Source organism: Semicossyphus pulcher, unplaced genomic scaffold (genome assembly GCF_022749685.1).
Source record: "Semicossyphus pulcher isolate SPU_LCO1_2020_fin unplaced genomic scaffold, fSemPul1.0.p SCAF_11, whole genome shotgun sequence".
Classification (NCBI taxonomy): domain Eukaryota; kingdom Metazoa; phylum Chordata; class Actinopteri; order Labriformes; family Labridae; genus Semicossyphus; species Semicossyphus pulcher.
The window spans coordinates 10,640,947-10,848,232 of NW_027211615.1; the positions used below are offsets into that span (position 1 = coordinate 10,640,947).

Sequence of the window (207,286 nt, forward strand, 5' to 3'; positions counted from 1 at the left end):
TAATAGATAGCTGAAAGTAATAGATGTTCAGTTGAAGTTGTTAGCTAATGGATAAATGGTTAAAATAGTAAGCTAAATGAAAGAGAGAGCCAAAAGTAGCCTAACTGAAAGATAACTGATTAGTAGCAATTGTTAGCTAAAAGTAACTGAATATCGGTTCACATTGTTAGCTAAAACTAATGGCTAATAACTGAAATAGTTAGCTTGAATGAATGAAACAGAGCTAAAAGTAAATGATACATGGCTGTAACAGTTGGTTTGAAAATACTGATAAATGGTGAGGAGCTAACTATAAAATGGCTCAATGTTTGAAACAGCTGGTTTCTGTGGTGCAGTTGTGACCAAACTAATCTAAATTTTGACAATTCAGCTGAATGAAACTTAATATTGAGAAAAAACACTATCAAATATGTTAAATAACATCCAGTTTGAAAATTTTACCCCAGGCAAGTTGGATATTCAAGCTATGACTACTTGTCATAACACTCTTTCATGAATGGAGGTCAACATCTTTTGTCCAAAACCATTGCAGCTTTGTCATCACATTTCTAGGCTTTAGACTATCCTCAGCCTGCAGGGCTGTCCCACATTGTTCCCTTATGTGGATTTTTTTGCGCTTTTTGCCCTACACAAGCTGTCATTGTCCCATTTGGACTGAAAAATGTCATGTCAACATTAAGGAGGTAAAACTTTCCAACATTAGCCGTCCGTTGTTCCTGGCAGGATTGGTGACGGAGCTCTGTTAAGGGCACCCGTTTGGGTCGGAGCCCGTGTCTGAGTGGTTTAGAGAAGGAGTCACTGGGAGCCAGGAACCAGACATTTCAGTGGGTTTGAGGGAGCAGGGTTTTGTGGGAAGCTTTAGTACCTCAGCTTGACAGTGAGATTGATTCATCATGGCTGCTGAAAAGACCAGACAGACAGAAAAGTATTCTCAAGAGCTTAAAACTATAGGTGTATACAGTACATTTCATCAGCTCTGCGTGACATGGCCTCTCCTGTCTCTGTTCGTGTTTAATCTGAGTATTAACATTTCTTCACCTGAAAATCTCTCTATAAGAAATCTGTGCTTTAGCAGAAGAGAGTAAAAGATTGTTTTGGTGAGAGGGTGTGACTGTGTCTGGTTAATTCTTCACAGTTATGTAACAGTCACTACACCAGAGAGTTTGGAGGCCTGTGGACATTGTTGAGGCAGCAGAGTGTGATGAATAATTGCAGGCCCGGGGTCAGTTAGGTTTATGTGGGATCGATCCAAGCTTGAAAAATCCACACGGAGATCTCTTGCTTTTCTTCTAAAAAACCGAAATGCTGTCTTCACTGCCAAATGTAGCTCATACAAAGACGGAAATGTACACCTTATATCCTTGTATTCATTAACTTTATAATAATTGCAAATATTTATGCTCATTAAGCTTCAACTCTGCGTTGTTTCATGGATCATTTTTCAGGCTTGCAAATCAGTGACACTGCACCAGCTGTTGGAGCTTTATTACCCAGACACCTTGTATAAAAGTTGTTTGGAAATGATTTTTTCGCCTTTACTTTCTCTTTCCATATCCATCCGTCTCCATTTCTGTGTTATTCATCTTGGCAATTAAGCCTGCTGGATCCTGGTTCAATAATCCCACTGGATTTAATCAAGTCGAGCGGATACGTTTTTCTGCTGAAATTTGGCCGTCTTTGCGCATCCTTTGCTGAGAGTCAGCACTTTTTGGCATGCAGGGGCTCAAGATATCAGAGGCGAAGAATATTGGAGGAAACCCAAAGAGCGAGTATTATAATGTAATAAGGTGCCTCGTGTGCAGCAGAATTTGCTTCCTGTCTACTACGGGGCTGTGCCTGCTCCCAGGGTGCTCCAAAACAGGTTAAACTTAAATACAAAGAACACCCACAAACACATAAAAGAGCCCCTCATCCTTCATTTTCCACTAAAGTGCCTGAAAGCAGTGTTGAGACCAAGTCATCTTTGCTCAAGTCTCAAGCAAGTCTCGCGTCATTTCGTCTTGGGCAAGTCAAGTCAGGTCACAGGTTATGCCAAGTTAAGTCACAGGTTATGTCAAATCAAGTCACAGGTTATGTCAAGTCAAGTCACAGGTTATGTCAAATCAAGTCACAGGTTATGTCAAGTCAAGTCACAGGTTATCTCAAGTCAAGTCACAGGTTATGTCAAATCAAGTCACAGGTTATGTCAAGTCAAGTCACAGGTTATGTCAAGTCAAATCACAGGTTATGTCAAGTCAAGTCACAGGTTATGTCAAATCAAGTCACAGGTTATGTCAAGTCAAGTCACAGGTTATGTCAAGTCAAGTTGAGTCACAGGTTATGTCAAATCAAGTCACAGGTTATGTCAAGTCCAGTCACAGGTTATCTCAAGTCAAGTCACAGGTTATGTCAAGTAACAGGTTATGTCAAGTCAAGTCACAGGTTATGACAAGTCAAATCGAGTCACAGGTTATCTCAAGTCAAGTCACAGGTTATGTCAAGTCAAGTCACAGGTTATCTCAAGTCAAGTCACAGGTTATGTCAAGTCAAGTCACAGGTTATCTCAAGTCAAGTCACAGGTTATGTCAAGTCAGGTCGAGTCACAGGTTATGTCAAGTCAAGTCACAGGTTATCTCAAGTCAAGTCATAGATTATGTCAAGTCAAGTCACAGGTTATCTCAAGTCAAGTCACAGGTTATGTCAAGTCAAGTCGAGTCACAGGTTATGTCAAGTCAAGTCACAGGTTATGTCAAGTCAAGTCACAGGTTATTTCAAGTCACAGGTTATGTCAAGTCAAGTCAGGTCCTTATTTAAGGCAACAGGTTATGTTGAGTCACAGGTTATGTCAAATCAAGTCACAGCTTATGTCAAGTCAAGTCACAGGTTACGTCAAGTCAAGTCACAGGTTATGTCAAGTCAAGTCACAGGTTATGTCAAGTCAAGTCACAGGTTATGTCAAGTCAAGTCACAGGTTATGTCAAGTCGAGTCACAGGTTATGTCAAGTAACAGGTTATGTCAAGTCCAGTCACAGGTTATGTCAAGTCAAGTCACAGGTTATGACAAGTCAAATCGAGTCACAGGTTATCTCAAGTCAAGTCACAGGTTATGTCAAGTCAAGTCACAGGTTATCTCAAGTCAAGTCACAGGTTATGTCAAGTCAAGTCGAGTCACAGGTTATCTCAAGTCAAGTCACAGGTTATGTCAAGTCAAGTCACAGGTTATCTCAAGTCAAGTCATAGATTATGTCAAGTCAAGTCACAGGTTATCTCAAGTCAAGTCACAGGTTATGTCAAGTCAAGTCGAGTCACAGGTTATGTCAAGTCAAGTCACAGGTTATTTCAAGTCACAGGTTATGTCAAGTCAAGTCAGGTCCTTATTTAAGGCAACAGGTTATGTTGAGTCACAGGTTATGTCAAATCAAGTCACAGCTTATGTCAAGTCAAGTCACAGGTTACGTCAAGTCAAGTCACAGGTTACGTCAAGTCAAGTCACAGGTTATGTCAAGTCAAGTCACAGGTTATCTCAAGTCAAGTCATAGATTATGTCAAGTCAAGTCACAGGTTATCTCAAGTCAAGTCACAGGTTATGTCAAGTCAAGTCGAGTCACAGGTTATGTCAAGTCAAGTCACAGGTTATTTCAAGTCACAGGTTATGTCAAGTCAAGTCAGGTCCTTATTTAAGGCAACAGGTTATGTTGAGTCACAGGTTATGTCAAATCAAGTCACAGCTTATGTCAAGTCAAGTCACAGGTTACGTCAAGTCAAGTCACAGGTTACGTCAAGTCAAGTCACAGGTTATGTCAAGTCGAGTCACAGGTTATGTCAAGTCGAGTCACAGGTTATGTCAAGTCAAGTCACAGGTTATGTCAAGTCAAGTCACAGGTTACGTCAAGTCAAGTCACAGGTTACGTCAAGTCAAGTCACAGGTTATGTCAAGTCGAGTCACAGGTTATGTCAAGTCAAGTCAAGTCGGGTCCTTATTTAAGGCAAGTCAAGTCACTTTCTTTCCACGCAAGATCCAGCTAACATTCAATCTTATGAGCACACGCAAGTAATCCGAGTCATCATGCCTCAAGTCAAGTTGAGTCTCAAGTCATTTATTTTTTGTCAAGTCAAGTCCCAAGTCATCAAAACAGTGACTCGAGTCGACTCAAGTCCAAGTAACCATGACTCGAGTCCACATCTCTGCCTGAAAGTGACAGACATCTTTGGTTTCTCCCTCTAGGAAAGGCTGGAAAGAGCCAGAATTTGAATTTTCTGCTAATTTACTGAAATATAAACACAATTTAAAGTACAAATTCTTGCATGGGAGTTTGTGTCACCCTACCAGCTGTGAAATGCAGCATCTACAAGAGAGAGAAAGAAATGATAGAAATGTAGTGTCCATCTATAATAATAGAAGAAGAGTAGAGTACATTTAAAGACAGGATTTTGTTTATTTTATCACGTACCTCCTCTTTGGCTGTATGCGGTGTCTTTGCAATACATCTGTTTCTGGTTGGCTATGTATAGAGCACTCCTGACAAAGTTTTGGCTGCAATAGTATAAAAATCACTTAGATAAACATGTTGATCTTTAAGAAATGGTCCGATAGTCAGGGGATCTGTGGTGCCAGTACGGAAAATAGTGAAGCCCGAGAAAGAGAAAAGTTATCTAATCAGTTACAGTGTTTTCAAGGTGATACAGTAATAGACCTGGTGACAGCATTCTGGATAAAAGGTATGACTTAATTCAACATTAATGTGTTTGGATATAGGGAGGTGAAATAATACTTTTAACTGGAAAACCCAGGCTTGAATTCATGCACTTATAAGTACACAACTCAGTGGACATTAATGGCAACGTATTTGAGTCAGAGAATCGTTTTGTAGATGTTCCAGCTGACTCCAAATCCACACAAAGACTATTTTTACAGTTCAGTCTGCATAATATTTGCAAGATTATTTAAGATAATATGGTTAATGCTTTTAAATAAGTGGTCAATGCTTTGCTCAATTACTTGTTTTGAAAGGGGACTTATTATCTTCACTCCCAGATGTCTGCTGTACTGCTATGCTTGGTGTGTGCTGGTGCAGGGGTCATGAGGTTAGAGTTACATGTTCTGTATTCAACTATAAAGAGGGCTGTTGCTGGATTTTTTATGTCAGCACGAATGATGCTATTTGAAAGCTTAAAACATCAGATATCAGCAGATACACCTTGTGTTTTTATTTTAACATAAACATTGATGAGGAGCCCGTAAATTAGCTGGAGCCGATCCCAGCTGTCATTGGGCGAGAGGCGGGGTACACCCGGGACTGATCGGCAGTCAATCACAGGGCTGACACATAGAGACAGACAACCTTTCATGCTCACATTCACACCTACGGGCAGTTATAGAATTACTTACCTAACAAGCGTGTCTTTGGACTGTGGGAGGAGTCCAGAGTACCCGGAGTGAGCCCACGCATGCATGGGGAGAACATGTAAACTCCACACAGAAAGCTGTGAGGTGAGTGCAGCCCCTCCCGATATATATATCCCTAAATTGTTTTACATTTTTGTTTAACTGTGACATTTATCTTAAATTTGTTTGCAAAAATATGCTGCTTTGATTTTTTTTGACATGTTAGAAAAAGTTACGTCCTGTAGCTTTAAAATACACAACAACACACAACAAAACAACATATTGCAGTCCAACAGGCCCGTGACTTCATCACATTGCAGTTTCAGCCGTGAACTCGACCACTGTCGTCCTTATCAAAGTTGCATGTTTATGAGTTCAGATGAGGTGAGACATAAATTCTATTAGCAGGTCGATAGTGTGTGTGCCAACACAGTGAGCTGTGTCTGCAATTTTCCCTCTCAACCTTGACCAACACGCTGTGGAAAGCTGGCCGTGTTAGCAGCAGCAGGAGCAGCAGAAGACATTTTTCCTCCTGGGGAGGTGGGAGGAAGGAGAATCTCCGTGGCTTTAAAACGTGTGACGTGAGGCAGATTGGCTGAGAATATAAGGTAAGTTTATTGTAAGTAAGCAAGACGTTACTAACAGTGAAATCACACAGGCCTTATGACGCATGTCTGATTGTTAATTGTTTTTATGAGTCAAAGTTAAGGTTTTCTGAAGCGTGTAATCTGACAGGATCGTCTGTTACATGCAGCGATCGGCCAAGTGTGCAGAGGTGAGAAAACTCATTTGACCGATGTCATTCTCCGCAACACGATGAATGTCTTCAAGAACAACGTCAGGAAGATCAGACACACCTGTCAGAGCATGCAACACAACTGCTGGTACAGGCTCTCGTGATATCATGCATTGACTTCTGCAGCTCCCTTCTGGCAGGCCTTCCTGCATGCACATTCAAACTTCTGCAGATGATCCAGAACGCAGCAGAGCGACTGGTCTTCAGTCAACCCAAAACAGCCCACGTCACTCCTCTGCTCATATCCCTCCACTGGCTCCCAGCTGCCGCTCGCATCAAATTCAACACCCTGTTGCTCGCTTAAAAAATGGCTCCTGCCTACCTGAACGCCCTCATCCAGGTCTCAGTCCCTCCCTCCCACTACGCTCTGCCAATGGAAGGCACCTGGTACTCCCATCACAACAGGGCCCTAAGTCGCTAGCTAGACTCTTCTCCTCTGTAATCCCCCAGTGGTTACCAAACTGACCCAGCTCTTTCATGAACACCTCCACCTCCTCCGCCTTCAAGTTGGGCGACTCTGAAAAAGAGAATCGTGCGGTTGCCAGGAAAGGGATTGAAAGTCTTACAATGGCTTTGTAAGTTGCTCAGAAGAGCAGACGGGCGATGAAAGGTTGAAGATGAATTTAATGAACCAGGGCGTCCAGTTGCCTTTGACATCCAATGTCCTGGACGACTGGGAATCTTCACAGAAAACATATCAACACATTATCTGACGTATGAGATTTAATAATCATAGAAAGCTATTTTAATCCGTAAACTGCTCTCAGCTGACTTCATATGTCAAACATAATGAGATCATCCTGGACAGAAGAGACGAATGTCTGTAGTTTTGCAAGAGTGCATCAGAATCCATTCATCATTCTGGTCTGTTATATTTCATTGTCTGTCTAAACAGATCTCCACATGGAAAGCTCGGAGCAGAGAGCAGCATGGAAAAAGTGACTGCGTCAAAACAGAAGGTATTTTGAAGAGAGAAGGAAAAGAAGGACACGAGGTCGAAAGCTTGCTCAACGTTCGCAGTGGCGGATTTTTCACCTCCTGTGCAGAGTCTGAAAAAGTTTTCCATTAAGGCATCTACATGAGTTTTCAGTCTACGGGGAGACTTTACGGGGCTTTTTAACTCATTTCCTCTTCTCGTCTTCTTTCACCTGCTGTGAGTCCTCACGAGTCTGACTCCTGTTTGTAATGGTGACTACACAACAGAGAAAAGTGTACAAGATTAGGTACACAGAAAGTCTAGACAGCCGCTCTAAAACACCCTTTGAATGTCGATCAATTTGATGCCCTCGAATGGGGCATGAAGTGTCGGCCGCTCCTGGGGAAGGAAGGCATGTGAGGCCGGGGAGGATGCGGCGGGAAATGAAGTCTGGATTAAATCAAGTGGCACGAAAGGGCAAGCCTTGGGGAGCAATGGGTCAAAGTTATTCAGTTATATAAGCGATGAAAATGTAGATACAGCCGGGGTAGAGCTGCAGATTTAATGTCCGTGTTTGTGTGTATTTGTGTCTCTGTGTGTGACGGAGATTCTCCCTGCCAGGGGATTTTCCATACTCACTGCTGTATTCAGAAACAGATGCAATATTGGCAGTCAGACCAGGAGTCGGGTAGAAAGTCTTAGAAAAATAAGCCCTCAAAGCATTTGTCCTACTTAATTTAACACTCGCCCACTTTTTCACTGCCATTCTTTCTCTGAATAAAGTCTCTTGGACGACACTGATTCCTCTCATTAATTCAACTCCCACCTACTATTTTACTCCCAGTCTGGGTCTGTGTGTCGTCTCACTCGCTCACTTTTTCTCTCAGGATTCTGGATTAAGCTTTTTTCTTCAAAGCAGTCGATTGTTCATCACATATTTAGTGATTAACGTCAGCAAACTCTTGCAAACGTTCGTTTCCTACAAAGTGAAATCTTCAACTTTAATGACGTTCGTTCATTTAGGCATGACAGATTTAACAAGGAATGTGCTGCCTGCTTTTATCTCACTCCTCCTCCCCCCCTCCTCCCTCTGCTGCTCTCTGTGCATGTGAGAGGAGAGAGGAGAGTCTTTAAGGCAGCACGTGAGTGACCTCATCCTCACACATCTGCCGCAGTCTTTTACCAACCAGGGCTCCGTGAAGGGCCTCGGCACTGTGCAGGGGTTATGATCAACACATGCACACACACCTGCATTCTTCATAACCGAATTACACCATTTCACCCACTTGAAATCAAGAACACTGCATATCTAAAAATGCGTATTGTATGTGCATTAAGTCTGCAGTGCCCACTTTTATACAGACACACACATAACAAAACACAAGTAATTACTCTTATATATACAGTGGATATAGTAATGAATTAGTTAATAGATAAACCAAAGCTGCAAAAATACTTTGGACATAAGACCTTGAACATGATCCAAAACCTAGAGGTAGCACTAGAGGAAAAATCAGATGACCAACTGGGACTCATGGATTTAAAGCTAAATTGGTGTAAATCCATCTTCTAAATGTCGACATGTTTAACTAGTTAAGAGAAATATGTGACCTTCTGTTAGCTCTGGAGGACAAGTCGAGGGATCACCAATGTCACTATGGTTCATCCTCTGGGGATCATTTAAGTCTTAAAGATTTCCAGTAGCTCCAGAAGAGACATTTTTATTTGCTCCAGGTTGTGGAAAGATACCTAGAGCAATACCACTAGCAAGGCCAAAATAGCAAGGCTCATGCCATTATTCCATCCATCCATTTCGTACACCTCTTATTCTGTTTAGGGCCTGGAGCCGGTCCCAGCTGTCACTGAGCTATCATTGGGCCGGGTACACCCAGGACTGACTGCCAGTCAATCACAGGGCTGACACATAGAGACAGACAGGATTCACGCTCACACTCACACCTACAGGCAATGTAGAGTCACCAGTGGACCTAACGAGCATGTCTTTAGACTGTGGGAGGAAGTCGGAGTACCCGGAGAGAACCCGCACATGCACGGGGAGAACATGCAAACTCCACATAGAAAGGCCCACTATAGCCGCTTTCCCACTGGTCAAAAAACCAGCTAACACCCGTCTTTTTTGCTAGATGGGAAAGGTTACAATCGGCATTCAGACTCGGGTAGAATGACTCTGCAGTAAACCTGGGTAATTATCGCCTCGGCTCAGATCGGCATCGATGGGAACACAAAACCTGTAATCTCCGCCCCCTTTCCGGCATGATGCTATGCTCCGTCGGTAACTTCTGCGACTCCTTGTCATCTCCTGAGAGAAACACGTGGCTTTTTAACTGCACTCATCTATTCTCTAACTTTGTCAGTGTGTTGTTTGGTGCAGGGCAGGTGGCACAAAGGTGATTAGAACTTTAAATGCTGAAAACAGCTACCTGATGCAGCTTGAAACAAGGTGAGGTTGCAGTAAGAGTGAGCCAGGATGGTAACATTGTGGGCTGTAAAACCAAAACAATAAGCCACAGACAGATTCTAAAATGTTACATAGATCTGAGGGGATTTGCAGAGTTGGATGATTGTCTATGTTGCCTAAATGCACACATTCAAACACACGGTGCGCCATTGGCCTTGTCACTGAAAATCTACACCAACATCCTCCATAATCATCCTGTTGTGCTCTTTCGTCCCTCCCATGAGCTTCCTTTTCTTGGCCGTCGTCTCGCCTCAGTCAGCCATCCAGCCAGACCAGGCCAGGCAGCTCCTGTTGTGATGTGACTTTTCCATCCAGATTCCTGGGCCTCAGCCAATCAGCCTGAGAAGAGCGGGGCCGGCTCTTTCACAACATCCCCCCCCCCCATCAAGGATGTTTTTTAATGCAGTGTGATTAATAATACGTCAAGAAAAATATTGCCTTGGAAGCTCTTTGGGAAACTGCATTCTAAATTTCCCATGTATGACTTCCCTTTGGTACGAGATGGCTTTTCAAGATGGGATGTTTTTCTGTTTCTGTTTTTTTTAAAGGCAGATTTAGTGGTGTGTTGTGTTTGCCAAGAGGGGAGAGAGGAAAGCTAATCTTCAAAGCTTAGTTACACATTTATTAGACAATGGATCACTTCCGTTATAGTGAAGGGTAATTATGTTTGTATGTATGCACTGATTGGTGTCTCTATATGACTTGTGTGTGGCCTGCAAACAAGGAAGCTCTTTAGTTTCTGTAGTTATCTGTCTATAAAGAATCACTGAAGAGCGTCCAATGGCAGTTAAATGATAAGTAACGACATATATCATGAGCACAAGGACCAGACTGATAAGGTCCAACAGCTACGGCCTGTAAATCCAGATTGTTTCTATTTGTTGTGCTCTTCTGCTGTCAGTCTGCTTCCTAAGCCTCTGGCACAAGGCTGTAACGTTTACAACCTAAGAGTCAGACAGGGCGGGATCGAGTATTAAAAAAAATCATTGGAAATGGAGGCGAGTCTCAGAGAAAGAGGAGTTTCAAAATGTAAGACTCAACAAGCTCAAGGCTAGATGTGGTCAGTCTGGGTTAAGCAGCATTTGCATACAATTCTTGACATCTGCTTGAACTTGCACGGAGCACCAGATATGTTTTGACGTGCAAGACAATAAAACGCGCAATGAGCAAGTGAGTTTGGCGTGCCATTCGGCAGTTGAGTTACCGCACACCATCTAAGCTCTACCTGTTTGGTGCTCTCGCAGGTTTAAACAAATGCTAATAATTATTTGCAGCAGCTTTTCCCCCCCTGCATGACGCTGGGCCAAGGCTGATTGACTCTGAGTGATCACAGCAGTTTTCAAAAGACATGTGGGGATGAATTCCAGCAGAGCAACGCACATATTCCACCTTCATCTAACACATGGCAAAGAGGAATAAATCCACTTCTCAGATTTTTCTCAGGTCAATAAATGAGCTGAGAGAAAGAGAAGTAATAAACCTAAACAGCTTCCATACCCCTCTTTCATGCAGAGGCGAGTCTGCTTTATGTTAAACAACTGCTGGCCATGTCTTATTTTATTGTGTTTACAATCTAACCTGTTGTGTTAACGTCAAACTCTCTTGCTGTAAGCACGTTATGAGTTTTAGCACCAATTTAACAGTGAGTTACAGTGTTCGGCTCATTATTACTGCATCAAGAAAGCTAACCTCCTCATTCGTTCACATGAGACCACTCTGTGGGTGCAGTGCTCTCGTGTACCGAAGAGGTTAAAGAGCAGGCTGTTTGGCAAAAAGAAATTCAGTTGGAAGATATCAACGTATTCAGATGTGGGAAAAGTTGTTTTTACATCTTACAGCCTGCTGATGAGGGGTTATCTTGTGTTTCCAGTTTTCACTTATTTCCTGTTTTACTTCGGTACACTCAACTCTCATCTCGTGTCAGACACCTTCACATCCCACCCTCGTGAGTTTGAGCATGAGCTCTACTCATGTTGGGGTCTGTCACTTTCACTCTACTGTCTCCAGAAAGCGGACAAAACGATTACTGCATTGACATCTCTCAAAAACAGCCCCAACACTGCCTCGTGTTTTCTCAAGCTTTGTAATTACACCTGAAGTGTTGGCCTCTGCAGACGCAGCAACGTTTTCTGAACAAAGATTCCAGCTGAGAGAGAGGGAGCTCCTTATAATCTTATCTTCTCCATCTAATCTCAAGAGGAACAAGGAAACAGGGATTCAACATTTAGCAGGATGAGCAATTGGTTCAACCTAATCTTTATTAACAGTTTCTACATAGAAATGTAGAATCTGTACGTTCAGCTAACAATCTGTTCTAGATCTAAAATTCAACTTGAGATTAATTCCCTTGACGCTGCGTCACGAAAGCCGTTCAGCGTTCAGTTTTCCCGACTTCCTCGAATGCATCAGATCGATCCAACCTCCGTTCAACAAACAAGTTTTAAAGTTTTCTTCTCCTCTTGAGGACAGACCTGACAAAGCTTAAACTTGTACTTCTAACAAATCTGCATCATGATGTTGAAACTTCGGCAAAGGTAAGACCTTTAAGTTAATCACAAGAAAATGTTTTCTCCTTCTGTAAACAATGTAGCACGCGGAAAAGGAAGTCTTACTGCCCGGCACGTTCACTGGTATCCCCAGAGGCGGTATCGTCTCAGACTATAGCCGATGGGATTTGAGATTGGTGTGCCTGCAATGTGCCTCTTGTTTTTTAGTTTCCCTCCTCACTCTTACCCTCTGTTTCTTTCACTCTCTGCACGTCTGCCCTGGATCTCCAATCAGCACACCTGCCAGCCATCAAGCAATCACCACCTCCTACCAGAACCCTGCACTGACAGTCAGTTCCTGCCGGATCGTAGTGCCATACACGGACCAGCTATTTGCCAGCCTGCTCACCCACCTTCCAAGCCTGCCTGCCAGCCAACCCTCTCCCTAATCACTCCATTACGCCCAAGCGTTTCAAAATAAAACACCGTTTTGACACCTTAACTGTGGTCAGTCCGCATCTGGGTTCAGCCTTAACTTGTGACAGACATAGAACATAAACTCTGATTGCTGAGGTAAGAGATCAAGGGAGCGGTCAGGAAAGACTTCTTAAGACTACTCTGGGCAACAATTGGAGACGCCACCTGTTGGCCATTTGAAGGAATTGGGGTTTTAGTAACTTCTACACTAGCTTCACTTTTCAGACCCAGAGGCTTCACAGTCTATGGTTGAGCCCAGTGGTGACCAGCACTGCTACTAATATCTGCTGAAATTTTAAGGAGCTATAGTTTGACATTCCTGCTTATTAGTTTAGCCTAGCTCAGCTTAGCTCAGCTTAGCTTAGTAGATAGTAGCTCAATTAACATGTTAAATCTTGTTTAATCGTTAAAAAATAGAAAAAGCATGTCGTCAGAGGCCTTGTTTGGACAATCGACTCAATACAGAGCTAAGCTAACTGTTCGCTTCTAGACTTTATGTTAAGCTAAGCTAAGCTAACTCTAACTCCTGGCAGTAGCTTCATACTTCAGGAATATAAATGAGAGTTAAATACATTTTTCTGTCTAACTTTTGGCATGTAATCGCATTAGCACATTTATCTAAATGCTGAACTGCTGTTAAAAACTTCACTGGCATATTTCATTTGCCCCATCACTCTTTCTGCACATAACCATCCTGGAACGTTCGGGTGTTTTGGAGCGATAAAGTCAGACCGGGTCAGTGTGAAAACTGATGTGATGAAATCATTTCTTTGAACTCAACAATAGGGACCAACGTGTTGGAAAGTTAACATGGAGAAAATCAATAAACTTGTCAAAGGTAGATACCACTGCCAACGCTGTGTTTTGATTATCAAGAAAAGCCGCCCCTGTTCTTGGCTTCCTCTGGCATGGACTTTCCCTATGATGCATCTGTATCTTCAGCAGAAGTGGACAATAATAATGAAGTAATAGAAAATTTGAACAACTTGGTATTTCACAAGACCAGTGGAGGTGATTTAATGAGTCTAAATCCAAAGACTTGCCCAAGTTTGTAAACACCGTCAGATACATGGACATATTCTGAGCTTAGCTTAGCTCTCACCACCATAAAGATACATACCATATACAGGTGTAGCTTTTAAGCAGTATACAAATATAAGGCTAGTAGTATATGAGATTATAAGATTGATACCAATCCATTATAGGCCAAGAAGCTAGAGCCAGAAGGTGGTTAGCTTAGGTTGGCCTAGCTTAAAGTCTCAAAACAGAGAAAAACAATTAACCTAGCGTTGTGATGAGCTTAAAGAGGGGATATTATGTTGTTTAACATTTTAAGACATATGTTACAATGTTGGGTGTCCAGACTAAACGTGTGTGAAGTTTCAAATCTGTAGGTAAAAGTATTTTGGAGTAATCCCCAGGCTTCTCAGCTCAGTCTGCAGGCTGCTGCGAACACCAGGTTTCACACAGTTTTTTCTACACGCTGCAATTTGTGACGTCACAAAGAGCTGGCCAATCAGAAGAAGGTGGGCTTGTAGGGGTGGGGTTTCTTTAAGGGGCAGAGCTGACTGAGTTGTTTCAGGCAAAGGCTGTATGAGGGCCTGCACAGAGCACCAGTGTGAGAAAAATGAGTTTTTTTAACTGTAAATTATGCTAAGCTACTCCACAGGTATGACAGAGTGAAATTTGAAGCTTGAAATTAGCATAATACCCCCCCTTTAATGTCAAAATGCTTTTGCACTTTAGGTCTTGTACCAAATAATATCAAACATGTTAATCAATGTACAGTCAATCTTACAGTGTTTATGCTAAGCTAACTGCCTCCTCTTTTAGTTTCATATTTAACAAAACACATGAGAGTGGTATCAATCTTCTCATCTAGCATTTGGTAACATAGCAAATAATACATATAAATATATACAATACACATATTTCAAAGGTAAAACTCTATGATTCTTTTTCCAGATCATTCTCTCTCAAATACAGCAGCACAAAAAGAAAAACACGAGTCAGGCTATCTTTACAAGTTGTAAACAAGCAAATTTATCCCTCTAAGAAATTATAGCACAGTAAAACTTAATGTACCAACAACTACGTATATGGAAAGCCTGATGGGTTGTACCAGGAAGCGGGACTGTAAACTGTAATAGATGTTTACAGCAGACTGGGTAAGAATTTTGTTTTCTCCATCGCACAAGTTCAGCTAATTTGGAGGTTTGTTTCAATCTGCTCGTGTTTATCGCCACGTCAGACTTTGTATGATTGAGCCTCGATTCCAGATCTCACCAAATAAAGTCAGCATGAGAAGGATGGACATGGTTACGGGAATAAAATAAGTTTTATGAACGTGATGTTTTCCTGCTTTCCTCCCTTTATTGTCAGTGTCACTGAGGTATAAATATTTTGTTCAGATGTGATATCTTTTGTTGACTACCGAGAAATAATGTTCCTTCATGCAACCGAGAGTTGTGCTTTTAGTTACTTTATTTTCCTCAGTTACAGCTTCAGTTCTGTTTCTCCTTCTTTTAATTAAGACCAAACTATTTCTCCCTTCTTAGTGCAGTCAGCCTCTCAGTGTGTCACATCGCACGACTGACTCATGTAACTTGAAATATATCTCAACATCTGCTGGTAGAACGGGATCAAATCCTGTAGCTGTGAAAGGACGGGTTTCTGAATGAGCTCAGGAATGATTAGAAACTACAACATGTTAAGTGCCTCTTTTTACAGGCAGTCACGACGTTTAGAGCCTCTTTAGTTGATCATAGAGTCTAAAATTGACATATTTAGGGGTTTAACAGGGACTGTAAAGACGCCACATCCTAGTCAAGCTCTTCTACTTCCTTGTTGGTAGATCCACTGTCAGATACGATGACATAGTGGTTAAGTTAGCCAACATACCAAAGCCATGGGAGCAATTACCGACAATCCTAAGCCTCCTCTTTGTGGTTTATAGGCCAGTAAAAGTGAATATTATCTAGAAGCTGCAGGATTTAGAAGAATTTGCTCATAAAACAGAGCAAACTGAAGAGCGGTGAGGGCGTGCGTGTATGCTTTGTATTGACACAAGTGGAATGCATGCTTCAGTGTCGTCGCCGGTGCGCATGATGACTCGTGGGAGATGTTAAATGTACCTCAGACCTCACACAGAGGAAGGTCAGTGGCAATCATCATCAACTTAAGAAAATACCCTGCTCTCCCCCGAGTTAACGATGTCTACAACTTGCTCTGTTTTTCCAGCTTTTTTTTTTTCCATCGCATGAAGTTATTTTAGACATTTGGGTCATTAAATGAGTTTAGATGTTGACAGAATTGGGATGCGCTGCGGCACTCTCAGGCTGACCCTGAAAATGAGTTTGCCTGAAAACATCCTTATTTAGCTGCCTTACGTTAAACAATTTTTTTAGCGTGTGCTTTTAAAGGCAAGCAATGATTGTTGGCAACAAATCCTCAGCAACAGGGACGGAGTTTAATGACTTCTATAGTATTTCATGAAACTAATAGTTTGTGCAAAGTTAGCTCCCAAAAAGAGATAACAGATGTCTAAGAAGTGTTAATCTGAAAGGATGAGGAATATAAATCCTGTACCATGACCTCTTAATTCTCCCTGCAGAGTCTCTCAGGTTAATGCGTCACCTATACGTGTGCCAAAAGAATGATATAATTGCAAAGACTTTTTTTCAATGAGCTCAGAGTAGTGAACAAAAGAAGGCCAGACTTTCATCCAAACCCCATTAAAAGATCAGTGATCTGAGCGTCCCTGTCCCTCCTGTTATGTCATCTTGGAGTTCAGTAAATATTATGTCTCTGAGCATTTGAGAATTCCCAGATCTTTTGTTTTTCTTTTTGCCTGACAAGCACGTTCACAGAGAGAGGTTATTTTACTCTCCCTTGTTTATGGCTCCTGTCTGTGCAATCTGGCTCTGTAGTCAAACTGATACTGCAGAGGATACACAATTTTCTGGAAATCCTCTCTCCCACCCGTACGGTTTCTCTTCAAGGATATGTAACATTTTTTATATGTCCTTACAGAGCTTAAACGTGGGAAACATATTATATAAGGGCCTTAAAACATCCCTGCATCATGAGTAGAATTGGCTTAAAATCAAAACAATGTAAGTGACATGACTTGCTCCCTGATATACTGAGCTGAAGTTAAAAGTGGACACATAAATAACCTTCCAAAAATGTAACTCTTTAACAAAAAATGGTTGCCACAATTTTTCCAGACTGTTATCTAGACATTGAACTTCAACTGTAGCAGCTTGGGATTGAACCACCAACCATGCAATTGAGAGACAGCCTCTCTACTACCAAGCCATAGCCACTCTAATGCATGAAGATGGTTTTTGCATGGTTGTGTTTCACAACGTACAGAGGAGAAGAATTAAATTAGGAAGGAATGACAGACAGGTGGTCTGCCACTCAACATCGTTGTTGCCTTGTCCTTCAGCGAGGCAAAGACAAGTTCGCAATACACACTGCTGAAAGAATGTGGTCTGAGCAAAAAAGCATTGTGGGGAAAATGTATAAGGCACACTGATGGAAAACAGATACAACAAAAATGTACGATATAATAATTGAAACTTTACTGAATATATTTCTGCACAAAAACAAGAAATATACGATGATATATAGAGTGAAGTCTAACTTTTTCCAGCCCCAATAGCATGACCCACTTCTGACAAGAAGAAACGGAGGAAGCAGCGCGTGAAAAGCAGTTAGAGGACCTACGTTCTTTCACAACATTAAATACATTCTAATGAGATTTTAATGATGTTTTACAGATATCGTAAATTAACATTTTGACTTGTGAAAACTAAATTGCTACAAGTCAGCCCTACTGATGTAATGTTAAAAGGGCTTGCCACACAAGCGAACCAGTGAAAGGACGGTGATCGGTTATCAATGGATAGAGTACCCGCCACATGTATCAAAGGGTATGTTCAGACAGTGGTTTGAATCTGACCTGTGCAACCATATCCATTTTGAATGTCGCCACAGTCATTTAACAATATAATTATGCAGAACCATGATGATGTGAAAACTCCAAACAAACCTGCAAATTTAGGGTGATCGGTTAGCTCAATGGATCGAGTACTGAACCGTGTGTCAAAGGGTACATTCAGACCCTAGTTCGAATCTGACCTATGCAAGCATATCATTTCCATTTCCAAATTCACCACACGTATTTAAGAATACAGTTATGTAGAACCAAGGTGATGTCAAAGCTCCAAACGAACCGATTAAGGGTGGTGGTGGTTAGCAGGGTTGACCCGCAGCATGAAGGTTCTAGGTTCAAGGCTGGCTGAGGCCTTGCCTGAGTGGAGATCGGTTGTCCATGGTTGTTGTAGGGAGAGTAGGGATATGATCACTGGAAAAGAGGCTAAATATCACTCCAAAGTGGATGAGGTACTACTTAAAAATATAGTATCAGATTGTTCCTGATGATGCAAATTAATTTCTGAATATGAAAAATGTATATCTAAAACACAAATCTTATTCAAGCTACATTCCTGGCTGACTGCTTTAAATCTTAATTGCTGATATTATCTTAAACTACTGTTAAACTGTGTGAGTTGTGCTGACCTTTCTTCAGAAAGAAACTAGTTCATTAAAGCGGTTTCGCTCAGCTTGCTTTATCTCTTTTTACTTTCTTTTCTTTTCTGATTTCCTGGTTTTGCTTTCTGGAGGGGAGACACGGTGCTGCAGCATCACCTGGCTTTTCTGGCAGTGTCAGAGATAAAGCTAGGACGGACTAAACCATTTTGTAGCCTACATTTTGGAGGGGTGAGAGGGACTTCAGAGAGAGTCCACAATTTTTATACATAAATAATTCAGAAGCTGTGTTTATCTATCAGCCAATTTAAATTTATTCATGACAGTAGCAAATTCAAGAGAAAAAAAAAGCTTACTTTTCACTTTAGAAAGGGCCCCATTAAGGCACTGGTTAGTACTTTTCCCCCACTACGACACTCAGCATGGCTCAATAAATTAATATAAACCAATGATATGATACTTAATACTACAGAATTGAGAGGGAACCAATTTTCTCCATTACTTGTATACAGTATATAACTGATACTTACTTTAAAGGTTCTGAATGCCTCCTCCTACAATATCAAGTATAAGGAAACCCTGTGAGTCACACATTATTTTACTAACACTGTGTATTTTTGTATTATGATTCATTGCAAAACCTGAGTCTGATTAATCAGCATCGATGAGAGGGAGTGCCGTTGCATCATATATTAGCATGGCTGATCCAGTTATAGACATGAGCCCAGTAGGGCTGTAGGCCTGTACTGATATTCAGTACTTTTTTTCTTACAACAGAACACAAGTAATAAGTAACAACAGATAACATTTTTCTTATTATATAACCATTCATTTGCCTCCACCAACACAACAAGTTCCACAACTAGACTGTAACTGAACTGGTACTAAGCAACACACAAACATCTTCCAGCCCAATTTCTTCTTTGTGTGTGTCTACACGTTACCGCTGACCCGCCACTTTGTATAATGTAAATGCACCTGTATGTTTCCATTTAACATGCAACCGGGGAAACAAGAGTCTGCTCACAGCTGCTTTGGCGGCCTGTGTTATTCCACGCTAGCAGCTTGAGCCGTCTAGTCTTCTTTAATGATATATAAAAGTTTTCATAACACCTGAGTTGAATTGATAGTTAAAAGTCACAGTGCTGTTATACTTTATATCAGCACTCATGGAATGCCTCTTGTCCAATTAGATTACTTGTCGGAACAAACTGTTGTATAAAAGGTGATAACTATACTCTCCAACTTTGAGTTCATGTCAACCAAATAAATACAAAAGGTACGCATTACAAATCCAATTTGATTATTTATTGTTGTAATACTCAACACATGGCTGAAGGTTTTGGCCGGAGCGGACTGGATTTTTACCCTTTCTCCTTCACCTGCTTCAGTCAACAATGTGTTGTGTTTGATTTTTCATCATATTTTGACAGTTGCTGTTCCAACTGGCAAACTAAATGTTCTCTGTTACTCAGATCTTCCATTAGGTTGATTAGGTAGTCATGAATCACACGTGGAAGCTTTTGCTAGAAAAGAATGTGGCAGCAGCAGAATATGATATGATTCATGTCTTTGGATTGCTGTGCTTTCCACAGCACCTTTATTCAATCTCCACAGTTCCTGAGCAAATATTTGGTCTTTTATTCTTTGTCCGTGTACATACAAAACTTACACAGTAATGTTTATTGAATTCTGGAGAATATCAAGAGGGTGTATAAAAATAAAAACAGTATTATAGTTTTAGAACACAAATAAACAAAAAGTAGCTGTCAGAAGCTGTTACATTAAGAAATACAAATCTCACGATTGAAAATAACAGACCTATACACAGCTTGAGTGCCCATTCTTACAGTTTGCTTTGCAGCTTGTGCTTTATGTCCAATGTCACTGGTTTGACTATGTGTGCTTTATTGATGAGATAAATAACACTGGGTGAGGACCTGTCTCTGGGATAGTTGGTAACAGTACAAGGACACGTTTAGACAAGAGTCAAACTAAGCAAGAGCACACATGCTTCTTTTTTTCCCCTCATATACAGACTGCTTTATATAAAAAGTGCATTGTAATGATATACATTGAGTTATTTAAAAGTACTATATTCTCATTCTGTGAAGCTGTAATAAATTTGTAGTGGTGTCCTTTCATCGAGGCAGGCAATAGTCTGTTTTAAAGGGCAGTGCCAGTAAAGGTGAGAGCCTGCGGCTGTATGCAGAAAGGTTGCCCTTGGTAACATCGTCTCCTTCTTCTCCAGTGTTACCACTTCCCGGGGATCGGCACCCCGCATTCATACCAGCCCACGAATGGATGGGGTGTACGTCGGCCAATAACTCCAAATGTAACCGGCTCCTGTCTGTATGCCCGGTAAAATCCTGCAAATGAAAGAAAGGTGATGCTGTTCATACACATTTACAAAATGTCCGAACACACAGAAATAAAATACAGTGTGAGCGTGTGTTAGCAATAGTTTAGTTAGTACTATGCTGGAGTTTAGGATGATTCTGCAGATCTGTAGAGCCTAAATGGTATTGTCTGTGTAACCTAAGCCTTGTTGTTGAAAGAACATGGGAACTGTAGTTTTATTTTTTGAACCAATCCTACAGGGCCAGATATGTATTGATCCAGCATTCATATAGTCCCATTCAAACCTACAATTTACTAATGTTAGCTAAAACTACAGTGCCTACCCAGAAGTAAAAAGATAACCGCACTACAACACAGTTGCATGACTTCAATATCACATTCACTAAGTTACTTATGTGTCCCTGTTTGGTGTGATGATGTTTAATGTCCCTGACATCCTCTGTAGTCTCAATGTGCCACTTGTTAGCAACAACCTTGTTTAAGATAAGATGAGATGAGATAAGATAGAACTTCATTAATCCTTCAGGAAGACACCTAATAGCTTAATAGCTTTAAAAGTAGAAAAAAGATGGAAATCTCTTAATATTGTCTGACTAATCGGCTTTGAGACGAGGGTACCCAAAGTGCTAAAATGATAAATCCTTTCTTGGTTTCAGGACTCATTCTTGCAGCACTCTATCAGGCCAGCCATAAACTTCTAATATAAGCTAACACAAGAGAGGTATGCGTGACAAAAAGGTATGCGAAATCAAACCACAAGGGCAGACAGTCATTAAATATTATATCTTTTGATTTTTTTTTTAATTATTGCAATGGGAATGTTGTTATTTGACAGATGCAAAGTTTTGAATGTCAAACACACCCAGAAACGAAGGTTTTCACATCACCTATCACGTAACCACATTTGGCAAAAGTTACTTTGATTGAATAATAAAGCCAACTACAAGTTACAGATGTTCAAAGTGGTGGCTAATTTATCTCTTGCAAGTTAAAAGCATAGTGTTCGGATATGACTGCAAGCATGTTATGGTATTAATTTAAGAAATATGATATAATAAGGAAAATTGTTTGCAGAAATAAAAAGCAGATTTTATGATTTTCAAAAGCCTGGTAGTTCCTTTAACAACTTTTCACTTAAATGTTGCTCTGCGTCTGTGTTCTGTATAGATAAGATCAATGCAGCTTGTCCCCTTAAGACCCAAGGAAGTGGACTGAATGGAAAATTTGACAAAACGTAAGGTCTAAATATCACGGCCACAAATGTGTGCACAATCTGTTCCTGTTTACCTTGTGCTGAGGGCAGATTGTTTGAGAGGTAGGCCGGGCCCGTCCTGCCGTCCCTGTAGGAGTCCACAAACTGGCAGTGGTCTTCTCCCTGGCCAAATGTGTCTCCTATACTGTAAAACGGCTCTGTGGGTGGAAAGGGGGGGTGGGTTACATAAATAGGCATAAAAAGTAGGCTTATAGGGCCCAGAAAAGCAATGATTATAACTAGCCTCTAAGCCATATGTTACCTCTTAGACCATCTCCCATGAAGATCTTGTATCGCAGAGAGTTACACAAAACCACGCCTACGAACTTCCTGTACCAGGTCCGCTTCACGTACTGGCTGCCCTTACAGCTGCTGTGGGCCGAGTTATACTTAAAAGTAAAGGGCACCCAGATTGGTTCACCACCTGTGGAAGAGGAAGGCAAAAGGGAGGAGATGCATCATTTTTGTGGCTGTAAAATATGCATCCTGTGTACAGACACTTCATGTGTACAGAGGAGGTTGCAAAGATAGAAAGAATGTGAGGTAGCCCGAGTGACATGAAGCCAGATTCAATAGAAATCTTGTTCAGCAGATAAAATGATGATTTATACTAGTTCTGACTTATGAAGCACCAAATAATTTAAGGCAAAACCACATCTTTGATCTACTGATCCTTTTTAAAGCTCTAGATATCTCAGAACATCTACAACAGGTCTGTTTACAGTCAAAACTAACATGAAGAAGCACGTTCAATTTTTTTCTTCCCAGAACACTGCTGATGAGCTTTCACAGTTAGTTTAGTTTAATCTTGTTTGTTATATGTTGTTATTACACAGCTGTTTTAAATACTTGATTCTGACTGGCTAATTATGGCATTCTTAGGTCTGCCTTTTCTCAATAACAGACCGTTGATATGAAGAACAGACCATTGCTAGGGATTCAGCTCTAATCACACAATCCGCCGAAAGAAGTCCGGTAAATTTGACGACAGTCTGTTTACAGGGAAAAAAGAAAAAGAGACGGAAACAGCGGAGAGAAACAAATAAAAGTTAAACGATGTGAGTAAAAATAGCTAGCTTAGCTCATTTTAATGTGAGTAATAACAGCTAGCTTAGCTCATTTTAATGTGAGTAAAAACAGCTAGCTTAGCTCATTTTAATGTAAGTAAAAGCAGCTAGGTTAGCTAATTTTAATGTGAGTCATAACAGCTAGCTTAGCTCATTTATATGTGAGTAAAAACAGCTAGCTTAGCTCATTTTAATGTGAGTAATAACAGCTAGCTTAGCTCATTTATATGTGAGTAAAAACAGCTAGCTTAGCTCATTTTAATGTGAGTAATAACAGCTAGGTTTGCTCATTTTAAGAAGTTAACCATTGTTATGGATGCAGCTCTCACTGTGTGTGACTATTTTTAAATGGAAAACAGAAATATAATCATTTTTAAATTAATAAAAGCATTTCCAAATCTTCCGTCAGGCTCACACTGTCGGGGTTCCATTCCGCGATAACAACCTGCTCACTATCCATTATGCCTTACTTATAAGTCTCCTGTGCTGATTCATTGACCGAAATCATTTCCATCTCCCTGCCCAAACCAAGCAACTTTCCAAAGGCCCAGCCCTTGTTTCACAATGTTTTTGCAATTAGCTAATATTGGCCAATGCATCATCCTGGCGGACTCATCAGTGGGACACTAAATTATATCCTGTCATGTTGCTTAACAGAATGATGGCCCTCTCTTTAAGCCACTCACGCAGCTTCTGTCGGACACGTTGACCTTAATTTAGAGACGTGCAGTCGGCATATGAACTTACCAGGTGGCCTTTCGATGAGAAGAGGATCGTCTGAAAAGAAAGAATCCGTTCATCAGCAACACAAGTTTAACGTATTAACCTGATTTTACAACGACAGACCCACAACATACATGACGCTGCACATAGTCCGCTACATAAGGCTGGTTTTATATTTCCTGCATTGTAATGAAACGAACTTAACCATGACATTTTCGTTAACAGCTGACCTTTAATGAGGGTTAAAGTGTTGTCAATGGGGCGTCTCTAAGTTTATCCAGGATACACACCTGATTCGGTGACATAGGTGAGCGTGTTGCTGACTGGTCCCAAACCGAACACATTCTTGGCCTGCACTTTGAAGTAGTACCTGAATACAAACAAACCACACTGTAAGGATTTAATGACAGACTAAGTAGTTAAAGTGTCAGTGTTTTGTTGTGACTGGGGGGAAGGTGATGAAAATGTTAATGATCATAGCAGATGACTGGGCACGCTTTAGTCAGGCTGATTTAAGAGTAGTCTGTTTCATATTGGTATGAATCCAAAGTGAGCGCAGCACAATAAAATGACTATTTGGCTCATGTTGAAGGGAGATGGATGAAGGGAGAGTGGAGGAAAGGGCAGGAGTGGAAAAAGAGACATTTAGACAAGTGGAGATAAGAGTGAAGCAGAAGAAAGAAGGGACGTGGAAAGAGTAAAGCGGAGGGATAGATACTTGTTGAAAGGGAAGGGATAAATGGCAGAACAGAGTCATTTTGAGTCCTATCAAAATAAAAGCAACACCCAGCTAGTAAAAGCTGTAAGAGTTTGCAAACTTTTCCACCGGAGATGTCGTGTGTGTTCATCCACTCTGCATTTTCCTCAAGTCTGCAAGGTCACATACAGTAAGTTCATGGTCTGTCAATTCCAAGCCAAAGACTTTCACCACTTATAGCCGCGAGGCCTGGATGCAATCACCACAGCCACGTGACAACAGTGACCACAATACATATCGGCAGAGAGAGAGAGAGAGAGAGAGAGAGAGAGGAAGAAGACAGCAAGGCAGCTGCTGAGAGATGATGTAATCAAAGACAAAACTGGAGAAGAAATCAGAGGAGGAAGAGAAAAAAAGAAAATGTGAGGCCCAATATAAAAACGGAGAATAGACCACAGGATGCCACATGAAGCCAAGCTAGCTGCTTCATTCAGTGCATCGCTCTTCTTGTCGTCCCTTCAGATGAAAATCAACCCTCCTAAGAATTATAATTTATAGACGTAGTTACATTAAATTGTAAGTTTAGACAAGTCAATTATATACTGAAAACCATTTTAAGACATTAAATGATTTGGTTTAAAATTCACAACGTAGCTGTATTTACATTGTCTCATATACAGTATAACCTTTATAACATCAGAGGAAACAGGTGTAAACAGAAAACTACGACTGTAACTATTGATTATGTAACTATTTATTTACTGATTAATCAGATGATTGTTTTTCTCGACTAGTGGATGAAAATTTTGCACCAGAAAATCTGAAAGAACATTGAAAACAGCCCAAGATTACCTCACCAAATGAGGAGATTGCCTCACAAGCTGAAATCATTTATGGCATTTTTTTAAAAGTATTTTTTTTTGCCTTTATTAGATAGGACGGTGAAGAGTGACAGGAAACAGGGAAGAGAGAGTGGGGATGACATGCACCAAAGGGTGGAATCTGTGGCCAATGCGTGTAAGACTTTGCCTCTGTACGTGGGGCACCTGCTCTACCCACTGAGATACACCGGCGACCCCATTCATGCCATTTTTGTAAAAAAAAACAATAAAATTGCCATGCTTCTCAACAAAGATCAGAGTTTAAATCATCCAAAAGGAGGATATTCCCAAGTTTTGTTTGTTTTTTAGATTGCTTTTTTGGCCGTTTGCCTTTATTGATAAAACAGCTGAAGATTGACAGGAAGCATGGTGAAGAGAGATTGGGGGTAGATATGCACCAAAGGGCTGTGAGTCTGAGTCAAACCCATGACAGATGCGTTGAGGACTTTGCCTCTGTACATGGGGAGCCTGCATTACCCACAGAGCTAACCGGCGCCCTGACATGCCCTAGTTTTAAAGTACATATGTGTGTGTTGAGGTCTATTGTAGCTCCGTGTTTCTGGCAACCAGAAGTAGCCCGGAGCATGGGAAATACCAACAGTATCCCATAAATCTTCCCCTGACCGACCGTAACCAAGGGAAACGCACCAAAGTGGATAAAAACCGGTTGCCAGGGAGGGAAACCCTCTTTGCAGACTCTTGGAAAACTTGAGCCGTGCACGCAGCTCTGCTGTTTGTGTTCAGCAGCAGGTGTTTGGTTTCCTTCTGCACCAACATGAGACACATCATAACACCTCAAACAGGTCCACAAAGCAAAAAGAAACTCCCGTTCCTGATGTCCGAACACATCTGGAGCTGTTTTTACATGAGATAATGGTTAGATTACTTTCTAAAGAGAAGGCATAAATATGGTTTTATGGAGTACCAGATGGGGGACGGCCACATCATGATGTTTTGGACAGTATCTGGTCGTAGACGTATAAAATACACTTCAACGCTCATCTCAGTTATTTGTGTAGCAGATTTATGGGCTGTCAAAGGAATATAAAGAGGTTGTGTATGGTACTGCAGCCAGATTTAAATGTGTGGTCCAGTCACGTCACAGAAACAGAAAAGGAACCTGTGTTTGAAAGGACGACACGTTTCACATTCCACATAAGAACTTTAGCTGACAGTTTCACCTTCAGTTATCTCTCTCCTAGTGTATGGCAGTGATTCATCAAGGTGTTTTAGCAAATAAGAGGACTCAATTCAAAGTATCAGACTGCTATGATATCAAGCGCCTTTTTCGAGTCCGGAAAAATTGATCAAACTGCACCTTTTCTAAGAAGCTACGGCGCCTGTCTTCGTCTCTTGGGTCCACATGCTAAGAGCTGTTTCCATGCATTTATTTTGAAAACCATGACCCATTTTAAGACAGGATTCTGGAAACACACTCTAATAACTGAAACAGACCGAGGTGACCCTATCTGTGCGTGTGCTGTATTTACGTTCCACTGAATTTTCCAAAGTCTCAACACAGCATGTTTTACAGCATGTCACATCTTGGTGCAAATTCAAATGTGTTTCTAACCTGACTCTATTTAGCCAAACAGATTAACTTCACTCTGATCTCTTACACAAACACAGCCGTATCATCATCCAACTCACAATCAGGCCTGATCGCTCTCAGCCTGGTCTGATATCACAGCTGGCAACGTATTCCCACATAAACATGGACTGAGACCAACGGAGACAGGCAAGCATGAACTCATACACAAGCATCATGATAAGATGTGTGTTCTGTGCATTATGTGACGACGGGATGAGGATATAAACACTCCCAAAGCCACTGCCAAGCACCTGCACCCAAGACAGCAACCTGATCACAAACATGACACGCAGGGCAGGGTAAGGTATCATGACTCAGGCAAATCTTTGTTTGTGAGTTCAGCCTATGAGTCCCATGTGTGAGATGATACTGTGACTCACTGAACCTGAACTCTCTCTTAGCGTTTGTACTGTCAGCATGCATAAACAGTGAGATATAAACACACGGCACGTGTTGTTGTGTTACCTCGAGTTGGGTTTGAGATTCTCCACAGGCAGGTGGGTCCCGCTGGAGGCTCTAGAGGACCATCTGTTGTTGAGGACATCATCGTATGAAGCACTGTAGACCATGTAGCCTACAGAGAATGATACAAAAGAACGTGCAGAGCAGTGAGGAAACACAGAGATAGGACTCAATAAAGCTTATCCACAGAGGGGTACCTCAAGGGTCAGTGCTCGGTCCCCTTCTCTTTTCAATACCACCTCACTTGGTGCAATCATTTCGCTCCAATGGTTTCTCATACCATTGCTATGCGGACGATACCCAGCTCTTTCTGTCATTCCCACCAGAGGACACTACATCATCGGCACTGATCTCGTCATGCCTTGCCGATATCTCTTAATGGATGAAGGAACGCCCTTCTGTCTTGATCGTTGCTTGTGTTGTATTAACTCTCAGATTTACGTCGCTTTGGACAAAAGTGTCTGATAAATGAAATTGTAATATTTTTGTAATTGTAAGCATAAAGAAAGTTGGAAATACAGAAACACCCTTCTTAAATAAGTGAAATATACTTTTAGGTTCGAGGACCGCTATAGTGCTTTGTCAAGAGTACGATAAGATAATCAATACCTCGCTTCGGTTTTAAGGTAAATCTGAAGCTGCCAACAGCAGCAGATGAGCTTATCTTACCCGGGCTTTACCTTCCCCCACACACCCCTCTCTACACACTCTTCTCTCTATCCTTCTCTCTATATTTTCCTCTTGTGTGTTTAATTTGTATGTGGGGGCCAGTAGAAGCCATGTGGTAGCGTAGGAAGTATCACAATGTCAATACCTGGAGCTTGCATGAACGGAGCCTGGGTCTGTTGAAGTTGGCAGTGCTGCTTGGGTTGCGGTGATAGGTTAGGTTCATTATAAGTATTGGGATGAGGGAACAAGGGGAGGAGTTTCTTCACTGAATGCTTATCCTTATCATTAGGGCACAAGTATCTTGTGTTTAAATCAAAAGCACAAACACTGAAAACAGGGGGTAGCAGCTAGCCTAGCTCTGTCCAAATATATCAGACTCAGCTACCAGCACTTCTAAAAGCTGTACAACAATTAAAATAAAAACTGTTAGACATGCTTCTCCAACATGTCTGTCCCCTTGTCTACCTCACTTCTATCACACACACTCCTCCTTGGACTCCACTAAAGCTTCCTCAGGTCACGCAGCTCTCCATCATTCACTGAAAAACTACAGAGAGCAGCTCAGCAGCATATCAAACTACAAACTGTTTCTATTTGACTTTAGAGTTTGAGTTTCTATTTTCACTGGAACAACACCAACACAGCTGGCTTTTGACAGGGGAGAAGGGAAATACTAGCTACTTTGTTTTTCTTCTTTTGGGTTTTCATTCCTTCTCCATTCTCAATTTCTAAACTGAGTTTTGAAACAGTAGTGTTTATATTCCTGCCTCCTCCATCTGCCTCCGTACTCCATCTTTTCCTGCTGTAGTTATAAACGTCTTAAAATGTTTCCCCAAGAGTTTATTCTTTAAGCCGAAAGCAACACGTGTTACACTCAGTGAATTATGGGTATTTTTTGCTTAAATCTTAAAGTAAAAAGTCCTCAACACATCAAAGTAAAAGGATCCAGAAGTTGGGTTGTAGTAAAAACTCATACCAGTGTCACTCATCTCTTGAGTCTGCTTGCTGGCAGCTGTTTCCATCCACATGTTTTGAAAGCCGTGACCCATAACTCGTAAGACGGGGTTGTGCAAACACGCCCTGATAACTAAAACAGCGCCTTGTGATTGTATATGCATGTGTGAACTGTACCCGCATATGTGTCTGCTTCTGTATGTACAGTGTAGGTCCTTGCAAGATTACAATACTACAGTTAAAAGCTCACAGAGTTTTTGCCAACTTATTTTTGATATTGCATATAACAGCACAGAAGCACGGCATCAGCATTGCAGCAGTTAAAATGGATTCGTTTCTGGAATGCATCATGGTATTCAAGATGAAGATAATTATTCTAAAATAGGCAAAAATAGGGATTGAAAAACATCCAGATGCGTTCAGTTCCAGAAAGCATTAAAGTGATACAGAAAGTGTCCAGATAGTGTCTGACAGAGAGGAAAGAAAGAGCTACTAAGTATCTGTTTAAAACATCAGGCGACAGACCAGGAGCTTGTGCTTTCCTGCCAAAGAAAACTCTCTGCTCCTCGAGCTGTCCAGACTGTTACCTCTGATAGTCTTTCATACAGTACGCCGTCATCGTCTCTCCTCTGTCACCCCACTTTCTACGTCAAAGGAATCTGAGTTTTCCCAGAGCTGAGGAGCCCTATTCCATGTGTTCAATGCGGCCTCCTCCTTTCATGATTTATTCACAATAAACTGCTGGAGTCAGTTCTTAAAATCTCAGTCAGCAGGGATGCTGGTTACATGTTAAAGCCATAACAATACAGCAGATGAGAGATTGATGAAACAGAAGCACAGTATATCTTATATGGTTTTACATCATGCTGCTCTCCCTCTGGTGTAAAGGTAAATAAAAGCCCACCAAGGAGACAATTAAAGTTGAACTAAAATTTATTTGGGTGTTAGCATTGCTGGAAACATTTGAGTAATATAAGTTGAACTTTCATACAGGGCTCTCATCACTTTAACTTGTCACTTACTCCTACTTGTATAACAGTTGTATTCACCTCGTATTTTTACTTCTATTCAGTTTTTCTGTTCTAATTTTTGTAATGTATTTACTTGCTTGCTATTTTGTACTGCTGCAACACCTGAATTTCCCCTCTGGGGATCAATAAAGGATTATCTTATCTTAAGTTTACAACTCAAAAAAACATAGATGAAGTCATTCTAATATATTTTAATGAGGAAATGTAACAATTTATACTAATAGCTCTATTCTCCTGTATGGAAAAAACTGGAATGTTTAAAAAGTATATTTGGAAAAGTACAAATACTGCTGAAGTGCTTTTAACCTTGGTTGAGAAATGGGTGCCTAAAAACTATACGCGACTATGCAATGTTCAGTGTTTTTCTTTTTTCCTTTTTTGGATCAATTTTTTATTAAAAAGTTTGCATCGAAAAAACATTACACAACTTATATTTTGTACCTTCTTCACCCCCCACCCCGGCAACCAATATACGCCCCACCCCAGATCTCTCAACCCTAAAACAAAATTTTAACCACATATTAAGGTCGATCACGCTGTCATTTCTTTAACTGCCTTGTAAGCTGCATTGCATGCCCGGAGAGTCTTAATGGAAGCTCCATGCATTCGGGCCACGGACCACTCCATCAGGGCTATTTCCAGAAGAGCGCTAGCCCACTGTTGCCAAGTCAAACAATGTGGCGGTTGCCCTCTTTTTCCTTTTACTTTACTCTCTTTACTTTTTTTTTTTAAAGATAATTTTTGGGGCTTTTTGCCTTTAATTGATAGGACAGCTGAAGATAGACAGGAAATGTTGGGAGGAGAGAGTGGGGGACGACATGCACCAAATGATCGGCAGACTGAGAGTCGAACCTGTGATCAGTGCGACGAGGACCACTCTCTCTTTAAATATTGTTTTATTGAGTTCTTAAGAAAGCAAGAAAATATATACACTGATTTCTCAGCAAAATTCATTCAAATTTAGTTAAAATCTAATAATATTTACCTGACACCATGTCATCCTTCAGAGGGCGGGCCCAGTCCAAGATGATAAATGAGTGGCAGCCCTCCATGGCGACCACGGTGAGGTTGTGAGGCTTGTTTTTGGGAGGCTGATTCTGATTGGCTGCAAGGTTGTCCTTCTCTATCAGGTTTTCTAGGACGTCGACCTGAAGGAACTCCAGAGCCTCAGTCAAGGAGCAAGGAGCGGCTGGGTCCTTACGGATGTAGTTCACATAGGGAGCTGAGGGCGGGAAAAACAGGGTGGAAGAAATCAAGTTACTTTTCTAACAACACACTTTACAAATACAGGCAGTATGTAAAACACAATTTTAGGAAGAAGGAACCAGAAGTCAGCCGCTCATTTGAGCATCCCCGTCTTTCCTTTGTTTCCTCCTCTTCCCCCTCTCTCTCTTTGTTTGTGTTCAGCCACGCTGGAACCGTCAGCTGGACCTACAGCTGTGAATACTTCAGATATCCCACAGTTGCAAGTCTGAGTGTGATTTGGAGGGAACCACTGGAGCCTGGAGTCTCTCCCATCTCCCCAGATGAATGGACCTCTGAGCAGCATAAGAGTCTAACACGTGTCAGTATCGACACATCAACACACAGTCTGTGAGGCCGTGTGAGTTCAGGCTGTTACAAGCTCCTACTGCATGTGTATACGCGGTCATATGGCTTATGTATCACGCATTCATGCACCCTAACACACGATCTGTCGCCCGGTGATCAGATTTATACGTCAGGCTGCTTGTAAGGCTGTATTTCTGTAAGGCATCCACATGTCCAGGATCTGTGTAGGCTCATGCAAACAGAAGATCCAGATGTTCCATGTGATCGTTTTTCAATAATAAAAGCACCTCCCTACAGAGACACAGACTTCTCCTGCATGTCAAAAGAACAAATCCAAAAACACTGACAAAAACGTGGCATGTGTGAGCCTGACGTGGATCAAATCGCACTGGGAAACAGCATCAGGACGATTCACATAATGTCAACTGTTACATCAGTCTAGTAAGGCATAAATTAGCATTCTCACAGTCCAAACATCCTGGTACTCATTTTCTAGTCAAATGTGGCAAACTCCATCCATCTGGAGCTTACTGTGGAGCAGATTCATGTGACTGCTAAGAATTATTAGTTAATACTTTATGTCCCACATCTGCTTTGGGCTAGATTCATTCAAACGAAACCATGGTCGGGTGAAGAGACAAAGGGGAAGTCTTTGTCAGACAGTTCATGCAAAGCATATCAGTGGACTGGCAGGCAGTTGAGGTGGATCTAAAGTATATTGAAGTAATAAATAGGAAATAGGATGTCTCCACATTGAGCCAACACAGCCTTCTCGCTGTGCTGAGGTCAGCACCCTCGAATTTTATCATTTCCACTGCTTTCGTGCTCCGGCTTGTTTTTGTCTCTGGGAGAATAATAGCTTTCAGATGCTCCCTGAGAGGTGTGTGATCACAAGGTAGTCATTGTTTACAAAGATACATGGTGTGCTGTTGCTTCTGGAGCGAATACAGGGATAGTTATGACATTGCACTGATTAAGACACACAGCAATAAATCTTTTTCACAAAGATCAATATAAATGACAGTTAAAGGTTGAATTTATCCTCTAAGTGAACGACTGCGAAGCCTTTACTTAATGTTTTATCCATGTCTTAGACTAGCAACAGGTTCACATAGAAACTAATGATTATTGGAATCTGTGTAATATTTTTGGTTCACTGTCAAAGTGTCAAAGTCAATCTACTGCAGCTCTGGAAGGAGCTTTGTCAAGTCTGAAAATTAGTCATGGGTCACATGTCTCTTGGCTCAGGTTGCATTATGGGAAGCGAACCATCCAGTGTTTTTGAACTTGACCCATCCCGATAACTTAAAGTTATATCTGGGCTTCTGCTGCATTGATTTTGACCGTTGTTTTTATAATCTGTCTCTTGCAAGAACCTTAACTTTATGAGAGTGCAAAATCAAAACACTATTCTTCTAATTCTTATTAATTAAACTCTATTCAATTGAATCTCTTCAGGCTACAGCTTCGCTAACATATCCTAAGTAGTAAAAGTAAGGCTAAGTAAGGTTTCAAAGACTGTCTAAAGGCAAATACAAAAATCTTTATTGTTGGATATTGGCCATGGTATAAGCGTAATAATCAACAGTGTCTTGTACAGTTATAAAAAAAAACTGTGGGTTTAATACTAGATAACCACACTGTCCAGGAAAAAAGCACAAACTTGTTTCAACCATGTTAACTATACAAATGTTTAAATATAACCATTTTTATATCTCTTAATGTTGGATATTGGCCATGGTGTAAGTGTAATAATCAACTGTGTTTAGTACTGTTATGAAAAATAACTGCATGTGAGTTTTATGTTTGATAACCGCACTGTTCCTCAATCGATAATCCCTTTCTTTAGGAAAAAAGCAGAAACTTGTAGCAACTATATTAACTATACACATTTCTAAATGTATAGTTAAAATCTACTTTAGTGTTGTTACAGTCTGTGGTTACAGCATCTTTATTATTTCAACAGATTAAACTTAATACAGTCCTTAAACAAAGCAGTATTAAAAGGACCTCTGACATTATGGCGCTTTAGGAAGGTGAGAGTCTCTCCGGAAATGATTGTGGTCTATGTGTGCAACCAGATGAGCTGATACGGTATGAGAGGCCAAAATAAGCACATAGGAACAGTAAAAGGGCAGCAGGGGGCCGGAGTTTACTGGGATCAAGTCTGGAGAGCATGAACAATGAGTCCTCAGTGAACTTTGCTGTTATGATGCAATTATGGTTGGAAGGAACTAATTTGAATCAACTAAAGATTCAAATTTGTCCACAAATCCAGACACATGGGCACTTAAGCAGACTGCATGGGACTCTACTGCAGCCGCAGCAGCGCATATATTATGTGTGTATTTTATGATATGGACGAGGGGGAAAAGACTTGCACGTTTCTTTTTTGGCCAATGGTTACTGTAAGGTCTGAGAGGGTCATATATTTATGAGGTATTGCTGACATCAGCCAAGATAGAGGTCCCATTTTATTACTCCTCCACCAAACTAAACATAACTCCCATCAGCCTGTCATTATTTACTGCACCGAGAGACCTCACATCGCACACACACCGAAGAACAGGGACGCAAAACAACATGTTAGACTCCAAGCATGCATCATCAATCACGCTCTTTGACTTTCTTAGCAAGAGATGCACGTGTATTTATTATGTGTCCCAGTCAAGATAATATTTGTCTTTTCTGGCATGTACACAAAACTAAACTTTTAGAAACCAATAAACTGGTATAATCTCCTGCTTCTTGGGAGCATGGTAGGGGGAAGGAATGGTTTTCATGCTTAGATCATAAAAGGAGATCCATCACGCATAATGGGACTGTGGTATTTAACCTCACATCTCAGTTAAGAGCTACAACTCAAACTAAAAGCCTAACTCTACAAACATGTGTAATATCCTGCTACTTGGGAGGATAAATGTTTGAGGAAGGAGGGCTTTCAGACATTAGATGAATGTATAACTAACTGTATGTCTGTCTGAGGGGGTTAACATTTCTTTTTTTAAGCTTTCCACCAGGTAGGTTTACAACTGCACAACAAACTCAAGGATTAACTGTGAAAGATATTACACAACAGAAAACAGAGGAAGAAGGAGAGGCATTTTGCAAGAGTAAATACACATGAGCATGTTGATAGACACATATTTTTGTCTTTGAGTACCTGTGAATCGTTTCTTCCCACTGAGGTCAAACTCAGATGACGGGCCTTTGTTGGCGGGTCTGGCATCCTCCTCCGGGGTTGGCTTCTCTGTGGTGGTGGTACTTGCCCTGGTGGTTGTGGTCGTTGGTGGCAGGGTGGTCTGGATTAAAAACTCATCTGGCAACAACACGTGTGTCAGTGAGCTTTTGATCAAAATGGAGTTTACAGTTTACATCAATAAGTCAATAAAAAGCTGCAGAGTTTCATTTATCTTTTCTAATGGCACCATCATCTGGCTATTATGGGCGCCAAATTGACTGAAATAACTCTGGGCAGATGTGTGAGCTCACTCTGAAACAACCCTCTTTACCCTGACCACCCAAAGCTGCTTTCTTATGTAATGTTGCGCTAACCAAATTTTCTGTGTGCTTGAAGATGATGATGACTATTTCACAAGTCTACAAGGCTGACAAATGTGAAGGAATTCAGTGGGTGAAATTCAATTAGCTCCGTCCCCTTTCATCAATGTTTTTTTTTTCCTGTGCCACATCAGTGGACCAAGGCATTACATCATGATCCACACACATGCAACCAGCTCTGAGCCATGGCAGGGAAATGCTTAGAAAGTACTGTAAAGCTAAATGTGTCTTTTATAGTTAAAAACCCAATAAGATAGAAAATATGAAATGCAGCTCACATGCAACAGATTCTGTGAGAGATCCAAATAACTTGAGAATACTACAAAGTGCAAAGGCTCACATCAACCATCCAGCTAGTGTTTGGCTGAATCTCTGGATCATCTATTACATTACAAAGCATTGATAAGAACAGCAAATACATTGTAATAAATCATTACACAAAGCATTCTCCTCTGCTTAGTAATGCAGTTCACATGCACTTTGGGTGCAGTTTTTTTTTTGGAATAAAAGTGATTCAAAACAGCCCATAATGGAAAATATCCAAAAAACACAGCAGTGAACCAATACAAAGCCAAACAAACGTACAAGAAGAGAAACAAAGCAAAGACCACCGGAAGAGACAGGAAGAGCTAGCAAACAGATCCACTGACAGATAAACAGGCAGTAAACAAATAAGAGTCACAAACAACGAGCATGTAGAGCAGTTTAGTCCTTCCCAGCCCAGTGGCGGTAGGTAGGTCGGTCCGAAGCCAAACTCAGCCAATACCTTTCTTAAGAGCTAAAGCATCAGGCACCATGTTCACTGTAACCATGTGGTCCATTTCCATTCCTGAGGATTCCTCTGTCAGAGAAGTAGAATGAGCTGCAGCATCAGTTATTACATTTCTGAGCGAGCATACACACAGACACGTACACCCAGGCATCCATATAGACAAACCTTCTCAAACAAATACTGCAGGCCAAGCACTGATACGTCTTGAGACTTAAGTAACCCTGGATAGATATCAGTCAAGTTAAATGTGTAACGAGTGAGTAAAAAATCCCTTACTCTTTCTATTCAGGAATTAACAAGACAGCTCTTTCCAGCTGGGTGTGTTTAGGCTGTGCGTGCTCTTGCTGCACTAATAGTGGATACTGTATGCTAAACAAACTGCCACAATGGGACAAAACTATTGTGGTACTATGGGTACGTTTTGTTTTATAGAAAAACTATATGTTTGTCTGCAAAACATGACAATTTTGTGACAAAGAATCACTTTTTATCCATACACTGAAAACATATAAAGTACTTGCCAGGATTTGATTATGTGTTATGTTTTAATAGTAGTATAGGTTGTGTTCAAAGTGCTTCAGTATAGCTACATTTACACTGCTTATGAAGTTCATAATGCAATACAAACACAAGGACGTATTGTGTAAGTTATGAATAACTTTAAATCATTGTTTCTATTTTGATTTCAGATTGTTTTTGTTCATTGGAAAATCTACAAATATATCTCACAGACTTGGTTTGGTTTGTTTTTTTAAATTCCCCATCATATATCCTGAAATAACTCTAATACTGATGCTCTGTATGTTAATGAACGTGTGAAAGTACGTTTCATTTTTAGTCTCCTAAAGGCAGTGTGCAACTGACAGTCAACAGTGTGTTTTAACAAGCAGTACTTTGACCACGGGCCAGGCCCCAGATGTGGAGACTTGCATGCGGTTCCTGTGGTCTCACATAGACACACATACACAGTGATCAGACACACAGTTAAGGAGTTATAGGATCTGTGGGTACAGACAGGAAACAGTCAGGACCACGTCCTTGATGGATGTTATAAACAGTACAACTGACAGATGAAGTCATACTTATTTATGTTCATTAGTCTGTCTCTCAAACACTTCAGTGAACTTGACTTTAGTTCTGTAAAAAAAACTATTCAGTAAGAAATATTGCCAATTTGGGATCTGCCGTATTTTGTTTCATTCCTGTTATATAAATCTGTCTTCAGATCAGTTTTTTTAAAATGTGGTCTGCAGCTAGTCATGATGAGTTCAAGTGCTTTTTTCTTTCTCAGTGACTCACCTTCTGGATAACAGTCCAATATCCCTTCTGGATCCAGCATTGGGTAGCCTTCTTCATCTGTTTTGGAGAAAGTTCCAGGTGGACAGGTTGGAAATGGTGGTGCACTTGTAGACTCCTCTATAAACCATTCAGTCGTGGTGGGTTCAGGTGTGGTGGTAGGAGCTATGGTGGTGGTGGTGGTGGTGGTTGTTGTGGTCCTGTGGTGAGGAAGGTCCAAACCAAGAAGAGGTTTCCCTCCAACCATGAGGATTTTGTCTTTGGGGTTGACCACAGGCTGGCTGTCACGGCCGTGGCCAAACAGAGCCATACCCTCCTCGTTAACCAGAGGACTGCCCATGAGGTCTAGTGGTTTGAAGAGGAGAAACAGAGTAAACATGACTTTGTCTTTAATAGTTAATAGCTATAGCTAATAAACAGCATTATTAAACTAATTATTTTATAAATCTGTTCAAGCTTTTGAATATAAATTGAAATGTCATGTAAAATTGACTGAAGCATATCACCAAAAATTGTACGTCCATCTTCTCCAAGCACAACTCTTTTGGGTTTGCCCTGGGAGTCCTGGAGAACTTGTCCATCTTGATTCATAAGAACCCCCTTCTCCAAGTCTACCACCTGAGGAGACAAAAACATTTGCCAAATTTATACATCAATCTATATGGAGTGAAGATGAACTGCTTCTTCAGCCTAGCTCTTGGTGAAGTCAACTTCATTCACCTGTTCAAAAGGAATCCTTATGGAAAGTTCAACATTTCTTTAAACCTGGCTATACCTGCCAAGAGTTGGACAATAGGTCTTGTGTCTGTAGGTAGGCACAAAGCTTACTTGGACAGATACAGGTAATTCTTGGAGACTTGTGGAGTGGAGACTACAGTGGAGACTGCCTTTGGACTGAGCCGGGCTAGCTGTTTCTCTGTCTCCAGTCTTTATGCTAAGCTAAGCTAACAATCAGCTGACTGTAGCTGTGTATTGTGATTACCATGCACATATGAGAGTGATACAGATCAAAGAAAATAAGCACATTTCCCATAATGTTTACCTGTTTTATAAAAGTACCACATTGCAATATGTTCTACAGTATTCCATGCTACTTGTGTGTCGTACTTGCCAGTAACCAAAGGAAGTACTTAAAAACCTACTGCAAAGTTCACTTGTATGTACTGTATAATATTCTTCAAGAGACTAAAACAATTGTTACAATCAGTTCATTTTTTGTAATTACCCATTTGCTTCCATCAGGTCCAGTGATAAACCTTTGACCAACAGCCTTGCTTGTTCCATGAGAGGAGGAGGACTCTTTATCACCTGCTGCTGTCAGGTTGGGTCGTCCATTTTTACCTAATGATTCAAGATGAGTCATTCTCTAACTACATCATTTACAGATTACATTATCACACATCAAGAGCTTACCTACAATTTTGCTTTTTTCCCTTTTGAGCTATACAGTAGCTGTCAATGCCAGCACCTTTTAATCACATGCACTTTACCAATGGACTTTACCATTCCCGTTGGCAGGCTTGACTTGTCCACCATTGGTTGGTTTTCCTCTGACAATGGGATAGCGAGACCTGCCCCCCTGGCCCCTAAAGCCGTCTCTGGATGATGATGAAGATGCTGAGGATGACAAAGTGGACTGGGAGTTGCCCCCAGTTAATCCCCCCGTTCTTGTCACGGTCGTGCCACTGCCAATGTCGCGATCTGACGTCAGAACTGGCTGAGGCACATTTGAGGACGAAGAGGAGTCAGATGATGATGACGTGGAATCAGATGTTGAAGAACCAAGCCTTGTGTTCTGGGCTGGCTGTGGTCTGATGGGAATCCTAGATCCACCAAACTGCCTGTTGGTAAACAGAGGAGAGCGTACCCTCCCGTTCGCCCCGACACCAGGACGACGATGAGTTGGAGTGACCCCAGACGGTGAGCCAGGTCTTGTCCTAGAAGTTTCCCTTGTACCCACACTCTCATTGTCCTCTAGAGTTCTGTCAGGGTTAGCTGAAGCAACAGAAGGATTCTTTTGGGACACTGTGGCGTCTGAAACTTTACCATTTTCTCCATTGTTTTCTCTACTTCTTCCATTCAAATAAACCTTATTATGATCGTTAGTGTTATCACTAGTGGTTCCTTGATGGACGGGGTCACTTGAATCTCTGTTACCACTTAATGAATGATGGGACTCAGAGTCTGCAGAAGTGGCTGTTGAAGAGGAAGATGATGAAGATGAAGAGGATGAGGTAGTTGGGTTTCTGTTGTCACTAGTTGCTGTATTTTGATTAGTCGAAGAAGGCTTTACAGAACCCACTTCTTCCCCATTCTTTAGTGAGTCACGAGTGGAAGGAGTCCTCAGAAGATCTTCACTAGTGTCCTGTATCGTGGGCACTCCTGCAGCACCTGTGGCCCCTGAAACCCTAGTTGGTCTTCCTGCCCCAATGGAGGATGAAGTCCTGGTCGAGGGGTTCCTACCATCCTGCCTAGGAGATGACACTCTTGTCCCTGAACCAAACCTACCCGGGTAACGGTTAGCTAGCCAAGGAAATCTTTCAACAAATGAGGGGTTAAGTCTGGTACGAGGAACTACAGGCTTTTCGTTACTGCTTTCTTCCCTTCCCTCTGCATCCCTGCGTTCCTCCTCTGTGGGTATTGGTTTAGAGCTTGAAGTAGGCTCTTCAACTTTAGCAACTACTGCATCTGGGTTTTTGTAACTACTGTCATTATTTCCCTCCCTCACTCTTGTGTCTTGCTCAGGTGAAATCTGTGTGTTGTGTGAAGTTGACCGAGAAGAGCCTCGCGTGTTGTATGTATCTGATGTTGTCTGGCTTTGGGTTCCACTTCCTGACGGGGACCTGGATGTTGCTGAATTGAAAGTATCCAATGGTTTTTGGTTTTGAGTCCTGTCGGGTATATTGGACTGGGATGATGCTGAAGTACGTGTGTTTGAAGTTTCTTGGTTTTGAGTCCTGTCAGGTGTATTGGACTGGGATGATGCTGAAGTACGTGTGTTTGAAGTTTCTTGGTTTTGAGTCCTGTCAGGTGTATTGGACTGGGATGATGCTGAAGTACGTGTGTTTGAAGTTTCTTGGTTTTGAGTCCTGTCAGGTGTATTGGACTGGGATGATGCTGAAGTACGTGTGTTTGAAGTTTCTTGGTTTTGAGTCCTGTCAGGTGTATTGGACTGGGATGATGCTGAAGTACGTGTGTTTGAAGTTTCTTGGTTTTGAGTCCTGTCAGGTGTATTGGACTGGGATGATGCTGAAGTACGTGTGTTTGAAGTTTCTTGGTTTTGAGTCCTGTCAGGTGTATTAGACTGGGATGATGCTGAAGTACGTGTGTTTGAAGTTTCTTGGTTTTGAGTCCTGTCAGGTGTATTGGACTGGGATGATGCTGAAGTACGTGTGTTTGAAGTTTCTTGGTTTTGAGTCCTGTCAGGTGTATTGGACTGGGATGCGGCTGAAGTGCGTGTGTTTGAAGTTTCTTTGTTTGGAGTTCTGTTTGGTAAATTTGATTGCGAGGTGATGGCAGGTTTGTGACCATTCAGCATTCGAGTTGAATTCCCTCTAAACATAATTCCTGGTTGCCTTCGACTGTAACCATATCTAGAGCCAAATCCATTGGTGCGCCCTGCCGAAGCCGAACCCCGACCTACAGACGTAGCATCTGTCTGCTGTGAATTGGTCTCTCTTACTACTGTAGTGGGTGGCTTTGAATGTGTTACGCTGGGCTTGTCGTAGGTGTTTTTGCTTTCTGGGTAGGTGGAAGCTACAAAGTCCTTTCTACTGGCTGCCGACTCTTGAATACGTGAGGAAGAGGATAATGAGGTTGAAGAAGGTGAGGATGATGAGGAAGAAGAGGAAGTAGAGGGCAAAGAAATAGATGAGGAATCAGATGAAGAAGAGGCGGATGAGGAGGATGAACCAGAAGAAGATGAAGAGGTGGAATCGGAAGAAGTATCTTTGGATCCTGGTTTTTGATGGACCCTGATCTTAATGGGCCTTCTCTGAGGTGGTTTGGGACGAGTGGACGCAGGTTTAGTTGGGGAGGGAGTCAAAACTTTGAGGCTAGGGGTCTCAGTAGTCAAGGGCTCTTCATCATATCCCATTTCATCCTCAGATTCAGGGGCTACATCGTTGTCCGGTTCTTTTTTTGTCTCAGGTACAACCTCCATGGTTGTTGTCTCTTCTACTGTGGGTGGCGTTGTGGGTGGCGTTGTGGGTATCTTTTCTTCTTCATCAACCTCATCTTCTCTATCTTCTCTATCTCTAGCTCTTCCTCGTGATGACCCAGCATTTACTGGGTTCCTGACTGAGCCCCTTACAGAGGAGAAAATGCTGTGATAGGAGCGTGTCTGAGAAAGCGGCCGTACACGCCTGTTGATTGGTGCGGCGGGGCGTGGCCGTGGGGGTGTTGTTGGTTCCTCTGTCACCTCTGCTGACTGGAGGTCAGATTCATCATGGTCGGTGTCTTGTCTGGAAGGACTGTAGCGAGTTCTGCTGCTGTCCTTGGTTTTTGAAGACGATGAGGCAGCACTGCTGGCTGGCAGTAGACATAAAATTTAATTAATAAAAGATGTATCAAATTTTATACAAGCAAACAAATACTGCATACGGCTTAACGTGCTTACATCCTGGCATGACAACACTGAAGACCTTGCTCTGTGGTCCCTGCCCCCTCCTGTTGGTGGCTCTGATCTTGAAGATGTACCGGTCCCCTGGTATGAGGCCATCGATGGTGGCTGTGCTTCCACGGTATGTCAGACTTTTCATTCCAAATGGCTTCATAGCAGGAGCATAAGACAGGATGTACTCTGCGTGGAGGTAGGCCATAAAAAACAGTCAATTGTCATGAAAGGTAGCGTTGTTTGTATTTGTACTTGTATTGTTTATTTGGGAGAAAATCTCATTGCTAATGGACTTCTAAACATCTGAGTTCCTAACTGCTGTCGTGTATCTTTTACACCCAAAAAGAGGAAACTGGTTAGCCTAGCTTGCTAACAGATTCCTATTTGACGTTCATTTTCTTTTCTTTTTTTTTAAAGATTATTTTTTTGCCTTTTTTGCCTTTATTCGATAGGAAAGCTGAAGAGAGACAGGAAATGTGGGGAGTAGAGCGTGGGGGCTGACATGCACAAATGATCGGCAGACCGGGAGTCGAATCTGCGATCAGTGCGACGAGGACTGTAGCCTCTGTATATGGGGCGCCTGCTCTACCGACTGAGCTAAACCAGCGCCCCTTGACGTTCATTTTCATTAGGGAATTAGAAAGGGAAACTAAATCCACAGCTTAAAGCAGTCCTGTGACCTCAGAACTGTACATTACCCAAAAGTATTTTCAGTGTCTGCCCATAGAGATATTCTGTATATCATATACCAATCACATGAGAGTACCAACAATGTCAGTTGGAACCAAAAATTAACGGCCACTGGGAAAGACTAATTTAGGTGGCACTACCGTGACAGAAAAAAACCCCAAAACTATATTTCCTCTTTCTGGCAATACAAAAAATTGACCAAATAAGTCAAACACCAAGAATGTATAATTGGCTTTTATATTACTATATTTATTTTCAGTTTGACTTTAACCCTCATGGCCTTACCTCTAATCCTCCCATTGGGTTCTTCAGGTGGATCCCATGTTGCTATGACAGTAGTTCCTTTCCCTCGTAGTGGCTTGACATCAAAATTCTCTGGTGGCCCTGATGGTGCTAGAAAGTGAGGAGAAGAAAAGCGAGTGAGTGAAAGGAGGAGCAGCAGCACACAAAGCAGAAGCAGCTCAGGGGGAACAGGGTGAGGAAATTGCTGCTTAAAGCTTGTAAAAACAACGAGGACTCTGCTGCCAGGGGGCTTCAACTGAGGGAAGTACTGTGGCTATACATTGTCAGGAAGCTCCCCTTGAGATCATGTATGGAAGTGCAGATGGAAATGTAAGCTGTGAGCCAGGCAGTAAATACTGACATTCCAATGAACCGCAGCTCAGGAGCTGCTGTGACATGGTATAAAAGCTGATATCATGACAGAGCTGCAGCCAAAGCTCGAATCAAATATCAATTGGGAGTAATAGGTAGTGAATGTAACGAAGTGTGGTATGAGGACATACGTCCAGAGCTAACAGACATGGTTATGCAAGACAAGAATAAATTCTCCTTTCAGGAAAGAAAAATGCAAGGGTTTGGCTCTCTTTAGCTATTCACTTGAAAAAGAAATCACTTTTCATCACTTATCCTTAAACTGGAAAGTGACGACAAAATGTTCTATAAGCATTTCTCAGCAAGCCAGTGGCTGTGCATACCTGACTCGGGGGTCCTCTGAAAGACAGAGACGCTCCATTTCCCAAGTTTTTCTCCCTGAGAGATTCTGACAGAGAACTCGTACATGCCGTCAGCAGACAGGGTGTCTATCATCATTCTTCTCTGGGTGCTGTCCTTGAACTCCCAGCGTGCTGACTCTCCCTTTTCCCTGTACCGAACTGTGTAGGACCTGGGTTGAGAGCAAATGTGGATATTATATTTCAGCTGAGAGGGTTAGTGTTTATTCTTACTCAGTCTCTCTTTGTCTTTAATTCACTTTCTTTCTCTCAGCATAAACACACTAACAGATCCCACCTGGATACCCCAGGTTCGACCTTTCCCGTCTCAACAGCAGGGTCAACCCAGGAGATGAGGACTGACTGAGGAGACATAACCCTGACACTGATGTCCTTGGCTTCAGACGCTGGTGGCTCTGGTTAACACACAAAAAGATACACAAAGACGTAGAGACAAATATCTGGCTGCAAACAAGTACAACCACCTCTAAGATCGTTGAATATGGTTCTAGTTTTAGTGTGTTTTCATTTCGCTTAAAGGGGTAGTTTGGTTTGTTTGAAGTGGGGTTGTATATACGATACCTGCCTCTAAACAATGTCCTCTAGTACCCACCGTGAACAGCACTTTGTCGTTTCCATAATGTATTTTCTTTCGTTTGTTGTCTCTTCTACAAACTGCTGACACAAACAGCTGATCCAACACCCTACGCTGCAGGCGTAGTAGTAGGACGTCCTTATAAGTGGCTGACCGGCATCCACTGTATGTAGTACACTTATTATTGATAAGTATCTCACACAACCCCACTTCAAACAAACCAAACTATCCCTTTAACATGACTAACAAAAGTTCCTCCAATATCATAGTTTTTGCTTAGCTATTTTCATACATTAACAATGCACACAAACTCATCTGCGTAATAGAGTAGATTGCATTGTATTGTGTAAAACCTTCAGGTACCTGGTGTGGTTATTTTGGTTGCGACTGCTCTGTTGGCGGGTGCGCTCTGGCCCAGGGCTCTCTGTGCCTGCAGTGACACCACATGAACGGACTCAGATGCTATGAATAGAAAGGGATACCAGGAACGGCCAAGTTTTACACTTACATTTTAAAATGAAAAAGGAAACTCACAAAATAGGATCTGCAAAATGTCGATGGGTGAGTATTTTCAGCATCATTATTAGATGAATACAAAGCTTTGTTCCTTGTATTTTGGTGATCAAGAGTGTAAAATGTAGGTCCTCTTACTTAGTTTGGGTGTGTATCGGTTTCTCTGGTCAGATTGAGGCTGGGTGTGGTGTTGACGTCTTCTTTCCAGTGGAGGTGCTCCTGCCAAAGCTCTCTCAGGTTGCCTGGGACCTGACGAGGACTGAGGGGCCCTTCTGTGTGTCCTGGTGTTAGACCTGCCCACTGGGTTAGCTGTTCTGTCCACCCTGGTGGCCCGCTGTACAGAGGGTTGATTTCTGGCTGCAGTTTGTCGAGACCTGGGTGGACCTGTTGATGGATGTTAATGTAGGCGAAAAGTCAGAGTGCAGCGAGAGTGAATGAAGTTCATCTTACCTTTGTGACCTTATGGTTCATTCATGATATGTGTTCTGTGCTTGATTTCCCTTTTGGGCCTTGTTGAAACCATCTGCTATGGAAAATCATTGAACATAATTGCTCCACTCGAGACACAGCTGCTCAGTGATAAACACAATTACATGTCATTTTCATCCAACAATGACAGTAAACATGTCCAGTTGCGACTCAATGCACATGCCGTGGAACTGCACCATGTCCCCTGTCATCTGATCCAGCGTCTGGTGTGTTGCTTCCTCCTTTTATCCCACCCTAGTGGTGACTCAAACCTGGACAACAACTCAGACATTGATTCAGACAGCCGCACAATAACCCTCTTCTGGCTGCATTGCTGAGCGATAGAATTGGCAATACAGCAATAAAAAAAAAAATCTCCTCCCACTCTTGAATTTTCCCTTTTTCCTCTCCTCCCTCTGTCACTCCTTTATCCGTTTCTCTTAATCACTGTCAGATGAAAAAGATCAGCATTGTTTCCCATCTGCATAGCTACATGCACAGCTGTGCTTAGCACTGACAGGTCAACTGATGTAATAAAGTGGATTTGACAAAAATCAAAGAGATTATGAATGTTTAAAAAACTATGATAGAGGGCTTCCCCATCCAACAGTTAGGTTGGGTGCACTGAGAATAGTCTTTCAAATGAAAGCACCACGCCCTAAAGTTGTGTTTAGCTTTGACCTAAGAGGGAGATCTGGAGAGTTTCAGTGCTGATTGGCTGTCATTGTGACACTGAATGTGTGGCAATGAGGATGTGAAGGGGAGTGAAAACACACACTAGAAATGCTCCCAGGAAGAAAGAGGAGGTTTGTGTCAGTAAGACTTGGTGACCTGAAGCACTTCATTCTTGTCTTAAAGTTTCGACCCTCCCCTCTTTCCTGCCAGCACAGCTGAGTGGATTTCTCAACCCTGGATCTAGAGAATTAGTTGTTTGGAAGTGTCACAACTCTCTCTCTCTCTCTGATGTTGATTTTCCTCTCAGCTTTTCCTGTTTTCACATCCGTCTCTCCAAGATTCTCCTGCACCTGTTCACGTTTCTTGGATAACCATTTAAGTTTTTTGTCTCACTAGTCTGTCAGCACATGTGCCAGCAAACATTCTCTTTGTAGTTTGGTTCAATGTTTCACAGAAAGAAATTGTATTTCACAATAATCTATCAAATTTAATATAAAAATCCACATTGGCGGGATCTAGAAATAGAGCATAAAACCTCACACAAAACCACCAAGTTGTCACATAAACTGTCAGCAGTTGCTTGAGCAGTTTGCTAGTTCGTGCACAAGCAGACTATAAGAAATGTGCTAATTAGTTTGGCATGCATGCTAACTTGCTTCTGAACCACAGCTTCTTAAAACTGAGATGTTTTTTCCATTTATTGCAAAACAAGCTTGCAGAAAAGAGAAATAGTTGTGTTCAAATGTTTAAGGTTACAGAATGTTAGCACCGTCCCTAATGTATTAAAAACACAGAGGAATTTGAAAGCTTGAGCTTAATTACCAGCTAACATAACATATTAATGAAGATTATGGCGCAACACCTTACGTTTTTTTTGTTCTGCTCTCTGCAATTTAGATTACATTTCAAAGATTAATAATATTATTGGCCAATCTTCTGATTTATACTCAGTGTACCTGTTAGATTCTCTTTCCTCATGCTAGCTGACTTTCAAAAAGAAAACATTTGGTTTTAATCAGCCGACTTCTCCTTTTCCTTATTTTCTTCCTTCTCTTTTCTCTCTGTCTGGAAAACTGTCACAGTGCATAGCTTGGCCCAGGTCACCATGCCGCGGACCACTAAACCATTGACTCTGCAATGTTCTCACTGCCAGATCCTTTCAGTCTTTTCCTGGAAGCTCGATGGTCTGAGGTGCTACGAGGTTAGCCTCCAGACAGGCAGACATACCAGTGCAACAGCAGAGACCCACCTCAGTGCATGCAGGCTGATGCTGAATAATGCCACTCGAGCTTACTTTTTACCTCTTTGTAAGCTAGCTGAAGAATGCCTTTATAGATTGTCTTCAACATTTTATCACCTTTAAAATCAAATCTAAACTTTCAAACATGAGGTGGTAGGGATATATCTCACTGAGGACTGTTTAGCCACAGTTTCATGGATACAAACAATTCTTTTAGAAAACAGCTTTTCTTTTGGCAGATAATCCTTTAAGCCCAAATTGGAAGAGACAAAGTTAGCATAATGACAAACCCAATCAGCAAACAAAAGCCAATGTAGTTTGCTTTTAGCTTGTACAGTGTAGCTAATTGGCTAATTAGATGTTGCATCATTTCAAGACAGCTTAGCTAAAGGTAGGTAACATAACAGAATGTTAATTTACTGACACTAATGACAGCGATCAGTTTTTCTTGCCCTTTTCATCCAACTGTTTTGAGCTACCAGTTAGTATGTGCAAATAACTAAAATAACAAAAAGTTAACTGAGCTCATAAGCTAACAGGCTAACTGAAATTAACGTTAGCATTTGTCATTTGTTAGCAAATGGCCTAGCTTTAAACCTGCTGCTAATGTTTAGCATTTTTGATTGATATTCTCTTATTAGGATGCGGATATAACCATTTTAGCCTAAAAGACAGAGTTAGCTGGCTGACTAATAAACACAAATTGCATGGAAAAACTCAAGGCAACATATACAACACTAACTGCTTAATGTCTTCACTCATTCTTTGTCCTTCATTAATTACCTTACCAGGCAATCAGCTAAGAGTATTTGATTTGTTAACTACGCAAATTATCAAACAGAAAACATAACTAGTAGCCTTAGCATTTGTTATTTGGCTGGAAGTTTCCTAGCAATGTAAGAGTTGCTAGAGTTTAAAAGGCCTTTGATGGATTATAAATGAATTGTCATAATTATCATACTGTAATTTAAATGAATTGTCTATTTAACAAAAATGGAGACGGAGATACATTTGCCTCAACAGTCAAAATAGTAATAATGCCAGTGCAGTTTTTTGCTGTCAGCTAGCTAGGACTTTGAATGCTAACTGTGATATTAGCTATATTAGCTTGTAGCTTTTTGTTTTTTTTATAAGTTGTATGCTAAAAAGTCTGACAAAAAACAGCTCTTCGAAATGATCACAAAGCTAGCATCGACTGGTAGCTAGCATGATAACTTTAGCTTCTGTAATGCTTATGTAAGATGGCATTTTACAGTTGGAAGCAAGTGTCCAAGCAAGGCTTCAAAACATGGGATGTTTTCTTTGCCTTTTCCTGTTCATTGGGCTTGGCTCTAACATTACTTTGCCAGCACACAGTGGTTCTTTGGCTCTATCTGCTGAGGTTAAACTCAACAAGTATGATTAAGTTTGTCTCCAGAGCAGCCCTGCCTCAATCAAATTCAGCTAAAACTCCACAGCAGCATGGTGGTTCAGTGGTTAGCACTGTCGCCGAACAGCAACAAGGTCCTGGGTTCATTTTCTGGTCCTGATCCTTTTAGTTTGGAATTTGATTGGTTTTCTCCATGTTCCCTGCCATGGCACTAAGACATGCCAAGTCAAGTGGTTTAGAGTCTAATATAGTCTCTGTGGAGCAGTATGAACACGGCTGTGTGCGTGTCTTTTTTTTGTTAGCCTTAGGCTAGACCGTGTTGTTATGAAACATGCTTGTATGTCCAAATGTCCATGACGCTGCACAGAAATAAAAAATGAAAATGTAATTTATCAAAGTCTAGCCTGAAACTTACGTAAGTATCGCAAGAGTGCTCGACTCCAAATAAAAAACATATGAGAAGTCAATCAAATTTTCTAAAGATCTTAAATAAGAAAGAGTTTTTGGTTCATTTATGGATTATGCTTTGTTTTCTATAATCATTCAGCCAAGAAATATCACAATATCATGAACACTTCCTATCAGAAAGTTAATAAGAAGGGTCAAAATCCAAAGGTAACACATTATTAATTAAAGATATAAGATATCAGATAATATACTATTGCTTGCCCAATAAATTATTTGACTGTGCTGTTATGAATTTAAACACAGTATCACTCACTGCATAGCTGGATGAGAAATCAGGTTATAAGCCAGCTGGTCTGCTACTAATTTCCTTTCATTTAAGTTTGTTGAAAGCAGTGACAGCAAGTATGTGATAAGAAATGTAATGTAAACCGTTAAAGGTTATAAAACACTATAATAGACGTTAAATTTGGATCACCTGCAAGAGAAACATACTTAGCTAAATAGATGGGAATGTATGAGTCAGAGACAAGTCAGTGTTTTCCCTTCTAATCCCATTGGGACTGAGCAACTGTCACCCGAGGTTATAGCATTGAAAATCATTGTTCCATTATATTTAGCATTCCCTTTTGTATCCATGATGACAGCAGACAATTTCAGTCAACCCGCTTCAAATGGATTTAAGCAGATAGTGTTACAGTGTGTCTATAAACAGAGACACACCACTCCCATGTGTCGTTGGTAATGATGCCTTGAGATCAGGTTTACCTGCTGATGAGTTGCGGACAGGTGCACCGCCCAGCACGGCAAAGCCATCCAGGTTTATCCATTCAGGATCTGAAAAAAGAAGATACTTGGTTTAATGATGTTGCCAATGGAATCTAGAAAGGAAAAAGTGAAACTGATTAAGCTATGTCAAAGTTAAGATGCTATTTTTTACTTTTTTGTGGAGCAGGTCAACTTTTAAATGTGTTTACGTCTTTCTTTTGTTTTTCTTTTGTCTGTAAGAAAAAGTAGACATCCCCCCTTATTCCTTTACTTTCCATTTTGTGCGTCATCTCTCTGTCTTGTTGTTCTACCATCGGCTGGTCAGGCTTATTAACGATGCGAGGGCTAACAGTGTTCCATTTTTTTATGATGACTGATGCTGCTTTCATGCAGCTGGGGGAACAACACATTCTCTGCAAGGAATTTCTTGAGAGGACAACACTTAGACTCGGCTCGGCTGCAAAAGAGTTATGGCAAACTGCACCGGAGCTGGCGAGACCGCAAGCACACCAGAACGCACATGCATAAACGAAGAAAATATCAAACAACCATGTTTGAACACACTGACACACCATACAAGACAATGTATGACCTCAACGCTTGGCACCGCCCTATCCCCCACCACAGTCACCACAAAACACACATGTTGCACACACACGCACACACAACAAGTGACCACAACACAGGGGATTGGTTTATAGAGGCCGGGGCTGGGTTTGGATGTGGAAAAGAAGGGTTGGCTGCAGACTTTGAGCTGCTGATGAAGTATGGCTCTAGGAAGCCAAGGACAGAGGAAAATGGAATAATGACAAAAGCAGGCTAGACTGTGTCAACACTGCAAACTCTATGTGTATAGAAACATACAGCCAGGTCTTAAGTTTTACAAGGCGGGATTAGGAATAACTGATGAAGCTGTAAAAGCCTAAAAATACTGTCTTCTTCTAAAGCCTAAAATAACCACTGTCTGCTGAGCCGGGATGAAGATCGCCGGCTATGCACACCAACACCCCTATACTCTCTCTTTCTTCTGGCACTCTTTTATTACGGCTTCTCCAATGATGAACTAACGGACTGCTAAAAAACAATTATACACGCACCTCACCTCTTGGCGTCTCTGCCTTGTACACAGCTTTGCACATCCCCTCCTCATTCTTGGCGCTTGCCTTGAGAAAGTGCAGAACTCCAAGATCTGAAAGCTCACTCCGTACTTTCAGCCAAATCTCTTTTTCTTACTCTCCATTGGTCCATTTATCTTCCTCCGAATTACTTATTTGTCTAGCAATGCTACCAGCACTCCCCAGCCCCCTCAGACAAACTCATTAGCTCCTTGTTGATTCATTTACGTCACTTAATCTCAAACATCATCACAGACACTCAACCATCTGGTCTTTACTTTTCACAGCATTTTACAATCATATAGCTCTCACCTCCTCCTTTTAACTCTCTCTGTTCTTTCTGACTTACCTACGTCCTCTATTAGATGGGAGCGACTGTCCCTTCCCTCTTTAGTGAAGCGGTTAGACCGCGTGGGTTTGCTGGAGCTGATCACGAAGCGATCCACAGGTCTTCCATCCAGATGGATTGAAGGCTCCCAGCTGTCCTTCAGGCCCTTGTCCACAGACGTCTGTTTCCCATTGTGTGGTCGCAGGGGCTTCTCAGCTGCAAAACAAATTAAATCAGAAAAACAATGTCTGTATAAAGTCATATTTGTCTTTATCTTTTATCTGAAAGGCATGTTACCACTAAACACTGCTGCAGTTTGTAATCCCACTGTTGAAGCTCTGTAAGCTTCTAGTAAAACTCTTCTACATTGACATCAGAAAATTTCTTCAGTATTTATTATACTTGGCATTTAGACTAACCTTATTTCTGCTGAAGCGTACTCTAACGCAAAGTGCAGCCCTGAGAAATACAAACTAGTTTGATGGTTCAATAAATAAAAGAGGATTTGCTTGGATGCTAACCACTCAGGGCAATAAGCAGTCTTGAGCCTCCCACTTGGCTAGATTTACTCAAAACAAAACAAGAAAACAGTAACCACACTGTTTGGGATAGCAACTCCCTCTATGCTCTTCTTTTGGTTCGCCTGCTAGATTAATGCAACGTAATGGTGACAGCATAATAATCCAACAGGCCAACATCACGCCCAGCTAATAAAGTGAAGCATGGAGCATGACTTAAACACGACATAAAACTGTGAAATCATCTTGTATGCAAGAAGAAACTTGTGAGCGGGCCCCAGAGTAGATTACATAAATGGGAACTAATAAACAAGTGCCTGAGATATTAAAAAATTGCTGAATTGATCATCGTGCACACAATAATTACCTCATGCCTGACAGCTTGCGCTGATGCTGGGACCTTAGCTGATTCGACATGAGTAAGGGGATATTTGTAAAAATTACTTGTTTACAACCATGACCTTATAAACTATTCATAAAAGCCCATGATCGTGTATGTGCGTGTAATTGTTTTGATCTCTCCAAAGTCAATCCATTTGGTTTTTGGTCAAGGGCACCAGGGAAATATTAACTTCAAAGTGAGCCTTCATCCCTGCAGCTCTCAACACAAGCCAAGTTATGCTGCTCTTCTTAAACTGGAGTCCAGCTTCTGACCACCTGATGAATGTAAATCCAATGTCTTTCAAAGATACAATCGCAAAGATTTTCATGTAAATAAATGTCTGTTAAGTCACGATCTATCGCCGAATGAGGTAACACAATGGTGATTGAGCCTATGGCCCACTGATGAAAGCCTTTGCATTTGCGGAATTATAGACTGGGTGTCTGTGGCGACATTCGTGGACAAAATCACAAGCGGCGCCCAGTTAGTGACACATTTTCCATCACCCAGCAGTGGTTGGTCTGCCAGAGAGGGTAGGCGGAGCTCAGCAGCTGCTTTTCCGGTCTCTGTAAGTGTTGCGAGTAAATCTACTATGGCTGAACAAACAAGGTAGATCGATGACTGCAGATACAACTTCAAAAATAAGTGAACATCCAAAGAAAAAGAAACAAATTTGACGCTCAGATGAAGGCAAACAGTCTGAAAAGGAAAGCGACCATCACGAGGAGAATCAAGAGTTACAACCGTTCCAAAGGGAGCCAACCGTGGACGTCTGGTTATCTAGGAAGTGTACTCCCGCAATTGCCGTTTATCTCCATAAGGTGCCGCCAAATAAAAGGAAACTGAGATCTTTGGGATTATCACTTTATGCTCCGTTTCTGGTCTCCTCCATCTCCTGAGGGAAGTAGTTCATTGATGCGCCTGTGTGTTTTTGTGCAGGGCAGATAGCATACAGTGGGGTCTATCGGTGCCTTTTTTCCCCTAAAAAAAAACACTGATGAGAGCAAATCAAAGAAGTTGTGAGATGTAGAACCAAAACAATAAACTGAAAGATGCTAAAACGCCTAAAAGAGCTAAGAGGATCTGCAGAGATGTGCTATAGTTCATTTAAACCATTGCAAACAGAAAAAAAAAGTATTATAGCAGCTTTACATTTTTAAGATCCAAAAATCCAAAAATCCCCAAAGGTTTACAGCAGCAGTTACAGTTCAGCCTCGTCACAAAATCACTTCATTACTTTGAATTCTTGTTGTCTGCAGGACAGGTGTGAGCCCAGCTGGATCTGGACTCTCACTTTTAGCATTAAGAAATAATTGCCACTCAGGCATTGTCTGCTACAGTTTACAGATGGTCACGTCTCTCAGGAGGCCTGCATTGCTGTGTCTGCTTAACTAAGAGTTCTATCATCTGTTAAAACAGTGTCCCATTGCTGTTCCTGCAGACTCCAGATAGCACTTAGGACCACATTATGTCTCGGTGCATGGACCGTGAGTGCTTCCTCGAAAACTAAAACTAAAACACAATCTCTCATTATATCCTCATTAATATAAGGTTACAGTGGAGTCAGATTTATCAGCTGTTCATGGCAGACTCCACTGACACAAGTCTGGACACACTTCAATCACTTCTACGCTGTTTTCAATAAGGACATGTATTACGTAGGAAGGGATCTGTTCCTTTGTCCAGACATCAAACTGGGATTTGGCCCCCTTTGGAAATTTATGATCCAAGGGCAAACCAGATATTTCTGATTAAATCAAGACTCCCTCTAAGAGCACAGCAGACGCATGATTTCCATCCAAGAATAAACAGTTTGGGACGCAACTGAGTGATTGTAACATCATAATCTTATGGAGGGGGACTTATTTTCAGGGCGTTGCCATGCGAAACCTGAGCAATTATACAACGTCATCCATGCCTTGTTTGTGAATGTGAAATGGAAAGACAGGCAGACACAGTGATTGAGTTAGATAGTGGAAACTATTAAGTATTCGAAGAATGAAGTTATGGCCTGAGGGTCATTGTGTCAATATCTTTTTTTGACACAAAACTTTGTGTGTATATTTGTAAGAGCCTGTGTTAGGTGGATACAGACACACACGTGTATGTGCACGTGTAATAAAAAGGACTGCTGTAAAACTGTTCTAGAAATATTTGAGCTCATGCACCTGTAATGTGCTCCACTTTTACAAGAGCACCTTCTCACCTGGCCACAAATATCACAGACGCTGACCCGCCTCTCACCCCTAATGAGCATTAACCCCTTCATTCTTTCCCCTCCTCTTCCACAAAATCACATCAATTACCAGGATTAAATGTGTGCTTGTAATGGACACTGACAATATCTGTAGTCATTTGCTATATTGGCAACAACATAGCAAGCACACACCAACTGAGGCATTAGCTGTAGGTGCACAAAGGAAGGTGACCTTGAACATTCACTTTCTTATCGATTTTATTTCCGGAATCATTGCAGAGCACAGCAGGCATTCCTCCAAGATTTCAGTGCAGCGTTTCCTTTCCGAGTCTAATCTACGTTTGCTGAGAGATTTTTAAGGGGTATTTACTAATTAATTGCTTTGAAAAGTAGTCAGGTATTTCTGGCTTAGCACTGAATTGGCGAACATCCTATTTTTCTAATAAGACTTTCGAAAAGCAGACATCACATGTGGTGTACCTCAGGGCTCAATTCTTGGCCCACTCCTATTCTCCCTCCACTTGGTCACATAACCCATAAGTTTAATGTTTTTTGTTTTTTTTATATCTTTCCTGACTACAGCCAGTTATATCTACCATTAAGACATATTGATCCCAGTAACCTTAATTCTCTAAGTCACTGTCTCAAGGCAAACAAATGTTGGCTTTTTTTGGGCAGCTAAACGCGAGGAATCAAATTTTACATAATCTGTTTGACTTTTTATTTCATGTTGTACCAGTGGGAAGAAATGTAGGAGTTATTTTTGACAGTTTTCTGACCTTATATGACCAGGTTCAGAGAGTTGTGGAGTCCCGCTTATGGTATAATTGGCTGTTGGATTAAGCAAAAACAAACTTCAGTATCATAGGCCAGATTTAGCTGTACTGTCAGTTTTGTGAGTTGAATCAAATTCACCCACCCATGAAACTGATTTCAAGGGCTGGTTCTCCTGAATTAGCAACTGAATAAATACATAATTATCACCTACCACTGATCAGTCATGCAGACATTTCTGGTTTCATTTCCCCATATATCAACCTCTGAGATTTCTACGGCCATCCAAATAAAATCGAATTGAAACGAACTTAATTTGTTATGGTCACAGTGCTGAAAACGTTTCACAGCAAAGTGTCTAAAAAAAGATGTAAATAGGAACAATTCACAGACCTCACTGTTTACAGTTTTCATGGAATACTTTCTACCAAAGTAACCGTCAGATAAAAACTACTGACAGCATGTCCTGTAGATTATGATTCTGCAAAGAGGTGTTTTTTATGTTTCCAATCCCACAAACAAAATTCCATTCACTGTAATTGTTTCAAGATGGAGGCAAAATAAGTATTTTAATGACTGAGTTAACTTATCCTTAATTGTTTCTTTTTTGCTTTCCTGTCAAGCTATTTTGTTATTGTCTTATTTTTATGTTCAGACTTAAAAATATGCAGCATGAAAACATTTAGCTAAAAATTGAGCTGCCTTTATACATAGATTTGTCTAGGTGGGTGGTTTGTGTTGAATCTTGCCAGGGGCTACAAAATTCTTGGTTGCACCTCTGTCAGTCCCGCCTCTGACCTCCAGTAAACTCTGCAGTGATCAACTTTGTCATAAAGCTGACACAACAGACGTGACCATTGACCATAGACGGCTGTTGCCCTCTGACTCCAGTCAGTCACACTGGCACATCAATCACTAGACTGTCGGAGTAGATGCTGTCATGTTATTGATAGAGATTAAGCCTCATTTAACTTGGTACAGTGACTAAGAATGCATTTTTATTATAAGTGACACCCAGGCTGGGTAATTGTTTAGCTTGGGAGGGTCACATGCATAAATACATGACAAGGCATTTAAACAGAAGCTGGTCAGTACAATTATTGTCTAAAAACATATTTTGCATTTCAGTGCTGGAGGGCACAAGTTCACTTCTTGAACCAATAGACTTCCTAAATATCCTTTTGCTGATGAAGACTGACACCTTAAACTCTTAGTTTATGCTATATCTTCCTGCAACCCTCCTAGTATGCTGACATCTCCTGTGCTGTGACAGGTGTTCACGGCCCAGGTGGTTCTTGTTTAAGCAACTGGAACGGCGCCTAGAGATGACATCATGACACGAAACATGCCATTGCTGTCAGGTTTGACAGGAAGCCAAGTTGCAGGTGTGCGGGGGAGCTGGGTCAAGCTGTGTCTGGCGATCAAACATTGTGGAAAATATTAGAATTGTTATCTTTATGGATCCTCTGCTTCTCTGGGACGGTCATATTTTCCCAATGCAAAAAAGTTAAAGTAATGAAATTCCTGATTCTGAATGTTTAGAGGGAGATCCGTCATGGGGTGCTCCTGCAGAATTCCAGCAAGAAAAAGTGGAGCAGAGAAATTAAATTCCACTGGCCTGCAAGGACATGATTCCCTCTTTCCCCTCACTCTCCATCACAATTACTCTCTCCACTCAACACTTTCCAGGAGGTGACGGACTGTGGCTGCATGGAAGAAGCTGACATTATTTATTATCCAAATACACCATGTTTTCGTTCTCTCTATTTGCACTGCTCCCACCTCGTGTCCAAATATTCCCACTGGCCCAATGTCATCCTCTGTTCAGACACATTTTAGACTGACAAGCTGATGACATGTGAGTGGAGAAAGTTAATGAGTAACACTCTCCTCTCTCTTAACAACTTCTGTCAGGATGCCCGAGAGGAAGGCATTTAACTCCAAACTGCTCCACGCAGCTGCTCAGTGGAGCAGCAGCAGTGAACTGTGGTTGTATTAAGTATCCCCCAGGTGTGAATGCATATAGGTGAGTGAATGTTAAGCAGGGTGTTTTCAGAAAAAGTGACACGACTGCTCTAAAAATACTTCCTAAAAGATGGAAAAGAAAACGAGCGAGAGGAAAAGACCACAACAAAAAGCAGCTGCCTACATTCAGAGAAAGCATGACCTCATGCATTAAGTGCTTGCAGTTGAGAAGGAGGCATATAGACACTTACAGATCAAGTGACAATATAAGTGGACTGAGTAATATGGAGAAAGGGAGTTTGGTTATACAGCCCTCCAAACCTCCTCAGGCTTTATGGCACTTTTAATATTCTGGATATTCTTACTGTCCGGAGGATATGGGCTTCTTTCTTGGAAAACTGATTTTAAAGAAACTTTAAAAAACGTGTTCTGTTACACAGTCTCCAAGCTCGCTGTCAAAAATGTCCATTTGGTATAAAGATTAGTTTCACTTCAGAGGCGTATTTCATCCACCCGTGTCTAACAGCTGATGATTGATAAGACTTTCAAAGCTTCCAGCAAAGCAACTCTGCCCAAAGAAAGTACCACAGAAAGAGAACTTAAACCGCCAACACCACTTCTATTCTCCCTCGAAACTGAGTTTCAGGTCAGGTCATTTATCATCACCATCAGCCAGATTAGTCACCAATATGGTATGATGAGCCCTTCAAAAGAAAAGCCCCACACTGTTTTCTTAAGCATCTCATGCCTGATATTTGTCATCATCTTCTAATTGCTGATCACAGCCCCTGCAGGTTTCCTTTACTCTATGATGTAAGGACTTGTTCCACGACTGCTGCTCAGCGGCCATGGCATCATATTTTCCCCCCATAAATTAACATCAGTAAAAATACTGTAACAAGTCTGCATGTTAAGAAATTGGGCAATTAAACTCTTTCACAGCTGCAAATGATGAAATCAAAAGAGACGCTCTGAATTACATAATATAATGCATCATACATAGCGAGAACTAATCTATGTGGTTTGCATGAAAAATGAAAAATGCAGCAACTGGGGATTTGCTAATGTGAAGGTACACGCGCAAAGACGTGGATATGCACGCGTATATACTCAATCACGTGCTGTTTTTTTTCCTTTCAAACTCGCAATGTTAAGTCTCCAAGTTAAAATTCATATAGCCTAAAACCTAGAACTCATAAAAACTTCAATGCACTAAAAAAGCACCATGAATGGTCAAACTGCAACTGTCTTATTAGTCCAACCAGAAGAAGGTAAAGTAAAAGTGAGCAACCAGACTAAACAACACGTAAATGCAAACCGTGCACCTGTTACGGGAAAAAGTAAACAAATCTTTTACCTGTCCACCCGCATCCCGGTGCGCAAAACGTCACGAATAGCGCCAAGAGCGTCCTGCTTGCGGCTAAAGCCATAGTGAGTGTGGCGCGCTGACTGCTGCGGAGCGACGCAGCAGCTGGATGCAGACAGAGGGCAGGGACGCACCAGCCCTCCCCCTCTCCTCCTCCCCTCTCTGCCGATAAGAACTGTCCCACGTGAACTTGCGGCTTCTCTGTGTCAGCAAAAACACTTCAAAAGCGATAATAAAAAGGCTACCACGTCACCATGAACTTGAACAATACAGTTTTTAGTATTTAAAAGACGTCATTAGAGACAGTTAAAAATTGACTTAAAAAACATTCAAACTGCCAGAGTGCTAATATCGTATCGACGAGCAACATGCTTCGTTACCCGTCACGCCTTGTACTACACTAGAGTATGTAGTTTGTTTATGTTCCAAACATACAAATGTTCCTTATTATTTTTTATGTATAATGTCTGTGTTTGTGTGTGTTCAGAGTATGTTGTTTTATGTAGGTAGTTGTCATTTTATGTGGGTCTATGTTTGACCATTACTGAGGTAGCTGCATTTCTTCAATAAAATTTTATTTATTTTGATGTTGACGTCCTGAAGGTTATCCCAAAACAATGTGAACGTCGTCGTGTTAAGGTTGAATGCACACACATTTCTTGAGTGACTTCAGTATCTAAACTGCATTACTTGAATAATACTTCCAGACGATTGACAAACTGTTATTCATTCTTCAATAATTTGCTTATTCTATGCTTAATGTGCTGCTTGCATGTTGGAAATAAACATTTAAACATAGTGAAAAAATGTCTCCCTCTTCAGGGAGCTGCTCTGACTTAATCCAAAACGGTTTGTCTCGTAGCAGGTGGAAGAAGAAAATAAAAAGACTGCAGGGTGCAACGAGCTGATATGTGCCTTAATAATTCAGATCGGAGGTTTTTTGAACATGCTCTCCATGAGTGCTGTTTAAACTGCTAACCACAAACCACACCTATTGTTTCTCATTTTATAGCCATCTCGGAGTGTATGATTTTTTTTTGTCTAATCTTTTAGGACCACAAGGATTATTTCTGTCATGGTATGTCTTAAAACCTTAAGCAGCTCTGCTCCACCTGTCTCATCCTTTTGCAGCCCTGATCCAGAGACAGACTAAACATTTCCATGACACCATGACTTCATCAGGTGTGAGAGACTGTGGGCCAAGGCTCAAACAAATGATGTAATTTGTGGACACAATTACATTTATTTTCCAAAGAGGTAATTTAACCACTAGATGGAGCAACAATCCAAGTTTTTTATCTACAGAGTAACCTACAGGTGTGCAAGAAGCACTAATGGTTTCCAGCAGCAGCAGATGAGTTAAAGCTGCATCCATAATTCCCAGTGTGTAGGTAATTAGTGTAGTTAAGACTAACAGTATTCACCTTGTAGGGTCAATTCTTATACCTTGTTTTTGTATAATTTGGTGCTCCAGAAAAAAACCACACATCATATAGATTCACTGCATACTGTCAAAATTTTAATTTAATATACTCTAAGAAGAACGGTTTCTTCCTCTTAATCGTAGATACTTTCCAACTGATACCCATTAAAGTGTGAGTATTTTCTGCCTCACTGGACACCATTACAGCACGTCAAGCATGTGAGAACTTTCCCCGAGACTCTCTGGGATTAGCAGTAACACCTCTTGACCTTTTTCATTATAACAGCAAATGTTTCACTCGACCAGCAGCAGCAATGTGACAGACAGGCCATTACTGAAGTGAACCTGTCCTCCTTTCAGAGTGTCTTCAGAGCTCAGAGGTTAATATTCCTATTAATAAGCAAAGAATTAAATCTTTAACTGAGATCTGAATGAGAGGGAGAATGGGCTTTTCATTATTAATGATCTATCTACCGATCAATCTGCAACATCAAGTTACAGAACACAGGTTGTTGAGGCTGTTTGTGGTTTGACTTCAGACCAACATCGCCCTCTGTTGGTCAGAGCCTTTATCTGTGCCGGGAAACAAAACACTTCAATCATCATTTGTTCATGAATGAATCCATGAGTCACTGTAAAACCAGAGTCTGAAGAGACCAAATGAGAAATTAGGGATTATTATATTCTGGGCATACATAACTGCGTAAGGAAAAAGAACACTTTTTAAAATATTTGTTAGTAAAAAATGAGCTGGAGCTGCGATAAAATCAATACATGAGTCAATGCTCATCTTCATGTCCCACGGGGCTAATCAAGTAATCACATTCTCCTTTTTGTCTTGGTCTCTGCCAATAAAACCATAACATTCTTACACACATCCTGGAGCCGAGTGAGACTCTCTCTCTTTTCCTCTATTTCTTTCATAAACAAAGAAAAACACACAAGCACAAAAAGACACACTTGTGCATATGCAACAGTTCGCAATATGATGCATGAATCAGCACAAAACTTAATCAATTTTTCCCAAAAAAAGATCTTATCAAAATACACATTTGTCTCTTTCAGTCGTTCCCTTCCAACCGGAAAAAAATGTGCACAGACCCAACTTCACACACACGCACACACACACACACACACACACACACAGAAGAGAAAGGGGCGGTCGGATTGCTCCTTTAGCTGTCTCAGTACACCAGGTACAAGGTGTCCTGTCTTGTTACACTCAAGCCGGAGTTTATTTCTGCTTTATATTCTCACCTGACTGAGTTGACAGGATGCTTGTGATGAAATGGACCATCTCTCCTGATGTACTGTATCAACTCAGACTGCAAGTCATTATGAGTCTATATGAATGGAGTTAAAGCAATATGAGTGCTGTGTTCCTGTTCTATCAGCAGTCTTACGTTATCCCTTTTGTCATCTGTGTACCTAATATGTTACGTAAGGCTCTTAGGCGAAGGAGACGTCAGCATCTAACCATGTTTGTACCTTTTCTAAAATATTAATCAGAGATGGTTTATAACAGAACCAGCTATTTTATTCTAACACAAAGTCTTTTTTCAGATTTTTCTGGGAGAGTTGAGGGAAGGAAAAAAACTTTTAATTAACTGCCTTCGAGAGAAACTAAAAATAGGCCGGTTCAGTAAACAGAAGCACCAAGCTTAAAGGGGAAATAAGAGGTCCTAGATCATTTGTACACGTTTGTACACCTACAAAAATCCAATACAATCTAATTCAAATATTCTGCAATAAATCCTACTTTCATGAAGGTAATCATTTTCTCTTTTAGGCAAAACTGTTTTAAAGAGGTAATGTTTTTTTCATCCTGTAACAATTGGAACCTATTCGAGCGAAACTACAGTGGCACATTGGCTGAATATACGTCACAATATGTCAAAGTGTCAGACTGCACAACACTGTCTCACTGTGTAACTGTATTTTTGTGTGAGGCCATTTCCAGCAGATGTTTTGAGTCCTTTCTGACAGCCTGTTCCATATCTTGGCAGGACCAATAAGCCGTGCTGAAAGCCCAATCCCCGCGCCTGTCGGGGGGTTGAGGAGCAGAAGCATTACAGTGCTGTCAGAGAGAATCCTGCTATGAGTGCAACTGTGGTATTCTTGGTAAGGAAATAATTACTTGTTATGTGCTTTGAGGTATTTTTCAGTTTAACATTATTTCTTCAATTACAAATCCTTTAACATACAGGAGGCCAGGGGTTTTGGATTTAATGTTGAGGATGCCAAATGTCTGTTAAGTCACTATCTATCGCCGAATGAGGTAACACAATGGTGATTGAGCCTATGGCCCACTGAGGAAAGCCTTTGCATTTGCAGTATAGCCAGTTAGCGACGTGTTTTCCATCAGCCAGCAGTGGTTGGTCTGCCAGAGAGGGTAGGCGGAGCTAAGCGGCTGCTTTTCTGGTTTCTGCAAGTGTTGCGAGTAAACAGTAATCTACTATGGCTGAACAAACAAAGAAAAGATCGATGACTACAGATACAACCTCATAAATAAGTGAAAATCCAAAGAAAAAGAAACAATTTCGACGCTCAGATGAAGGCAAACAGTCTAAAAAGGAAAGTGACCGTCAGAGTCAAAACCGTGACAGAGGGAGCCAACCGTGGACGTCACACATGCAACACTGTCTGATGTCCAAGAGGTGTGCCCCTGCAAGTACCTACCGCCATAGGTGCCGCCAAAGAGAAGGAAACTCAGCTCTTCAAACCAAATTAAACATTTCCATGCAATTGAGCTCTGGGGGTGTTTATCTTCATCCATTTTGTCATTGTAGCAACATCTGGTGAACAAGTGGATTATCTTTCACTCTCCTTCTGGAGAAAACCCTTCAGACCCCGACAGGTACCTGGACTCTGTTTTGAAAGCTCTTGGCACAGCTGCCTCCCTGCTGGTCTCTCTTTGTAACAGATACATGGATTACAGTGCATCAGTCAGCAGGTGAATTGTGGTTACTGTTGTTTGTTACCAGAGCAGAAAGAGGGACCACTGCCCCAGTACCAGACGGGACCCACTGGTAAACCTCATCTGACCCCTAAACTTAGTGATCCTATCTCCAGAGTAAGGCTTACTAAAATAGAGAAAATCACAATTTCCTAGAGCCAAAAGTGAAGTCTTTAAATTGCTTTTCTTGTCCAACCAACTGTCCAAAAGCATAAAGACTCTTCTTTACTGTCATTAATGAGAAAGGAAAGAAACAAATCCTTACATTTAACAAAGTGGATCCATCAATTATATAAGACTTTTGCTGATAAAAAATAGTTGGGCAATTTATTTTCTTTCTGTCGACAAAGCGGTTAACCTACTGATCATTGCAGCTCTGCCCCATAGTAAGGGGTAAAAGGGGTTGCCTGGCAACAGATTTTTTTCTCAGCATCTATCCCAATGATTAACATCTAATCCAACAATACAGTTAGTTTCAGCTTAAGGTCGCGCATGTCTCCGATTAATTAAGGGAGATACACTGTATCTTGGGGTATGAGCACTAAAAAGATATTACAGTTTAAACAGTGTATTTTGGAGGCTTATCTATATGCCAAATATGCCTCAATTTTAAGTTAATTAAAGAACACAAAGATGTTGTAAATCCTCTGTAAAATAGCTGACTATATTTACCAGGAAGTCTGCAGTAAGGATAAAGACAACTAATCTTTGAAAGCATACAGTAAGCTTATGGACAAAGATTTCTACTCACTGAAAAAAGGGAGAGTGCATTACCCTCAAATTGCAGGGCTGCACTGATGTCTCACAATTAGAGCATCCACCATCCCCACAAACACACAAACACACACACACACACACACACACACACACACACCAGCCCCCTCGCCCACCCCCGCCCCTTCCTGCACGACGAGCAGAGTAAAACCAAGTGCCAGCCCTGAGATGCGCGACAGACCGAGCAGCCACGGCGCACGGAGCGAGAGAACATGTCCACTGGAGCTTATAATTAATCCGCTATTTTTGTTCTCGTGAGATTAAAAAAACCCTCCAAAACTGTTCTACATGCTGCCTTTGTGGAAAACGATTTTTGTGTCCAGACGCAAGGAGAGGCTCACCTAAAGAAAGAAAAAAAAACACCAAACACAGATTGCACCAAAACCGGTTCAAGTTTTATCTGTGTGGAGTAGAAATACTCCCCCTCAGCTGCGTGGACTCATGATGGCTCTAATGGTTCACCTGAAGACGGTCGCTCACCTCCGGGGGAGAGGTGACAGGATCGCCAAAGTTACGTTCAGAGGTAGGACATCTTAAACTGTGTGACGACGTGTCTGAAATCGAGGCTGCATGTTTTGAAACCGAATCCTCCTGTGCGGTGTGCCCTGATTTGATGTGAGAGATAATGAGCGGTCCTGGTTGCGTAAAAAGTTGGGGAAACCCCTCGTGGATCAGTGGTCACCGGACACGCGCTGCGCTATGATGCGTTCAATGCACCTTTTTTATTCAAGGGAGTATATTGGAATTATATTCGTCAAAACTTTAGCCTATATTTAAAATGATAATACACACATTTTTGCAACTTAATTGCATCATTTTTCACACGTTAAACCCCCTCATATACGCTCTATTGCGTCTCACATCTTTAAAGTACTTCACAATGAAAATGTATCTTAAGTAGGATGTTTACACTCTTAGTAATGATGGTAAACAATGTAACAGCGCAGCTTCACTAAGCTTGAACATAAATTATTAGAATATGAATTATTTAAAATACCTGCACAGAGAAAAAAGCTTTACCTCTCTGTATGTATGCAAATATAGTGAAAGTAAAGTCATTACACTTTATGTTTCCATTGGTCATGTTACTCGTAAAGCATTAAGGGCAAAAGGCCAGTAGGTGATAATTGACTAGGCTGATGCCATTGATTTCACAAAGGGGTGGGAGGATGCTGGAGGTGGGGATCTTTTTTATCATACCTTCGGGGTAATTGCCAATCCTGCAGTCCTCTGGCGTTTTAGAGCTCCCCAAGGGTCATTATACACCACCTGACCCGCTCTGTCTCTCCTGCTGTTCATAAGGGGGATGTTTGGAGTGAGTTCAGAGGATTCATTCATGCGTTTCTTTGTGGGCGAGTGTGTGAGTGAGAGAGAGATAGACAATGAGAGGAAGGGAGAGAGGCGTGTTTGTTTCAGCACCTTGGACAGCGATCAGTTCACTCAGATGTCAGGTGTTCAATCCCAGTTGATCTCTGCTTAGCTTCCTGGTGTCAGCATCAGGGTTGTGTAGGATGTTGCACAACCGCCATCCTTCCTCCTCTCTCCGCTGCTCTGTGTGTGCGCTAAGAGAGAGAATGGGTGTCAGTGTTGTGCTGCAGCGAACTCACCAGGGTTTTGATACTACATGAACCATGACATCCAAGCAGAGGATTAGATCGTCTGCTCTTTCCCCTGTGGTCTAACTGTCAGCATAGTAGCTGCTGTTACTGTGTTTGCAATTTCAAATAGCCAAGCAATGATGTGTGTGTGTGTGTGTGTGTTGGTCTGTGCTATTTCAAATCCTGCCCAGTTCAAGACCCAAGTGACTTTCACTGGTTTTCACTTGTGTCAAGTTCTGTTTAAGATACTATAAAAGGGTTTTAGAAGTGTAGCAGGACTGTTAACTTTTGCATTCTGTTAACCCATCACATTCTGTGAACTTAATAGGAATATTGCTGTTTTGATCATACTTTGACATACTTTATTTAAAAAAGTACTGGAAGAAGTTCTGCACCACTTTTATTAAGACATGGTCACAACTTTTGATAGGTGTTAATAAAAAAATGCGACCCAGATATTTTCAGATACTAGTTACAGAGAGACTCATACATATTTATATCTGTGATAGCAGTAAGCTAACCTCAGTTTAAAACTAATCAAGTTGGTCAACACATTCATTTTCTTGTTTTTTCTCTACTGCCACAGAATATGATGGGTCAGAAATATCCGTGCACCTGAATCACAGCTATCAAAAATGTGTCAGCCCATTCAAATACCCAAGTGGCACCAGTTATTTAAATAAAGCATGATAAAATGTATCTCACATAGCCAAAAGTGGTAATACAGAAGAAAGGTAAGGTTACAGAATACGTTGTAGCTGATGATTTGGCCTCTTGGGGGCAGTGGTAACAGCTTTCACATTTGACAGCATTCACATACCGTACTATCACCATTTAGGTTAATGTGACGAACTTGTTAGCAAGCAGGTGCTTAATTACACACACAGCAGTTGCAGAGCAACATAGTATGGGTTCGTGTTTCTCACTGACTGGTGATGTAAGTCCAACATTAACTTGTCTTTTAGCTCTGTTTTTAGGCTCTGTCAGCTCCTGAGGGCATTATCTGGCTCTTAAGCTAGCTGCTTAAAATTACAGCTATGTTAATAAGCTAGCTAGTTGCTAACTTTGTCTGTAGGTTCGTGCGTCGCTGAGCTATTCCCAGTTTGCCCGGTGTCTTTGATGTATTAGCTAGCATAACGTTTGGGTGACAACGGTTACAACAGTTATATAATAGAAACCAGCCATTATTGGTTAAAACACTTACCGCTGTTAAGACATTTTTTAGGACCCTCAGAGATTCTTTCAACCGTTTTGAAGGAAAAATATTCCGACTAACAAGAAGGATTTCCAAGTTGTGATAAGTATGTTTCCCATTTAGGTAACGTTAGGCGGAGGGGGCAGTCGCCATCTTGTTTGTGATTCGGAAACAGTGGCAACTTTGTAAATGGGTTTTATAAAAGTTTTAATCATTCAACCTTAGCTGACGGAATATGTTATTCGTACAGATGGTTAGACAAGTCTTTAATAGTTCTTCAAACACCCTCATAACATCAGTAAGTGTTTTTAAACTATCCTCTAGGTTAATAAAGGGAAACGTATTGCGGACTTCGTGACCCGGGGTTGCTATACGCGATGCATTTGTGGACTGCAGTGAGCTCAATCTTGTCATTGTCAAGTAACATTGTAACATTGTCATTGCCGCTCTGTAAAGCTGAGGAGACTAGCAGAAACAAGGGGACAATTGTCCCATTTTCATATTCTTGTGTATATACTATACATGTTTCCATTTGCTATATGTAAATCGACCTACTACAGAACAATAGCTGTGTAATCTAAATGTTACTTTGTCGAGCTTGGTTCTTGTTTTGCGCTGCGCATTTGTATTTGTATATATTTAATGAATTCACCCTTCAATTTATCAGCCACATACCTGGCAGGATAACAATGGTACATACAAGTATTGTCTCACTCATACCTAAACCCACTCACATTCACATGCACCTGTATTCATAGGTCGGCCTCATCTCCTCAGCTGATACATTTTCTTCCATGCATCCTTTGTTTTATTGTTATCTTCAGCCATTGTCCTTCTCTGGCCAAATTATATTGTCTCTCTAACTCTGCAATGTAGGGGCTAAATGTTTATTTTTAGACTTGCCAGGATATCTATGTTACTTTAAGAAAGCACTATGAAGGCCATCATTTATTTAACATGATATCCTAAGTGAAACTCTGTGGTGGAAGGCACTACATTCAATTCTAAAAGAAAGGAAGAAATCACTTTATATGAGTGCTCAGGTGTAAAGTGTCTGTCATACCTTTTGAAGTTTATGGGTCACTAGATAAGTGAGAGCAGAGAGAGCAGGGCAACAACAGATACAAGCTGAAATCACACACAGAATCACACAGCGGCCACCGTATGATTTGTTTCATTTAAAAAAAAAAAGAGTAATTTCTCTGTTGTTTGCAACACACTGGGGAAATGTAGGAAAAGGGTAAAGGAGATGTCGTCATTAACATTTGTTAGCAATCACTATGACGCAGATGGTTAATTTCTTTTAAATGGCAAATTTTATAACCCTCTTCACATCCACAAATACAGTGTTTATCCCTTTTATGTCCCTCAATCTCTCTCTTTCTTATTTTCTTTCCCTTTATTTCCATTAAAATCATCCATTAACTGGAGACATAATAATCTATATTTTGATGACTACCCAATTCCAAAGTTGATACATGATGTGTTGCGATTCTTCTTCTACTTATCGCATTTGCCTCAGTCTTGTGCCCCATGTCGCTTTAGTTGCTGTGGGTTTTTTTGAGTCATGCTTTTCCCCAGCAGACTGTCAGTAGAGTTTCCTGAGTGCTTTTAGCTTATACAACTTCCTGTCTAGAGAGGAAGGGGTCTGCCAGGAAGCCCCAGCCCTCTGTGTGCACGCCGAACCATATATGACCCCTAGAGAGGCTGGTGGTGAGATGCTATGCGGTAAGCCCGCTCTGCATGTTAGGACTGACAGAGAAATAGACCCAGTGTGGTGTGAAACAACACACATTGGCAATCCCAATTATTTTGAGAAAACAAATAAGCAAAAATTAATAAAGCAATAATGAAGACTCAAGAGTTCGCTGTCATGACAGGATGAACTGGTTTCATTAGCTGTGGCCATAGACAGTGATTAAAATCTTCTTCAAAGGCAAGGCATCAAGACTTAATTGATTTCGTGACACGTCTTTGATGAGTCCTTGTTATCTGAAGCTCTCGGCTTTACCAAAGAATGACACCCCAGCTCTTGTTGCACGATCACGCACGCACTGTAGAATTAAATTAGAAAATAAAACACGATTTCTGCTTGAAGATAGTCCTCTAGTTTTCTTCTTTCAGCCCAGCTCTCTCCTTCTGCCTTCCTTCTACTTACCAAACCTCTTTTTGACTTAATGACACTTGCCATGCTTGCTGCTGCCCGCACAGCCATCTTTTTAACTTTAGATCTTCTATGCTCTTTGGACTAAAACATAGCTTTTTGCATCTGACCGACATCATTTAAATCCATTCCCTCCCCTGTAGCACACTGAATTATTTTCTTTACGTCCTCTGCTGGAGCTGATGCTTAGTGTGAGTCTAGTTTGAAATATATACCATCTCTTGTTTGGATGAAATTAGGCAGGAAATAGGACCAGATTAAACCTCAGCATGGAGCAACAAAGATGAGATGCTCAGAGGCATACAGGGAGACTGTGGTTACACCCCGAACATTAAGGAAGATTAAAACCATATTTCGATAGTACACCCCTCTGTTCTGCTCTGTTTCCCCCTATAGATGCCTGTAAAACAGATGAAACGCTCAGAAGCATCACTGTGCCGCTTTAATTTGTCTTTCTCGGTGTTCTTTATCCTTTCGCTCTTTTCATCTCAGTCTTTGTGCTCAAATTATAAAACGCTCTCTCCAGTTTTCTTTCTTCCACCGTCGGTCGATTCTTTCAATGCCGCTCTTCCCTCTGCTCTCGCTTTATTTCATGCTGTTTGCACCAAGGCCAGAAGGCAAAATGATTAGCAGAATGTTGTTTTAGTTTTATGTGGAGCACCTTACATAAGTTTGACACAATCTACTTCTCCAAACCCACGACTCAGCTCCATGTTTTTATCGCCTCTGTATTGAATAATGTAGGAGGAATACTGTCCCACTCCATTTTGACATTCAAGCAGTTTTTATATCTAAAATTTATTTTAAAGGACGTGGGTTTTAAAGGCTGTACCTAGTGGGTAGCGATGAGTATTTATTTCTATTCAAACTTAGTACTACAGCCAAACTGAGGGGCTGTAACTCTGTATGTCCCTGTTTGATGTGTGTGTATTATATAAAAATGTGTGTCTGTAGACATCAGCTGTCCACATGTACCCAAACAAACATGAACACCCACACAAAGGCCTCAGATACACAAAGCAAACAACCGTAACAAAGCAGAGCGCGCACATCAGTCCGACACCATTCATAAGCACAACAAAGCAGCCAGGTGGACACATGCTGCAGCACAGATGACTGAGTCAGGTCTGCACAGTGCATGGCTCTCTGCAATGTGTATTACCTTGAATACACATTGCACTGAGAGGTGAAGGAAAGTTTGTGCAATGTTTTCTTTAATCTGCCTTTGTTATGTAAGAAGTAGAGTCTGTCTCTGTGTCTTATTGTGACATACTGAGTCATATGTAAGCCATTTAATTTTCCGTCTTCTTCAGCTCAGCACAGCTCATTCCCCCTTTGTGTGTGTTTTAGGTAACCAAGGCAGTCATTTGTCTTGTCACTGGCCTTTTAATGTGACTTGTGTAAACAGCCTTGAGACAGTAGTCGGAGCATCTTACTGTTGATAAATGTATGTAAATGTGAAGAGATATATTCATGTATAAAACAGGTGTCTGAAAGAGTAGGAAGAAGTATTCAGATCCCTTTTTTCCTGTTTTTATTAATTTTTATATTTATTGTTAACATTACAAATTACACAAGTGATTATCAAGGATTGAACTTTCTCCACGCAGCAGGTAAAGAAAGAGGGAAATATTTCCAATGTAAAGTATTAAACTAAAAAATGCCCGGTGACTGACAGGTTACATAGTTGATAGTACCGACATGTTTGTAGCATTTTACTGTCGTAGATAATTGAAGTACAAGTGTGTAAACATTTACTCTGTAGTGTAGTCCACTGGTTCCTAAAACTGAGGCATTTGAAATGATTCATCTGGTGAGAAAGTTTGGATAAACAATCCTGGAAAATGGTTTAAATTTATTTATGACACTGAGACTGAAAAGCCTACCTGAATTAGTCTCATTGTGAAAGCAGATGGAAATAAATACCAAGATTAATAGCCCTCGCCTGTGTTGCATAATTTGCGCATGCTGTCTGCCCACCCTTTCTAACGGAAAGGACAGTAATTACAGTGCCTTAATTTATCTCTTTTTAACCCCTTTATTTCTCCTGATCTTCCAGGTCTGCCCTTCTTCAGCCGCGTGGCAGAGAACTGTGATGAGGTGGCTCACTTTAATGAGGTCAGTGTCTTCATTTCATTGTCATCCACTAATCCACCTTGGTAATGACCAATCAGTAATTACCTCCTGCCTTAATAGAAACCACAACGTTCCAGTCTCCACTGCAGATAACAGGTCTCTGATTTCACGAGATGCAGGTTGTGTTAATAAACCCGGTGGGAGGTCAGTAATTAGTTAACACAGGGCAGGTAATCAACTTTTGCTTGTAATAGACGCGTGATCTTCGATTAAAGTCATGACTGTAATACAACTCAAATTTAACAGCATGAGGACTGGAAGATTTCATATTCTCATCTCCACTCATTTAAACTCCAATAATATAACTGCTATAAATGAATCATCTCACAAGTTGCATTAACACATTTATTCCAGCATAGGTTTCTATTATTAAATGCTTGGACAAAGCTTTTGGCGGGCACTTTACTGGACAGGTCAATTAAGAATATAGAACGTCAGTTGTAGATAATAACTGTCATATTTAATGTCAAATCAATTAGGTGTTGAGTAGTTTGTTTGCTAATGCAACTTCAAGAAATGTAATATGCCTCCTGACTGAAATATATAAAAGTTCTCATGAGTTTCACGTTGACGCTGGTTTTTCAGACCCGGGAAGACCCGCTAATAAATGCAGATTGTCTCCTATTGCCAGTGGAGTATACTCCTTTCTGTCTCTTTTCTACTGCTTCACCGTCTGAGCAGCTGGAGACAGGGTTAGTAAACAATAGTATGCACAAAGAACTTACATTACACTCTTTGGTTGAGCAGCTTGGAGGCCAGTGAAGATGTTACGGTGGTTAGGTATCTAATACTCATTCAGCCTGTGTATCAAACTCAGCGCAGACAAATTTGGAACGATGTTCGAGCGCTGCTTGGACGGATGAGATGAGAAAAAGTTGCATCATAGCATCGTGCCGGAAAGGTAGCGGAGATTAGCGTGTCGACCCGGGCTTTGTGTTTCCATCATTGCTGATCTGAGCCGAGGTGATAATTACCCGGGTCTACTGCAGAGTCATGTGACCCGGGTCTGAATGCCGATTGTAACCTTTCCCACTAAGCAAAAAAGCAGGTTTTTTGACCAGTGGGAAAGGGGCTTAAGATAATTCCTTTTATATTATGAAGTAGCATGTTGGTGCAAGGTTGGAGTAAAAAAACAGACTTTTCAAAAGAATTATTTTCGTCATAGCATTAATATTTTAAAATATTCTTATGATACCTGTATCACATGTATGTCAAGCTGCTAATTACATTTAACAAGATTCTCTCTATCTATTCCCAGCATGCAACATTTTAAGTACATTCTTACTCACACCATTTCCTGCTTTTGCTCTTAACCTTGGCATTGCACATAAATAGTGAGGTGCATAATCATTATATATGGAACTTATTCATTGTTGCTGGACTGCACACAGACACATATCCACACTAACCCGAGACCTTCATGCTGTGAGGCAGCCCTGCGAACCACTGAGCCAGCCAGGGATCACCTTTTATCGCCTAATTAATGTTGTAACCCAAAATCTGACTTCTTCTCCCTTGCAAATGGAAAATGTCCTGCCAAGTGTCTCCTGATGGCCCTCTCCTGTTCACTGATGGCCGATCAGGGTCTGAGAGGTGAGGCAGAGGTAGTGGCCTTCACCCATGCATGTCATTGAACACTTGTTCACTTGTAATTAAACCAGACACTCCACTCTTGCGGTAAGGATGAGCTGGTCCCTTAAATAGCTCTTCTACCAGAACTAGAAGTTTCTTTCACTTGCCTGAGAAAGTTTAGTGGGTATGAACTTCTGATTTTACTTAAAGTTCAGGAAATTACATTATTCTGAACAGCACAGACCTGAGCTCGCCTTTCAGTACCTCAAGGATTTTACTGGAACCCCTCTGGTTCTGTTTGGACAATCTCTTTTCACTGTGGGTGCTGTGGGATTCTGGGAAATGTTCCCAATTCCTACAGGCTCCTGTCACACCGAGAAGCCAGCATTATGACAGATTCAAATGCAAAGAGGCATATAAGGGAGCAGAGGTGGAGGGGGAATGAGAAGAAGACGAGGGTGGAGGGATCAAGAGAGAAGCGCTGGAGAAAATTCACACAGAGGGGAACCAAAAGAGACAGAACAGAGGCAGGGGATAAAGCCAGGGAATGAAATAAGAAAAACAAAAGAAAGACAGACTCAAACACATACAATACCCTCCCAGAGGAGGGTTAACTGAAGTTTCCTTTTCTCTCTCTGAGCTGCTTGCTTTTTGAAAGAAAACATCTTCCCTTTGATGGGCTCACTAACAGAGTGCTGCTTCCTTTGCTGATAAGCAGGTCTTTTGTTTTCAGTCTAATCAGGAAAAAGGCTAAATGACTCCACGCATTTGGCCACTTGCATAGTCATGCACAAAAACACCTACTAACACGCATACATACACAGTCCTTGCAGAAAGAATGTTGTTTTTGTTGAATCAGAAGTGAAATATTTTTAAGAAAAGTTAGAAATGTGTGCTTTATAAACAGAATGCACTGATGTTGATAGATTTTCACTGTAACTCAAACGTTTGACTAACTGCATGATTCGGCTCATCATGTTGAGAATATTAAGTGGCTGTCAGACAAACAAGTAGTAGCAAGCATAATAGGAGACTGATTATAAGTAGTTTGTGTGTTGAATGTTTTCATTAACATACTTGGTCTCAATTTAATCCAAATTCAGCATCCATTCCAAACAAATGTTGCAGTGCATGTAAAGGTTGTTTAGGTGCCTTTTCATCTCACTGGTTACCCTTAGCTAGCTATACACTGGAAATATCTTTGTTTAATTCAAGGTGCAGCTCAAAATCTACTGGGAGCAACTTTTAAGATGGAGTTGAAATTAAGAATCAATCATCAAATTGCTTCATTAAATTTCAATATGATAAGGCTGAAGTCCATTTGTTTTTATCTTGCAGGACTTTTGTCATGCTTTGATCTTCAAGTGCTAAAAGATGCATTTGAATTTCTAATCATTTTTAATTTACTCAATCAATACATTTTTATTTATATAGCGCCAAATCATAACCAAAGTCTCCAAAGTATCTCAAGACACTTTACAAAAAGAGCAGGTCTGGACTCTTTCTTAATATTATTTAGAGAGAGACCCAACATTAATCCACCATGAGCAGTACTTGGCAGCATTTGGCCGCAGTGGCAAGGAAAAACTTTGAGCAGAACCAGGCTCATGTTGAACAGCCATCTGCCTCACCTGGATGGGCCGAAAAGTGAGATAGAGGGAGATGCAGGGTAGAGACAACAGAGAAACAACAACAACACACAGTGTTCTCGTAACATCAACAGATAATACAGACTTATGTTTACATCGCCAACAATAATGCTACAAATGTGTAATATTAGCAAGATCAGCAGAGTAATGATTAAAGAGTGATGATAATAATCGTGACAGTTGAAGTCAACAGGTCTATTATTTGCTTTAGCAACTATGATATTAATAATATGGGGAAGACTGACAATATTAATTATAGCAGTTGGAGACCAGCAGCTTTGTCAATTGAAGGAAAAAAATGGTAAAGCACTGCTCCAGTGCGCAGACAGAAAGAAGGACATACTTTGCGGTTGTGGGTGTAGTTCATTTTTTTGACAGCAAGGAATCTTTTTATTCACACTCCAGCTACAGTTACATTCACATTGTTGAAACTTGATGAGCCCTACAGTAGTTTCATTTACACTACCAGTCAAAAGTTTGGACACACTTTCCCATTCACTTGTATGAGAAAATGTGTCCAAACTTTTGCCTGTTAGTGTATGTTTCCCTTTTTTAGATTCTGTTGATAAAAGGCTGTTAGTTTAATGATTTGTAGAGGGAGTATTTTCCTCTTATGCACTGCTGGTCATTTTGCTCAGCTATTATACTGTTGTGTTTTGTGATGTTGACATACTGTGATATTTTGTTCCATCTCGAGTCCAAACGGCATCATTTTATTTTACACTTGAGTGGTTGAAAATATTGGGTTGTGATTAGTCATTAAGGAGGAGGTGGTGGGACCTGAGGCTAGACCAGTTGAGAACCACTGGTCTAGATCAGGTGAACAACAGGGGGTTTTGATAGTGTTTTTTTTACTGTGTCCTTTCAGATTTGTATGATCAGTGCATAGGATGCACACCTACAAACATCACTAATAATTGTGCTGTATATTCTTCCTGAGGCCCCACTGCAGTAACTGATATAGAGCTGGGATATGCTGATGTGCGATCTCTTGTGACAGCCTCACCCAGTGCTCACGTCTCAGTCCTGTAGTGCCAGGGCGGTCGTTAGCATCACTTAGCATCAATAAAATGTCCAGGCATCCCTTGGGATGACTTGTGCTTCCAGTAGTTCCTGAGTTTGTGTGTCTGTGTGTGGGTTGCATGCTGCCGGTGCTCTGTCGTACATGTACTTTTTCCTTGGCCGCCCCCACCCTGCCAGAAACACTTTAGCAGTTCCTCATCACATCGTCATCATCTGACATCTTCATCTTCAGCCCTGGAACATTCGCATGGCTCAGTAAGCCCCGTCCAGCCCCTGGAGTTGGGGGCCATTAGCATAGAGTTGTGTGTCTTGTTGCTTTATGCATGGACTAGCAGGACGCCTTTGAACTACATGCAGATCGACTGGATGGGGAATCTGTATTCATTATTCATTCTATGGTGAGACCTGGCTTTTAGCTGCAGTACACCAGGGCTTCCCCCCTCAGTAGTTAGACATAACTGGAGCAAAGAACAGAAAGCCCTGCAAGTGCTGTACATGGCTGCAGGGTTCATGTGTGTGGGTCTGCATATATACTGTACATGTCGGTTTGTGTGAAACAGAGAGGGCACATGCAATCATTTACTAAGGATTGTGTGTTTGTTAAGTCTACAAACAACATGTCAGGATATGTGAACTGTGCAGACAGGGCAGGGGGAGTTATTATGCAAACATAATGAATGCAAGAATATTCCTTCTGCACCTGCTTCCAGCTGCTGCAGCCCAAAGGTGTGCTAAGTGCACAAGCTGACTTTTTAATGAGAGGCGTGTAATTACGTAACACTACATTCAGAAAACCATGACTTTTTCAGGCCTTTTTTGTACCTCCTGTTTGAACCCTTTCTTTTACAAATGGTGTTTGTACACTGCAGCTCGACATCATCCAGATTATGTTTTCATCACTATAATGAGGAAACATCTCTTAAAGGTTACAAAACAATTTAGCATTACCCTTCCAAAGAACATTAAAAAAAGGTATCAATCACAGCAACATAACCAGAGACAGTGCAATATTCATAGCTCGCTTTCTTCTTCCTTGTTAAAGCCTCTCACCAAACGCTGCTGGTTTAGTTGGAGGTTGCAATGAGTTATGCTAGCATGGTCGATGTCACCTCAAGCTGCAAACCTGTTGTGTCAGACGAACTGGGTTTCCTTTAGTTGAAAATAGACATTTTTGTTACTGACAATATATAGATTTTTTTTTTACCTGCAATATAGGCTAATATCTGCTTGTAACATGTAAAGCACAATTAAACTTTTTTCTCATTGTGTTAAGGCACTCACAGCTCTTACATTTGCCGGGCACCATGCACCAGCTACCTGAAGCATTTTTATCAAATTGAATACAACCAGCAGCAATATTTTGCTACTTTGTAATTGCAGTGTTATTTTATAATACAGCCCGCATCCCTAATATTACAGCTTAATTACAGGATAACAACATTAGAACAGTGGATTATGTGAGGTACAGCCTGCACCCATAATATAACTATACAATCACATTGTAACAAGAGGAGAAAAGTAAATACTTCGAAAATACATCCACGCCCTAGGACACCGCCAGCAATGAGTGACTGATCTGTTTCTGCACGCACATAACTTAACTGTGTTCCAGCTTTGGGCTGCAACCAACAACTATTTTGATAATCGATTAATCTGTCGATTATTTCTACGATTAATCGATTATTAATCGGATAAAAAGAAAAAAAGCTCAACTTTAGTATTAGCATTATATTCAAAACACAAAAAATATAATATCTTGTTTCCTGTACAGTGCAATGTTAATATATCAGTTATGTAACTCAATTAATATTTTGTTGATTTACTTAATAATTTCACATGAAAAAGGAAAGTACAGACAAGGCCACTACAATAAAAAAAAAGGACATTGGGGATGCAGCCATGAACTGAGTATAATAGGGAAACGTAATTAACCAGTATATATATATTTAATCAGATATTGCTTAAGTTTCTGTTATTAAAAAATTCCATAATGGTATGTTATACTCCAGTGTCTGTCTGACCGAATTTCAGCTAATTAGCAATATATTAGTGCGTAATCGTGCTTTTGTCCGTGTAAACGTACACTAATCTACGGAGGCGGACTCATCATCAGCACTGTACAACAAATGGATACCCCTGATCGAACAATAAGTAACGTTCATTCCAGAGGCGACCGGTGACGTTGTAACTTTCTGTAATTCATCACGTGAGCTACACAAGCGGCGGCATTGGCTGGCTGTCCCTAGTGACGTTTTCACAGCGCAACTAATAATTGGCAACTATTTTAATAATCGATTTTAATTGATTTAATCAATTAGATGTTGCAGGCCTACTCCAGCTCTTAACTCCGCCCCCATGTTTTTGCAGAGCATTGATGCACGTTATACAAATTGACATATTTCCGTAATCAATTACGTCGACGAGTCGCCCCAGCCCCATGCTTCAAAATAAAAGGTATGAACTCTGGACTAAGGCATCAAAGTCTTCTTACACACACCATCTACCCCAAACATGCTCTCCGTATGACTTCAGTACAGAGCGAAACATTATCTTGGCAACAATCATTGCTAGTGAACATAATCCAGGCAGCACTTATGATATCCGACAAACATTTGGCAATAGAAATAAATAGTGTATGCAAACTTTCTGGAGGACAGGTTGCTAGTTGTTTTGTCACCATAAATGCTCTTGCAGTATCTCACTACTAACCGCCTCATCAGCCTTATCAGGAGTCTGTACTGAAAGGCTCGCTGCAGCTGACCAAAGAGAGTAGGAGGAAACCACATTAAGGTCACTTCCACAAAACTTCCCTTGGTAATCATGTTTGGGAAGTTGGTGGTTTGAGTAAGGCGTATCTGTTATATGAGAACATATCACTATCAGGGTGAGGTTTTTAAACTAATATGCATTATACACAGTGGTGCAGGATTCATATCAAGAAAGCCACCAGAGAATAAAAGACTCTTAAACATAACTTTATGCATTAGGGTGATCCACCTCCTGAGGTCATGTTTCAGCTGATGCTTTACCCCGACCACTTGACCGCCAGTGAGGAGAAGAGCAGTAACGGCTGCTTCTGGACTAGACACAAGCTGAAATATTGCTGTGTTTAAAAATAGTTTATGAACTTCACCGGGTTTTTTCGATTCAGGGACGCTCAAGGGAGGTGCTTTCCCATCTCTGAGTACACTGAATAAATGATGATCTGTGCAGAATATTTTCTTTGCTCTCTGAGATTCGGAGGAAAGCTGAAAGAAGAAATTGTAGCAGACAAAAAAAGCACAGAAAAACCCACATTTGGCCCAGTAAATGTTTAGAACCTACTGATTATTTTATGCATTAGAGTTGTGCATTTAAAATGGTAAAACAAAAGAAAGAACAAGCATGCTCATCTGCATGGACTCATAGGTGCACACAAATGTAAGAACATCCTTTCTGTAGAGAACGCTGTATTTTGACTTTGTTGTGTGAGCCCTTAAGTGAAAATATTCAGTGTGCATCAGGGTGTGTCTTCTCTGCGTAAAGGAGTCCTCAAGAGTGACAGCACCAAACACTGGCTCAGAAATCAATTAAACGAAGTGAATCACTCCTTATCTGTTAAATGTTATCTGGTACTGTCAGAACAACAAAAACAGAAAATGAGCATAAAACTAATTCAGATGTAAATAAACTCAATAGATTTATGTCAAGTCAGTGTTTTGTAGTGTGTACATCTGCAACACAACCAATTTAGTAACAGTACTGAGAGTCTTCAGCCAGCTTTGAGCTAAATGCTAACACACTAGGGATGTGCACTTTAACCGGTTAACCGTTAACCGACCGTTACGAACTTTAACCGGTTCATACTACCAGTTAAATGGTTAAATTACATTTTGTCTTTATTTAATATACATATATATTTGGGAAACACACTTTTTGTTGTTGTACGCTGAGCTGAGCCTGAGAGGAGAGCAAAATGAATCGAGCCGTTAGACATTTCAAAAACTGAAAAAACAAAGCTTTGTTACATATTTCTGCTCCTGGGACCATCCGCGGTACCATCTGAGTGTGTATTCTCCGCGGCGAGTCTCGCGGTCAACAGACTGCACACCAGACTGCATGTTGACATGTTGCTATTTCCTCACCAAAACTAGGAGGTAAACTGTCGCCTACATAATGACTGGTGTAGGCCTGGCTTTTTATTGACGTATTGACTGTTTTTGAGCAGAAACAAAATGTAACATTTACGCACAAGGCACAGCCGCTTAATTCATTAATTATTTAAAACTCCAGACACGCCGTCCTCAGGATCGGACAGGATCTCATGTTTTAAAGTTCTGTTTGCTTATCATCAAAGAAAGGTCGGCTGTAAATGTTTACTTACTTATTGTTGCTGCTGGATCACATGGCTGTATGCTCACGTGCGTGTGTAAAATGGACACTGGACTGGAGTGTCGGTTAACCGATCAAAGCGAGCACATCCCTATAACACATGTAAGTCTAGATGCTAGCAGCGACAATGCTAACATGCTGATGTTTAGCAGGTACAATGTTCCGTGTACAATGTTCCAAATCATAGTTAAGTGTGTTATGCTAACATCTGATAATTAGCATTTAGTCATAAACCAAATAACAGGACTAATGTAATATTTCACTTGATGGTAGCACTAGAAGAGTCTGGAAGTCGTTACTGTTCATATTAGAGCTACTGTGAATGTCTGAACAAAGTGTCGTGGCAATCTGTTCAATAGTTGTTAACATGTTCACAGATTTTCTTGTCCTCCAAAAAGTCTTGCTTGTTAATTTTATATTACAGTTAACTCAGCACCAGCTTTGTTTTGCCATTTGTTATCCACCATATTTGGCCACAGAAGAACAGAACGCAGACCTTGTACTGTTGAAAAGAAAAAAGCCATCTCAGCAGAAAAGTTTTTAATTGAGGCGTTGGTGCTATCTCTCAGCTCACACCGTCTATTTTTAAGAAGTTGTGGAGCAGCTTACTTGACAAATGCATTGTTCATTTTCCCTGCACCATCTGGACTCCCACAGCAGAAACCGGATCGCTTATTGAGGTCCAGCTTGACTCAAAATTAGATTTCATCAAGTAAACTCGTTTAAAAGTTTGTATCTGTCTGCGCTGCCACTCAATTTCAAGAGAGGAGGAGGAGTTTAATTCTTAATTGAAATATCCACCGTTTGGTTTATCTGTCCCCCAGCTGGTGAATACAATTAAATGTCACTTTTTGATGGATTAAACTTTATGTAGCAGGAGTTTGCTGACAACCTTTTTCTGACATGTTCAGTTACTAGTGTTGTCAATCGTTGGTCTTGCACAAGAGCTACGCAGTGAAATAATAACATAGAAAACAACACCAAGAACTAGGGCTTGTAGCTCTAACAGTGCTGAATAAAAATACACTCTGGGTGAAGGACAGATTCTGACTGGTTTTCATGTCAAAACATCGACAAGCATGCCATTTTATTTGACATGTATTGTCAGATAGACTGCATTCAATTCTGAAACATCAGAGCCTGCAGATAAAGTAACATCTGAGAAACACAGCAGGGATGGGACCGAAGACATGGACGGACAGTCCAATTGGAAAAAGTAAATTGAGACTGAGTTAGGGGGGTGGTGGTGGGGAGGATGGAGTGGGCGTGCAGCGAATTGGACAAGATCAAGTTTCTCAGCAGAACCAGCTTATCAGAGATGCTGTCTCGTCTAGATTGCCAGACACACATACACACATAGCTTATGTGTTAGAGTGGTGGAAGTATTCAGATGGCAATATTACGATATACAACACCTCATTTAAAGTAGAAGTGCTTCATTAGAATGATTGAAGTACAGGTACGCTGATTATCCTGCAACAAAGTCACTTCTTGTTGACTGCAAAGAGACTACAGAGAGACAAAAACAACTACAAGACAAAAAAAGATGCAAAGACAAAACAACAAATATAACCAGACAAAAAACAATTACAAGAGACAACAATGACTACAAAGCCGCTTTCCCACTGGTCACACAGCTTTTTTGCTTAGTGGGAAAGCTTACAATCGGCAAATAGACCTGGGTCAAATGACTCTGCAGTAGACCCGGGTAATTATCGCCTCGACACCCATCGGCATTGATGGGAACACAAACCCGTGTCGACACGCTAATCTCCGCCCTCTTTCCCGCACGATGCTATGCTCCGTTGGTAGCTTCTGTGACTCCTTGTCATCTCAGCTACAAATTCCACCCGTCTCCGTTCGAGCAGCGCTCGAACATCGTTCCAAATTTGTCGGCGATGAGTTTGATAAACAGACTGAATGAGTAATAGATAAAATGAAGACCTAACCACCGTAACATCTTCACTGTTTACTAACCCTGTCTCCGGCACGTTTGCGACCTCAGACGGTGACGCAGCAGAAAATAGAAAAAGGAGTAAACTGCGCTGGCAATGGCAAATGAGACAATCTGTATCTATAAGTGGGTCTTCCCGAGTCTGAAAAACCTGCGTCAATGCACTAAATTTAGGTGGGAAAGGGATATAAGAGACAGCAATGACTACAAAGACACAAAAAATGACTACAAAGAGTCACAGAAAGACTATAAACAATTCAGCCACAAAACAAAGACGAAACAAAAAAAATGCAAGAAGAAAAACTAAGAACTCTTTCTTTGTGAATTTCTTGATCCAATATAAGATGGAGGAATCAAGATGGAGCTCATAGTATTAACTTGTCTGTGCAGTTGGACAGAATATAAACTAACATACCACGATGAAATCTAATGGAAATAATAAAAGCGTTCAAAAAAATTAGCTGTCTCAAAAAAATTTGTATATTCTCTGAGAAACGATGAGCTTCCCAAAGTTAGTATGAACTGCAAATGTTGTATATTTGTATGTTTAAAAATATAATACTGTATAATTTGTATGTCAATCTTCTTGCGATTGTTATTTGCATGAATGCATGAAACAAAGTGATGGACACAGTGTCCCTACTCTGTATACACTCATTACTAGTGCACACCCAGAAAGAGAGAACAGCGTCAGCACAGTTTTTCACATGACATATCTGAAGGTGTGATTTTTTAATTATAGAACTCAAGGCCGTTAAATGTGCTGAAGCATTTTTTTTTTTACAAGATAAATATCACCAAAAGGAAAGTTCAAGGGCTTCACAATCAAAAGACTGTTACGTTATTAAAACCAAACTGAAATCCAACAAAAAAAAATAAAGAAACAAGATTCAAAGGAGCAGAATAATAAGAGGCAACTTCGTGTAGGCGAGTGAAGTTCCAGCATTAAATAATTTACTGTTGCAGATGTGGTCTCAGAATAGAAACTCTTTTCTCACAATCCTAAATATTATATAGCACATGGAGCCAGCTGGTAAAGCCTGCTGGCTTATGCTGCCTCTCTAAGCAGACTACCCTTATCTCCTGCATCCTTTTAAGTATACACCTAAGCCTGCAGGATCCATCCAAGGGCTGCATCATCATAAGATCACAACAAGGCTTTAAACTCTGCACAAAGGAATACATACTGCATAGAGGATGCTCTAAGTGTAAATATATATCATGTTTCTTCAACCCATGTACTGAGTGAGTGTCAAAACATAGGACATATTGTTCATAATTAATCACAGAGGTGTTTTCATCCTCTGTGTCCATGGCAACAGTCATGAGATATCAAAGGATGGGGGAACTGAGGATGGCCGGGTCATGCGTCTGCTCGCTGCAATGCTTCTGCGAGAAATCACAGCACATAATAGCTGCTCTTTACTCGCGCATTTAGCCCCTCTGATAGGCTGATGTAACCTTGGGGCTTCCTGTTAGTGACATCATACCTGTCAATTTTTAACAAGCGGCCTCACTCCACCAATTAGTGCATCATACAGAGCAGGGCGGGGGGGAGGAGAAGTAATGTGTGTCAGACAGGCTATAAAAATACAGAGGAGGATCTAAAATAAGACCAGTGTTGTTGTTCTTTCTTTGTATTAAATTGCAGTGGTGATTGCGATCGCACATTTCTTTATCCACACAATCTCAGATACATTTTGATACAGCGAGTCAGAGCGAATGAAAGAGTAGACGCATTGCAGCAGTTTTACGTCAGTCAGTGTTTTAGGCAGTGTCTGCTTGACAGCTTTAGTCTCAGTTCTGCAGAGATGCAAACTGAGCACCTCAGATTCATGTTCGTTTTTAGAATGATTCCAATGAACTTCATAACCTCAGTGATCTTTTAACTAACAGCGGCTGATTTAACCTCAGCTCAAATTAAGATTGGGTTAAGCTTTTCTATGACTGATTATGATGGAAGTGATGGATCATACTCGTTTGCAGAAATGTTCTTGTATGCTGCTGTCAGAGTTGTAAACATTGACTCTGAGAGCTAGCTTAGCTAACAGGCAAACAAAAGCAATCAACAACATTACAGTGTACACTATGATTTTAGTGTTTTATCATACACTTTACTGTGACCTCTGTCTTATCCTTACTGCAGCCAAGCAGCATCTTTCATTCTCTACTGCCTGTTATATTTCACCATACATTTATAAAAGATTGAAAACAATCAACGTCCCAAATGAGGTCAGTCCCACCCACTCTCTCTGAACTGGCTGGACTCGCCCTGCTTCACATGTAAATTTAATTGGGAGCAAATTTCGGTCTGACTGCGTCATTAGAGGTACATCAAAGCTAACTGAGCAGTTGGCACATGCCCACACAGTCCTTAGAAGACATCTAATCAGCTGAAATAAGTGAAATCTTCTGTGTGGGTGTTGCTGAGGATCAAACTTTGATGAAACATCATATGAGCTTATTTCCCAGTGGACGAAGTTGAAAGGTCAAAGTGTATTTAATTATCACCTGGATTAATACTCACCCTGTGAAAGCAGTTGCATTAAGTGTCTCAAGTGAGATCACTGGGGTCTTATGGCTTTGTTTTGGAAGCTGCCAACTGGACAGCAAGCTTTATTTTATGTTTGAAAGACACTTCCCTGGCACAAAGGATGGAAGACAGTAGGGATAGACCGATTATCGGCCGGGCCGATTATCGGCGCCGATATTCGGCATTTTGAAGCATATCGGCATCGGCCTTTTTTTTTAATCTGACGGCCGATAAGAGATCAATTTAAAACTGGGTTATTTTGGCTCTGATGCAGCCGCGCCTCTCTGTCTGCAGTCACTACTCTGTCTCCAGCATTGTCCCACCCACAGCACTGATTGGTTACACGCAGAGCCATGGCACGGGTAACAGCCAATCAGCAGTGAAAGCTGTGCATGCAGAGTGCTCACACACACGTTGGAGCGGAGAAAAAGTTCATTTCTTTGCTAATTTTATTTAACTTTGTTTTATTTACTTTATAAAACTTCAGGAAGTTATTTATTTATTTATTTAAATTTTCAGTTAACTTTATGAGAGATGCTGCTGACCCTGGGAACTCCCTGCGCTTTTTGTTTGTTTGTTTAATAAACATAAGCTTAAAGGCATTCAAACAAAGTTAAGTGTTGGAGTTTGTATTATTCAAAATTTTGACTTTGAATATTTTCACTTTTACTGCAAATGAATATCGGCTCCAAATATCGGTTATCGGCCTCCTTGACTACTAATAATCGGTATCGGCCCTGAAAAAAACATATCGGTCTATCTCTAGAAGACAGTATTGAGTTGCATAGTAGGAAGTGTAGGATGCAGGTTTTTTGGAGCTTCGCCCATTCAAATTCGATTTAACCTGTGCTGCATCAATTATAGTCTTTGTCCACATTTATCTCTTGCAAAGTGTCTCACATTTAAGGAAAGAAACAAACAAATACAGAATGTTGGAATGGCCCTTTAAATAGCATGAAAAGTATGACAAGTACCTCTTTTAACTTTTAGTTTTGTTGTTGCACAAATAAGTTTGAGAGTTGAAAGAAAGTTTACATTTTCTACTTCAAAAGTGTGCATGTTTACTTTAATGCTGAATAAATTATTTCCTAAATACACAATATGGGCCTATTATGTTGAAGAGGAGCATTTATGAATGATAAATGAGAGTTTCTTGTCTCTGTGGAGTTTTCCATTATTAATATGAAGAGGCTGTTTTTATCTGTTAGACATTTTAATCATAGACGTTGTCCTTTTTTGATCCACTGCACAAATGATGGACTTTGGCAGCTTCAATCTGTTGTCTTAAGGTCATACCACAAAAAAATGGCCACCACCTTTGGGCTTTTTATTAGTCTATTGATAGTGTAGCTATGACCTTTCCAAGATTATCAGTAGACTTGCAACAAGGGTTGGCACGATACCAGAATTTTTCGGTACAATACCACCTGTTTCGATACCATGGCAACAATAAAAGAATCGTTAGGTACCAAAAATTGGGTAATCTCATTGGGTTTTTATTCACTGAACACAAAACCAACTCATTTGACATACTGTTTAGTGTTTACAGTAGCTTCTGAAAGGCTTAATGAGCAGGATTGAAATGTTTAAAGTGTGTATTATTAATATTATTTGATAGGCTATTGTTTAGACATAGATTTGTATTGATGGAAACACTGAATCAAACAAAGTCATGATGTTCAAATCAATGTGTTTTAATACAAGCACCTGCAGCTATTCAGCAGGTTAATGTAGCATGGCAGTGTGCTTCCTAATGCGTTTGTCTTTGTGCTGCTCAGAGACAGACAGCAGAATATAATTAGACATTTTGCTAAACCACTGCTGGTCACATAATCACGTCATTTATTCATGTCTGTACCTGTTAAATAAATAAATAGAGCTGAGAAAAGAAAATGTGGGCTGCAAATAGAAAGAAAAGTAATCGTCTCTTTGTAATGCCCTTTTCTGAGAAAAATGGAAGCCAATATTTATCGGTATTGTGTGATTGTTTTTAATCCTGAATCCAATTCCACTCTCTTGTTACAAAGTTGCACGCCGCTGAAGAACCCTAAACTTTCCACTTTCTCACCTTAAAGGATTCTCTGCGCTCTGCCTCTTGTTCGTCTGCACTGTGTGGGTATTTAAACCTCTGTAAGCACTTTTGTCCGTCATGCTGGTTTGCGAAGGCGTTAGGCAACATAAACAGCTTACTCCCTCATGTTGTGGATTCCTTTATGTGTGTTACTGTAGAGATAAAAAGTCTTGGACAATGGAGCAGAGAATGAAGACAGAGACACACGTAATGGAGTAGAAAATTCTGTGTTTGGAAGCTTATATTTGTGTTAAAGAGAGAGGGAAAATGTGTGTAACATATATGTGTTTGTATCATTTAAACAGGCAAGGATTAAGATGGGTGTTTTTCTCACTCTAGGGAAATTAAAGTGGCTGTCCAGAGCTTGATAAAGAAAACACATTCACGTCTGCAGTGGTGTGTGTCGTTTACAGCGTGTGCTATGCTCTGGTATGTGTATATTAGGTGTCATCTCCTCCATTAGCTGTGTGCGCTGTCATCCATGAAGCATTAACATCATGCTGGGGCCTCTTTCTCTTCCTCTTTCTGGGCCATTCAAACACACTGAAGGGGATTTAGTTGTAAATGAGATGCGTTATGGCTGTATTAGCCATCATTTCAGCCAACAAACATCACTCTGAGGGTGTTTTGCTGGCTCGATGCAGCTAAGAAAGAGGCAGCGCTGCTGGTCGGTCCTCGCTGACGTCTGGGAAGAGAAACCACAGACTGCATGGCCTCAAGGCAGAGAGCATAGACTGATGGTTTAATACGCACACAATCACACGCACGCCAGCAGATCGGTGATGGGAGGTCTTACCAGGAGCAGGTGGGAACCCCAGGATTTTGTAATGAGTCTATCCTGATGGATCGCTTGCCTCACAGCCTGCAGTGTATCCTTCACTGAGAGGCCAACACCAGCAGGGGGTGAATGAGTTTTAAATCACCTGTGAAACCCCCCACCCTGATACGGCCTCTTTCCCAAGATGCTGTAGAGGTGATTTACTGAATATAAATCAACACATAAATTCATCATGTTTCCAATATTTTTTTGGCCTTGTCATCGTTAATCAAATGCTAAATGGATGGCATGTTGATAGCACCTTTGTAGTCTTCCTAACACTTAGACTGCTTTTCACTTTATACTAATGACGGAGGGTGCCTGCTCGTCATCATGATGTAATCTGATTCAGGCATCAAACTGCCAACCTTCCTGTCAGTGGATAATCATACAAACTGATTCACAGTGGTCCCTTTGTACAAGAGCTAACTTATGGACTGTGTATGAGAAGTGGACACCCTCGGTGTCACTCACGGGTTTGTAAACTTCTGTTTTGAAGCCTTGAGTTTGGCATCAAGGCTGCTGTCCTCTTCTTGTTTTTTTGGAGCGAGAAGTGACCATACTTAGATGAGAGGGTGGAGTCGGAGAGGAGCGTTTTCCAAAAAAAGTTATCAAAGTTATACGGTAACTAGTCTGTGATCAGCGCTCACTCGACGCTCCACACCACCAATTTTGCATCACTTTAAATCACAACCGACGCCCAGTTAGTGACGCGTTTTCCATCACCCAGCAGTGGTTGGTCTGCCAGAGAGGGTAGGCGGAGCTAAGCGGCTGCTTTTCTGGTCTCTGCAAGTGTTGTGAGTAAACAGTAATCTACTATGGCTGATCAAACAAAGAAAAGATGGATGACTACAGATAGCACTTCAAAAATAAGAAAAGAAATCCAAAGAAAAAGAAACAAATTTGATGCTCAGATGAAGGCAAACAGTCTAAAAAGGGAAGCCGCTGTCAGCGAGGAAAATCAAGAGTTACAACCGGAGCCAACCGTGGACGTCACACCTGCAACACTGTCTGGATATCTGGGAAGTGTGCTCCCGCAATTACCGTTTAACGCCATAGGTGCTGCCAAAGAGAATGAAACTGAGATCTTAAAGATTACCTCTTTAAGTCCTAGAATAATTTCAACAGGCCCTTTAAAGTTGTCATGAATGTGGAAATGAGCTATAGGGACCAAACTGTCATTTATACCAGGCTGTGAACAGGCAGCATTTTTAATACAACCTGTATGACAGTTGTTTCGCTTTTGGAACCAGCGTTAATGGGCCACTCGAGGATCTAATTTTTTTGGCACTTTAACGCTGGCTTAATTTTCCAGCCCTGAAAATTGCTGCTTAATTAGTCATCCCAACATTTTATCAGACTTAATAAATATGCATGGTAATGCCTGAAAGGGGACATGCTCAAAGGGATAGCTTGGATGCTTTTAACACATCTCTTACAATGTACTTTTCTATCAATATTTCATAAAAAGAGTTATATCATAGACCATTTTATCAAACAGGCTCTATTGTACAGCCTTGAATCTTCAAGTTTAATCCCATTGGTTGTTTTAGTAATGTAGATTTAAAAAAGAGGACAGTTGTGTGATGGGTTCAGGCTGTTATCTAGTAACTATTTATGACTATATCTTGTTTTTTTTTTCTGCCTTTCCTTGTTTTTATCAGTTATTTGGTTTTGTTACAGAGACCTTAAGTGTGACACACTATAAAGATAAATATCTGTCATTGATTTGGTCGCTGTACTGTACTGATAACGTCACACTGACAGGTTACTGTACTCGATGATTCAACTGCTGTGATTACAACTCCTCTCCATATCTGAGTGAACTGCTGACGAACTCTGTTGATAAACAGACTCAGGGTTTATATAATTTATACAGTGCAGGCCTTTTAAGAGACTGGTGCTGTATGCTTACTGGCGTGAAAAGACAGTAAAAGTACCACACTGGGTGTCTGATCAGCCTGACAGATCCAATTAGTGAAGACATCACCGAGGAGGTTTTTGGTGAAATGAGACACCTGAAATCCTGTAAACTCGGAGGTAATTAAAGTGAAAATACCAGAGGAAGGTTATCCTTCAAAGTTCCTTTCACATTTCTCTCAAGGACATCCAAGCCTTTTACAGGAATCCATTACTGTACAGTTTTGCCTGGCTGCAGTTTGTTCTTGTTTTACCTTATAGCAGAAAAGCTCATCAGAATTGTTTGTTGTTCCTATAGAACCTGGAGATGTTTACGGTGATAAATAAAACATCTGCTGATGGGCATCCAAGGACAATTTAGAGGAACACATGCATGCTGATAGGAGACATTGAATTGAGTTGAGCATTTTTAAAGTCTGAGTGGTTCTTAAAGTCTGTGACATTCACTACTCCCTATTATATTTAATACACTCAATAGTTAACTCAATAGTTAGTAGTGAATGGATATTTTGGCCAATTATCAGCATCATTATGCATTCACTCTGCTTTGCAGTCATTTAAACAACTTTTAAGGAGCTAGTCTGAAGACCAAGTAATGCAGAGAGTAATTTTACGAGCAACTTTTACTATTAGTAACATTTTTCTATTAATGATATGTAACGAGTAATTGAATGCATTTTTGTATAAATCGCCCAATACTAACTGGCTCTGGCCAAAGGTAACAAAATATATCTCTGAGCACCTCTTTAAGCTCACTTGTTTCAAAAATAAGGTATGTTTGGTAAATGTTTGTACAAATACTCTCTGAACTTTGGCAGCTATTTTAGACTTAGTCTTAGTCTTAAGACAAAAATGCTTGTTAGTTTTGGTCACACTTTAGTCTCTGTTACCCTTTATAGTTTTAGTCCAGTTTTAGTCGACGAAAAGTCCAAACATTTTAGTCCACTTTTAGGCAATTACTTTTACTTTTAGTTTTTCATTATCATTAGCCTGCTACAGGTTAAATCTGCTGTAAAGTCCTTTTATCCATCCTTACATTAATTGTTTCCTGACGACGTTCTGCACGGTTAATATGGATCCTCAGCTGTGGTTAAATGTATATGGAATCTTTTGGAACGTAACATTAGGTATGTAAAGCCACAGAACGAAGCCGTGCAGTTACAGTAGCACACACTGCACGTTCCTCTCTGGCCTTGTTTACAGCAGCAGTGGTGGTTTTTACCGTTAAAACTTTTTATATAAACATTATCGCTTCTCATTTAAACAGTCTGACTGAAGCAGACAGCCGGTGATCAAACAAAACAAGGTCTCGTCTTCTCCATAGAAAAAAGTTCATTGACGAACATTTTTGAAAAGCACTGCTGAACAGTGTACTTGAGCAGTATTATACAAACAACTGACCAGCAGTTTAGGGAGTAACATACAGTATTTTTACAACAGAAAATAAATCTGTAGTTTTCTCATAAATAAATTATTTCAAAGAATCAAAAACATGAATGTCAAATATCCCTTTTGGTTTCAGCTTCTCAAATGTGGGGATTAGTGCTTTTCCAGGTTATACATTGTTGTAATATTCATATATTTGGGGGTGTTGGTTTGGCAAAACTTTCAATTTGAAGACATAGTATTCTGGGAGATTTCATCTACAATTTTACAGTGTTTTTAATTCATTTGATTGACCAACAAATAATAATTGGATTAATGGAAGATAAATGTAGTAAGACTGTGTTCTGAAAACATCATATTCTGTTTTTCTTTATTTTCAGACATTTCGATGGCCCATTGCCAGCAGGCTGGACGGAAACGAGATGCTGGAGATCCAAGTGTACAACTACAGCAAAGTCTTTTCCAACAGGTAAAGAGGGCTTCTGCTCCAAGCGTGTCCTTAAACCAGATTTAGTGTACCACACCTTACAGCATTTTAAAGTAAACTGTTTGTGGTTTCACTGCCATCTACCCTCCTGTCACCGCCTTTGACCGATCGAGGCTGTCACACAGTGCATGTTTCGCAGATTAAGGAGAATAAGCTTGTATTCCCTGGGAGCTTGTTCTAAATTGAGTCAATTGTGTGTGAAACAGACTGCAAGCCACAGAGCTGGAGGTAATGAAACCGTATTAGATCCTCAGTAATAGGCACATTTGTCACTTCCACTCTCCAAACAATCAGATCATGTAAAACAAACAGGCTGCAACTGGGATCTCATGTTGAATGTGACAGTGCTGCAGTGTGTCTTACTGTTGCAGTTCTTACAGTAATGACCAATGTGCTCTTCAGCAATGTACTATACCTGTTTCAAGGGACCAGCTCAACCCTCTAATTACGTCTGAGAAGCTGGCTCATTAAGTAATTTCCCCTTAACTCCTCTTCTTTATTATCTTCTTCTTTATCCCGTGTTTCTTCATCTTCCTCGAGGTGTTTTTCACCCTGTAGCCCCTCAAGCTCATGTGCTTATACCTAAAACACACTCCTTGTTCTGCCAGGAAGCCTTCACGTCTCCTGTGTCTGTAACAAATCCAATCAGATCGTTACAGCTGCTGCGTTTAAATGCACCACCGGTTGATGTGTCCAGATTGAGGACACATTAAGACGCCTACACAGTCGTTAAACGCTTCAATGCTTGTGTCCGTGTGTATGTGGGTGGCGATATATTGAACGCAAGTGTGTGTCTTTATATCTAACCCTGTGTCCCATGTGTGAATGTAATTGATTGTGAATGTGTATATTGTTCGTGGTGACACGTTAACTTACAATGAACATTAGAGCTAAAAGCAGGTGACAGGTGTGCAGACGAATGCTATATCAAGTCTGCATCAAGGCGGCCTTACTGTCAGCATGATTTTCTGGTGCCATTAGATAGAAGAGGCAGACAGGACGAGACTTTCACAGCAACACGTCAGTTCACAGTGTCAGAAAGTTTACAACACAACTACCTTCATAATTAATATGAAGTGCTTGTGACAGCAAACTTTGTTTTGATCGACAGCCAAATAAATGTTAGCTAAACCATATTCACGGTCTCTTCACGGACTTTTCCCTTAATGCCACCTTGACGTTAGTATTTTTATAATTGAGTTAAATATCTCAACATTTTTATGATAAATTGCACTGAAATTTGATACAGATATTCATGGTTCCCAGATGATACTTTTCATGTAACCCCACCTACAGGTCAAATATTTATTCATTCAGTGATATACGTATATTCATACAGTTAATTAATGAATTGACACCCAATTTCATACAGACACTATCTATCTATCCAACTATTTGGTTGGATTGCAATGAAATTTAGTGCAGACTAAGGCTAGGCACAGGCTTTATATTATTTGGGACTTTTAAGTCCATTTTCCTCTAACAAAACAAAACCCCCTCCTACTTTTACCACTCTTGGTTCAGCGACTCTGACGTCTGCACGTAGAAGTAGAGAGAGTTCAATTAGAGTGACGTGTTTCTGTATAAAATAAATACATATAGTCTTGTGGGCTGCAGTGTGTTTTATATCGTCATCTACCTTTTCTAATGATGTTCAAATGTATGTTTTATCAGCGTGATCAGCTCGGAAACTTCTTGAAACTCACTGTATCCTACCGTGTCCTACTTCCTATCGGCTCAGACAACCGCGAATGCAGGTGTAGCCGCTTAAAGTAAACACTCTGCGGTACGTCTGCTCCGTTACCAGCCCATATGTAGCCACAGCGTTAAGGAGCACCGGGACGAGGTGCCGCTGATAACATCAATACACACACTTAAAAGCCGCCACGCATTACTAAAAGCCTGCCTCGATCATCCCGCTAACATGATCAGTGAGAGCAGCAGCGTCGCTTGCATGTTTACAGTTTACAGGCAGGTGACACACTCTCACTCAGCAGTCAGTTCACTCTGTGCTCTTATAAAGGGCTGCACTAATGTGATATCAGACAGACTTTTGTTGCAGATTAGTGATGAAAACAAGAAAATGGCGAGCCCTCCTTTTGTACCAAGCAGCAATAAAGTAGCAGCTTGATTGCAGTTAATTTTTCTCACACTCACACATCCTGCAATGACTAATGCACATACGCACATCGCAAATGCGATAGTTAAACAATTTATCGTGCAGCCCTAGTACAGGCATTCGTGCCCCCCTCAGGATGAATCCTAACTACTTTGGTTATCCCTTAACTAATCACATTTCATCAAAAAACTGTCCAATATTTTAAATTCATACCAAATACCTGCGAAAGTAATGACGTTCCTGTCTCCCACAGCTGTCGTTTGTGTTCAGTGTTAATTAGCAAATGAAAGCATGCATACAGAGAGAGATGACGTCCTGATTGGCCTGGATGGTTTTCCATATTAAAGAAGAAAAATGGTCTAACTATTTTTAAACCAAATGCACTTAATGACGAAACATGCACATCCACTCACTGTCTGATAACACCACAGCCTCAAATATACACAAACAGGTACCTTAGCATGCAAACACACTCACCTACACACACAAAGACAGGCACATAAACACAACACAGAACACGTTTAAGTGAGTAAATAATTCAAGGTGAGTCATAGCCTGTGTTGTTCTCACACCTGCTCCATATGTCCACATCCAGCATCATTACCAGGGTAACTGATCTGCTTCATCACTGTCAGGCCAGTGTGTCACACCCTGAGACCACAAGTGCGATCACATTACCACAACACAAAGAGAAAGCAATGATGCATGATGGTCTCTGTGCTGTAGAGGCATACGCATCATGTTTTATTATCTGTTTTCCCCTGAGGCCGAGAGATATGCTTTTATATTCCGCACGCTGTGGAGTGCAGAAAGTGTGAGTTACTGAGCACCAGAGCAAAGAGGGGGTTATATGATTGTGTGAATCAATTTGAGGTCAGTGACTCTCAGGGGGTCCTTGGAGGAATACTGGGGGTCCTTGGATTGGATTTGGAATTTTTAACGGTAATTTTAAATCAACTGCTTTGAGGCAGACTCAGTGCAAGATTAACAGTCCCACTGTCCCAGTTAATCCATTTATCGTGTTCAGATGCATCATTAGTTGTCAGCAAAGCTGTCATGACATGCCTGCACATTTGGTGCTGATCCCTGTGAGACTAGACAGAGCCTTGTTGGAGAGAGATGTTGGCTGAAGGGCCTTCATCTCATCATCATAGATCTTGCACCAAAGACAGATAGATATATTTCCATTTCTTCTGGCCAAAAAAGACGGCTTATTGAGTCAAGAACACATATTGATTTGAGAGTCAATTTTTAAATGGACCATGGCTCAAAATTAAGTATGTTGTATTAATAAAAACACCCAGGCAGGATTTTACAAAGGCATACGGTTTATGGAGCGAAGCATGCAGCATCACATTAATAGGTATTGTGTGTCTCTAAGTTAAACTTAAAGACCTGAATGAATTTAAGGCAGCTTTGTAGGAAAGCCTTATTATAGTGGTATTATAATGGACTTCAAACAATGACAGTGTCAAAGGGAGATCAGGCTTAAAGATTTCATACTTAAACTACTACAAATATGGTTGACTCCAGTTTAGCCCTTCGTCCCAAGGGATGTGGTAAAGTTAGAAGTTTTCCTTTTGTTTATGATTCTTTTAAATAAGCCTTACATTAATTTACGCAGGTTTTGAAACATCCTGTATCACAGTAGAATTCATGTGTGGAAGGGTAGATCACTGTAGATCCCCAAATCCACAGATCAGCGTGGTATATCAGATAAGTGCATGACTGACTGCCATATTTTACACAGTTTGAGACCACATCACACCACATGTTAAGTTAGTAGTGCTTGGTATTACTATTCATTAACAGACACAGCCCGTTGCATCATGACAGTCAGACTAAAAGCTGTTATTTTCTTAACAAGTTGATTGCAATCACAAAACATTTAGCAGCTAAACTTTGAATTACTTCTTATTGTTGTGAGTGATATGAGATGGATGATGTGTTGGCGCTGCAGCTGGCTGACTGTATGTGACACTCCTTTTATTAAACAAAACAAGAAGGAATCCAAGTCTGAGTGTTTGTGGCATTTTCTGAATGTCAGCCTTGAATACTAAAAAGTTAGTTTTGTTCTTACCCTGCAGACAGAATCAACAATTCATCAATCAGAGAGACAGCATGCATTGTATAAAGGCTGCTGGTAAACAAGCTGTGTTCTCCTTTTTGGAAAAACATGAAACTCTGCAACACTTTTACTTTCTCTGCTGTTTTCAAGAGTTCAGTAGACAAATTCAATAAAAGAGACTTTTTACTTCCTTCCTGTTTTATCTCTAAAATTGGCTCTGAGTTTAATGGCCGCCAGATTCCTCTGAAGTGAGATAACAGTTTGCAATTCTCACATTTTTTTTCCCAATATAAGCTTCCTCTGTCTTTCTTTTCTGCTGATATCAGCACAAAACAAAATCACCCCAGTGCTGTTTATTTGATTCCTTTCTTAAGTTTCTGCTTATTTTTACGGTTTTCACACAGCCACAGGATATAACACGGCTTTCCTGGCATCAGAACTATATAATCCCTGCATGTGTACACATTGAGACTCAACAATTTAATGCTTAGTCTGAAAATACAAGCCAACAAACATAAACCTGTTACTCTGCTGAATCTTATCAGGGCTTTTTCGTACCGACACTGTGGAGTTGTACCTTAATTGTACATTGCACCAGAAGCAAAAACACACTTCTGTAGTGCTAGGTTTATCATTGTGCTCTTATTGTACTCTTCAGCCATTCTACTGTAGTAGCTTGTAGGGGGAACAATTGGTCTGTAGTTTCATCCAACGCTCTCATCCAGACTGAATTATCTCAACAACTGCTGGCTAGATTGCACGGAAGCGCATTCATCAAAGGGGAAAAAAAAGGGCCCTTATCTCATAATTTCGAGATCAATATCTCGTAATTTTCTCCCTATTGAGCCAATTGACTTTGATGTTTCCCCTAGCTCTCCTCTGGTGACACTTTGACGTTGACATTTGTCTTGATGAGTGATAAGAAACTTTTTCTACATAAAAATTTCCTTGAGGCCAACATTTCAATTTGTCATATAATGCAAACTAATGACATTCCCAGTAGCGTTCGATGTTATGATAACAAATGTTAGCATGCTAGCACACTAAAGAATGTGAACACACTAACATTCTACCTGCTTAGCATTAGCATGTTTTAGCTTGTATCACCTATTAGCCTTGGTCTAGCCTCACAAAGGGGCTAGCATGGCTGTAAAAACAAATTTCAATGCATGAAAAATGTTGGTCATATTCTAATTAACCATTTTAAATCTTTAAATAACATTTAAAGCAGCTTCCTTCCTGCTTCTAACCACGAGGCCAGATTGACACAATATGCTGATGGACTCTGACACTGTAAAACGAGCCTTAACAGCTTTTCTATAGTTTGTGGTTAAATGAGTCTTTTATGCTTTGTGTGTGTGTGTGTGTGGGTGTGTGTGTGTTTGAAAGGGCTAACTCTGGAGTATTGATCACGTCCATGTGAATAAGTATTTCTTTCCCTGACACCAGTGAAAGAGCTGTCCACTGAATATTATTGTTTTTATATCAGTGTGTGTCCACTGGAGTGAGGCAGTGCTCAGCAAAGGCCAAATCACACACACACACCTGTCAGCTGTAACATTGCCATTTCACACTGCCCTCCAGCAGCTACGGTGGATTAGTGCAACCTCGAGAACAATATTGTTTGACGAGAAAATATTTTACATTTCAAAGTTGTGCTCACCTCTTCTCCAACACACCTGAGCCAGAGATTTCGTCATAGTCACGGCTTGATTTGGAAAAGAAGCTTGAGGCTCACAAAGACAAAAACACACATTGAGAGGGAAGAAAGCTCTGAATAATGGAGCAGATAGAAAGTAAATTGTTTGCAGAATGTCGATCAATAATGAATGTCGCCTTTTGAAGTGCTAAAAGTAAGCCTGAACATGATAGGCCCTGGTCAGCTCAATTATTCAGGACATGTACACACGTTACAATGGCTAAAGGGAAATGACAGACCATTTTCATCCTCTAAGTAGCCTCCAACATAATTGATCAGCAGCGTCTGGGGAAGGAAAGAGTGTATTATGTACTGGGGTGGATTAGCAGTTTCAGTGATGATGCTCAGTGGTGCAGAAGTTTCTATTCCTTATCAAAGAAAGCCATTAATATACTTAGAGACTTTTATACTTGAGTCACGTCAAGCCTGTGAAGTGTGTTGCAACTATTCAGTAGGGAGCCTGGCATATATGCGCCTTTATAGTGAAAGCATCTGCCAGCGCCTGAGGGGAGGCACATACTTCTTTCTGAGATTCAAAGCGAAGTTGATCTCTAAGTCTTTATCTACCTCATTACTAAGTTTCCAAGCTCTGCTGACAAATCCAGTCTCACTTTATCCTGTAAATTCAATTCATCACTACAACTGCAGAGGACGGAGAGTGTTGGTGAAGGCAGAGATGGAGAGAAAGAGAGAGAGAGATTAGAGAATGCACTCCCTCAAGATAACGTGTGTTCGAGCTGGCAAGCTGCTTTTATACTGCTGGCATTAAGAGCACATACTGACACAAGAATGATCTGCATTTACTTAGTTAAAAGCAGATGCTATAAAGGAAGCAACACAATATATAGCTATAAAAGTAATAGCTATAAAACGTATAAGTCCTCTGGCACTGTTGGGACTCAAACTACCAATGATCATTCAACAAGGTACCAAGTGTTGAACACATGAGCCAATGCAGGACCAGCAACCGCCATCTTTAAAAACCCTACGAGCTTTTAAAGGTAGCCTTAAAAACTCTGACAAGTTTATTTTTAATTAGTTATTTGATGCTGTAAAAATGATGATTGACAGCTATGTTGACAAATCCAGCTCCAGTAGCCAATCTAAGATAAGATAAAACTTGCCAGATAGCTCCAAAAAATACAGTACAATACAAATGATACAAAATGCAAACAACAACTCAAATATAAGTGAAAATATGAAATATAAAATCTGATCCCGATTGGCAGAGTAGAGGAGAGAGGAGATGTAACTAAAACAATCACTACAGTCATTGAAGTTCCCACAGCTGTGAATGTCCGCTTCAGACCAACACAAGAAGCTGTTCTGCTGTTAAACACGCCGACATGCGGGATCCTTGCTGTTTTTTTCTGTAATTTAAACGCGTGTTTTGGTTAGCAGTGGCTATGGCGGCCTATCTCTACTGCGCAGACTCTGGCTCCGAATGACGTCACCAACGCAAGATGGCAGCGCCTCTCACGGGGGCTATTTTGGCATCAATTTTGTGCAATGAGAGCAGATGGAGACACGTCGTCCATCTATATATACAGTCATTGGTTGCAACAGGGACTTTATTATGTGACATATTATAAAAACAGGGACAAAACTGGCCTGCTTATGTCACTTCCTTTGCCAGTGTGAATAAAGTTTTCCAGAAAAAGATTGAAATCTAAATTATTGTGCATGAATGGGAACGTATATAGAAACAATGCACGGGCAGCCAGTCAAGGGCAAACGCCATACACCTGTGTGGACTTTAAGTAGAAGCTTGAAGTTGGGTTCAATTACCCAACTCTAATCATCACATTAATGTTCCCAGAGGTGCGCCTTTTGTGATAGATTTCTACACTATCAGCGACAGCAAGAGTAGCTGAGCTTGAAAAATCCCTCCTGAGCAATTAATCTAAGCAGGAGGAAGAATAACAGCAGGTGATAAACAGTGCAGTCTTTATTTGCTCACTGCTAACTGAGCCACGGCTGGTATTTAAATTTAATAAGATGCAGGTGTGCTTGTGTGCTATATGTGTGTGTGTGTGTGTGTGTGTTTGTGCACAGTACTCATTCATTCTCATCCGACTGTCAGTTCCTCAAATCTTGTTGGAAAGCTCACATCGTTAGCTGCAATCCCTGTGGATGTCTTGTATCTGTGTGTGTGTGCGTGTGTGTGTGCGTGTGTGTGTGTGTGTGTGTGTGTGTGCAAAGTGGTAGCCTATTGATTTATTTTTCTAGTTTTATGATATTATCTCTCCCCGCGGACTCATATCCAGCCAAATGATTGCATGCCTGTTCTTCATAATGATTGTCTCGTTATTCCAAGTAGTTTTTACATATTTTCCTGTTTGCCATGTTTGTGTTGAACTTAAAAACACTGCTGTGTAGGCTGTCCACATGTTACAGCGGATGGAATGACCATTACAGTAGACATGCCTGTGGCTCACTGTGGGCTGTGCTGGGAGGTCTTTGTGTGTGAGACTGATTGCTCTGCTAACAACACTGTTTTGGGGGAAACTCTTTAAATTATTCACCAGCTCTAATTGGCGAGCTGAATGGGGACTGTACTGGGTTTCTTCCCACTGTTATGGACGATGAAGTGTCCTTGGACAGCATAGAAATGAAGCTTTTGTGTAATGATCTTATACGTAACAACAACAGTTAAATAGTCCTATTTTGTTGTGATTCCAACAGTGTCAATGGGGGTTTTCTTAACTGAAACAAAGCTCTTATCAAATGTGTTCGACCTCTACACCCAGCAGCAGTGTAGTAAGAAGGCCGACAGGAAGAGACTTCCAACCACTGCATACAGGGCCGTTGTGCAGAGATAGAAATAGTGCAGAGGGAAAGGGCTGTCTGTTGTCAGTGTGAAGCGGTGACAAAACTTAACTTAAACTGAAATGTTTGTTCATGTGTGTGACTCTTTTAAGTGGCTAAAGTGCGTGGTACTCTTGACCCCGTCTGCAGCGGTGCTTAGCTTAGCTTTTGTTTAGGAACTCCAGCTTGCTTCTCCTAACAGCGGCCGTGCTGATTGTTATCTACAGTACCTCATACAGCCCCACTTCAAACAAACTGAACCATCCCTTTAGTAGCTGTAACTTTTGCTAACATGAAGCTGCTGATTGGTGAGCAAACATGTTAATCTTTTAATTTTCCTTCACCCCTTAAATTGTGTTAATTGAATCATCTACATTTGAAAAGAGTTTATTTATATTTTGTAGCAAAGTGAGAAGAAGAAAAATTGGTCAAATGTGAAATGTGTTGCTGAATTTCAAGCACGGAGTCTCTGCTGCCTTCAGCAACAAACTGAGAACACTTTTCTTTTCAAACCGCAGGTAAAAGCAGAGTTTAGATATTAAATGCTAAAAATAACCTTTTCATGTAGTGTATTTGCTGAATGAATGGTGTTGAGTCTTCATTCGTTTTGTTACCTGTCCTTGGGGGCGTTGATGAGAGCTTAAGAGAAGTGGCTGTCGGTGCTGAAATGTGTTAAATCTCTTAAATGTTTAAAATGTCTTTCTCGTGCTACCAGATATGTGGAATTTCCTAACATAGAAAATTTGATACGTTGACATTTTAAATCCCATTAGGGATGGGACAAAATATCAATACGGCAATATATCGTCTGCTTGACTTGTGCAATCTAATTATCAATACGCTGGATTTTGAATTACAGCGTCACTACTTCATGGCTCCATAAGTGGTGGCGTTATGACATGGATGAGGGTAACGTTAACGGGAATTAGTTAATCAGATTTTGTGATGTATCACTGCAAGATTACAATATATCAATGATCACAGAATCGCTGTATCGTGATATTATCGTTATCGTGGGCCACGAATCGCGTATCATATCGCATCGCGCATTGTATTGTTGTATCTATTGTCAATTCCATGTTTTCTATATCAAGAGGATGAGTGACTTAGCAAAAATGTCTCACAGGGGTGAAAAAATAAGGACACCAAAGAGAAGGTGCTCGGTGAAACAAAATGTGCGTGTGTTTGAGCTGCACTCTCTGCTCTTTAAATTCCTTTGAGGAGTGACATTCTGTTGTGAGCTGGGGACAAAAGCAATACGGCACTTTCTCAAGATCTGTCACAGCACATCGCCATCAGCAGCCCTCACACAGCAGTCTGTTCATGACTCTATCACTGACACTCCCTCCCTGCACTCTGAGAGACAGAGTGCGGGAGAACAGATGCTCACCGTGAATGAAAAAGTAATACACGTCAGTTTGTGTTAGTGTTACTGAACTAGTAGATACACGAGTGATGTGACAACGACTAAAAAGACATTAGACGTACACAGAAGAGAGCCAAAGGATGAAAGCACCATATATTGATGTAATGCCATGTATTGATCTCACTGTTCAATAAGTGTCTCTTTGTTGGTGTTTCCCTGCAGACTGGTGGGGACCTTCTGCATGGTGCTTCAGAAGGTGGCGGAGGAGGGACACCTCGAGCTCACCGACACACTCATCGACGACAACAACACGTCGATAAAGGTAAAGCTCGACACTGCTCCTCCATGGGATTGTCAATAATCTCCATGTGTAATGAATCTGTGTGAATGCTAACCCTTCCTAAACAAAGACCAGACATATTTCAAGCTACTGAAAGAAGAAAAACTTAGCTTAGCATTACAGTAGCTTTTAAAATGCGCCCTGGAAAACCTTAGCCAGATGACGCGTTTTACGTAGTCTTGCAGAGGCCAGGGAGCTCGCTAAACTACACTTCCATAATCTAGGACGCCCGCCTCTGATGTCATGTCTCGTTCAGAATCGTCAGGTTTGAAATGTAGACTGCAGACCTGAAGATATTTTGGATTCTGTGCCGCTCTGAGCCATTGCCTGCAGCGATCAATGTCCTTGACTGGAAAACGGTAGTGTTTCACTCCATCGTCTCTTGCTGGGCCGTTCCTTTCAGAGGGAGGGGCGCAATGCACGCTGGGTGTTGTAGGAATGTAGAATGGGCTTAACCACAAGCTGTTTGTACAACTTTCTCCACAGCTATGGCGCCAATTTCAAGTATTATTGCCTCTATCGATTACGGAGAACACCAGCTTTGACTGACGGCGGCTTATTCCAGGGGCGAACTGCTCCTTTAAAGCAGAGTGAATGTTGTATAACTTATTTTTTTAATTGTGGAGATTCTAAAGTTTCTCAAAGGATATCAGGATGAAAATTGGAAACGTGTGTATAAGGATGCTCAAGACACAAGGGGTTTGGGGTTTATTACGCCCATGTAGCCTAAATGAACTCATCTAGGAGAAGCTGATGAAGAATTTATATAATTTCAAATATGAGTTTTCCAACCCTGGAGATTTTTTTTTTTACTTTGTTAATTTTAAAGTTTTGCATTATTACAGCACAAATTGTAGAACTGAACAGACAGGTCGCCAAGGGTGATGCAATACAGCTCATGTGTCATCTGTCATTAACTCTCTGCTAAGGCTTACTATCCCAGTAGTCCCCAGCAGGAGATGAGGCTGGGAACAAAACCCCAGCACGGACCGTAGACATTCTTCAACTTATCTTACAGCAGTAGAATTGAAACTCATCTTCTTAGACAGAAATATGCAATTGAGAAAATAGAGAAACAAATGGAGAAGTCAATTGTTCAGATGCTCCTGCAGCGATGGCAATAAGAGAAGTTACAGCTATCATCTGACCTGTAAAGACACCGCTGTTTCACACCGACAAGCACCTGATAGAAATACAACAGTCTCTTAGCAACATCAGCACATTAGGACAATTGCCACTGACAGTAATGAAGATATTCTCTATCAATTGTGTTTAGAACAGATAAAAGGAGAGCAGCTCAGTAGTAAGGATGAGTGTGAGGATGATTTTGCTGGTGAATACATAATGACAGTGAATATGTTTGTGAAGCTGAGTAAGAAGTAGGATGAAGAACTCAACTGTATGAGGTTTTAAAGCACCCCCGGGTGCAGAGCAGTGTTATTGGAGCTGGTAGTGCTGATGTGACTTTTCTAAGATGATAACACAGAGCGGGGGTGCTTTAGGGCTTACACACACACACACACACACACACACATACACACACGCGCACACATCAACTCATAAAAACTGACATATGTACGAGCGGCTTCTTTGGAACACACGCACAGAATTAAGACAATTTCAGTGCAGTGCATCCCTGCAGGAAGAAACTGAATCCAACATCACTTTAGAGCAACACTTTTACTTACAACCGCTCTGGTGTGGTTGCCATAGTGACAAATCCAACTCCACATGGACTAGAAGACATGCCTTGTGAGGATTTTAGGAAAAGACAGCGACAGAGAGAGAGAGAGAGAGAGAGAGAGAGAGAGAGAGAGAGAGATGAAGGGAGGAAGAGGAATAGGAGCGCTGTGTGTGTTTTCTCCTCATCTGTCTTTGTCAGTAGAATAAATTGGCTACCCACTAATAAAGATGAGATCATTGTCAGGAGGATAATATCTGTCCAACACCAGTCCCCAGAATGCACCGAAGACAAACTACAGTGTCAACGTTGTTTCTGGCCTGGATTAAACCAACACCTCATGTCAATACCAGCGACAAGAGATGATTTATAAGCCTGTTAAAGCTTGTAGCCAACATAGAGACATTTTCTAAACATAGATAAATTAACTGCTATAGATATGTCATATATTAAATATGCTTTAAGATTGATAACTACTCTGTGGTCTCTTTGGAAACCAAGCTTCAGATAACTCGTTTTCATCTGCTTTCTGTTTTTAGACCAGTGTTACCATAGAGATCAGATACCAGTCCATGGATGGCACGGTGGGAGTGTGGAGTGACGGGGAGTTCCTGGATGTTCCAGATGACCGTGACGGGATGTTTGCCTTCGAAACGGACAGCTTGCTGTCAGGACAGAGCCACGGGTCGGGGACCTCTCCTGGACGTTCCCTACAGGGATCCATACCGACCTTTAGGAAGTGAGTCAAACACACTAACTATCTCCTTATCTCCAGGATAACTCCATTACATTACTTTACAGTGAATCACTGTTTTATTATGTCTTAGTTTTTAAGAGATTTTTACAATAACAATCCTGCTGAGGCACAGATGGGTAAGAGAATAAGTGGAATGGGATGAGGTTGACAAATGGATTCAGCATTCCCACACTGATGAGGCTTCATATTGTCCAGCTGATGTAACATATGCTGCTATTGAGGAGGGCACAAGTGCTGTGCTGACAATGTCAAACAGTTCTATCCAAAAAGCACACTCCAGCGATCTGCTATAGGAATCTATTCATCATAAAATGGGGCAGAAGGTATATTCAGTTCATGTGTTTGTCATGTGTCAATCAAGGAAGCAAGGCGCTTAAGGGAAATCAAACAATCAAATCCTCAAATGGATAAAATCTGGTATATGTGGCTTTTACTGGCCTGTATTATCTTTCCAATCACCTTATTTGGACCAATGACTGTATATAAAGATGGACAACGAGTCTTCATCTACTCTCATTGTACAAAATTGAAGCCAAAATAGCCCCTCTGGCGAGCGCTGCCATCTTGCGATGGTGACATCATTTGGAGCCAGAGCTGTGCAGTAGAGATCGGCAGGTGGAGCTGCTGTAGCCACTTCCGCTAACCAAAACACTTAACTTACTGAAACAAACGCCAAAGATCCTGCTCGTCAGCGTATTTAACAGCAGAACAGCTTCTTGTGTTGGTCTGAAGCCTCAATGACTGTAGTGATTGTTTTAGTTACGTTCCCTCTCACGGTTCCTCCTCTACTCTGCTAATCAGGAACAGATCGGCTGCAGGAGCTGTATTTGTCAACAGAGCTGTCAATCATCCTTTTTACAGCATCAAATAACTAATTAAGAATAAATTTGTTAGAAAAATGAACACTAGGACGTAGATTAGCATGATAACAACTAACTATAATGACAAAAACCATGTTTGAGAAAAATGTGTTTGGTGTGTATTTTGATTTTATAGTTTGACTGATGTCCCATCTGTTAACATGGAGGAGGCAGGCTTTATGACCTATACTGCAGCCAGTCAGCAGGGGGCAATAGAGAGCTTTTGGCTTCACTTTCAGGGAGCTGTCATGTCATCCATCTTTTTATACAGTCATGGTTTGGACCAATGAACATATATATGTGTTTGAGCCTTGGTCAAAATCATCATTGTGTGTCTTCTGTTTAACATAATTAATGTCATTCTGTTTTTGAAAGAGGCAACACTGTAGGAGCAGAAAGAGACTCCTCTCATCGTTTTCCCATCAGCACTCATGAGCTTGAGAATAATACAGTGGTTATTGAAAAAACATTTTACTGGAATGTGAACCTAACAACATTGTCCACATTCAGATTGATTTTATTAAAGGTCTTTGTGTACAGTTAACATTCAATTTAGTTTATAATAATAGACAAATAATCCCATGCTTTACGAGGTTACATCGATTTAGTATGAAAACTGTGAGACCTTCTGCCTCTGTGCTCTTCCTCTGCGGTTTGCCTGTTGTGTTTTTGCTGAATAGTAAGTGAAATAATCTGTGGGTGGTATCGATTTCCACTGAGACTATCTGCACAGCCAGACCCCAAAGTCCATCATTATACTGCATGCTGAATGCGTGTGTGAAAAATTGTGTATGTGTGCACGATTTTGCTTGTTGACATTGAAACTGGCACATTTGCTCCGTTTTACATCATACAATTAAAAATACTGTTCAAGGTCTGCCGATATGAGACTCGATCCAGCCTGAGGAAAACAAGAAAAGTTAACTGATCTATGTTTTGGAGCATCCCACGGGTGTTATATAACAGATACAGTATTTGGATTTGGTCGACAAAGAAGAAGCACTGCTGTGGAGAAATACTGTAGACGTGTTGAGTAGAAGTGGGGCGAGAGTAGTCACAAAACCCCTGAAGCTAAAGCTCAGCAGACTGTATGCCTGGTTTTATCATGCTCTATCTCTTGCTCATTCATTTACATTCCCTCACCTTTTTTCAGGTGAACAAGCCTTTCCGTCCTTGCTGCACTTGTCCTCAGCTTGCTGTGGTTCCAGAAAGCTGTCAGTCAGTCTTTGTTAACTCTCCCATAGGGCTTTTGTCTGAAAAGAATCCACCTCTAATCTGTCTCACACCGGTGTTGGCCAGACTGATGGGAGTGTGAAAAACTGTTAATAGCTTTTCCGCTTCTCATCCAAAATCCTTCATTACCAGCTGCTCGCATTATCTCCAGTTGAGGGGTTTTCAGAATCTCACTTTCTAAAGATGTTTCACTGTGTCCTGAATTCAGACACACACAACTAGTGTTAAATGTTAATGCTAATACTACCCATTAATGTGCAGGAGATGATAACCAGGGTTGACTCTTATCTCCCTTTAGGGATGAGGAGGAGGAGGAGGAAAAAGAGGAGCATAATGTCATAAACAGTTTAGCCTCAAGGTATATTCCCTACATCCTCCCCGTCTGCTTGATTTTCCTACCTTTTGGTTTGTGGTTTTGCGTGCTTGTTTTGCCTCCTTTTTCCTGCAGATGCCGTATTTAGCAGCAATGTTACCTTATTAGCAAACATTTGTCTTTAAAGGGGGGGTGTTATGCTAATTTCAAGCTTCATATTTCACTCTGTGATACCTGTGCAGTAGCTTAACATAATATACAGTTAAAAAAACTCATCATTTTTCTCACACTGGTGTTCTGAGCAGGCCCTCATACAGCCTCTGCCTGAAATGACTTAGTCAGCTCTGTCCCTTTAAGAAACCCCGCCCCTACAAGCCCTCTTTCATCTGATTGGCCAGCTCTCCGACGTCACAAAGTGCAGCGTGTGGAAAAAACTGTGTCAAACGTTGCGTTCACAGCAGCCTGCAGACTGAGCTGAGAAGCCTGGGGATTACTCCAACATACTTTTACCTACAGATTTAAAACTTCACACATGTTTAGTATGAACATCCAACATTGTAACATTATATATATGTCTTAAAATGTCAAACAGTATAATACCCCCTCTTTAAGTCAGATACATTTGACAACATTACATCCCATTATGATAATCTCAGAACTTTAGGATTGCTATCAGCTGCTAGACGTCTTTCTGATACTTTAAACCTAAGTCAATGTAAGAACAGGAGTTGTATGTAATATCTGAAACAGACATACCAACTCACTCTCCTCCATAATGGATGACTCCGATGCAGTATCATAACAGCTCTGGGTTTACGTATGAATGCAGAGTGGAAAAACAAACAGCAGAACTGTGTCACACAGAGCTCCACCCACTGCTGTCTGTTGCTGTTACATCACCTGCAGCTTTAAGGTCATGTATGCTGCTACCAAGGAGGGTTTGTGCTCATCACGGTTTTCAGTGGGCATCGAATTTCATCATAACTGCACAATATGATTGCAACAGAGTGTAGGTAGCTGGTTAAGGCATTTCGGTTCCTCCTTATCCCCTCAATTGGGCGCACCCCAAGTTTACCGTCCCACTGCTACCACCTCTCCTTTCTGCAGCCTCTGCCTCCCTCCACATCATCTCCGGGGGGCCTTCACGATGATTTATGGCAGCAGCCATGAAGCATTTTGTGTTATCTGCCGCACCACAATGAGCCGGCTTCGCAGGGGTTTTGTTATTCCTAATAAATAAATCACCTTCTGTGTGGTTTTACTGCCAGTGAAGCAGATCTGCTGAATAGTGCATGCAGAGAAGCCAGGCATGAAGAGAATGGATTCATGGCTCCAATTGTCATTTGATCTGCGGACATCAAATACTCGATAAAAGAACACAAATAATGAGGTGAAATGGAGTTGCAAATAGGAGAATGATCAAACTTTCACACTGCTGCATGGGGCTTACAAGACTGGAGTTTTTTCTTTTTTCATAATTTGATAGGCGCGCCCCTTTGAAACATACTGCTGTAAATAGTCACTGTGTTTATTCAGTACATTTAAATATGCATGATTCATTTGCATAACATCAAATCGGCACTCACAGGAGACAGCTCAACCCGAGCACAGCTTCTGTTGAGAGGATAATTTACTAAAACAAGGCTTGATTTATTTATTTAGAGTTTTTTTTACATAGTGTGTGATCCATTTGTCTGTCAGTGTAACTCGCCGCGTCTTCAAAGACTTCTCCGGCGTCACATGAAGATGATGATGTATCATTACACAGCGCCGTGTTGCAGGTGGCGTGTGGTCTTTTATCTCAATTGTCTTGATCTCAGCGGTTCTGCTCGCTGCAGCACAGACACCCTGTGGAAACATCCATGATGTAATGTTTATATGATAGATTTTATGACTTTGTGCCTTTACTAGCCTCTGAGCCCCTAAGTATCTGTCAAGCCGTCCATTCTTGTGAGGCATGTGTGCAGTTTGTAATGATAACAGTCGTAGATTCAACTTTTAAAAGTCCATTTTAACTTCTTAAATGAAAAAAAACAGTCTTTAGTTGACTTTTGTCTGTAGCTGACGTGATAACTTGACCATAACTTTGAATATTCCCTTGATAACTACAGGTAGATATGCCTATTAATGTGCTAAAAAACTTCAAAAAAGTCTTCAAACTAAATGAATCATCTACAAGAGAGGATATAAAACTTAAAGAAACAGTGTAGAGCTTAAGTCCAAACATCATATGGAATTTAATTGAAGCAGTAGGTTTATACTTTTAACACTTGAAGAGATATTTTCGGATAAGGACTCATTTACGTGTTTCACATAAAGCTCGGGTATCAAATTATTTAAGAGGCATTATTATGTACACTGATCAGCCATAATATTATGACCACGACAGGTAAAGTGTACAACATTGATCTTGTTACAATGGCACCTGTCAGTGGGTGGGATCTGTTAGGCAAGTGAACACTTTGTCCTCAAAGTTCACGTGATGGAAGCAGGATAAATGGGCAAGCGTTAAGGATGTGAGCGACTTTGACAAGGGCCAAATTGTGATGGCTAGACATGCTGACCCCTGTCCACCGCCGAAAGCGCCTACAATGGGCACGTGAGCATCGGAATGGGACCAGTGAGCAATGGAAGAAGGCGGCCTGGTCTGATGAATCACGGTTTCTTTTACATCATGTGGATGGCCGAGTGCGTGTGTGTCGCTTACCTGGGGAAGACATGGCCCCAGGATGCACTATGGGAAGAAGGCAAGCCGGCGGAGGCAGTGTGATGCTTTGTGCAATGTTCTGCTGGGAAACCTTGGGTCCTGCCATTCATGAGGAGTTACTTTGACATGTACCACCGACCTAAACATTGTTGCAGACCAAGTACACCCCTTCGTGGAAACAGTATTCCCTAATGGCAGTGGCCTCTTCCAGCAGGATAATGCTCCCTGCCACTCTGCAAACATAGTTCAGGAATGGTTTGAGGAACACGACGAGTTCAAGGTGTTGACTTGGCCTCCAAATTCCCCAGATCTCAATCTAATTGAGCGTCTGTGAAATGTGCTGGAAAAGTCCGATCCATGGAGGCCCCACCTCACAATTTAGAGGACTCAAAGGTTCTGCTGCTAACGTCTTGGTGCCAGATACCTCAGCACACCTTCAGAGGTCTAGTGGAGTCCATGCCACGACAAGTCAGAGCTGTTTTGGCATCAAAAGGGGGGACCTACACAATATAATGCAGGTGGTCATAATGTTATGGCTGATCGATGTATTAAATTGCCCATGCGGGATGCCCTAACAGTAAAGCGAATGGACCTGTAGTGAGGCAGGGATCTTTTTTTTGTCCGCTGCATCACATTCTATTTGCGGGGGATTGTAGCACCAAAATATCTGGCAGCAGATGCATCACCAACAGAAGCAGCCTGTGTGTGAAGAACAGCTGCTTGAAGCTGGACAATATCTATGCGCAAGCATCCAGCTTCAGCAAGCATCTGTTTAAGTGCGAGGGCAAGGTTAAGAAGGAAAGCGATACAAAATCTACAGCAAAATCAATAAGTCATGCGCTCAAATCAAAAGACCAAGCTCTTGAATAAAGACAGGAAAATGATCCCTCAGCAGTGTGCATTTAGGTGTTTGCAGAGGATGGCTTTAGAGGGAGGCCAGCAGGGATGGACTGAAGTTTTTACGGCCGGATAATTTCAAAATCTAGCTTAATCTTGCTGTTTTCAGCGAAAGATGTCAGCCTGACCCAGCTTTAATGCTGTTGAGGGTAACATCGACTGTGGCTGCCAGAGTGTAAACCTCCCCCAATTCAATAAAAAGCAGGACAGAGCTGCTAACTTTAATTAAAGTCTGATAGCATCAAGGAACAGCTTCAAGAAGAACACCGTTTATGTCACCTTAACTATTTTTTAAACCTGTAAACCCAAAAACGACTGTAGTCAGTGAATGATCATTAGCCCTTGAAGTAGAGCCCCATTACTAATGCAGGTAGTAAGCTTGTTAGCCGGACATGCTAATGTTTCCAGCTCTGCTCCTTATATTTTTGCTCCTGTGTCTTTGTTTTCAGGTGGGAAAAAAGGACACCGCTTTCCAAACTCTTTAACAGGTCTAGTTCCAGCCTTAATATGTGGATGAATCTCATCTTTATAGGCCTTCTGTGTCTAGTGATGTCTGCTAAGCTATGATTAGACAATCAGCTCTAACCTGCCCGGAAGTCTAGTGAGAGTCATTTAAAGCCTGGGCTGATGGGGGCCTTTCATTTTGTTTTAGCTGGGAAGTTGAAGATTGTATTTCTAACTATAACCGTAATTGTTACCTCTGTGTAAAAACCAGAGGTAGTCTCCTGACTCACGTTGTAAAATACATTGTTCACTTCTGCAGACTGTTAGCTCTCAGATTCAGGAGAGTAAGCATGTGTCAGCGAATGATGCATTTTCAGATCGGTGAGCCGGCACATTGCTGACACACTGCATTCACAGATAATGCTTTACAGAGTCCAGCCTGTTTAAGACGTCATTGAAAAGTTGCTTACAAAGAAAAAGCTTATCAATGTTTTGATTTTTCATTTCCAATCCTTCAAGCTGGGTGTCGGATTATCTGAAGGATATACTGTGCTTTTCCCTTCAGCTGCGACAGACGCCGATTGAAGCAGTTTCCTTTTGGATTCTGACATTCCCGTGTTCCTCCTCGTGTTGCTGTGCTCTCTCTGGGGACTGCTCCCGTGTTTGTCGGCTCTGCCTTTGTGTTTTGCTGTGGTTTGCCGTGGTTCTTATCTCAGCTTGTGTGATAGTACGGTGTGTATATTTGATCACTGAGTGTGTGAGCATCCCTCTGTTGTTCCTCTGTTCCAAGCCCCGATGTGGGATCAGACGATGACGACATGAAGACATGCCTCTTGGGGTAAATTCCAGTTTCTGCATCACCTGAGTGTTTGTCCCAGATAGGAGTGTGTACCAGGTTTAACAGGAGCTGTTCCTCTCATTAGTGATGAATATTTATCAGATGACATAAAAGGAAACGCTTTGGAAGAGGCTGGTGTTTGATATAAGCTTAGGCTACATGTGCACGCTACATCCAACACTGTATTTGCAAGTATATATGTTTCTTTTGACTTTTCCCTTACAAATAAGTGGGGGGAAAAACCCCGTAGACATTCGACAAACATTGAAAAAAAGCAAACTCTTTTCCTGTATAACCTTTGAAGCAGTGAGAATAAAAGTATTTTGTCCAGGGATGTTTTTTTCCAGCCTAGTTGATGCAATAACAGAGTAAAAAATGCAAGAGTGCTATTTGGAGTGAATAAAAAATTCAAAAGTAATGGGTGTTCTTCCAGAAAGGAAAAACAGTTGTTGTGTAACGTACATTCAAACTCCTCACTTCCCTCTTTCCTCTTTGCTTCCTGCTCAAACACACTGTAAAAATATATTAGAAGTGTTTATTCTCACACACACAAAGTCTTAAAAAACAAACACGTGGCCTAAAGAAAATGTTTTGTTTGCTCTATGTAGGTCAAGAAGGCTGGAAGCACTCCTTTTATTTTGGCATTAAACTTGCATAAGCGTCTAACTCTGTCACACTAATGAGGGTAAAAATTATGCGCAAACACTCGCAAGATCACAGGCGAAGAATATCAATTAACTCTCCTGTAGGCAAATGAAGCAGCCAGACAAAAGCAGTCGAAAAAAGAGAGATGTCAATACCACAGGGATAAGTGATATAGATGTTCCATTTCATCCGGCTGGAAAAATGCAACACGATGCCCTGAGCAGCAGAGGAAGAAATCTGCTACAGAAGAGAGCACTGCAGAGTGTTCAATAAGGCCTCAGGACATAGAGTTCTGGTTTAGGGGGAGTTTAATTCCCCACCTGTGTTATCAGGTGGAGCTGATCCCTGTCTGGCTCCGGTCCAGCGGATCCTGAAAGCTCCATAACATGTGCATCCAGTCTATGTATCTGAGATGTGTGTAGGGTATCTCTTTGAGCTCCATTCAGCAGAGCATCCAGAGCAGAACGTACAATATATGTCAATGAATTATTAATCTCAGGGAGGTTGTTTTTATCCTTCCTTTAGATATTTATTTTCATCTGCAGGAGAGTTCTGCACAGTGGTTTAGGAAGTTCAGCAAACTTCTGAAAATGCATGCAGATGGACTAAACATAGGAGGAAGTGGATAACAAAGAAAACACAAGGAATAGTTTGTGTTTTTCTGGAAGCAATTTTGAGATAATGAAAACAGTGCAGCGGTTACAAATCAGAAAAACGTGAGACACCATGAACATAAGTGAAACCAAAGCGGTTGTTAAAAGGCAACAGTAGCATAACAAGACAGCTGGATTTATACATTTATAGACTAACTGTCAAATATTTCACATCGTCCCTCATGGAAAGAAACAATCAGTAGTGGAAGAGCAACTAGAATTTCCCATAGGAAGCACATCACATGAATAATACAGCAAACAAAACAGACAAAGCTCACCTAGAATGGTGTATTGTCAGTTCACAACATATATTTAAGTTCGTAGTTACAATCAACTTGGAAGTCGAACTCCGGGTTGTGTTTCTTCTAACTTTCTGACAATGACGATGTCTCCCAGGTGAAAAGATGTATGGAAGTGTCAACAAATCGCTGGCAAAGCTGCTATCACAAGAACTTCAAATATTTATGCTGACAAAATCGATTCTGATTATCTTGAACAAGTAATTCTTGTTTTACCTGTAAACATGTTACACCAAAATAGATAATTCCAGCTACTGAAATGATGCGATAACCAAGCTAACAGTGGGGTTATGTTTTGGAATAATGAGTCAATAAGTGAATACTCCGTCTGTCAGAATAACTGAATAGTTTTTAACTCTGCTGACATGGTCTAAATGCAGCGTTAGCAATACATAATGCTAGTATAATGGCTAGATTAGTAATACTTAACTGATTTTAGAAAATAGCTTTAGTTCAATATGTTATGGCACAAAGAATCACTTGATAGCTTTAACATATGGGGTTACTTACTAACACATAATTCTCCAACAAGGGCTTTAGATTAATAGATAACTTGTGTTACTTAATAACGTCAATATGTGCTTCATCACAAACATGTCAAAATGTGAAATTAAACCAATTTCACGCAGCGTGTTCAAGAGAGGACTGTGGCAAAACATTTTCCGTCTCGTCCTCTGTATAACGTCCTGTGTCCACTCGCGGTGTTTTGTGTGCTGGCAGCGCCTATTTTCTAAACTAAACCGATACAGTTTTTAGCGTTCAGTGTCCTAAGCGCAAAAACACCCTAGGCGTCAGCAGTTTTTTGTCGATGCGCTCACAGCGCTCTCAGTGGAAAATTGTTCAACTTTTGAAACACCGCCGCACTCCTCCCTCACCGACCAATCAAAATCAAGAAGGGGCGGGACTTCTGATATCAACTTTGTCAACAACAATGGCAGAGGAGAAGCTAATCCTTTTGTTTTTTCGAGGATACAATTTCCAGGTGCAGAGTACACGATTCCTTTCCATTGTTTTAATGTTTTCTTTGTTACTTTCCTTGAGTTAAAGCCGTTAGTGGACACAGGCCCTCAAAAGTAAGAACAGCCACCTTTTAGCTGGCAGTGGAGGTAGTAACAGAGCCAAATTAACGTCCATGAAAATGGCGGAGCGGGCAGGATGGGACATCCTGAAAAACAGAATTCTGACTAAAATCACACTCAGCATTACGTCAGCCGTTTTGTTCAGTCAAAAAAAGCAAAGCCAGCATAATGATGGGTCTTCCTTTTGCCAGCAGAACAGTATCTCTATCTGTTTAAAAAGAGCTCATGTCAGCTAAAAAGTAGCTACTAGCACCAGAAATCCAACTTAAACCAACTGACAGTTACATAACGGTAACCTCTTATCAACCCCTGTTTAACACATACAGACGTGTTCACTTTTGACCATCTGCTTGTACCTCTTGAGTCACACCCCCTCTGCTCCTTACCCCCTGCTTGACATGCACATTAAAGCTGAATTCATAACAGTGAGGAACCTGTTTAATGCACAGTTTGAAACCCCTGCTTTACGGGGGAAATGGAAATGAAGCTGCCAGGTACTGGAGAACAACCTTGGGAATAATTCTCCTCCAGTGAGATCATTCATCTTTGCTGCAATTTACACGTGTAATGAGGCCATTTATTCATGCTTTCATGTATTATTGATCTGAACACAATCACCCCTAGACATACTGTAGACCTACAGATAACGTTCAGCTTCAAGCACACACGTGCATACATTCCCTGTGCTTTTAAAACATTCAATAGCTGGCTTTGCATTTAGTAATTTATCTCTTCATCGACAGTAAAAGCTTGAATGAGCTTCAGGTCCCATTCAAGGTTGTTTGTGTGTTGTGTTGATGCTTGGCGCTTAGTTCTGTTATGTCACCGTTTTATTTCTGGTCTTTATTTCAGATCAAAGGAAAAGAAGGAACGAGAAAATCATAGGTATAACTCCTCACCTTCACCGCCTTCTCTCTGTACTTCCTTTTCAGCTCTCGCTTTTCTTTCAAACTTCTAAAGTAAAGTTTGAATTTGCATATTTCTCCGTCACTCTAATTGGAAGCCTCATTTCTGAACTTTCTTCGCTTTCCCATTGACATCCTTGAAGGTTACATTTCGTCATTAAAACAGCATACAGGGATGGCTCGTTGAAGGAAACTTTAAAGGTTCATCTCGTTTAAATTCCGACGTGGCCTCCTGGCTCTGCTGCGAGCATCTGTCTCTGATGTTTGTCCTTGTGTTTGTTCTTAAACTTGGCACAGCAAAGGAAGGGAAAAGAAAGGAAAAGACAGGTGAGTAAAATGTGGGGGTGGCTCAAAAAGAATAGAGAATTTCAATTGACTCTCTTTCTTGGTTGGAAATGGCTCTCCTTGTGTTGAAGATTCACTCCTCTCTGCTGAAAGCTGCAGCAGATCACTATCTTTACCTGCTGCTGCTTCATGTAATGTTAAAGTTGAAGTCATCCTACAAAGAAGGTAAAGCAGAAAGTAGAATATGAAAGTTTGGCTGCAGCAGGATAAGACATCATTTCCTCTCTGTTATTAAAGGCGTCTTTCTCACAGCTGTTTTAATATATGAGCTGTTTAAGTCTCCCTGAGGCGCTCGGAGGAGATAACACACTTGCATTTACATATTCCCAAACATTTTTAATGGGGCCACCAACCAACTTCAGCGTCTTCTCTTCATCTACAACATTACATGAAGTCCATGTCAGTTTCTTTTAAGCTCTGGAGGCTCTCTGGACGACCTTCCGCTCCAGCCTTCTTTGGCTGTGTGAGCTGTTGAGCCCAACCCACCCCACCCTTCTCCTCTACCTCCTCCTTTTCTCTATCTCCAGCCTTGTATCTCCACCTCCTTCTCCCTCCCTCCCTCCCTCTCTTCCTCTCTCATGCATCATCCACTCATCCATCCTCATGTTATCTGCCTGGCCGGTCTGGACTATCTGCACCTGGCAGGTGAAGAAAATGGAAATATAGTTGAAAAGGGAGGGAGTTTTTTTTGCTGGTGTGGATTTATGGTGATCTGACCTCTCTGTGGAGTCGGATCAGTGGAGTCTTTCATGTGGTATGTATGAAACATTGTGTGTGTGTGTGTCTTTTCTTTGTTGGCAGCTCACTGTTGAATCATAAATTGAATGAGACAAGGTGGTGGACTGGTTCTTCATTATCAGTAAATCACTTTGTGATTTATTGTCTTGCCTATAAGGTGTCAGACACTTGGACTCCAAGATTGTCTTTAATCTACTTGTCAATTTACTTTGGATCGACTGCTTAATTGGACTGCTTTGACAGATTTTACATTCATTGTGCTCTTCAGATTAGTTCATGCCCTGATAATTGAGAGAACTTTCCCATCAGCAGGAAATATACTGGTCAAACTGTGCTTTATTGGCATGACACAGGCTGCTAATCAGAGCAGTGTATCCCTGACTGGGAATGACCTCGATTTGATTTGACTGGAAAAGTTTTTTACCTTCATTTTGACGAGCGATCCTTCAGCCTTTCCCAACATTTTTCGTCTATGTAATTTTACTTGTAAATCGTTCCGAGCACCCATCTAATGAGACGTTACATTTCCATTGCTGACTGAGGTTGAAGGTCTCCTCTAGAGTAACATGGAGGAAAAGATCAAAGCGGAAATTGAACTCTGATACACTCGACTCTGAACGCTCCAGGACACAAAAGGAAAACCTCCCTATTCATTAATTTCCTGACATGTATCCATATCCTCAGCCAATTGGACGGTCTCGCTCATTTTTAATTATTAAGGCCCCTCATTTGTCGTTCCGCTGATGGCATCACAAGCTCTTTGTTGTTGCTGTGATATGTGATCCAGTTAATATCAATGCGGAGACACCGGATACTCTTGTTTTGTGATTGAGGGTCTGGAGGATTGTCGGTGGCGATGGCGATTGGGGAAGGGGGGTAAATCCACTGGAATTAAATGTCTAGCCGAGTAACAAAGATGTCCAAGATATAAGGACGCTACAGTGTTGGGTTGCATTCTGATTTTGTCCATGCAAAGGCAGCGTGGTCCCTGATGAAGCCGAGTGCACCTCATGTTAATCAATTTCTCTTCTGCGTCTGTGTCTCCTGATGGAAAGTAAACTTAATAAGATATTTATGAAACTTGGTGATTTGGGAATGCATCAGCAGAATATCAAACTCAAGTTCACTTTCTTGACACAAGTTGCCTCTCTTTTCCCCTCCCATCTGCCGTCTGCCTCTCCTCCACCAGAGCAGGGAAGGGAGTTTTCTCAGCCATGAAGCTCGGCAAGATCAAGAGCTCTAAAGACGATCACAGGAGAGCAGGTAAAAAAACTCAATTAACTTTTAAATCTTTCAAATCAGCTAGAGGGAAAGAATGTTAAAGCACTTTCCAAGTTGTTAGTGATCATATACATGAAACACAAGCGAGTCCAAGTCCATCAAAGATAAAGGCCTAAAGTTAGTGGACCCTCAGGACCCTAAACCTATAGATTATCCACCAAGTGTTTCCATTGTTGATTGATTTAAATCTTCCAGATGAGCCGGCGGTCCTCGACATGGAGGACCTGGACAAAAAGGCGATACGCCTTGCTGGAACGCTGGACCCCGACACCATCTCCCTGGCCTCTGTCACTGCCGTCACCACGAACGTCTCAAATAAGAGGTCTCATACTTGTTCAGAATTGATACTTGCATGCACTCCCCTACTACTGTTAACACTGGTAGAGGAATTCACTCACATATGCACAACCTCATAACGCACATAGCCTTGATAGCCCCTGTCAGTATTGAACATCTTACCCCGCTGATGCTGTTTGATGATGGAGATGCTGATTCAGTCGGAAATTTGTGTTGAATTTTTCAGGTCAAAACCAGATATCAAGATGGAGCCAAGCTCTGGACGACCAGTGGATTATCAGGTACGTGTGTGGCTGGGTGTATTGATGGATGATATTTGTGTGATTTTGACATATAACTGGAGGGATGGTCGAAGGAGATGTGGCTTTGATGTTAACGTTTGCACATTGTGTCATGTTGTGGCAGAAAGAGGTACACTTTGAAGGGGTAGTTTTCACATGTGGGGAAATCTGCATTCACAGAGTTAAATGAGAGGGTACTGATTTAACTTTAGTGTTTGTGAGACAAGTACACAACTGGAGCCAGGAGATGCTTAGCTTAGCTCAGGTTAGCATACAGATGAAAGCCGAGGAGAAGCTAGAAGAGGCCTGTCTAAAGTTCCTTTCAAGCTCACTCAGTAACAAGTTATCACTTGCCTTTTCAACCGAACAGATATGAAGATCGGAGACATGTCTCCCTGGATTAACAAGTTGTTGTTTTAACATCTTCTTTTGTTATGAAAGAAACAAGATATAGAACATGTTAGTAAACACATTTTAGAAGTGCTGGTAGGAGGAGTCGCCAGGCTCGATACTTCCCTCTGCTTCCACAGTAAATGCTAAGCTAAGCTAATCACACTGCCATAGTTAAAGTGAAGATCAAGGATTTCAGTTCAGTTCTATTCAGCAGCACCTCATGGTGATGAATGGCAATTGCAATTGCAGCAGTGCACGGTTGGCTCCCTTTGTTATGGTTGTTTGCCTTCATCTGAGCGTCGAATTTGTTTCTTTTTCTTTGGATTTTCACTTATTGTTGAAGTTGTATCTGTAGTCATCGATCTTTTCTTTGTTTGTTCAGCCATAGTAGATTACTGTTTACTCGCAACACTTGCAGAGACCGGAAAAGCAGCTGCCTAGCTCCGCCCACCCTCTCTGGCAGACCAACCACTGCTGGGTGATGGAAAACACGTCACTAACTGGGCGCCGCTTGGGATTTTTTTCTGTGAAATTCGCGCCGGACACCCAGTCTGTAATACTGCAAATACAAAGGCTTTCATCAGTGGGCCATATTGTCGTGTAACTCTCGGCAAGAAAGCAAATAAGTGTAGTTTCTTAAATGTCTCACACTTAAAAGAAAATATCAGGACAAACATTGGGACTGTGCTCCAGTGCTCCCATGGTTTCTTTTTATGACCCATTTTATTTAAAAGAAGACTAGCTTTATGCACAGTACTGAAATCGTGGTGTAATAGCAGACTGCAGACTCATCCTCTGTTTCTCTTTTTTTGTTTCCCTTTGTTCCTCTTCATTATCCAACAGCTAATTAAACCACAGGGACGTTTCTTGGATGTAGAAACCTTTAGCTTGGATCTAATCTCTGCATCAAATGCTACAATACTTGAGTTTAGTGAGAAGTCAGAGTAAAATCACAGGCTTACAAAATGTCTGGCCAAATCCCCCCCTGCCTGGAATCAGTATCATTAGTTTGTGAAACATCGATTTGCGTTTTTTCTGCCTTTGAACTGTCCTCAGGGTAATTACTGTTGAGTTTCATGATTTATAGCGCAGCTGCTGGTTAAACAAATGTTGGAAGAAAGCTTGTTATAGCTTTCGGGGTTTCTGATGTGTGTCCAATCAGATCAGCATCACAGTGATCGAGGCGCGGCAGCTGATCGGCCTCAACATGGACCCTGTGGTGTGTGTGGAGATCGGAGACGACAAGAAGTACACGTCTATGAAGGAGTCCACCAACTGCCCGTACTACAATGAGGTGAGACCCGGCAAGAAGGCAAGGGACACATTTCTTCCCTAACCCAACCTGTCAGCATCGCTTTGTCCTTCCTGTTCTTCATATAATGTTTTCCACTGTTTCATAATAATATTTCTGACGATAGTCCCATTTTTCTAACCCATGTAGTGTACTACTCTAGCTTTGAAGTCCACAGCTTTAAATCACATAAAGGTCAACATTGAGGTTCCTCTGATGTTTGTCTTTAGTGAGGATTATATTGAGAATAATGACTGGAATGGATTAGGCTCAACTGTAACAGTAAAAACAGGATGTATAAAATCCACCATACTGTACATAAAGGGTACATGTCAGGAACAATTGATATTCGACCTCATTATTTGAAAGGGCCATAAAAAGTTTATTAGAGTTCAATAAAATAATGTCTCATTCATAAATGAGCTGGTAACTTAAAGCCGTAACTTGTAGTAATGAACCTACGGAGAATCATTGCCTCACTTTGGACTACAGAGTCTTTAAGGGTGCTTTCACATCTAAAGTCTGTGTGTTTGATCCCAATCAGAGACCATATTGTTACAAGGTTGCTTTTTGCCTCGAGTTTGATCAATTCCATTCTCCTTTAGTTTTTCACTGAACACTTTGAACACCTCCGTGTTTTTGTGCGTTTCCACAAGCTTTTGTGAAATTGTTTGGTCAGCCCATATTTCTATGTCCTTGTCGCACCCCCACATCTGTCCTCTACTCATCCTGCTGCCTGGCTGTGTGGCTGTCTCTGCAAGTGTCAGCACCTGTTAACAACCCACAATGCACAGTGTCTTGGTTTGCTTCCTATATAAGTTCCTACTTTAAGTCCGTTTATGTTCTCCGCTGAATCAAACCTGACCGTGGTTTGTTTGGAAACGACCCGAGTCCCCTTTTTATAGCAGACCATGGTCCGGTGGTTTGGGCCGCACCAGAGTGTGAATGCATGTTCTTACCCGTCCAAACAAAACAGACTTTTAGAGTAAAGTCCAAAAGTCCAGACCAAAGCTGTCAGGTGTGAAAGCACCCTTAATGTATTTAAAGTTATTCTTTTAATTAACTGATTTCACCGACCGATGACCCCGGACCACAGACAGTTACAGTATGGTCACCAAATATTAAATGTAAATGGCCCGCTGTGGCCGAAAAGTTCTATCACCTCAGTACATCATTAAAGTTCAGTCGCCTGGTCCAGACCTTTATATTGGTACACACCATCAAATTGGCACATGATGCTAACATAGTTTAATGAGTTAACATTAGTTTTGTGCGAGCGTTAGCGAAAGCTGACGCTCTGGCTTTTGAGCTGCTACTTCAGAAAAGGATCAGATTTTAGAGACACACTCGTATACTAACTGGACACTGCATCTCTGCCCTATTCTCTTACTCTTTTGGTTTGTTTCGAGCTTTTAGAAGTGAAAAAGAAATCTGTGCCATCTGACCTAAGCCTTTCTACTTAGACCCGACCTTTCTTTAGCCTTTTCTTAAACAAAGCTTCTCTCCTTGTTATAACAGAGAGAAGAGAAGTAAACAAAACTGTCACGCTCACTGGTGCTGGAGAAGGAGAACCCAAAAGCACGACAATCAGGCAGGCAGGTAGAAAGGGAAGATCCGTTTATTCAGTCCAAAAAACAGGCAGAGTCAAAACCGGGAGATCAGTCAATCAGGCAAACAAATCCGACAAGGGGCAGGCAGGTATCCGAAGTCCAATAAGGCAAAAACAGGGTCAGCACTAGAAGGCAGAATAGAAAATACTGGAAAGCTTGGCAAAAATACACACAAGACAATCTGGCAGGGATCAAGTGAAAATGACTAGAATATATACTGAGGGACTAATGACCAAATGGACTGCAGGTGAGAAAATGGGCGGGGAAAACCAGGTGAGGGAAATGAGATGATTGCATGGCAGGGAAGAAAGGCAGGATCTGAAATGACAGGAGAGTTAGTGATAAGACATGAACCAAATAAGAAAAAAACAAACTAAGAGTTAGTGTAACTATGTTACAGAACCCCCCCCTCTAGGGACGGCTCCTGCCGTCCCACCCGGTTGATCAGGATGAGCCAGGTGAAAGTCTGTGATGAGAGCTGGGTCCAGGATGCTGCGAGTGGGGACCCACGAGCGTTCTTCTGGGCCGTAACCCTCCCAGTCAACCAGATACTGCACTCCCCTACCACGTCGCCTGGATTTGAGGAGACGACGGACAGTGTACGCAGGTGCCCCATCAATAAGCCGGGGGGGTGGTGGGGGTTTGGAGGGGGGCAGAAGTGGACTCTCATTGACAGGTTTGACCTTGGAAACATGGAATGTTGGGTTAATCCTCATGGACGATGGAAGGCGAAGACGGACAGCCACAGGATTGATTATCTTAGAGATTGGGAACGGGCCCACAAAACGGGGGAGCCAACTTCTTGGAGTCCACTCTGAGGGGAAGATCCCGTGTTGACAGCCAGACGCGTTGTCCTGGGGAGTACCGGGGTGCAGGATTGCGATGACGATTGGCCGATCGTTGGTAACGGTCGGAAGAGCGCAGGAGTGTGGAGCGGGCCTGCATCCAAGTGCGCCGACACCGTCGGACGTATGCCTGAACTGAGGGAACGCTGGCTTCACGTTCCTGTTCTGGAAAGAGCGGTGGTTGGTACCCCCGGGAGCATTGGAAGGGTGAAAGACCAGTGGCTGAACTGGGCAGGGTATTATGAGCGTACTCAATCCATAGGAGCTGCTCAGACCAGGAGGAGGGGTTGCGGGAAGTAAGGCAGCGCAGTGCTGTCTCCATCTCTTGATTCATGCGTTCTGCTTGACCGTTGGATTGTGGGTGGAAACCAGATGACAAACTGACAGTAGCCCCCAGCATCCTGCAAAACTCGGACCAAAAGTGAGAGGTGAATTGTGGTCCCCGGTCAGAGACCACATCAGATGGGAGACCATGCAGCCGGAACACATGTTGCAACAAAACTTCAGCCATTTCTTTGGCAGTGGGTAATTTGGGTAAGGGAATGAGCATGGCCGCTTTGGAAAAGCGATCAATAACAGTGAGTATAACTGTGTTACCGTTTGAAGGTGGTAGGCCGGTGACAAAGTCCAAAGCAATGTGAGACCAGGGACGGCGAGGAACTGGCAGCGGATGAAGGAGACCGGATGGAGCTTGGTGAGAGCTCTTATGTTGAGAACAGACATGACAGGCAGCAACAAATTCCCTGGAGTCCCTTTCCATGGAAGACCACCAGAAGCGCTGTCGAAGCAGGGCTAAAGTGCGTCTCACCCCAGGATGGCAAGCCAGACGAGAAGAGTGCCCCCACTGGAGGACCTCAGAACGGAGACTGTCTGGAACAAACAATCGGTTCTCTGGACAAGCACTAGGAGCAGGGTGTTCAGTGTGGGAGCGTTTTACCTTATTCTCCACCTCCCAGGTTACCGCTCCGATGACGCATGCAGAGGAGAGGATACCTTCAGGCTGGGATGGGGAATCCTCTGACTGGAACTGACGGGACAGAGCATCGGGCTTGACATTTTTGGAACCTGGTCTGTATGAGAGAGAGAAGTCAAAACGGTTGAAGAAGAGAGCCCACCTAGCTTGACGAGAGTTCAGTCTCTTGGCCGATCGGATGTATTCAAGGTTTTTGTGGTCAGTCCAAACCACAAATGGTTGCTCCGCCCCCTCCAACCAGTGTCTCCATTCCTCCAGTGCAAGCTTGACTGCCAACAGCTCACGGTTCCCAATGTCATAATTCCTCTCCGCTGGGTCCAGTTTCCGGGAGAAGAAAGCACATGGGTGGACTTTCTGGTCCTCAGCCGACCGCTGAGAAAGAACTGCCCCGACACCGGTGTCTGAGGCATCCACCTCCACGACAAACTGGCGAGCAGGATCTGGGAAGATGAGAATAGGGGCAGAGGTGAAGTGTGACTTCAACTCACCAAAAGCCGCTTCAGCCACGGAGGACCACCGGAAGGGCTCACTGAGGGAGGTGAGAGCAGTGAGGGGAGCTGCCACTGAACTGTAGTTTCGAATGAACCTTCGATAGAAGTTGGCAAATCCCAGGAAACGTTGAAGCTCCTTGCGTGTGGATGGAGTTGGCCAGTCAGTGACTGCTTTGGTTTTGACCGGGTCCATCCGGATGTTGCCAGCGTTGATGATGAAACCCAGGAAGGATACCTCTGAAGCGTGAAACTCACACTTCTCCGCTTTCACAAATAGCTGGTTCTCCAAGAGCCTCTGGAGGACTTGACGTACATGCACCACATGCTCCTGCCTGGACTTAGAAAAAATGAGAATGTCATCCAGGTACACGAAAACAGACACATTGAGCAGATCCCGCAGAACATCATTGACTAATCCCTGGAAGACTGCAGGGGCATTAGTGAGACCAAACGGCATGACCAAATATTCATAATGACCACTAGGAGTATTAAAGGCCGTCTTCCACTCATCACCCTCCCTGATTCTCACCAAGTGATAAGCGTTGCGGAGGTCAAGTTTGGAGAAAATGGTAGCCCCTTGTAGCCGTTCAAAAGCAGAGGAAATTAATGGAAGAGGGTACCTGTTTTTTATGGTAATGTCATTAAGTCCCCTAAAGTCAATGCAAGGTCGCAAGGTCTTGTCCTTTTTGTCCACAAAAAAAAATCCTGCTCCAGCGGGAGATGATGATGGTCGTATGATCCCTGCCACCAGGGAGTCATTGATGTACTTTTCCATAGTCTTAGTCTCAGGGACTGATAAGGAGAAGAGTCGCCCTCTAGGGGGAAATGTACCTGGGAGGAGGTCAATGGCACAATCATAAGGGCGATGCGGTGGCAAAGAGGTGGCCCGGGCCTTGTTAAAAACCTCCTTCAGATCCAGGTAATCCTTAGGAACTTGTGACAGGTCTGGAAACTCAGAGGGAACAGTCAAACCAGAAGCAGATGACAGGGCAGACTTCAAACAAATAGCGTGACAATGATTACTCCACTGCAGTATAGTCCCTGAAGGCCAATCAATGTGTGGATTATGTCTCCTGAGCCACGGAAACCCCAAAATGACAGATTGTTGTGGAGCATTGATCAGGTGAAAAGAAAGAGTCTCAGTGTGATTACCTGAAATGGTCATTTGAAGGGGAGTAGATCGATGAGTAACCCGGAAAAGGAGACGACCATCCAAGGCTGAGGCGTCGATAGGCTCCTCCAGGACCACCTGACCAAGACCCAGCTGGGAGGCAAGAGTTATGTCCAACAGGCTTTCATCCGCACCAGAGTCAATGAGGGCTGAGACAGTCTGATAATTCCCCGAACAGAAAAGCTTTACCTGAACCAAAGACCGAGAGGGCGTTTCAGAGTTCATAATCCGGCTCACCAGCGCCCTCTGGATGACTGGTGAGCCATGTCTTTTACTGGACAAGAAGAGGCGAAATGGCCGTCCTGACCACAGTACAGACACCTGTTCTCCCGTAGGCGGCGCTGTCGTTCTGCTGTAGACAGCCGTGTCCTGCCCAGCTGCATCGGCTCAGAAGCGTCACACGGAGCGTTCATGTGCTGCTCAGAAGGAAGCCCCGGAGGGTGGGATGGCTGGTTGAATCGCGCAGGTGAAGCAGCAGACCGAACTCTCTCCCTCCGCCGCTCCCGCAGACGACCGTCTATGCGGATAGAGAGAGAGACAAGTGCGTCCAAATCAGCAGGAAGATCACGGGCCGCCAGCTCGTCTTTGATGTCGTCTGAGAGGCCGTTGTAGAAAGCATCGAAGAGCGAGGCAGCGTTCCAGTTACTTTCGGCTGCTACAGTACGGAACTCGATAGAGTAATCGGACACAGACCTGCCTCCCTGCGTCAGGTTAAACAAACCCCGAGCGACCTATCTTCCTGGTGTGACATGGTCGAAAACTTTCCGCAGCTCGTCGGAGAACAGCTTGACAGATGAGCAGATGGCGGATTGCTTCTCCCACTCTGCGGTTCCCCAGTCTCTAGCTCTGCCGGTAAGCAGAGAGACAATATACGCTACCCTGGACCTTTCTGTGGAAAAGGCGGAAGGCTGGAGTTCAAAAACGAGGGAACACTGCACAAGGAACGGCCGGCAGGAACCCGGAGCTCCGGAGTAACGTTCCGGAGGAGGCAAACGAGCATCCGACACCGGAGGAGTCTGGACAGGAGGGCTGACAGACGATGCAGGGTCCAGACCACGTTCCGACAGAGAGAGCCTTTGGAGATGTTCCTGAATGCTGCTCATGCTCCTCTCATGACGAGCCGCCATCTCCTGCAGACCGTCTGAAACAGAGGTAAATTGTTCGTCGTGGCGCTGAAGAGCGCTTGCCTGTGCTCTCAACTCATTGCGGATTGAGTCAGCGTCGGCTGGGTTCATAGTGGCCAGATTGTTCTGTCACGCTCACTGGTGCTGGAGAAGGAGAACCCAAAAGCACGACAATCAGGCAGGCAGGTAGAAAGGGAAGATCCGTTTATTCAGTCCAAAAAACAGGCAGAGTCAAAACCGGGAGATCAGTCAATCAGGCAAACAAATCCGACAAGGGGCAGGCAGGTATCCGAAGTCCAATAAGGCAAAAACAGGGTCAGCACTAGAAGGCAGAATAGAAAATACTGGAAAGCTTGGCAAAAATACACACAAGACAATCTGGCAGGGATCAAGTGAAAATGACTAGAATATATACTGAGGGACTAATGACCAAATGGACTGCAGGTGAGAAAATGGGCGATGTCATGTCGTGATGTCACACTGTTAAAGTGGTTGACATGGCTATAATTAACCTGTAACAACCCTGCCTTCATTTATTAGTTGTGTCTGCGATGGAAACGCAAAATAGATCCAGGGTTTAGGTAGATGTAGGTACGGGTTAGATACGGGTTTGATGGGTAATATACCGAAAAAGCTCAGTGGAAACAAATAATTTTTTAGCTAACCCTCACATCTAAGATTGCTGTAGTCACCCACACTGATTTACAGAGCATTTGTAATCTGGATAGAAAATCTGAGCAGTTCCAACAACTGCATGTTTGTAGTCTAAGTAAATAAATATCACTATCATATTGTACACTAAGTAAAGGCAGGTGTGTCTTAACATGAAAATATCCACCTTACAGATTTCCGTGAAAATGTAACCCCAACATATGCAAAGTAAAATGCAAAGTAAAGAGTGTCAGTGTCCTATTTGATAAGATGCTTTAATGATTTAATGACTTACAGTTCTTGCCAGGTGTAATGTTCCTGAGCAGCAGAGAATGTCTCTCAGCAGGAGGTGTTGGGAGTGATGAGGGTCGTGCAGAGCTCTGCCTCTGGGTTGAGTCCTGCAGGGAGGAGAAGTGACAGTATGTCTGTTATCGATTCTTCCTGTTTGTCTGACAACACCCCCGTGGACAGACACACTGGAAACCAGAGTGATCGACATAATCGTCCCTTAAGCTTTTCCTCTTCGAATCCAGACCCTCCAGTCTGTTAAACAGCCTGTGATATTTCTGAGAGCTTATTCTTAGGAACACTCAACTAAAATTGGGTGTATTGGGAAACTATAGCCATCTCTGGTTTTTTTTTGAGGGTCACTGCTGTCAAAACTATATTTCACTTGCTTGTATTTGGGTTAGAAGTGACTGACATGTGTACTGTCACTACAAGCGATTAAGATTATATGATTATTTTGTTTAAATACACAAATGTCTATATAAGTGCCCTTAATTTAGTACACATATTTCATCCGGTATCATTCCTCTGTGTTGGGATTTTTCACCAAGCCTTTCAGGAACAAGCTGGGAACCAAAAGACCCATTGCCTGAAATCCGTCCTTGCAGAAAAATCAATGATCTAGGGCTCTGTAGATTCTGTCCTTCCTGCTGGGGAACAACTGTTTCTCCTTTTTTTTAAGCATCAGTATACTCTAACAGTACATGAAAAAATAGAAGCTATAAGAAAGGAGCACCAAAGTGATCCCATGAGACAAAGCTAAGGTCTTGTGGTGTCTCTGTACCGTGTGTATCCCCTGCCTGTAGCAGAGCTGCCCATAAGCTGCAGTGTAGCTGTACACGACAGCAAAACTTTGATGTAGAACTTTAAACCATTTCTTTTCAAACTGCTCTTCTGTGCCTCTGAAGACCCGGAGGCTTGAGGGATCAGCGCTGTGATGTGGCCACAGTATCATCTGAACTCCTGCGAGGCTGAATTGATTCCTTGTGAACTTCAAAGTTATCTAGTAACAATTGTTACGGCACTTTTTACTCTCAGAGCAAATCTGACAGAAGACCGTGGTATTGAGTAGAATGAATAACTGAATTTTAATGGGCTAAACCTGTTCTCTGCTCTTTGCAGTATTTCGTCTTTGATTTCCACGTCCCTCCTGATGTCATGTTTGACAAGATCATCAAGCTTTCGGTGAGTTATTTGTACTTCATCACATACTTACAAAAGAGAAGATGTCGGAGCGCTTTGATGCATATTTCTGTGTTAATGAGGAACATCAGAATATTCTAAGGATGATATAACTCCTCATACTTTATGGCACAGAGAAGAGTCGATAAATCTTCCCTTTGATAAGTGTCGGGACATAAAAAGATATTGCTGGCTTTTGCATTCATTAGTTTGATTTATGATGTGAGATAGTAATAAGTTAAGTTTGATGTGAAACAGGGAAGACACTTTAGAGGCCCCTTGTTGAACAGAAGGCCCATCTGTTTCCCCAGAACACTCACTCTTCAATTATTTACTGCTGTATCCAGTTCTATCATGAGTTTGTTCTTCATTAATGTTTCCTCTTCCTGTGCAGGTTATTCACTCTAAAAATCTTCTTCGGAGTGGGACCTTAGTGGGAAACTTTAAGATGGATGTCGGGACTGTTTACTCTCAGCCTGGTAAACTACAAGCTGTCTTCGTTCATTGTAAACGGATATTCAAGTGGGGAAATCAAATGTTTAACCTTGTAAACATCTCCATGTGGTGTTTTTCATGTGCTACAAGACATGCGTATCATTATGTGTAACTTATGGCAACCACTCCAGCGATGCGCGAGCCAGCTGTGACCATCATCGGGATTTTTGCAAACTCACTACTGACTACTAACGCTAATGTTACTACTACTGATTACTACATTTCAAGCTAGCTAAGTTTTAACAAGTTGCCTCTAAACGATGGCAGAGACGTGTTTTGTTTAGGGTTGTAATTTTACATAAGGAGAAACGTAGCATATTGTGGGTGGGGACTATGCAGATTGAGGAATCTTTAATGCCATAGATGGTAATTAAATGTATTTCAGACACAATTAATTTTTTCAAGCAGAGCATTTTATGTCTTAAAACATGACTGCAGCTGGTCAAATTGTTTTAAGTTTACTAATTGATTGCGTTTTTTCTCCCCAAGAACACCAGTTTTATCACAAGTGGGCCATCCTGTCTGACCCTGATGACATCACAGCGGGGTGTAAAGGGTATATAAAGTGTGACATCGCTGTAGTCGGGAAGGGCGATAACATCAAGACGCCGCACAAGGCTAACGAGACTGATGAAGATGAAATCGAGGGGTAAAAAGCTGTTACTCGTGTCCCCTACTCAGACTGAATTAGTTGGAAGAATACTGTGGTCAACTAAAATTTGTCTAAATTTCTTTTTAAGAAGTTTAAAAATTGTGAAATATTTGATTGCTTTGACAGAACTGAATTACTTTAAGTGTTTTAAATGGCACAGTTGTCTAATTTGTTCAAGTATTACTCTGTGTAATTGGAGAGCTTTCCTATACGTAATCAAACCTTTACAATCTCGTCTCTGAGTGAGTTTTTTTTGCTGTTCTTTGTCTCCAGGAACCTCCTGCTCCCAGAGGGCATCCCAGCAGAAAGGCAGTGGGCACGGTTTTATGTAAAGATCTACCGTGCAGAGGGCCTTCCTAAAATGAACACCACCATCATGGCTAACGTTAAGAAGGCCTTCATAGGAGAGAACAGAGACCTGGTGGACCCCTACGTTCAAGTGCAGTTTGCTGGGCAGAAAGTAACTCTCTCTGAATCCTGCAATCTCTTCATCTTTGCATGTTTTTGTTGCTCCCTAGGGGACTAAAATAGTTTATAGGCGATAGGTACCCAAAGTTTTATAATAACTACCTTATTTTTTTGTATTCTCAGAATATGGATCACCAAGCAATCTTTCTCACAGATCCAATTATCATACATCCAAACCTATTGCATGATCCGTCCTAAACAAAAATACTCTATAACATGAAGGGGAAATAAAAGAGGAAGTGGTAGATCTAATAAAACTCTGTGGTTGGGCCTTAAGTAGGATGCATTTAAGTGTTTGAGCTTGAGGTGCACCGTTACATCCTCCAGTGAGTCTTTATGAGACAGTGATTCAGGAGTCTGAGTCGTAGACTTGGAGCAAGAAGCATCGACAAAGCCTCCTTTAGCTGTGATCCTTAAGACCTCTGGGACGCCCTGGGATTGGGTCTTTAGACGGTTAGGATCAATATCCTGTGCCACATACATTTAAAAAGGGGAGTTTAAAAATACCACCTGCATTTTAAAGGATAGGTTCAAACAGTCTTTCAAGTAAATATTAATACAATACTTAATCAGGTGTATGTTTAAAGGGTTGTTATGTAATGTACTTTCTCCCCTGGACTTAATTGTTTGTCCTTCATGTGTCTCCAGGGGAAGACGTCCGTCCAGAAGAGCAGTTATGAACCGATCTGGAACGAGCAGGTCATCTTCACCGAGCTGTTCCCTCCTCTCTGCAAACGCATGAAGGTCCAGATACGAGACTCAGATAAGGTCAACGACGTCGCCATCGGAACCCACTTTATTGACCTGCGGAAGATATCAAATGAAGGTGACAAAGGTAGGTCAGAAAACACACAGTCTGTCTTATTAGCAGTGATTATCTGTCAGGTCCATTAATCAGTCCCGTCTTAACTAGTTAATATTTTACAGTATGTAGCAATTAGGTCATTGCAGTTGTGAATCAAACCACACGACCCGCCTGACCCTTTGCTAATGGCTGTAAGAATATAGTGGATGACGTTTAATTAATTTGAAATCAATACATACATTAGCATATTTCAAACCAGTGTAAGAGTATAAGATCCATTATTGTCAAATACAGTTATAGTGTTAGAAAAAGTGTTACAGTGATGCATTTCTTGCAGTGGATGGAGGAAATAATAGTGAGCATGACCAGCAATTTCCATCACGATTGATTCGGCATTCAAGAAAACAACTTAAAAGAAAAATAATTATTTATAAGCCATTTTTAATAATGCAAAGAAAACACAGCGAGGGTAATGTCCACTCTGTTTAATAAGCAAGTGATCTCTGCAAAATGAATAGCAGCAACAGCACAGCAATCTCCTTAAAACACTAGTAAAGTGGAGCCAAAAGTCTTATTTAAAGGTCACATATTATACTACTTTTCAACAAGTTACTGTGTGTCAGAAAGGTCCCCAAGACATGAGTTTGCAGTTTCTTTCTGGAAAAAAACTTTATACCCACTGTTTCAGTCTGTAGGTTTAAAATCAAATGAGCTGCTGCTCCCCATGCCCCACCCTGGAGAGCAATGGCCAGCCAGCCCTGCCTCCTGGATACCATGGTTACGCTTTGGAGTTTACCCCATGAAGAGCAACATGGCTGCTTTTAAACAGTGGCACAAAATGACATTTTTACTGCACTTAAAGATAATTTTCTAAGATCAAACTGGTTCTAAAGAAAAGTTCAGCAATAACTGGGGAGAATTTTTCATTGTCATAACAACGATATAATGACAGACTAAAAACAATAAGGGCTGTGAAACTGTTGTTAATAAATTTAGTTATTATTTGTCTCCTCCCTGGCTTTGTGTATCCTCCTTAACATTTTCTGTTTTTGTTGTGAAATGATGGAAAGATCCAACAATTGATACACTGGATTTAGATACTGCTGAAGACCTTTAATAGAACTATCAATAATGAAGAAACAAGATTTTGTAATCACTTCATCCTCTCTTACAGACATTTCTTTTCACTTTCTTCCCTCCAGGGTTCCTGCCCACTTTGGGTCCAGCCTGGGCCAACATGTACGGCTCCACCCGTCAGTACACTCTGATGGACGAGCACCAGGACCTGAACGAGGGTCTCGGAGAGGGCGTGTCCTTCAGAGCCCGACTCCTTGTCTCCATCGCTGTGGAGATCCTGGACACCACATCACCTGAGATCATAAGCTCCACCGAGGTGCAGGTGGAGACCGTGTCCAACATCTCAGAGGTGAGAGAACCTGACTGCAGTCACAGCTAAGGAGCTCTTTTGTTTTTGGTATATCTGCTTGAGGGTGTGAAGGAAGTGATAATTGCTTGTAAATTCTTTCACACAAAATGATCGTCCATATTCATCGCGGGAAAAAAAATGATGTCACTAAACAGCCAAACAAAAGCTGTAATCCATGAAAACAACATGCAGTTTGACCCCTCCTGACCCCACAATAAACAGCTAATGCCACCATTGTATCGGCACGTGTGTAGTGAACTGCTCATCAGGGAAATCAGAAACATCATATTTTCTGCCTCGGGGTGAGCTGGCAGCTGTTGGGACACTTGGCTGTTACGGTTTAAATGTTTCCCCTGGGAACCTCAGTCTGTCCCGCCAGCATGAGTCCGTGAATGCATGAGGAAAATACCGACCAATACCAACCAAAGAAAGGCTGTAAAGTCTCTAAATGTTGAACTTGAGAGTGGTTTTACACATATTTTGTCATCGTTAACACAAATTAAAATGTGTTTATGAAACAATTTTGGAGATTAAACTGAAAAAATAAACGCCAGAAGAATGCAGTCAGGCTGTTGTCCACATGTGGTGTGGTTAGACGTTTTCTGATTTGAGTCAAGAATGAAATGACTTAATTGTATCTTCCAGATGATTTCAACTATAAGTGACTTTTTTCTGGGCTTCCTCTAATGTTTGATAATAAATATTCAATTTTCTTGATGTAATTATCTTGAAACAAATTGATCTGGTCTATAAACTATTGGTTTTGAGTTTTCCTGGACGCTACCTGTAACTCCCATACGACACGCGGCAGGCTTTGATGTTTTATATGGTTGTCGTAAGGGTCTTTTTTGTTATATATCTCACCTCTTTGTTTTGAGAAGTGGTTCAATGATATAATGTCTTGTCTTTATTTTGATTAATCATCTGACTCTTGCTGTAAATTTGTTTCATTTTGGGGCCCTTTCTTGATTATATCAGTCTCCTTTCCAACACCTAAATCTATGCGTCAGCATCCTCCAGTATGGCAGCACAATCAAACAACCAATAGCCAAAAAAGTCAAATAAAGTGTGGCAGAATTGTTGCCTTCCGCTATATCTGCTCTAAATAGCCAGACTCACTGTAATAGACGCGTGTTGTTGTCATGTTTCTGTCTTGTTTAAACCTTGTTTTGAATGTTTCTCTGCGTACAAACTGAGAACAAATTCTCCCTATATGAAGAATCTGACTCTGAATGCAACTGGACCGCAACTAAGTACTGCATGCTTATGTATGGGCAGCTCCTGAGAGTGGCCTTATGTACACTTTAATTATATTCCTAATTATATTCTTTGTACATCCGGAGACTGTGACAATTCAAGGCTGTACGCTCATTTCCTTCACAGCAGCTGTGGGCACGGGAGATAAAGCTCTGCTTCACATACAGAATCACTTTCCTTCATTATTTTTTATTGTCTTTATACACATGCTGTAAAAAGAAGGGATAAATGCCATGCTTGCTGCATCCTTATGTGTGCCTGTATATTGGCCCATGTGTACTGTACATTCAAATGTACTCTGGCATGAGTCTGCCAACCTTTGGTGCTTCATTCAGGCCCCTGTGGGCTGAGAGGTGTTGGCCACCTGGGAGGCATTGTGATTAACTGCTGCAATCACTTTTCACAGATAACAATGCATTATGATTAATATTTCATATTTCAATAACAAGCACATAAAGGAATAAAAAGCACAGGTCAGTGAATATGGTGGAAATGCACTTGCCTAAATGAAATGCACTTACACAAGTTGCGTGTAAGTGGCTCAGTAGTTCAGAGTGGAGGCAGGAAGGTTTTGTGTGTGTAGTGAAATACAGAAGAGAGCACCCACCCTGTGGAGTTATCCATCCATAGACCCGACAGTAAACTGTACAATAAAATGTGCTTCAGTCCAATAAAACGATTATTCGACCAATAAAACGATAATTTCCTGGTTTTTTTTACCCTTTCTCCCTCCATCAGAGCGCCACAGGTAAAATGGACGAGTTCTTCCTCTTTGGCTCCTTCCTGGAGGCCACCATGATTGACAGGAAGATCGGCGACAAGGCGATAAGTTTTGAAATCACAATCGGTACGTGAACCTGTTCTTCATCTTGTTAACGTTGACCTGCTCTCCACAAGTTAACAACACGACAGAGAAATGTGCACAAAAATCAATATCTAGCTTAACTAAGTACACTCTGTCCTGCCCGCTAACAGGTAACTATGGCAACCAGATAGATGGTGTAAGCAAGCCTTCATCCGCCAAGAAGAAGAAGAAGGACGGAGATAATGAGGAAGAGGAGAGCGAGCTCATCCAGAACTCCAGCGAGGACGAGGCGGACGAGGACGCAGACCTGGTCTCTGTCTCCTCCACTCCTCTAATGAAGCCTGTCATCACAGACAGGTCAGGGGTCAAGGGTCAAAGGGGCAAGGTCAACAGTTGAATGGAAGCAATTTGCGATATATTGCTGATTTAGCTTTAGTATAATTAAAGCCAGGGCTAGCAGTTTGAATTGGATGTCAAGTGCTTTTCAAATATCAGAGACGGTACAATGAATGTTCGCCTGAAGCAGAATGTTGGCACACATGATAGATAGTAGCTGCAAAATCCTTCACATATTCACATAATTTTTTTATTGTGTAATTTAGGGTTTGAAGCTTTTGACCTTGTGATTTTGTTTGCTGTTGTTTCCATACAGAAATTACTTCCATCTTCCCTACTTTGAAAAGAAGCCGTGTGTCTACATCAAAAGCTGGTGGCAGGACCAGAGAAGACGACTTTACAACTCCAACATGATGGACAAGATCGCTGATAAGCTGGTTAGTAATCATATCTCTGCCCGGATGTGCAAAGGTTGTAGACTTTAGGAGGCTGGATCCTCTTAACTCTGATTTTTTGTTCATAACAAGAATAAGAGTCTACAGACATGCTAGCAGCTCTGCGAGCCTGTACTCAGGCAAATTGCTAATTTTAGTATGCTTACATTTGCTAATTGGAACTTTTTTTTTCATTACAAAGAAATATATCATCATCGTCAATTCAAGAAATAATTCTGTGTACTCGTCAGTTTAATGGCTGTAAGATTCATTCTGATCTGTTGAATACGTATAGGGGAGGAAGAGACTCTCCAAATGCAGAGGTACAGATCATAGTGTTAAATAGAAAGTCTCAACAAAGGGAGTGTAGGAGCCATTTTAGCATGTGTGTTATTGGGTTCTAATGTAGTAAATAGTCTTGATGGAATGATTTACTTTGACCACTAGGGTGTGTATTGTGTCAGGGTAATTGGTCACATGACAAGGTCAGGTGTTTATAGATCACAGGCAATGACTGTATATACAGTATAGATGGACGACACGTGTCCATCTACTGTCCTTGTATGAAATTGATGCCAAAATACCCCCTGTGACAGACGCTGCCATCTTATAGCGATAGTGACGTCATTTGGAGCCATAGTTGCGCAGTAGAGATCGGCGGGTGGAGCCGCCGTAGCCACTTCTGCTAACCAAAACACACACTTACACTACAGTGTACTGTAGTGATTGTTTTAGTTATGTCTCCTCTCACCATTCCTCCCCTACTCTGCTAATCCGGAGCTGAATGGTTGCAGGAGCTGTATCAACAGAGCTGTCAATCATCCTTTTTACAGCATCAGATAACTAGAAATAAACTTGTCAGAAAAACTTGGGTGTAAATCAGCATGATAAGAACTAACTATAATGATATATATATAAATATTATTTGGCATGTATCTTTATTTTATAGTTTGACTCATGTCTCATCTGTTAACATGGAAGAGGCGGGCTTTATGACCTATACTGCAGCCAGTCAGCAGGGGGCGCTCGAAATGTTTTGGCTTCACTTTTAGGGAGCTGTCATGTCGTCCATCTTTTTATGCAGTCTATGGTCACAGGGAATAGGAAGTTAGTTGAGCATAGGTGGAGGGAACACACAGTTCTAACTGTAACTTAACCATAAGCTTGTTGATTGTTGAACGTTGAAGTTAAACCGCAACAATTTCACAAAATCATTTCTGTCAGTTTCAACATTCTGCAATAAACTGGAACATCACCCAAAGTCGTCTTCATTCTGGACATTTGTTATTAGGCACACGTCAAGGCCCTCTCATAAACCTATGCAAGTGACTAAGTTAGAACAGTGGAACTTTGGGTGGTCACTACAGGAAGTGCCTTCAGATACTGTACATATCTTACAGTAGGCATCAGTATATGTAAGCAAAAAGGTCTCCGGGCATGAACATATGAGTATTAAAACCTTGTTTATGTTTTATTCCCAACAGGAAGAGGGTTTGAATGATGTCCAGGAGATCATAAAGACAGAGAAGGCTTTTCCGGAGCGCAGACTCAGGGGGGTGCTTGAGGAGCTCAGCGTCGGCTGCAGGCAAGCTACATAATAGTATTCATTTGTCACGGCCCTGTATTAAAACTGTTTCCTGACCCTGTGCTCAGTAAATATACAGAGAGTGTCTCCTGATGCTTAAAGCTGCAAAACTGCTCTAAGACCTAAAACTGTAATGCTGTTAAGAGCTGCTTAAATATGCACATTAAGGGCTCCTAAAAGAACTCTGCCATCTTCGCCATCTCCCCTGAACCTACTAAAGACTGAGCCATCTCTTTGATACAGTCATTATGGTTTCCATGGTGTGTTTTAGTTGTTTTGCAAAGAGCTTTCACTGCTTGTGTTAAATTACCTAAAATATTAAAATGCTGAATAATGTTAATTAAGGCACTTTCATGTTTCATCCTCTTTATTTTCTGCTTATTTCCAGTCGTTTTGTGACTCTGGCTAACAAGGACGTGAACCAGGCCGGCAGAACCAAACTGGACCGAGAGCGGCTCAAGTCCTGCATGAGAGAGATGGTAGGATTTATTATTCCAGCATAGAAAACGTAGGATGTGAGTGACAGAATGGAAGATGGAGCTCTGATTAATGGCATTGATTATGCTGCTGTTCGGTCCCTAATCCCAGCGCCTCAGTGACTAAATAGAATGGAGTCCTTGTGAAGGCCACATGAGGGGAAATTAATTTTTGAAACACTTTTTCTCTCCCTTGAATAATTACTTACAAAAGTTGGCACGCGTTTGTAACGCTGTGTTGCTTCTCAGAACTGTTCCCTGATTCATGTTTCTGTGCGGCTGCAAGGAAACTTTTGAAGTGCTCGAAGAGAAAATGCAAAGTGTTTTGTGGAGGATCAAAAGCATTGTTAGCAGAGTTTTAGCAGGGACAGAAAAAGACACTGTTATAATCACAATAACAATCAGTGTTTATGCATCATTATGCATCTTTTTGCTGCTGTTTTCATTCTCCCAGACGCAAAAGCCAGAAATACATGACAGAAGTATTATTGTGTGGATGTTATTCTTTTGCAGTATGTTCTACACTCACGGCCACTAACGAGGCACACCTCATTGGACCCCCTTTTGCCTTCAGAACTGCCCTATTTCTTTGTGGCATAGATTCAACAAGTAACTGGAAACACTCCTCAGAGTTTTTGGTCCATATTGACATGAGACTGGAGACTCATCAGACCAGGCAACGTTTTTCCAATTTTTTATTGTCCAATTTTTGTCAGCCCGTGCAAATTGTAGCCTCAGGTTCCTGTTCTTAGCTGGCAGGACTGGCGCCTGCTGTGGGCCATCTGCTTCAAGGTTCAACGTGTTGTGTGTTCAAAAAAAATAAAATAAAATGCCTCGGTTGTTAGGAGTGGTTCTTTACTCTGAGAGTTACTGTTGCCTTTCTATCAGTAGAAAGTATCTTCGAACCAGTCTGGCCATTCTCCATATTATATTTTCTGTTTTCGGACCATTCTCTGAAAACCCTAGAGCTGGTTGTGCGTGAAAATCCCAGTAGATCAGCAGTTTCTGAAATACTCAGAGCAGCCCGTCTGGCACCAACAACCCTGCCACGTTCACTTAAATCACTTTTCTTCCCCGTTCTGATGCTCGCTTTGAACTTCAGCAAATCGTCTTGACCATGTCTACGTGCCTAAATGCATTGAGTTGCTGCCATGTGATTGGCTGATTAGATATTTGCGTTAATGAGCAGTTGAACAGGTGTTCATAGTATGCGTGTACAGCAGGAATGTGTGTACAGCAGGAATGTGTGTACAGCACAAAGGAGCTGCAACGTGATATCTAGGGCAACCTTGTGTTAAAAATGAGGTTGAGAAGTACTTGCACCTAATTCATACTGTAGAGGAAAAAGGTCCTTTATTATGTACTTGCCTTTAGCTGCATGGTGTGTGCAGGAACGTGAGGGCTGCAGTTGAAAGTAAAATAATTGCAGGAGAACACAAACATATTCAAAAAAATACCTATGGGTGTAAATAGATTTATGGGGATGCCATAAATAAAGCAATTAGGCACCAGCAGGAGGCGTTTATTTTTATACTGCATTTGTCCGAATATAAGACAGCTGCCTCTTCCTTTCTGCTTCATCATTACTTATCATCTCTCCTCCTGCAGGACAGCATGGCCCAGCAGGCCAAGCAGATCCGGACTCAGGTGAAGAAGCACACAGTCAGAGACAAACTCAAGCTGGTGCAGAACTTCCTGCAGAAGCTCCGTTTCCTGGCGGATGAGGTGCACATTTAAACCTATTCATGCAGAATGCATTTACGATATGTAAACATCTCACGGGATGTAATGTGCATCAAGTGTTAAAAGGGGAAATAACCTGTAATATGTCTACATGTCCAGCCTCAGCACAGCATCCCAGATGTTTTCGTCTGGATGATGACCAACAACAAGCGCATCGCCTACGCCCGCATTCCTTCCAAAGACATTCTGTACTCCATAGTGGACGAGGAAACGGGAAAAGACTGCGGAAAAGTCAAAGCTGTCTTCCTTAAGGTACAACCTCCGCCTGCTCCTCTCACAGTCGAACAGCTTTTCTCGTAAAACATGCTTTGGTGATTTTCAATCATCCTAAATCTGAAGACAAACCCTCTCATTATTCCAAGCACCAGTTAAAACCATGAAAGCTGAAGTTGTACTCTGCTGCTACCTGCACTGTGATGTGACCTGTGGTAGTAAATAGACAGAATACAAGAGACAGTATTGACAAGTATTATGGTGAACAGGCTTGAAAATCTATAAAAGCTGCATAGAGCGAATCAATGACTCTGCTCCTTATTATGGATCGGGCATGTTGCAGCATCGTCTGCATAATGTTTAATGATTAACTACAGTATTAATCCCAAAGAGGGGATGTCACACATTCTTTCAAGTGTTTTTTCCATTTAAAAACTGAGTCAATCTCTCCTGCTGTTTTCATCTGCGTCCACAGCTGCCTGGTAAGAAGGGCTTTGGTCCTGCCGGCTGGACGGTGCAGGCTAAGCTGGAGCTGTATCTGTGGCTCGGCCTCAACAAGCAGAGGAAGGACTTCCTCAACGGCCTGCCGAATGGTTTCGAAGAGATCAAAGCAGTTAAAACGGGTCCCGGTCTTCAATCTGTCCCTCCTGTCAGCCTCGTCTACAACAGTAAGCAAAAATAACTAAATATGACAGTTAAACACAGGTGAGCTGCTGACCACTCAAAGTAGATGTCAATGTGTTGCACACATTTTTCACCACAGAGGGCTCTTGGATCTTGTTGTTTGGGTTAATCGTTGTTAAAAAAGTAGTTTAACTTTTAAATCTCTGGAATGTTTTTGCGTTATTTCTTCTCTGTTCTCAGTCAGAGCTCTGTGTAAAGTTTACCAATAATTAGGTTTAAACTCCAAAAATCATTCAGAGGCAAAACAAACGCAAACTCAATCAGAAAAGAAACTCGACTTCTGTCGATTGCTTTACTTTGTGGTACACTTTTCTAACTTCAGAGTAAGATTGGCAACAAATGCGATTGACTCTCTGTTAATGTGGTGTGTGTGTGTGTGTGTGTTTGTGTGTGTGTGTCCAACAGTGAAGCAGGTGTTTCAGCTGCGAGCGCACATGTACCAGGCCCGCAGCCTGTTTGCAGCTGACAGCAGTGGCCTTTCAGATCCCTTCGCCCGGGTCTTCTTCTCCACACACAGCCAGGTTACAGAGGTAGGACCTTGAGTTTATCTACAAATTGTGTGTGTGTGTGTGTGTGTGTGTGTGTTTGCATCGATAATGTGTTAACTGATTTCGATGTGTGTGTGTGTTGCAGGTCCTGAGCGAGACTCTTTGCCCGACGTGGGACCAGCTTCTAGTGTTTGACGACGTGGAGCTGTTCGGGGAGGCCAGCGAGCTGAGAGACGACCCGCCAATCATCGTAGTGGAAATCTATGACCAGGACACTGTGGTAGGATCCGTCTCCGTGTTAATGAATGGATGCATCACGGAGGGGCTGATTTATAGATTCATCAAAGCTTCAGTCTGTGCTAATAAAAGTGCTTTGCTTCTCCTTCCCTCATCTTCTGTCTGTGTGTCCACTCCTGTTTCACTCCGACCTGACCTTCACATGAACTCCGGCCTTGCTCATGCTGCTCCGGCTAAATAGAGTGTGAAATATTAGTGCTGCACTACAGACACTGTTGAGTTACAAGTTTTAATAGCTGCTGATGGCTGTACGCTGATTGAGCATGAATTTTGTGGGTCATCTAGCTGCTGTTGAGCTCTTGAAAAGTTTTGAAACACTTGCATGTCTGTCCATTTTTCAAGTTTGTATTTGTAGTTGCAGGAGCATTAGTGCTTCATAGATTATCTGCCTCTGTAACACCAAACCCTAACACATATTAGAAACACACTCTAATTGTAAAACTAGTTGTTTTAATGACTCTATATCCTATTACCCTTTCATCAGGGTGTTTGTTTGTGCTACACAAGACGGAGGTTTTTCTGTCCACACCTTTCCACCTTTGTAACCAGTTTTACCAACACTGACACCAAGTGGCTGCCGTTGAAACTGCACCTCCCACACCTGTACCTAACTCCCTTCCCTTGTCCCCCCTGACTGTCCCCTGACTGTCCCGACTGCCCGCTGTCACAATGTGGTGTTCAGGGCAAGGCAGAGTTCATAGGTCGGACGTTTGCGAAGCCCACCATCAAGATGTGTGACGAGTACTACGGCCCCCCGAGGTTCCCGCCGCAGCTGGAGTACTACCAGGTGTTCAGAGGGAACTGCACCGCCGGGGAACTGCTGGCTGCGTTTGAGCTGCTGCAGGTGACATATGACACACACACACACACACATGAACAAAGACAAGTGAATGAATATGCATGGACACACTCAGGCAACGCCAGAGGGGGACTTCTTCTCTAGAGATTGCATGTCACTGCAGGTTATGTTAAAGGTTGTAAAGAGAACAGGAGGGACAACAAAAGCATGCACAGATGATTGTGCAAAATATGGGGGGTTTCTTTTTCTCTGTGCACGTCTGTGTAAAAGTCATCCTCTGCTTTTTAACTGTTTTCCCCACCTGCATCATCGTGTACTCTGTTTTATTGTCTTTCACAATCACTATGCATTTCGTCTTGCTCTTTCCTTCTCTAAATATCTGTGTCTTCTCTTGTTTCCTCTGCCACCACGTCCCCACACTTCCCTTCCATCCACTAACATCATATTTCCTCCTTTCTCCTCCTAAATATCCATTTCTCCTCTCTCTTTCTGCCTCCTCCTGCGGCCTGCAGATACCTTTCGATGAGGAATCGATTAGGCGAGCTCTGATCGCAGTCCATAACTTTGCTGTGCCTCAAATAAAGGTGCTCTTTCATTTCTCTCTCTTTTCATCCCTCTTTGTCGAACTCTTTTGTCAGTGTTTGTACTGCAATAATTGTGTTTTACCTCTACCAACATGACATTCACCTCTTCTTCTCTGCACTTCTTCAAAGTTGCACTAAGCAAAGACAGACTTAATACAAATATTAGGACAGTAGGATAGAGCTATGGTACAGAAGCATTGCAGCATGTTATTCTCAAATTAACTTCCCCTCTCTCCTCGCCTAGATTGGTCAAGGAGGGAGGGCCGATCTTCCTCCCCTTGAGGGGCCGACGGACACTGAGCATGGCCCCATTCTACCCGTGCCGTTGGGAATCCGACCTGTTCTGAGTCGCTACCGCATAGAGGTGAGTATTTAACTTCCAGCCCTATTTTTTCAGCTTAAATTGGGATATACTGCTTCATTTTCAACATAATCTGCTGTTTCATCTACATCTGTTGAAATAGAACAATCTGGAAGATATACTTTATTTGTTTGTTATTTCCTGGCGTCTCTCACACCAGATGCAGAACACTTACTGGAGAACAGGTGGATTTTGTGTCTGCTTTCGCAACATGCCAGCCTGTCATTTAAATGACAAGTGCCTGTCTATTAAAAAACTATAAAGAAAGCTTTAAAGAGGAAAACAGGAGGTGATACAGCCGGTAGAACAAAAAGTGACAATATACATTAACTGCTGTGGGTATAAAGACGTTCTTATGACTTTAGTGTTTGTCATTGTCGTTACAGGGACCGTTTAGATGTGACGATAAAGATTTTAAGTGTCTGGAAATGTTCAGTTTATGTTGATTATTTGAAAAGTGCTCTAATTAAAAAGAGAAAAGCTGTATGAAGCCTTTTTGAGCTCTAGAGTCCCCCTTTCTGCTTCAGGTTTTGTTCTGGGGCCTGAGGGACCTGAAGAGGATCAACCTGGCTCAGGTGGATCGGCCGCGTGTGGACATAGAGTGTGCAGGTAGAGGCGTGCAGTCTGTCCTCATCCAGAACTACAAGAAGAACCCCAACTTCAGCACTTTGGTTAAATGGTTTGAGGTGGTAAGTGCAGCCGTTCATTTGATATTCAAACCCTTCAAAGTTGCATCTTAACAGGAAGAGCAGAGAGATAACTTCCTTTTTTGTCACCTGACTGACTCCATTCATTACTTGTGTCGTCAGGACCTTCCAGAGAATGAGCTTCTCCACCCTCCTCTCAACATCCGGGTGGTGGACTGCCGGGCGTTTGGTCGTTACATCCTGGTTGGATCCCACGCTGTCTCCAGCCTGAGACGATTCATCTACACCACCCCAGACAAGACCTCCAACAACTGGGCCACGGCAGGTAAACGATTAGATTCACATCATCTTGATATATTATCGTTAGCGAGGAGCTTTTTAACTGTAGGATTATGTGTGTGTGTGTGTGTTAGGAGTAGTACTGTGTTTCTGTTGCTGATGATGAGATATATCCGAAATACGTCAGCAGTTTTGTGACTTCATTAGATGGAATTAAAACGTAGCAAAATGATCAAAAGATGAAAGGATCCTTTTCTCTTTTTCACCACTGAAGTCCTGTCTTTTCCTGATTTTTTGGGGTAAACAAAAATATATTACAAAGTTAATGAGGAGAAGTTTGTATGTGTGTTTTGAGAAGCCCTGTGTTAATTAAAAACACTAAAACTTTGAACTATAAGCCTTTTCAAAAGTACCAAAGCAGCTTTGTTTTCCCCAGGAATTAAGGAATGCTTTAGGAATGTGTAATTCCTCTACTGCAACTATAGTAATATGAGGAACAAAGAAAGCCTTACATTGGATTGGCATTTCATTTACACTTTTTATGCTCAGACATACAGGTCCAAACCGAACATGGGTGAAACAACATTTTATGTTTTAGTCTTTGTTTTAACCTTTTCAAAATTGTTAGTAGAAGTGGGCTTCTGGAAGGTTAGGACGATTACAGGAAACTGTACGTTTAGGTGGGTTAAAGTGGTAATCTCGAAGATCTCCATTCGTTCTCTTTTGTGGCACCTATGGCGATAAACGGTAATTGCAGACAGTGTTGCATGTGTGACGACCTCGGTTGGCTCCGGTTGTAACTCTTGATTTTCCTCGCTGACGGTCGCTTTTCTTTTTTAGACTGTTTGCTTCATCTGAACGTCAAATTTGTTTCTTTTTCTTTGGATTTTCACTTATTCTTGAACTTGTATCTGTAGTCATCCATCTTTTCTTTGTTTGTTCAGCCATAGTAGATTACTGTTTACTCGCAACACTTGCAGAGACCAGAAAGGCAGCCACTTAGCTCCGCCTACCCTCTCTGGCAGACCAACCACTGCTGGGTGATGGAAAATGCGTCACTAACTGGGCGCTGCTTGTGATTTTGTTCTGTGAAATTCGCTCCAGACACCCGGTCTGTGATACTGCATATGCAAAGGCTTTCATCAGTGGGCCATAGGCTCAATCACCATTGTGTTACCTCATTCAGCAATAGTGACTTACCAGAGATTATTCATTAATTAAACTGAAATACTTCTGAATGAATGAATTTTCCTTCTCTTTTAACTTTGCTGATTTCTCTGCTTGCTTCTGCCCTGACTACTTTTCCTGCCTGTATCCTCTCTCCATCTTTTATCTTCTTCCTTCCTTGCACTTCCTCGGCTGTCCCGTCCTCTCCTGCTGCCGCCTGCTGTCTTTACCTCACGGCCTCACTCCAGCTAAACTAATGAATGGCTACATGGTCCTTACCAATGGTGGCTCCCAGCCTCGCTCCTCACCCAGCCTTTCCTCCCGCACCTTCTCTCGCCCTGCAGGTGACATCATCGTCAACATGGACTCGGATCCTTCAATCCGAAAAATGGACACAGTCGTCAAGTTGGACGCTGTAAGCTACTCTCAGAGCTCATGTAGAGCTGATATGTATATGATGTGTGTGCTTCTGTATGTAGGGAATAGTAGCACTGCTTTATGTCCAGTCCTTTTATCCTGCCTCTGTACTTGTGCCGCTCCTACCTGCATCATCCGTTGTGTGTATTAATCCTTGTGTTGTTTTATGTGACACCCCCTATCATAGACGTCTGACGCTGTTGTAAAAGTTGACATGGTAAGTAATTTAACAATGAAAATAATTGCTTAAGTTGTGCTTTGTTTTGAATAAAAAGTGTCTGAACTGTTTCAACAGACTGAAGACGACAGTGATAAAGATAAAAAGAAGAAGAAGAAGAAAAAGAAGGGAGGAGTAGAAGAGGAGGAGGAGACAGATGAGCGAATGCTCGACTGGTGGTCCAAATATTTTGCCTCAATAGAGACACTGAAGGAGGTTTGTCTACTGTCGTCCCCTGCATGTGCTGAAACATATTATCTACATGTATGTCTGGTGTGAGGGGAAACCCTAGAGACTTACAAACACAATATTTTCTTGCCTGGTTTTTCAGACCCTCAGAGCTCAGGAGGCGGCTCAGGCCGAGGCAGAGGAGAGAGAGGACCTGGAGATCGCTGCAGAGGCTGCAGGTATTAAACCACCCAATCAGCCGGCCTGTCTGCCAGCGTGCCACAACATGTGCTGCTTTTGGGATATGTACCAGTAATGCGTCTCATTCATACATTGGTTTTCCTTAGTTTTATAGAGAAGGGGACATTGTCAGTTGTTTTTAGAGTTGACAGCCCTCAGGATAAAACATCTTGTCTGAAACAAATGGCCGTGCTCTGTGGGAATAACATGAGTCTGAAATCACCTCCTATTTACTATATATAACCATGCTCCATTTTATTGGAGTGCCAGGCAACCTAACACAATAGAACATACAAATTTTGTACGGTATAAACTACATGCTAATCTTCACAGTTTTAACTTCTTTAAAAAAAGAACATTAACATGTTTTAACCATTTATACTAACAGGAAATGATCAAATGTGTATCATATTAAATGTCGACTGAATTAAAAACCTTAGAATCACTGTGTATTACGGAGACACAGCATACTTTATTGTTAACAATCCCACAATGCAATGCGTCACATTTTTAAAAACAAAAATAACATCTGTCAGTGGTGACCCGTACATTTTCAAAATCTCAAAAAATCTCTTATTTGCTGTAATTGTCCCATATCACAGGAGATGTGAATGAGAGAATGGTTTCAGATTACAGTGTTTATCTGAGGAGTGAGGTGTAACACAAAGCATGCAGGCTTCCTGTTGTGCATCACCCCTCACCATGGATTCACCCTCCATCCATGCTTTGTACGTTATCACATTCATGCCATCATTCCCCTGTGTTACCACGACCTCCCAGCTCTGCTGTACACATGAAAGTTGGCTGATACACACCGACTGAACCATCATCTACAACATCATTCTTAGACACATTAATTACATGCAATATTATTATTGGCTGTTACACTGCTGGTAGCACCATACATTGCACATCACTTGCTCTTGTTGCATGTGAGTGTGGAGAAAAGCCGTCAGCTACTTCACTCTTTGCTGCCAGAGCTGCGCTCTCATAGAAGTAATGATGGAGAGGGGAGGGGAGGGGCCGCTCTTTTTCCAGTTTAAAGTGAACCCCAGACTCGACAGATTTCATAAGAGTTTCTCTATCTGTGACACAACTTCTGCCACAAGCAATCCAACAAGAGTAGTCCAAAGAGAGAAGAATTATTGCACTTATCACTGCAGGTCTGGTCGTGACACCCCTTATCTATTCTGCCCTGCAGTTACCACCAACTATCTGCTAATGCTAATAATTGCACGCTTACATTCTGCACATTGCTATCGGTGCTACAATGGTTTGTAAATTGGATACTTTTTGCTTGCTCAGCCTTTTCTCTGAGCATCCTTCTAGCTGAAAATTTCCAAATGAATAGGATAAACATTTGTAGATAAGATGCTCTGGAACACGACTTTAATACTTGCAAACACTTTAGTTTTTTCCTCCTTAAAGAATCAGTTTATCCAGCTGACTTTTTAAAAAGATTTTCAGGTGGTTTTAAGGCTTTGTGCTTGTTGCAGTGCTTTTGTAGTGTTCAGGAACATTAAGCTACATTACAGCAGGATTTCGAGGAAGCTTACTCCCCTGGCGATCAGAAACTCGTCAGCTTTCATGTTCAATGACACATGTAGTGCTGTGTGCAACCCTGCCACCCCTCCTCATGACTCCAACCCTACTTTGTCCATGTCCACTTCCACTCATCCCTCCAATCAGATTTCAAACCCGATGACCTTCTTCTGAAAGGCTCCAAGACAAAAGAAAAGAGCAAAGAGAAGAAGAACTCTAAGGACAAGAAGAAGGGTCAGGCTGCAGACGGTGCTGAAAAGAAACCTGTCAAAGCAAAAGTGGATGAGCTTTTGGTGAGTCATTCACACTCATATTAAAAAAAACTAACCAGCACACAGTAACATGCATGCAGATACAAACACTTAATGTGATATGCAGGTGTACAACAAGGAGCTGGAGACCGAGTATGGAGACTTTGAAGACTGGCTGCACACTTTCAACCTCTACAGAGGGAAGGCCGGGGACGATGATGAACACGCTCTGGATGACGACAGGATTGTTGGCAGATTCAAGGTGGAGAACACGATAAACAGCATGTGCTAGCTGACTGAAATTATATTGTTTTTTTAACCTGTTGTTTTTTCTATGACCCAGGGATCCCTGTGTATGTACAAGCTACCTGTGTCTGAGGAGATCACAAGGGAGGCAGGATTTGATCCCAATATGGGCATGTTCCAGAGCATTCCACACAACGATCCAATCCACGTCCTTGTCCGAGTCTTTGTGGTCCGGGTGAGTGACCTCCTCACCTTTTAAATCTTTAAACAGCTTACAAAAATATATTAATAAACAGAATCAACAAAATATTCTTGCTGATTTCTTTCTGTTCTTCCTCAGGCTACAGATCTCCATCCTGCTGACATCAATGGGAAGGCTGATCCATACGTCGTCATCAAGCTGGGCAAGTCAGAGGTCAAAGACAAAGAGAACTACATCTCCAAACAGCTCAATCCTGTGTTTGGGAAGTAAGTTGAGACAAAGCTACTCTTCATTTAATTTCAGTGTACTGTCATATATTGGTAGTGCTGCTAGTTAATGTGCTTTACTTCTTTGTATTTGTCTAACCACCGCGATCGCTATAGTTAGAATAACTGAAAAAGGGGAACAAAAACATATCCTGGGTATGTTGAACCTGCCTCGTACAACAGGAACAGAACTCCAACTGGAGGCCTAAAAGTAGCAAACACAGTAGATGAGATAATGATCTGGTAAGAAATAGGCTTTTAACTCTTTAATACTTGTTAACGCCTAATTCTGTTGATTCTTCACTTCTGTCTGTGCTCAGATCGTTTGACATCGAGGCCACGTTCCCGATGGAGTCCATGCTCACGGTGTCCGTGTACGACTGGGATCTGGTCGGAACCGATGATCTGATCGGAGAGACAAAGATTGACTTGGAGAATCGTTTCTACAGCAAATACAGAGCCACCTGCGGCATTTCATCCAACTACTCAGTGTAAGTGTCCCCTTATGAAACCTTGACTTGTCAGATATTGTATGTTGTTACTGTATTTGTGTTGGCATCTCAAAAGCCCCAAGTTCATAACTTTTACAATGACTCACACAGTCAAAGAAGTTTACATCTTTGTATTGTTTTTTTTGACAATAGCCATGGATACAATGTTTGGCGGGACCCTTTGAAGCCCAGTCAGATCCTGGCGAAGCTCTGCAAGGACGGCAAGATCGATGGGCCTCACTATGGGCCAGGAGGCAAAGTCAAGGTGGCAAATCGAATCTTCATGGGACCCACAGAGATCGAGGACGAAAATGGTATGGCTGCAATGTTCTCCAAAAACTGTGAGATGATGAATATGAGACTTTCAACTAGAATTGGTCTTAACTGAGGATAGCTGCACTTCTGGTGTGCATTCGCTGCTCTAGTGGATCCTATAAAAGATCATTGAATTTGACCATTAATCTTAGAAATGATGCATCGTTTTGATTGCTTTATTTTCTTTATGCTACTTTTCTTTTCTTTTTCTTGTTATTATATCTCAGGTCTGAAGAAGCAGACTGAGGAGCATTTGGCTCTGACGGTGCTGAACCACTGGGAGGAGATCCCGAGGGTGGGCTGCAAGCTCGTCCCTGAACACGTGGAGACCAGACCCCTGCTGAACGTTGACAAACCCGGCATCGAACAGGTAAGAAATGTCAAGGCTTTAAACTAGAGTCGTGGAACAGATGGATTTTTAGTTTAACAATATCTTTGTGTCGTTTAAAGGGCCGTATTGAGATGTGGGTGGACATGTTTCCTATGGACATGCCTGCTCCTGGACCTGCGATTGACATATCACCACGGAAACCAAAGAGGTGGGCCAGGGTTGAATTAAATAACACAAGTATCACTATGAATATAATGCTTACTATTTATGAAGTCCAATGTAATCTTAATAAGAAAGATATGTGTAAATTGCATTCAAAGTGACTAAAGTTGTTCAGCTTTTTCAACAGAATATGTAGTTTAATCCCCGGGTTAAATTATGGTGAGTTTGTTTGAGTAGTTAGCGCTACCTTTACTTTCAAATTTAAGTCCAACTGTGTGTATTTGTTCCTTCCTCCCCCCCTTACCAGATATGAGCTCAGGGTGATTATTTGGAATACAGACGAAGTTATACTGGAGGACGATGATTACTTCACTGGGGAAAAGTCCAGTGACATATTTGTCAGGGGGTAGGTACAGAGGGACGCGGCGGCTAAGCCTCGTCCCGTGGGTGTGAGCTGTGTGTGGATTTTTCTTTTTTTTTTGCAGTTAACCATTTTTTTGTTTTGTTTCCATTTTTTCTGTGTGCGTATTTGTGTTTGTTTGTCTTTGTGTTTGTGGTGTGTCTCCTGTCTGTCGTCCTCTCTCTCTCCTCTGGTCAATGCTCTGCTGGTCTCTAGCTTTGAGCTTCGTGTTGTTATTTGGAACACTGATGACGTAATTCTAGAGGACGATGCTTTCATGACAGGAGAGAAGATGTCTGACATCTATGTCAGGGGGTAAACACACGATTCCATCGCATGGCTCGTTCAACCACCGCCCTTCCTTGTTCCTGTAGCCCTGTTTTCATCCCCCCCCCTCTTTCCCACTTCCTGTCTCAACTCTCCATCCAGCACGTAACCTCGCTTGATTTAAACTTCACAAGTAGCACGCTGAAAACTGTTCCTAATTTAAAACATGTTCAGTCAGGATCAAACCATGTAAACAACTTAAGTATAATTCTTACTTATCATTTATGTTTCAAAATAATAGCAGTTAAATTCACAGATACGCTGATAGTGACAGTTCATTTAAAGCCTTGAAACAGCAGAATGGACATGGACAGTTTTTATTTTACTTGATCATAATATTTTTTGTCAAACTATCTTTGCTTTTACTTTATTTGTCGAGCAATTTTGTAATATTTTGTAAGATAATTTTCCTTTATTTCATGCAAACTACTATTTCCTTTTCTTTTGCTTCACTAACATGTACCTTTATTTTGAAACTTCCATTGTTTATTTTATTATGTTAAACTCTTATATCCTTTTTGGGAAATTTCAATATTTCTTTTTGTCATACTATGATTTTCCTTTTTGTCAAAATACAAATAGCTTTCTTTGTCAAACTTTTCTTTTGTTTTTCAAACTGCTGTTTCCAATGCAAGCGTGAGCTTTTACACCTAAAACAGATGCTTTTAAACAAGGGGAGTCTGTTATTTTGTTTGTTTTTTAGCTTCTTTTTTTTGTTTTGTGGTTTGGTCCTGGATTGCAAATTTCACTGGAAATTAATTTCATTGAAGACTATGAAGATATTTTTAATTATCAGATGTTTGGAGCCTCTTGCATGTATGTAAGCAAAGAATATGCATGGCTGTGTGACAGCGCTCCAATGTTTTTTAAAAAAACATTGTCATGCTGCAGCCTGGTCCTAATATTTGGGACTCCTTAAAAATGTGTCATTCCCTGCATCATGCAGAGTGATGTGTGCCCGGTCTTGTCGGCTCGCATTGGGTTGCTTTCCTTTTTGTACAACCTAGAAAAAGCATCTCCTGCAGGGTTGTTTCTAAAAACCTAATCTTCTAAAAACTTATTTTGTGATCATGATAAACTTGTTAGATATTTGCGTCTTGTAGCGTTAATCTTGGTGATGCCTGCTAAATCTGCGAAAGCAAGCCCATCCAGGTGATTGATTTATTTTTTGTATTAAAGGGGGGGTATTATGCTATTTTCAAGCTTCATATTTCACTCTGTGATACCTGTGGAGTAGCATAAGTATAATTTACAGTTAAATAAACTCATCATTTTTCTTACACTGGTGCTCTGTGCAGGCCCTCATACAACATCTGCCTGAAACGACTCAGCTCTGTCCCTTTAAGAAACCCCGCCCCTACAAGATCACTTTCTTCTGATTGGCCAGCTCTTTGTGATGTCACAAATTGCATCGTGTAGAAAAACCTGGCTTAAACAGCAGCCTGCAGACTGAGCTGAAAAGCCTGGGGATTACTCCAACATACTTTTATTTACAGATTTGAAACTTCACCCACGTTTAGTCTGAACATCCAACATTGTAACATTATATATATGTCTTAACATGTGAGACAGTATAATACCCCCTCTTTAATTTAAAAATGGCAGCGAAAGGCAGGCACAATAAATGTTCACTGGGTCGAGGCGTAATGTGACCAAACATATGGCAGGAAAAACACAGGTGGAAGTAATTACATTTACAGTATTATAGCTCATGCTGTTATGTGTCCCCATTGGGCAGCACAGCACACCCAATAATATAGGCACCTTAAACTGACATCTAAATATAATGCAGCCATTAGTGATGTTTGAGGTACCTGTGCTTTTCTTACCGTTACATGTTTAATGTCAGTGACAGTGACAAAGATCGAAAATGCTTTTTAAAGTGTCAGTGTTTTGCAGAAGCTTCCTCACTTAACAGACTCCCTCTTCCCTCAGCTGATATGGCGGCATACATGGTGGTCATGGCTTATTGAATCACATGATATCAGGCATGTTTTAGTGGCATTGTGACCCTTGCAGCCTAGCTCAAACGTCCCAGTGCTTTCTCTCCTTAATCCCAGCCTTAATCCCAGTGCATCTCAGTCTCACTGTCCCTCATGGTTTCCAGTGTTTACTGAGAAGTTTAAGGCTGATGGTCCCTCGTTGTCAGCCTACTTTTGTTATGTTTTTAGTGTTGCATTTTGAGAACCGAGTGCAGCCTCCCTCCCGCTCCTCCTCGCTAATGAAGCCAAACTCACTCAGCTGTTACTGAAAGCAGCTCCAGCAGGCACAAAATAACCCCGAAGGCTTTGATCCTCTGCTATCTGCATCCAGGCTTTGAATATGAAAGAAAAGACAAGCGTCAAATAATTTTCACCGATTGCATTTCTGCGAGCTTATTTTATGCATGGCTTTTAAAAAAACAAGTGTGAAGCCCGAACATCAAATCAGATAGTTATTATTTTATGTTTCTCACACACACTTTTTACTAATCTGATTTGCTTTTGGGGAGCCACATGTGTTTTAAACTTTGACCTATTAGCATCATCTCTCTTGTTAGCAGCCTGGTACATTTAACATGTCCTATGCTCTTGTTTAAATCAGCCAAATGATTATAAATTAACCAATCAGTTGCAATTTCCTACTACAACTTTGACCCTTAGAATTGCATGACTAACCAAATCAAACAGAAAAAAATCTCTCCACACATCCCCCCTAATCGTGATCCTCAAGTTCAGCCTAACTCCGCTCTCTGTGGCCCTTCACAGATGGCTGAAAGGGCAGCAGGAGGACAAGCAGGACACAGACGTTCACTATCACTCCCTGACTGGCGAGGGCAACTTTAACTGGCGCTTCGTCTATCCCTTCGATTACCTCATGGCCGAGGAGAAGATCGTCATCTCTAAGAAAGAGTCCATGTTCTCCTGGGATGAGACTGAGTATAAGATCCCTCCTCGCCTCACGCTTCAGGTCTGGGACGCTGACCACTTCTCTGCCGATGATTTCCTGGGTGAGGAATGATGGGGAAAAAATAGTTTGTTGCACTTGAATGTCTCTTTGTTACTTATTATCAGCTAAATTTCCCGTGTGGTTTAGTACAAACAAAATCTAATACAGACACGCACATCCCCCCGTGGGTGCTGGATCCAAAACAATCAATAAAATATATAAAGACGAGAGACGTCAATTTGTGCTGAATAAAACCCTCTACGGGAGCTTCCTGGTGTGCAGATCTTTATATATATTTTTTAGTACAAAAAATAACCAAATTATCACCATTCATTATCTTCTGACTGCTCTGACTATGACCCCTGCCAGGTGCGATTGAGCTGGACCTAAACCGGTTCCCTCGTGGCGCCAAGACGGCCAAGCAGTGTTCCCTCAACATGATCCGAAATGAGCAGGAGCTGCCGACCATCTCCATCTTCAAACAAAAGAGGGTCAAAGGCTGGTGGCCGTTTGTGGCCCGTGATGAGAACGATGAGATGGAGCTCACGGTAAGTCAGTTATGAGATAAGTCATGACCACATGTGAAGTGAAGTCAAGCACAACACAGTCTTGTAATTACTTCAAAGCACCAGCTCGTAAGCCATCGTCAAAAAAGTGAAACATGAAATTCAGTATTAGAAAGAAGAATGTAACAAAGGAAACCAATTAAAGCAAGAACATAAAGAAAAAATAGAGTAGAGCTCATTACAAAGCAAACATTACTATCTGAACCTTTTCATGTTTATTCATCAAAGAGGGAGGACAGTTAGAGAGAGAATAAAGAGAGGAAGCTGCTTTAGTGGGAACAAAGAGCGTGAGGGAGAACAGCGGTGGCTGAGCAAGCTAGGGAGTGAACAATCTCGGAACCCAGCGGCTACAGTCTGACGACGATAAAGCAACTGGGGGCAACAGTGAACATTTCGGGCGTGTCCGGCTTAGCCAGCGGTTAGCGATAAACAACATCCAGTCAAGACTTCCTTTTCCGCTTGCTGCATCATTTACATTCCACTTAGCAACTTGAGAAGCAACTGTGTGTTCAGATCAGAAGTGAAGTGAATTTCGCCCCTCCAGATGTGTCGGCAAAATAAACAACATAATTTCATGGTTCATTAAATCCCCCAGAGGAGCGCCCGTTCATCCGTTTCTGGTGAGTCTCAGTTTCACTGTAAATAGTCAGTTCACTCACTACCAAAATTAAAACATCACGGTGCAGATTCGTAAAAGGTCCTCAATAGGAGAAAAAGACAGCTGTAAAATGCTCATTTGTTCAATGGAGGTTGGATCGATCTGATGCATTCGAGGAAGTCGGGAAATCTAAATGCTGAACGGCTTTCGTGACACAGTGACAGGCAAATTTGTCTCAGGTAGAATTTTTGATCTAGGGCGGATTGTTAGCTGTTAGCATGCAGATGTCTGTTTATTGAGATTAATAGCTAAATCGCTGTCTGATGACGCTGATGGGAGCCGGGATGTCATTACGGTGGATTACGATCCGCCTGCTTTTGCTCTCCACACGGACTGTTTTTCCTGCATACGCTGCAGCCTTCTGATATGTGATTGGTCAATATTACAAACGTAGTTCAAACGGAAACCAGAACACTTGCATATCCCTAAAATCCACGTCCCTGCCTACAGATTCTACATAGAAATGTAGAATCTGTAGGCAGGGACATAGAGATTAGGGAGTGAATGAAGAGAGGCTACACCCCTGCAAAATAAATTGTAATGAACCCGAGAAATAAAACATTTTCTGATTGTATCTTCTAAAGCATGAATAAAGATGCACACTTCTTCACACAGTCCAGCCGATGACGGATTTGATGTGAATCCAGCCAAAGCCATGCTTCATCCTGCAAGCTGTTGATTCTAAGATCTCTGTGTGTGTTTGTGTGTGTGTGTGTGTGTGTGTGTGTGTGTGTGGCTCTGCAACCCTGTTGGTTAAACACACCCACAGACCTTCAAGCTGTTTGCTTTGGGCTACGCAACACTGCCTGAAGGTTTACGCCCCAAAACTTTGTGAAACAGACAAAGGGCAGATAAAGATACAGCCATGACTTCTTGTGGTTCATACTTGATGATTGAGAGGGAATCAAAGTATTTTATTATGGATAAATGAGTATGTCAACTATTAACATATAGATGCCTCGACTGAAGTAATCTAGCTGTTTGATTCATAGTGATTTTTAGCCTGCTGTATGTTGTTGTTGCAGGGTAAGGTAGAGGCTGAGCTTCATCTGGTGACCGCAGAGGAGGCGGAGAAGAGTCCTGTAGGACTGGGACGAAATGAGCCGGACCCACTGGAGAAACCAAAGTAAGATACTGACATGTTGTATTTTCTCACAATATACATAGACCTCTCACAAACACACACACGTGTTTCACATGTAACATTAGAGGATGGTTGTGTGGAGCAAAAATAAAGGCACAGGCATCACTGTCCCTTTAATCTCCTTCAAGAAATTCATTCTCACGGTGCAAAAATCAGTGGATCAAAAGTTGCATTACAAATCAATCATGACTTAATAATCCATTATGAAGTGATTTGGTCTTATTTGTGTCCAGCACTGTTTTTTGCACTGTCACAAGGCCACTGTTACACTTTCGCACTCGTTTCTCCTCCTACCATCTCTTCAACTGTCTCCCTCTGTCTCTCCCTCCCCTCGTCCCCTCTGTCCTTTGTTCATGTGACTCCCCCCTTTCTTACCCTCCATCTGCATTCCTTCCTTTCCTCCCTCTCTACCTCCTTCCAAAAAGTCGTCCGGACACCAGTCTTATGTGGTTTCTGAGCCCTCTGAAGTCCATTCGTTACTTCATCTGGCACAACTACCGCTGGCTGATCCTGAAGGTCCTGGGGCTGCTGCTGCTGCTGCTCATGCTGGGCCTCTTCCTCTACTCAATCCCCGGCTACCTGGTCAAGAAGATACTGGGGGCCTGACTTGCTGGTAGCCTCCGCCCCCTCCTCAGTGTCTCTGCTTCTCTAATGAACCCCCTTTGCTTCCTGGATTCTCCTGTCCTAGCTGTAGCTTCTCCTCGGTGTCTTTGTCTTCTCTCTTTCTCTGCACTTCTAACTCTCCTCTGTGGCCCTATCTCTAGAATAGTGACTGTGTTTTTGCCACCAAGTGCCATCACACATCTTACAAGTGACCAAGTGCTTCATATGGAAACACACGTTTTTATGAATAGGCGAGCCAGCCACTGCAGACGGTTGGAGGATTAAAAACACTAAATATTGATGAGTTTACACAATATTCAAGCTAAATGACACGAAAAGACAACAGGCAGCTATGTTTGTTTGATTTGCTTGCTCTTATGTATTACTACCTACCATTTTGTAAATATATCAGAGCTTCACAGAAGTCTGAATTTTCAAGTGATTACAACTTAGATGTTGGCGTGAACATTACTTAAAAGTCAAAAACTCTATTATGAATACTCTGATATGAAAAGAAGGTGTCATAAGGCGCCACATGGAGAATTCTAGTCATTAAAGCTCCCTTTTAATGAAAGTTTAAGGAGCAATTCGCCCTGGAAAAAGCCACCGTCAGTCAAAGCTGGTGTTCTCTGTAATCGATTGAAACAGTAATATTTTAAATGGAGAAAGTTGTGCAAACAGCTTGTCCACTCGCCCATTCTACATTCCTACAACACCCAGCGTGCATTGTGCCCCTGCCTCTGACAGGAACGGCCCAGCGAGAGACACTGGAGTGAAACAATACTATTTTCGCTGCAGGCAATGTCTCAGAGCGGTACAGAATCCGAAATACGACAAGAAAATCTTCAGGTCTGCAGTCTACATTTCAAACCTGACGATTTTGAATGAGACATGACATCGGACGCAGGTGTTCTAGATTGAGGAAGTGTAGTTTAGCGAGCTCCCTGGCCTCCGCCAGATGTCGTGTTTTACATAGTCTGTTGGAGGTTTTCCAGGGCCCATTGTAGAAGCAGATTGCGTCCTCCAAAGGCACAGAGCCAAATCTTTTTCCTACCCTAATGGCGTTAGCTCCCCGTAATAGCATGATAGGACTAAGGTTGAATATCGGCAAACTGGCCCTTTAAGTTCTAACCTTGTTAACATATCCATGTGGTGTTTTTCTACAAAACATATAAGGACTCATAAAGCAATAACAAGGTTTGATTCATGTTAGCTTTGGTCCTGTTACCTGTCCAGTAGAACACATGCGTGTTTGGCATCTCTTTGTAGTCCTAATCGGTCACAGAGCTCTCTCTATCTGGGAAATGCTACAATATTTACCTATTGTTTTATCTCTCGTCCCGTAATCGTTTTGGGTCATTTTCACTCGTACGTTTACGCTTTATGTTGACAGCCTCAGGGACAGAACCCCCAGAAAAACAGCACTGAATAATCATGCTCAATCACATCTGAGCAATACACAAAAGTGGTATCAAATTGTTTTGCAGACTGCATTCCTTATTCTCTTACGTATCATCTGGTGTTTACCTGTAAGTTATAGCAACTAGTTACCTTACCTTGAATAAAATTACATATTTTTCTTGGTTTGAACCAATGGCTGTATATATAGATGGACGATGCGTCTCCATCTGTTCTTATTGCCATCTTGCGATAGTGACGTCATTTGGAGCCAGAGCTGCGCAGTAGAGATCTGCAGGGGGAGCCACTTCTGCTAACCAAAACACTTAACTTACTGAAAAAAACAGCAAGGATCCTGCGCTTCTTGTGTTGGTCTGAGGTTAACATATATACATATATGAAACTTCAATGACTGTAGTGATTGTTTAAGTTACGTCTCCTCTCACCGTTCCTCCTCTACTCTGCTAATCAGACACAGATCGGCTGCAGGAGCCGCATTTGTCAACAGAGCTGTCAATCATCCTTTTTACAGCATCAAATAACTAATTAAAACTAAACTTGTCAGAAAAATGAACACTTGGATGTAAATCATCATCATAAGAACTAACTATAATGACAGAAACCATGTTTGAGAAAAATGTATTTTATAGTCTGACTTATGTCCCATCTGTTAACATGGAGGAGGCGGGCTTTATGAGCTATACTGCAGCCAGTCAGCAGGGGGCGCTAGAGAGGGTTTGGCTTCACTTTGAGTGAGCTGTCATGTCGTCCATCTTTTTATACAGTCTATGGTTTGAACATTGTTGGAAACAGTGTGGCTAATGCAAGTACCCAACTCAAGAATACGAATAAGGTGTTTGTTCGTTTTAAGACATTTTAATGTAGAGTTGTTAAACATTAAAACCAAAAATAATAATAACACTAGTGCTCATGTGGAGGTACTAAAAGGCATACTGTGTGTAGATGACTACAGAAGCTAAACTGAACTGCACTCGGTCCTTCAGAGATGCCAGTAGACATCTGAATAGTCAGAATAAAACAACCCTGGAAATAAATGTGTTTGGAGCTGTTGGTCAGTCATCCATCCATCCATTTGATCAACATATCCATTGTGCACATGCTTTGTATTGTTCAGCTTTCACTGTGATGTGATCTTTTAGTCCTCTGAAACATTAGATCAGTAGAAATGTGAGCATGCTGTAGTGAAGAATAACACTTACATATGGCTTACTAACCACTAATGCCAGCTTCTCTCTCTCTGTTTTCCTTCTTTCTCTCTCCTCTCTCCATCTACCATCACCGCCACTCACCCTTCATTAATTCTTCTTCTCCATCTCCACCAAATTCTTCACTTTCCTCCATCCCTTCCTGCTTCTAGTCGTCCAGACACCACCTTCCTGTGGTTCCTGAGCCCGCTGAAAGCCATCCGCTACCTGGTGTGCAACCGCTACAAGTGGCTGATCATCAAGATCGTGCTGGCGATGCTGCTGCTCATCATGCTGGGCCTCTTCCTCTACAGCATGCCGGGATACCTCGTCAAGAAGCTGCTTGGGGCCTGAGAGGCAACAAGGAGGGAGGGAGGGAGGGGGGTGGCCAGCCGGAAAGATGGACGGATGGATGGGGGAGACAGAGAGGGACGAGTCGAGGAGTCAAATGCACAGGAGGGGAGGCAGAGAGAGAGATCCCACTGCATACTTTTCTCCTCTTTTATCCATTCTGGTCATCACAAACAGCTCGCCACCTCCCACCTCCGAGGAGAGACGCCTCCTTAAAAGACATGTTTCCACTAACTGTCTACTCCTCTATCCGATCTGCAGCAAGCTCTAACAAATCTAACGCTCAGCATCTGGGCCGCATCCTTGAACTGAACTAAGAAGCAATCATTTACCACAGAAGTGACCCTCTTCTTTTCGAGCGATGACGCAGAATGTTTCTTTTCCTGTTCAAACAGCTTGTTAAGCTAAATCCAAGTGTTGTGTTGGTGGTCGGACGATTGCAGGGACATTCGTTTCAAGTGATGCTGCAAGATGTCCCATTAATGCTACAATGTCTAGAAAAAAAGGGAACAAATGAACAATGCAAACTCCTTGCTTTAACCACCCCTATTTAAGCCCTATATAAACAGTCTAACACACTATAATGTAGCTGTAAGCAGATATAAGGACATTTTCTGAAGTGTTTATTAATGTACAGCATTTCAACAATATAACCTCTTCTGTGAATACACATTTGACATTATTACACCTGTGTTATACTACATTTTTATTATCTGTACACACCTGCCTCCACTATGAGTGCCCACACTTATATCTGCCTACAACTACATTTAATCAGTGTTTATAAACTGTTTATAATTGCTAAATAGGAGGTTAAAACAAGGTGTTGCACATTTTTTACTAATAATCTCTTGCGGTCTTTGCACACTTAAAGAATAATAATGAAAGAAATAAAATTAAAGATGTCTATTTTCCTAATTAAATCCAATGAGACGCAGAACAACTTCTAAATGATTGAAATCATTCTACAGGGTTTAGTTCAGCTGCAATGATAAATGTTTAATCTCCAGTCTCAAAGCAACGGAGCCAGACTCGGGTCAAACAGAATTTGCAAATAATTCTAAAAAGAAATGACTTCATTTTTTCTAATGATTATGTAATATTAATATGTGTACCAGACAAGCACAGCTCAGCAGATACTCTCAGAGGGAGCTACTCTTCATCAATACTTCAATGTGTCTGTGGAAACGCTCAGTTCACTGTGATTGCCCCACTGATAACACCGTCACATGAGCAAATATGAATTATTTCTGAATTCTCTTTGACTCGGTCTCAATAATAAGTCCTCAAAAGCAACAAAGACAAAATGGTCATTACTGTTTTCTACCAAAATGTCAATATGCATGCATCATCGTGATAACTGACCACAGAGGTCATGTGTGTTGGCATGACTGTCCTTCCAGCTCGACGCAAACCAAATCACCCACCCTGCTGTCTTTGACATTACAGATGATACAGGAGTATGATTAAAGTGCACTTGATGAGAAGTTTAAATGGGGTGTGGGTGGATTCTCCATCTCCGCATCAGTCAGCGTTGTTTGCAGTGTCCGTTACTCCCTCTCCAATCTGCCTGCTTGACCTCATTTGTGTTGCAGTCTTTGTTTGTGATTCTGTGTTTCACCGATTTACAGAGTTAATGTTTGCACTAAACTTGCCTGTTTTTACAACGAATATGTGTTTATATATCTGTTCAAATGTGTGCAATATTTATTTTCTGTCTGTTTTGGCAATTTGAAATAAACTGAATTCCATGAACAACATGTCTGCGATTGTAAAACGTGCTATGGTGTAAATCTACTTGTGTGTATATAGGATCATTTGTAGTGACAGATCCACAGATCAGCATGATTCTGCTTAATGTTTGGGTTTCTGGTGTGCAGCTTTATTATTTTGGCCCTTCCCATATGGCATGACTGTCTGTGTAACATAAGAAACAAACTGCTGTTAGCAAGTTTTCAAGAACATAGCAGAGCATTCAGCAGCTAGTTAAAGATCTAGTTACCTTTGCAACTGGCTAAACCAGTGCACAGATGACAGTCCAGGCTGTCTTATTTTCTTATCCCTGAAACCAAAGATTTCACCTTCGCATCAATCACTGTACAGCAAACATTAATACTCTCATTACTTTTTCCTTTGGGCAGAAGGGCCAACAGCAACACTGACCTTGTACTACGATTTTCGTCCAAACTAAGAGGGGAAAAAGTCCTACGCAATCCAGTGTCCTCGCTTGCCATTTCTAGCGTGTTGATTCAGGTAGCAAACAGGATTTTAAAAACGATTACACACATTACCTGCAGTTAGCAGAAGCTGAGGACAATTCCGTCTGACATAAGCGTCCAATGGCAGGATTATATGCAAAGTCTACATTCTGGGAGTCAGAGTCGACAGCTGGTAAAGGTGACAGTTGTAGTAGGGCTGTTTCTTCAAAGTGATCATCTCGAAGATGTCAGTTTTATTCTTTTTGGGCACACCTTATGGCGAAAAATGGTGATTGTGGGAGCACACTTCCCAGATAACCAGACGTCCACGGTTGGCTCCGGTTGTAACAGTTACTCTTCTTTTTCTTTGGATTTTCACTTATTTTTGAAGTTGTATCTGTAGTCATCCATCTTTTCTTTGTTTGTTCAGCCATAGTAGATTACTGTTTACTCGCAACACCTGCAGAGACCGGAGAAGCAGCCGCTTCACATTGCATTAGCTCCGCCTACCCTCTCTGGCAGACCAACCACTGCTGGCTGATGGAAAACGCGTCACTAACTGGACGCTGCTTGTGATTGTTTCTGTGAATGTCGCCACAGACACCCAGTCCATAATACTGCAAATGCAAAGGCTTTCATCAGTGGGCCATAGGCTCAATCACCATTGTGTTACCTCATTCTGCGATAGATAGAGACTTAACAGACATTTATTAAAATGAAAATCTTTGAGATTATCACTTTAAACACAGTAAACACATCAAGAATAAATGACTGTATTACAAAACACAAGTCAGCGAGTATCTCACTAGCAAGTTAAACTAGCTGCCTCAGCTAGTCTTGAAAGTGTCCCTCATAATGAACTCATATCTTGTTATTCCATGTAGCAAAATGAGGGAGTAGTTAATTTCAAACATCATTTCAATGTTTTAATTAATATCTATTTTTGTTAAACATATATATATATACTGTCTGTGTGTAGAGAAATAGCCACATTAAAACAAGAGAGAACATTTAGTTTCCATTTTCCTACAAATTATGACCTTAAAATAAATATATTGAGATCTCTTTTTTTTTCTAATTGAAACAAATTACTGGACGAGAGCATGTTTTGTTTTTGGACAAACCTTTTGGACTGACCTTTTATCCCCAAATGATCCAAAGCAGAGGACAGTGTCTGCGTTATTTTTATAGGTTTTCTGTGAGTTCCAAAAGATATAAAATGGAGGCAGTACGATCTTTTGATCTGTTTCACAGCGCTGCTGAGGTCTTTTAAGAAGGATGTATGTGTTGAGAATTGGACTGATTGATAGTTTTAAACCAACATGAAAAGGACAGAAGATAATCCCATTCAGATGTCAGATAATCTGTACATCTTTAAACAATTCAGCACTGAAAAATCACTTTTTGCTGCATTTTTATTTTTGTATTTATTGCTGACATACAGACAAACAAACATTCATATTCACATGCTGTCCCTCTGAAGGATCTTGCTCAGGGCACAGCTGATGCTGGTGACAAACAGGTCATTCCCGTCCTCTGTGAAGTGCACTCCATCTGCAACGAACACATTCTTGCCTCTGCGTCTCGGGAGGGGATGTTCAATGAATTCACCGCCAAAGTGTCCAACATTTCTCCTGATGTGTTTGTTGACGGTCTTCCTGTCTTTATTCATCCTCCATGGCTCTCCGTATCTCCAGGCTTGCCGCTTGTTGATGCAGGAAAATGCAATTGTCATAGACGGAAACTCTGCGTGGAGCTTCATCAGGTCTCTCTTCACTCTCGATGCAAGTGCCTTAGCGGGCAGCCGTCCCAGATCGTTGCCACCGGCATGTACGACTAAAATGTCAGGTGGACTCTGTGTGGACGTCTTTGTATAAAAAGTGGGAAGGACACCACACCAGAGCCTGCCAGGTTTGCCAAACCACTTCACTTTGGCATGGAGTCCAAGATTCTCCCCAAACTTCTGGTACGCTGCTTCCTCCCCTCGTTTAATGTAACTGTCTCCAACAATCCAGATCTTAGTGACGGAGTTTGTCTCACTCTCCTCTTTCTTCCTCTTGGTCTCTCTTGGGGTGCAGCCTGAGTCTCTGGTGTCACTCTCTGACCTTGAGGCCTTCTCTTTCCTCTTCTGAGGTCTGACGGTGGAAGGACCATCTTTAGAGGTGCTCGGTAGCTCTGTGTCTGGAGTCATCCTCCTCTTCTTTCTGTCCGCAAAGAAGAGGCTGCCCTCTGACATTTCACTGCGGGTCCTTTTTACCCGAGAGCGTCCTCCACAGTTCTTCTTCTTTTTCCTTGGAGGAAAGGGTCTCTCTGGACGTCTGGTGCATCCCTGGAAAGTTTCAACAAAGGCCCTCTTTCTGGTTTCCAGAAAAGGATGATGCGTCACCTGGCTGGGTGTTATTCTCTGGATGGGATCCAGCTGCAGCATCTGCTTGACCAGCTCCACAAAGTTCTCCAGATCAGCCTTATCTGCCATGGCCTCTGCTTCTGATAGATGAGTCTGTGGCATCCGCTGGACCTCCTTCAAGTCATCCAGGGAGCTGAACGTGCGGTTGCACCATAGGGTTAATCCATACTCCTCTGGTGTCATTATTTTCCACACATCTGACCAGGTCTTCTGGTAAAAGAGGCTCGTTTTGAGTCCGGCATCGAGGAAGCACTGTGGCAGCTGACCTTGAGTTTGTGTTATAAACCACAGCATTTGATATTCACAGGTTCCAGGGTAGAGCGCAAAGCCAAGTAAAAGCTCAGCAGCAATGCAGCCAAGGGACCACATGTCTATGGTCTCGTTACAGGCCAGGCCTAGGATGGTCTCTGGAGCCCTGTACCACCTGGTCTGAAGATATGAGCCCTTGGGTTGTCTTGAGACATTGCAGGCAGAGCCAAAGTCGATTACTTTGACCCTGAATGGCTGCCTTGCATGGTCAACCAGCATTATGTTCTCAAGTTTGAGATCAGTATGAGCGATCTCCAAGCTCCTCAGAGCTTCCAGAGCTCTGGCCACCTGACGTAAGATTGGCCGGATCTCTTTCAGGTGAAGGGAGCAGGTCGGTCTCATGCTTACAAAGTCTCTGAGACTCATGTCCAGCAGCTCGAATTCCTGACACAGATGCCCCTTGTAGGTGAACGAGCTTTCCCACCTTACAAAGTTCCAGATGTCGGGATCGAAGGCCTTCAGCTTTTGCAGGGTCTCTTCCTCTTCTTTTGCGTAAGACTCTGAGACTAACTTTGTTATCCTCAGAGCCACGGTCTCGTTAGTGGCTGACTTAACACACTTTGCAACTCGAGCAAAGGCTCCATTTCCAACTAAGTCCTCAACAATATAGTCGGAAGACGTGGAGGACAGCTGGCAGCCTCTGAAGACTTGGAGGTCTGAAGGTTCGATGGGGATGTACTCCTCCATGTTGCAACAGGAAACCTTCTGCTTGTAACTTACAGGTTTACAGATAATTATTCCAACAGTTGTAGAAATGCTGACAGATATCTAGTTGTTGGTTGTGCTCACGCAAGCTGAGAGTGAACTGACTGATATGATCTGAATTACCTTCTGTTTAAAGAGTGACAGCTCCGGAATATAGTTTGGAATATGGCAACATTCAAACCCTAAGGTCGCCATAGTGACAGAACAAGATTGACAGGCAGATTGTTATGATGCAAATGATAATGAAGATATCTTTTACTTTATAAAGTATACAGTTATAATGTTGAAGACGTTTCTTTAAATAAACATGCATTGTGTCTTTTGCCAAATATATAACAACAAAAATATTTCCATCTTTCTAAGCAGAAGTGACCAAACAAGAGGTTGTAGCTGGAGAGGAGTGAGATGTGAGCAAGTGGTCATAATATAAGGCTCGCACTAGCTTTACTCTGTTGTCTCTCTCTGCTGTGACCACCAAACAATGTGTGTTTTCTAACCTCCAACTCAGCTGAAAAAGTCTCTTCTTCTCATTTATCTGCACGATTTCTCCTAAAGAGGCAGCTCATTAGAGCTGAAGAATCAGCCGGCTCATTTTCATGCATCCACAATAATGTGATGCTTTGTATTGACCGTTTAGGGCTGAATGTGTGAGGGCAAAATAAGAGGCTGTTCCACATGTGTGCAATTCCTGGAGGACTATAGTTCAAAAAATAGTGTGCAGGTGTGCGCACACACAGTTTTATAAATCAGATTTTTTTTATTGTTTAAAACTTTATGTACACACAGCTGATGCAGACAATGTTCCCTTTATCACAGTTCATCTGGAAATGTGCTGAAACAGTCCAGAAGAGTCTTAAACTTACTGAGAGACATTGACTTGCATTGACATGGAGTGACAGTGAAGTCTGCTCTGCTAATAGATTCATTCTTTTAGGTCAGGTTTGACCAGACAGACAGGCCGACAGGATGTCCATCATTCCTTCAGTGTTTGTTGTTCATAATTGTTTTTATTACTGTGTTGTAAGCGTCTGTGTTGTGTGACCATTGCAGACACACAATCCAAATGTATCGTATTCAAATGTTTTTCCTTGTGTAAATAGAGACTTAAAGTTATAGTCTCAAAGTGCTCAGTTTTGTTCTATTTGGCGGCACCTAATGGCGATAAAAGGCAATAACGGGCGCATACGTCCCATATAACCAGACGTCCACGGTTGGCTCCGGTTGTAACTCTTACTCCTCGCTGACGGTCGCTTTCCTTTTTAGACTGTTTTCCTTCATCTGAGCGTTGAATTTATTTCTTTTTCTTTGGATTTTCATTTATTGTTGAAGTTGTATCTGTAGTCATCCATCTTTTCTTTGTTTGTTCAGCCATAGTAGATTACTGTTTACTCGCAACACTTGGACAGAGCGGAAAAGCAGCTGCTTAGCTCCGCCTACCCTCTCTGGCAGACCAACCACTGCTGGGTGATGGAAAAGTGTCACACCCAGTCCATGGATTTACCTCATTCGGCGATAGTGACGTAACAGACATTTATTTATATGAAAGTCTTCAAGATTATATCTTTAAAAAACATATAGACAGTCCCAGCCAGATAGTTCCCTCGAGTGTTGGTGGAGACCAAAACAGAGATGAAAGGACTTACCTTCAGGGAGGCCTACAATACTCCAAGTTAATGTTCACGTTGCTCATTCTGCTGGATGTGGCCACTCTTTGTTCACAAAATTTGCTCCACTTTATAGGCGATATATCAGTGTTGTGTTCACACCATGTTTTTGCTGTCCCCAAGTGGCCAAAAAGTTATTTGCTGGATTTAGTTTCTACCACTCTCAGGGTGTGAGAAAGTGACAGGAAAGATACCAGCACTTTGTTCTTGAAGTGACACATTCTTCAGCATGAAAACAATGACTGACTGCTGTTTTACTTGTGTATCTCTGTGTGCAGTCGTCCCAGCGGCAGCATGTCGTGGCTGCTGAGCCCGGTGAGGACGCTGTGTATCCTGGCCTGGAGGAACTACAGACTGCACTGTGTGCTGCTGCTGGCTGCTGTGCTGGGCATGCTCTTCCTCGCCCTGCTCTTCTTCTCTCTGCCTTCAGAGCTCAGCCACAAGCTCTTCAACACTGCAGGGTAGAACCACTGTATGTCTCTGTGCTATTGTGTATTTATTCTGTGTCCCACAGCAGCTGGTGTGTGTCTTACTTTCGATTCATTGTACAAATTTCTGTCTTATGGGGCTGTAAAAATAAAAACGGCAACAACATGATGTGACAGAAATCTTTATTTTTTCAGTGTGTTTTAGTCCTTCTAGTAGTGTCCCACTTCTGCTGATTCAAAGTTGAGTTTACATTAGGGCGTCTCCAAATCTGTGTTGACCTGTCAGAGAATTAAAGAAGTCAGTCATCATTTATTATAAGGTTTTATAGGTGCATGGATTTCTGTTAATGGGCATGGGTTTTACAGATGCATACAATAAGGAAAAATGTACTTCACAGCCCAACACTCCCAGTCTTCATATGGCTTATTTTGCACCCTGAGATATTCAATTTCAAAGAGAGCGGAAAATCCACATTAAAGAAGCTGGAACAAGGAAAATATGTCATTTTTAAATAAAAAAATCGGAATTATTTGTTAATGTTGTTATTTTCTATCTCTGGATCATGTGTTAAAACAATATAGACTAAGAGAACATTTTATAATTAAAAAATACTACATAAGGGCCCGATCAGACAGAACGCGCTTTGCAGGCTGTAAAACACAAGGCGCTCCGCACTGCCTTTTTTGTGGAAGTAAACACCCGATCAGACAGAGCGCGTTTTAGCAGCTGGGGGCGGCTTTTTTTCTTACTGTTGTTAAGGCAACCACCGAATCATTAGCCGTCATTAACCTGACCGTTACATTGTAAACTGACAGAAGGCTCCTCTCCTTTCATCCGATTGGACAATGAGAAAAAACGCCCATGACGTCGGGCGCTTTTCTGCTTTGAGTTGAAGTTTTTTCAACTCGAGGCGCTTGGAGCATTTCCTCAAAAACGCGAGGCGCACAGAGCGGAAAAAAGCGCGGCGCTCTGCAAAGCAAAAGCAGCGCGCAAAAAGCCTCTCATTGAAAACAATGACAAAAACGCCGTCCCCAGCTGCTAAAACGTGTCCTGTCTGATCGGGCCCTAACACTGTTATTTCATGCACATTTCTTTAAAGCACCAGACTGTATTTACATTTTTTACACTATACTCTTACTATAAGTTCCCCAGCCCTTACCTTTTTGAATATCTGGAGAACAGTGTGACAAATGAACTAAAAAAGAAACTTAAACAAACACACACACTCTTACTTTAGACTGAAGAGACTGCTGCAGCAGCATCCGCAGCTCTGCGTTCTGCTGCTCCAGACTCTGAGTCTCAGGGATGAGGTCAGAAATCTCCGTCAGGACCGCACTGCAAATACAAGAGACAGAAGATCGTCATTAGTGTACAGAGGGATGTTTGCTCTGTGAGTATGTGTTTGTGTTTGTTACTCACTGGTACTGCTTTAGTTTGTTCTCCGCAGCCTCCCAGAGTTTCACTTTGTCCTCAGAGATGACGTTGCCCATACTCTCCCAGTAGGCTTCATCCTCTGAAGTATCCCGAGCTGTAACATGATGAAAACTGAGATGCTGGCTGGCTGAGCTCTCCCTTAGAAGAGAAGCAGGACCATGTTAGCACCACATATAATAATTGTACCACGTACCTGTAAATGTGGTCTTACCTGGACCTCACGTGCTGCTCGAGGAAGCTTTTTAGAGCAGGTACTATGTAGTTCGGATCAATGAGGTCAGAGGTCAGATGACTGGTCGAGCTAGTCACTTCCTCTGCCTTGTCGCTGGATTCACCCGACTCAACACAAACATCCTGCAGGCAGACAAACACTGATAAAAGATGTTGAAGAAGTCATTGCCCACTGCACTCGTTATCTGTGTCCCTCCTCACCTCAGTCTGCTCTCTCTGCTGGTTGTTGTACTTTAATAAGAAATGAGGCAACCTGGGAACATCTTTCTCCTCTATGCCAAAAGCCTGGAGGAGAAAACGTGTGTGGTTGTTCAGTGTTTGCTCGATACAGTCCAACAACACGCTGAAAGATTATAACACATAAACTCACAGACAGGATGTAGCCCAGCTTTACAACAGTCTGTTCCTCCTTCTCCAGGGGAGCCAGCAGGTTCAGGAGTTTATCCTCCAGGAGGAAGCCCTGCGAAGGGAGAGAGGGACACTTTGGGTTGTGACATATTTCCACATCTGAATACTACTCAAAAACTTCACAAAGTTATATCAGCATTTAAGTCAAGGAAAGCTTGCAACAATCGCCAAGTGCCCATACATATTAAAACAATTCTGCTATAATATCTCCTGGTTAGAACGGCAATTAAAGATCCTTTTGTGAAGCTTTTCAGCGTAAGTGATCCACAACTGTCACACTAAGCAAGGTTGTATCTCAAAATGTATTTGAAGATTACAGACGGTTTTAAAAGTCTGTGTTAGTTAAATCAAGCAGATTGCTACAAACATTTTGGTAATTTTGGTTCAAAATGTTCTCTTTGTGCTACTTAGCCTCCTCTACAGCTCAACAAGAAAACACAGATTAGTTTGTTAAGAGTGATTTCACCTCTGCAACACACCAGGAAGGGAACAGGAGGTATCATTACCGGGAAAAAATGCCTGTTTGAACAATTATATGGGTCCCTATATGGAATGCAAAGACAGGCTTAAGAAATTGTGAACCTTTCCTTTAATAGTTCAACATTTTAGAAAATGCACATATAAGCTGTCTTGCTGAGAGTTAGCTGGGAAGATTGATACCATACTCATGTATGTGCACTACATATGAAGCTGGAGCCAGGACACAGTTAGGTTAGCTTAGCTTAGCATAAATACCTGAGAAAGGAGGAAACAGTTAGCCTGGCGGTGTATAGAGACAAAATCAAACAACCAACATCTCTCAAGCTCACTAATTAACACATCTTGTTTGTTTAAAGGGGGAGGGGTATTATGCTTATTTCAAACTTCATATTTTTGCGATACCTGTGGAGTAGCTTAGCCTTACACATATCAAACAACAACAACACAACAACAACAACATATGTTCGGGGAGTTATGTGCTGGACTATCTTGGCCGGGAGCAGTGATTCATCACTGTTTCTTGTCTTCTTCTATACAAACCTCTGTCTAACAAAGTCTTACTGTAAGGAAGGTTAAGCTCACCGCCTCATCACACAGCAGCTCCATCACTTTCTTCACTGTCTCCATTGACAACTGCCCCTCCTCCGCCTGTGCGCCGCTCTCACTCTGCACCGATGTCCTGTACACTTCCATGCCCGTGCTCTCAGTCTCTAGCGTAGACCCCACTGAGGCGTCCTTCATCCTCTGACTACCCTGTAAAGTCTGTGTGGTGTCAAAAGACTGTGAGACGACCTGGTGGGCAGGGCTCCGGGACGGTTTCTGAGTCTGGTTGGGACCGGCTCGCTCCATGAACGCCATGTGAGGTCGCTCCCAGGCTAAACCAAGGTGCTGCTTGCAGATTAGCGAGTCTATGGCTAAAACCCTCTCCACTAGCTGCTTCACCTCTGCTTCAATCATCAGCCACATCTTCTCATATTTTCTGACATCAGCGACTGTAAAGTGCCTGCAGAAGAAGAAACCATTCAGGTATAAGAAGTAAGTGAGTATGTAGCATGTGAGGGTTAATTTAAAGTGATTGTGACTCACTCCATTTTCTTCTGTACGCGTTCATATTGCTGGATGTTGCGTTTGTATTGCTCGGACAAAAGCCGGTTCCTCTCTGTGAACTGTTTGTCTTGGCTGGTTAGCTTCGCTGTGAGGTTTTTAAGCTCTGTTGTCAGACTGAAACACAAAACCAAACAAACACAGTGTTAATTAAGTATAATAGTATGTGTGTGTGTGTGTGTGTGTGTGTTTGTGTGAGGAAAACAGTTCTACCTGGCTACCCTGTTCCTCATCTGGGTCAGGTTGAAGCTGTGTAAAAATACATCACCCCTCTGCTTTGTCTGTTTCAGCTGTGTGATCCTGCTGGTGGCGTCTAACTGTTGACACTTTCTCTCAGCGACCTGCAGAGGCAAGAAGACGACTTCTCAAAACTTTAACAGTGAAACATATTTAACGTTTTATTCTTGGAGTCACAATCTGAACAACTGTCTTCTATAATGCTGGAGTCTGGGTTCATCAGGAGAGCCTTTTTATCCACTTCACATTCACAGAGCACAAAAGCTTTAAAGCTTGGGATGCACACTGATTTTTGTGCTAACCTGAAACTTTGCATTTTGTTCGAGCTGGAAGGTGTTGAACTCATCAGAAGTCTTCAACATCAGATTGTTAATTTCCGCTTCATACTCCTCCACCTCCTTCTGCCTCTGCGTCAGCCTCTCCAGCTAGAAACAAAGGGTGGAGTAGATATCCTTAGATACAGAGTTGATATATGTCAGATATTATTTAAGATCAAACAGGACTGAGGGTTGTGTGTGACTGTTTCAGTAATTCTGACCTCTTTGTCCCAGAGCTCCTTCAGGTATCGTTCCCATGCGGTCTGGTCCTTTGTGAGAAAGACTTCACTTTCCTGCTGATAAGCTCTCTACCAACAACACAAGAGAAACCACGAGTAAACATGACAACAGAGGACTAAACAAGACTGTTTACATATCCAGCTGAGCTTAGGAACAGCAGTGCTTTCAGCTAACTGTAGCATGCTAACGTGCTCACAATGTCAACGCGAACAGCTTGATGTTTAGCTGCTACGACATTTATCATGTTTGCTTTCTTGGTTCTGCATGTTAGCATGAGGACAACAGGACAATTTGATCAGTTGATAGTGCTACGTGAAAAGGAAGGGGCTCAAGTTATTACAGTTAAACTTGAGGGGGGCATGATTGTTTGCATCAGAAGAAAGGGAACCTCAGGGGGACCACCAAAGTTGTTTTATGGTAACTCATCCAATAGCTGTTGAGATGTTTCAGTCTGGAACAAAGCTAACTGACCACCTGAAAGACTGGTGTTCACATCCACATAGCCGTGCTGCTAGCTAGAAGGTTTTGACAATCATGTCATTATCATTATCATCTGATTTATAATTTTTTTTTAAAGCTGCATCTCTACCAAGATCTGGTTTTACCTCAATCTGAGCCACCTCCTCCCTGTAGGCCTTCTCCAGGGTCTTGATCTGGTCCTCCATCCTCTCCATCATCAGGTCCAGCTCCTCTGCGTGCTTCCTCAGATCCTTAACAAAGCGATCATCTCCGATTTTCAGCTCCTGTTCAGATAACATGTGATCAAAAAATGTGGCCCAGAAGACAATGGCAAACATCGCAAGTGTTTCATATATTTACAGAAAGGATCAGATGATGGATTTACCTGTTGCAGCTCATTGATGAGTTTCCTCTTGTCTTCTATGAGAGCAGAACATAACTGCTGCTGCTTGTTCAGGGCCTCCTGCAGCTCCTGAGGGATCACCTTCTGACTGGCTGTCGACCATCCTCTGGTGATCTCTTCAAATTTTTCCTGGCTGGACTTTGCATCATTCTCCAGCAGCTGCAATCTGAACCAAGAAGGACAAAATGCAGTGGTATGTCATCTATGTGGAATCGGTGCTGGTTAAGGATGAAGGTTAGGTATTGGTAAAGGAGGTAAAAAGTTACCTGAGTCTGCGAGCGTTCTCTAAATCTGTCCTTCTCATTGACTCTTTGGCATCAGCTGCAGTTTGGATGTTTGTCACTAACGTCGGCAAATCTCTCTGCAGGCTGATTATCCTCTGAGGAATGATCACCTAATATAAGAGGAGAGCTTCTATTCATGTTGTTGCACTACTGATTATGTTTCATCTTTGCAAGGAAATTCAGTAAAATAGTAGCTCACTTTAATAACAATAATATATTAAAAGCTATTTTCTTTACTGATGCATGTCTTATAAATCCTTTTGAGACTATCTTTGGTGACCATCAATGGAAATGTACATGTATTATGCAATATTGGACTCATTATTTTCATGTGATTGTTTAGAAGATATGTTTTGATTGATTGTTAATGATAATATAGGTATTTATTGTGTTGATTATCTTTACATAAAGGACCACATACAGGGAGCCTTTATTGACTTACAGCTGTGTGTGAATTCATATTGTCCTTTCTGTAATATAAACTAAATAAAAATAAATACATAAATAAATAAATAAATAAATAAATAACAGTTCTTCCCTTGGTTAGCTAGTACATTGATCAATGAACAATACAAACAAACCTTTTCAGATTCCTCCACCGCCTTCTCCTTGCTCATGAACGCCTCACTGACCTCCACACCGGGGTCTCCCTGGTGAGGATGAGCCTCCTGTGTGGAGGTCCTGTAAGTGCACAGTATATTTAGCTAAAAACTAAAAGTAAGCACAATAAAAATAGATTGTTGTTGATGTTGTTATATCAATTATAACGTTAGATTAAAACATATATCAGATTCACTCCTTTTACAACTTCTCAGCTAGTTTATTACAGCATTGACGGTTTCGTTTAGAAAAAGTTAAGCTAGCTAACAAGTTACCCGTTCTTATCCTCTTTATTTGCCGGTTCAGACGCCTCCTCTGGATCTTTATCAACTTCCTCCATATCAAGAATAAGTTGTGTAAAAATTATAAACCGAAATTGCAAAATGTGTTAGTGAGAAAGATGCCAAACATTAGCAGGTCTGTGTCGCAGCGGTCTGTTTGATATACGTTTCTATGGCGACAATGCCACCAGTGACGAATGTTGCTTTCAAGTGCCCCTCGTAAGCTCGAAAACCTTAAGATCGGATCACATAAAGTGTTTTTATGTAGATGTTACATAAAGACATATATGTTACTTAATTTGGCTTTTCATCTAGATTTTACAGGTAAAATATTCTTATAAATTTCAGTCAAAATAAATAGCTAAAAAGTATCACATAATGCACACAATACAGAATATGGACACAACAGGACCTTTGCGTCAGATTTTGATTTGCTTTCAACATTGTATGGGGGGGGGGTATCAAAGTGCAGCAGCAGCAATACAGAAAGAGAAAACCACTTACAGTCTGGGATCACAGACTAGGTATTAAAAATGGCCTGGTGCTGCCATCTAGTGGCAGCATCACATCTTCATACTTCTGACTTAATATTAATTCAATACCTCACAGCGAGTCTGTCTTCTTTCTCCAAAAAAAATCCCCTTTTAATGAAAACATTTGCATTCATTTCTTGACAATTGCTTAATAGGAAAGGTTTTTGTTGGGGTACATGTTTCAAGACAACCTGAACATAAATACAGATAGTCAGGAGGTTGGACAAAATAATGTAAACGTCAAATGAAAAGTGACTTTCACACTAAAGTAATTTTAATCCTTACAAAGCTACATTACTGTAGTTTGTAAATTCTTTATTGAGAATAAATCCTTGAGATGTACCATCTCATTTTAAAAGGGGCCCTAACATAGTGTTTGATATTAATTTGTAAGCTAGGTAACAGCAGTTGGCAGCTGCAAATGAGGTCTGAAAGGCTATTTGGAAGAAACCTTAGGTAAGGGGCTTTTGTTGTGGTTGTTGTTTTTACCTAAATGAACCTTAAAAAGAACTTTCTGTCTTTAAAAATCATCATAACTTATCCTAAACATGTAAAAACACTGACAATACAACAGCTATAAGTCCAAACAAAAAGAGAAATAATAAATAGAAATTCACTTATATAAGTATACATTTGCATGCATTATCAAAGAGGAAGTATGGCTACATTTAAGAGAGCCTTAATGTTCTCTAAACAAGGTGGCATGTTTCTGTACCTTTAATGTTATTTTCAGAAGCTGACTTTAGGTGGCACTACTGTGTTGTGATCAAAATCCTGCTCAGCTTCCACAAACTAATCTCTTTGAAATGTTGGAGGCATGTTTGGAACACATGCAGATTTATGAGCCGTGCTTCTTTGTCTCTAATCTTTGCTTCCTAAAACAGAAATCCTGTGACACACTTAAATACAGACTTTCCAATTGACACACACTCCTCACAAATGTCTTTTCAAGCTGATGGCAAGATGGCACTCTGTAGTTGTCCAAAACAAATGCACACACATGGGTCAGATGTTTCTGCCCTTAGAAGGGCCCCCCCACCTGTGACCCTTCCTGCTCGTTGGCAGCACTCGCCCTCACCCTCGCCCCCCCCTGGTGGCACCTCGCCGCTCTTTTGGCCTTAAGTGCCCTCGGTTGCTGCTGATCCACAATGGATGTAAGTCAGCCAGCAAAGGTTTCTGACATCTGATCCAGCATCTGTGATGTCACCAACAGCTGACTTGTCATAAGACCTTTTGTGAAAGGGGGAGGAAGTAAAGCGATGAATAAGGAGGAGGCCTTATTTTCAACAGACCCTTAGCTGGAACGCTGAGTGCTTTTGCATCAAGCTGCTGAGATTACATACTGAATGACTGCCATTAGAGAGTGATTCTATAATCTATCATAATACCATAAGCCAGGGATTGACAGACTTTGACCCCTCTCGCAGGTGTATAATAAGCCCCATTCACTCTGCATATGCTCTGCGAGAGAGGGTGCATGTGTGTGTGTGTGTGTGTGTGCAGGGGCATATGTTTACTCCTGCTCAACAAAGCATCATATTCATCGCTCAGGGGTTGAGAGGTGCATAATCTGAGCCTAACTAACTGACAGATTAGAGTGTTGTTGGTGGTGGGGGGGTTGCATAACAACCTAAGTCCTGACTAACAGTTTCTTAATAACTAAGGAGACATTCAGGGGATGCACTGTACAAAAAGAGGAGGACGATTTCAGAGGACAGCAGAGAATCCAAAGGCATTTCGTCGAGAGGAGGTCGCGACCTTGCCAAAGAACAAAGCAGTCATTTAACAAGAATTAGATTTAATAAATGAAAAACCGAAGGCCAGGTTCAGAAACAACATGAAGAGCATCCCCCGTACTCATCAAATCTGAAACGCTCCGGCCTTGTCTCAAGGTAACTCATGCAAAGTATGTTTTTGTCATCTGCAGGAGCAACTATTGCAAACAGTTACCTCCAAACCTTTAAATATTATAAAGAGGGAGAGAGGGGCACGGACAAACACACACGCACAGAGACAAAGAGGCTATTACAGGGGGGAAATAATAACCTTTCATATGTTGGCTGCATTATTGTTGTAGATTATAAATTGATCTCAAGGTCCGCGCAGAGGAGGCCAGTCTCTTACAGTCTTTATTTTTCATCAGAGGAAAGGTCTGCGTCCACGTTTAGCCTCTCAAACATCAACAACAGTTCGGCTTCAGCCGTCCAGCATTCCTGCTCTCTGACCCGCTCAGCTTTAGAGAAGTCAAATAACCCTTCACACATTACCAAAGCGGAGAGCTCAGGAGGAAGAGGGGAACGGCTGCACGCTGGATTTAATCACAATGTTCATTTTCTAACTGTCCATGAATGTGCGACATATGACATATTTCATAATGTTGGTGAAAAGATTCTTCACATTAATGCAATAATTTAATCGGACAACTGCTACTTCTTTAGATGTTTCTAGATGTAAACTTGTTAACCCTCGTTTCTTTCAAGAAAAATATCATTTTAAAAAAAGCGGCATTTATTTAAGCTGTTTTTTTAATCTGCTTTTATAGAACATTTATCTTAGTTTAATTTTAAAGATTAAATTACAGTTCTTTCACTTTGGTTAGGTTAAGTCTCTGAGCTGTACTGATGTATTTATGCTAGTGAATTATTGCATTAAGGAATGTCTAATAACAATTAAGCTGTGCAAGATGCTACAATGCTACAATGTCTGAATTAAAGACTCATTTCAGACCATTTTGAATACAATAACATAATATTGTCAACTGGTAGAAACTGTCCATTCATATTAAGACAGGTCAGAAAATTTAAAGTTTAAATAGCCTGATATTAAGAGGTACGTCTCAACATGCTGCAAATAAGATTAAACAATAATTTGCAACATATAGAAACATATAAAACTGAGATAAAGTACAAATAAAACATTAAATTAGAGCATTTCAAATATTACAACAATATGTATAGAAAGCACCTGTACATTCATACTTAAATAGAGAGGAAAACATACCTATTAAAAAAGGTGTATATTTTTATATACGCACTATAAACTGGAAAACAGTAAATCAGTGCAGGAAGGCTAAATGGGGTTAAAGGCTAATGATATTGTGTTTTGTCACTTCAGTTTTTGGTGCAAAGTCTGCTCACAATAACGGAGATTTTCTTTGTTTTTAACACAAACCTCAGCACATTTTTCCCCGTTAATCCAGCAGAGAAGTGGAGCGGACAATGGAGCCCAGGACAGGAGTCGCTTTACAAAATCATTTTAATTTCTTCCACATAAAGTGACACACTCACAGCTGAGTTATGGCCCGAGTCATTTTACATTGTCAAAGCTCTTTGTGAGTGGATTAGGTGTACAGTAATTATACGTGGCATTAGGCCGTGATTACTGCTGGATTGCATTTTTCGCTGCACTGCAGTCAGGTCAATGAGACGGTAAATGAGGTGCACCCATTATTGTGTTGTACCATAAACTGTTGAAACAAACACACATAATGTAGCCCCCACAAAACAATAAGCTGTGTGGAGTTTAAAGTATGAAAAAAAATGGCGAGTTCAGTCGACCTCTATTTAAATCTCAAGGAATCAGTGGGGGCATGTCCTCATTTCACGTGATGTTGAGAGTACGACAAAACAGAATAAATACAAAGAATGGCAACAACACAATTAAAAACAGTTACATTCGCAGGCAGAGTAGTTTGTAATCAAATGTTCTCATGCCGTATAAAAGCCGCCTCTGTCTCTCAAGGTCAATTATAAGGACCAAAGAGGCAGAAACTATGATGCATCTTAATATCCTCTGGCCTTTGTGTCAGATAAGGGGCCAACAACCACATATCAAAATCTGGGCTGTCACACTTACACTCACCTGGCACTTTAAGGCCTCCCCCTGCTGAACTGGAGCATCTGTTGGGACCAAATGCGCAGGCTTTAATGTGGGAATTTGAAGCAACACATTGATTATAATGTTTAAATTTCCTTTAAAGGATTAAATACAACTGAAACAAATGTATCTCCATCACAGGATCCAATAGAAAATTACCTATAAGCTGATGTTTAAGAGTTAAAATGACCCGCAGCCATTCTATTATGTGGCACAGTGAGATATAAGGTTAATAATCAAGAGCTCACTTTATACTCAATTTTGTCCTCTCCGTCATTTTGTGATCAATACTTTTACTAAAGTAAAATAATGTATGCAAGACTTTTACTTGCCATTAAGTATTTTGACAAAGTGAGGTATTTACACTTTAACTGATATAAATTATCTGAATGCTTCTTCTACTCCTGACCTGTTTTTATACCTATTCTACCAAATTAACAGTGATTCGTTTCCCCAAAAATATTAGGGGGCTAACAAACAATATACACTTATAAGTGTATAAGAGGGAGTAACTGTATATGATTTTATCTGAATAGAATTTCAATACTAATCCAATTAATTTTGAGTATTTACCAATTTGTTTCCTAATGTAAGAAAGTACAGCCAGACTGATCAAATGCAAAGTTTCTCTCTGTCATGGTGCAAAATAAAGACTAAACTAAAATGGCATTTAATAACGTAAAACAACGTCCTCTGCATGCACACTTTACCGACAAAACAACCTGAGTAAATGTTAACAACATTAACATGTTCAAAACACATACAACAACTGAACAAACTAGAAATTCAGTCCAGCACAAAGCATGATGGGACGCGAGGCATGATGGGCCGTCTCTAGTATGTTGCATACTGTTTGATAATTGGTCTTTAACTCATTAGTGTGTGCAGGTGCATGAAACACAATGCACAATGAAGCACAAACGTTGACGTAAAGTGCAAAAAGAGCTCCAAATGCAATATAACAATTCTGCTTACATGTTAATGCATCTTTAATAATAATCCAATAAAAGAACACAAACTTTATTTATACACACTGAATGGAGACAACGTGTAACCAGTGGCCTGTGTGGCCTCTCAGAAAGGCCCTCAGCAAAACTCTGCTAGCAGTAGGCTATATAGACTTCCAATTAAGTATTTTGCATTACTGCTTGCATTAAAGTAAAATATCTGAACAGTTCTTCCGGCAGTGCCTTTAATTCATTGGATCAGAAAGGACTGCAGCTTTTCCATCGGTTCTCTCCTTCACGTGGCGGCCTCCAGTCCACTTTGCCGGGAGGTTTTTCTCTGACTTTCAGCCCCGCTTAAGGACCCGGTGTGCCTCAGAACAGCAACGAGGCTTAGCAGGAATCAAAGCTGTCATTCTTGAGCGCACGAGCCGCTCAACACCCTTCAGCGAGCGCGAGCGCGGATGACAAAAGGCCGTGTTTTTAGCGGCTCTGCTGCTGGCCGCAACCGGATCATATGACTCGGCATTTCCGTAATGCTCTTAGAGCCGCTGATGGCCAGCAGTGGCTGCGCTCCACAAGACCAAAAAGCCAAAGGAGTTTAACGGATGTGTTGCTGCGATTATTCGGCCAAGTATCTTTATCCCACATTTAGATTAGCTGCTAATGACGGAGGGGAAAAAACCTTGTTGCAAGATCAACACAAGGCCACGTAACCTTAGAACAAGGGCCATTCCTGTGTGAAGAAACAAGACTTAACCTCCGAGCAACATGGACTCATTAGGCAGAGTGGAGCTGCAGCCACAGCGCGAGAGGAGACCGTATGTGTTTATTTGGACTAAAACAGCAAGCTAAAATGCTCACAGTAAAAGTTAGTATAGAGCTATCATGAGAAAAATAGTTAAAGAACCAGAAGCAGCACTCATAACGCAGATCAGCCCATTCAAAGGTGTATAAGATAAAATTATTGTAGAAGTTAGACACATAAGCAGCCATTTAAAGTGATAGATGATCAATATGGGGCTACTTTTAACTCCATTTACAAGATCAGATTTGGATACAAATGCTAATCTGAAATGTAACTGGTATTTGTCAAGCAAAGTTTTTAAATTAGGTGGCAACAGAACTGGTGAACCGATGTGAGGTACGATCAGTACAACCCTTCATAGGTTCCCACATGATGCCTTTATGATGTTTCATGTTTTATATATTTTTGTGCATCCATGTATGATTATTATACTTTATGCTCTTCGTGCAAAGTTAATTCCAAGAGCAAACAAGAGATGTTATTCATTTTAAAAGCACATTACTTTCAGCACAAATATAGTCAAGTAAAACTACAGAGTAAAAAGAAAAAAATGTAAATTCTGGAGCGCTTGATTCAGATTCAACTGAATGGCCCCCAGCATGAATGTGGTTAAATCACAGCACATGGATCTTCAGGGTGTTTTTGACATACAAATATTTATTTCAGCTTTTGCATTCAAAATTATGATTTAAATAACATCACAGCAAATGCATTTCTAATAGTCGTATTCATCATTTAATAACTGATAAAAGCGAAGACTTCAGCGTCCTGAGCAGTCAGAAACCCTTAACAAATTAAGTTAAACATCAGTGGAAAATGACAACAAAGCACATTAAAAGCTTAATGCAACCGAAAAAAACCTTGGAAAACAGGTAGCATCACGGTGTGGTACTTTGGAGTGCTCTCATAGTATGTGTGTTATGTCTTTATTTACTCCCCCACACCCCCACAAATGTGCACCCCCCCTCCTTACAGCAGATACATGTCACCACTAATGGACATCAAGTGCTTCCTTTTTGCTGCTCTCTTCTGGACATTCGTACATTAGAGACAGAAAAACCCATTTCTCAACCCATAAATAGAACACATACACACATTAGCTTACACACACACACACACACACACACACACACGCACACACACAGACGCTGCATTCACTCTCTCTTTTGACGGCTGTGTGTCTCAGCCTGCAGGATGAAGATTGTTAAGGAGTTGAAAGAGAGGCCGGGATGTGCGGGAGGATTTACGAGCGACCGTGAAGCAGCATGAACAAACATCTGATTAGTAGTTTGATAAGTTAGATAAACTTTTGGTCCCGTTACTTGAGATCCAAATGTGAAAATGTCACTACATTAAAAAAAAGGATGAATGTAGGAGGCAGACTCAAACACAGTCTGCGAATAATTTCTGTATCTTTTATGTTTGTTTGCTAAAAATCTATGAAAATCTGCATTATTAGAAGGTTTGGTATGAGGGTTTTAAGGATGTGAAAGCTAATGTTTAATATGCCCAAAGCCTTTTACTTTCACTTTCATTCATGTAGGTCCTTGCAGTCCTCTTAATACTGATCGGTATCACAGCCTCCTGATAGATAATCAAACAGGAAACGCTGCTGTTGAGTCCTCTACATTCATTAAAGTCGGTCAAACCTCAGGCACAAGATGGTGAGGAGACAAATCTTCTCCCCAGTTGTGACTTTGGAAAATAGGTCGCTGTCCTCTGTTTGAGTCAGCAACTGCCTCCTCTTCAGGTCTGCTTGTCCTGGATGTTCATATTGGTGTACGACTTCGCCCGTTTGGCTGTAAAGAAACAGAAGATACATTACTCTGTGTGTCAAACATTTAAGACACATTTCACAAACTCCCTTAATTGCACATGCTTGACCTAAACGGTTTGTTTCGATTTGATAAACACCACCTGCTCATGAAAAGTTGTTCATGCACGAGACATTTAACAGCCTATTAACATAATAACGTCATTTAATTGCAATATAAAGCTTCCGGTTCTGCTACATTTGTCGACACATTTCATTCACAAAATTGTTTCCAAAGAGTAAAAAGGAGGATTTCCCAGCAGGTTCTCCTGGTGAAAAATTAGAAGATGAAAACATATTTAGTTAATGGTGTGTTTTCAAAGGAGAGACCCGCTGTTAGAGAAATAAAAATGGTCAGTCAGACAAAAAAAGGACCATGATTGGAGGCGAGTAAGGGTGGATAGTTACACATTAGGTGTTGCTACACTGTCAGGTGCAACAGAGGATATTTCCCTGTCTGCATTCACAGGTATATTTTAGACTGGTCTGTATTTTTAGGAAAGCGTTTTCTGCAAGAGTACTCTAATGCAAGTTGGACCGCTAAAAAAACCTAAGGACTGACTTAATTTAAGCTTGAAATTTCAGCACCCAACCCCAGGAGAACGCTGGACAGAGATGCATGTTAGCAAGAAAAGAAAGCGGCTGCAGCTCAGTTCTGCTGCAGGTCTTGGAACTTAATGCTAGTGGAAGTGTTTTGAACTGTTACCCTGGCATTACTTCTTGCATTTAGGTTAAAGCTCCTGTGAGGAACTTTCCGTTTGTGTTGATTTTGGCGCCCCCTGAGGACAAAGCTGTACCTCTTCACCTGACACCTACCCCCCTGCCAGCAGTTTAGGGCATTGAAAACAGTTGAAAACAGTTTTGTAATTCACGCGGCGTCCTCTGGTCCACTTTGCCGGAAGGCTTCCAGTTTTAAGTGAAAACTGTCTGTGAAACTGTTTAATTCCTTCAAAAGCCAAAAAAAAAGTCTGTTAAGAGTGAAGAGATTCTTGAGAAGAAATAGACAGAGTTGTGCAACGATTATAAGGTCAAAATCTGTTCTCTAAAACCAGAATCGACCTGCATGAAGACCCTGAGAGAGAAACTAAATATTGTTAAAACTCTGTTCATTGTATTTTTTGGGGGTTTATTATGAATCTTTATTTCACTTGTTTCTGTAACATTCAAACTGAAAATTCACATTTACCCTTAAAAACATGCATTAAAATGTGTTCTCTTATAACTCCCTCTATGTAGAGCTTATATCTGGTACCATAAATCTGTTCGTATGAGTTGTTCTTGCACGAGGCCCAATTTGTCCTTAACCATCCCCCCACCCACTCCACATCACCCAATACCTACAAAGCATCACCCTCCAACACACACACACACACACACACACACACACAAATAAATCCTGCAGCTTCTCTATGATCCAGAGGTTTTCAGGAGGCAACCCCACTATGCTTTAGAACAACATAGAACACCCCCAATATCACGGTCAGTCAAGCCCCCACAGCTCCCCCTCCACAAAGAGCCCCAAACCCCGTCAAAAAATCTCTGCGTGTGACAATGGGCGAATTAAGCTGGTTACTCACGGTGTATGAGCTTGCGTTTCTTTTGTTCCGAGTGAAGGAAGCTGCTCAAGTAGAAGATGATGGGCAGAAAGAGCATGAAGCTGGACACGGCGATGACAGGCACCGTCTCCTTGCGGGAGAACGAACAATTGAAGTTCTTACTCCACAGTCTGCGGGTCATGTTCATCTGAAACCAGGGAGGAAACGCAACGTAAACTTCAGCCCACCACAATTATAGGACAGTGTCGCTATTAAATCAACCCTCAGATACTGAATTCTTTCAGGTGTTTGATGCAGGAATTTCAACATCTCACAGTTTTATATGACAATAATCCTGCAACCACTACAAACCTGTTCTTGTGTTTCTGATTGCATTGCTGAATAAAAGATCCAACATCAGTTTTCCATTGTGTCACATTGTGACTATTTCTCATCAAAGCCCTCTAATATTAAATTAGCAAATATTGAAGCAGAAGAAAACTAAACCCAGGAAAGAACATAGAAGTTTATAATTAGGGTTAAAATATCAACTTCCTGTTGCCACACATACCACTGACTTACCAACACAAGCTGAAAGATTTCCATTTTTCTCAAGTGTTTTTGTCCATCAATTATTAATGAATTTTAATAACTAAATATTTTCAATGTTATTTGCTTCCAAAGCTAAGCACATCTTGTAGATTCCCTCATTGGATTTAGCTGCTCAGTGGACCCAAAACTAGTAATTATATTTCTGTGTACTGTTCATATGTTTATTTTGCTGTGTAAGAATACTATTACACAAGATCATATAGTTATCGGTTAAAAATGCAAACATTACATAAAGCTGCGCTGGGAAAAAGAAGCTAACGTAGACATAGCAAAAGAAACATGGCTTCAACAATGGGAAACCCAGTCCACTTCCACAAACTCCTTTTTTAAGGGATTTCTGCTGGAAAATCCTGATTCGTTCTTTCATCACCGCCAATCAGAAATCTAAATTAAGTGGTTCACAGCATTCCTGCTAGGGGGAGTGTGGAGCGGTTTCAGCAGGTTATGTACATATTTTTTGGTCTTGTCCATACGCCGAGCCTTTCTGGGAAAAAGTGGGCCACTTAATCTTAGGGCGGGTTCACACCAGCCTTGTTTAGTCCGATTGAACTGAACCCTGGAGCGTTTGTCCCCTAGGTACGGTTTGTTTAGGTTGGTGTGAACGGCGGAATCAAACTCTGGTGCGGACCAAACAACTGAACCATGGTCCGCTAGAAAAGACAGGTATCGGTCCGTTTCCACATGAACTAAGGTCCGGTTTGATTCTGGTGTGAACATACAGTACCAGTCAAAAGTTTGGACACACTTTTCCATTCACTTGTATGAGAAAATGTGTCCAAACTTTTGACTGGTATTGTGAACGGACTAAAAATAGGACCAAATACAGGAGGCAAACCTAAGACACATTGTGGGTTGTTAACGGGCGCTGACACTGGCAGAGACAGACACGCAGCCAGGCAGCAGGATGAGTAGAGGACAGATGTGGGGGAGCGGTGAGGAAATAGAAATATGGGCTGACCGAACAATTTCACAAATGCTTGTGGAAACGCACAAAAACACGGAGGGGTTCAAACTGTTCGATGAAAAACTGAAGGTGATGGAACTGATCGAATAATAAAGTCCACAATCGTGTTGAGAGTGTTTGAAGAGTGTCCTCTCCGTCTCCCTCTGTTTACTTCAGGGAGTTTTCCCACATGGAAATTGTGACCAATCAGAGAGCAGTTTCCTCGCACATCAAAACTTTTGGTCCGCTGGTAAAAACTGCCGTGTGAACACAAATCTGTGATTCGGACCAAACAAGCGGACCTTAGGTGTGAATGCGCCCTCAGAGACCCTGGATGTGAAGCTTGATTTCTCTTTCGTCCTTGTTATACCTTCGACTCAGTAAAACAGACAGATAGATGTTAAAGATTCTAACTGCTGCATGCAAAACTATGACACAATGCTGGCTGCAGAGGAATCCCCTCCCCACCAGTAAACTCCTTACCAAGACTAAAGCTTTTAACTTTATAATTAATTAAACTTTGTACACTTTTGGCGCGACACAAATGTAACTAGCCACCACCTTAAAGGATGTGAGGACTTCTCTAGTTGTCCTTTTATGTCTTCCGGCTCCTCTAGGGGGAGCAGCAGCTTTCTGTCCTCCCACCTTAAGGAGGAGTTTTACAAATCTCTGCCCCTCACACACATACCGCGTCCTCTATGTCGATACACATGTCGGTCTTATTCTTGTCCATGTCGCTGTACAGTTCGTTCAGCTCACTGTATGTAGTCTTACAGCTTTTGCAGAGCTCTGTGTGGTTCCCCTGTGAGGGAAAATGATGAGAAGATGAGGCATAGTAGCATTTATAAACAGAGTATTATAGATAAACAGGCATCGACTCCAAAATAAGGGCGTACCGGTGAATACTTCTCAAAGCATGAGAGAGTGTGGTTGAGGCTGGTCATAAAGGACAGCGTGTCATTGGTCAGACTCTCAGATTCTTTGTTGATACAATCTGCAAAAAAGAAAATAACACAAACTTCAGTGTGAGTCTTTATTTAATCAAAGTGAAGAATACGATCAGACACACAGCAGCCTTTTGTGATGTTTTCACCTCTGTAACAGCAATTATTCATCATTTCATCCAGGATATGAAGTAGGCTTAATTTATTTTGGTTTAAAAATCAGGTAATGTTACATGAGCTCCTGCTTTTTGTTCAATTTTAGTGAAAAGGTGGATTAGGAAACATAATAGAGCTAAAACAATTTGATAATAAGATTATAGTATTAGTTGATTTACAAGAAATTAAACTTTACTTTTTGTATGATCAATTATTTGTTGCAGATTCTTCAGCGCCACATTCTCTGTTGTTTTATGAGATAGCAGGCTAACTGAATATAACCTTGTGAGGACATTTAACTTCATTTAACACCCTTTTTTCTGACAGTTTAAAAACCTACAGTCTTAATTTATAATAAATGCACCAGTAATAAGAATCATATGTTCAGAGAGTTTGACACCATTTGCAAATCTCGTCCACTCTTTTTGCAAAACTCTAAATGCATTTTCACTCGCTAAAACACATTCTGCACTGTGATGCACACGTGTTGCAAAATGGTTCACATGGGCGGCAAAAGTTAAACACAACTACAACACACCCATGTTTCCAAGGATGTGATCAAACCAACTGAGCAGAATATATATAAGCCAGTTCAGAGTGCACTGAATGTCAATGCCAACAATGGATGGAATCGATCTGAGAGGCAGAGGAGCTAGAGTACGTATAATGCGTGGTGGACGAGGAAGAGCTCGATCAAGAACAGTAATTTCAGATGAATTTCGAGCAGCTATCATAGACCATGTTCCTGTTCATGGGATGACAATGAGGGAAGTAGCAGCACAAAGACATGATGCAGAGGATAAATGATTCCCTCATTGACTTTGGTTTTGCAGTTGCAACATTTGAGTGTACTGTATTGTGCTTTTTATTTAGAGTTTCCTCTGAGCTTACTGTATTTTTTACTTTATGCAAGTGATGAATATGATTGTGATTACTATTTTTATTTCTTATTTTTTAAATGCATTTACTATATAGTCCTACAATAAACTCTTTTCCTGTAACTACATGCCCTGGATGCTGTGTTCTCTGTTTTTTGATGTAGTGTCTAATGAATGCTTTGTAGTGTTTATATATTGACTTGCTTTGTGAATGATCTAAATGCATTGTTTCATTTTGCTAGAAGAGTCAGGGGTTTTGTGAATGTAGTTTGAATATTTGGTTTTGTGTTTGAAGTGTTGAGAAAATGGGTGAAGGTTTCAAGAAATGTGTCTTAGCAATTGTGAAAAACTGTTATCACAAATCTCCCACAGTTAGAAAACAGGGTCAAGATTTAATAAATCTGTTGCAATAATCTCAGGAAGTTCCAAGCAGCTATGACTCATATTGGGTTCCCTGATGAATACAGAGTTTATGAAGTAGAATAAAAGTCACTTGTTTGACCTGTGCAACATCCTGTGTGTCCACTGCCCGCTCTAATTAAAGCATCCGTACCAAAACACTGATCCACACTGAATGCTGCCTCTACTTGACCCTGAACTCTGACCTCCGTGGTCAATGCATACCCATGTGTGTGTGTGAGTTCAAACACAGGCACATTCCCATTTATTTGAACAGATAGGATCACCAATAGTTCACACACACATATGTGTGGTTCAGAAACCATTCAGGGCTTTACATTCCTGCTGCAGAGGACTTACTGTCACAGTTGGATTTGGTCCAGAGATCCTTCAGGTTGTTGAACAGAACAAAAACCACCATCAGGCGATCACTGCGCAGAAGGCTGTCCCTGCAGCTCTGATTGCCAGGACCCATCTGAGGACACACAGGCACACTTTATCACACTTTTATATCTTATATATAGAAGTGATATAGGCGTTCACTTTTAACAAATCAGCCGAGAAACTCAGGCTTATAATTTCTTGCTTCCTTAAAATGGTCACATCACAAGACTCGTGATCATGAGACAGCTGCGGTCTGTCCTCTTTATGCAAACAAGCATACAGTTTGAACTAAAACACAGATTATTTATTTGTATTTTGTACGTACCTGGTCTGATGAGATGTTCATATAGGTTTCATTGAGTCTGATATAGCCGGAGAAGCAGTTCTGGCATACTTTAACAGGTCGGGCAGCAGGCACTAAGCAGTTCATATAGGCGACGTACCGCTGTCCGAATATGTGAAGCAGGTCTTTGCAGTAGTCACTGATCTCCAAGTCTTCAGGGAAAGAAGACAGCATGTTCATAGAGAACATGGAGTCCACGGCAGGCTTAAATACAGGCGAGTTAGCCACAACAGCACCAGCAGCAGCAACAGACGGGTTTTGTATCACTTGGTCCGCTGAAGTTGAAATATTGAGACTGACGTCATCGCTAGTTACAAAAGCGTAAATATTTAACGCCAACAAAACCAAAAACGAAGTATTTTTGTGAGGAGACATGGTCGAACAGGAGAATAAACACATCTAGTTCTCTAATTTCACTCCAAACAACCCATGATTTCCTGGTTATCTCCCAACCTGATCATGTGACAGCAGCCTGTAATCTCGCGAGAAGTCGACACTCCGGTGTCACAGCAGCACTGTTGTAACTCCTCATTTTAATTTCTCCCCGAGAATTATTTACTGATTAAACGATTTACAATGTAATCAATGGAGGCATGTTTGAAGCATTTAAAGCAAAATTAAAAGTTTATACTTATTTTATACAAGAAATATAGAACTGTGTTGGAAACTACTACTTTGGATGTATGTGATATTGTATTTTCTTTCGAAGTTTGAACATAGTAGATTAAAGAGTTCTTATCTTTTTCTATATTGCTTCTCATTATTTGAATTCATTATGCGTATACTATAAGAATATAACGTTAAAATGTTTCTTTGATCATTTGTTTTACATGTATAATAGTATAGGCTAAAATCTATCTATCTATCTATCTATCTATCCATCAGTTTGGAAAACGTGGGATTGTGCGCGCGTGTGCGTGCATGTGCGTGTTGTGAAGGGATAGCCGCTCCTCCTGGTCTCCTCATTATTTACAAGTTTTTGACACCATACAATTTTGCAATGTGCGCGCGGCTCGGAGCGAATAATTACGGAGTCAAGGTAAACGATTTGGGCTCCAATCCTGATTGTGATAATTGTCAAAAACCCCCTCGAATCAAGCGAGCGCAGTCAATGGTCGTTAATGTGAAATTAGTGGCTCTTGATAACTCGCAGGCCGCATCAATTCCGCAGTCATCAGAGCCTAATGAAAATAAGGGGGGAGAGAGAGCGCGCGGCATTAGCGGCCTATTCTGATGCCCGCGCGCCACTCCAGCGGTAAATATGGATTCTGGCCTCTAATGTGTCCTCTCTCTGCACGTGGAAGCGGCTGCTCATTAACTCTTCTTCTCCTGACCAGAGTTCACCTAATTGTTCAGATGTTCCCCATTCCTTTATGATTCTGTAGTGTGGCTCTCAGAAAGAAGACGTGATTACAACTGAAGCCCTGCATGGTCCTCATGATCCTGTTTTCTATCTGTGCGTGCAGATATGCACGTGCACGTGGTCACACCTAAGCTTTTAAAAAAAAATATCTCAAATAAAGACCAAAACGTCTCATATGTTATTATTATTATTATTATTATTATTATTATTATTATCCCATTGTTATTATTATGTACAGGCTTAAAGAAGAGTCCTAAACTGATCACACATTACATTAAGTTTCTGAAGTCTTTCCTCTGCCTGCTAATCAGCAGAGCAGTAAAACCGGCATATCATTACTATTAGAGATGACCGTTATTGTCACGTGGGAAGAAAATGCCTTCATTAGCATGCGATAGAAACCAAGAGGACAGAATTCACTAATTAGGTCCATAAATTAGACGATGGCGATGATGATGAAGACGATGAGGGCCCTTCAGAAGGAAAGGCAAGACTAAGTCCAGGAGGCACGTGATTTGGATGTGTCGCATGAACTGATGAAACTGATCAACTATTACTAACTAACAAGGTAAAACTATTGATTATTCCGGGGGAAAGACCCACGATCTCAGCCCATAAAAAAATGGTCTTTTGGTCCTTAAAAGAAGCAAAACTCTGATATTTTACTGAAGTAAAAGTACATTTTAAGTAGCCTACAATAAATTCTGCAGAAAAAAATAGTTCCCGTGAGTGATAATTCACTTTAGGACTACATAATGAGACTGTTAATGTACTGATGCAGCAATACAGATTATGTCTGTTGTATCTGGTTAGGATTTAGTGGTTAGTTGCGTCCAGAGGTTCCCAAGATAAGGCTCGTAACCCCCCATAAGGGACATAAGGTCAATCAGGTGGGTCCTGGGATAATTAAAGAATAAACTAAATTCTGATGCAGAACCTTTTTTTTTTTTTACGTAATAGACCTATAGTTTATTTACTATCTCTCTTTTGGCATCAAAAAACTAAATATAAATGGTCTCATTTCTAGAGATAAGAGGGGAAATCTGCCAGCTGTCTTTGGTGGAACTGCTTCAAACAGCTGCATTATGGCCCAGAATTTATTTTATTATCACATCATCCAGTACAAATACAAATACCTCTAAGTTGTATTGAAGCACAACAATTTGGATTGGAGGACCACAAAGCAAAGATGCATTTCCCTCTAAGAGTAAATATCTTCCTGTGTGTTTACATCTGCACCTGTGATGTCACATAAAGAGAGGCCTATAGGATATGCTGTGTTATGAGTCCTGTCCTTCTTTGTGCAAAGTCTCTGACCGGACCCTCACAAAGGGGTTAACTCAGAGCGCTCCAGCCTTAAACTTGGCTCTTGGCGTGGGGAGAGAAAATAGCTGTAAAGTTATGCAGAAGTTATTCTTCATCCTTCGGGCCGTCCCTAATCCGCCCAAAACCTCATTCTTTCATCGGAGAACTGTGCCTCCTTTCTTGTCCCCCCCTCTCTATACAACATAAAGTCAGACTGCATTTAATGGTTATGTCGGGATGGGAGAGGGGCTTTCTTCTTCGTCTTTTCTCCAGAATATTGCCCTTTTCGTCGTGTGAGTCTCCCAGCCCGCGGGGACCCCCATATTCTTCCCTCCGCGTCTGACTCGAATCACAAACTAACCCTGATTTTCACCACTTCGCTGGGAATCGCGGGCACTGATAATAGAGATTTCGCTTTCATTTTATACGCTTGACTTGGTTATTGTTGCCTTTCTCCTCTCCCGTGATTCTCTCCTTCTGCGGGGATTAGCCCTGACTTCGCCCGCTATACTGGCCGCCGAAGTGCCCCTGAGCCCCGGGATGACAATTGACGCAGATCAAGGCAGGCCTATTCTGCGCCTTTGAAAGGGGCCGAGCCGAGCCGGGTTAAAGCGAGGGAGTTTTAAAGGAGGATTCGGGCGACACTCAGTTTGAATTCCAAAAGTTTTTTTGTGGGATGAAATTGCTGATAACAAAGGAAAGCTGTTTATTTTCTTCACACAGACCAGCAGACTGCATGATGATGTTAACAAGTGGACAGTGATGGTAAGTATGATGTGTAAGGTGGTGATTCGGTTTCTATGGCAATATGGCAGGGATGGTGATGATGAAGATGATGGGGGTAAGTATAGAGACGCTGATGATGAAGATGCTGATGACAATGATATGTGTGATGATAGCAGTGGTGACGCTGATGAGGAGGAGGGTTATGAAAATCATGTGAAAAGTGCTGATGATGATGATAAATGAGGAGGAGGAGGAGATCAGAATCAGCGTCATTGACTAGGTCTGGTTTTTAATAGTGTAAAGGAAGTTTAAGAGGATTCATACGCAGTTAAAACAAAACTAAGACATTAACACAGAGGTCTGTTTATACGGGTACATAAAGATCATATAGAGCTCTCCTAAGAAGTGGAGGACTTGCAGTGGAAAGAGGGAATACATGCAAGTGGTTTATGTAGCATCTGCATATAGAGGCGTCCTTGTGCAGTATATACACCCTGCTTCGATTTGACAATGGGATTCAGGTGAAAGTGGCTGAATATGAGTATATGTACACGGAGAAGTATGAATGGAATAGATGGAGATAAAAAACAGTCGTCGAAAGTAACATATTATTAATCTGTACAACATTTACAGGAGATATATTGCTCATATTAACTGCTGCGCGAAAGGTTGTCTGCCTCTGTGTGTCAGCCCTGTGATTGACAGGTGATCAGTCCAGGGTGTAACCCCGCCTATCGCCCAATCACAGCTGGGATAGGCTCCAGCACCCTCATGACCCTGAACAGGATAAGCGGTATAGATAATGGATGGATGGATAAAACCTTTTTGCTTGTGGTGACGGACGGGGAAAAAGTAGTGCATTGTTCGAGCCACTTAGTTTCAGATGTTTATGAATGGTTTGCAGCTTTACCTGAGAGAAACGTCCTCCCTGAACTTGTCAGATGGTGTCACATCACGCTGTTGGAGCCTGGGAGGGGTTTCACTTGCCAATACTTTACAAAAAAATGTGTATCTTCTTTCCTACCTTAATAAACTTGCGAGCCTTCTGAAGAGGTCATAAACACCTGCTGCATAAACTAACCGCTAAAAGTAAAAAAAAAAAAAAAAAAGTAGTAAGAAAACAAACAAGAAAAACAACAGCTGAAACAGTAACGTGAAGTGATTCCACACTGAGGCTGTTCACACCTTGTTTTTAAATGCGTCCGGACTCATCACTAACACACACCCATCAATGCATCTATTAATGAAACACTTTTACTTGTTGTGTTTTGACACTGTGGTTTTGGTTTTACACACATTAAAGTATACCTGGATATTTCTCCTCCTCGTAGGAGTAAACATGGCTGACACAGAGAAGGACTGCGGCTGTTTCGCAGGCTCTACAGGTGTCACTCTCTCCGCCCTGCAGCACTTTAAACATCCTGACTGCGCAGGTCTGCTCATCACTAACGCGTCACACACGAGAGGCTCTCATGTATTTGCTGCGTCTCCCCCAATCAGGCATCTCCGCGGCGCTGTGAGAAGTTAATCTCTGTTGACGGTGTGTTGTGCACTCTTGCGAGGGCCGGCCGGGTTGGGATCTCTCCTGGAAAGCCCGGTCTGCGCTCATACAGAGGGGAGGGGGGGGGATAATTACCAAACACGCAGCCGACAGCAGCCACACAAAAGCCGCTTTGACTTCCTCACTGCTGGTCGCCTCCAGGGGACGGTCCCGCTCCCTGCTCGCCCCGCTCCCCCAGACCACTTCTCATCACTCCTGAGAGGCACAGACGTCTTGTTCCATAACAAGACATGAAACTGACTTCTTTCAGCTCCACTGAACTGGACATAAACCCCGACTGACAACCTCCAGTGCCCAAACAGAACAGGGAGAGGACGGGTGGGCCGGGACGGAGGACAAGAGAGGGGCGGGGGGCGGACAGGGCGCTCTAAATAAAGTTGTTTTTCACTTTTATTTTACATCTTAGGGGGGAAACACCAAAGAGACTGCAGATAGAGCTGACTTCCCCTCTTCAAAGGGGAAACAAGAGCCACATTTGCATTCTGACTGGTTTTTTTGACATCTTTCACAGATTTCTGACAACTTTTTACGTCCCAAATGAGTCAATTTATAATTCGTCTCCTTCCCCCTCTCAGAGCTGTACAGCAGTGAGAGGCCGACGTGCTGTAAATGTAATGGGCCGGGAGTGATTGTTTCTGACAAGCAACAAAACACACGGTCCCGCCCCTCAAATTAGTCCCCCAGGAGGGGGTGGGGTGAGGGGTTCACGTCCCGGGAGACGCATGTCCAGGACAGCATGCCAGCATATAGCATGAGCATGCATGTGGCTGTGACAGCGCAGGCTGCTGCTGGTGTCCGCGCTGGTGCCACTGGTGCACGGCTGTGTTAAAGTGGGTTAATGAGACTCACAGTTGGTGGCGATGATAAAGAAACAGCCACCTGTGCGGACAAAGAGGAGTTATGTTTTTCACATTAAATCATCTTCATGTTGAGATAAATGGAATCATGTTTTTCATTGACCATTTGTGTAAAATCAGAACAGTCTTACAGTGACGACATGGTGCAACTTTAGTTTAGTTAAGTGAGTACTTTGTAAAAGTTGAGTGACCTCGTTTGGTGACTGTCAGAGTAAAATCAGTTTACATTGAATTCAAGTACAAACAGAGCCAAACACGTGAGTTTCCCTTTGGGCATCAATAAAGTTTTTTGTTTTTTTGTTTTTGTTTTTTTGCTTATCCAGCAACACAACATAAACATGTTCACTTAAAAGTGTTAGGTTAATTACTGACTACAACATTTATCATTACTTTTACTTTCTGTATTAAAAAACCCCCAATTCTGGTGGAGCAGGCGGCCCAAACACAGTCCTCAACAAACTGATCAAGCTGTTCTCAGTTTGCCGATCCCCCCTCTCTCTGCTCCCCGTATCTCCTCTCTCTCTTCAGCTGTCCTATAAATGAAGGCAAAAGCCAAAAAAATAATGTTACAAAAAATCCTAAAATTAAAAAACAATTCTCAAATTGTTACACATGACATTCATTTAAAGGTAACCTGTGGAGTTTTAAATGAGACGCACGCCAGCATCACTTTGTGCCTCCGAGCAGTACAAGGAAGCATCAGGCTGTGGTTTTGTTCTTCTTCTCTCTTTTATTGGTGCATTGCTGCCTTTTTATGTAGTCACAGAGAATGTGCATCATGTCACCTCCAGGCTTCAATGTGTACAAAGAGATAAACAACACAACGCATCATTGCTTTGCAGCACCACTGCTGGGGACGGGAAGCCAAGCCAGCCTCAGTATTATTCACATATAGACATACATCACTGCTCTTAATCACAATTTGTCATTATAGTTGTTATAATCTAACTGCTGTGGCCTTGCTCAAAATGCCGGCCCTATAGGTATGAAGCTGCTGCATGTACAAGTTGCACAAATGATCTGGTCTTATAATAATTTCTGTATATGTGGAATTAAATAAGAAACAATAAGTCAATAAACAAAGCTTGTAAGAGCACGAAGCTCCGCGTTCTCCAGATATATTATTCATAGTGTGCTCGGGGATGAATAGGCAGTAAGTCCGGAGAGAAAAGGCAGTTAGCTAGCCAGTTAGCGAGGGGTTAGCTTTAAAGCCTGATCTGTGAAGGAGGGAGCGAGAGGAGGAGGAGGAGGAGGAGGAGGAGGAGGTGGAGGAGTGCTCGGCGTTCAGGAAAGCCTCTCCTGGGCCTGGAGAAAAAAAGGATTTGGCCCAGATGCAGGCAGCGATGTTAACTTTGAGTGGCCCCTGTGGCTCAAACTCACTCCCCTCCTTCCCCCCTCCTTCTCCCTCCGTCTTACTTCCCAAGCCCCCAGGTTGCCTTTGCATGACATCATCCCCAAACTATGCCCCCCATACCCATGTGAATCTGAGCTGTCACAATCGCCACCCCCCCCCCCCCCCCCCACCACCACCACCACCATTAAACTGTACTGCGCCGCAAACCCATACGTTTCCCTCCTCCTCCTCCTCCTCCTCCTCTCTCCCCCTCTTCTTCTTCTTCTACCACCAATCTCCTCCCTTCTTCTTCTTCTTTTTTAACCCCCAGAAAGGCATTGTTTGAGTCAGGGCCTGATCAAAAAACTGTTGCCCGCCAACCACAGGGCTTTCTGTAAATTCAATAAGGCCACCTTAAAGATTTTCCTAATTAATGGATGACATCTTTGGCTGGAGGAGAGGCTGGGCATTCTGCTCCGGCTCGCTCTTTGTTCGCCTCCTAATTAACTTTCCCAGGTCACTCAGGTCCCCGCAACCTGCGAGTGAAGAGCCCCCATTGAGGAGGGAGTTGTAAACTTACTTTTTTTGCCTCGGCACTTAAAAGGGGAAAGCAACTATAGGGAACAGAAAATATCCTATTTAAGTCCTTTGTGAGTGAACTGCTTGCACATGTTCCAATAAAGGAAGTCTTCTAAATAAGCTGCCATGTTGCTCTCCGCTCCCCCCTCCTCTCTCTCTCTCTCCCTTATCCCACCTCTTTCACTCCACAGAAAGGTTATGAATGATAGCTCGGGGTTGAGGGGGGTAAAGGGCCAAAGGACAGCATCTGGGCATTGTGGGAGTTGTGAGCATCTGAAACTTTTGAGGGAATTTTGAGGATGGGAAAAGCAGCGAGCTGCAGGGTGGCGGCGGGGAGGACGATAGAGAAAATGTGGAGAATATGAGAAAAAAACAAGTGGCTCTTTGCCCCCCCCCCCCCTCCCCGTCATTGTTGGGGGGTTTCTAAAGGAGCCCATGTCTCACAGCGGCTTTCATCACTCCTCATCTTTATCTTTAGAAGTTAAATAAGAAATCCTGCAGAAACTACGACTGACAGGCCTTCACATAACACAAGTCTGTTGCTGCCAGGTCGACTTCATGACTTTAAACCAGACACAGAGGGAGATAATGTGCATCATATTTTAGTATAAGCAGCTTTTGTTTGAGTGTTTTGAGTCATTATAGCAGTATAGTCTTTATATTTAAACAAGAGCACAACAAAAAACGCTCATTTTTCAAGTGAAGACATTTTTCCTATGAGCAACACACACCTACATTCTGATGACTTCTAGCTGTGCGATACACAGATGACAATATAGAAACATATTTGAGATGTCCTCGTATCTGTTCCTCTGTGCAGGAGGACAAATAAAGCTGTCAGTGAGATACTTGCTCCCAGCTTACATCCGTAACCATCCAGTGAAGGCGCAGAGAGGCAAAGATGGCAGTAATTTCAAGTCTTACATGTTTTGTCGTTGTGTGTTTACATAAAGGCCCATCTAGAGACGGCGAATGCTAAGTAGGTTAGATAATAAATGGTGCAGTGTGTGGCACTGGTTAATACTAGTCCTGTAAATAGCATGACATTGAATAATTAGAGAAGTAGATGCAAAAATGTGATCAAAATGAAGAGAAAGTAAAGAAACATTGCAAACAAAAAAGGTGGGAAAAATTCTGATATGTTTACATCAGCTTAGCTTTGAGGTGGTGTTCATTCATCGAGTGGTTTCAGGTGTAAAAGGAGCAACAAACTGCATCACAAATTCTCACGTGTGCGATTTAGACTTCTTTTTTAACATGTCTGTGTAAGTGATCGTCTTACTCTGACAATTGGCATGTGTGCAGTCATTAGGGTATAGTTCTCTTTGCATTCATGCAGCCATGATAATTCATGCCTTTAAAGATATCATCTCTAACTTAAATAAATGTCTGTTAAGTCACTATCTATCACTGAATGAGGTAACACAGTGGTGATATGGCCCACTGATGAAAGCTTTTACATTTGCAGTATACAGTATTATCACAGACTGGGTGTCTGTGGCGACTTTCCAGGAAAAAAATCACAAGCGCTGCCCAGTTAGTGACGCGTTTTCCATCACCCAGCAGTGGTTGGTCTGCCAGAGAGGGTAGGCGGAGCTAAGCGGCTGCTTTTCCGGTCTCTGCAAGTTTTTTACAGATGTAAAAGAATGAATCTATTTGCAGAGCAGACTTCACTGTCACTCCATGTCAATGCAATGTCTCTCGGTAAGTTTAGGACTGTACGCACACCTGCACACTATTTTTGAACTATAGTCCTCCAGGAATTGTACACATGTGGAACAGCCTCTTATTTTGCCCTCACACATTCAGCCCTAAACGGTCAATGCAAAGCATCACATTATTGTGGATGCATGAAAATGAGCCGGCTGATTCTTCAGCTCTAATGAGCTGCCTCTTTAGGAGAAATCGTGCAGATAAATGAGAAGAAGAGACTTTTTCAGCTGAGTTGGAGGTTAGAAAACACACATTGTTTGGTGGTCACAGCAGAGAGAGACAACAGAGTAAAGCTAGTGCGAGCCTTATATTATGACCACTTGCTCACATCTCACTCCTCTCCAGCTACAACCTCTTGTTTGGTCACTTCTTGTTGTTATATTTTTGGCAAAAGACACAATGCATGTTTATTTAAAGAAACGTCTTCAACATTATAACTGTATACTTTATAAAGTAAAAGATATCTTCATTATCATTTGCATCATAACAATCTGCCTGTCAATCTTGTTCTGTCACTATGACGACCTTAGGGTTTGAATGTGGCCATATTCCAAACTATATTCCGGAGCTGTCACTCTTTAAACAGAAGGTAATTCAGATCATATCAGTCAGTTCACTCTCAGCTTGCGTGAGCACAACCAACAACTAGATATCTGTCAGCATTTCTACAACTGTTGGAATAATTATCTGTAAACCTGTAAGTTACAAGCAGAAGGTTTCCTGTTGCAACATGGAGGAGTACATCCCCATCGAACCTTCAGACCTCCAAGTCTTCAGAGGCTGCCAGCTGTCCTCCACGTCTTCCGACTATATTGTTGAGGACTTAGTTGGAAATGGAGCCTTTGCTCGAGTTGCAAAGTGTGTTAAGTCAGCCACTAACGAGACCGTGGCTCTGAGGATAACAAAGTTAGTCTCAGAGTCTTACGCAAAAGAAGAGGAAGAGACCCTGCAAAAGCTGAAGGCCTTCGATCCCGACATCTGGAACTTTGTAAGGTGGGAAAGCTCGTTCACCTACAAGGGGCATCTGTGTCAGGAATTCGAGCTGCTGGACATGAGTCTCAGAGACTTTGTAGCCATGAGACCGACCTGCTCCCTTCACCTGAAAGAGATCCGGCCAATCTTACGTCAGGTGGCCAGAGCTCTGGAAGCTCTGAGGAGCTTGGAGATCGCTCATACTGATCTCAAACTTGAGAACATAATGCTGGTTGACCATGAAAGGCAGCCATTCAGGGTCAAAGTAATCGACTTTGGCTCTGCCTGCAATGTCTCAAGACAACCCAAGGGCTCATATCTTCAGACCAGGTGGTACAGGGCTCCAGAGACCATCCTAGGCCTGGCCTGTAATGAGACCATAGACATGTGGTCCCTTGGCTGCATTGCTGCTGAGCTTTTACTTGGCTTTGCGCTCTACCCTGGAACCTGTGAATATCAGATGCTGTGGTTTATAACACGAACTCAAGGTCAGCTGCCACAGTGCTTCCTCGACGCCGGACTCAAAACGAGCCTCTTTTACCAGAAGACCTGGTCAGATGTGTGGAAAATAATGACACCAGAGGAGTATGGATTAACCCTATGGTGCAACCGCACGTTCAGCTCCCTGGATGACTTGAAGGAGGTCCAGCGGATGCCACAGACTCATCTATCAGAAGCAGAGGCCATGGCAGATAAGGCTGATCTGGAGAACTTTGTGGAGCTGGTCAAGCAGATGCTGCAGCTGGATCCCATCCAGAGAATAACACCCAGCCAGGTGACGCATCATCCTTTTCTGGAAACCAGAAAGAGGGCCTTTGTTGAAACTTTCCAGGGATGCACCAGACGTCCAGAGAGACCCTTTCCTCCAAGGAAAAAGAAGAAGAACTGTGGAGGACGCTCTCGGGTAAAAAGGACCCGCAGTGAAATGTCAGAGGGCAGCCTCTTCTTTGCGGACAGAAAGAAGAGGAGGATGACTCCAGACACAGAGCTACCGAGCACCTCTAAAGATGGTCCTTCCACCGTCAGACCTCAGAAGAGGAAAGAGAAGGCCTCAAGGTCAGAGAGTGACACCAGAGACTCAGGCTGCACCCCAAGAGAGACCAAGAGGAAGAAAGAGGAGAGTGAGACAAACTCCGTCACTAAGATCTGGATTGTTGGAGACAGTTACATTAAACGAGGGGAGGAAGCAGCGTACCAGAAGTTTGGGGAGAATCTTGGACTCCATGCCAAAGTGAAGTGGTTTGGCAAACCTGGCAGGCTCTGGTGTGGTGTCCTTCCTACTTTTTATACAAAGACGTCCACACAGAGTCCACCTGACATTTTAGTCGTACATGCCGGTGGCAACGATCTGGGACGGCTGCCCGCTAAGGCACTTGCATCGAGAGTGAAGAGAGACCTGATGAAGCTCCATGCAGAGTTTCCGTCTATGACAATTGCATTTTCCTGCATCAACAAGCGGCAAGCCTGGAGATACGGAGAGCCATGGAGGATGAATAAAGACAGGAAGACCGTCAACAAACACATCAGGAGAAATGTTGGACACTTTGGCGGTGAATTCATTGAACATCCCCTCCCGAGACGCAGAGGCAAGAATGTGTTTGTTGCAGATGGAGTGCACTTCACAGAGGACGGGAATGACATGTTTGTCACCAGCATCAGCTGTGCCCTGAGCAAGATCCTTCAGAGGGGCAGCATGTGAATATGAATGTTTGTTTGTCTGTATGTCAGCAATAAATACAAAAATAAAAATGCAGCAAAAAGTGATTTTTCAGTGCTGAATTGTTTAAAGATGTACAGATTATCTGACATCTGAATGGGATTATCTTCTGTCCTTTTCATGTTGGTTTAAAACTATCAATCAGTCCAATTCTCAACACATACATCCTTCTTAAAAGACCTCAGCAGCGCTGTGTAACAGATAAAAAGATCGTACTGCCTCGATTTTATATCTTTTGGAACTCACATAAAACCTATAAAAATAACGCAGACACTGTCCTCTGCTTTGGATCATTTGGGGATAAAAGGTCAGTCCAAAAGGTTTGTCCAAAAACAAAACATGCTCTCGTCCAGTAATTTGTTTCATTTGTTTATTTTAAGGTCATAATTTTTGTAGGAAAATGGAAACTAAATATTCTCTCTTGTTTTAATGTGGCTATTTCTCTACACACAGACAGTATATATATATATGTTTAACAAAAATAGATATTAATTAAAACATTGAAATGATGTTTGAAATTAACTACTACCTCATTTTGCTACATGGAGTAACAAGATATGAATTCATTATGAGAGACACTTTCAAGACTAGCTGAGGCAGCTAGTTTAACTTGCTAGTGAGATACTCGCTGACTTGTGTTTTGTAATTCAGTCATTTATTCTTGATGTGTTTACAGTGTTTAAAGTGATAATCTCAAAGATTTTCATGTTAATAAATGTCTGTTAAGTCTCTATCTATCACAGAATGAGGTAACACAATGGTGATTGAGCCTATGGCCCACTGATGAAAGCCTTTGCATTTGCAGTATCACAGACTGGGTGTCTGTGGCGACATTCGCAGAAACAATCACAAGCGGCGCCCAGTTAGTGACGCGTTTTCCATCAGCCAGCAGTGGTTGTTCTGTCAGAGAGGGTAGGCGGAGCTAAGCGGCTGCTTTTCCCGTCTCTGGAAATCTACTATGGCTGAACAAACAATGAAAAGATCGATGACTACAGATACAAATTCAAAAATAAGTGAAAATCCAAAGAAAAAGAAACAAATTCGACGCTCAGAGGCAAAGGCAAACAGTCTAAAAGGAAAGTGACCGTCAGCGAGGAAAATCAAGAGTTACAACCGGAGCCAACCGTGGACGTCACACATGCGACACTGTGGATATCTGGGAAGTGTGCTCTCGCAATTACAGTTTATCGCAACAGGTGCCACCGAAGTGGTCGAGATTATCAATTCAAACCTTTGCACTTGCAGTGATGGTTCACGTGTTTGTAATAAATTCAGTAGTGCAGTGCAGTGTGCGGGAATTCAACCTTTTCCTTCAGCTGAGTTGGTTTTCTGACTTTTGTACTTAAACAAAGCTGTGTTGCTGGATGTTTGGGAGGTGTAAACATTAGCCAAGCAGAGATCCGATCCAGGGAGAGCTTCTTCCATTAGAGTGAAGTAACTTAACACCAGTCTCTCTTGACTTCACACTGAAAAACTCCTTTAGCAAAATAACAGCACTGCTAGGTTAAACTAAAGTAAACAATTGTCCGACAGTGCCTCTGTCACTCGCACCCGAACGCCACATGCTCATCAATATTCTCCTCATGTCACCTGACACACTCATACTCTGACCTACATCTCCTCAGAGCCTCATCACACACATTACACCCTGTCTGCATGCAGAGAGGTCACATGACCTGATTCTCTGAATGAAGCAGCCGTCTCTGCGCGTCCGCTGTCTGGGTGTGTATTAAGACCTGCGAGGTGAGTGTGAGGCTCCTGATGACAGCTCCTGTGCTGCGGGGTTCCTGAGGGGTTAATGACGAGTGGAAAGTGTGACCCAGGGGCGTGACCGCTGAACCTGACCTGTGCAGACAGCAGGAGAACATCGGGGGAGCAGGGCTGACTGCTGAACAGAGAGAGACAAACAGCAGAGTGACTGCAGGTGGATGAATGAGTGAAGGCCGAGAATGTTGTTCACAACCATGCTGCAAGTTGTTGTGTGTGTGTTTGTGTGCGCACATTAAAATACTAGAAAGGTGAGTTTAAGATGTGCACATGGCGCAGGATTTTATGACATCACAACTAGTTGGAAACAATCATGGACCAATCATGGTGCAGCTGAGTGTGATGATGAAACCTCCAGTGCAGTCTGGTCTCAGAGCATGAAACAGTCACTAATTGTAATCTATAGGATTATAGGTATGGTGGATTAATGTACCAGCAGACATCAGGGCTTCCTGCCTCGGTGTATTATCTCTTCCTAAACCTGTACGTCTAGTGGTTAGACCAAACCAAACCTAATCTAATGAAACTTAATTGTTTCACAACATTTTGGGAAGCGGTCACAGTTTGGTTTAGGCCCTACTTATTTATGTTTGGAAAAAAGACCATTGTTTTGGTTAAACTACAGTACTTCGGGGGCGCTGCTCGCAGGTTTGACTCCTGTTCTGCTTATCGTATACATGTTATCCCCCACTCTCTATTCCCCACATTTCCTGTCTCTCTTCAGTTATCATATGTTATAAAGGCAACAAAAAAATGAATAAAATAATTCAACAGTCTGTTGTAATAAAAGAAGTAAGTTAACTGAACTAAGTGCTCAAAGAAATTTGATGAACTCATCCCAATGAATGGAAGTAACTCAAAAATGATTATTGTGGTACTTTTGTAACACTTTAAATTATTGTAATTGATTTCAGTTACATTAACTTATTTATACTCAGAAGTGTGGTAGGTACCTGGCAGCCTACGGTAACATTGATTGTTGTAAGGGTGGTGGCTGCAATGGTGATCATAACGGTGCATGTCTGTTGAAAAAAATTGAAAAAAAACCCCATAACATTTTACATAAAAATTATAATATAAAATATCAGCAGCAATTAAATCCAATGTAATGAGGTGTGTCTCATTTGTCCAACTGAGTATTACTGTCTGGCATTCTTTTGAGGACCTTGGGCCACATGACATGAGAGCTGTTGAAAAAAATGTTTCTATGGGGAAAAAAGTAATAAAAATGCGTCTTATACACGTTTTTTTTTTTGTGTTAATGCAACTTAAAAGGTTTACGGTAATCAGTTTCCTCAATTGAAATTAGGAGACACAGGAGAATTTGAGATAAACTACTTAAATAAGCTCATCTTACTTACACTGAATGGACGGGGTGCTGTTTACTTCATTTATTTAAGTTAGATTAACAATAAATAAAAGAGTTATGTTTCCTCAAATGGTTTGAGTTGAACTAACATATCAGGTTACAGTGTACTTGGAAACATGAAGTGCTCACACGACAGCTTAAATAACGCATGTTCATTCTTAATCATTTCACATGACTTTACAGTTACTTTCCCCAAGGTAATCTGTTTCCTACATTTTTAAGTAAACTTAATTTGTTAGAGTGTATGACCTTTGCTCTCACAGGACATGAACCCTGGTCTCCTGTGCTTGTTAGACTCGTCCATTGGTCCTGACTGGCAGCCAATCCTGACTTTGTGGCTCTTTGTACGACGTCACCTGACCTCCTACAGGCTTTTGTTTGGCAGGCAGGAAAGCACTTACAAATTGAACACTTTAACAGGGTTATTTGTTAGTTTGAAAGTGGTGCTGAATGACACTAAAAATAAAACATTTCTCAAACAGCTGTTGGTCACACAGATTTCCTCTAAAACTGGGTTTAATGAGAACAACCATACTCAGATTATTATTGAGGATTGGGATATTTCTTATAAAAATTGTCTGGAAGGGAACTGTTATTGTGACTTGCGTGATTTCACGTATGTTTCTGGTCATTTAAACAACTTGGTTTAATTACTGAGACAAATCAATCAGTCAAAAACCAAAGTACTGATTTGTTAATACAATAAGTGAGTGACTAATCACTTGTAAATATATCTCTTAAAATGCCTTAATTTCTTAAATAATCAAGTTGAAGAAGCATTAAGACTTAAGACCAATAAACATAAACTTCTTGCAGCATTTTGAACAACTCCAGCTTTTCATAAATGTGAAGTATTTAGGCTCAAAATCTCCTAAAGTGAAGCTTAGTCAAAATTAAACAAAAGGCAAAAACGTCACTAATTCCAGCTTCTTTTATGAGAGTAAATTCTGTTTTTAGTCCTGTATGATTGTATAGTGAATATCTTTGGGTTGTGGGGGAACATAATATTTTAAGACATTATACTGGGATCTTAGAACGATGATTGATACTTTTCACCATTCTGACATTTTATAGATCAAACAACTAATCGGTTAATCGAGAGAATAATCGTCAGAATATTTGACAATGAAAATAATCACTACGTTGCAGCCCTGGTCTTAACAGAAAATCTCGCAAACACAGTCCAAAACAACTAAACGCAGCTTAAAAGCCTGTACAATAATAATGCCATTAATAACCGGTCATATTAAAGTAAATATTGCTTTTATCAACTTCATATTTAACAATCTAACAAGGAACCAGTGAAATGTGAAGGTTTTTGCACATTTCGCCAAAAGAATCTGTCAACAAAGTCACCTCTGCACGACTTAGACCTGTTTTTTCAACTCAACTCAACTCAACACACGCTCACGCGCACTGTAGATACACTGATCACACCGCGCGCTCCTCGGCTCCCACGTGTTTGTCTTTGCGGTGTGAACAGAACTAAGCCCCTCTGCTCAGCTGTCATAATTTGTTAACGAGTCTTTTCAGGGAGCGCAAAAAGGAGGAGAGAAGACAGAAAAAAAGAAAAGAAGGCTCTTCACGAGTGACTGAAAAGCGGAGGTCCATCCAGAGAGGGAACCCAGGGGCGACATCAGACCGATTTCAGAGCGGCCCGTGATGGCATCTCTGTATATTTTAATATTAATGACCCCCGGCCTCTATAAGCCTCCAACAGGTGCCCCCAGCCCCACTCGAGACTGAAACCCCGGGATCATTCAGCATCCATCCATCCAGCGGGACTGTGAGGAGGATGAAGGTGGAGAAAGAAGGCATAAAGAGTGTAAAAGGGGAGTTAGAGAGTCAGATATCTGGAAAATAAGTTTTTCAGTCACTTTCCCCCCCTGGAACAGGCTCGGTGTGTCCCCCCCTCCCTTGAGAAAGAGATTGACTTTTGTTTGGAGTTTGTGAGAAGTGGGAATCAGAAGCGGGACAATGGGACTCCCCACGGTGAGAGGCTGAGAGGAGCCATCTCAAATCAGTCAGCCAGAGGACTGACTAATCCGGCCATTGTCCCTCCCCAGCCACCGGCCGCACATCAACACATTCGCCCCCCATTGTCCCCCCCCCCCTACCTCCACCCTCATGCAGCGGGATTTGCTCTCCCCAACAGCCAGTTTTGTCCACGGCAGTTCGAGCGGAAGTTTCTCACTGACAATTTGCCCCAAATAGATTTGTCAGAGCGTCCAACTGCACCGCAGCGACCACTGGGTTTCTGGGTTTGGGTTCTGCCTCCGTGTTTTCTCTCTCCATGGTGAGGCCTTCGCGGCGTGTGTGGACATGTGGAGGCGGTGGGGATGGTGGGAGTGTACGTGGTGTGGTGGTCCTGAGGGAGCTGGATCGTACGTTAAGGAATCAAGAGGGTTCAATGTAACTGCTCGTAGGTTTTGTGATGAGTAAACTTGAGTATTGCGCCCACACTTCACGACTGAAATACTAGGGTAGCCTACTTACAATGTTTACTTTAGCACCAGTACCCCACTGTTAGAATACCAAACTATGAATCAAAGTCCTGCATTCTAAAAAAAAAATAAAAAAAGACTTATGGATCATCATTTAAATATGTAGTTAAAGAATAGTTAAAGAACTGTCAGTGTTATAGTAACTATAAAATATTGCATCATTACATTATTATTAGTAATGCATTAATGTTTTTCTCTTGGGGGGAACTCGTTATTAACTGATTTTTGCAAGAAACTTTACTCTTTTTTTTTTCAATCATGATTAATCTGTTTATTTTTAATCTGTAAAAAGTCAGACAATCGTGAGAGATGACGTCACAATTATCCAGAGCCTAAGGTGAAACCTGCACATTACTTGTTTTGACCAAACAAAATACTATAGGAATATATTAGAATAGTTAGAAAGGAAAAGTTGGAAATTAAAAAAAAAAAAGTCGGAAATTTAAGATGCAAGAGGCATAAAATGTTTTACTTTAGCATTGAAAACATTTTTTATCAAAGTACATGCCGATTAATTTTCGGCCAGTCGACTTATTGATTAATTGGCTGTACTCGGGGTGTGTTATTCAATTGTTCATTTTTAATCCAATTTTCTTAATTTCACAAACTGTCAAACAATAAATGTAGCCGAATATAAAGTGCACTTTTTCCTCCTGAAACACATCGTAGCAGATGTAGTGCATCACATTTAACGTCGAATATCTACATTTCAAACAAAGCGTCTTATTAATCTTAGCCTTTGAACCATTTGATGTTTCTATAAAGGTTAAAGGTTTAATAGGCCTCGTGGGAGAACAGTCAAAATGCTGGCTCCTGATTGGCTGAATTCTCCGGTGTGTCTGATTGTCAGGATCAGAGTAGATTAGGGGACTCAGTCAACATCAAACCCTGTTCAGTAATGCTCAATCAAATACAATTTGTGTTTGATTAATCATATTTTAAAAAGTGAGGTCTCTTTTAATGTATAACAGGCACGCGGACAGGTAACCTGCATGAGTTTAGTAGAGCTGTCCGTGGTGCTGAAATCAGGCGGAATATTTCTCGTTTATTTTGAAAGTTTGATCATATTTATGAATATTTTTGCTTTGATATTTGATATCCCGGAGAAGTCTTCCTGCCGGTTTGGTTGAAGCCTTTTACATCTACCACGTGACCAGTCACGTTTAAACTCACGTTGCGTGTCATTAAAAAGAGCTGAGGCGGTGTTTCCTCACCGTTAAAGACAATCACCGCTGAACGCTGAGACTCAGATCTTCTCCCCTCACAGTCGCTATTAAAGGATGCACGGCTGCCTGGCTCTTTGCTCGGCTTCAATCCTCCTCATTATTTGCTCTCTGGAGCTTTGTGACTTCTCCCTAAAGCCAATTGGTTTCCGCCTGGACGGTTTTGGGGGCCTGCACAGTGATAGCAGTGCGTAAAAAGGATGGTGCAGCTATGGACTCCAGTTGGCGACTGTGTATAGGAATTACAAACACGGAAGTTATTTTGAACATCTGTATGCTGTTATTTCAATGTAAACACCATTAAAATGTCAGTCTAAGATGGAAAAACAAAAATCAACAGGTGTCAAAGAGACATATTTACACCTGGTTTGTGTCTGAAGGTATTTTTTTCATTGTTGAAACATTGAAACATTCAGAATAATCCCCTCGGATTGTTTTCTGCTTTGACTCTCACTCCTTTCTCGTTGTTAAAGTCGATCCTATAGTATGTCAAGTATCCGCATACTGATGCTGAGCTCCCAGAAAAACAGATACACAATCCAGTGGCCCCTTTGTCCGCATCATTTCATTGACTGTTGGAGGAGAAGAGAGTCACTAATACAAAAAAAAGTGAAAGAAGGCAGCCCGGGCAACCATGATGTTGGTTATATTTGTCTAAAGGCTATCAGTGAATGACGAGGATTAGGACGAGTTAAGGAGATTATGTCACACATTCACAATTCAGCCACCCCGGCAGCCACCCACACACCCACACGCACACATGCACACACACTAAACACGCGCGCGCTTAGAAATAACTGGAAATGTTATTAATCTGAGAAAACGTAAATTCTGCATTAAATCGCTCTACTTTTTAATTTAACCACCATCACATGCAGTTAAAGAAAATGTAATCCTGTAAAGAAGAAGCGTATAATAGGTGCTTTTATTTTGAAGGCCATTTATGTGAGCGAAAACACACAATATGTGGGCTCTTTTTTCTGTGTCCCTGCAGGAGAATCAAAGGAATATTATGTAGATGTCTCCTCCTCCGGCTTGTTAGTCTCCTGCTCGGCTGTTCAGCCAAAGGGCAGGTTGAAAGACATAACAATGGCTGATTGCAATTAACTCCGCCTCTGCGCCTCCACCCTGTCCGCTTAAATCGACACTTTGTGAGTCCATATGGCCCGCAGTGCACCGTGGGAATGAACACAATTAAGAAAAAAAAACAGAATATGGATTTCTGGAGTTACCCGGAGAAAGCGCAGCAAGCTGTCAAGGTCAGGGTGTGAGTGCGCGGGGCCCCGCGAGCCTCCGGACAAGCAGGGAACGGTGTGCACCCCGGGGTGGGGGGGTGCTGAATCAAACCAGTGACCACAGGGCGTCATGGGAGGTGTGACACATCAGAGCAACATTAGACCGGTTTACCTCGAGCTTAAAGAGAGGGAGGTAATGATTTAATTAATGTGAATTCATTAAGGGAGAGTGAAAGGAACAGTTTTATTGTTGTTCTTTAGTTTTAAAGTGAAACATTTGGGATGGTATTCTATAAAAGTAATGCCAGTTTGATGCTCAGAGGAAGCGGGAAGGTTCTGAGGGTGTGAGCCTGCAGGAAGCGCGAGAGAGAAGTCACATGTAGTGAAGATATTTTAAATGGAACAACTGGGATTCAAATATTTTCAATCTGAATGAAGTGAAGAGGTGGTGCTTGTGTCATCTAAGAATAAAATGAAACTTAAATGAACTATTATTGGAATATCGATCTTGTGTGTTTCATTATAAGCTCTAATGTTTAAAATGCAGAAAAGGTTTGTTTGTGTTTGTTTGTTGACTTTTTTTAGTAATTATATTGATTTAAATGAGAAGGTGTCATTTCTAATAACCACTGTATCATCTGTCAGGGACCTGGTGTTTGCCTCACAGCACAGAGTGCAAATATGTCGGTATGTATTACCATGCAGCTGAGCTCTAACTTCCGATTGAGCGGATTAATAAATCGCTGGCAGACCTCGTTAAAACAGCTGCAGCAGGTTGGAGAACAAAGAGAGAAGTGAAGCTCAGGATGACTTTTTGAGACATCTAACTCATGTGTAACAAGCTAAGGCATTATATTAATGCTGTGTTTGGATATTATGTGTTATAATACATCATTAAGGAATCAGGAAAATTTGTGAAACAGCTGCTAAACAGTTTGATCAGCACTCATCCATGACTCATGAAGGACTGCAGACACTCGTGTTTTTGTTCTTTAGAAGAATTCCTGATGTTTACTGACGTCATGACTGTACGTTTTCTGCAGCACTGAAATAAATGTTATATTAATATAATATTTTCTTTTGTGATAAAGTGTACGGGATCCCCAGAAGTCTTTTTAGTTGCTTACCGTCACACAAAACGCATGTTTAGAGCTCAAACTGGTGCAAATGTTGCAGAAAACTCGCACGCAACACGTGTTTTGTGTCTGCAATGCCTCTTGATCCATGAGCAAGGCACCTCACATCACTCGCGCACACATTCACACGATCGCTCACACACTCGCTCACTCTCTCTCCCTCACACGCCCGTGACGTCAGGCTGGAGTTTGGAGTAGAAAGCCAAGTGGATGAAGGAAGTGGAGATCTCCACCCTCCAGCCTCCCCCTGACACTTCTCATAAATATTACCGAGGCTTATTTGAAGAACTCGCAGCACAAAGTCACATCGTGTCCTGGTTGTAACGCGCTTTCAGCTGTCAGAAGATCCAAATTTGATTTTTTACTTTTTTGCGCTCCAGGCAGCGTTTAACCGAAGACAACTTTATGCGCCGGTTGTTGCGCCGCGAGCTGGACGGCTGCTGCTGCCGCTAACAGGTCTCTACCCCGGGGATAGAGTGTGCTTCTCCTGCCGCACAAGGACCCCGCACACCGGAGG

General features: G+C 41.7%; 4 protein-coding genes across 4 annotated transcripts; 1 reads left to right on the plus strand and 3 right to left on the minus strand.

Annotated features, from left to right (window-relative positions):
- Positions 1-19,695: 19,695 nt before the first annotated feature.
- fndc1 (fibronectin type III domain containing 1) lies at positions 19,696-60,641 on the minus strand. The gene is made up of 22 exons (XM_069657572.1): positions 60,602-60,641; positions 50,741-50,935; positions 49,277-49,345; positions 44,490-44,735; positions 44,202-44,300; positions 43,542-43,659; positions 43,229-43,416; positions 42,537-42,644; positions 41,565-41,747; positions 38,450-41,476; positions 38,172-38,287; positions 37,453-37,564; positions 36,950-37,291; positions 35,645-35,719; positions 34,481-34,636; positions 30,752-30,988; positions 27,116-27,224; positions 23,772-23,851; positions 23,506-23,535; positions 21,954-22,115; positions 21,727-21,849; positions 19,696-20,447 (listed from the first exon to the last, which is right to left on the minus strand). The coding sequence occupies exons 1-22, from the start codon at positions 60,639-60,641 to the stop codon at positions 20,332-20,334; spliced, it is 5,931 nt and encodes a 1,976-aa protein (XP_069513673.1). The 3' UTR covers positions 19,696-20,331.
- Positions 60,642-63,264: 2,623 nt separating this feature from the next.
- Positions 63,265-158,809, plus strand: otofa (otoferlin a). Its single transcript, XM_069657743.1, has 46 exons — positions 63,265-63,597; positions 70,091-70,149; positions 89,844-89,932; positions 100,233-100,332; positions 102,571-102,770; positions 115,934-116,007; positions 116,221-116,347; positions 116,549-116,603; positions 118,159-118,290; positions 126,563-126,625; positions 127,017-127,101; positions 127,607-127,766; positions 128,043-128,229; positions 128,886-129,072; positions 130,245-130,468; positions 132,464-132,572; positions 132,701-132,887; positions 133,183-133,303; positions 134,785-134,885; positions 135,274-135,364; positions 136,970-137,086; positions 137,204-137,356; positions 137,793-137,985; positions 138,407-138,531; positions 138,635-138,769; positions 139,469-139,630; positions 140,414-140,533; positions 141,058-141,219; positions 141,340-141,502; positions 142,968-143,038; positions 143,228-143,257; positions 143,336-143,473; positions 143,589-143,664; positions 145,355-145,500; positions 145,586-145,720; positions 145,802-145,939; positions 146,045-146,172; positions 146,493-146,663; positions 146,817-146,977; positions 147,206-147,348; positions 147,429-147,517; positions 147,779-147,877; positions 150,946-151,187; positions 151,496-151,674; positions 153,376-153,476; positions 156,874-158,809. Exons 1-46 carry the CDS (start codon positions 63,516-63,518, stop codon positions 157,052-157,054), a joined length of 5,991 nt encoding a protein of 1,996 aa, XP_069513844.1. The 5' UTR covers positions 63,265-63,515; the 3' UTR covers positions 157,055-158,809.
- Positions 158,810-165,014: 6,205 nt separating this feature from the next.
- drc1 (dynein regulatory complex subunit 1 homolog (Chlamydomonas)) lies at positions 165,015-171,300 on the minus strand. The gene is made up of 16 exons (XM_069657573.1): positions 171,236-171,300; positions 170,942-171,041; positions 170,343-170,470; positions 170,059-170,242; positions 169,820-169,957; positions 169,196-169,282; positions 168,960-169,082; positions 168,634-168,761; positions 168,403-168,537; positions 167,899-168,319; positions 166,799-166,888; positions 166,630-166,713; positions 166,409-166,551; positions 166,183-166,308; positions 165,996-166,098; positions 165,015-165,041 (listed from the first exon to the last, which is right to left on the minus strand). Exons 1-16 carry the CDS (start codon positions 171,298-171,300, stop codon positions 165,015-165,017), a joined length of 2,082 nt encoding a protein of 693 aa, XP_069513674.1.
- A 6,751-nt stretch (positions 171,301-178,051) lies between these two features.
- ostm1 (osteoclastogenesis associated transmembrane protein 1) lies at positions 178,052-185,835 on the minus strand. Its single transcript, XM_069657219.1, has 6 exons — positions 185,392-185,835; positions 185,043-185,157; positions 183,202-183,299; positions 182,994-183,107; positions 180,793-180,958; positions 178,052-179,201 (listed from the first exon to the last, which is right to left on the minus strand). The coding sequence occupies exons 1-6, from the start codon at positions 185,806-185,808 to the stop codon at positions 179,149-179,151; spliced, it is 963 nt and encodes a 320-aa protein (XP_069513320.1). The 5' UTR covers positions 185,809-185,835; the 3' UTR covers positions 178,052-179,148.
- Positions 185,836-207,286: the final 21,451 nt, after the last annotated feature.

Bases quoted from the DNA above. Each gene is read 5' to 3' on its own strand.
- ostm1 (XM_069657219.1), bottom strand. From the start codon at position 185,808: ATGTGTTTATTCTCCTGTTCGACCATGTCTCCTCACAAAAATACTTCG. The intron at 183,300-185,042 runs GTAAGTCCTCTG...TCTTTTTTGCAG, and splicing joins GACCAAATCCAACTGTGACA to ATTGTATCAACAAAGAATCT. The intron at 179,202-180,792 runs GTGAGTAACCAG...GTTTCTTTACAG, and splicing joins GAAACGCAAGCTCATACACC to CCAAACGGGCGAAGTCGTAC.
- otofa (XM_069657743.1), top strand. From the start codon at position 63,516: ATGATGGCTCTAATGGTTCACCTGAAGACGGTCGCTCACCTCCGGGGG. The intron at 132,573-132,700 runs GTACGTGAACCT...GCCCGCTAACAG, and splicing joins AAGTTTTGAAATCACAATCG to GTAACTATGGCAACCAGATA. The intron at 138,770-139,468 runs GTAGGATCCGTC...TGTGGTGTTCAG, and splicing joins TCTATGACCAGGACACTGTG to GGCAAGGCAGAGTTCATAGG.
- drc1 (XM_069657573.1), bottom strand. From the start codon at position 171,300: ATGGAGGAAGTTGATAAAGATCCAGAGGAGGCGTCTGAACCGGCAAAT. The intron at 170,243-170,342 runs GTAACTTTTTAC...TTCTTGGTTCAG, and splicing joins GAGAACGCTCGCAGACTCAG to ATTGCAGCTGCTGGAGAATG. The intron at 166,309-166,408 runs GTAAGACCACAT...CCAGCATCTCAG, and splicing joins GAGCAGCACGTGAGGTCCAG to TTTTCATCATGTTACAGCTC.
- fndc1 (XM_069657572.1), bottom strand. From the start codon at position 60,641: ATGGTCCATTTCATCACAAGCATCCTGTCAACTCAGTCAG. The intron at 22,116-23,505 runs GTAAGTTCATAT...CCTCTTCCACAG, and splicing joins TCTCATCGAAAGGCCACCTG to GTGGTGAACCAATCTGGGTG. The intron at 20,448-21,726 runs GTAAACAGGAAC...TTTCATTTGCAG, and splicing joins CAATCTGCCCTCAGCACAAG to GATTTTACCGGGCATACAGA.